We start from the raw sequence: 270,723 nt of genomic DNA on the forward strand, positions 1-270,723 counted from the left end.
CTGGCCCATGCTCAGCGTCACCACGGTGCAGCCGGTGCACGTGGCCGTGTACAGCGTGGCCCAGGCCCTGCACAGAGCCCTGGGCTGCACCACCAAAAGCTGTCCCAAAACAGCCATCAGGTCCTGGCAGGTGAGGAAAGATCTGAGGGGCGAAGGGTTGGGTTTGGTCACATCACAGCCAAGTTGTCACGATCTTAGGGACAGTTGGGAAAGGTCCATGGATGTTCATACAAGGGACAACTGATTTTGGCGTGCAGAATTGTCACAATCTTAGCCCACCTAAGGGACAACTGATTTCTCCAAACAAGAACAACTGTACCAAAATCCATATTGATTGAATTTCCTCCCCCAGCTGCTGCACTTCATGAACACCCTCCCGTTCGAGGTGAACGGCCAGAGCTTCAGGTTTGATCAATCCCACGGCACAAACACTGGGTACAAACTCATCTTCTGGGCCTGGAGGGACGGCACCCTGACCTACCTGTCCGTGGGGGACTACGACCAGTCCCTGTACATCCGTAGGGCCCAGATCCAGTTCCACACCCCCGATAAGAAGGTAAAAAAAAAAAAAAAGGCACAGTTCATCCTGATTTGTTTGAGATGAAAATTCTCCTGGGAGATGCCTGGCTGATGTTCCTTCCTGCCTTTGCCAGGAGCCCCCATCCGAGTGCTTCAGGCGCTGCGAACCAGGACAGGTCAGGAGAATAAAAGGATTCAACCTCTGCTGCTATGACTGCACAGACTGTTCAGAAAACACCTTCTGGAACAGCACAGGTGAGGTCTGGGGAATTGGAAGGGTTGAACTGCATTATTCTGTCTCGTGGCTCCACAAGCTGTGCCAGGTGTTCCCCTCGCTGTTCCGCTCTTCACTGGGGACCTGCCCCTGTTGGGCCCAGAGGGAAGGAATGAGGACTGACGTCTTGGGAAGGCTGAGCTGGAACAGAGACTGGGCAGAGCTAGAGAATAAAGTAGAGATTTATTAAAAGGCCTTTAAGGGTACCCCTTGGGCAGGACAGGAGCCTGGCCAGGGCTACACCCAAGGTGGACCCAAAATGGTCACAAAATGGACCAAAAATGGACCATTGGACCAACAGACAAAATGGAGGTCTCACACTTTCATAAGTTTTGGTCCATTTGCATATTGGGGTTTAATTGTCCAATTCCAGCTGCAGGTTATGAAATCCCATCCTTCTTGTTTTCTCTCTTCAGCCCACCACTGTTTGTGCTTTTGGGCCTAAAAACTTGTACCAATTGTCCTTGGTGTGCAGCAGGAAAAGGATTTGTGTCCCTGCTGTGTGCAGAGCTGAGTGACACTGACTGTGAGCTCAGAGCTGCACCCCTGGGCAGCACAGAACCTGGAATACATGAAAGCTAAAGCTTCAGGCATCAGGACAACATTTGTGTTTTATCTGCAGACGTAGGAGAGAAGGGTATGATGCAATTCTGGGGGCATGGGTAGAAGAGTGGAACACGGTAAAACTCTGGGACTCTCAAGGGAAACAGAGGCAAGAAACACAAGGATCCCTCAGGGAGGAGGGTGGATAAGCAAGAGGGTGAACTACCACGAGCTTTGGAGATCCAACACACCTTGGAGGGAGGGAAAACACCACCCACAACACCCTTAATCCCTGTCCCCGAGGGCTGTGGGTGCTCAGCAGGCTCTCTCTGCAGACAGCACCGACTGCTCCCCGTGCCCGCAGCACCAATGGGCCCCCGCCCGCAGCACCCGCTGCTACGACCGCAGCGAGAGGTTCCTCTTCTGGGACGAGCCCCTGGCCGTGGCCTTGGTGACACTGATGGCCCTGACGGCGGCCCTGATCTGTGTGACGGCGCTGCTGTTCCTCAAACACCTGCGGAGCCCGCTGGTGCAGGTGTCTGGGGGCGGCAGGAGCCTCCTGGCCCTGCTCACGCTGCTGCTGCAGAGCCTCAGCTGCTGCCTGTACGTGGGCAAGCCCAGCGCGGCGCTCTGCATGGTGCAGCAGCTCTCCTACGCCGTCTGCCTCAACGGCTGCTTCTCCACCTTCGTCCCCAAGGCGCTGGAGATCACTCTGGTGACGGAATTCCCCCGCCGGGCGCCCAGGCTGCTGCGCTGGGTGACCCACGGCAGGGCCTGGCTGCTGGTGGCCGCCTCCTTCCTCACGCAGGTGCTGCTCTGCTTCTGTCACCTCCGCCTGGGGCCAGATTTTTTGGTGGCCGACTACAAGTCCCTGCCCAGCGAGGTGCTGCTGGTGTGTGGCACGCAGTCCTGGGCTGCCTTTGCCCTCCTGCACGGCTACAACAGCTGCCTGGCCTTCGCCTGCTTCCTGTGCACCTTCATGGTGCAAACGCCGGCCAGGAGGTACAACGTGGCCAGGGGCATCACCTTCGCCACCCTCATCTTCTTCGTCATCTGGATCTTCTTCCTGGTGATTTTCGCCACGCTGAGGACGGTCCTCAGGGCTGTCACGCAGATCTGCACCATCCTGGCCACCACCCTGGGTATCCTGGCCAGTTACTTCGTGCCCAAGTGTTACATCCTGATGTTCAGGCCTGACCTGAACACGGCGGATTTTTGCCAGAGCCCCGCTGAGGAGGAGCCAGAGGAGGTGAACAGAGAATAAATCACAGCCTCTGCCACCTGCTCCTCAAGCAGAAGCTGGATTTTAAGGAGAAAATCCTGTTTATGAGCACCAAGGCACAATCACGTATGAACTAGAGCTGTGAAAGCACAGGGCTTGGAGGCTGAAGTCCAGAGGAGCAGCCTCATCCTCTCTGGGAACACCTTTCAGCCCCAAAAAGGAACCAAAAAATTGCTTCAGTTAATGGAACAACCTCCAGAAATTATATTTTACACCAATCTCTCAAGTCTGGCAGTGTGAGGCAGAAGCTTCACCAACACCACCTCCCTGGAAACACTCCTGGTAATTTTAATTTCCCTTTCTTCTTAAAGAACAGCTCCAGAGATACAGCCAGAAATCCTTTCCCAAGCCCTGTAAGAATTTTCAGATATAACCAATAAAAAGAGAAGTCAAAAGAACATCCTGACAGGTAGGAGCAGTTGGATACAAAGGGGGAATTACCCATTCAAATCCCAGCTCACTCAATTTGTGTTCCACGGAAATCGGGGAGAGGCGCATGGAAATCTGTGCAAATCACACTCTCCAAAGGCACAGCAGGAGGTTCCTCCACCCCCAAAAAACCAGGCAAAGATCACCAAAAACTTCACATTGTTGCCAGCAGTATCACGTCAATATCCAGTCACATCACCGAGATTTTTCTTTTCCTCACTCATGTTGACAAGTAACTATTCTGCTCTTTTATTCCTTAAAAGTTTTCCCATTTCTGCTCTTTTATTCCTTAAAAGTTTTCCCATTTCTGCTCTTTTATCCCCTCGATTAAAGTTTTTCCATCTCTCTCCACTGTGTGTTACTGGAATTTAATCAGCCCAGCTCAATTAAAAGAATTTGCAAGTTACTCTAAACCAGTGAATATTTTCATTCTTTAAAAAAATATAGAACCCTCTGGTGCACAGCAAAGTTACTTGTCCCCGATTTTTTGTGATCACCTCCATCCAAAATTATTCCTCAGAGTGATTAAAGAATCAAAAACTCTGACCTGGAGCCTGGGGTTCTTTTTCCTGGAGCCTGCAGGAATTCTTCACACGCTGGTGCACCTGAAATTCTCAGTATTCCTTGCTCCAGGGCTCTGGTTCCATAGCAGAGAAGCATTCAGTAACTTTTTGATCATCATTCCAGAAATAGGGAAAGGAAAAAAATCTGATTTAACTCCACCAGGCCCTGCAGGAAAAGGCTGTCCAAGATTCTGATCACTTAATACTCACCTCAATTCTGATCATTTCATATTCACTTAAATCCTGACCATTTAATATCCACTTAAATCCTGACTATTTAATATTCACTTAAATCTTGACCATTTAATATTCACCTAAATCTTGATCATTTAATATTCACCTAAATTCTGACCATTTCATATTCACCTAAATCCTGACCATTTATTAGCCACTTAAATCCTGATCATTTAATATTCACTTAAATCCTGACCATTTAATAGCCACTTAAATCCTGATCATTTAATATTCACTTAAATCCTGACCATTTAATATCCACCTCACTGGAAAATGCTGGGATTTATGGTATTTAAATGATGTTTCGCTCTCCCCTTGCTGTGTCATCTGCACCAGCTGGGAAGAAGGAATCTGCCTCACCAAGCTGTGCTTGTTCTTTTTATTTAGGCTGGAAAATTAAAATAATTTATGCTGGGAAAAAACCCTTTAAATCTCGAGTCCAGCTGAGCCCCCTCAGACCCTACAGGGCGTCCCAGTGATCCTTGTTTCTGCTGGAGAGTCCAAAAAAAAAAAAAAGGGGGAATATTTATGAAATAAATAATAATGAAATAGTGCAAAGAACTGAACACATACACTGTGGTTATCACATAAAATTAAAAGCTTTTTAGTGTTTAAAATAGCATTTACACATAAGCAGCTATATATTAACTATACAGACACTTGGGTTTTAATACAATATCTACAAAAAAAGAATTCAATTATGCAATAGACATTTAACAGGAACAGTGCAGTCCATGCTAATAAGAGGTCACTCTTTGAGTAGAACCAATTCTAGGATAGGTGATAGTCTGGGGATTTTCATTATTTAAAATCATGTAACTTTGTCCCTCTACTGTACATAAAATTCTTTACATGTGTTTCTAATCACTGATTAGAATTAATAATTTTAAGTCAATCTTATTACAATCCAGTTAAATGCAAAACAAAACAAAAAAAAATAAACCAAAGCAAAACAATTATATCAACCCATGAGCTGTCAAGTCTCAGGAGGGGAGAGAACAAAAAAAATCATAGCAAAAGTCAACGTCTGTGCATCATTGCTTGCCATCCAGTAAAACCTTTGGATTAAGTGTCCAGGGGATTGCTTCCTTGGAAAAGCAGATTCATGAGCAGGAGGTAAAAGACACCAGGCATGCTTTTAAGACTATTTCCCAAAGAATTTACCCCTCAGAGTTCAAATCCTGGGTTGAGGACACTCCCCCTGCACATCCTGCCTCCTGTGGGTGGGAGATGTCATCCCAAAAGATTTTCCTCACCCTTCTCCAAGATCCTTCAGACATCTGAGGCAAGGATGTGTGAGCACTGAGAATAAAAATGTCAGATTACTTCAGGCTCCTGTTCTGAGGGTGTCCCCATGCCCTGCACAGCAAACCTCCTCCTGGAGCCAGAGCACTCGGGGGGGCCATTAAATAAAAATTAAATTTCAGGCCCAGGTGGGAAAGAAATGATGGGTCTGCAGCACTCCAGCCCTCCAAATTTTCTTCCACCTGGCGCAATTCCCACTGGCAGCACTGGCAATTTCTGTGCCCAACAGGAGAGAGCTGCACAGGGAGCTGGAAAGACACAAGGGATGGGATTTGGGAAATTTGGGGAATTTTTCCTGCCTTTTCCCTTGAGGAGAGAGAGATGTGGCAAAGGTTCAGAGCCCCGACTCAGCCCAGCCTCTGCAGGGCGAGGAGATGCAGGATTTTTGTGTTCCTGTTCAATATTGCACTGTTCAAGAGGGCCACTGCTCCCCCTCCTACTCCGTCTGCAAACAACCCCCAGAGAATCCCTGACCTGCACTGGGGGGAACTCCTCCAGCCTGATTTCCTCAGCCAACATCTGCCAGGGCCTGCCAGCCTCGTGCCAGGCTGACCCACGAGCACACAACGTGCAGAACACAGGGAAATTATTTTTTTTTTCAACGTAGCAGCAAAGGCACAGAACAGTTTCTGCCAACAGCAAAACCACCAGAACAAAAACCAAAGCGCCAGCAGGTGTGGAAACTGCAGCTCTTGGAAAGACAGGAGGAAATTAAACATGGGTGAAAGCTCAACCCCGCCCCAGTTCTAATCCCTTTTTTTGGAAATAATTAAAGGAAATTTGGGGGGTTTTTTTCCCACTCCAGCCCTCTGAGTTCTGCCTTAAAACAAACAGGGCCAGAACAAGATTCATAATTTATAAGAGGCCAGAAAAATCTCAGTTCATTTAAAAGCAGAACCACTAGTGATTGTCAGCAAAGTCACAGACTCCTCAGCAGTGTCTCCTGGAGACAGAGCACAGTTCCACCATTATTTCACCCTGATTTGCTTCACTGCTTTAAGTCTTGCAGAATCATTTCCCAAGTCAGGTTTGCACCTGGGAGGAGGGAAGGAAAAGAAAATTCCTGTTGCACAGTCAAGCTTTAGGCAGGGCCTCTTTTGGAGGAGCCAGCCATGGGTGGTGATGAAAGCTCTGCTTTCAGAACCTTTTGTTTGGGGGGGAGGTTTTTGTCAAGAAAATTAATTTAGAAGCCCAGAAATGGGCTGAGTGACAGAGTTTCCCAAATGCCTGGCTCCCTGTGGAAGGAGAAACTGAGGCTCCCATCACCACAAACACCTGGAGTCTCTGACAGAGGGAGGTGTTTGCACACAAAAAGGAAAGAAGTGAGAAATCAGAATGGACATTTTTTGAAGAGTCAATTTTCATAGTGACAAATTGAACCGTGTATGCACAGAGAAGAAAATGTTCTCTCTTCACATCCACCTTGGATATTTACCCAGAATTCACAGAACGGACCAAAAAGCAGCTTCTTACCAGTGAAGAAAATGCTTATTTACAGTAAAGACTGATTTTAAAGCACCTGTCCTAAATCCTGCCAGCAGCAGGGATCTCACGGAAGAGGATTTAACTGAGGAATGGCCCCATGGTCACATCACAGTGGCTGCACCTCGTGTCTCATTAAATAAGCCACTGTGGCTGAGGGTGCCTGTGCTCACCATACCTTAAAAAAAAAAAGCTTCTTAAATATCCCTGAAGCTTCTTAAATTCACTTCTCAGAGCCTCAGAGCAGAAAACAGCCACCAGAAATTAAATCTTGGGGATATTCAAAGGCAGTTGCTTCAGTCAGAGCTCCTCAGCAGGAGTCAGGGGTAAGGATTTCTTTTTGAGGGGCTCCAGGGTGGGTTTAACTCGGTGCCAGGGGTAAGGATTTCTTTTTGAGGGGCTCCAGGGTGGGTTTAAATCGGTGCCAGGGGTAAGGATTTCTTTTTGAGGGGCTCCAGGGTGGGTTTAACTCAGTCTCAGGGGTAAGGATTTCTTTTTGAGGGGCTCCAGGGTGGGTTTAACTCGGTGCCAGGGGTAAGGATTTCTTTTTGAGGGGCTTCAGGGTGGGTTTAACTCAGTCTCAGGGGTAAGGATTTCTTTTTGAGGGGCTCCAGGGTGGGTTTAACTCGGTGCCAGGGGTAAGGATTTCTTTTTGAGGGGCTTCAGGGTGGGTTTAACTCAGTCTCAAGGGTAAGGATTTCTTTTTGAGGGGCTCCAGGGTGGGTTTAACTCGGTGCCAGGGGTAAGGATTTCTTTTTGAGGGGCTTCAGGGTGGGTTTAACTCAGTCTCAGGGGTAAGGATTTCTTTTTGTACCATTTCTGAGCTGTTCTCAAGACACCCTCACACCTCTCTACCTACACCTCTGTGCTCAGGACTGTTCCCTGGGGGGATCAGACCTCTCCACGTCTCTGTTTCAACAAAAAAACCCAAAAAGATTCTCTCAGAAAGGAAGGAGGGATCACAATGAAGAGCCACATCCCAGTGGGAGCCAGGATCTCCTGGTGCCTCTGCTGGAATGGGATAAAGGGCTCCTTCAAAAGGATAAAACTGACTCAACTGCTGCAATTTTCCTATTTCTGTGGGAATAACTCTTCCAACCTGCAAGCAAGTGCACATCCAGAGGGAACAGCCACACCTGGCAGCAGGGATGTGACTGAAATGCCCAGGAACCGAGTGCAGCTGGAAAATCGCTCTTGGGAAATAAGGAAGTAACTGAAGGAAATCTTCACAAGTTCAGCACAATGAACACAGACAGTAGCAAGACTCCCAGCACCGCCTTGATAGAATACCTTAAAAAAACCCCAAAAAACAACCAAAACCCTCAAAGAACCCAAGAAAGATTGATTTATACCCCCTAGTCAGCAGGAAGTAGCCACAACTTTGTTTTTCCTCTAGGAATTGGTTGGATCCTACTCCTTTTCCAAGCACTTGTGGGTGCCATGTCTGCTTAGAGCATCCAAGAACCAGCATTCCAAGGCAGTATCCCAGATACCAGCCAGCAGTCGTTTTGTCCTTGCAAGAGGAAAAAAAAAAAAAAAAAAAAAAAAAAAAAAAAAAAAAAAAGGCAGGGAAAAAATAAAAAGATCAAAGTGCTCCTATGCATTGTCAGGAATTTAGAAGTCATGTGAGATACCAGTCCTCCAATCAGCCCAAAACAAGAGACACTAATTCCACTGAAGTAGGTGCCACAACGACCAAAGCTCATTAAGATGTGAATACACACCAGCCGTTCACAATCCAAAACGAGATGGGGAGGGGAGGAAAAAAACCCTAAAAATAACGAAAAGATGCCGTGGATTTGCTGATATTTAACAATCCCGGGAGATTTTGTTGTTCATTTCTGTAGGCGGGGCGGGGAGGGCGGGGGGGGTGGTTTGTTTCGTAAATTTTTTTCTTTTTTTTTTGTTCAGTTCCGTCGATTTTTTTTTTCCTTTTTTTTGTCCAGTTCCGTCGATTTTTTTTTTCCTTTTTTTTTTTTTTTTTTCCCGCGACACACTTTGCGAACAAGGAAGGCGGTGACATGCAAAGACAAGCCGAGCCTCTTCCACTGAGCGCCCCACGAACCCCCAACCCCCCAACAACAACAAAAAAAAAAAAACCCTTTTGTGCAGAGAGTCTTTTTTTTTTCTCTTTAAATTATCTTTGAAGGCACTTCCTCTCTCACATGATGTCCACGAAGAACTCGCAAGGGTTACCCATGGCCTTCTGGAAGGACTGGCGGCTGCCGGTGAGCTCGGGCGGCACGGCGCTCAGCTCCCTCACCGGCGGCCCTCCGGGCGGGCCGCTGCCGCCGCCGCCGCCGCCCAGCCCTTTGGAGCCCAGCTTGGGCAGGCTGTACAAAGGTGGCACCCCCGGGGGACCGTACGACGAGGAGGAGTGGTGGCTTTGGTGGCTCCTGTCGCTGTGGCTGCGCTGGCTGAGCTGGCTGAGGGGCCGCTCCCGCCGCGCCGCCGCCGCCGCCGCCGCCTCAGACTCGCTGCCGCTGCCCCCGGACTTGCGCTCCTTCTCCCTGCCCGCTCCTCTCCTGCTGGTCTCGCTGGTGCTCCGGTTGGAGCCGCTGCTTTTGCTCCCTGCCAGCCCAATAAAACAAAAAAAAAAGGGAGAGAGAGAGAGAGAGGAAAGGAGGATGAGCTCGGCTCTGTCGTGGCTCAGCCCCGGGTGCGATGGTGGCGGCTCGGCCGTGAGGGTTGTGCCATGCATGGGGGACACACGGACACGCCGCGGAGCTGGCACGGTGAAAGCAGCAGCCAAATTCCTGCCCCTGCCTCGAATTCCTGCCCCTGCCTCGAATTCCTGCTCCCGCCTCGAATTCCTGCTCCCTGCCTCGAATTCCTGCTCCCTGCCTCGAATTCCTGCCCCCGCCTCGAATTCCTGCTCCCGCCTCGAATTCCTGCCCCTGCCTCGAATTCCTGCCCCTGCCTCGAATTCCTGCCCCCTGCCTCGAATTCCTGCCCCTGCCTCGAATTCCTGCTCCCCGCCTCGAATTCCTGCCCCCGCCTCGAATTCCTGCTCCCCGCCTCGAATTCCTGCCCCCGCCTCGAATTCCTGCTCCCGCCTCGAATTCCTGCCCCTGCCTCGAATTCCTGCTCCCTGCCTCGAATTCCTGCTCCCGCCTCGAATTCCCGTCCCTGCCTCGAATTCCTGCCCCCTGCCTCGAATTCCTGCTCCCGCCTCGAATTCCTGCCCCCTGCCTCGAATTCCTGCTCCCGCCTCGAATTCCCGTCCCTGCCTCGAATTCCTGCTCCCGCCTCGAATTCCTGCCCCCGCCTCGAATTCCTGCTCCCCTGCCTCGAATTCCTGCCCCTGCCTCGAATTCCTGCTCCCCTGCCTCGAATTCCTGCTCCCCTGCCTCGAATTCCTGTCCCTGCCTCGAATTCCTGCCCCTGCCTCGAATTCCTGCTCCCCTGCCTCGAATTCCTGCTCCCTGCCTCGAATTCCTGCCCCTGCCTCGAATTCCTGCCCCTGCCTCGAATTCCTGCTCCCTGCCTCGAATTCCCGCTCCCTGCCTCGAATTCCCGCTCCCGCCTCGAATTCCTGCTCCCGCCTCGAATTCCTGCCCCTGCCTCGAATTCCTGCTCCCGCCTCGAATTCCTGCTCCCGCCTCGAATTCCTGCTCCCCGCCTCGAATTCCTGCTCCCGCCTCGAATTCCTGCCCCTGCCTCGAATTCCTGCTCCCGCCTCGAATTCCTGCTCCCGCCTCGAATTCCTGCTCCCCGCCTCGAATTCCTGCTCCCTGCCTCGAATTCCTGCTCTTGCCTCGAATTCCTGCCCCTGCCTCGAATTCCTGCTCCCTGCCTCGAATTCCTGCTCCCCGCCTCGAATTCCTGCCCCTGCCTCGAATTCCTGCTCCCTGCCTCGAATTCCTGCTCCCTGCCTCGAATTCCTGCTCCCGCCTCGAATTCCTGCTCCCGCCTCGAATTCCTGCTCCCTGCCTCGAATTCCTGCTCCCTGCCTCGAATTCCTGCTCCCTGCCTCGAATTCCTGCTCCCTGCCTCGAATTCCTGCTCCCGCCTCGAATTCCTGCCCCCTGCCTCGAATTCCTGCTCCCTGCCTCGAATTCCTGCTCCCGCCTCGAATTCCTGCTCCCCGCCTCGAATTCCTGCTCCCTGCCTCGAATTCCTGCTCTTGCCTCGAATTCCTGCCCCTGCCTCGAATTCCTGCTCCCTGCCTCGAATTCCTGCTCCCCGCCTCGAATTCCTGCCCCTGCCTCGAATTCCTGCTCCCTGCCTCGAATTCCTGCTCCCGCCTCGAATTCCTGTCCCTGCCTCGAATTCCTGCTCCCTGCCTCGAATTCCTGCCCCTGCCTCGAATTCCTGCTCCCTGCCTCGAATTCCCGCTCCCTGCCTCGAATTCCTGCCCCTGCCTCGAATTCCTGCTCACTGCCTCGAATTCCTGCCCCTGCCTCGAATTCCTGCCCCTGCCTCGAATTCCTGCCCCTGCCTCGAATTCCTGCTCCCGCCTCGAATTCCAGCTTCTGCCTCAAATCCAGGAGAGAAGAGGAGCAGGAACGAGAGGAAAAAGCAGGAATTTGGGGGTTAATTCTAATTGTCACCGCTTTGGTGTTTTGTACCATTTCTAAAGCAACCCTTTTGCCTTCAGCAGCTAAATTCCAGCTCCTGCCTCAAATCCAGGAGAGAAGAGGAGCAGGAACGAGAGGAAAAAGCAGGAATTTGGGGTTTGACTCGAGCCAATGAGGTTGAATTCGAATTGTCACTGCTTTGGTGTTTTGTCCCCTTTCTAAAGCAACCTCTTTGCCTTCTCTGTCACCCTGAAATCCCTGAGGTTTTGTTGGCTTCAGTGGGGAGATCCTTTTAAAAGTCCTCACTGAAGCGTTGTGCTGTTGGGAGAATTCCCTGGGAAACAGTTCCTGAACTGCTCTACCACGAATCAGTAACACCCAGGGTGTTGTTCCCAAGAGAGGCCACTAAATCACCCTGGAAAACCAAAGGACTGCCACTGAGTACCAGCTGAGTTGTTACTAAAACCAAGCTTCACTAAACTTAAAAACTGATTTTTTATGGAAGCTGAAGGTCTTGCTCTGTTCCCATAGATAGACAGATTAGGAGACAGTTCCAAGCTATTTTTTTTTTTTTATCCAACGAATCAACCCAAGGAACATCCCATTAAATCCATGCGCCTTAGTGCAAGATGAACTTCCCAAAAAAGATCCCCCAGCCAGCAGAACAGGGGAGCAGCTTTTGAGTCTATATGAGCCACAGAAATGGGAAAAACAAAATTTTGGGGGGCTGCTCCTTCTTGAGCTCCAGATGCAGATCCCTCTCTGCTGCTCCAGCTGGGTTTTGGGGGAAAGGCTGCGTTCCCTGCAGAGAGATGGAAAACAGCCCACAAAGCCACTGGATTTTAAGTTAATATTCTAAGCCTGGGTCTCTGAAGTGGCACTTGCTGATTGTTATGATTGAATACTGCAGATAAATGAGAGAGGGCACAAACCCCCAATTTTAACACAGTTCTGAGAGTGACCAGTGCAGCCTTGTGTTCCCAGCACTCCCCAACACCTGCCTGAGCCACCTGGCCATCAATTAATGGGCAGTGCAGAGAAATCCAACCCAGAGGGCCGACACCATCATAAATTTGGATAATTTATTTTCTGGAGAGCCTGGGGATGGGCTTTTCCCTCCTGATTCCCTCCCCTCTGAGCTGCTGCAGCACAGTCCCACAGGTTGATATGTCCACGTCACATCACTGTGCACTGAGACAGGTCGAGCGTCCAAGACAATTCAAAATAAAAATAAAATTTTAAAATTTAAAATAATAATAATAATTTAAAAAAAAAAAAAAAGCTAAAACAAAACAAAACAGCTAAACATTTGGGTCACAAGAATCTAAGAATGGTCATGCTGTGAATTCATCACGGAGGCATTTGAAGCTTACCAATCCCCTAGAGTCAGCCATTCCTCTAGGAATCCTTCAGTCTAACGCTTGCTCAGGACAAAACAAGGGAATAACAGTTACAAGGCAAGAAACAGCACAGAAGTTGTTTTCCACCAGGAAAAGCGTGGAAGCCTTTCAGAGCTGAACACTCCTTGCACCTTTTGGGGGGCTCTCCACAGCACGGAGAAAACCCCATTCCTTTCCTGTTCCAGGGAGAGAATTCCTACTGCTCACAGAAGCAGCTGCCAAAAAAACACCCCCATGTTCTGTCCAGGGCAATCAGTTTCCAGTTCTAAAACCTCTGGGAGATTCCTCATGGATATTTCTTATTTTAGGACAAAGTGAGAAGCAGCTGGGCTAAAATCCCGTGAGCAGGCTCCTGTTCTGAAACCCTTTGGTGCCATTTTGTAAAGTCTGCATGGCTGTGGTTAAAAGGGATAAGTGACATCCAAGTTACTGGATGTTCACTGTAAAAACACAAGGAATCCTCACCCCTTCTTTACTGGCAGTGTTTCCAAAAGGAAAACTCACTCTGGGAGTGATTAAAAAAAAAAAAAGTATCTGTACAGCCAAAAATGACACAATTTTTATTTACTAAGGTTTAAAAACGAATCAGTGTTATGCTAGGGCAGAAAGGAGGAGGGCAGGTCTTTAAGCCATGCACAATTCTCTTCCTGTCCCTGTCACACATGCCAGCAGAGACTCTCCTCCCTGGGAGCACCTCCCACTTGCAAAAAAAAAAAGAGATTTTCCTTTTGTGCTGAGCACTTGGTTCTAATCCTTGTCCCATCAGCACACAAATCGCCCCATTTCCAGCAACACCAACCCCACACTGCTGGGCAATTCCTGACTGGCTTAAGCCTGGAGGTTTCCACAGAGAGCTCAAAGGCAAAACCCCACTCCTCCAGACAAACACCTTGGATTCAGTGCCTGCTGCACACAAAACCCATGCAGGGGAGCAACCAAAACCACGAGACAAGCACGGGCAGCACCAAGGAACTCAAGCAGATGGTGAGGGGGATAATGAGAGCTGTGCAACTCAAACCCCGACCATCCCGCCTTACCTTCGCTTTGCTGGCTGCCCGCACTGCCACTGCCGTAGCTGAAGCCTGGGTCTTGGTAGGCTGGTGGGAAACAAGGAGGGGGCAGAGGATATTGGTAGGGATATCCTTGGCCCAAGGGCCAGGGAGCAGCGGGGTGGGGGAGAGGGGCCAGGGTGTCCTGGTCCGAGGCGCCGCTCGAGCCGTTGTTCAGGTTCAGTGCAGCCAGATCTGCGAAAGGAAAAAAAAAAGGTGAAAACTTTTAGCCAGCAGGTGAAACGGTCACTGTGAGTTCGTTTATGGGGGTATTTGAAGCTTAGCAACCTCCTGGAATCAGCTTTCTCAGGCAGCAGTGAGAGGTGAGAAGAGGGGGAGAAAAGGGTGAGGACATCCCCCTTTTCCACTGGGACCTGAGTGGGACTGACAAGCAGGGAATGTGTGGCACCACCAGAAATAAATAAATCCTGCTGTCCACCAGGAATAAATCCTGCTGTCCTCAGGGCTCTCCTTGATGGGCTCATGCTCCTCCAAGTGCTCTCCTTGCCTGGGCTGCCAGGGAGCATCAGCCACTTGTCACACAAGTTCAGGGTGATGAAGGTTCCCCTGTTCCGGGACACCCCTTGTGAAAGCCCAGGAGAGCTGGGCTTGGAAGGGACCTCTGGAGATGCCCCAGTCCAATCCTGGGGCAGGTGACAGAGGAATGTGTCCAGCTGGATTTGGAATATCTCCAGAGAAACTCCCCGGGCAGCTCCTCCAGAGCTCTGCCACCGTCCTGGAAATTCCTCCCCATGAAATTCTTCATGGTGAGGACGCACCGGGGGCCTCTCCGAGCATCCTCAAGGGACAAAAGCGACACAGGGACAGCTCTGCCCTTCCCAGCTGGGGACTTACTGCCACAGAGGTCTCCGAAGACGTAATAGCACTGCTCTGAGAAGGTGATTTTGTTCACAGTGTGCCTGAGGTAGCCGTGTTTCAGCATGCTGCTGGCGTATTTCCTGGCCTCCCGGCGGTCCTTGAAGCCTTCCACGTGCGTGTAAAGCCAGTCCACCACGTCTGCTCCTGAAATGGGGACAGCAAGAGGGGACAGGGGATTCTCTGAGCAGAATTGTGGCAGCTGAACACTCACAGTGGGGTTATCTGAGCAGAATTGTGGCAGCTGAACACCCACAACGGGATTATCTGGCCAAACTGTGCCAGTTGAACACCTGCAATGGGATTATGTGAGCCAAACTGTGCCAGCTGAGCAAAATTGTGCCATCAGAACACCCACAACAGGATTATCTGACCAAATTGTGCCATCTGAACACCTACACGGACACTGACACTAAATACACACATTAAAAAAAAATCTTATTTACGCACACTGCGCAACCCCTTTGAGCTGCAGGAGCGAAAATGGATTTTTTTCTCTGGATTTCACTCTTCTCTGGGAGTCACCTGCCTCGAGAGGCAGATGTTAGGTTGCCAAAATTTCGGTGTTCCAAACCCTTCCTCAGCTAAAGGCAACTCCAGCCTGGACTGGCTAAATATTAGCACAGCTCAGGTCACAGGCAGTCTGGCTGTGGCGATTTTAAATCTGATTAATTTGCTTTATTAAGGTTGTGTGGTTGAGTTCCAGCCGCTCTGCTCAACTTGGGCAGATCTCTAGAACCACCTGAAACCCTGAGATCTAAAAACAAAGAATTAAGAACCAGCTCTGTGTGGGCATGAGAAACGTGCAGCAATTTTGGATACCCGAGCTCAAACAAAGAGTTCTTTCCTGTCACACTTAGAGCCGTCCATAAATGGAATATAAGAGGTGCTAGACATGAAAAAAAAAAGCTGATTAAAAGGTAATTTCTTGAAGCTGTTTCCATGAAGTGACTGGTTTTTCTTTCCCCCCAGCATTCCTGGGATCTGCTTACCTATCACTGCATTGGAGATGGTGATTTTTAACCACATCCTGTCCCGAATTTCAAGGCCTGAGTCTGGCAGCTGCATGACCTTGACAATAGTAGCCATGTCACTCTTCACAGTTAAGGGAGATTCTTCTAATTCTAAAAGGAAGAGAGGCCACAGGCTGCTTTGAAATGAACTGAGGCTGAAGGAACTTCTCAGCTCCCAGTTTGGATGAAAAAAAAAAAATAAATTACAGTTTTACCAACAGATGCAAAAAAAAAAAAAAGAAAAAGAAAAAAAGACACCAAAGTTCCCAAATGCACCCTAATCCACGGAGTGAATTACAGAGCAAATTTAGAGCAAATTCTTCAGATTTTGGGCTCAGGGCCACCAGTTTAGTGACAGAAATGCCGGGTGCCCATGTCGTGGCTTCCCTGAGCAGCCACAGGATCCACTCTGCAGTCAGGACTGGCAGAAAAGGAAATCCCAGGATTTCTGTGATCCATCATTTCCCAGGAACAGCCCTTTCCACCCAGGGGATCAGTTCACTGCATGGAGAACTCTGTGGGACAAGATTCTGGGGTTTGTTCTTTAGGTTTGGGGTTCACTGTCAGGAGTTCATCTCCATGGCTCAATCCACGTCCAGTTGGGTTTTTTAAAAGATCTGGACATTCTTAGGGAGAATTGAAATTATAAAAGAAATCTTCCCCCATCAGAAGAAATCAGTTCAAATATAAATTGAATTATAAACTCCCTTGTATTTATTATTTTAAATTCAATTATAAAGACCCTTCCCAGTGTCCCAGAGATGGCAGCCTCACAGTCCACTCTTCCCAGGATTACTTTGCTCTGCATTTTTCTTGTGGAACACTTTTTTAAAAAGCTCCCAAATGCCTCCACAGCCATTCCCAGTTCACACCATTACAGGCAGAACTGGCTCGCCAGAGGTTTCGCACTTTCCTGATCAGTTTTTTACAATAAAATCACAACAGGGTTGAGGTTGATCTTGTCAAATTCTCCTTCCTGTCCCACCTTCCAGCCCTAGAAAATTCACTTTTTATCTGTGTTTGTAGCTCTTCTCCAGCAGGAATTCCAAACCCCTCCTCCCCTCCCAGTTCCCCACATCACCCACCTTTCAAAAGCACAAGGGAACCACTTTTGTCCTTTTCCAGCCACCCAAAATTTTGGATTTAAAAAAAAAGAAAAAAAAAAAAAAGGTACAGCAGAGCGTGAAACAATGAAAACTGAAAATGCTTCTTTTCCACGCGGGCACTGCCAATATGCATGAAAACACCCCAGACCAGCTCTGCATGCGGCTTCAATACTTACAAACCTCAAATAAACACTAAAACTTTGCTTTTGCTTTAAGTTAGTTTGGTTAGTGGCAAAAAGCAACGTGTCTGGGGGGGAAAAAAAATACACCAACTAATGTTCGAGTACATGGGGAGCGATAAATTGTGTTTTCTTGGAGACCTGAGATCTGCATTTGAACAGAAAATTTGTATTTTCTAAGTTTTGGTTGCTGTAAAAACACGGCAAATTCTGTTCTGCATCTGAAATGCATTTTGGTCTGAATTCAGCTGAGGAAAATTCACCCAGCCCAGGCTGGGGCAGGGAACGGGGCTGAGCTGAAGGAAGAGGTCACAAGAAAAATCAGGGATACCCTTTATCCTCTTTCACTCCAGAAAGGAAATAATTTAAGTCACCGGCACAGAAATGAGCAGCCGTCTCAAGAAAGGTGGTTTTGCTCCCAAACACCTTTATTTTCCAAGTATGACCGGGAGGGTGCCTGTCCCCCACTTCCCCATCCCAGCACTGTAATCAAGGCACAGGACACATGAATTGGTCAAGAGGAATGCTGAGTACAGACTTGTTTGACAGCAATCAGCAGAGACACTGGATTCCAGCAGTACCTGTAAGGCTCAAAACACATCTCAGGATAAAGCAGCCAGCAGGGAAGGGGTTCCTTTGCTTCCTGCTGCAAATTATTTCCCCTCTGTGGTGCTGCCTGATGTCTAAAAACACCTACAAAAAAAAAAAAAAAAAAACCCCAACCTGGCCTTTTCCTCCAAGGTGAGGTGGGAATTCCAGTTTATGGCATCTGTGGTACTTCATAAGCAATACCACACAGGTCTTTAAAATCCTCCAAGTGTTGTTTTGAGTAAAAGAAAGGAGAAGTTAATATTCCTTAAACAGATTTTCCAAGGCGAGGAGTTGGAGCGTAGTGTTAAAAACACCGAGGCCGTGGGTTTGAGACCTGTCTGGTCTTAAAATCTGGACTTACTGATCCTTGTGGGTCCTTTCCAACTAAAAAAGATTGTGTAGTTAGAGTGCTCTGAGAGGCTTTTGAATTAAAGAAACCTCTCTGAACCATGACAACCCCCTGGTTTCATGGGCATGGCTCTTTTAGACCGCCACAGACTGACAAACCAGGAACAAGCTTGAACTCTAACCATAACTTCACTTGGGATGTCAAACTTGGTTTTAAGCTTGCTCAATAAATTCTAAAAACATAAAAAAGCATAAAAAGGATAAAAAAGTATAAAAGAAGGCCGCGTGAACGTCGGGGGAAGGCTTTCCCAAATAAAACACCGACGTTACTGTTGAAATTTATTAAAAGCCAAACCCAAACCCAAGAAGGGACCTCTCCCATCCACCTGAGGGGATAAACCCTGAACCTTATCTTTAAAATCCACCGGCAACCACTCCTCCACGCTTATCAAAACCTCCAACCTTTGCCAAAAGTTCTCTCCTGCTTTCCCCAAGCATGAGAAACCACTCAAGGCCTGGCTGGCGCTGCCGCTGTCACCGTGCCCGTGGCCGGGCCCTGCTGGCCCCGAGCTGCCCTGGGCTGGCCAGGGGGTGACTTACTTTCCGACTCGGGAATTGAGCTTGTTAGTGAGGAGCTGGTAGATGTGGTGATGCTCATGGAAGGGCTCATACCGTAACGGGGGTACGCTCCCGTCATGGCCGTGGTATGAGAGATCCACGCCGCCGGGTCGATCGGCCGCACCGGCTCAGCTGCGAGCAGAAGGCACAGAGAGAACGGCGTCAGAGGTGCGGCAAACGCAAAGATTGTCAAAGCTCTGAGGGGTTTTCTCTCCTGTTTTCTTGTTGTTTATCTCGTTTTCCTAAGGGTTTCACATGAGGGATGTCCCGTATGTGTGAGGCCTCTCTACCCTTGTGGCAAGTCTGCACCACCACAAAGGGACAGAAAACGGCGTCAGACTTGGAGCAAACACCAAGATTGTCAAAGCTCTGAGGGGTTTTCTCTTGTTCTCTTGTAGTTTATCTCGTTTTCTGAGGGTTTTATCTAAGTGAGGTCCCGTAGTCTGCACCACCACAAAGGGACAGAAAACGGCATCAGACTTGGAGCAAACACCAAGATTGTCAAAGCTCTGAGGGGTTTTCTCTTGTTTTCTTGTTGTTTCTCTGGTTTTCCTCATGGTTTCATATGAGAGAGGTCCCCTAGTCTGCACCACCACAAAGGGACAGTAAAACGGGGTCAGACTTGGAGCAAACACCAAGATTGTCAAAGCTCTGAGGGGTTTTCTCTTGTTCTCTTGTTGTTTATCTCGTTTTCTGAGGGTTTTATCTAAGTGAGGTCCCGTAGTCTGCACCACCACAAAGGGACAGAAAACGGCGTCAGAGGTGCAGCAAACGCAAAGATTGTCAAAGCTCTGAGGGGTTTTCTCCTGTTTTCTTGTTGTTTCTCTGGTTTTCCTCATGGTTTCATATGAGAGAGGTCCCCTAGTCTGCACCACCACAAAGGGACAGTAAAACGGGGTCAGACTTGGAGCAAACACCAAGATTGTCAAAGCTCTGAGGGGTTTTCCCTTGTTCTCTTGTTGTTTATCTCGTTTTCTGAGGGTTTTATCTAAGTGAGGTCCCCTAGTCTGCACCACCACAAAGGGACAGTAAAACAGGGTCAGAGCTGCGGCAAACACCAAAATTTTGAGAGCTCTGAGGGGTTTTCTTTTGGTTATACTGATTTTCAAAAGGGTTTCAAAGGAGTGAGGTCCTGTACTCTGCACCAGACAAAAGGCACAGAAAATGGAGTCAGACTTGCAGCAAATACCGAAAATTTGAAAGACCTGAGGGTTTTTCTCTTGTTGTTTCTCTGGTTTTCCAGAGAGAGGGTTTCAAGGGAGCTCCCAGAGTTTGCACCCCACATCCTACTGCATTTACTCCACCCTCATCTTCTGTGGACTGGGAACAAACTGGTTCCAGCACCAGCAGCACAGCCCTCACCAGCAGGAGGCAGCTGAGTTTGTCACATGAGCACAGATCTTTTACCGCTACTGAAAGCGAGATAATTTTCCTGGTGTTTTATGTGTATCACTGCTGCTTCCCTCACATCTTCAAAACACTCCGTTTAGAAGTTCTCTCTAGAAGTTCACTGTGAGGAGATGAGATTTTTTTAACACTTGGCGTAATTATCTCCAAACCTTCTATGAATTGAAAGGTTGAGATCACTTCCCAAAAGGTTAGGAGCTTGATCCAAAGATGTGAACCAAGAGAAAAACTCCCAGGGAATTCAATGGGCAGTGGAATCTCAGAAAAAGCGTCTTGAACTCCAGTACAAGAGTAAACATATAAAAGGAATGAACGGGTGGAATCTGTTAAGATGCCAAAATAGGTGAAAATATTCCAGACCTTGGGGGCTTCCCAGGAACCCAGCAAAGAGCCCAAATGTGTACTCACCCCTGGGGATGGTGAAATAACTCCTGGGAGTAGGGTCCCAGCATTTGGCAACTGTTAGGCTGATAGGTCTAGGAAGAAAGAAAACAGGTAGGGATGACTCTTTAACTTTCCTACAGAGCTGGAAATGCTACAGGAACTATTTGAAACAAATTCATTCCTATCCAGCAGTTGCCAAGTACATTCCGAGAACGGTTTTGCAAAGCTTTGTAATGTTTTCAGTAGGAAGCACATCAGGAGGTTGCTGGTTTTTGCACAGATGATGAGCACTGGTGGTGAAATCTGTTGGCTGAGCAGCTCCTGAGATATTAAAATGCTCATCCCATAAACAAAGAGCGCCGCTGAAACCAGGCAACTCCTCGTTGGTGTTGGTTTTGGCCAGAACCAACCTCACCTATTCATCGTTTACACTGAGAATTCACAGCTGAGATCAGTCGTGCTGATGGATATCGAAATGTTGATTTCTCTGAGGTTTTCTCAGCTCCAACAACTGCACGTGGAGGATGAATAGGAGGAGGTTTTGTGATGTGCTCACCCTGGTTTGGAGACGATTTCCCGTAAAACCCGAACGGCGTCGTCATTGCTCATGTTCTCAAAATTGACATCGTTCACCTGAAACGGCGCAGAAAGCGGAGGTCAGGCTTTGCAGCAGGAAACTTAGAAGGTGTTTTAATTCCTTAATTAAATCCCCCAATTTATCTGCCTGGTCACTGCATCCATTCCTTTGAATTGTCATTTCTCTGAGTTCTCTCTGAGAAATCACTGAGAGTTTAGGAGAGCCCAGAGAAGATTCCAGCTAAACCGACGGCAAGGATCAGATGAATAATTTAATATTACCGAGTATAATTTAGTACTTATTCTCTTCTGGGAGCAGGGCTCAGTACAACCCTTAATGCCCATTTTTCTGAGTCTTCTCATGGTGTTGTATTTTCTTCCACTGTTACCAGCAATTCAAGGCTTGAATTTAAAGAAATCAAACAGAAACTGCTATGTGACTATGACTTCCCTTCACACATTCTGTTTCGTTTTATTTTGCTGTGGGTTTTTTCCAGGCTCTTCAAACCTGTAGAACCTAAATGTGCCACGTTTTACCTATAAATCTTGAAGGCCTTTAAGAGTTTGGAGCATTAACCCTCCTCATTTTACAGAGAGTAGGATGAGACCGAAATGGATTTGCCCAAATTAATTTCAGGAGCTTGGGAACAAAGCACCGTTTCACACCGACTTCAGTGTGACCTTTGTGCCACGTTTCTCTGAGGGGTAAATAAATCCCGTTCCCTGGTCCGTGCAGCCCGTGGGGCTGGTGGCTTTGGGGACAGGAGCAGCAGGGTTTGGGGACAGGGACACACCTGCAGCAGCATGTCCCCCGGCTCGATGCGCCCGTCCGCCGCCACCGCCCCTCCTTTCATGATGGAGCCGATGTAGATGCCACCGTCGCCCCGGTCGTTGCTCTGCCCCACAATGCTGATCCCCAGGAAGTTGTACTTTTCTAGATGGACACAAAGTGAAGGGTGGGGAAGGGGAAAAAAAAGAAAAAATAAAAAAAAGCAGACAAAGTGGTTAAAATGAGAGCAAAGAGCGAGGCTGCTTAAGCTTCGAAAGGTCTCAACACATCAGCAGGGCAAGGTTTGACTTGCAATGAGCTCTAAGGGTGAATATTTGCCTGGCACCTTCAGCAAAAGACTGCTAAAGAAAGGATTTTCTAATCCAAGGCAGTGTTACATTTAAAAAAAAAAACCAAACCCAGCAAGAAGAAGAGCACTGAAAAGACTTGTCCACACCTGGAAATTAGCACCGATCACATTAAGCAATGTTTGTTCCACACGTCAGAGAGGCAGGAAGGGTTTGGTGCTGCTGAAAGGTGCTGAAGTCGTTGGCAGCCCTGCACATTTCTGTCTGGCTGACAAATGGAACACATGAGCAGCAGAAATGCAAACCTCCAGTGCCCTTCTACCCTAATCCCTCACCATTAACTCCACATCCTGGAGCTCCAGCTCCTTCCCTGCAAGGGACACTGATCTGAAAATCAGTTCTGGGTTAGGAATCCAGGCACAGTCAGCACGGCAGCAACTCTCAGCTGCTGTTCCCTTAATTCACCTGGCGTCCTTTCCAACCAAGGAACTGCCTCCTGCCTCCAAAGGCTCCCTCACCATCCCAAAATACATCTCTACCACTTGAAATTCGCCATAAAAAAAGGTGGCGTGTCCTCTTACCCATGTTGAGCGTGACAGTGATGATGTTCAGGGACATGGTGGAGTCAGTGATGCTGCTGAACGAGGACGACTGCAAAACACAACAGGAAAGTCTCAAGGTTTTAAATGGCTCGGGGGTAAGAACTGTTGAGGATTAACTCATCAGGAATTGATTAACAGGTTTCCAATTGAAAGGCGTCCAGGTATTATTGAGGCTTCCTCAAAATTATGCTTCATTTAGGAACTTGAAGGAAAGAAATCTGAGCAGAGCCCGCACTTCCTCCGAAGGTTTGATCACAAAATTCACAGAGCACGTTCCCATATGGGGGTTTCTCAACTGAACTTCCCCTGGAATTATTTCTGCTTCCTGGCTGTGACTGACAGGCGAACATTTAGATCCTGAAGTGCCCAGTGGAGTGTGAATTATTGCACCCACAGCTCCTCCTTAAAGGGAGGCGTGAGCAGCACAGGACCCAGCAGGAAGTGAGAGGAGACACACTCCCTGCCTCCAGAATTAAATACAAAGGTGCTTATCAACGATCTCCTGAAACACCATCCTGTGATAAAAAGTGTGTGAGGTCATTCTTTAATGCGTGAAGAAACCAGGTACTTCAGGAATCTGTCCCTGGGGTCACCCTCATCCTGCTGCCAAGGACTGGCACAGGACAGGGCCAAGGAAAAGATCTGGGATTTCCTATAAACTTGGATTTCTCCTTCCAGCAGAATGCAGGTCTCAGGGTTATCTCACACCCCTTCCCACATCCTAATGGAGCTTCTCCTCCAGAGACTGGTCTTGGAAAAGACAAGAAATGGGAGCACCAAACAGTGAAAGGAGAAAGGGAGAGGCGAAAACTCCGCTTTGGAGCCGCGGGACTTCAAATGTAAAGATTTAGCCCAGACTGGAGCCACAAGGAGCCTTCCCAGCGAATTCAACAGGCACAGACCTGTCCTGGATCCCTTCCTGAGTCAACAGCTCCTCTCAAAAACCCACAAATCACCTCCTTGGATGGTGCTGGTGCCAGCCTTACCCTGTCGATCTGCCGCATCCTCTGTTTCCTCCTCCGGCGCTTGTGCTTGCGGATGAGGCGGGATGAGGTGCTCTGCTCCGTGGAGCTGCTCAGCCTGAGGGGAGAACAGAGCAAAACGTCAGCCCTGCAAGGCTCAGCCACCTGCATTCCCTGCCACAGAGAGCTGATTCCTGCAGCAGCAGCAGCACGGGGGAAATCACTCAGAGTTCAGGAGAAGGTTCCGGCGAAACCGACAGCAGGGATCGGATGAATTATTGAATGTTTCAGAGTATAATTTAGCACTTGTTTTCTTCAGTGCAACCCTTAATGCCCATTTCTCTGAGTCCCCTCATGGTGCTGTATTTTCTTCCACTCTTACCAGCAATTCAAGGCTTGAATTTTAAAGAAATCAAATAGAAATTGCTAACAGGGGGACAGTGACTATGATTTCCCTTCACACACTCTGTTTCATTTTGCTGTGGGTTTTTTTCCAGGCTCTTCAAACTTGTAGAAATTAAATGTGCCACATTTTCCATATGAACCTTGAAGGTCTTTAAGGGTTTGGAGCATTAATCGTCCTCATTTTACAGAGAGTAGGATGAGACAGAAATGGATTTGCCCAAATTAATTTCAGGAGTTTGGAACAAAGCCTAGATTATTAAGATACCACTGTAACACCAGAAAGACATCTCTCCTCTATTAAATATGTTAGGAATGGCAAAAAAATAAAACACAAAGCAATGCTACATCATTAAAAAAGATTTAAAACCCCCAACCTTATACAACACCAAACAAACAGTGCCAGGTTTTCCCCCCCAGTTTCCACATCCCTGCCTTCCGTGTTCCAGCCACATGCAGGAACAGTGAGAATACCTCAAAAACTTGATGCCAGCAATTCCAAAAAGGAGCTTGGTGTCCTGAGAGCACAGGACACCCCTGTGGCCTGAAGTATTTTTTGTCAAGTATCAGCCTTGGAGATGCTGGAGCTGCTCAGAGGGTGTGAATCTCCTGACATTCCCTTCGAGTTCACACAACTATTTCAGGCACGTTAACCTCACACACCCCTTCTTCCCCTCCCAGCAAGGGGAATTGCAGAGCCAAGGGGTGGGATTTTTCAAAAAGGAGATCCAAAATGTGATAATTCCTGGTGTGTGTGGAGCAGCTCACACAGCACCTGGGGTTGGGAGGTTTTACCTTCCAACAGGAAAAAAAGGAGGAGGTGTCGAACTCAGGGCTCCCAAAACTGGGCTTGTTCAACTTCCACCAAAAAATTGACACAAAAAAACCTCCTCTTACATTTTGCTGTCAATATTCTCCCCCTCTCTGCTCCCTCTCCCATTTCCTTCTCCTCCTCTTCCCTCCCAGAACATCTCAGCAGAGGATGCAGTTTAAACTTCCCAGCTTAGGAGAACCTGAGGGAAACCAAGGCCACGTTGCTCACACCCCAGTGAAGCTGCCTGCTCTCTGAAAGGTTATTTTTTCTCTCAAATTAAATCATCAAACCCAAAATTTCTTGGCAAATCTCGGAGTTTCTGTTGCCAGGTGGTGACATGTGGGAAGTGAAGTCGTTCTTTGTTGTATTTTTGCCATTCTGCTCGATTTCAGGACGGAAGGATGAGAATCAGCTCCTTAGAAAAGCCCCAGCTCGGGTTTAGTTCAAGAGGACAAAAAAACATTTCAGGAGAAAAAAAAATGGAGCTAAAACAGCCTCTCCCACCAGCTGCACAGAACCGATGATCAGGAGGCTCCGCAGGAACATTTTAACACCTATTTTCACGTAGCTGTGGCACATTTCATCACCTCTCCCTGCAATTCCTGCTCAATCCACAGCCTTAATGCATCCATGCTGAATCCTTAATATTCTGGGAGCATCTGGATGCTCAAAAGCAGCTCAAACCTGCTCTAATGAGGAATATTTTGCTCTCTGAGGCATCACCAGAAATGCTGGGTAAAAGTTATTATTATTATTAATCCGACGAGCAAGACAAGATGGCAAATTTGAGCTTTTGAGACAAATAAAGTGCAAAGATGAAAAACAAATCTGGAGTTATCATTAGCAATTAATTTCCTGCACCAGCTACTGCCCGAAACCCTGGCTGCACTTCTAACTTAGAGGTCAATAAATACCACAGAAGAGATTTTTTAAAATGTTGTAATAATAATAATAATAATAATATTTTTTCTCCATTCTACAGTTCCCAAAGGCCAGGGGAAAAAAAGGCAACAATTGTTAAATAAAGCTTGTCCACATGGCTTAAAAATAAATTCTGATAATTTCACAAATGAGTAATAAACTTTTTTTTTTGCAGTGAATTCTTTTAGTTGCCTTGAACTGAGAGCAGCAATTGCTGACAATAATCCTACAGCTACAGATGTCAGACCTGTTAGACCTTTACTTTGGGGAAGACAGAAAAAAAGCTTTTGCTGTGAAGTTCCCTACATCAACCTCTGTTCAAAATCCTACCTGCAAACAACACAAGCGTTCAGTTATACCACACTTCGAAAAAAAAAAGGAAATTAATTGTTGTGCGCTGTCCTGGAGTGTCTGTGAACAGGTTAATTCACCAAAAGATGACATTATTCTTTAACTGAATGCAAAAGAACTTCCTTGGGCTGGGAACTACCCAGCTCTGCTCCACTGCTCCGAGTTCAAATAAAACAAATCCAAACAGAGTCACAAAAGCATCCTCAGCCTCCCAACCTCTTCCCTTCCAGGACAGCAACATCCTTTCCACCTGATTTCCTCCCTCAGTGCCTCCTCCCTCACAGGACAGCAGAACCCCCCAGCTGACAGGAACCAAACTCACCCCTGAGACCCCTCTGTCCCCAGGCTGGTGCCTCCAGCAGCTCTGGAACCTTCTCCATTTGCTCTTTTTTTTTTCTGCCTGATTTTTGCCTCCAGAGAAAACTTCTCCCTGCCAGCACAGTGTCTGAGAACATCATCCCTGGAACACGGCAGCATACCTCGGAGCATTCCTTTGAGTGGTTCTTCCTGACTAGCTGGCCTGGCAGCTCTTCCCTGTGCCAAAAGCTCCTGCCCCAACCTCCAGAAGGGGAAAGGCAGCAGCAGCAGCTTCCAAGAATCTCTTTTCTTCTCAGGTCAGCCTCAGGAAGTTTGATTCTTTTTTTTTTTATTCATACAGAAAGATTTCGCTGCTCTGATGTGCCCCATGAGCTAATCCTGCCCCACTGCATTGCTGCTGCCATGGAACAATCATGAATTTATTTACAACAAACCCGAATCAGCTGCAGGGTTGTGGTGTTTGTTGTGGCTCGGGTTTTTAGGGGAGGGCTCAAAGCCCTGAAGGCTTTGGGGAGGCTCGGGGTGCATTCAGGGTTAAGGATTCATCTTTTACCAGCCCTCCATGCAGGTGAATTTCCTGAAAGGTGATTCTTTTTGTATCTCCGGCTGTTGGCAACTTCATCACGGAATGGTTTGGGTTGGAAAGGACCTTAAACTCATCTCATTCCAACCACGTGCAGGGACACCTTGCACTTCACTGAGACTGCAAAATAAGTTCTTGAAACTAATTCAGCACTGAACCTCCAATGTGCATTTAGTTACCCTTTCACCCCTCTAGAAACACTCAGCCTTTAATCAGAATTGTGAGGTCTTCACGCCCTGACTAACTCCAAGACCCAACAGATCCACCAAGATCCATAAGCTGATCACAGCAAGGGGCTCAGGATCTCCAGGACTAGTTGCTTTTTGCTGTTTTTATTAAAATTGCCACGTTCTGCCTCATTTGTTTCAGCTGCAGATCCCTGTGACCCACCAGAGATCTGTCACCCTGCTGTCCTCTGACAAATCCATAACGGGTTTTCAGAGTCCACTGGGATGAACTAGAGCCAGTGGCCAGGAAAAGGAAGAATATTCTAGAGAATGTGGCCAGGAAAAGGAAAAAAAATAGTTTAGATTGGTTTTACGTCCGTGAAAATAAGTATTTTGAATCCACCAAATGTATTGGCTTAAAGACTTCTCAAAGAAAAACAAAAATATCTTTAGATATAAGCAAGCTGTCTTGAAATGAGATGTATTTTTCAAGCAGGGAATAATTCACACACCCTGCCCGCACAAAGAGAAAGAAATAATGAAGGAGCCATAAATACATGGCAGCCCAGGCTGCCTTTGCAACAGCATTAACTTTGATGAATTCCTGAACTCCTCATAGGTCTCAGACTATGCAATTACCCAGGAATTCCTTTATAATTGAGCTCCAGTGAAGTGCACACTTATTAGGAATCTCTGCTGACACTATTTGGTTTTAATATTCACACTTTATAAATAGGTAGGCAGTCGCACAGCGCTTTGATCTTGAAGTGTGGCCGTCCTTGCTATGAAAAGGAGATGAACAGAGCTTTTCTTTCAACTGGAACAGTGGTTTGGACAGCCTGGACAGTGACCCAATAACTGAGCAGTGATTCCACACAATGGTGTCAGTGAGGAACGACCCGTGTGGAAAGGAAAGAGAAAGGAAGGGAAAATGGGAAAGGAAAATGGGAAAGGAGAAAGGGGAAAGGGGAAAGGAAAATTAAAACAAAAAAGAGAGGAGGGGAAGAAAAAGAGAGAAGATGAGCTCAGAGGAGGCCAAGAAGATGCCCAGAGGCTGTCCCAGCTCTGGGGCCCGGCTGGGCTGTACCTGCTGGTGTTGTCGTCGTCCTCGGAGTCGATGAAGCTGCTGGACTCCAGCTCGCTGCTCATCATGGTGGAGGAGCTGTCGTAGCCAGGGGGGTGCTCACGGTGCCTGTCCAGCTTGGGGTGCCCGTTGATCCTGGGGACTGGGAAGGGACAGGAAAAGGAGTGTCACAGCAGAGTTTTACAGCACAGGCGAGGTGGTGGCGCTGGGAGCAGCAGGACAATCGCACCGGGAAATGGAATTGGGGAATGTGAGACCATTGCAGCTCTGCGGGAGGAGCTCCCTGCCAAAACCAAGCTGTTTGCAGGACCTGAGCCCCGTCACCAGCTGGAAAAGCTTCTGTCCTGCTGGCCTTTCCCATCTGCCCGCGGCTCAGTTTCTGGGCCAGCCTTTCACTGTATCAGGCATAGAAAAGCACTATAGAGGTATCAGACAGCAACAGAAGCTGTGTCAATGGAAAGGACAAACAAAAAGCACTTTGGGTTTGGCATGGACAGCCCCAGCAGCACAGAAATCCTGCAAACAACATTCCTGGCTGAATTTATTAATATTTTACCCATAAAACCACTTTTAGCTGGGCCTGTGCTACACGTCCCTGTCCCTCACGTGGGCAGTGCAGGACATCAGACACCGCCTGGGCCCTTCAGGTGCTCCAGAACAATCCTTCACTAATCCCTGGCTGCGTGAACACTGTCAGACCCAAACATTCCCACGGATAATCCCCTCCCAAAAATGCCATTTACTTGGAGGCTGCAGTGACTCATCGTTTTCTAGAGATATTTTAGGGATTTTCCTCAGCACAGCAACCTCCTCCTGCACCTTTCATTAGAATATCCCTAATTTCCAAGTGCTCTGTTTTAGCAGGAATGTTCCTTTCCCTGAAACAAGAAAAGCTGAGCTTGAGAAGGTAAAGAAATCACCACAACAGGCTTCAAAACCAGGCTGAGATTTCAAACCATCCTCTCCAAACACACAACTCCAAGGTCTAAAGGATTTACTCTTAAATTACAGAACGGAAAACCTGCTATGGGGAGCAAGGCCTGCAGCAGGAATTATACCAAGGAATTACATTAAGAGTTAATTGCTAAAGTAAAACGGTTTGTGCTCCAAGTCAAGTATCAGAGAAAGTTTGACCAAGTGATGCTCAGCGTTTATTCAAGATTTCCAGCACCAGGAGAACAGTCAGGACTCGAGGAAGCCAAGGTGTGGAAGAAATCTGGTTTAACCTCCCAAGCAGCACCAGGTAGCCCTGAGCTCACAAGGAAGGTTTCCTGTGTAATTAAGGTGTGCATTTAAATCCATTAAGTTTTTTTTTTTTGCAATTTCCCTGCCCAAGTAAAATTCCCTTTTCCAAGCTTTTCTAATGTTAGCCAGCATTGTTTGGTGGCAATTAACCATTATTATAATTGAGCACTTTCACAAACCCTGATTATAAAGGGTTTACTCATAAAATATTCCCACGTAAGCCTCCAAAGCAACAAGGACTTCTGCTGCTTGAAGAGAGAAAAGGGGGAGCTCTGACATCCTGATCTTTTTTTTCCAGATCAGTTTTCCTTAGGAGTTCCTTGGTGTTTGTTATCTGCAGCACCCAAAAATAAAACCAGTTTTATGATGTTGCTCAAGCCACCACGTTCTCTTTGTAGGGATTATTTAGAAATCAGGGAGTATACAAATTTAAACCTGAAGAAGAATCAATCATTCCTTGCTCTGGGTCAGTGCCTGTCCACTAATGAGCAGGGACTTTCTGCCCTGGAGTTCCTTGGTTTTTGTATCTGCAGCATCCAAAAAAAAAAAAAGAGTTTTATGATGTTCCTCAGGTTCTCTTTGTGGGGATTAATTTGAGATCAGGGAATATACACGTTTAAAGAAGAATCAATCACTCCCTGCACTGGGTCAGTGCCTGTCCCACTAATGAGCAGGGACTTTCTGCCCTGCTGACCCCCCGCCCTGTCCCTTCATTAGAGGGTGACAGAGTTCACCAGGACAGTGTGACAAAAACCTCTCAGTGCCACAAAGAGCTGAGAAAAAAGCATAGCCTGGGAGGGTAAAACGTGTCCTCCTTGACTTTTATCAAGAGCAGAGCAGGCCCTGCCTTGAGGGACAAAACACATCAAAGAGCAAATCAAACAAGCAGCAAGGGAAGAGCTGGGAGAGGGATGTGTGTGCACAGAGCGGGCTCTGCACAGAGAACAAGCTGCCAGTCAGGAGGGAAAACAACAATCCTCAAAACCCCCTCCAAAGGTCCTCCCTGAGGGAATTCCAGGATGTTTTAATGCTTGAAAACGTCTCCAAGTGATCCCGTCTCTTAAAATCCCACCACTTGCCATTTATTAACAGGAAATGTGTTATTGATTCTTCAGTAAAGACCTGGAACCCTGCCGGGTGCAGGGTTCAGTCCCTGCTGCTTAAATAGGGACATTCTTTATTAATACATTAATATTATATATTATATAATATATATTATATATTATATGTTATATATTATGTATCATATATTATACATTATATACTATACATTATATACTATACATTATATACTATACATTATATACTATACATTATATACAGGAATCTTCTTTATTAATATATTAATATAGTGTATATTATTAAAATATATATATATAATATAAGATCTTATTTAATGATATATTACTATCAATATAACATACATTTATAATTTACATTATACCTTATAATAGGGATGGTATTTATCAATATATTGAAATTAATATAGCATATATAATTAGTATAATATAAATATAATATAGTGTAATGTAATATTAATGTAATACTAATATAATATTATATAATATAAATATTGGGATTGTCCACTCCTGCCTTACGGGCACATCCCTGTACCCTGACCTGCCTCGGGATCGAAGCTCTCTGGAACCTCAGCCAAGCCTCCAATCCAACCAAACTCCACATTCCCATCCCAGCTGTTTCCCAGCCCTCCTGCAGATTCCCTGGCACGCAGCGTGCTAAAAAATCCACACATTGCAGCAGCAAGGGGCGAATCTGCTACAGCTCCTCTTCCCAAACATTTGGGATCTCTGATCCTGGCTGCACAAGAGTTAAATCCACCCCACGGCCAAGCGGGTGTTGAAACCCCGACACTTCGACATCTGCAGGCTCGTCAGGAACCCAGCAGCAGCCATAAAACATTCCTCAACACCCCCCAAAAACACCCCTCTTCCCTTAATTACCTCCCTAATTAGAGCTTCCACAGTCCCCTTTCCCACTCCTCCTCAGCAAAGTGACAGGGGAGCTTTGTTCCTCCCAGCCAGGGCTCCCCACAACATGTGCCAGGCAGACCTCCCACAACCCTAATTAAGATCCTCACTCCACTTTCACTTAATAGGACTTTGTCAACCTCCCAAAGCAATGAGGACTTCTGGTGCTTGAAGAGAGAAATTTGATTTTTTTTTTTCTTCCCAGATCAGTTTTCCTCGAGATTTTCTCGGTGTTTGTATCTGCAGCGTCACACAGCTCCAAAAAAGAGTTTTGTGATGTTCCTCAAGCCACTCAAAAAAAAGAGTTTTATGATGCTCCCCACGTTCTCTTTGTGGGGATTGTTTTGAAATCAGAGAATATTCAAGCACAGACGGAGATTCGTTGTCTGTGCACTTAAAATAGGAATGGAGTTTAAGGGAAATGGGTGAAAGAGCTCAGGGATACCCCAAATCCTTCTGCATTTTCAATGGGAAGAGATGTGAAAGCGCGGTCAGGTCACCCAGGTGTGTCCCAGCTGCAGCTGGAATCAATATTTATCACATCCTCTGTACGAGTGTGGAATTGCCCAGTAGCAAATGAGCAGAAACAGCTTTTCTGGGGTGAGTAATCCTGCAGCAATGAAGGAAAACATCCAGGCTGCTGCGGTCACCAACCCACCCATGGCACCACACTGTTAATTATCACCCACTGCACAACCTGGGGAATTCACCATCAAACCTCTGGAAGGATTCTTGTTGAAGCTCAAGCCCAGACTGAAAGCTGGCAACGTTTTCCAGTAAAATTAGGAGATAATTTTTGTAAATTAAAATGGAGAGTAGCACAGAAAAATCTTTGTTCAGTGTCCCTTTTCTTCCCTGGGTTTTTCCCATCTTTATTTGTGTGGAACCTCTCAATTCCAGCGCTCTGGGCTCACTGGACTCAGCACAGAAAATCTTTGTTCAGTGTCCCTTTTCTTCCCTGGGGTTTTCCCATCTTTAATTGTGTGGAACCTCTCCATTCCAGCGCTCTGGGCTCACTGGACTCAGCAGAGAAAATCTTTGTTCAGTGCCCCTTTTCTTCCCTGGGGTTTTCCCATCTTTAATTGTGGGGAACCTCTCCATTCCAGCGCTCTGGGCTCACTGGACTCAGCAGAGAAAATCTTTGTTCAGTGCCCCTTTTCTTCCCTGGGGTTTTCCCATCTTTAATTGTGGGGAACCTCTCCATTCCAGCGCTCTGGGCTCACTGGACTCAGCCTGTTTGACCTGTTCAGGTTTCAGCTCCTGTTTCTCCATCCCCAAACGGCTCCTTCACACCTTTTCTCACTTCACCTGTTTGAAATGAAGGCTGGAGCACCCTGCTCCTGTTTTCTACGTGGAACAAAGAACTCCTTTTCCCTTGAGGGAACGCGGGGAAATCCTCTTTGCCGGGGTGGGTAATTCCTGGTACCAAACAGTTACAAACACAGGTAATTGTCCAGCTGCGTGAGCTGTTCCTGTGCCTCTGGAATCAAACCCCTGGCACGAAGCTGTGAGTAACACAGAGCTCCAGGAGATCCCTCCTCCTGCCCCTGTGCCAACCAGCCGGGCTGTAATTTGGGCATGATTCAAACGAGTCTCTGCAGGAGCACATCAAACACTCTCACTGCATTTCCTGCACTCTGCAGGCAAAGGAGGATTTTCCAATTTCACAATGAGGGGACAGGACACAGCTGCTGGCCCTGGGATCCAGGTGTCACAGCCCCTTTTTTCCCTGTCCTTGTCCCCTTCTCCATCCAGCTGTGCTCCTGACAAGATGTGAAAGTGCAAGAAAAAAGTGACTCTGTGACCATGGTTATGAAAAGGCCTAAAAATCCTTCCCAGGATTAAGGCATTTCACTTCTTTCAGTACTGTCAAGTGGCAGTTGAGGACACAGAGCTGAACTGTGCACTTTAGACTTGCTTTCCACTGAAAACAACTCACTGGTGGTGTTAATTTGTGCACTGGATGTTGTTATTGTTAAATGCGGTATTGTTTTGACCAGAGAAACACCGTGGACGTTAAATGACGTCTTTCAAAGCAGCTCTCCTGGCTTCATGCACATTAACAGAACCCACCTGCTGCAGGCAGAAGGTCTAAATTCAGGGAACGCCTGATGTTTGTGACAGGTTCTTGCCTGGGCTTTGATAAAAGGAGGAGATTTTATCCCATTTCTTCCTCTCTGAATTGGTTTCAGACCACTCCAAGCAGGAACTCCTGTGCTCCAACAATTCCACCCACCATTTGTGGCTCTTACGCCATGAATCCCCACAGCAAAACACGCACTGGCACTGATTTGATGCTGGAAACAACTCCCCTTCTCACATCCTCCCTGCAACAAGTTTGTCATCAACACCGTGAGAGGGTTCTGCCTCTTTCTGTCAGCTCCCAAGGGGATTTGCAGTCAGGACCAAGCACGGACTCTCTGCTCCTCCCACTGAGGGATTTCCTTTCACTCCTCATCGGTGACACTCTGGAAGGGTTAAATGAACAGAACACCCGAGGATAAACCTGATTTCTGGTGTTCTAACTGGAGGCAAATCCTTTGCTGGGTGGAGCCCTGAATAAAGGCTACGATGGCATTTCTTGGGCCCAAGTATTCCAAATTCTGGACCAGTTTAAACACAATGGGTGGCACCTATTAATTCTTAATTAAGCCTGGAAATACTCGTCTGGCAATGAATGAAAAACCCAAGCTTACTTTGATGTACAGACCAGAGGCAGGAGATGGAGTCCTGCATTTTATAGGTTCACTTTGGGTGTATTTAAGTCTAAAAAAAAACCATCTTCAGAGCCCCTGTTGCACCAGCAGAAACCACCACAGCTGATCCGAGCCTCGAGAAATCAACTCCAGCTCATTCAACTTCTCATGCTACAGAAAGCTCTGAAAATTGTCAAAAAAACCCCAACAAATCCAAAAAACCAATCTGCCGCTTCACCGTGGGTTGTGCAGACCTCTCAGAAAAACGCTGAGCTTCAAAGAGTTTCAGAGCAATTATCAAATTATTCCATTAAAATAATCCGGAGTCCCTGGCAGCAGGCAGGAATGCAGCCACGAGTGCCTCGTGCTGCAGAGGGAGGCGATGCTGTGAGAGGTGTGAGGGAAATTGGGCAAGGGGGAGGGAGGGGCTTTTTATCTTCTTTTCTTCTGTTAGAGGCAGGATTGAATGTTTGGGAGACGCAGTTTTCGTGTTGGGACTCAGATATTTATTCATCCTTATCCATGTCACAGTCTCCCAGGCTGTGAGTTCTGGCTAACAAAGTGAAAAATGGCTCTGGCTCTGTCTCCTTCCAAGGTCTTTTGAGCACTAATTGTCCAATAACGAGAGGACACCTAGATTACTTCTACCTTTAACCCAAGAACCGAACACCCGTGGTCTGCAATGCAGACTTTTTCACCCAGTTCCAAAACACCACCCAAACCCATGGAGAAGAAGGTGAAAAAGAAGGACTCAGCCTCTGCCCTAAAACCTCCATCTTGCTTTATATATATAACAATATTCTAAAACCTTAAACTCTGAGTTTTCCGCCCTGTGATATCACACAATTCTATTCAAACCCCACACCCACAATCCCAGAGCTGTCACTCAATTTTGGACGCCTTTTCCACGGCCTCAGGTCAAATGCAGTGGTTTTTTTGGGGGTCAGCACAGAAAACTTACAATTCTCCGTGCCCAAGGGAGGAGGAGGAGGAGGAGCAGGACTCACCGTCCTCATGGCCCTCGCGGTTCCGGCGCCGGTGCCGCTCGCGCCGGTGGCTGATCACGGACTCCGTTCCTGTCTCGTTGTCCAGGCCATCCCTGCTGCTGGCAGCGTTGGGGCTGTCACACAAAAAATGGGGACAGTCACTGGACTCGTCTCTTTTTTCCTTTTCCCCTCCCGGGTAGTTGCAGCTGAGAGCACAGAACTGCTCTGGAGGTGAGCACGGCAAACGGGGCCAGGCTGCTGGGGCCACCCCAAAAACCACCCCAGGGGTGGAAAGAGATCCCAAAACAACCCCAGGGGTGAAAAGAAAACAAAAAACCACCGCAGGGGTAAAAAGAGATCCCAAAACAACCCCAGGGGTGAAAAGAAAACCAAAAAACCACCCCAGGGGTGAAAAGAGAACCCCCAAAAACCACCCCAGGGGTGAAAAGACAATCAAAAACCACCAGAAGGGTGAAAAGACAACCCCAAAAAAACACCTCCGGGGTGAAAAGAGAACCCAAAATTCGTGTCAGGCATGAAAAGAGAACGCCAAAACTATCTCAGGGGGGAAAGGAGAACCCAAAAAATCACCTGAGGGGTGAGGAGAGAAGCCCAAAACCACCTGAGGGGTGAGGAGAGAAGCCCAAAGGGAAGCCCGGAGGCCCGGAGCACATCCCCCTGCCCCCGGGCCGGCTGCCCCCGGGCTGGGCAGGACGTTCCCCAGGGAGGAAAGGTCCTGCTGGGCCAGGAGAAGGATCCTGCTGCCCCTGCTGAGACCCGGCCGAGGGCAGCAGCTGCACCTCGCCGGGCACTTCTCAGTTCAATGTTTCATTTACAGCTCTGACCTTGACGGGTGAAGCCTCGCAAAGCCCACAGGAATTCAGTGGCAGAACCACGGAATGTCCCGAGTTAAAAGGGACCCAAAATCCCACCCAGAGCCATGGCAGGGACACCTCCCACTGCCCCCGGCTGCTCCGGGGACACTTCCAGGGATGGAGCAGCCACAGCTTCTCGGGGAAATCCAGCCCAGCCCATCTGAGGGCACATTTTAGCCCCTGACCAAAATGCCAGGGTGGATTTCAGCGCTGTCACACGGAGAGAGGGTGACACATTGCTCGGGTCACTCTTGGCCACCCCAGCAGCACCATCTGCTGACTCCTGCTCGGAATTCCCACTCCTGCATCACCTCGGAGCCCAAACCCGCCTCCCAAAGGTGATTTCAACCGCTGCAAAGGGTGCAAAAATAACTCCCGCCTGCCTTGGTCCCTGCCCAGGGCTGAGCCCGTGAAAAGCAGCTCCAATTCCACGTGAGAAAGGCAGCCCAGAGGTCACAGGGCTCACCTCAACCCTGCACCTCCACCACCAAACTGGGCTCAAAGTGGATTGGGCAACCCCCCAAAAAATCCCCCTTCAAAAATTCACCCACAATCCAGGAATCCCCCCATGGCAAGGTACCTCTGGGAGGTATCCCAAAAACACCTCAATATCACCCCAAAAAATCCCCCCAAATCCCCTCCAAAAGTCCTCCCAGTGTCCCACCAAATTCTTCCCAATATCACCCCAAAAAATCCCCCCAAATCCCACCAAATTCCTCCCAAAACCTCCCCAAAAATCCTCCTTTTTTTCATGCTCCTTTCATTCATAAAGGGAATGCATTCATAAAAGTGGAGCACGAAACGCAGGATGAGCTTCAGAACCCGCAGCAAGGAGGAGGAGGAGGAGGAGGAGGAGGAGGAGGAGAAAAAAAAATAAAAGTTTTATTTGGATTTCATCAACGGTGAAGCAAAACATCAACACTGTCGGGCAGGGAGTGGAATTTTCACTTCAGCTCTGATAAGGATCTCGTTCCCTTGGATGGCATCACCCGCTTCACCTTTTTCCTTGGATTTTTTTGTTATCCAGCCCCGTATTTCTGCTTGTGCAATTGCACAACACCCCGCTCAGCTGGCACTTATTTGTACATCAGATCAACACCGAAGGGGATGACAGATCTTTGGTAGCTTGAAGAGGATTTAAACAAAACCACGGGGATTTAGGAAGGTACAAGTCGCTCCTATTGCACAACCACCACAGCAAAATCCCAAGAAATGTGTTTTTCCCTGATTTCTGGAGGTCAGGAGAGGACTCCAGCCATGATTCAGGTTCGTTTTACAACGAAAGATTTGTTGAGCTCAACTTAACAGCGGAACAAATCATTTCAGAGTACGGTGAATTCTTTATCATTTTAAATCCGCAGTGGGGTGTGCTTTAAAATGAAATTCTGATGGTGACAGACTTTAGGGCTTTGTGCGGAATAACTGAGATTCTCTGCCCTGTGTTAGGGGCTAAACTCAGGTCATCGTTACATTCTCTTCTGGACTGAAAAAATGAAACACAACGAAAAAATGAAATTTTTTTTCCGTTGAAAAATCCGCCGTAAAATGTTGAGACGTTGTGGGAAATTGTGAGGAGAAGGACCCAGAAAGGCGTTACAGGGGAAACAAGTTTTAGCCCAGGAAAACTCTCCACAGGGCAGATTCTCCACTGGAATTCCAACAAAAAAAAAAAAAATAAAAAAGAAAAGAAAGAAAAAGGGGTGGGGGAGAGGGAAAGCAGGAAAGTGATTGATCCGGGAGTGGGAACAGAGGCAGAAAACGTGATCTCAGCATTCCCACATTTTCCCTGTAATATCTGGGAATATTCTGGGAGCAGCAGGAGGATCAGCAGGGCTTTGGACCCACGGCTGTGGCAATGAGGAGCCCCACAAACCTCGTGCCTAATTCCGAGCTAATTAATTCCCTTTATGAAACAAAGCTCAGCTGTTCCAGGCAGGTTTAGGCCGGGAAAAAAAAAAAAACCCAAGAAACCAAAAGCCTGGTTTTATTTTCTGGCCAGTTGAGAACACAGGAGGGCAGCACAGCCCTTGCACGGCGCTCCCAGCCAGGGTCAGGATTTCCCAGCGTTTCTTGTCCCTTCCAAAAGGTTTTTATCTGTTAAAAGGCTCAAAAACACTGAGGGCTCTTCCAGCCATCCCAAAAAAACCTGGAAAATGGGCAACTCCAGGCCGAATTTCCTTCTCCAAACGCAGCCTAAAGAGCACACTTTACACCCTCGCTGGTGGGAATTCCGAGGCTCTCCCTGGAAATGAAGGTGTCCTGAGGATTCCCCTCGGACCGGGAAGAGGAAATAACAATATCGCAGCAGAATATTCGCACGCACACAGATGGAGCTGGCAGCCTCTGCACGGACACGGAGCAGGAATTATTGTTCCTCATGGCAATTTTCCCTCCTGCCAGCAGCGTTCAGCCGGCTCTGCACCCTCCCTAATTACACATAACACGCTAATCACTTGTCAGCCACACACTACAAAGAGCGTTTTGGGCTCCCTCCCTACTTAACTCGTCCGCAGCAGGCTTGGAAACGAGATATTTTGGATAAATATTTCACTCTAACAATGACAGAGGGTTTTTCATTCCCATCCCCCCCCCTCCCTTTTTTAATTCCTCGGTATTTTGAATTTTTTTTTTTTTTTTTACAACCACCACAACAAACAGCTGGCTCGCCAGCAGGGAGAGAAACGAGGGGGAGAGAGACAGGAGAGGGATGGGAATTCGAGAAATTGGAATTTCCAGACTTGGAATTTGAGGAATTAACGGGAGAATCGGGGCCTTACTGGAACGATGGGGGCCGGGAGTCTCCGATGCCTCCCGTCCTCTCCAGGGGTGGCGGAAGGTCCGTGTGGCTCTCGGTGCACTGGGAACCCGTGTCCGAGTGGGAGCTTTCAGCCAGGACCAGCTGCCAAAAGAAAACAAAAAAATCCAGAATTAAACCAACCCCCACCAGCTCCTCCACTCTGGCCCAAGGGGTTCGGCCAAAATTTTCAGGATCTGAGGGAAATCAGAGGGGAAGTGCAGGGAGCCCCGCCAAAGTGGCAGAAAATCGGGTGAAATTCGCTCTCCACGTGGAAACAGCGGCAGCCTGGATGTGCACAGAATTCCTGCGAGCACCAGGAATTCTTCTCCTCCCAGTCATTCCCTGTTCACAGTTATTTGAATTCTCAGTAATTTTCAATAATTTTCAATAATTATCAATACTTATCAATAATTATCAGCAATTCCAGTCCTGGACAAGGCAGGTGTCCATTTTAATGTTATCAATATTCCTAGTCATTCCCTGTTCACAATTCTCAATAATTATCAATAATTTTCACAATGATTCTCAATAATTCCAGTCCTGGACAAGGCAGGATGTCCATTTTAATGTTAGCAATATTCCCAGTCATTCCCTGTTCACAATTATTTGAATTCTCAATAATTATCAATAATTTTAAATAATTCTCAAAAATTCTCAATATTTATAAATAATTATCAGTAATTCCAGTCCAGGACAAGGCAGGATGTCCATTTTAGCATGATCAATATTCCCAATTTTTCCCTGGCTAACGGATCATGGCACGGCCATGGCACACAGGAGGATTTCTGCACTCCAATCTCATTCCCAGGGAATCCAGGCCAGCCCACGCTGTGGGACATCTTTAATCAGCTGGGAAAGAGGGAGTCTCCTCCTTTCCCCACCCTCATGGTTTGTAGCTCATTTTAATGATTGACAGGAGATCTGATCCCTACCTCCTTTTCTGTATTCAGAAAAGAAATAATAATTATTTTTTAAAGGCTCGGATGCTTTGTGTGAAGAGTCCTTTGGTACACTTGGAGTTTTGACATTTATATATATATATATATTTTAAATCTTACCAGCGTTGGAAAAAATCTCCTGACTGAACTGTACACCCAGGAACCAACCAGAGCAGGTCCCTTCTCTATCAGTGGTTCAGTAAATATTTTATCATGAAATCAACATTTTTGTCTCCAGTTTTTAACCCAGAAAGGGAAGGCACTGCCAATTTTGCACCAGTGAGATGAAAGCAATCCAAGATATCTAAATTCAACCCAAATCCCAGGGGAGGAGAACCCTGCCCTGGGTAAATCACCACTACAGGAAAACAAACATGCATCGATCCAAGACTCCTTCTCATTTATCTCTGCACACAGAACAAGGTGATTCCCAGTTAGAAATTCCAGTTTGAATTCGCCCGTTAGATTAAGTGGTTATTTTTTTTTTATTAAAAAGCCTGACAGTGGAGAATGAGGCCCCACTCCTCTGGTTTACAAGCAGGAAGGCAGATGCCCAATTTTGTGCCAAATGAGGAACGAGAATTCTGTGAAGGGCTTAGTTAATATTTTAAACGACTGTACAGAGATCATTCTCCCGTTAAGATGGGAGAATTTTGCAAAAAAAAAAAAAAAAAAAAAAAATATATATATATTTAAACAATCCACTGACCACACACAGGATTTTCTGGCATTTTCTGGCCACGATGCACAGGAATTAGACTTGACCTGGAGGTGACCAGGGTGACTTTATCACCAACCCCCTGAGCCACCTCATCACTTGGCTGAGCCTCTTGAACCACTGTGATTAAAAGCTCTTGAATTAAATAAATCCCCCATTAATGAAATAGATTAATACCTTTTCACTAAGAGGCAACAAGGTCTCAGCTCCCCTTCATTTTTAGCTGTGGAAGGAGCAGAGCAGGAGAGATTCCAACTCCGAACTGGTTCATTTATTAAAGGCTAATTCCAGTGTAATGATCAGAGGGCTGGTGGCTGTTAAATAAAGGGGGATGGAGAGGAGGCAAATGGCATTCAGGATGCAGGGAACGACTCCTAGGAGCACAAACCATAAATATGAGCAAGGAAAACACACACAGAGGCTGTCAAAAAGGAATTGCCTGGAGACAAAACAGCTCCGCCAGCACCACGCCGAGTCAGCTGCATTATTCAAACTCTTATCACCAAAGCTGGAGCAACAGAGGAAACACTGAAGGGGGAAAAAAAAAATAAAAATAACAGCAGCTTTTGGCTAATAACTCGATAATTAAAGCCGCTTTCTTCCAGGTGGGGAAGTTAAAGGGAGATGTTTGGGAAGTGTGTCGGTGTTGTGGAGATGTGAGGATGTCTCAGAGCCTGGAAGAGTCCCTGAGGAATCTCTGGGCGAGCGTTTCCGCCAGCAAAAATCAAACCCAAGGATGAAAAGAAGAAAAAAATAAAGCAGAAAAAAAAAAAAAAAACCGACCAAAAACAAACCCTGAAAGTGGGTGTAGGCAAGATCTGTGCATCCCCTCAGCCTTCACGCTCTGGGCTGGGAATTCAAAACAAGCAAGAGGTATTTGGGAGCAGGAAAAAATGTCCTTTAAACCTCCCTGGTGAGGGCAACACCTGACTCCAGGAGGAGCCAACAAGACAAATCCTTTCCATATTTCGGGATTTTTGCCGTCCAGCACTCCCAGCTCCTGCAGGAGGAAGTCTTGGCAAGGCAGAAGTGATCCCGCAGGAGGTTCTGGGTCGCCTTGGGAACGCAAAATCCACTGCAGCAAAGCCTGTCCTGGTGAACGCTCTCCCTGGCGTGGGATTTCCTCCAGGAGAGAACACTGGGAACCCGTTTCCTCCTGACCCGCAGTGCCACAAACAGCCCCAGCCATGCCCACCCCAAAGGGGAGAGGGCTGCAGGAATTACCCACTCCTCACCTTCCAGCCGCACTGAGGGAAATAAACCACGTTCAACTTGAACCAGTTCATTCCCAGACCTGAGCCTGAGATATATTTCAACTCAAGATATTCCTTTTCCCCCTTTTATCTCGCCCTTTTTTTCCCCCTTTTTTTAATCCCAGATAAACATCTCCCACACTTCCAGCAGTACATCAGAAGCACAACAGCCATGCTAAAGCAGTGGCCAGTGCAGATATTCCCGTGTTTACCTGCCCAAAATAAAGTTCCAAGCCGTGCTGGCTGCAGGCATTGCCACACAAAGCACACACTTAATTTAAACACATCCTCTGGGGTGAAAATTTTTTACCCCGGAGCGATAGTAACAACAATAAATAAATAAACAAACAAACCCAGAAGAGTTTAAAGAAGCTGTCTGACGTGATCTTGCTTTTATGATAACCAGGAGCTGGGAGAGCTCAGAGGTTTGAGCAGAACTTGAAGCAAAATTAAATGGTTGAAATGAGTGTCCAGAGCTGGGTCTGGTTACGAGTGGAGCACTCTCCCTCCATCAAAGCTTTTCCTCTTCACTTTCAGCTCCCTGTGTTCATCAAGAGCACTGAATATAAACGGGCGGCTGCAGAGAAAAATGAACAAAAACCAGCCCAAAAAAGAGCTCTGGAGCGACATTTGTCGTGTTGGAAAAGAAAATCTGCAGCAGAAGGTGGAAGATCATTCCCGCTGCACTGCCTGGCTGATTCCTCCCACATATCAAAGGGATCTGAAAGGTGGAATTGCAGCCAACTCCATGGAATTCTGGGCTCAGCCCTGCCCAAACCTTCGCCGTGCTGAGGGATTGTCAGTAATAGCTGAGGAATAAGAATTCCAGGCAGAAGAGGAAGAAATCTGGGCAAAATCGGCAAAATTCAGAGTGCGCTTGTGGAGAGAATTCCCACATCCCTGCCCTGGCTGCAGGGTGAGCACAGAATTCCTGCTCTGCTCTGCTCACCCGGAGTCTTTCCTTTCTCCCAACAAGTGACACTCTACAAACCATCATTCGCACAAGCTTTGGTCCTTTTCTCTGACAAGCCAACAGGAATAAACCCCTCCAACATCCCACCATTTTTTAACGGGAAAGAGCTGCCACAACGCAGAGTTTTTTGCAGGAGAAAACCAGAATTACCAGCAGCTCCCTGGCCACGAGCCAGCCCTGGTAAATTTTATTTTCCCCCACCAAGCTTCCGCTGTGGTTTGGAGTGGCAGGAGCGTTTTTTGGTTTTGTTCTCTGTGCTGTGCGGAGCAGCACAGAAAGGACAGGATTTCCACGGCAATCCTGGATGCCTCCTGTGAGCTGCACGTGCAGAAATTCATCGAGAATTTCACCGAGAAGTTCCCCAAGAGGTGTGGAACTAACTGCAGTTCTCAGTTCAGTCCATCCCGTCCCACTGAAATGCTGTTTTGTTTTTATAACTCAGGTCCTGCCACCAACTCGTCTTTCCCAAATCAATCAGAGAATCAGAGAGAGAATATCCAGGGAATGTCAGAAAAGAATCTCAGGTGCTTCTGATTCCCCCAGAGCCACCTCTGAGCCCGGAGAGGACAAACACCAGCGAGTTCCTCGCTGTGGGAACAAACCTCTGACTGCAAGCTCCTGTTTCCTTCCCTCCTGTGAAGGGAGAAGGATTCCAGCAAAAACAATCTGGCTGAAACAAACCCCAGTCCTTTGCAGAAATCAGTGTTCAGCCCACCGCTTGTGTCCCCACCACACTCCCAACCCCACCTCCAGCCTCTGCAGCAGTTGTTTCACCTCCCCGTAGCAAAATTTCCCTTTTTTTTTTTTTCCCCCCCCTTCTCCACCACAATTTTAATTAATTACGGCGAGGCCTGGCTCTTCCAGAGCTCAGCAGAAACCTGAACAAACTCCCCCCAGGCGTTGAGCCAGCTCAGGGAATGGCCTGTGCAGAGTCCAGGGCTGAGGACACCAGACCAAAAAAAAAAAACCAAACCCAACCTGGAGAGGGGAAAGAGCAAACACTGCTGCAGTCTGCTCTCAAACCCGGCTAAAGGTTCATCCGTTTATCAGCGTGAAAAGTACAATATTTAAACCCACGCTGAGGAACAGCAGCTTCACCTCTCTCCGAGAAACTTGGGAGAGGTGAGTGACTAAAGAAATCCCCCCCCCCAAAAAAAAACCATTTAATATTTTTGACAGCAGCTTCGGAGCAGCCACATCCATCTCTCCTAGCCGAGTAATTATTGCCTATAAAGTCACAAATCCCGAGTGGAAGCTTTCAGAGCCGTGGCCCATTATCCACACAAAGGCTCATCCCAAAGGAGCAATCGCAGAAAAGGGCTGAGCTCCAGCAGGAATTCTCTCAAAGGCACCAGGAATTCGAAAAAAAAAAAAAGAAAAAAGAAAAAAGAAAAAACCTCCTCGGGAAAAGCAGCTTGATTTTAGCGACGTTTGAGAAATTGTCTACGCTCAGATGGTGCTTGGGATGAAGGAGGGTTTGTGGAAAGAGGCTGGCCCCGAAATCAGCTCCAGAAATTTTCTCATCAGCCCCGAAATTTCCTGCAGAAACTCCCCAAGATTCTGCTCCTGGGTGTTGTCATAAACGAGCAGATGGGGCTCGGCTGTGTTCAACGCAGAAAACGCCAATTCTTTAGTCACAAAGCTCCCATTTATAGGAAATTTTAGAAGGCACCGTGTTACATTTAACTGGTCAGCAATACAGTGGAATTTGGTTTATTGGTCAGTGAGGGCTGCTGTAAATGTTGCTCAAATTTTCTCCCTCTGGACAAGTTTCCATCTTTTCTTCACTGATTCCCATGGGCCAGATTCATTGTTTATGCAGGTGCAAACATTTTTTTCTCTCTAAGAAAAGGTCGTTGTGTTTATTCTTATTTTTTTTTATGGGAACTTACGAGCTACTTCTAGTTCAGCTGAACTATATTTTATAAGGCATTTCTTTTATAATATCTCTACCTGCCTGCAACACCTGAGGATTTTTATTCCCTCCTTCAGCTTTGGGCATTTATTTTTTTTTAATTTCCCAACCCTGAAGCTCCTGTGCTGCCCCTTGTCAAATGATCCTCCCCTACAACAACAATTAATTACAATTAATTCTAATTGCAAATAACAAGCTCGAAAAAGGTGATGCACCAACAGGGCAAGGATTATCCGCTGGCACCCAGATGATGGAAAAAAAAAAAAAAGCAGGGGAAAAAAAAAAAAAACCTGAGAGAAGGCAGTGACATCACTGCCAGCCAATGGGAAAATGCACATTCCCACGGCCAGGCAAGGAATTGTCCCCAGATGTTGCAAATCCTTCCTAAAAAACAGCGATAACACAGCTGGCAGCAGCCAATTCCTGCCACACTCCCAAGCTTCCACCGTGCCAAAAAAAAAAAAAAAAAAAAGGAAAAATGTTTTAAGCCACTGCAAAAAATATTTTCTTCCACGTTTTTTTCCCCCAGATTGCCCGGTTAAGGCCCGAAAATAAAAAGGCAAAAAGTCCAACTGAATTAATAATTTCATTCGGGTCAGCAGTCCCAGAAAACTCCAAATAAATGATATTCTGTGTTGCATGTTGGAGAAACAGGACAAATACCAGGGATTTCTGGCAGAGGATGCGTCTGTGTAAACACATTTACTGTAATTAATTCAGAATTCTGACAGACAATTAACGACGGCCTCTGGATTGTCAAAAAAACTAAAGGTCAACCACTTGAAAAGGAAAAAAAGGGTTTTTTTTAAAAAGGATTTAAAAGGATCCCTTGAAAAGGAATCTAAGAAGGAGCAGCTCTCTGTCCCAAGAAACAACAACAGCAGCAGCAAAAAGAAACAAAAAAAAAACACGGCGAGAAGAAGAAGAAAAACAAACCCAGCCTGAAATCAAAAGGAGATCTGAGATGCGGAGGAGAAAAAACAAGCAGGACGCGGGAGGGCTGGGGAGGAAGTTGAAATAGCTAATTAGCAGCAGGGATTTTAATTCCCCATTAATCCAGCTGCACGCAGGAGTTCTCAGGGCGGCCAAAGACTGGCAGATCCTCCCCCTGAACGTTTCTTTTCCCCCTATGGAAATCAGCCCTGCAGATGACACCCAGATCAAAGTTCCCACCTCTGACAAATAGAAGGATTCAGATGGTATTAAAAAAGATGAGAATCTCCCCCGTTTCCAAACGGGAAAACTTCAAAGTGGCCACGGGATCAGGCGGGAGGGATGTGGGGGGGAAGAGGAGGCTCAGCTGTGGTTTAATTTTTTTAATTTTAATTTAAAAATTGATTTTTTTTTTAATTTTAATTTTTTTTTTTTCTGATTTTACGTGTGGGGTTGTGAAACACGCTGCTGGGGTTTCCAGGGAGCAGCACGATGCTCGCAGATGGGTTTGTGCAAGAATCCCGAGCTGGTTGCCACCAGCTGCCACAGATTTTAGAGCGTTGGGGACAAAGAAAGTCAGGCCTAATTACAAAAAAAAACCCCAAAACCCAAAGCAAATTAACAAAAAAAAAAAGCCAAATTAAACAAAAAACCCCCAACCAAACCAAAAAAGCCCCAAAACAAACAAAACAAAGAGAACAAACAAAAAAAATCAAAGAATCAAAAAAAAAGCCCAAAAAAAGCCAAACCAAACAAACAAAAACACCAAAAAACCTCCAACCCAAACAAAAAAAAAACCCAAAGCAAACAGAACAAACAAAGTAAAAAATCAAAGAACTCAAAAAGCCAACAAAAAAACCCCTCAAACCCAAACCGACCAAAACACAAAAAAACCCCTCAAACAAATAAAAACAAACAAAAAAACCCCCAAAACCCAACCAAACCAAAAAAACAAAAAAACCCACAAAACCCAAAAAAACCCCCAAAACCCAAACCAAAAAATACCAAAAAAATCAAAACAAAAAAACCCAAAAAACACCCCCAAACAAACAAAACTAAACAAAACCAAAAAACCAAAACCCAGACCAAACAAACCAAAAAAAAAAAAAACCCAAAAAATTCAAAAACCCCTCAAAACAAACAAACCCCCAAAAACCCAACAGATAAAGAAATAACCTTGCCCAAACCACCTTTTTTTTTTTTTTATTTCCCCCCCAAAAAAGTAAAGCCCCAACTTTATCCCTGGCAAGATCCGTGTGCAATTATCTGTGAAGTTCCGGTGAATGGGGATATTAAAGAACTGGAAACCCCGAACAATTAACTTACAGCGAGATTTACATAAAACTCCTCCGGTAATTAGCAGCAAATAGAGGCAGATAAGCCCCGCAATTTTCTGCGTGTTAGTGTGGAAAAAGTCATTTGCAATTCATGACGCGGGTCACACACAGATGTTTGAGCCGATTGCTGAGCTGGAGGAACAGAAAATCCTCGTCAACATCAGCTGCGAAAATGATGGGAAAATTTCCCGAACCAGGATCTGCACAGAAATTTGGGAAAGGGAGGAGAGAACGCGAGTTTTGAGGGAATAAATCCAGCTCTGCTTCCTCCCCAGTCTGGGCTGGCTCTGCACAACTGGATGGGTTGATAACTCATCCCGAGCAGCACAAAAAGAAAAAAATTCAGCACAAAAAAAAAAAATTCAGCCCAGCACACAAAAAAGGGGCTCCATTAATAGCCCCGGGTAATTAATTTAAAGCACACATCTGAATTTTGCTTTTAGATCTTTGCTCTCCCCATCAGAGGCCTGGCCACTGACTCCAACAGAGCTGAGTTCTGTGGGTTGAAACTCCCGTGCCGGCATTAGGAAGAAATAAAAATATTTCACTGTTTATCCTCTAAATGCCGTTGTAGCGCTTGTCATCCATCTCGTATCTCAGATAAATGTTATCCGAAAGAAAGGCAAAATTGAAGCCATTCTTCTCCTGAAGACGAGCCAGGAGGGATGAAGGAGGGATTGTGCTCTGAGTTGGAAAAGCAGATTTGGCTTTATTTTATCTGTTAAAGGTAACGAGGAGCTGCCCGAGCCTCCTCATTGAGGAGGGTGATGGAAACACCAGCAAAGCTGCAGGAAAAGCGGTGAACGCCCTCACAGAGTGATCTGACTTTTGGAAATTCGTTTTTTACTGCCTAATCGTCTTTGAAGAGACCTCTGGAGCTGCTCCAGCCAAGTGCTGAGGGATTGGAAATCAAGAATCCCAGCATGGTTTGGGTTTGGAAGGGACCTTCCAACTCATCCAGTTCCACCTTCCACCATCCCAGGGACATCTCCAGGGGCAGCTTCTCTGGGAATTCCATTCCACCCTCACAGCCAGGAATTCCTTCCCAATCCCTGATCTAACCCCGCCCTCCTTCATCTTGAATCCATCCCCTCTCGTCCTGCAATAAATTCCTGGAAGAACTTTGTGGTTTGGGGTAAAACTTTGGTGTTTGGGGTCAGAATCATGGAATGGTTTGGGTTGGAGGAGACCTTAAAATCCAGTTCCATGGGCAGGGACTTTCCACTGACCCAGGGACATTTCCAGGGATCCAGGGGCAGCTTCTCTGGGAATTCCATCCCAGGACCCTCACAGAGAAGAATTTCTTTGTAAATCTGACCTAAATTAAATTCCCCCTTTCAGTTTGACCCCAGGGCTCCCTGTCTCATCACCACAGTTCCTTCTCCAGCCAGGTTTATCCCCAAGCACAATCCCTGGGTGAGCTGGGCTGGTTCAACAACCTCAGAGTTAAAAAATTTATATATTTTTAATATTTGAAGAGAATTTCCTTTGTTTCCCATTCATTCCTGCTGTCTCTTGTCACTGGGGCTGTTGAGAAGGGTCTGGCTCATCTCAACATCTGTCATCTGCAAAAGTGCTTTTGTCCCTTAACCACCAATTTCCACACGACCTTGATGGGAAATTAAAAAAAAACAAATCCATGAGAAGCGTGTGGGTCTCTGTTTCCACCCCTCATGTGGGAAAACCAACTGGTTGTGACAAAGAAAATCCAAAATTAAGGTCCCTGGATCAGCAATTGTCTCCCATCGTGGTCGGCGAGGAAAAGGAGAGCAGACACTGATTCTGGAGCCTCCAGGCAGAAGTGGAACGCGCAAAAATAGGAAGGAGAAGGTTTCAAACAAGGATTCTGCATCTGGAGAGCAGCCAGCAACTCAGACTGGTACAGCAATAAATTGAATTAATTCTTGAAATGCATCTCAGAGAGTGTGATGTTCCTCCGAAATGAAAATAGCAACAGCCCCAGAATTAAAATACAACAACTAACTGGCGTGCGTGCATGGATGCGGTCTTGTTCTGCTCTTATTTCTTCAGATTCTCCCGGTTTTCAGCTGGAAAAGCCATTTATTTTCACGTTTCATACTGCTGAAGGGGCTGGCAAAGAATCCAGCTCTTCACATGAGATAAAAATGCCCTTGGGGGATTGGCTGGGAGAGAGAAGAAGGAAGAGGTTGAGGAATTGGGATGTGAAGGGGAATGAAATAATCCACATCCTTATTCATGGGAAATACTTTTGGGGTTGGGGGTGGATTTTTTCCTTGAACTCCAGGAACACCTTTGCCGGAACCACCTGAGCTGCACAGAAGAGCCCGAATGGTGTCTGGAAATCAGAATAAACCAGCGACACCTTGAATTCCCAAAGTAAAAGATAAAAATTTAACTGGAGCACGAAAATAAAAACAAACAGCCCTGCCCTCCTGCACACACTGGGAAGAGGAGCCTCAGGTCAGGGATGCAGAGGACAACCTGGGTACTGAATTAATTGAGTATTTAATTAATATTTACCCGTTCAGCAGCATGGGAGAGAGGGGCAGAAGCAGGGAGGGGTGACACTGAGGAGCAAACGCAGGGCAGGAGTTGCACAGAGGGAGGAGGAAAGGGTTTCTCAGGATGGATTTGCTCTCCTGACAGGAGCTGCCACCAACTCCCAGCCCTCTGCTGCTCCAGCAGACACTGCTCTCAGCACAAATCCCATCCCCATTCCCCCCTCCGGTTTATCTGCAGCTTTCGGGGCTCTCCCTTCCGCTCGTTAATCACACATGAAATCCCTTTTTGTCCCATCCCTTCCCACCCTGCCAGAGCCCCCGGTAATCCTTGGACTGGGGACAAAGACAGCACCACCACCAACACCCAGAGAGCTCAGGGGCGTCCCGAGAGCGGCAAACTCAGCAGCTCCGAGCTCAACCCAAAGCCCTCGGAGCTCCCAGGGGCTGATCCCACCACCCCAGGGTGGATCCTCCTCCTGGAGGAGCGATCCCAACATCCCAGAACAGACACAACCTGGTGAGGAAAGGGCTTTGGGCTGTCTCCACAGGGACCCTCAGCTCTCAAAGCCTTCTCTGTTTGTTTTAAACATGGGTTTGGTTCTCTAGTGCCAATATTTCATTCCTCTGACGACCAATTTACTCATCCAGGGAATCTCCTTTTTCCTGGAGGCAAGTGGTGCTCGATCCTTTCCCTGGAGCAGAATTAGATGAGAAATGCAGCTTTAAATCCAAAGAACTCTGCTTTAGAACACTCCTCCATCCCCAAACCATTGGTGTGCTGCTGAGTGGAAATGCGCGGCTGAGCCCCTGGAAAAGCTCTGCAAGTCACGTTGGTTGTTAGCCAGCTTCTGCTGCTCAGGCAAAAGGTTGGAGCAACAAAGGTGAAAAAAAAAAACCAAACAGGTGTGGAGGTCCTAAAAAAAGGGGGAAAAGTAACTTTTCCTCCTGAACACGATTCCCAGGAACAAACAGCTACCTCTGGGCAGCACAGACTGAAAATCCCAATTTTTATGACCTCAGTTTAATACAAAATCCAATAAATGCTTAATCCACAGTCGGGTGTGTGTGGGAGGACTGAGCTTAAGCTCGGCTTTACAAATTCCTATTTTTGTTTTCATTTTGAGATTTGAGAGACTTCTAAAAAATCAGCGTCCAGTATCAAACAACACAGATTTACACAGACAAAATCCAACGTACCCAGGACACCACTCTTCCATTGAAGCAGGGGAGCTTTGCATTGTCATCTGAGATCTCTTCCTTCACCACCCTGGAAAGCAACAACAACAACAAAAAAAAACCATCAGGACGAAAATCAGGAATTTGAATCAGATCAGAACGGACGGTGGTTTTCTCGAATTTTCCGGGGAAAGCGCAATTTTTGTTTTCGTTAAAACGTTGGTATCAGCAGGCGTTCTGTGTTTAAAGAATATGTGACTGTGAGAACAGAGAAAACAAATCAAAATAAAGGGTAGAGCAGCAACTCTCCAGACAACTGCCCCAAAACCAAAGTAATTCCAAGAATTTCCCCATTTTGGAATCTCCCCAATGCCTTTAAGGGTCTGATGGGGACTGAAATCCCCCCTGTGCTGTGCAGTCTGTGTCAGAGATCACACATTTGTAGCAAAACCAGATTTCTGGCCTCAAAATCCACTGCAGAACAAGGAAAAATTCGCTTTTGACAATTCAGAAACCCGAAGTCTCATCAAACTCCATTAAAACGTGCAGATCCACAAGCACATTTTCCTTTATTTATGTTTTTGTCTTGTTGCTGCGTGAAGAAAAACCACAATAACCACCAGGCAACTGACTGGGTATAAAACAGTGTCATGTTTGAGGGAGGAATGGTCAGAGAGCAAATGGAGGAGTTTCTTTTGGAAAATCACAAATAAATAACTCCCCCACTGACGCCTGCAATTCCCACACATTTTAAGGAACGAGCACCTTCTTTTATTTTCTGCACACTTATTCGAATTAATGGCTGGCAGGGCAATATTAGGCAATCTTCAGCCCCCTTTTTTTTTTTTTCCTATTATTGGAAAGAAAAAAAAACGTTGTAAAATATTCACTTAATTCCTAAAACATCTGTCCTCCCTTCATCCTTTGGCAGCAAGGAATGAGATCATATGATCCCATTACTGGTTTTAGTCATTTTACCCTCAGACTCCAAGGAGACAATGAAGAGCAAACTCCACTAAAAGATAACTCAGGGCTTCAAAAAAACCTTTGACAATTCAGTGGAAGCTCTCAGACCTGTAATTCTGGAGCTGCGAAAATCCAGGATTTCAGCACTCCGGCCCCAATGGACAGACTGGAATCCAGAAATCACTTTTTGTGTTCCCCCTGCAGGGAACACTCACTCAGCAGAGCTCCAGCTGCTGGATCAGCAGAGAAAGATGCTGCCATCGTTTCATCTGCGTGTTTGAGAGGGGCAGGAGCCGCAGGGAAACGACACTCAGGGCATCCCAGAAATCCCAGGTGAGAATTTCTGTGCCCAGCATGGATCATACACTGAATTTCTACATCCAGCAAGAACCAGAGGCAGAATTTCTGCACCCAGTAAAAAATACACGCAGAATTTCTGCACCCAGCGAGAACTGTACACAGAATTTCTGCACCCACCAAAAACCAGAGGCAGAATTTCTACATCCAGTGAAAACCACAGGCAGAATTTCTGCACCCAGCAAGAATTTTACGCAGAATTTCTGCACCCACCAAAAACCACAGGTAGAATTTCTCCGCCCAGGAAGAACTGTACGCTGAATTTCTGCACCCAGCAAGAACCATAGGCAGAATTTCTGCACCTCCCCAAAAACCACAGGTGGAGTTTCTGCACCCACCGAAAACCAGAGGCAGAACTTCTGCACCCAGCAAAAAAACACAGGGAGAATTTCTGCACCCAGCAAGAACTGTACGCTGAATTTCTGCACCCCTCGAAAACCAGAGGCAGAATTTCTGCACCCAGCAAGAACCGTACACAGAATTTCTGCACCCCTCAAGAACCAGAGGCAGAATTTCTGCACCCACCAAAAACCAGCGGCAGAATTTCTCCACCAAGCAAGAACTGTACGCTGAATTTCCGCACTCAGCAAGAACCAGAGGCAGAATTTCTGCACCCGACAAGAGCTGTACACAGGATTTCTGCACCCACCAAAAACCACAGGTAGAATTTCTACACCCAGCTTTATGATTCAGGCCAACCCAGGCACTCAAACCCGCAGTGAAGGGAACGACTTCCCAGATCTGCTGCAACTTGAAACTACTAAATATAGCCCTGAGCTAGGAGGCAAGAGAATGACGGGCTGGAATTCCCGGCTGGCTCTGGGGAGCCAGCAGCGGTGCCAGGAACATCAAAGAGGGCAGCAGCCACTGGTGGCAAAGATCTCCGCTTTACAAATCTTTATTTGTGATAAAGAGGTCTTCTCCGCGTTGGGATTTCCATCCCCAACGAAGGCAAAAAAGGAAGGATTGGGGTGGTTGCAGCAATTCGCTTCAGTTTGAGGTGAATTTTGGGAGGAATGGGTTTGGAAGGGAGGGCGGAGGGAGGCAGGTGCTGCTGCCTGCTTTGGGAACACACAAAATGTTTGGAATTCGCACACGGCAGCTGGAGATCGGGGTGGAGATCCAAGTTCGCAACCTGGACTCGACCCAAAAAGAGCATGGAAGAAAATAAAAAGGTGATTTCTCCCTGAGACCTCTTCCTGAGGTGAAGAACATTCCAACCCAAGCCAGTAGAGCAAGGACAAAAAGGTGATTTCTCCTAGAGAACTCTTGCAGATGTTAAGAATATTCCAAAACAGCATAACAAGAAAAAAAAGGTGATTTCTCCCAGAAACGTCTTCCTAATGTTAAGAATATTCCAACCCAGAACAGCACAGCAAGGAAATAAAGGTGATTTCTCCCTGAGAACTCTTCCCGAGGTGAAGAATATTCCAAAACAGCGTGCCAAGGAAAAAAAAAGGTGATTTCTCCCAGACACCTCTTCCTGAGGTGAAGAATATTGGCGCTGGATGTGGTCCACTGTGGAGATAAATCACCAGAGCTCTCGAAGTGATTGTTAATGGACTCAGCGTTGGAAAATGACACCAAAGACCATCTGATAGCGAGGCACGGGAGAGGGCATGTTTGTCCTCCTGCAGAAAAGGAGGATTTTATTTCCCAGCACACACAACCTCCCGTTTAACTGGGGCTGGGTCGGGGAGAGGTGAGCAAACGAACACCTGGCCACAAAGGTGGCACTCAGAGAACAAAAGTGACATTTCCAGGTCACGTTTCCGGGTCATTTCCATTTCGAGGTCTGCCTGCCCAGCTCCCATATCCCCTTTTTTTACCCCTTGGAAAGGGAGAGCACAGCACACCAACAATTCATTGAGATTTTTCTTCAATATTCCCAGGCTTGTAGCATCTCCCTCTTTACTGCACCTCCAGAAAAAAAATCTCTTGTGCACAAAACATCTTTTAATTCAGCTTTCAAATGCAACTGCAGGGTGGAGGAAAAGTAAAAGAAGAGAGGGAGCAGCTCAGCCAAGAGAGATCATGAAAAATACTCTTTACCCCCAAACACCTGCTCTACCCCAAAACTCCCACATCCATCAAAATCTGCCAAAAAATAAAGGGTGAGGAAGTGTGGGGAAGGGCTCCACATCCTCTGCTTTCCTCGACTTCGAGGAGATTTGAGCACTAATTACTAACTGAAACAATCACTGCTGGGAGCAGCCCCTCCTTCCTCCGGCTTCCTGGAATTGTGTCTGGGTTCTCTGCCTTTCCTACCAGGCTGCTGTGCACAAAAAAAAAAAAGGTGTTTGTGCCTTTCCCAAAGCCGGCCCTGCTCCCCCTCACACCTCACCTGTTCGTGGGGCAGGTTATCCTCGCAGCATCCTCGAGTTTTGTTCTCTTCCAGAGAGGATTTTAACCAGGAAAGCCCCAGGATTGTTGAGGCTTAGCCTCCCTCTCCTCGCCCTGCCAAGCTGCCTCGGAATATCCACTGATTCCACGTTCACCTGATTCCAGGTGACCCCCACAAACCTCTGACGGCTCTGACTGACAAGCACTGAGATAATTCATTGCCCGTTAAAGACTGCATTTGATGAACGTTGCCTTCGGATTGCACCATGCTGCACGCTCCACAATCAGCTGGGTGATTTTTTCCTTCCACTCAGGAAAAAAAAAACAAAAACGAGGTTAATGAGGAAATTCTCCTTTCCCACAGACGTGGGAAATGCAGGCTTGAGACAGATTTATTCCAGGCTAATGTGCACCACGACACAAACTGAGCATCTCAACGTCCTTCAGCACCAGATTAATCCCATCTCATCACCGGGATCGTAATCAAGTCTCTTCTTAATTGTCCTTTACTGATGGGAAAAGGGGAGAGAAGCTTCATTCATCAGCAATTTGCCCGGAGATCCTCAGAGAGAAGCCAAAGGAATTAAACTCTTTGTGCTAAATGTAGCTTTTGTTTAGTCCTGTCACCTCAAAGGCGGCTAAGAGATGATTCAGATTTTAGTTTTTCATTCACAGAATCAGGTTGGTTGGAAGATAAATCCAGGGGTCATCTAAATCAGGGGTTAGCTTGCTCAGGGCTATGTCCAGTCAAAGGCTGAGCATCTCCAAGGATGAATATTCCACGACCTTTCTGGACAATTTGATTTCACTTTATGAAGCAGCGACTTTCCAAAAAAAAAAGAAAAAAAGCTGCTTCGATTGGCAAAACCGTAAGTAATCACATAATAGCAATTACTCAACTGGCATGGAAGGCTGCAGCTCTAAAAATAGCCTGGCTGAAGCTGATGAACACTTCAGGGGGAATCTTTAATGAAGAATTCAGATTTCAGGGGTTTTACAGCACGGAGAGCCTTCAGCCACCTTCCCAGTGCAGGGAAAGGAAGGAAAATCAAGCCACGCTCCGAATTTACAGGGATAAACACTGGAATAGAATGGGAAAAGAACTGGAAATAAGGAAGAGGGGAGGAGAGAAACCCCTTTGATGAGCAGAGGGAACACCAGGAGCTGTGCAGGACCCGCAGGAAAGCCTCAGATCTGGGCTGCACCCCGCGGAGCTGCAGGCAGGAATTGTGTGGCATCATTCCCTCTCCTCCAGCCTCACGCCAGTCACTCCTCAGCACCCCACAGAGCCACGACAGAACCGCCATTCTCCTTTTATTTTTTTTTTTTTAGGAGAATTATTGTCGTTATTCCCAAACAAGGCTGTCAAAGCTTCGCCTTTTCCCCGCGGGCCCCGCCGCGTGCCGGCTCCCACATGAACCTGTCAAAAACGAACACACTGCCCACGACTGTGACAGAAATGACACACCCGGACACGTGTAAGCGACACAACTGCGGAGCCAAAAAAAAAAACCCCTCTTCAAACAAAGATGTGCAGCTTCAATGGAAACGAGCTCCTTCTCAGGGTTTCTGGAGGAACAGTGGCCAGGAACCGCGTGCAGTCAGTCACCTCTTCCCACACAGGCGACAAACACATCAAAACTCCACTTTTTCTTCATGGAGGGAATGGCTGCCGCTCTGTCTCGTGTTCTTCTTCACCCTTTTAAAAACCTGAACCCTCACTCTCAGCGATCCCTCCTGCAGTGAACGGTTCATTAATTAATCCCCGTGTTCATCCCCCAGTTCTCCTCTGCCACATCTGATCTTCAGCACCACACTTGTGCCCACACGATTGCCTCTGCCCTGGTTTTTCCACTCCACCTTTACTCCTGCAGGCACATCCAGCCAGGGACAATCCATCATCTTTCAGAACTGCAGGATCCTGGAGAGGTTTTGGCACCAGACACTGAGCTAAGCTCAAGCAGATGAATGATGCAAGAATTATTGTGTTCCCCCGGGAGAGAATCAGCCCAAACCTGCACCGATTTCAAACATCAAACTTCCCTTTTTGTGGCAGTTCAAGGATAACTCGGTTTGTTTGGGCTCTGCCCCGGCACCACGGTGCTGTGCGAGCTGGAGGAGCTCGGCTGGCACGTTGCACTGCGAGAAAAACTCCAGAACCTCCGTGCTGAAAAGTTCCTTGGAATGTTTAAGAGAGATTTGGAGCAGCAGAAAGCACCTCTGTACTTGGTGAGGGAAGCCAGGAGTTCTGCTTAGGGACAGGAGCCCAGAAAGAACGATGAGAGCGACTTGGGAGGGAGGCAGAGATTCCCCGTGTGAGCCTGAAAAGGGAATTTTTGATGTGCAGAATTCCCGTTTTGCCCTCTGCAAGGCCCTGTCAGCCCTGAGCACTGCCACGGGGGCTCCTTCCAAAAGGGTTCCACGTCTTTCCAACCAACTGCTGCTCGGGCTGCCAGCCCAGCTCTGCCTCGTCCTCCCATTTCAGTCCGGGGCAGCTCAGCCCCAGGGCAGAAATTCCTGCCCCGTTCCTTCCCTCTGCACTTCGCAGGAACTGCTTCCAATGAAGTGATTTTAAAATATTTATGATTGGCCGCCCAAGAGCAGCGGCGTGCAGGGAATATGATTTGCCTCTCCGCTCTTTAATGAACGATTGCTGTGCTCAAGGTGTGAAAATCTTCACTAAAATACAGATTTTTATTCTTTTTTGGTGGCGTTTAAATGGAGATCTATAGAAATGAGTCTGATCGTAGCCTTGCTGGACACAACTGTGGTGTTATATCCCACTCCATGCCCAGCTAACCTAGAAAAAAAATATATTACTCTTAATTATGTGCCGAGAAGCCAAGGAAATGGGTGATTATTTTAGAGTCCTAAGACCTTACAATTTCTTTTCCTCCATTCTTTTCCTCGATTTCTTTTCCTCTAGAAAGGGTTTGGAATAGAACTGGGCAAAACAAGCCAAGCATTTTAGCCGCACTGAGAGCAGTCTCCTGTCTTTTCTCTTCCCTTTGCTCCCTGTATTATTCAGGAAATTCTTTATGTGCCCATATTTCAATCTCACAGGTGTTAACGAATCTCTTCCTGCAGCTGTCCCAAGGGCCAGACAAAAACAAGGGAGTCACAGTACAAAGGGACAGGTCAGCACAATCCTGACCCGAACCCAGACTTCCAATGCCTGAGTTACGAAACAATAAATATTAACAAGCCCCCCCATAAAATTAAGCAGTTCTTGGAAACAGCTTAAGGAAAAAAAAAAAAAAAAAGGAAAAAAAACACGGTAAAAGGAGTGAGCTGCTTGTGGAATGGCCATTTCAAACAGCAGGCTGGGATCTGGCTTTCCCCAGGGTGCAATTATTCCAAAAAACCCTGAAAGCTGCTCTCAGGGATGGCACTCGGGGCTGGGATGCAGCAGGGTGGGAATCCAAGGCTCTGCAGGTCGTGAACTCTCGGGGACGGCTGCTCCGTGTGGGCTCCTGGCTCCAAAAAACCACCAAAAAACCATCCAAGGCCACTTCCCCCAAGGCAGTTTGGGAGCTGGGAATGGAAAGGGAAAGCTCAGGATGGTTTTTAGAGGCCAGCAGGAGATGCTGCACAACTTCTGAGTGTGCTGGTCATTCCAGCCGCCAAATATTCCCAAGGAAAACCTCTATTTCCGTGCGAGGATTTTGGCAGCAGAGCCTCCCTCAGCACAGACATTCACAGGGCATCCTTCAGATGTGCTCCCAGTCCTTGTGAAGTTATTTGGGAAACACTAAGAGCTCCAGGAATTCCCAAGATGTCAAGGGAATAATTTGAATTTACCAATCCCCAGCCTGGAATTCATCTGCTCAATATCCAAACGTTTCAAGGTGCTGAACCCAAACCTGGTTTTATTTTTAAATAATTACGTTTTCATCTGAAAAGATACTCTCTGACTATTAATTCCCGGGGTAAGAAAAGGCCTCAGAAACAGCCAGGTGCTCGTTTGAGAAAATGATAATTTTCTCAAAGATAATTAAGAATAAATAACTAATAATTAAACAATAAATTAAATAATTAAAATAATTGATAAAACAATCAATAATAAAACAACTTAATTAAAATAATTAATGAAAATAATCAATAATAAAATTGTACAAAATTTATTTCTGCAAAAGTTACTGTCCACCTTCACACCAGCCACGGGAAGGAGACAGGTGCTAATCCTGCTGATGGAAAAGGAAGGAGCAGAAGAGGATTTTCCTGTAAAATTGTGAAGGAAAGGTTCAAGATCAGACTGAAAATGATGACTCTGGCTGGAGCTGTCCTTCGGGAATCACCTCCAGAACAACAAACTCCAGGAAGGAGTCAAAGAATATAAAACATTCCATCAATTCACTGCTCCCAGAATGGAATGAAGCACCTTTCTGGGGAGGTGAGAATCACTCACTGAGGGCCAGCAGAAGGAGCTGCCTTTAAAAAATGTCTTTACTCTTCACTTTGTTGGCCAAATTTCCTTTCAGTCCTCACAAGGAAGGCAAGAAAGAATCAAGTTCAGCCTTAAAAAACGGAGTATTTTTTTTTTTTCCCAATCAACTCAAAGTGAGTTTATTTCCACCACTGAGCCTGGCAGCAACTCCAGACCTCTCATTCCAACTGTTCAATTCCTCAATCCAACCGCTCAGCTCCTTTTCAATAAAGGTGTCACAAAGCCACGGTGCCAAACCAAGAAATGTTAAACACACTCGAGATGGGGTAAGATAAAATCACTTTTTTGCTCCTCTGTCCAAGGCTCCTTTTGTGCTCCCTTGAAAGCACCTCATTAGAATAATAAAGCCGGGTCAAAAAAAGAAAAAAACAACAAAACCCAACCACAAGTGTTAATCAATACCTCAGAGGAATATTATTTACAGAATTATTCTTTACGATTTTAAGTAATTGCTGACAAAGAGGCGAACGCCGGGAATAACCACATAATCCACCAGTGCTCCCGATACTTGGGAGAGAAAAGAAGCTGTTCATAAATTTATTTAGTGTGGTTCCCCGTGCAGGAAACCTCCAACACTTCTTACAGATAATCTCTCTCTCTCTCTCTCTTTCTCTCTCTTCCCCCGAGGTTATTTGTCTAGACATATTTTAATTAAACGGCATAATTGTGGTCACTGATGTGGTGAAAATGATGGAGTTGAGTTTAAAAAGGTTCCCTCCAGAAGGCCAGGGCAAGGCGGGAGCGTGGGGCAGGGGATGGGACAGCTCCAGCCCCGCACAAAACACCTCTGGCACCTGCCAGGCACGGCCAGAATCACACGCAACACCCCAAAAAGATCCTTCCTTTTGTGCAAATGATCCTTCATCGTGGGCAAAGGGATGATGAGCGGATCAAACCTCTTTCCTTTCCCACCAAGTTTTACTTCAAAGCCCATTATTTTGCTGGTCCATCATCTTTCCATTCAACAAAAAAACTCCAACCCCTCCAATTTCTATCCTTATGTTGTTTTCTTTTTATTTATGAATTCTCCAGAGTAAGGACTGTTCTCTTACCAGGAGCTTATAAAACATGACACCCACCACCACTGAGCAAAGCTGCTGTATTTTGTGGGGAGAACTGGGACCCCAAACCAGCAAAAATTCCCCCAACGCACTCATTAAATCATTAATTACTCTGGCAAATGGCATTCCAGTGGCAGGGCAACCCGATTTTGCTTTTTTTGCTCAAATCCGGGAGTGAAAAGATGGGGAAAAAGCAGAGGCTGGATATCAAAGCTTTCCATGCATAAATAGGATGAAGATGGAAATCTTTTCTCTCGGTGCTGGAAGAGCTGAAGGCTAAAAGAGATCCCAACATCCTTCCCTCGAACACAGAAATTCTCCACGTTTCCTTTCCCTGCTCAGTTTTGTACAAGTGCAACCCAGAATTCCCAAAATTTCCAACCCAGGAGGCTCAGAACAGGAACCCAGATCATGTTCCAGCTGTTCCACACTCGGCCAGGGCAGTTTTTCCTGGCCAAAACCCTTCTGGAATGCAGCTCACAAGGTGAAGTTGTGGTGTCTGCTCCGTGGAAATTTGCTTTTTCCACAAGGAACCTCAGCTCCCTCACACGGTGAAGTTGTGGTGCCTCCTCCTTGGAAATTTGGTTTTTCCACAAGGAACCCCAGCTCCTCCAACACTCCTTGCATCATGAAAAACTGGGTTCAGACCTCTCGCCTTCAGCCCAGGTAATAAATTCCACCCACACTGCAGCTTCAAAGTGTAACTGGACCTACAGGTTTGTTTAGGCATTAAAACTGAAGATTCCCAGCTCGTCACAAAATCCCAAGTCAGGTAGAAATGAGGGAACAGGGATTGTGGAATCTCTGGGAATCTCTCTTTAAAGATTTGCACCACGCTGAGTTAAAAAAAAAAATAAATCTGTGTTTTCACCCTGGGAAAGGTTTGCCAGCAGAGAAATTCAACAAGCCCTCGGTTATAAATGCAATCCCCCGGCCACACGTTGATGTTGAGGCACGGATTTGCAATTCCAAGCTAAACTACAACACATTTTCAAACAATATTTACTGCTCCTCTTATAAAAACAGCAGTTGGAGCACAGATTGCAGGGCTGAAGGGTTTTAGTGTCCACATAAACATGGACAAGCCAGCCTCCCTCATTTCAGGAGTGATGACCCCCTCCGTGCAAGGGAAAGGCAGAGATGTAATTCCATTTATTATTGTGCTCCTGAAGAACTGTGAGCACAAAGGAAACTCAGGGACTCACTTGGATCTGACACAGATCTTTGAGTTCTTGGTAATTTGTCCAAGCTCTTCTTGTTCAGTGCATCCTCACAAAGATCTAGCAGGAATTCTGTATTCCAGCTTTTCCCACCAATTCCTCGCCCCTCATCCAAAAAGACACACTTGCCAACAGAGAAATAAAAGGGAAATAAAAATTATATAGGTCTAAAACTCTTTTCTTAAAGGGAAATAAAAATGATATAGGTCTAAAACCCCAAATCTTTCAGCTGAGAGCTTCAAAACTGCCACGGAAGCACCAAGAAATGGTGCTCCTCCAAATATTCCACATGGAAACATCATCCAGGGGCTGGAGAAATCCACGGGGAGCTCGTTCTGGGAGGGGCCCCACGGAAATCTTCACCTGCCCAGCTCTGCCTGTTCGGTTTCCCACCTCCCACTCTCTTATTTAAAAAGTCATTTCAGCAACCTGAGAGAAGGAGCTCAGATGAAAGGGGCTGGGATTTTTGTGCATCACAGGCAGAGGGAACTGAACCTTCTTTCCATATGCAAAAGGGGAGAGCAAAATGCAAAAATTTTCATCCCAAACCTGCACCAGCCCAACTGCTTTTGACTTCTAAATGAATATTTCATGGAATCCCAGAAGAGTCGGGGTTGGAATTGGGAAACCCCAAATCCAGTTCCCCGCCGTGGGCTGGGTCTGACCTTGGACACTTCCAGGGATCCAGGGGCAGCTTCTCTGGGAAATCCAGGAATTCCAGGGCAAAAAATCCCATCCTAAAATCCCATCTAACCCTGCCCTCTGTCACTCTGAAGCCGTTATTCCCTCATGCCCCGTCACTAGAAAATTTTTGTACACCTGCTATTTTGTAGCTTTAAATACAGAATCCAACGTAGAAATCCAGTCTAAGGAACCTTGGCCTTCAATTTTCCAGTCTCTCAATGCAAAAGCAAGTGGGGAAACACAGGGCCCATTTCTTATTCTAAATGAACACATCCACCCCAAGAAGGCTGAGCTTGAATTTGGGAAGAAATTGTGAATTTTCCCCATCACTGGAGTCGTTAGAGTTGCAATACAGGGCTGCACTTCTGGATATCAGTAAATATCTGTGTATATTTCTGGATATCAGTAAATATCTGTATATTTTTCTGGATATCAGTAAATATCTGTATATTTTTCTGGATTTCTGCTGCATTTCTGGATTTCTGCTGCATTTCTGCGTGCATTTCCGTGTCATACTCAGCCTGGGACACACAAAACATTTCTCCCAAATCCCATCAGAGAAGCAAAAGCCATTTGCCACATCAAGGTCGAAATAATGAGAAGATCCCAAACTCGCTGTGCTGACAAGCAGCAAAATCTGAAAAGCTACAGTTCAAAGTCAGAGAAGTTTTTAAGGAATCAGAGCAGTTTTTTAGGTATCAGAGCAAGTTTTTTAAGGAATCAGAGCCATTTTTTAGGAGTAAGAGCAGTTTTTTAAGGAATCAGAGCAGTTTTTCAGGAGTCAGAGCTGATTTTTAGGAATCAGAGCAGTTTGTTAAGGAATCAAGGCTGTTTTTCAGGCTCTGAACTGACTCAAGCTGAGCTACCACTGGGAACAGGTAAACCCTAAAGTTCGATTTTCTTTGCCGCTTTTCCTTCCAGACACAGAACAGAGCATCTTGAACAGCTCCCACTCACCCAACCCACCTCTCAATCCGCCAAACCAGCTCCTTAAATCCTCTTTTTTTTTTTTTGCAGGAGGACACCAATAGCACCTCTCCAGAGTGCAGCTCCACTTTGTCACTCCCCAATTCCCAGCTCATTGAGACATTTCTCCTGCTCCTTGGCACGGCCAGATAAGGAGAGCTCCAACCCCGGTGCTTTTGGAACCCGGCCATCCTTTATTACAGCTGTGGTGCTGCCTTCACTCATTTTCTGTCCGAGGCTGGGCAGGAGCAGCAGCTTTACCAGCAGCGTTTTCCCAGTGGTTATCCAGGGGCTGATTTCTTAATTACTGATCCCTGGAGCTTAAAGAGAGCAACCGAAGTTCCTCAAAAGAGACAGCAGCGATGAGGAGGAGGGCGGTGGGGCGGTGGGGATGGGAATTAATTAACCACAGAGCAGTTGTTGAAATTAGCCCGAAGACATCCTGAGTGCCTCATCCTCGGGCAAAGGTCTCGCTGTTGAAAGCCACCAAAAAATCCCTTGAAAAAGTCAGACTGGTGGGGAAATCGCCAACACGCATCAAGGAATTCTGGCTCACGGGATATTGAAGACTTGAGGACAACTTCAGTACCTCTGGATTTTCTGTCTCTGAATTTTCATTTCCGTCTCACAGGATCTTGAAGAGCTCAGGACGACTTCAGTATCTCTGAATTTTCATTTCTATGTCACAGGATCCTGAAGAGCTCAGGACAACTTCAGTATCTCTGAATTTTCATTTCTATCTCACAGGATCTTGAAGAGCTCAGGACAACTTCAGTATCTCTGAATTTTCATTTCTGTCTCACAGGATCTTGAAGAGCTCAGGACAACTTCAGTATCTCTGAATTTTCATTTCTGTCTCACAGGATCTTGAAGAGCTCAGGACGACTTCAGTATCTCTGAATTGTCTGTCTCCGAATTTTCACGTTTTCCGAAGGAAATCTGTCCCTAAGAAAACTCAGGTTTAATAAAGTTCAATTTTTGCATCGTTTACCTCACAGAACACCCCCTGCACTGGCAGCTGACACCTGCCCTTACAGCTGAACACGTGGGACAGTAAATCACGTTGCCAGGGGAATCATACATTTTTCAAGAGCATTTTGTTTTGCATTTAAATTTCTGTACCTGCTGTCCTCAGAGAAAAGGATGCCTAAGGACTCTGTGAGCTGCCAGATGTGCACATCTCTGCTGGTTTTATTTATTTCATTCGGCTCTTGCCCAGAAAACAAAAATACCTTAAAAACCAGCAACGTGTGAAATCTGCAAGGAAAAGTCAGGCTAATTCTAGGACTGCTTTAAATGAATTTTTAAGCAAAGTGCAGTTTTTAAGAGCCAGGTTTTCCACGAGTTGACACCATTTAGTGCAGTTCCACCATCACTTAACCCCAGGGCCATGAAAGCTGACAAGAACACCCCACTTGTGCAGGGTTACAAATCCATTCCCTGATTGGGATGACATTACTGCGAAGGAATCAAAACCCAGAGAGCTCTAATGACGATATTCAGGCTGCTCTGAGAGTTCCCAGTGCCCCAGTTATTCACTGACATCCCCCAAAGCTTCTCCTCAGCCTGGGAGAATCAGCACTACAAGGAGAGAAAGGGAGAGAAAGGAAAAATAAGACCCCAAAAGTTTCTAGGATTATAAAAAACGAAGAAGAGTCTTGATTTTTTTGCTGAATTTGAAGCAACAACTTTTCATTGGGACGACAGACTGAAGGTTGTCAAAACCAATTCCATCCAGGAGCATCCAACCTTCAGTCAGACTGCCAGGCTTGGCTGAAGAATTTTGTCATGAATTTGTTCTTGGATCCAGCAGATCCCAGGCTGTGGGCACAGAGAGGGATTTTTAACTTCTCCTCCCTCGTTTTCTATCGCTTTCACTTTTATTTCAGGGAAAGAAAGGTGTGTGCAGACCAAATGTGCAAAGGAGGGGCATCGAACCTCTTTCTTTTCACCAAATTTTACTTTGAAGCCCGTTATTTGCTGTTCCATCATCTTCTCATTCAACAAAAAAACCCCCAAACCCTCCTTTTCTTTTTTTTTCTGTCTTTGTTTTCTTTTTATTTAGGTTCAATATGAATTCTGCAGAGTAAGGATTGTTTTCTTACTAGGAGCTTATAAAACACGACGCCCACCTCCGCTGAGCAAACCTGTTGTGTTTATTTCTGCCGTTTTGGGTTTTTTTTACCAGTTTGAAGAGCAAAATTCCACCAGCAGCAGGGCAAAAGACATCCCCACAAAATTCCCTGTCAAGGAGACGCCTCTTAACCCTCAGTTTGAACCCTCCAACATCCCAAATTCCCTTTTTTTTTTTTTAATTAATCATGCCACTGAAGTCAGCTTGGCGAAACTGCCCTGCAGCAAAGGATAATTCCCAATTTTATCTGCAATTCCTGGCCTCAGTGGTAATTTGGGCTGAGCAGGAGGGAGGGCTAGCAAAGACAAAAATAAGCAGACGACAAATTTGCTTCTTGGCCACACTGAATATGAACTGCATTAAAAAAAAAAAAAAACCCAACGTGAAGGAGGGAGGAGGGATGAAAAGCAGGATGTGAAAGAAGCAGGAGCTGGCACAGCCTGGCTAATGTCAAGCATGAAATGCAGCCCCCGCTGTGACAATTTGAAAGGCAGAAAGGCAGAGGGTTTTTTTAATATTAACTATTTGATTGCTCCGCTTCAGATGCATCCAGCTGATAGCACAGCACTTCCCCATTCCCTCCAGGTGATTTTCTTCACCAGGCAGAGACCTCGAACAACACGGAAATTCAGTTTGCATGGAAAAGCCGAGTGGAGAATTCCATTTTCCCTTCACTCAGGACACACCTGTGACGTTGTTTTACACCACGACGACACAAGACCCCGACTTCAGGAGGCTGAAAATGACTCTTTTATTTCTGGGATGTGTCTCCCTTTTACACCATTTCACACAGACCAGCGTGATGGGTGACACAAAGGCAAAACCTCTTCACTCACATTGGTCAGAGCAGAGGGACGGCGAGGAGAAATCCCTCCCAGGGAAAAGGGATGGATAACAGTTTACAAAAACATCTCTCCTGTTTACAGAAAATTCCCTGGGAAAGGAATTTCAGAAAACCAAAACACCTCAGGCACGGGACCGGGGCTACACCTGAGCCGTGGTGAAACCATCCATCAGCAAAAAGCTCTTCCCAAGGCTGAAATTCCCTTTTGAGTTGTTTTATCCTCTACACGTGTGAGAATACAGTGAAAATTCCCAGCTGAAATTCCCTTTTGGATTGTTTGTGTGAGAATACAGCGAGAATTCCCAAACCCTCCCAGGCTGGGAGGGCACAGGCCGGACCTGCAGCACCACTGGAGCCGGGGAGGATTTTTGAAATCTGAAATGTGGAATCAGGAACTCGTCGAGCGTGTCCTGCCCTTGCTCAACTCTGCAGTGACTCACAATCCCCTCGTGACATCAGAAATCCAAACCTCTCCCTGGAATTCAGTGTCCAAGGAGCCAGAGAATTCCTGAATATTCACGTTTTCTGCACCGCTCCTACCCTGCCATGGCTCGCTGCTGTTTAGGTCAGGCACTTCTTGGCATATTCTTGCATGATAGGAAGAGAAAATGGTCAAAATAAAGTGTAAAATCAGTCAATAAAATCAATAAAATCAAAATAAATAAAACAAAACACCCCCCCCCCGTAAAATGTAAAATAAAATCCATAAAAATATAAAATAAATTTAAAATATAATATAAAAAAAGATCTAAAATTACATCAAATAAATAAAAATATACAATAAAATAGAAAATCAATATATAAAATAAATTAAACATAAATAAATATAAATAAATAAATATATAAATATATATAATAACATATATAAAAGATAAAAATAAATTAAATAAATAAAAATAGCAAACAAATATATAAATAAAAATAAAATTAAATGAAAATATATAACCAAAAATAAACTATATAAAAATAAAAATAAATTAAATTAATTACATAAAAATAAAATATAAACCCAAAATATAAAAATATCGCATATGGTTGCATATTCTCTTCTGTCATGCATCCACTCTCCCTCCTCATCTCTGCACCAAGCAAGGCTCTGGCTTCAACTAATTTTATTCCATTTATTTTAGTTTTATTCCATTTACTTTAGTTCCATTCCATTTCCTGTACCTTTTTTTTTTTTTTTTTTAATTTGGGCCTCTAATAAAACGGCTCATAAATGACAGCTGGAAATGAACATATTTTCAAAACGGCCCCAAGAATTCTTGCAAATACATGTTTTGGTTTTTTGTAACTGGTTCTTTCTGTGTTGGGGAAAATATAATTTTCAATATTCAACCACAATAGCAAAATCCACGGAAAATGGGCAGAAATGGATCATCAATTGATCAGGAAAGAGAATTTCTGCCAAAAAACAATGGCAGCACGCGGTGAATTTTAACACGTTCACAAACTCCTCCAAGGCACAACTCCTGGATGTAATTAGGATAATCACCAATTTAACTCAGGGATTAAATCATTTATTCAAGATTAAATTCCGAGTGGCTGGAAGAGGGAAAACGGAACCCAAACCACACTGAGCTGAAATCCCAAACCACAGAATCCTTCTCCGCATCCCAGAGGCAAAGCAGAGCGAAACCATTCCAACATTGCTGGTGTCAGGTAAGATTCAACTAAAAAAAACTTTCTTTGGAGCCAATTTTCAAGTCTGTTTGTTCCTCTCCAAGTCTGTGGGATGAATTCTTGAAGAGTTGTGGAAACACCAATTCTTCTCCCAGTTCCACACAGTGGGACAGGTGTTAACAGACACTTCCTGCACACCCAGGAAGGATTTTCCAATTGTTTCCAGATCTCAGAAATCCACAGGCAGGTTTAAAATACATAAAATAAATCAAAATCCGGAGGGTCCTTTTAGACCTCCTCCTCCCAAACTGCTTTATAGGACATTCCATCCAAAAATCAGAGATATTTGGAATATCCTCCCACACGATTTTCAGACTTTACCTTACCAAGATAAAGTATGAAATAACCAAAAAAAAAAAAAAAAAAGATGTTTTTACCCTCCGTTAGTCCCATTCCACACGGAAATAAAGCCACAGCACAACCACAGGGCAATTATTTAGGTCGAGCCCTGAGAATTCCTCTGTGTTTGCTCAGCAGCTTGTCTGAACTGATTAAACTCTGCTGCAGGAACCGCAGGACCAGCCTCCTCTGAGGACCAGGACTCCCCAAAACAGCAGAAAAATTCACCCCAACACGTTCATTAACTCGTTAATTACTCTGGGAAATGGAATTCCAGGGGCAGGCCAGCCCAAATTTGCTTTTTTTGCTCGAATCCAGGAGTGAAAAGATGGGGGGAGAGGCAGAGGCCGGATAGCAAAGCTTTCCACGAATAAATAAGATTTCCATCTCCATCCTTTCTCTTGAAAGAGCTGAAGGCTAAAGGGGATCCTTCCCTGAAAAATAGGAATTCTTCACATCCCACCTCCTTCTTATTGCAAAAAAAAAAAAAAAAGTCTCCAAATCTGGTGTAATTTATGTAATTACACACATTTATATCCGAATTCTGGGGGTCACGCAGCTCGGGGCAGCTCAAACCGTCATCCCCTACAAAATCTAGACAAATATATTGGTCAGAATAATCAGAATTAATTGTTAATGATTGCACAGTTTGAATCTTTGGGAACTAAGAGCAGGGAGTGAACGCCTGTGCAAGGACGTGATTAAACCCTTGGGTGGATTTGCTTCTGAGATTTAGGATAAAGAAAAATGCATTCAAGGATTGGATTAAATTCATCAATTGAAGTCTCTCTGAATTTGCCCTAAAACTTTGATTTTTAGACTGATTTTGCCTTCAAACTTTGATTTTTAAGGTTGAATTTGCCCGAAAACTTTGATTTTTTTAGGCTGATTTAAATCACGAGGAGAAAAAAACACCTCCCGAAAATATTTGAAGTGGCTCTTTAAACCTTCCATCAAATTAAGAGTTTCAAAGCTCCGTGTGTGTGTCACCGAATTCCACGTGCTCCGCAAACTTCTTGGACACCACAGCAATGGGGTTTTAGGAGCCCATCCCCTCTGTGGATCATCTGCCTCCAAAACCCACAAATATTTCTATTATTCCTTTAAAAAAAACCCCACCACCAGATGAAGCAGCAGCAGCAAAACGAGCAGATTCCTGAATATTGAATCCCCTGGAAAAAACAAAAAAAAAAAAAACAAAACAAAAAGACAAAGCTCCTTGGGAGGTAAAAGGCTGGAAATTCTCTCTTTTTCTCTGTTTTTCTTCTATTTTTCTCTATTTTTCAGCAGAAACGAGGGGACATTTTCACCATATTCTCACACACGTACAGGATAAACCAGACCAAAACACCCTACAAAAATAAATATTTTTTTTAATAATAAAGGATATATAAATATAATTTTTTTTTCTCTCTGTAGGCACAACAGGGAAAAAAAAAAATAGGCTTGTGCACTTTGAAAATCCAGTGTACTTCTGCTGGAAACAACAACTGCCCAGCCCCAAACAGCTGGATTTCAATCCAAGGGCTGCTTTGCGACTCGAGGTCACGCTCAGGTTTGGGAAAACCCCCAAAAATTCAATATTTGAAAGGGTTTTCTCAGCAGCTGGGTGGGTGCAGCTCGGAGGTTTGCTGGTTTTTGGGACAGGCGTGATCTCTGCGTGGTTTGTTTTTTTTTTTTCCCCTCCAGAAGAAGTTTCATCTCTCCTGCCAGTTTTGGGAGGGTGTGTAAGGACAGGAATTCTCTTTTTTTTTCGTGTGTTCTCTCCAAGCAAAAGAGGGTCAGGAAACAGTGGGAGCTGCCATGAACTCGGAGGGGGAAATAAAAATGAGATGTTTCTGTCAACAGAGGCTGATGTCTCTCTGAATTTGCCTGAAAACTTTGATTTTTAGGCCGAATTTGCCTTCAAACTTTGATTTCTAGGCCGATTTTGCCTGAAAACTTTGATTTTTAGGCCAAATTTCCCTTAAAACATTGATTTTTAGGCTGATTCATATCATGAGGAGTAAAAACATCTCCCAAAATATCTGAAGTGGCTGTTGAGGGACTACATCAAATACAATTTGTACATGTAGGATGCGTCAGCACGTTCCAAAGGAACCTTGGAGAAATCTGTGCCATGGCACTGGAACATGTAATTACAATTTCCACGATTTCCCCGTCAGCAGCGTCCCCTTCAAGAGACGTTTCGATTTAATTCAAAAATGAATATTTTGTGATTTCCAGCTGCCAGCAGCAGATCTGCGAGTTAAATCAACAACGCAGAGAGTCATTTAAAAGCCACGCTGTCTCTATTCACTGATAAATCTTGAAAATAAAGGAAAAAAAACCCTCAATTTGAACTCTTGGAGAGGCAAAACTGAGAAGGAGGAGATTTTATTTTTTTCCCCTCTAACTTCACTGGATTTACAGTCAGACCTGCCCTAAATGAGGATGAAAAAAAACCCAAAAACCAACAATTGGTGAGACAAGAAAAACAGATGAGTTTAATCATGTGCCCAGCTCCAGCACCCCGAGCAAGTGAATAAAAGCAGAGATTAAACAAACAGTAAAAACTGATATTGCTCAGGAATGTTTCATCGCCCATTTTCCTTCTCCCGGCTGAACTTCGCAGTGGATCTCGTCGGCAAACAGTTCTTGGGAACTGGGGCCGTGGGTTTTGCCAGATTCTGAAGAAATAGCTGCACTTACACTGAATTTACTTTCATTTTTTTTAAAGAATTTACTTCATTTTCTGAAAGAATTTACTCTTTTTTTTTTTTTAAAGAATTTACTTCTTGTGAAAATAATTTACCTTCTTTTAAGAATTTAAGTTTAAATTTCCTTCTTGGTTTTTTTTTCAAGAATTTACTTTTTTTCAAGAATTTACTCTTTTTTTTCTTTAAAGAATTTACTTTTTTAAAAAAGATTTGATTTTTTTTTAAGGATTTACTTCTTTTTTAGGGATTTACTTCTTTTTTAGGAATTTACCTTTTTTTTTAAAGAATTTATTTCTTTTTTTTTTTTTAAAGAAAGGTTCCAAACTGCAGCCTGCTGAAGGCCAGGATGCTCTGACATTACTCCAGACGAGCAGCAAGGATTCATTTGCAGCTCACACACACACAGAGCCCTCGCAGAAATCCCAATTATCACCCCACAACAGCACAATTAGAGCACAGAAAAGAGACATTCAGCAAAAAATGAGGCACCTGGTTTGTTTTGTTTTGGTTTTTTTCCCTAAATAACACAACCAGGGACAAGACGCAACCCTGGAGATACAGGAATTAAACTGCAGCAGAAATTTCTGTTCCATACAGAAGAGTTTGGGTAAAGCAGGGGAAATTAATTAATTAATCCTCATGCAAAGGAATGCAAATGAAGGGGTAAATGGAGAGTAAACATGAGTATTTTTAAAAAATAAGTGTAGGATAAATTCACATTAATCTGTGTCCATTCAGAAAGAACATTCCCTTGATCTCCTTTTTTCAGATTGCCCCAAACACTCCTGGCACAACAAAATCCTGTGAGCACAAGGGCAAAGCTGGATTTCCACCAAAAAAAAAAGGATAAATTAAGTAAAAGATAAATTAATTAATCTATCTTAAAACTGAAGACAAATTCAGGGCGCTGCCCCTGCTCTGAGCCTCCTTCTCCAGGGGTTTTTGGGTTTTCAGGAGTGGCCAGCACTGCTGTGCTCCCAAAAAAACAGTGAGAATCCAAATTTACTCACTCCCCCCTGGCTGATCTGATGGACTAAAGGTGATTTGACCTCCCAAAAGAGATGGCCAAGTCACCCAGAAATGCCCAACACAGGAAAAACAGGAATTAAACTCTCCCAGATGTTGCCCTTACCTTTTACTTCCTCTCTCTTTTTTTTTTTTTCCCAAATGAAACGCGGAAATCTCAGCACAAATCTCAGAATAAACTGCAATAACAGCTCTGAAGAGTGGGGTTTATATATATATATCACATAATATATCTGCAGATGGGTTTTGAGTCATTAATTGGGATAATCAGCTGATTTTTAATAATTAATTTCCCCTCCCACAAGGTGAGGCACCTGCTAAGGAGAGGGGGCAGGGTTTAGTGACATAAAAATGTTGGATTTCAGTGATCTTGGGGAGGAAAAACGTGACAGGAACACAGAAAAGAGAGTGAGGAGGAGCCAGAATTTCAGGAAAACACAGAATTTCACACTGAGATTAAGGCAGGAAAATCTGCTGTTGACCACATCAAGCCCAACATTTCAGCCAAACATCCAGGAACCTCATTTTGGGGGAAAGAGAGAAAGGAGGTGACTTTAATTACCAAAAATATCCTAACTGAAGCTTGCCATGACTCCTGGAGGAGATAAAGAGCACAGGAACACAGAGAGGAGCCCGTGTGTGATGCAAAAAAAAAAAAAAAAAAAATAAAAATCCCTGTGTGTTGTCCCAAAATAAAATAAATAAAAAGCAGAAATAAATTCCTAATCAGGGTGAGGACCGGCCAGGCTGCACAAAGCCGTGGCAACACCTCCCAGGCTGCACTCAAATGGAGCCAAAATGTTCTTTTTGACAACAGCCTCGCGGCTCAGAGGTGAGCAGGACCCAAGTGAAGGGAGGCTGCAGCCACTGACCTCAGTTACAGCACGGAAATCTGCCCAGGCTTCACTGCTGCATGCAAATTAACTCCTTAATTCAATGTTTTAATCAGTTCTGCAGCTGTTTAGGGGTGGCCTTTCAAAGCTTGTGCATCTCCTGGCGCATCTGGATCTCCTCCTGCTTCCCTGCTCGCTCTCTCCCATGGCAAGGCTGGCATGGAGATAATCCTTCAAAAATTATTATTATTTAAAAAAAAAAAAAAAATCCCACTTATTTCAACCTCTTTTAATTAGAGATCCAGCCAGCCTATAGATAAATGGCTGAACTTGAATCTTTAATGTTGTGTGGGGGGATTCTTAAACCCAAACAGATCTACCTGAGCGTTGGGAAAGAAATTAAAAAGAAAAAAAAAATTAAAAAAAAAGAGAAAAGAAAAACCAAAGCCCTGCATCCACTCCGAAGAGGTGCTCATGAAATAAATGAACAGAAGGAAACTTGTTTTTGTAACTAGTGCCACTGCAGAGCAAACCAAACCTGATGGATCCCCTGAGCTTGTTTTTCATCGTTAGCTTTTAATAAATGTAACACGCTCCACCCTCAGAGCAGAGCAGGGCTCAGGTTCCAGCAGGAAAAAAAAAAAAAAAAGGGGTAATTTTAAATATTTAGATTACATTACAGCTGGGACATTAAAATAAGCAGTGGTTTGTAGAGCAGACAGGTATCGGGAGCAGCCTGGTGAAATATGTGTCAGCCTGCAAAGCCTGAGCTCTAGGGGAGGTGTTTTGTATTTCTTTCTTTATGATTTGGACTTACAATGGTGTTTTCTGATGGCAGCAAGCAGAAAAGCACCACGGGGCTGGATGCTGTATCAACAGAAGTAGTGGGAGTGTCCAGAAAGTTTGTAGATTTCATGGAGAAAATGGGGGAAAAGAAAGGAGAAATAAAGGCTTTAAGAGCAGGCGCAGACCTCAGTTCAGCCTGTGCCTCACTGGGCTCAAGTATTCTGCAGAGTCCAAGCCTAAACACAATTTATTTTGTATTTCCAAGCCTCAATTCAGTGCTTTAATTATGCCACCATCCATAACACACCCGATTTTTTTTTGTCCAGCTGTAACAGTTCCCCAGTTTTCTGCAGGTTTTAAACCCTCCCTTGGAGCCTGAATTCTCCCTCCCCTGGATCCAGCTCCTCAGGCCCGGGATCTGCTCTTAAAAATCCCAATTTTCAGGCTGTTGCTGCAGGTTTGTTTGATGAATTCAAGCTAGGGGTTTAAGGTCATTTAGGGACGTGGTTCAGTGGTGGTTGAAAGTTGGACCCCAGGATTTTTGAAGGATCTTTTCCAAGCTGAGCAAGTGTGTGGAATAAAAGCTGGGAAAAGCCACTGACCTGCAGAGCCAGAGCCACCAGACTCAGGTTTAGGAGCTGCCTCAAAGAACGAATAAAAATTAAACATCTTCACAACTAAATCTACTCGACCATCTGTGGGGTTTTGAGAAAAAAAAAAAAAAATTAAAGGTTTTTTTTCTTGTTAAAAAGCTTTCTTCTCCCACTGCACTCACTGCGAGCCACACATTGCTCGTGTGACAGGGCAGAAAATGGCTCAAAATTCAGAAAATCCAGGAAAAAAAACCCTCAGTGATTTCAGGTGGTGGATTAGTTCCAAAAAGTGTCAGGGGTGTGCCATGCCTGACATTCATCCCCTGTTTACACCCCAGCTGTCCCAGCCTGACCTGGAGCCAGCTGGGCTCTTACACAATCCATCATTCCCCTCCAGACAGCCAAACCTGGCCAAAAAGGAGGGGAAAAAAAATCCCTTTTTTACAAGAAACCCACTTGTTGCACCATCTGCTGCTGGCCAGAAGATATTTTCAGTAAATGTGCATTATTGTTTTCAGTAAATGTGCATTTTTATTTTCAGTAAATGTGCATTTTTATTTTCAGTAAATGTGAATTTTTATTTTCATTAAATTGGCGTTTGAAAAGGTCTGTATGGTAAATTGGGAGGCTGAATGAGCAGCTGGAGCCCCAACTTGTGTCCAAATAAATTGTATTTTTTCTCAGCCTCTGAGCAGCTACTCAGTGATGAGGGAACAGGGAAAACACTGAGGGGACATGAGTCTTCAGAAAAGCTGTTTTTATTAATTTTGCCCTCATGGAACCACTTCTTTACTCTCCTAAAAACACCCTCCTCCCTCAGAAACATTGAGGGTAAAAGAGACAAAATGAGGGAAGACAAACACAGAGGAGGAAATTCTCCACTGCTGCTCTGTCAGGATTTCCTTGCTCATATTTCAGTGCCAAAAGTTGCAGGTTTTGGGGTCCAAACACCAAAAAAAAAAAAAGGTTCCAGGCAAATCCACCTGCCCATCCCTCAGCTCTGGACATCACCTCGAATTCCCTGCCCTCGCATCCACCCACCCTTGGCTCTCCCTAAAGGAGAATTTCGGGAAGTTTCCATCTGCACAGCTGAAAATTGTGTTCCAGAGCAAATAAGAACCACTTACTTTGGGTTTATGTTCTTTTATTTCATTTTATTTCATATTTTATTTTATTTTAAATTTTATTTTATTATTTTATTTTGTTTTCTTTTGTGGTTTTTTTTTTTTTATTTTGTAATTTATTTTCTTTTAATTTTATCTTACTCTGTTTCCAAAAAGGCAAACTCCTACCTGTAACTGACCTATATCAGCCTCTGTCACCTGCTTGCTCAGTTTTCAAACAAGGATGGAGGAAGAATTTTCCTGTGGCTCTTTAGTCTTGAGAGGGTCTCCTTAAAAACACCAGCAAAAACACCTCGTTAAAATCCGTGTTGCAATAACTACCTCAGAAAAAAACACCAAAATACCCAACCAAAAACTGTGGCCTCGCCACTCCAGAGCACAGCAGAGTCCACCAAAAACACAGAATTCTTTTTGTCCAGTCTGCTGCATATCCCTGAAAAAGCCTGGAAAGAGTTTTCCAAGCACACAACTCAACCCAAAAATATTCTCCTTGCTCAGAGTCTGGAACTCTGAAAACCTGAACAGGAAAAATGAAACTTTCAGGTTTTTGTCTGACATTCCTCTCCCCTTGCTGGATTTTTTCCAACAGATTTCATTCAGTGCCCGTGGAATTCTGTGGATGGAGCACCCAAATACACTGATTTTTCAGCAGAAAACTTTGAGTTTTCAAAGTTATTTGTGTCCGATAGACACAGATTTATATTTAAATATCAGCAAATCCCAGACTGGTTTGGGTTGGAAAGGAACTTAAATCCCATCCAGCGCCACCCCAACCACGGACAGGGACCTTCCAACATCCCAGGCTGCTCCAACCTGGCCTTGGACACTTCTAGGGATGGGGCAAACATGGATTTTTGGGGGGGAAATCTGTGCCAGGACCTCCCCACCCTCCCAGGGGAAGAATTCCTTCCTAAAATCCCACCTAAGCCTGTCAGCCTGAAGTCGTTCCCTCTTGTCCTGTCACTGAAAACTTCCAAACAGCCCCTCGTGGATAAATCAGCGACTCCTGCTTTCATTTCTCTCCCTAAAATTATTCTAAAATAGCTCTTGTGTCTAAAAGCTTTGCTAATTATGAAATTATAGCACAGCAAGACATCTGTCAGTCGGGATTTCTGTTTTAACTCCTCTTAGGGCGAGGGTGAAAACAGAGACGCTGCATTAGAAAAGGCACAAAATGCTGCCCACGTCCCTCTCCTATTAAAAATGACCCCCCTGAGCTCAAAATCCGGATTCCTACTGCTTTAAATCCCGTTTTCTGGCCAGTTTTCAGCCAAGAGCACCGATTTTCAGCTGCACCTCCAAAGTGAAAGGCAGCTGTTTTGCTGATACCAAAGGAATGCTCCAAAAGCCACTCCTCAGAATCCTCCCTGCAGAAGGAGAATCAAAGGAGTCTTAGTTCACACAATGGAAAGAATGAGGATTTGAACCTCACCCAAAGGGTGGCAGAGCAGACACACTCTGCTCTTCCAGGGACTTTTCCTGGCCCCGCTCACAGAGGGAACGGGGCAAAATTATCCAATTATCCCAAATTATCCCAAATTTTTGGGCAGATCACGTCTTGAGGATGGTTCAGCTCTTCACCAAAACCCTCCTGCCAGAGCAGCACGCCCCACACTGGAAGGGCAAAGTCCCAAACCGGGTTATCGTACAGAAAACGAATCACAAGAAAATGCCTGGAGCCTCCACATCCATCATCCTGCGCTTCTGGAAGTTACTGAGAAATGTTTTACAAGCAAAGCTCTTTGGAAACACCAAATATTTAAAAGCAGACAGATAGGAATCCCTCCTGTAGGATCTGTCACCCAGATTCACGATGAATCATTTGGATCCCACACAGCTGTCAGCGTTGCAGTCATGAGAGCCCAGCCACCACAAGCCACAGTTTTATTTTTAGATGTATTCATTAGCTGTCGTTTTGTTTCGTTTTTTTTTTTTTTAATCATCAGAGAATTACCAGAATTCTGTGCTCCTGCAGGGACGTGTGGGGCTGGGACCTGAGGAATCAACAGCGTCACTGATGGGAAGTGACCTCTGAGCTTCGCCCCGAGGAAAAGAATCAGCGGCTGGAATGAATTAAATCAGCTGATGACACAGCTCCTCGTCTATAAAAACACACCTCGAACGTCACCTCTGCTAAATTTCACTGCTGCTGGATGCTGTCACGTTAATGAGGCTGATCCTGTAACGTCCCCGCTCCGTTTTGCCACCAACCAGAATAAAAATAGAAGCCACAGAGCACTTCTCCGAGGGTTGAGCGTTCACGCCAGGGCACAGCATCTTAAAAGCAGCATCATGCCTACAGATGGTGCCAGCAGGAAAGCAGAGTGAGGGCAGGGCCGGCCCTTCACGAGTTAGGCACAGGGGAAAGTGGCAGAGCACTTCAAAAATTAAATTAAACTGCGAGCAAAGCTCAGAAGGGAATGTGACCCTGCCACACCTCCTAAGGAGCAAAGGCACCCAGAACACACAGGGCTTTAATTCCATGACACATCCCAAACCCTCAGCCACTGCATCTTTCAGAGCTGGAACCCCTTCCGTTTTCTGAGCACACAGGATTTATTCCATTATTGCAGGATCCAGGAAAGGCCGGGCCTTAATTACAACAGCATGTGCCGGATTGCAAGGAGGCAGCTCCCGAGGCTCCAGCCCTGCGGGAAAACATTTGCTTCCCTAACACAAGGAGCGCTTTTCACATTTCACAGGGAAAAAAAACATAAAAAATAAAAAAATTAGGGGTTTAGGGACTGCCCTGCCAAGTGATCAAGCCAAATCCAAGCTTGGGAAGGACAGCAGGACACCACAGGGACACCCCGGAATGTCCCTGCAGCTCCAGCCCAAGTGGCACTTCCAGGACACGCAGGGAAGAGCAGCTCTGGAGGAGATTCTCAAGCACATAAGGGAGGAATTAGAGAGAGACACAGCTCTGTTATGGTTTGTGGCAACGGCAGCTACAATTGCCTGTTTGCAACAATTAAAAGGCTGGAGCTGTGCCAGGGGAGGTTTGGGATGGATTTTAGGGAAAGGTTCTTCCCCTCCCGAGGGTGCTGGGCATTGCCCGGGCTCCCCAGGGAATGGGCACAGCCCCGAGAGCTCCAGGAGGGTTTGGACAACGCTCCCAGGGATGCCCAGGGTGGGATTTTGGGGTGTCTGTGCAGGGCCAGGAGCTGGACTGGATAATCCCTTCCAGCTCAGGATGTTCCATGATTCCACAAAAAGGCAGTTTGCAGACGAGACGATGAAAGCAAAGCCCGTATTTACTATTAACACTCACTGAGACAGCCAAAATCCATCTGAATTTTCTTCTGATTTTCCCAAATATTTCGGATTCAGGGAGGCACAAACACACGAGGAACAAGACGCACAAAATAAACGCAAACAAAGACGTGAGTGACAGCTGAGGAGTCCCACGTGCAGAGTCACTCTGAGCTGTCTCAAGGCAGTGGATTGTCACCTGAATGCTGCTGATTAAATACCAGAGACACAATTTCCAGGTCTTGATCCTTGCATCATCCATCATCTTTCCACCATTTCCATTCCCAAGAACAACAGACGAGTTTCCTCCCCCGGTGTTCAGACCAATGAGAAAATCCACCCTGGGGTTTGTTACTAACACTGTTTCCTGGTCAAAGACCAGAACATCCCAGTGTGTTCAAGAAGCCTCAGCACCGTTTACATTTCCTAATCCTACATTTCTGTGGCAGCGGGAATGATGCAGAACAATCCCAACCTCCTTCAGTGCAATCAAACCACAAACACAACTTCAATTTCTGCGACGACAACAACAACAACAAGGTGTCCCCGTCACTTCCAGGGTGAAGGAGGAAAATTTACCAACAGTCAATTTCAAAGACATTTATTTTGAAAACAAACATTTTGTACGGTTGTTCCCTCCCCCTAAAAAAAAAAAAATGTTTGCACAAGTGAGAAAAACAAGAAGTCAATCCAGGAACACTCCTATGGTTACAAGCCAACACCAACAACTCGCCACATCAGAAATACGTGTCAACAAACAATATCCACATTCCACCAGGGATAAAAACACAATCAGCATGAAGGGCTTCGGGTCTCAGGGATAAGAAAGAGGCTGCACAACACGTCCAAGGATGCTCGGGGTGATCCATCTCACCAAACAGAAAACCTGCACCTCAGCCACGGCGTTATTTTGGAGTCAGGTCCGCACGAGTTTCCCACAAACCTGCTCCCTTTTTTTCTTTTTTTTTTTTCTTTTTTTTTCCCTCCCCTGGCAAAGCATTTAACTGTGCAAAATTGCCTTGCCAGCGACAGATGTGAGTACAAAGAGAAGTGATTTGCTACAAAAGGATTAATACATTTTGAAAGTTACTGTCTGGCAAACTGTCAAAGGGACTTTTATTGGTTTATTTTATTCCGGCTGCCGCTGAGCCCGGTGGCACGCAAGCCCCACACGGGTGTGCAGGGAGCAGAACCGGGTCAAACATCCCCCGGAGTGGTCACTGAGCTGCCTCTGGTCACCACGGAGGTCATTTCAAAGTGAAATTTGGGACACTCCCAGCTCGGCGTGCGCCCTTGCAAGGGGACGGTTGGCCAGTGACCGTTTGTCACCAGTCTGACCAGTGACCATGTGGCAGCGTGTGACCACCGAGGGTTTGGCAGCTGCTGGCAGAGCACGGCCCCTGGAGCAGTCTGACCACCGAGTGCCGGTCACCCGCTCCAGCAGGGACTGTGTGACACCCGTCTGACCCCTGAGCACCTGACACCTGTTTGACCACTGACCATTTCAGCCCCGTTTGACCTTGGAGCCTCTGACACCTGTTTGACCCCAGTGGATTTGACAGTCGCTATCTGAGCACAGCCCTTGCACCTGTTTGACCACTGACCACTGCGACCTGCTTGAGCCACAACCGGTTTGACCACCACCATCTGACACACCTCTGATCACCGGCCATTCCACACCCGTTTGACCAGGGGCTGTCTGACACCTGCCTGACCCCGAGGATTTGACAGCTGCGCTCGGAGCACAGCCCCTGGCACCGTCTGACCCCTGACCACTCGTCACCCTTTTGACCACTGACCACTTCACGCCCGTTTGACCCCTGACCACTTCACGCCCATTTGACCACCGACCATTTCACACCCTTTTGACCACTGACCACTCCACACCAGTTTAACCACTGACCATTCCACACCCGTTTAACCACTGTCCCCTTCTCCCCCATTTGACATTCACCTGACCACCAACCACTCCTCACCCATTTGACGACCGACCACTTCACACCCATTTAACCACCAACCCATCTGACATTCACTCGACCACCGGACCACTTATCACCCCTTTCCCCACTGACCATTTCACGCCCGTTTGACCGCTGCCCACTCCTCCCTCATTTAACCCACTGCCCATTTCACACCCGTTCCACCGGGGCCTCCTGTCACCTTTCCGACGGCCGAGGATGTGACACCCGAGGATGTGACACCAGCCGGACCGCCGAGCTGTGACAGCCGCCGTCCCGGCGCTGCCCTCGGAGCCGCCCTCTCCTCGCCCCGACCCCTCGGTGCTCCAGCGGCCCGCGGCCCCTCAGGCACGCCCGCCCTGCCCGGGCGCCGCCGCGGCCTCCCCGGGCGCGGTGACAGCTGCGGCCGCCCGTCCCCGCCGCCCGGCCGCGGGCCCGAGGACACCGCGACGGCTCCGGGAGGGCCCGGGGGGCTCCCGCCGGCGCCAGCGGGGGGATCCCGGGGCACGGCGCGGAGCGACGGCCGCGGCCCCGAGCCCGCGGCGGGGCCGGCCCGGCGGCGCCCGCCATGTTCGCGGTGCCGAGCGGGGCCGGCCCGGGCCGAGCCCGGCAGGTGCCCCGGGGATGCTGCGAGCCCGGCCCGGCCCGCGGCGGGGACACCGCACCCGGGGCCGGGGGCTGCGCCCGGAGCGCGGCCGCTCACCCGAAATCCTGGTCCATGGACTTGAAGAAGAACTTGTAGCTGTGCACGGGCCGGTTGCTGAGGACATTTTTGAAATCGGCCAGCGTGACTTTCTCCGGCGGCACGGGCAGCTTCACCAGGTACGGCGTCTCCTCCTCGTCGATGTGGTAGATGATCTTGGTCTCCGCCATGGGCGAGCGGAGCGGGGGCGGCCGGCCCGGGCCTCGGCCGGCGCTCGGCTCCGCTGTCGGCCTTGCCCACAGGAAGGGAGCTCTGGGCTCGGGCTGGCGCTCCCTGCACTGCTCTCTAGCTGCCCGACCCGGGAACGGCAGCGCGCCCGCCCCGCCCGCATCCTCCGGCCGCCCCGCCGGCCTCGCTGCGCCGCCGCCGCCGCAGCGCTGCCCGGGCCCGCGGAGCCGGGGCCCGGCCTGAGGGGGAGCGCGGCGGCCCCGGGCAGCGCCCTCCGCCCGCTGCGCGGCCCCGCTCCGCGCCCGCAGCGCCCGCTCCGCGCCCGCACACCGCCCCTGCCGGCCCGGCGGCACCACCGCCCCCAGCGCGGGCACCGGGGAGAGCGGGACGGGAAAGGGAAGGGGGCGGGAGTGAGGGTGGGGACGGCAGGGGGAGAGGGAAGGGGATGGGGATGAGAATAGGGGTGAGATGGGATGGGGAAAGGGAAGGGGATGGGAATAAGGATGGGGATGGGATGGGAAAGGGGATGGGAATAAGGATGGGGATGGGATAGGGAAATGGGATGGGGATAAGGGAAGGGGATGGGGTGGGAAAGGGGATGGGAATAAGAATAGGGGTGAGATGGGATGGGGATGAGGGAAGGGGATGAGAATAAGGATGGGGATGGGATAGGGGATGGGAATAAGAATAGGGGTGAGATAGGGAAATGGGATGGGGATAAGGGAAGGGGATGGGGTGGGAAAGGGGATGGGAATAAGAATAGGGGTGAGATGGGATGGGGAAAGGGAAGGGGATGGGAATAAGGATGGGGATGGGATGGGAAAGGGGATGGGGAGAAGGGAAGGGGATGGGAATGAGAATAGGGGTGAGATGGGATGGGGATGAGAATAAGGATGGGATGGGAAAGGGGATGGGGATAAGAATAGGGGTGAGATGGGATGGGGAAAGGGAAGGGGATGGGAATAAGGATGGGGATGAGATAGGGAAATGGGATGGGGATAAGGGAAGGGGATGGGGTGGGAAAGGGGATGGGGATGGGATGGGGATGAGGAAAGGGAAGAGGATGGGATAGGAAACGGGATGGGGATGAGGTAGGAGAAGGGGATGAGGATGAGGAAATGGGAAAGGAAAAGGGGATGGGGATAAGAATGGGGATGGGATGGGAAAGGGAAAGGGGATGGGGAAGAAATGGGATTGGGGATAGGAAGGGAAAGCAGATGAGAATAAGAATGGGGATGACGAAAAGGAAGAGGATGAGGATAAGAATAGGGATGAGGAAAAGGAAGAGGATGGGATGAGGAAAGGAGATGGGAAAGGGATAGGGGTTTAGAATGGGTTGGAATTGGGGATGAGGAAAAGGAAGGGGATGGGAATGGGGACAGGAAAGGGGTGGGAGAAAGGAAAGGGGTGGAAAATGGGATGGCAGAAAGGGAAAGGGGATGAGAAGGGAACAGGGACAGGACAGGGAAGGAGAAGGGGATGGGAATGGGGACAGGAAAGGGGATGGGAGAAGGGGATAGGAAAGGGATGGGAATAGGAATGGGAGGAGGGGATGGGACAGGAAGGGGAATGAGGATGGGAAATTGAATGAAAATGAGCAAGGGGATGTGGAAGGGGACAGGAGAGGAAGGAGAAGGACATGAAAGGGACGAGACAGGGACAGGGATGGGAGTGGGAATGGGGATGGGAAACAGGTGGAGGCCACAGAAACAGAAAAAAACTCTTTAGTGCCACGCAGGTGATGTATTTGTAAAGAATTCACCTTTATTTCTAGAAATTCCCCCAAAATGCCCACCAGAAAATGACATTTTCAGAGCAGTGTCCTTAGGTCTCAAAGAATCTCCTGCTTATTAAAAAAAAAACCCCTTTTTTCAGTTAAACCCCGAGCTAATGTTGTTCGTTATTTTCAATTTTCTGAAAGTTTAATCATTGCTACCAGCACCACCCGAAGTGATACCACTCCCAAATTCCGCACAGAGCTGGGGCCTGGATAATCCAGAATTTAAAAAGGTTTAACAAGAGTGAGCAACCAAAGCATCATCAATTATCTCCTGCCGTTGCTGGGACGGTGAAGTAATTCCAAAATCACGTCCAGGTGACACTCCCATCACTCATCCCTGGTAAATGTGTGATCATCAAACAGGACAAAGAGCAAGGCTGGGGCACGGCCTTACTCCTCATCATGGACCCACTGATTTGGTGCTGCTTTGGATCAGGAATCGCCAATTTAGGCCACTTCAAGGAGTCATTGTCAGGAGTTATTTATATTTAAATACAGTTCTTCTCGAGATGGTCAAGCGTTTCTCACTCTTCCTTTTGAAATGATGAGAAGAATGGAGATTTCTACAGGAATATGAGTTCAGCTTCGTGTCCTGCCAGGCTCTGCAAGCACCCCAGGGTGCTCCTGGCATGGAGAATGCACCACGAATCCATCAGTCCCACCACGCGGGAATGGGAAATTTCCCTTCGGAGGGATCCTAACCGTGGCATGAGCAGCATTTCCTGAGATCTTGAGTTTTATGGAGGTTTTCCTGCATGAAACTCAGGCAAAAAAAAATTAATAACACCCAACTTTTTGGTGGCCTCAGTTTGTACTTTAACCACCTCCTGGGTTCCTCAGGTGCCCACCCAGGGACTGACCCTGCTGGGAGCTCTGCTTTGCCTTCACTTCTGCCAGCTGGGAGCAGAACTGTGCAATTGTCAGGTGATTACCTCGGGGCAGACGTGATCAGGCCGGCTCCGGGGCTCACAAAAAGCTCCCCAGAAAGCAGAGAAGAAGGCAGAGAATGTTCCTGCTGCAGTCAAACCGGCAGCTAATCCCATTAAAGGGAGGACGCAGGAATGCAGGATACACCCCCGGCCCGTCTGGGCTAAAACCTCGTGTCTTGCAGAGCTCAGGCCTTCGCACTTCAGCAAAAAAATAAATGGGAGGCACCAAATCCCTCGCTAATAGCTCGCTGTGATAGAGGGAATCGTCTTGCCGGGCCCTGCAGGGAGCAGAGAGTGTCCTGGGGCGTGAAAGCTGCTCACCCTTTTCTTCGTTTACACAGCGGTTATCGCACAGGGGATAAGCAAACCCTTTTTAATAGGCATCCTTTGAATTACAGCGATGCTTGTTGCTTGTCTGGAGGAATTCTGAGAGCTCAGCACACTCCGGGTGCTCGGCAGGGTTTGTCCAAGGCTCCTGACCTGAATTACTGCCCCAAGACGGTTTTTGTTGTGGGGACTTCTGAATTTTCACTGGAGAATCTCTAAAGCAATTCTTGAACATCAGATGGAACGCGTCACCTTAATTTCCCATGGGAAAACAACTGAACCCTCCCTTCCTGGGCAAAAATTTTGCAACAGTATTTCACATGATAAATGTGTAAAGAGATGGGACAGAAGGGGAACCAAAGCTCTGAGCGCCCACCCGGAGCTGTCCTGCCCGTTCTCATCATCCACCTGCAGGGATTTATATCAGCAAAAGAACAAAATTTCACTTGCAGGGTTGTTGGCAAGATTGGCAGGGATGCAGGAGGTGAACTAAAGATGGAAATGATCCCAAAACCAGAAAGAGAAGCGGAGAGATGTCACTGCAAGCACACAGTGTTTAAAATGGGCTGGCTCCCAGCTGGGGGATGTCAGCAGCATCCAATCCAACCCAGTAAACTTCTCCTGGATCTGGTCTGGAAGATCTGCAAGGGTTTGTTTTTTGTTTTTCCTGTTGATTCTCCCGCTGTGAGCCGTGGACCTGGGGCGGTCACTGACGAGGAAATGGAGACGTTAAACACTAGAGGGAAGCAAAAGACTTTGCAGTAACCTCTGCAAAACCTCCCCGGGGCTGCCCCTGGACCCAAACACGAATAGACCTGGGGAAGATGAGAAATAACAGGAGGTATTTGCGTTCTCCAAACCCCCCCTCTTAATTTAGAGATCTGTGTTAAGGAGAGATATTTCCCCACAGGGAGGGGAAAAGAGGACAGAGCACAACACTCTGTGGGTTTTCAGACTCTTCCATGGGATGCAGACCCCATAAATGATCAATTCTCGGGATTGATCCCAGCTCCTCCTCATCGTGGCTCAATCTCTTTTCTTCCCTCTGCTTTTCCTACCTCTCCTTAGGAGCTGCAGCTTTGTTTTTTAAAGGGAGAGTCACACTTGAACAAGTTCCCTGCAGGAATTGTCTGCAGAGCAGCCGGTCTGCTGAGGCCACATACAGACCTCTAGGAAACTGGGGGTTTTTTATGCTTAGAAATGTTTTGCTTAGAGGCTCTTCGTCCTCCTCCTCTCTCAGTGTTTCTTCTTCCCCTCAGAAATTTGTCCTGTTGATGATTTACAAGTCCCTCTCTCCCGGTAAAACTCCCCCCAGACTGGGAGGCAGAAAGGAAACTGGGACGAACTGGACTTCACTTCAGACAATAAAAATTTTTCTTTTTTCTTTTTTCTTTTTTTTTTTTTTTTTTTTAATGGCCTGCTGGTGTTCTAAATGAGCTTCTCCTTGTTCCCAGCTGCTCTCCTGGAAAATCAGATCCATTAACAGAGAAAAGCAAAGATGCCTCAGAAATTTAAAAAAAAAACCAACCCAACAAAGCCTGGGCTGGAGTCTGCCAGCAGAGACCAGTAAAGCCCCACAGCAGCTCCAGCAAGGATTGTTTGGGTGCTGGTTCACCCCAGAGAAGAGGGGCTGGGCATTGGCAGTGGGATTTCCACCAGGGAAGAGGGAAAATGGCATTTTTACCAGAGCTGGACAAGCTGATCAATAATATAAGTTTGTTAAAGTCGCTTTTTTTGCCAGTTTTTAGTCTCATATCCCACCTTGATCCTTCAAATCCTTGTCCCTGCAGTGTCCCTCCCATCAGTGTCCCCGGGAGAACTCTGCTGTGGCAGCTGGGGAAGTGCTCAGGGGCTGGAATGTGCAGCAGGATCTCTGCAAGGTGTTAGTCCTGCAAGGAAAAGAGGAATTTGGGCTGGCAGGGGAGACGGAGATTCCAGCAGGAAATGTTATCTTCCCTTCTGGAGCTGCAAAATGGAATCCTCTGGAATTGCTGCCAGCCTTCCTCTCTGCTGGATGCTTTGAGCAGATTTGTCCCTTGGACAACATTTTTCTGGAGAGCTGAAATTCCTCTGGGGGGCCCCCACGACCCTGTCAAATAATGATGTCCCACGTGGAAATCTGATTGGAATCACTGGAATAATTTTTTTACTGGAGCCAATCTGCACTTTGTCAGGCACTCTGGAGATGAAACAGCCCTGCACAGTTATTGGGAAGAATTAGCTAATGCTGGCTGAGAGAAACACCTCCAAAAGGGCAAGAAATAAAATCAACCTGAGCTGGAAAGTCCATTTTATTCTCCTTTATTTCTTAAATGTTTGGAGAGTTAACAGACGAATGGTAAAAGCAAAGCAACAACAATAATGAGAATTAATTCTGTTACAACAAAGAAAACAAAACAAGACTTGTGGAGGAAGTTCTTAGTCTGGAGAGTGTGCACAGAGCTGGAAAAAGGGGATTCTAGTTCTAGTTCTAGTCTCAGTTCTAACTCCTTCAAGGTCACTGCCAAACCCCCTTTCCTTGTCCCACCTCAAGAACTCACAGCCCATTTATTACCCTAAAAAAACTTGGATTTCTCTGCCCTCACCGAGGCAAAGTTCTCACTGAGGGACAAGTGCTGTACAAATCCTGGGGATTCATATTATTAATTAATTGAATATAAAATCTGTGTCTCAGGAAACCAGGGAGCCTGGGATGGGGAAGTTTATCCAAGTGCAGCAGTTTAATTGGCAAAGAGAGAAAATGGCTTTGAATAACTCGGGCCAAGTGCCACACACATGAAAAAAAAACTGGTTCCTCCACCTTAGGCAAGTCCCAGGTGAGATGAGAAAAGGACAGAGAAAACCAAATTGTTTGGGAAGAGGGAGCAGTGCTCCTGCCCCAGCCTGGGGGGAATTCCATGTGGAACCCTCTCATTTCCATGGATTTCCCAGCAGTGCCACAATGCAAAGGGCAGTGGGAAGGGCCTCAGTGGCTTCTCAGCAGGAATTTTGGGCAAACAGCCTTTGGTAATTCCTCTGCATTGAGAAATAACAAAAAAAAAATCTGCAGTTGTTGTTTTTCGTTTGTTTGTTGTTGTTTTTTTTCTCTTGGTCACCCAGCACTTGCCTGGCTCTCTCTCTCTCTCAGGCAGAATTTTAATTTGCTAAATTACAGAGTGGCCGCTGGTGGTGGTGAAAGCCACGGGGGTGATCTCCAGGCCAATCACACAACATTCCTGTGCTGAGGGGAAAAGGGCCAGAATCCCATCCCATCCCCATCCTCATCCTATCCTCACCAGGGAGAGTTATCCTGGGCCGGAATGCCATCCCATCCCATGGATCCCATCCCATCCCATCCTGACCAGGGAGGGTTATCCTGGGCCAGAATCCCATCAAATCCTCACCAGGGAGAGTTTTCCTGGGCCAGAATCCCATCCCATTATCCCATTATCCCATCCCCACCAGGGAAGGTCACCTGGCGTGTCTGACCATTAACCCAAATCCCGAGCAGTGATCAAAGCAAGGCTGAGGAACTCACGGAGCCCTTCCCAGCCCTCATTTCAGAGAATATATTCATTTTCCTCTCCCCTTTAAGCTATTCTGCAGCCCAGGAGTCAGATAAAATATTGAAATGCCTCTGGAGCTGATGAGTAACCCCACCCTGAGCCATGTCTGTGCTGAGCAATTGGAGCTGGCAAGGAAAAAAATCCCCAACCTTTGACTCACAGACATGAAAGGCAGGGAGAGAGGGACGTTAACGACAATTATTTGAGACCCTGCCACCCTGATGGAAGAACCAGCAGAGCCTCCTGCACCTGCAGGAATGCGGCCTGGGTTTCAGGGCAGGGTAAAAAAAAAATCCCTCTCTGCTTCAGGGGAGGGCAAAAAGGGCCTTGGGATGGACCCCAGACCTTCCTGTGCACTAATCCTGGGCACTTTTTGGGGGGTGGATCTTCGGGGAGGATAGAGGTAATTAATTACAAATCACAAAAGAAGCTGTGGAGAGCAGTGGAAGGGCTCAGGAATGAACAGATGAGGATCTGCTCAGCTGCAGCTTAGGAAGGCTCACCTCCACCTCCAGTTCTGTTCTAGTAATATTAATAAAACTAATATTTTTACTGCTTGAAGGCATTGAAAATAAGGCCCTCTCCCCAATACAATTATTCTTTAACACAGCCCCCCCAGTAACAGACATATTAATAACTATAAAAATGTCCATGGTCTATCTGTCATTAAAAGAGCTTTGTTGTGACATTGAGAAGAGCCAGCACAGCCCCTCTGGGGGCCTCACCCACCACGTTTTTGGCAGAGGTGATCTCATTTTTGAGGCACCATCCCACCCAGTGCAGCGCCCCGACTCCTGTCACACCCAGCAGAGATCCCTGGAGCCCTGGGAGGAGGGACACGGGGTTTGGGGTGGGATTCAGGCGCCTGAGAGCGTTGGCATCAGTCAGACAAAACACCCAAATGGGCAAGAAAAGGGCAGGGCTGAGTCCTGGAGATGTTTCCTCAGCTCCACTCACACAAATCCTCCCCTCCAGGCCACTAAACAGAGGGATGGCAATCCCTGGCCACCCTCAGCATGTCCCTGTCACCACCCTCACAACAGCAGCAAACACCTTTTCCTTCCATGCCCCAAGAACTGGTGATATTCCTGAAGTTTTTGACTTGCTTGGCTCACCACACTGAATTACTTCCAGGTTTTTGGCAGCCCCAGCTGACTCTGTCCACAGGTAGAACCCAACCCACAGCCTCGCTGCCTCAGGAATCCACTCCAAATCCACGGGAATGGACTCACCCCTCTCCTGGACTCCTTTTCTGAGCCTCTGGTCCATGAAAATTCCTGTTGCTATTCCTGTTCCTCTGCTGCCTTTTCAGCGTCTCCCTGTGCTGGCTCCTACCTTTGGTTTGATGTGCTCTGCGCGGCCTGGATCCACCCCGGGGCTGCAGAACAAAACCAATCCCATCCCAGGTTCCACACGGGAGCTCAGCCCTCTGCACAACATTCCTGGTCCTGATCTAACTGAGCCTGGCTTTTCCAGCGTCCATCAAACTCCTGCTCCTGCCAAAGCTGAGCTGGCCTGTGCTGAAACAGAAACAAATCAACAAAGACGGGGTGAGAGAGGCAGAGCTTCCCCTTTCCCTGTAAAAGGAGGATATTGACATTTATTGATATATTGACATTTCCCCGTGGATAAAATGAGGTTTTTCCCCTGGCGTTCGTGTGCTCTTTGCGCTTCGCCTGGGACGTGCTGTGTGAAATGTTTAGTGCCAGCCCAGCACAGGGATCAGCCTCTGCCATTGTTCTCCTGATGGATACACCCCGTGGAAAAGCGCCGGGTGTAAGGATGGCTCGGGATTAGCGATGCAGGTGGTTTTATTTAAAGCAATAACATCAAAGCAAAAAAAAAAAAAAAACAACCGAAAAAAACACGTCTGCTGATTCAGCTCGTAAAACTCATTGATGCATAAAATCAAACAATAATTGTCAAGAAAGGAAAGGGGAAGGGAGGACTGGGAGAACAGAGAGGAAGGAAAAAAAGAAAGGCAACCCGACCCCATAAATGCACACAAGACAGTTTAACTCTTTCATGAAGCATTTGCACCCTCGTGGCGGGGGGAAAGTGGATGTGGGGAAAATCCTATGGGAACTGGAGGGAGATGGAATTGAGAAAAGCCATCTCTCTTCCACGTTATCTATCTCTGATGGAAGCTTCTGGTCCAGCCAGCAGCTTGGGAGGGTCTTCATTTACAATATTCCTTCCTGAAATCTGAAAGAAAACGGAAGCAGAGGGGTCAGCACCTGCAGAGAGAGACTTCAAACCATTCAAAGAAGCAGGAAAATATGGATTTATTTCTTAGAGTGACCATGATAATCCAAAGGCCCCCCCCAAGTGAGACAGACTGTGGGTAAATTATTGCCCAGCTCCAGCCTGCAGGATCCAGGAGAAAGAAAAAAAAAAAGAAACCAGGAGAATTCCATCAGGGACAGCTCCTGGGCTCTCCATTCTCCTGCTTGGTGCCATTTCAGCCCCATTTATTAAATCCTGATTCCCCTGCAATGAGTCATGGAATCTCAGAGCTGATCACAGGCCCTGCTCCACAGAAGCGCTGTCACACAAACAGAGGCACAACCCCGGGGATTAATCCTGGATCAGCAAGAGGAGATCCAGCCCCCAGGGAGGGTGAGCTCTTCGCTTTTCTTGGCCGAAGCAACTGCCCATTACCCAGGAATTAATTCAGCTGCAAACACTCTCTTTCTGCACAGCGTTTTCTGCCCAAAAAAACCACGCCAGGACATTTTTGGGCTCCATCTCCCTCCCTCTGAGGTCGCAGTAGAGCAGGCAACCTCCCAGCCCTGCCAGGCTTTCTTTTTCCAACCAAGAACAAAAATTCCAGTTTGTGCCATGCCCGAAGCTTTTAAAAGCCTAATCACTGCTTGCATCTTGCGGCTCCACGATGAAAGGATGGGAAGGGAGCTGAGCTTCTCATTCCTGCTTTTGCCATGAGGTTTCTCATTCCTCTTTGGCCACTCGCTGATGGACTGCTCCTCCCTCCTGCTGCCCATCACAAAGTCCCTACAGCCGCCAATTAAAGGGGGAAGAAAGTCACGATTACCTTTGTCTAAATCGATGTTCTTCGCTGGGAAGCTTCTGGCTTGCTCAGCCTTCTCCTTCAGGATGTTGTTTTTGTAATCTGCGCAAGGGAGGAGCAGAATTCACGCAGGCGTCGGGGATATGAAAAGAAAACAAAAGGGTTTTGTGAGCGAGACAGAGGTGATCGGTCCTTCCTTGATGTGCTCTAGGTCTGGCACCTCCGATTTCTAGGAATTATTTGTGGAGTTACTCAGCAGGAAAACAGCTCTGACTTCATTTCAGCCCCTGGCATGGATCAGCTGTGCAAACCTCAGCTCCCTGCTCCTCACAGATCCCTCCAGCTCTGCATTATCTCCTCAAAGCTCACCTCCAGGTGACTTGATGCGATTATCCAGAGATTTTGCTCTCCTGGGACACACAGAGAAGGACTTTTGCAACCCCACCCCTCTGCAATTCCTTTCTTCACTCCCAATTTTATCTCCCTCTTGTTTTACTGGGCCCTTTGCAGGAATTCTCGGGGCCTAAGGCTTGTCAGCTCGCTCCTTCAAAGGTGGTTGTACCTTTGCTGGGGATGCAAATAAAGAAACCAAAGGGACAATTATTTCCTGGCTTATCAAGGGAGTTGCAGCTGGTGTGACCTGTGACAAGGCCCCAGGAACCTCAGGGTGGTGCAGACAAGAGAATCCGTTTTGTGAAATAAATTCACTCCAAGTCCCAGCAAGATCCATCGTTGACACAATAAACTCAAGGCTGCACCTTCAAACCCCAGCAAGGAGCAGCTTGGATCTTCAGGAATGTTGGAAATTCCCCAAATCAGTCCCATAAATCCCAAAAAAACCACTCTGACAGTGTGAGATGAGCTTCCTTGCCCCCTTCCCAATGTCTTTCATTTTACCACCAGTTCCAGGGGGATTTGGATTTTCTCTTTTCCATCTCAGGGCGTCTGTTGCAATTTTTCTTCCCCCCATTCTCTGTTTATCTGCCCTAATTGCTCCCACAGGTCTTGACAAATGTTCCCTGAATGATCTGACATCCAGGGAGGAGAAAATCACCAAGTTTAACCAAACTGCCTTCAACGGAAGGCGGAGACAACGACCTCAACCAACTCGGGACTTCTCTTTACCCAATTTTGGTCAAATAAAGTCCACACCCACCTCCAGTGGTTAAAGAATATCCAAGTGCCATCAGAAATTTCAGATTTACGAGGATTTTGACCCGGTTTGGTGGCCAGGGATACCTACCCAGCCTGATGTCTTCACTTTTGTGCGGGGTCAGATCTGTGGTGTCCACTGTAAACTCTTTAAGATTCACATCCTTCCTGGAAAGGGAATAATGGTGGAAAATGCTGTTGTCCCATCCTTTAACCACCGGCTCCTTTCACACCTTTTCACAATAGCTTTTCTAGTGCTTCTTTAGGGAATTTATTTAATTTTTAGTTCTTTTTCCCCCCTGTGTTTGCCCAGCTCTTGGAACAACGGGCAGCCAATCCTGGACTTTCCTTCTCTTTTCCACTTTAATAATCAAAAAGCCCCAATATTATATTTAAGGCCTAACTGTTCCTATTTAATAATACAAATATAAATGTATTTAATGACATAAATATAAATATTGACATTTAATGATATGAAATGAGGTCTGGAGGAGCCCAGGCCCATGATCTTGGCCCCATCTCACAGCAGATCTGTGCATTATTCCTTTCCCACCAACTCCCAGGGACATCTCACAGAAACTCCATCCCTGACTCCGTTCCCAAAGAGTCACAAGAGGAAATTCAATTGCCAAATCAGCCCCACAAACCAGTTCCTCCTTCCACTTCCTCCTCCTAACCAGAATTTCAGCTGGTTTAGGCTCTTGGCTGAGGAGGGGGGAGAGGGCATGAGTTCATTTTAATGCGTTCTAAACCAAATTAATAATGTTAATTCCATTGTAATTAATTCTACTCACTCTCCATATTTCTTCACGTTGTATTCATAACCTGAACAGGAGGAAAGAGCAGAATGAGCAGTCGCAGCCAGTGCAGATCCATTCCTGATGCTGGCTTTTTGTGTGGCCCCCAAAGCCGGCCCTCTGGGTGTCCCCCAGAGCTCCCAGTGCCCCTCTGGGGGATCCCACAGCACAGCTGAGTTCCCAAGGGATAAATCCCACTTGGGAAGGGCTTTTCACCTCCCTTCTACAGAGCAACCCAACAAACCATGAGGGATTTTAAACCAAACCTGGACTTGATGACCTTGGAGGTCTTTTCCAACCCTGAAAACTTCCCTGAAACCGAGGCCTGGATATTTTTACACCCCAAATCCTCCCCCAAGCAGGTCCCTGGTTTTCCAGGAGGGGATCCCTGCCTGCGGCAGTGTTCCTTGCAGGAATTATTCGCAGGACAATGTCCCTGCCAGCAGCACAGGACAGGTTTTCCTTTCCCTGGGCTCACCTCTCTGCCGACGCCTGCGGGTGACGAGCACCACGATGATGAGGAGGACGAGGAAGAGCAGCAGAGTGGCCAGGATGTAACCCAGCTGCTGGAAAAAGTGCATCCTGCTCTCAGGGATGATGACATTGATGACATTGTGGCCCCTGACCACGTTTGGATCTGAGGGAAGGAAAAACGGGGGATCACTGGAAGAGGAATCCAGAGAAAAGCAGGATGACAGATAGGACTGCTGAGGGAGAAATTCTCCTGGATGGCAGGAGTTAAAGGGTAAATCAGGCCCTGACTTACACCACCCTGCACCTCTGGCAGGTGGGAGATCATAATTCCCAGGATTTAACAGGATTCTGCACGTCCCTGCCCTGGGATCAGTGATCCCTGGATGTCAGAGTGTTCCTGCAGGGGGTGGATGCTGCACCTCTGGCAGGTGGGAGATGCTGTGCTCTTCACCAGATCATAATTCCCAGGATTTAACAGGATTCTGCATGTCCCCGCCCTGGGATCAGTGATCCCTGGATGTCAGAGTGTTCCTGCAGGGGGGAATTTCAGAGCAAAGCCATCCCAGCCAGCCCCAAACCTTCCAGAGGGTCACAAAACCCTCCTCTGGGTCCCTTTCAACACACACTCCACGCTGCTCTGGCTCCAGGCAGCAGCCCCTCCTTGCCAAGGGTTATAATTTATGGAGTGGGAAGAGTCTTCAAGGCCAAAAAAAAGAAAAAAAAAAGAAAAAAAAAAAAGCGCTTCCTTTGAAATGAAATAAAAATCAATAATATAAATAACCCACTCCCCCCCTCAAAAAATAAAAACCCCCAGAGGAAAGCCAAGATTCCATTCCTTTTGTAGGTGCAGCAGGATTTCTGTTCCACGGCTCGGGGAAGGGGAGCTCGAAAGTTTTACGTGGAACATTTTTTTTTTTTTTTTTAGATCTCAAATAAATAGGTCAATGTTTTACACATGTAAAGAGGAAGTGACTTCTCTGCTTGCAACAGTCAGAGGAATGGACAAAGCCAGGCCAGGCATGGATGGAATCCCACAAGACTGTGCTGGGAGAGGGGTTGTTTTTTTTTTTTTAACTTCAAAACCTTCACCCTTTACAGGGAATTTTCACAGAGCACCAGGCAAGAACAGGATGGAGCCCTCACCTCCCATTCCCTTGGGAGCTCCTCCTGTGAATTACCCCGAGGGAATTAGGGGAAAAGTGGGAGGAAATTCCTCAAAAGCCCCGGGAGCCTTAAGCAGCTGTGTTCTGACACTTCTGCAACTGCTGGCACAGGGGCTGGCTCCAGGTTTTTTTGGGGGCAGTTTGTTTCCAGCGTTTAAAAACACCAACCCAGCGAAAATAAAATCAAACCAGGCAAGAGTGGGTTGAAACAAACACTCTGAAAGCGGAGCTGATTGTTTGCTAATGCCAACAGCAGCCCTGGAAAATCAAAAAGCTTGAGCAGCCTGCTCAGTTCTGGTGGCTCCACTCCAGTAACATTCAGGTTTTTACTGGGATTTCCAGATGCCTTGTGCTCCCTGCACACAGTGCTGGAAAAACCTTGGGATTTCCACCCCTGCCAGGCTAAAAAAAAAAAAATAAAAATCAATTGAAACCAAGGAACCCACTTGCAAAGCTGCAAACAGCACATGTGACAGCTCTGCTCTGTCACACCCCGGGCTCCTTGCTGCCGGAATGAGACGGTGCCGCAGCAAGGAAAGGGATTCTATTCCTGGCTTTTTGCTTTCCCACACAACTGCAAGACAGGGGGTTGGACTTTGGGCAACGCTGAGGAGGTCACTGCGACAACAAACAGTGGGAACAGAGATTTAATAACTCTGGGCAGTGGGATATATCCCGTTTTATAGCTGGGGAAACTGAGGCACGGCTCAGTCAGAGCCCAGGGCAGGAGCACGAGGTCACCCAGACCCCTCCTCACCCCGCTCCAGAATTGAAGCTGGGTTTATTCTGTAACCAGGATCTGATCTCTCAGCACATCTCACACCCACCTGCCCCAAATTCCCTTTAACCACAGAAAAAATAAATCCTAATGGTGGGGGAGAACACCCAGACCAGAGGTGCCTTAACATGACCTTCCCCAAGTGTCAAGGACCAAACTCTTCTGCTGGAAAAAGTGGAGAGCCCTCCACAAACCCGACCAGGGGTTGGCAATATTTTAGAACTCATCGTGAGACACGGCAGGTTCTACAGCCACCTGCTGCAGAGCAAATCCTGAGTCAAAATGCTCTTTTAGTAGATATCCAGCACATTTACACTGCGGAGCCTGAGAGCAGCACTGAGCCCCTGCTTCTGTTCGAAACAGGATGAACTGTCCTGTCTGGGAAAGGCTCTGGAGCTTGGAGCAAGGCCAGGAGCTGAGGCTGCTGCCTGAAAAAAAAAAAAATTTAAAAAATCTCCTTGTTTTGCTTTTGTTGTCCCCCCGTTTATTTTGTGTATCCCAGGAGAATTCCGGGCAGTTTTTCATGGAATGGGGCAATGCCTCAGCCTCCTCTGCTGCACCCAGGCTGGGCTGGGAAAGGAAACCTCTGGATGTCTCCGCTTCTTGCACATTCCCACGGACTCAGCAGATTTTTGTGCGTGGCGCTCTCAGCACAGCTGAGGGGTCACTGCCTGCAGGGGACAAAGCTGCTGGGTTTGACAGTGGAAGTGAAATTCTGCCAGGAGGGGAAATTCCTCCAGCACCTGAGGGTACCACAGCCAAGGTTAAATCACTCAGACATCCCACCTCGTTTCTGAGCAGGTGAGGGAACTACTCAGGGCAACACCCAGGAAAGAGAGCGATGAATTTCTGGGTGAACTGCCCTGGAAACAAGATCTGGCTTGTGTGCAGGAACTCTGATATTTGGGTGTCCTGGTCTCCAGCCACCTCTCCTCAGCACTGCCTGGATTTTCTGCACACCAACTTTAGCCCCGGGGGAAAAAAAGTTTAGGTCTCTGTGACTTGAGAGAGCCGATTTCTACGGGGGAATAAAGCTATTTAAAAATGTATGAAGCAAATCAAAATTCTATATTAAACAGCCAATAAATATTAAAACACAATGAATATTTTAAAGTGTTAATAAAGAGCGATACCCAAAAGACTTTAAAAAAAAAATATTAAACTTGGGATTTTTGCTTTATTTTTCTGCCTGAACGAAGCTTGACGGGTTTGAGTTTGGACAGGCTGACAGATGATAGCTCAGTGCAGTGGAAAATATGAAAATTGGTTTATGGCACACACACACACACATACAAAAAAAAAAAAAGAAGAGCTGAAGGGTGGAGGAAAATTCCTGGTGGTTGATTCTGCATGGTCTGGCACCTTGCACAGCCTAAACATCCGTGCAAAGGGGAGAGAAACTCCGGTGAGAAGAGCTGTGACAGCAAAGGCAGGGCTGCACCAGCCCCTGCCCACACCTTCTCCTCATCCATAAAGGCCTGGAGGAGAGGGAGCCAACAAAAAGGGAAAAATGTACAAAAATACCAACCAAACCCAGCTGGGGTGCCTCAGGGCCTGTCAGCAGCGCAGAACTGCCCTGGGGCAGCGGGGGCAGGAGCTGCAAAAAGGGGGCTGACCCTCACTTTAGTTGACACCTCTCAGGGCCTGAGGCAGTCAGGTGTCCCTGATTCCCAGGTCCAGAGAGGAAGTGTTGTGTCTGAATGGGAAAAGCTGTAGCTAACGCTCTATATGGATGCAGGATTGTAAATATATGAAAAAAAATATAAAAGCTGAAATCCTAAAGCATCCACCCCAGTGATGGGGGGACACCCCACAACCCCTGTGCAGCTCCAGGTGCACCCAGGTGATGGAAACACCTTGGAATCAACGGGAGCTGAGCTGGCTGAGCTCTTTGGAGCCCCAAAGATGCAGCTGTGGATTCTTCTCGGAGTGTGGAAAAGCCCTCTGCGAAAAGTCCACAGAACCACAGAATGAAAAGACATTGAAGATCCAACCAGTGACCTAACAGGTCCTCATCAACTAAACCATTGCCTTCAGCTGCAATGCAAGATGTAACCAGAAGTTTGTATTCTGTTATCATCTAGGGCAATGCTCTTTATCTCTGCCAGGACCCATCCCTCATAACTCCAGGGGGATCTTCTGTTAATGGGCCAGCTGTTCAAACCGGGTGAGGCAGTGTTCTTTATCCCTTCCAGGACCCATCCTCCCTGCAGGGGATATCTGCTGTTCATGGGCCATCGAGGCTCACTGCAGGGCGGATACAATTCCATCATCCCATGGGGAGAGGCTCCACCCAGGGGGAGGATCCAGGAATTCCTACCTGGATCAAACCTGGGATCCAGAACAGCAGCACAGCCTGTGTGCACTGGAGTCCCGGAGAAAGACCGGACCCATCTCAGCACCACTGGACCCTCCTACAGGACCATTGCTCCACCAGAACCACATCTGGCACTGCAGGAGGGCTGGATTGGACTGACACCAACACCCTGACCAACAGCGGGGGGTCAGGTTGTGTTCTGACTCCGTCAGTGTTTTCCTTTTTGTTCGCCGTGCGTGGTGAGGTTCACCACCTTCCTCTCGGGCTCCCTGACGGCCACGTGGTAGATGAAACAAGGCAGAGGAACCCCACAATTTTACCCAACTAAAGTGACAGAACCTGCCTTTTCCCAGTGGGATTTCCTCCAACAGGAGCATCCACCCACCTGCAGCCGGGGCCACGCCGTGCGTGGTGAGGTTCACCACCTTCCTCTCCCTCTCGGGCTCCCTGACGGCCACGTGGTAGATGCGGCGCTCGTGCAGCCCGCAGTAGTGGTGGTGCAAGTGGCACGAGTAGGTGCCCTCGTCGGCGCTCTCCAGGCGGGAGATCCTCAGCGAGAAGTCCCCGAGGGCGAAGGCGCCGCGGGTGACGTTCATCTTCTGCCGGAGGAAGAGGGGCCCGTAGGAGCGGCGCTCCCCGGAGGCGTACAGGTCCACCAGGCGGTCGGCGCGGTCGTGGGGCACGCCGGGCGGCTGCCGGTCCCAGTGCACCACCTGCTGCTCCTCCTCGCTGTGCCGCTCCGTCCAGATGTGGTCACGGTTGACGCAGGGCAGGGTCACCGTGCTGCCCTCCGGGGCCACCAGCACCGGCTTCTCGCCGTCCCAGTACTCGCTGGCCTCCTCGCCTGGCGGGGAAACGCAGCCTTGGGATGGGAATTTTGCCCCACCCATTCCCATTTTTGCCCCACCCATTCCCGTTTTTCCCCACCCATTCCCGTTTTTGCTCCACCCATCCCGTTTTGCCCCACCCATTCCTGGTTCTGCCCCACCCATTTCCATTTTTGCCCCGCCCATCCCCTTTTTGCCCCGCCCATCCCCTTTTTTCCCTTGTTTTTTCCCCGTTTTTTCCCACCTGTGGTGGTTTAGCACGGGTGTGAGGGGTTTTTTCTTCTAGGGAACTTATAGAATATATTGACAACTTGGGAAGTTATAGCGTATATTGGCAACGTGGCCGACCAATAGGAGTGCAGTTCACGCCTCTGGACAGCCCGGGCTGAAATCAGAAATCCCAGGTGACTCGGCCCTTTTTTCCTCTTCCCTTTCCTCTTTCATCACTTCCGAAGTCAGAGGCTCCGGTCTAGGCCTGTTGGCCTAGAATCCAGCCTTGAATTCCAACCTTGGAATGGGAATTTTGCCCCACCCATCCCGTTTTTCCTCACCCATCCCGTTCTTCCCACATAGCAATCTCAATTTTCCTTCCCAGGTTTCTTTTCCTTGGCCAAACCCTGCAAAATTTTCAGGCCAATTCGCTGTCGCGATCCTGTGGACGCGGTTGATGCGAAATTCCCGCTCCACGCCAAGTGTCAGGGACACACCTGAGATCCCTCTCAGGCCCTGGAATCCTGAATTCCGAGTGTCAAGGACACCCAGAGACTCCTGAGATTGCTCTGTTGGAATCCTAAAACCCCACAAGACTGGAATCCTGTAACACACCCCCTCCCAAAATCTTAAAAGCGCCACATGGCACAGCTCGAACGCGCGCGAGCATGACCAACCCCGGCTTTTTCCCACTTATTTCAGCACTTAGTAAAAAAACCCCACCTTTATCCTCTACATCCTTGGCCATTTCACGAAGCAAAGCCACTTTCTCCTCCTCCTAACTCAGAGTTAATCTCCCGCTTCAGAAAGCAGGAAGCAAATTCCCTCCACAGGCTAAGAATGGAACGAGGATCTTCATCCCAAAGCTCGGAGCAGGAAATGCTTTCCTGCCCACAAAGGCCCTAATTACTGGAGGAGCTGAAGCAGCGCTGCTCCGTGGAAAGGAAATTCAGAAGAAGCCAGAGCTCAGAGGAGCACACTGGGGCTCTCAGGGTGGTTTTGCTGCACTGTGGGAGCAGCAGAGGAGATGCACCTCCACCCCAGCAGCTCCACTGGTGTTTTCCAGAGGTTTCAATGGATTTTCACGGGCGGGTGGGACTCCCTGCAGCTGCTGAGGCTTTTAGGGCTGAGCTTGAGGTGTGGTAACTCGAGGTGAGGCTTTGAGTTCAGGCTGCCCGGGGCAAGATCAGCAGCCAGGGCACAGGGACGGCCTTGTGGCTGAGCTGAGGGTGGGGATTGTCACCGGGAGGGGATTGTCACCTGGAGGGGATTGTCACCAGGGAGGGACTGTCACCAGGGGGGCGGATTGTCACCTGGAGGGGATTGTCACCTGGAGGGGATTGTCACCAGGGGAGGGGATTGTCACCTGGAGGGGATTGTCACCAGGGAGGGACTGTCACCAGGGGGGCGGATTGTCACCGGGAGGGGATTGTCACCTGGAGAGGATTGTCACCAGGGAGGGACTGTCACCAGGGGGGCAGATTGTCTCACCTATAAGGGATTGTTATCTGGGGGGGATTGTCACCTGGAAGGGATTGTCACCTGGAAGGGATTGTCACCAGGGAGGGACTGTCACCAGGGGAGGGGATTGTCACCACGGGAGGGATTGTCACCACGAGGGAGATTGCCACCTGGAGGGGGATTGTTACCGGAGGGGGGATTGTCACCAGGGAGGGCCTGTCACTAGCGGGGGGATTGTCACTAGGTGCGGGATTGTCACCAAAGGGGATTGTCACCAGGGAGGGACTGTCACCTGGGGTGTGCTCCTGCTGCCCCAGGGACAGTTTGGTAACGACCAAGGGCAAACGCTGAGCTGAGCAGGCTCAGTTTGGCCAAGGAAGAAAAGAGGTTTGTAAATAAACCCTCTGAAACTCAGGGAAGGGAAGCAGACAGAGAAGAGCCCAGAGAGCCCCAGGCTCTGCTGGAGCTTCCCAAGCCTCCTGTGGCACCTGGAAAAGCCGGAGCTGTCACCACACCCACCTCTCTTGGCGATGACCAGCTGGATTTTCACAGTCTCGTACAAGTGGCAGTAGTGATGGTGAAGATTACAGGAATAGGTGCCTCCATCGCTCTCTGCAACACCTGGAGAGCAGGGCAGAGAGGGGACTTCGGTGTTTTATACTGACACAATGATTATTTCTGTCATTTGCAGTTTCCCAAATCCTTCTCTGGATGTAAATTGCTTCGTTCTAAGCCAGGCACACCTAAAATTGTTCCCAGACCAGGGATGGGGACTCCCCGACCTCCCTGGGTAGCCCTTTCCAAACCCTGAAATCCCTCCTGAGAATTAGACTTATTCACCTCTTATTATTTATCAAAAAATCTGCTGTGAGCCAACCATTTGCACCAGAACCCACAAATCCCACCAAGCCGCAGTGCGGGATGGAGTAAAGAGAGAAGCTGGGACATAAACTGAGAGAAAAGCTGTGAGATAAACTCAAGAAGGTCCTTGAGGTACAAACAAAAGTTACTGAAAAAAACTCAAAACTGTTGGTTCATGTCCTTGCCTGCTGTATTATTGAATCTTCTCCACTTTCAGGCTTTGCAGCTGCAGCTAGCTCTAAGTTCTTTGCTCTTTCTGTTTCTGAAGCCTCCTTTCACAGCTTCTCAAAGTCCTCTTACCTTTCCTATTTCCCACACCCCAAACCCTCCACAGGAGAGGGAAAAAATCCTCCATACATTTGATCACTAGCAAGAAATTCCCATCTGCAAAGGCAGATTATTGGGCATGAGGGTCTAGCTCTAAGTGCTCTGCTCTGTTTCTGAAGCCTCCTTTCACAGCTTCTCAAAGTCTTCTCACCTTCACTACTTCCCACACCCCAAACCCTCCACAGGGGGAGGAAAAAAATCCTCCATACATTTGATCAACAGCGAGAAATTCCCATCTGCAAAGGCATTATTGGGTATTATATTATATTATATTATATTATATTATATTATATTATATTATATTATATTATATGGCATGAGGATCTACCTCTAAGGTCTCTGCTCCTTCTGTTTCTCAAGCCTCCTTTCACAGCTTCTCAAAGTCTTCTCACCTTCACTACTTCCCACACCCCAAACCCTCCACAGGGGGAGGAAAAAAATCCTCCATACATTTGATCAACAGCGAGAAATTCCCATCTGCAAAGGCATTATTGGGTATTATATTATATTATATTATATTATATTATATTATATTATATTATATTATATTATATTATATGGCATGAGGATCTACCTCTAAGGTCTCTGCTCCTTCTGTTTCTCAAGCCTCCTTTCACAGCTTCTCAAAGTCTTCTCACCTTCACTACTTCCCACACCCCAAACCCTCCACAGGGGGAGGAAAAAAATCTTCCATACATTTGATCAACAGCGAGAAATTCCCATCTGCAAAGGCATTATTTGGTATTCTATTCCATTCTATTCTATTCCATTCTATTCTATTCCATTCTATTCTATTCTATTCTGTTCTATTCTATTCTATTCTATTCTATGGCATGAGGATCTACCTCTAAGATCTCTGCTCTTTCTGTTTCTCAAGCCTCCTTTCACAGCTTCTCAAAGTCTTCTCACCTTCACTACTTCCCACACCCCAAACTCTCCACCCTAAGGGGAAAAAAACCCCCTCCCCACCTTTGATGACCAGCGAGAAATTCCCGTCTGCAAAGGCGTTCTCGGGCATGAGGATCCTGCCCTGGTTGTAGGAGCTGTAGACACGCTGGTCGCCAGCTGAGTACATGTCACAGAGCCGCTCCATCCTGCCGTCCCCGTAGTAGGAGCTGAGCAGGTCCCAGTGCACCACGCGCTGCCGGTCGTTGAGGCGGTCCTGGGTCCACACCATGCGGTGGCTCTTGCAGGGCAGCACGGCCTGGGAGCCCAGCACAGCACTGATGTTCAGCACAGACACCACCACGCTGGCTGGGTTGGAGGCATCAGCTGGGACTGCAAAAAAACAAAAAAAAAAAACCAAAAAAAAAAAACAGGAGGAAAAAGTTTAAAAAAAAAAAAGAGTTGTAGGGTTGTGGAGTTAAGGAGGCGCTGGAGTGAGGGAGAGTGGTGGAAAGTGTGCACGTGTTTGGTTCTGGTTTCAAGATAAGCATGGGGTACTGTCATGGAGAATCAAAGAATCCTGAGCTGGACCCAGAGAATCACTGGTCCAACCTCACCCCTGCACAGACACCCCAACAATCCCAGCCTGGGCATCCCTGAGAGCGGTGTCCAAATGCTCCTGGAGCTCCTGGGGCTGTGCCCATTCCCTGGGGAGCCTGGGCAGTGCCCCCCTCAGGGGAAAGAACATTTTCCTAAGAAACAAAACTTTAACACGCAGATTTCATTCATGTCTGTTATCAGGATTGTACACTCCAGCTGTCCTACCCACCCTTCCCAATCCCGACCCCCAGTTCAGTCCAGGCTTGGAGACACCAGGGCACGGGATGAGCAATCCATGGAAGTTGGGACTGAAATCCCCTGCACATGCCATGGAATCAGGGTCCCTTCTCACTCCTCCTCATGATCACAGAACCTGCCACATTTACAGAGATGCCACTCACCTGAATATGAGCTCACAGAACCTGCCAAAGCAGAAAATAAAGAGAGTTACTGCCAACAAAAGGATAAAAACAGCTACAAATACACCCCAAGCCAGCAGCCACCTCTGCCATTGCTCCATCGATTCCCTTTCTCCCTGTTAATACTGGTGTTTATATCCGCCTGCTCCATTTCCCACTCCTGCCACACTCTTTGTCTGCACAGTTAATTCTGTGATGCTCTGGATGCATCAGCTCCTTCCAACTCACATGACTCAGATCCGCACAGGAAGAACTTTGCCAGAGATGAACCAGTTCCTCTGATTCCGCATTTCTCTGGTCCAGTCCCTCCTGCTCCTTGTGTGGGAGGGGTCCAAAAGGTCTCCTGGCATCAGGCTTTGGATTCCCAACCCAGATTCCCAACAACAACACCACCATTCATCTCCCCACCCAGCCAAACCCAAGTGGGTTCCATCAAAATCATTGGAGGTTTTGTCCCGCTAATGTCAGAGGCACAAAGTCCTCCAGACAAAGGCTGTATTTTTTTATTATTTTTTTTTTTTTTTTAGCCCTGGAATTCATGAATTTCAAATTCAACTCCAGCCTGGGGGTATTTTAGCGCACCCCCAAGTGCTGAGAGAATAAACTTGGTGCCCTCCCCTTTTTCTATCACAGAACACTGGGCAGGGAGAGCAGAGAACAAAAGAAATGAGCAGCACTCTCTGTTGGTTGAACTGCCAGCTCAAAGGCACTTCAAACAGGAGACATTTCTTCCTTACATTTAAAATCTCAGCATCGCAAAGAGAAAAAAAAAAATCAAATCTTGGACAAGGTCCGTGCTCTCTGTATATAAGAAAGAGACATCATAATTCCATCAGTTGGTTGTGTCTCCTGATGGGCTGCAAAATGTACCAGCTGCAGCCTTTGTCTTCTGCAAGCCAGGACTTAGATTTAGCTTGGAAAAACAAAGGAATGATTAAAAGAAAAAAATTTAAAAAAAGAAAAAGTTCTTCCACAGCACCAAATCAGCCAGGAAAAATCGGTGTCACTTGTGACAGGCCACCAGGTGCCAGCACGGCAGAGGTGTCACCGTGTCCAGGCGATGCCCTCGAGGCTGAACGGGCGCGGTCCAAGGGGACAACGCGAATGTCGCGAATGTCGTGACATGAACGGCGACCTGGGAGCTGGGGAAGGGTGTCTGAGGCTGCTTCCAGAGCCCCGCACGAACAACAGATCGATTTGGCGGAACAGAAACATCCTCTGCTGGCTCGGGCAGAGGAATGAAGGCATTTACTGCTCTCCTTTCCTCCGGCCGGCTAATGGGAAAAACAACGGAGCGGCACCGAATTTCCGAAGCAGATTTGTGAATCGTAAATCCAACCGGTGACAAAAGCTCAGCCACCCCAAAGCTCTGAGCTCACACCAGCGCCTGGTTTTGCACCTTTTTGGACCCCCTGCACCTTCCACCTGCCAGGGCAAGGAGCGCCTTTCCCTTCCCTGCCCCTTCCCAGCTGGAGCTGCTGCAGCCTGGGCAGCCACAGGTGCTTCTCCAAGCACAACTCTGTGTGAAAAGGGGGCTTGGCTGGCATGGAACAGCTTTTAGATATGAAAAACTGATGTCTCCTGCGTTCTTTTCCCTTCCACTCTTAAAACTTCAGCCAGGGATGCTGCTGCTTCCTCAAGAAGCCATTCCAAGGTGTTTCTGGTTTGCCCCTCAGTGACCAGGAGATGCTGTCCCCTGTTGGGACCAGGGAAGAGCTCGTGGATTTTATATTTTGCATTTTAGAGACCGGATTTGTGACTTGCTGGCTGCTGCCACACAGAGCTGGGTTGGCACCGAGCACCCCAGCAAAAGCCATTTCAGGTGAGGCGAGTTTAAACTTTGGAGCTCGGCACAGAGAGGTGGGAGTAGAAAGAGTTTCTCACTCTGTGCACACACAGAGCCTGGACAGAAACTTTGGGTCTGAACCTGCCCTAGGATATCATCCATGGTTTGACAAAATGGTGCAAATATTAAAAAAAAAAAAAACAAAACCAAAAAAACCCCAGTGACATTGCAGCCAAGCAGCAAAATTCTATAATGGGAAAAAAGGGAAAAAAAATAAAATAAAGGAGAGCTCTTCACAAGAGGCACAGGAACTCCAGCAGACAGAGAAGGAAGAACTGATTGTTCTGATTCCCCAGCCATGCTGGAAAGCTGCACAAATCCATCAGCTCCTGGACAAGGCTCAGACTGATTTGACAGAGCTGTAAATGAGATCACTCAGAAATCTGAGGAATCTGGGATGTCTCTGATCTCTCGCACGCCTGGAGAAAATGGAATTTAGAACAAGCGGCCTTCAATAACCTGAGCCGAGAGCAGCAGGGGAAGGAGGAATGAGCCTTTTTTTCTCTTTTCAGTGTCCTCCCTGTGCTGTGGGACCCTGCTCTGCTGTGTGAGACGAGCAGAGCAACCAAGCCCTGCTTGTAAAAGGGAATTTATGAGACAGCAGCTTCTGAGCAGAGATAAAGCCCCAGCCCAGTGAAGGTGACAGCTCAGGAACTGCAGCACTGGGGTCAGCTGGAAAAACTAAAGATCCTTCATGGACCTGGTGACAGCTCTGACCTCTGTCATCACAGGACTCCAGGGCCTGGAGCTTCTAAACCTCAGCTGCCTCCAGAGCTGTCAGCACACAACTCAACTGTGGCTTTTGTTTTAAAATTTCAAGTTCACTCTGTCTTCTCTGGGTGATATAACCACAAAAAAACCAAAACAAAACCAACAAAAAACCACCAAGAAAAGACAATTCTGTGCTGTCCCCTGACACGTTCTGTGCTGACTCAGGATCCCAGGGATACTCCGTGGTCCCACAGTAGAGGAAGAGGAAAGCAGCCTGGAAAACGATTTCTTAATCCCTTGTAAAAGGCAGAGCCAGCTCTTACTTCTTGAATCCCATCCATTATTTTTTTTCATGTGAAGAATTAAGCCACAAAAACCTGTGGGCAAACTAGAAGCAAAAGGCTCGGGCTGTGAGAGATGTGTGACATGCTCAGAGTTCTCCAGGCAGAGCCCTTGGAGCAGGACAAGGACAGAAAACTGTCCCCTGAGCCCTACCTGGACAATCCTGGCATGAATTCCCTCCTGGGACTCAGGAGCTGCTGCAACCACTGAGTTCCTGCTTCATTCTGGGGGATGAAAAACCACCAGAGCAGCAGGGACACCTTCTTCCCCAAATCCCTGAGTGCCGCATTCCTGGTTTCCCCCACAAATCCCTCTGTTCAGAGGGGGTTTCATGGGCTCCGTGGGGTCACGAGACAATTACGGGGAAAGCAGCAGCAGCCAGCGCCACCAGGCTGTCCCCAAACCCTCCCTCTGGGAAGTGGCGGCGGCTCCATCCTGACTCTTCAGGGGGCTTGAGAGGCCCTGATGGCTTTTGATGCAGCAGCAGCAGCAAGGTGACAGTGACATAAAGGACTCCAGCTCTCCTCTGGGAGCTTTTTAAGCTGGTTTTTTGTTTGTTTGTTTGTTTGTTTTTAAACTCACTGTGCAGTAGCCAGGAGAAACATCTGGGCTCATCTGGAAGAGGGACATGGTGACCAAAACAGCTCCTCCCAAACTTCTCCCGTTCCCCTCCTGTCCAGCCTGCAGGATTCAGCTTTCCAATAAAACAGAATTTCCCTTCAAAGCCCACTGACGGTCAAGCCAGGCTTTGAACCGGGATTTTCTCTAAATCTCTATGTTTGTTTCTTTTTTAAAGGCTTCCTGGGACAACTTTCCCAGCAGCAGAGTCTCCCGCCTCCAAGAAGGATGTCAGAGCCCTTCAAGACCCACCCAGCCCCGACAATTCCAGCCCTCCCTGCAGGTAGGGACACGCAGGGAGCAGGAATGTGCTGCCTGTGCAGAAAAGGAAAGACTCTGTGTCTGTGCGAGGAGCCAGTCCCCACCTGGGGCACCGATAGCATCCCTCAGAGACCTGCCCCCGGCTTTTCTGGGATTTTCGCTGAGCTTTGGGACCCCTCCCCTGCTTGGTGAGCTTCCCCTTGGCCGCAGGCCCACGGAATGGGTTTGCGGAGCCGTTCCAAACACGGAGCTGTTCCTCCCGGGGACGTTGACACTCGGAGGAGTGCTTTCTCTGCAGGAGGGGATCCCAGATTTCCTCACAGCACAGACAGTTCCTCCCTTCTCCCCTTTCCCATCCTCGCTGTTGAGGTATAGCCTGGTTGGGGTGGGTTCAAACGTCAGGGCTGCCTGAAGGGCATCCAGGAAAATGCAAAATGCACCTGAAATTCTGCCGGGGATCCTCCATGCCCAGGTGGGAGCTGTGGCTGTGCGGCAGCCCAACCTGCTCTTCCTGCCCTGGGTGCTCTGCCAAACCTCACTGGGAGTCACTGGGCTGGTTGTGACAGAGCTGTGGCCTCTCCTCCTCTTTCACCCACCCCACACCCCAGATTTCTGAGCCACTTTCACCCTCACGTCCCTGTGAGTGATCCCATCATTTGCCAATTCCTAAACCTTGCCTTGGGGCATTGCAAAAAAACGCCGTGGTGACATGGAAAAGGGATTAATTAGGGAGCAAAGGGAGAACTCCTCACCTTGTTCCACCTCAGTGCTGAGGAGCCGAGGGGCTCAGGTGTCAGCCACGGCTTTTTAAAAGGGCTGCGAAGAGCAGGGGGTCCCTAAAAAACATTCTGCTCCTCACTCCCTACTCCTTTCTTGCACCTTGCTACCCAAAAGTGAGTTCTGTCTCTGTCTTTCTGCTGACAAGAGGAAAAGAACCCCCAAAACCACACATCCTTTTTTCCCCCTCCATCTGAACCCTCACACACACACTCCCCCCAGCTGTTTCTGCTTCTTCAAACATTAAAAAAAAAAAAATAACCTTAAATCACATAAATCTGACTGTGAAAGCTTGGCTGTACTCACACCCAAGCTTATTGGGATTGAATTTGCTGATAGGAAAAAAAAATAAAAAGATTGCACAAACATGCTGAACAGAGCTCCAACAGCCTCAAACATTTTTCCGTTCTCTCCCCCCAAAAACAAGCAGAGGAAACTCACAGCTCCCTTCCCTCCCCAGAGGAAAACGGAGCAAATTTAGGAATCTGAACAAAATCTCACAAAGGTAACAGCTCCAAACCTCCCAGCCCCGTTGTGCAGCTGAAATAAAAACAAGGAACACCACCCCAGCAGCTCAGAGCTTACTTTGCTGAAGCAGAATCTGCCACAGGAGGAGTTTTGCGAGTTGCTCCATTCCTTCGGCGCCTCGGAGTTTTCGCCTCTCTTGAAAAACAAGCCGAAGTCTTTTCTTTTTTTTTTTCCCACTTTAACTTTCTTCTCTCCAACTGGAAAACACTATGACCTCATCAATTTACATCCCCAGAGCTGAGGAGAGCAGCTCAGATTCTGCAGGATTACTCCACCTCCAGACTTGCAGCTCTCCCCACCTCCCCAGTCCCACCGCACCTCCTTCCCTTCCCTTTTTCCTTTCCCTTTCCCCCTTCCCTCACACTTTCTGCAGATCCCTCTCTGCTCCTTCCCCTCCCTCTGGGACCTTCTGAGCCCTCCCCGACTCTGACATCAAAGTTTCATCGGGTGAAGTTGATCCCACACAGCTCTGGGCCGACAAAACAAATCTTCCTCCCTCCCCCTTAGGGATGGAACTAATTTTCCTGGTGCTTTACTTGATCCAGCTGTTCCTCCCTTTGTCCGACACTCCTCCAGACTGGATTTATTCTTGCTGCCTTCAATGGGGTTTTGATCTTGGTCTCTCCTCATATGGTTTTCCTCCCAGCTCCAGTCCCCAAAGACAGCCTAGAAAACAATATTTACCCTGTCCTTGTGATTTGTAAGCGAGGGCTGGGCATTTACAGGGAAATGACAAGGAGTATAAAGTCAGGAAATAGGGCATAAAATAGGAAATAGAGTAGGTAATCTGCTGCTAGGATATTAAAAGTGAAATGACATAATTTAGGAAAATTGAAACACGGTCAATTTTTCTGTTTTCTTGCATTCTGTTGTCAGGTTGTTGCTGCTTATGGTTAACACCATTTAGTGGATTGGATTTATTGGATTTTCAATCCAACTAGTCATCGAGTGAAGAAAGGGAATTAAAACTGACTGTCCTTAAATGTCTGTGGGACGCCGTAAGAGAACTTAAAAACACAAGTCAGGAGCCTTCCCGTGGGATCCATGAGGATAAACTTAATTGCCACACTTGAATTTTTCCTTCTGACATTTTTTCTGTCTCTCAACTCCACCAGAAAACAGATTCCCTCTATCCCAGAGGGGGGAAGAGTTTCAGGAAAGAGGAGAGTATTATAATTATAATTATACCAACTCCCTAAATAAACATTTAAATGATTACACGCCGCAACAAGGGGAAACTTTGGGAGCATCCAGATCAGAACTTCACGCAGTCCAGGATCCTGTCCTCAGCATCAGACAGAAGCAAGACACTTCCAAACAAATTCCAAGAAACTGAAGCTATTATTATTATTAGATAATATGACCATGAAGGAAAACAAAAAAAGCCTGCTGTTAACTCCACACTGTCCAAGACAAATCCAGAGAACTGGGTTGTTTCTAGGGAAAAAAAAATCCGAAAATAATTTTCAAGTAAGAACTTGGCAAAATTTCCCTGGTAACTCCAACCCTGACATTTCTCTGAAGTGAAGAGATTTGGGGGTAACGGGGTAGGAGCAGCCCCTCCCTCATCACCTGAGCTGTGGCACTAGGTGGATATTAACAAATCCAACTGCAAACCCTGATCCCACCAGCTTCTCCTTGGGAATTCTCGGGAATTCTCAGCGATTCCCATTGTGCCAATCCCTGCAGCACCTGCAGGCAGCAAAGGCTCCTGTTCCCCTGTCCCTGACCTGTGCCAGGGGGTCACAACAAGGACAGCACTGATCCAGAGCAGCTGCCGGGCCAGGAATCTCCTGGAATTTCATGGAACCTCCTGGAATTTCATGGAATCTCCTGGAAGAAGGAGCCTTTCCTGTTGCCTCCATCAGGGAGCTCTGTGCTCAGAGCAGCCTGGAAAACGCCCGCCTGGGAGGCAAAAAAGCTGCTCCCACTGGCCAGACAGCAAACCCAGCATTCTCTCCTTCCCCTGCTCCCTCCCAGCCGCGGACAGGACATTCCAGGCTGCAATTCCAGGGGTTTTTTTCCCCCCCCCCCCACCTTTCTGCCTCCCAGCTGTGGCACTGCAGAGGTTACTGCCTGCTCCTCGCAGGGTTTTTTTTTTCGGTGGGGAGGGAGGGAGCAGATTGCTGTGGTTGCTGCTGTCATGGACTGGATATTTCCTGACTGCGAGGAGCCAAGTCCGGGCTGAACAAGGCTGAAATCTCCTCAAATCACCCACGGGGGAAGAGCAGCAGCTTCTCTGGGGTTCACAGAGGGGAGGAAAGGGACACGGGGGCTGGTTTGCAGATCTCTGCCTCGTCGCCTCTCAAATCCTGCAACACTCTGCTGCTTCCTGGGGCTTGGCTGCTCCAAAGCCATCCTGGAAGAGCAGCTGTGTCAACATTTTTCCTGCTCCAGGAGCTGAATTTTTAACCAGCTTCTCCGTTCTGAGCAGAGCAGAGCTCCCCCAGCCTCTCTCCCTCCCCGCTCCCGGGGGAATTGGGATTGATGCTCCCAGCCCCAAGCATCCCTTGGCTGCCCATTGCTCATCTCCAGCTGACCACAAATCCTGAGCAGAGAAAGCAACTTCACCCCGGCGAGGGGAAAGGGACTTTCCAGCGGCAACGGCAGTGGTTTTGCAGGCTCTGCACCTGCCATCAGGTCGGGTCAGCAGCAGAAGAAAGGCTCCCAGTGGTCCCAGAGTCGCCTTTTTTTTTTTTTTTTCTCCATTGTGGCCAAAGAAAATGGGTTATTTCACACCTAATCCAGCTCTAAAGCGGTGGCTCCGGTGGACAAAGCCCTGCTGAAAGTGCCGGGGTCACAAGGGTAATTGGCTTGTGGGAAGTTGTGACTGTCACGAAGTTTCCTCTTCCCCATCGCTCCCGTTTTTACCTTTTTTTTTTTGTGTTTTGTTTTCAGGCTGCACTGAGAGACTTCCCGATAAACCCAAACTGAAGATCAGCAGCCAGAAAAAAAAAAAAACAACTGAGCGAGTTATCAGATCAGGAAAAAGGTCTGCTGCCAAGGGGAACCCTCCATCCTTTATTGCAGAATTTGAGAGCCACTAACCCTGGGAAACAGGAGTGGAAAGTGGCCCCTTCCACCCCATCCTCACAGCCAGAAACACTGCAATTAAAAAGGAACGCCGGCATTAATGACCTGCTGACACAAATTACAGTCCAAGGCCTTGTGTGCAGGGTTTGTCAACACTCCAGGCTTATCATCAGCAACTCCTTTAAATACAGGACCAGGAGTGTTCCACCGGGATCAAAGGAGAAAATACCTCCTCGTGGGAAGGAGAAAGGATAAAATTCCTGGAAGAGAAAAGTAGTAGGGAATGCTGCAATTTAGGAATAAAGGGTACAAGAGTACAGCTAATTGGCAGTGGTAAAGGCAGCAAGGATTCTTCCAAATTAAATATGGGGGGGGAAAATAAAAAGAGAACTTTGCATGGGAACAGCAAAAGAAAGGCCCCGCAGTTCAGGGTTCATTTACACCATTTTTCACTCGGTGGCAAAGCTTTTCTCTTTAAACCAAAACCTTCCAGCTGCCACGAACCCTGAAATAATCCAGCTTCGAGCAAGAACTGTGAACTGAAAGGAGAGAACTGAAAGGCAACCACAATGACAGGGCTGCCAGGCAGAGCCTGTCATTACCGCAGGGCTGGAACAAGGCAGGCACCTCTCAGCCCCAGCATTACCCTGCTTGTCCCCCGGCCACAAACACAAAAACCACCCCGGTTGGCCTTCTCCGAAGGGCACTTCCTCAATGACAAGGTGCTGATGGCTCTCACCAGATGTTCTCTTGTTTCATTTCAACTGGAGTCCACTGTGATCAGCAGCTTCAGCAGCTGAGGCAAAAAACGGGCTGGGGGATGAGCGGGGCAGAGCTCTGACACCTTTAGATTGGGGTGAAGGAAAAAAAAAAATCATGGGAATATTGAATACCAGCCCTGGGACAGCCAGAGACAGGTGAAGTCCACAGAAATTCCCCACTGGCAGTGCTGTGCCCAAGCACTCCTCAATCCCAGGACTGCTGAGGCTGGAAAAATCCCTCCAGGATCTGATCCCCACCTTGTCCCCGGCCCAGAGCTCCTGGGACACCTCCAGGGCACTCCCTGGGCAGCAATTCCCACCCTTTCCATGGGGAAATTCCTCCCGATGTCCATCCTGACCCTCCCCTCGTGCCTGAGGCTTCATTTTGTAGCAAGACCAGAGGAATTGGAACAGCAGGTGGGTTTTGGGGATGTCCTTCGCAGGCACAACTCCACAACTTCCTCCTGCCCTTGAATCCCCAGCTGGAAGCTCCACTCTCACTCACCCAAGGAGCTAATTAATTAATTAATTAATGTTCATGTCCAGGAAAGCAGGAATTTGGTCAGAAGGAAATGCTGAGATGGTTTTGATCTGCTTGAACACACCGAGCTGTGCAGATTGTCTGGGACAGAGCTGGAAGTGCCCAAGCGAGGAGCTGAACTGCAGCGTCCAGAGTTTTCCAGCCGTGGGGATAATTCCCGTTAATCCATGTGTTTGCGTTGCTCTCCCAGCTCTGCTGGCCTTGGAGCAGGTCACAGAGCTCTGTCTGCACCCACAGGGCATCTCCCCAAAAGTTCCCTGCATTCCAGCACCCTTGGAGGGCACAATATTTAAACACCCCCTTTGGCTGGAAAGCTTCAGATTCCTGGGATTCGTCTCAAAACCATTAATAGAAACCACTTACAAAAACAGAGAAATTGCCCAGGAAACCAACACTGATTTTTTTTTTTTCTTTTTTTTTTCTTTTTTTTAATTCCAGACAGAAGCTACCCAAAAAAAAAAAAAAAAAAACAAAAAAAAAAAAAAATCCTCAACTGACCAAGGAGAAATGGGAAAACAACAGGCAGCAAATAAATCAGGGATGGAAAGAGAGACACAAAGCAGCACCTCACTGATACCCACAGAGCAGGTGTAAATTAGAGTTTTCTGTTAAGTTTAATGTTTTTGGCACGACCAAACTGTAAGAAGGCAAATCTGAAAAATCAGTTCTCTATAAAAATAATTTCAGTTTAAAAAAAAAAATAATTTGAAGTACTTGCTCTGATTGTTTCAATTTAACTGCCGTTAAGAAGTAACTAAAATCACATTAAATGTGTTTTGTGGTCCCTCATCCATGTGCGCAAGGCTCTCCCTTGGTCACAGCTCTCTCGGGTCCATCCCACACAGCACAGGCAGCTCCTGGTAGGAAAAATTTGGAATCTAAACAGACAGGAGCAGGAGGGAGCCGTGGAACACAAAAGGAAATGAGTCACCCAAACTCACAGAGCAGAGCAGTGGCAGAGCTGGGAGCAGAGCCTGCACCAGCTGCCCACCAGCCTGGGCAGATTTGGGGAAGAATCCTCATTTTTAACTTTCCATTTCATCCCTCTTGCCTCTCGGATCTTCCCAGTATTCCCATTCCCCAGGGAAATCAGGAGTCATTTCTACCTGCTGCTTCTTTACCCCAGTGCAATGATCTTTTTCTACCTTTTATTTCATTTAAATTATTAAGTTCTCATCTCCCAGGCTATTCTGAGAGCCAGGGGAGCCTTCAGCACAGGGTGTTAAAAGAAAAAAACCAGGTATGAGCCCAAAATCCCTCCATGAACCACGAGGGGATGGAAGAATGTGCAGCTCAGAATTGGAGTTCCAGCAATCAGAACTCCAGGAGCGGCTCTGTTCATGGATCTGCATCTGTTAATCCTTCCCTAAGGTCCAGCAACTGGATTTTCCTCAGGGAAATCAGGATTATTTTTTTTTCAGGGCCACTTGCAACTGAGCGCTCCCAAACCTTTTTTCTCCCAAATTTATACCCCCCAAAGAAAAAATCCCCCCAAATCAACTTTTGAACCTGGAGTGCCTGAGACAGAAGAGTGTCCAACCCATGACACGGGACTGAGTCACTCCCACGTGGTTCTGGAGCATCTCAAGCTGTCCCAAATCCACTCAAAATCCGTCAGGCTGCGCTCTGGGGGATGGATCCCCAGTCCTGGTGAAATCTGAGAGCTGGCAGACAGCGCCGAGGCTCAGGAGGAAATGGCTGAGGCATCAAATCACCCCTTTGAACTCTGCTCAGCCCCTGGGTTTGTCTCCAGAAATGTGGGAGAGAGCAGCAGCTCCTGGCTGTTCCTCGTCCACCCTCTGAATCCCAGAGAAAAGCCACCAGGCCTGGCTCCCATCTCTAAAGGAGCAGGAATTTTGCATCCTCTGGCATTTTACGTGGAAGTTGTTCATCCCGCACAAAGTTCTGGGGGAAAGAGGAGGGAGAAGCAACTGAAAAAGTGAAAAACTGGGAAGTGAAAAGCTGAAAAAGTGGCCATAAATCCTGCATCACTGTCCAGCGTCCCAGGTCACTGCCAAAGCCCTGGAGCAGGCTGACCACACCACAGATCCTGACCACAAATTGAATTTCACTCCTCCCACAGGCAGCACAAAGTCAGGTTCCTCCAACCTGGGAGAAGCTGGAGCCCCGAGCACCCAGAGCTGCTCAAACTGAATTTCACTCCTCTCACAGGCAGCACAAAATCAGATTTCTCCAGCCTGAGAAAAGCTGGAGCCACGAGCACCCAGCACTTCTCATTCCTCTGAGGAAGGAGAAAATTCTGGGAGTCCTCAGGAGCTGAGAATTGACATTTTGTGTCTCTTTCGTGGCCACCAGCACTGTGCCTCAAACCGCATTTTGTGCCCTCTCTGCACGTGGGAACAGAGCTCTGGCACCGGGAGGTTTTTGACACTAATTGCAGCCCATCCATTGCACCCGCCTAAAAATAATTAAGCAGTGGGATTCCAGCTTATTTTGAGATCAGAAATGACCGGGGGAAAGAGTGGAAAAATGAACGGGTTGGTCCTGAAGAGGGTGCTCAATGGTGCCTCCCCAGAGCCGTGTTATTGACCCCAGGTCTGCAGGCTGTCTCGTTAAAAATAAAAACGCTTTGGGTGAAAGGAGGTCGCTTTCCGTAAGGCGATGTAATCCCGCTGCCGAATTTAGACACACGAACGTGGAGCCTGCTCAGCTCTTAAGGGCAGTCTGTGTGCAAAGTGTATTTGCTCAGGATGAAGCCAAGAGGACTCTGGCAACCATAATTTCTGCTAAAAAAACCTCAGGGTGCTGCTTGCTTTGCCTCCTTTAGAAATCAAGTGACAGTTCCCACTCCGCTTTGGGGATGACAGCACACGTGGAAATCCCTATTTCTCCCTCAGAACCAAGTGGAAATGCATATTTCTCCCCAAGGACAGTGTGGAAATTCATATTTCTTCCTCAGAACAAGGTGAAAATGCGTATTTCTCCCCAAGGACAGTGTGGAAATTCATATTTCTTCCTCAGAACAAGGTGGAAATGCATATTTCTCTCCATGAACAGTGTGGAAATTCATATTTCTCCCTCAGAACAATGTGAAAATGCAATCTCTCTCTCTCAGAACAACGCGGACAATTATTCCTATTTGGGGTTTTGCTTGTTGTTGTTTGTGGGGGTTTTTGTTTGCCTTGGGTTTGGTTTTTTTGGGTTGGTCGGTTGGTTTTGTTTTGGGGGTTTTTTGACACCGGAGGGAGAGGACAGGGGTGATGCCTCCTCCTTTGGCTGCTGGAGGATTTCTCTGCAAAAAAACCCCTGAGTTGTTGTGATTTTTTTTTTTTTATTGTGAGAACTGTTTTTTCTTCCATTAATAACCCCCAGTCTCGAAAGGGAGTAAATCCCCGTGTCCCTGTGGACACAGCCCTGACTCACACAGGGATTGAGGAGTAACGAGGTGCTGCTCACACTTTGCTGACTCCAGCTCCATTTCTCCCACCTCTTTTTCCCTTCAGCTTTAACCAGTTCCTCACTGCCTGGTGAGAAAGCTCAGCCAGATCGTCCTACCATGAACCAATTCCCTTAAAACCCCAAAATCCCTAAAAAGCTATTAATTTTTCACCTGCTGTGCCAACCCCTTGCTCACAATTCCACCTCTTTGTCTTAACACCAATCATTTTACAAGTGAGAAAGGGATTCCAAAGTATTCCAGCTGCTGAAAAACTCCAGGAGTGGTTTTTTTTTTTTTTCTAGATCTGGACACACCAAAGGCAGTGACACAGCACAAGCCTGAGCAGCACCAAGCCTCAATTACTGAACACATTTTTTAAAAAAGCTTATTTTTTTACACAATAAAAAATTTTCTACCTAAAACAAAATTTTAGCCACTTCCATTTAGCCTTGTCAAGGTGACACTGTCCACTCAAACTCCTTCTTCCCATTATTTTGCAGAAAATTCCAGCTGCATTCAAGGGGGGACAAGTCTCAGTTTTAGAGTTCTTGGTGTCCATGCAAGGAGCAAGACAAAAAAAATCCCCGAATCAGGGATTTGGCACCAAAGTGATGTATCAGATGATTTTCTTAAATTCTCTGACTCACAGAACTCCTCGTTTCAGTTTTATTCCTCAGTTTTGAAGGGAAAGTCAAACAAGAATGGATTCTTCCACAGGAAAACCAGCACCCCTGTGTTTGCTCCAAGCTACCTCAGATGTTTACAGGAGCTGCACTCATTGACATTTTTATTTATTTATTTCAAAAGCAGCAGGGGAGAAAAAAAAAAAAAAAAAAAAAAAAAACAAACCAAAAAACCAACTTTTTAAACCCATTTTCAGCTCTTCAAAATGCTCCAGACTGGGTACAGAGTGCTGTTATTTTTGGAGAGGTTCAGCCCAAATGACCCCAAAAGCAGGATGTTTTCCTGGAAAACAGAGAACAGCGTGAATGGTGAAAAGCAAAAGATGGCATTTGGAGTCCAGCCCCAGGTGCTGTTTGGCAGATGAGGAATTTCACCTCAGCCAGGTTTGCAGCTGCTGGGAACAAGCCTGGTTTGTTAAATTTGGAGGCTCTCGGATCAGGGATCAGTCCCACCAAAGCTGAGCTGGCTGCAGGATTTGAGAAGGAGCAGGAGCCAATGTACACCAACATTTTGCTTTTTCACATCAAAGCGCCCCATTTAACAGGGCATGAGCTCAGAGGTGGGAAGGTGCCCACTGTTCCTGCTCAGGAATTATTAATGGGTTTAATTAGTAATTATTAATGGTGCTCATGTCCTGTGAATTCCCTGAAAGGTGGTTTTGTACACTAAATGCTCATAAACATCCCCTGATATTGGTTGATTTACTCCCTTTTGAGACTGCAGGTTATTAATGGAAGAAAGAAAAATATCACAATAAAAATATCAGAACAATTCAGTTTGTTCTTTTTTTTGCAGAGAAATCCTCCAGCAGCCAAAGGAGGAGGCATCACCCCTGTCCTCTCCCTCTGATGGCAAAAAAACCCAAAACAAAACCAAACAACCAACTAAAAAAACCAAACCCAAAGCAAACAAAACCCCACAAACAACAACAAAAACCTCAAATAGAAATAAACCACACACATGCACAAAAACCCCAAAAATATGCCCCAAAAAGCCTGGAAAAACCCAAAAGATGCCCCAAAAAGCCAGGTTTTAGGCACAGCAGCTATCAGAAGCCAAAACAACAGGAAGAATATTAAAAAGAAATGGTGTTTTTGCCACTGCCACCACATTGCTGGGGTCTGAGCTTTCCAAAATGGGGCAACACCCTCCACGTTTGCAATGGGATTTGGTTCAGAGAAACAACATTCAGAGTCTTCATCCCCTCCAAGTCAGCTGATTTCCTATTTTAGAGCAACTTCATTCCAGCACAAACCTGACCACTGAGAGAAAACTGAATTTGTTCTGTCCAGCTGAGCTTGCTGCCTGCAGTTCAGTGCATGGAATCCAAGAATTAGGGAAAAGAGGAGAGACATTTGATTTATATCCCAGTTTTGAGGGACCTTTCCAGTGAGTGACATAAAATCACCACCTCACCAGTTACCTCCAAGCTCTGTAATGAACACCATGAATTTGTCTGGTTTTCAACCATTTCCTCTCTCTCAGAACAGCAAAATAATGGAAATCTTCAATATCTGGGGGGATTTTAAGTCAAAGCTTTCCTCTTTGTAGATTTTTTTGTGTTACCACAGCTGTCCATGCACACAAACCTTTGCTAAGCGTGCAGATTCAATGGGATGCAGATATTTTGGAGAGGAAGAGCTGATAAAGCTTTGTGAGTATATCCTGGACTCCTGCTCCCTCTACAGAAAATCAGGGGCACTTTCCATCTCCCTGATTGTTCAGTAAAGTGGGTTTCAAATTCCATCCCCGTGGTCAAGAACATTAAAAGGAGTTGACACAGCCCTGGGGTGTAAAACCTGATGAAGTGCCTTGAAAAACAGAGTTTTCCTGCCAGGAAAACACAAATCCTGAGAGATTTCAGATGTTAGGAAGGAATTCTTGCCTGTGACGGGTGGAGAGGCCCAGAGAAGCTGTGGCTCAGGATGTCCTAAACTTATAGCAATGATTTCCAGAGATTATTTTCCTCCCTTTCAGTTTATTCTCTCCTAGCAGGAAAAAAGGGAATCGTTTTCAGGGAGTTCTCTCAGCCTGAAGGAGCTCATTCTTTTTCCCCCCTCAGCCCAGCCCATCTCTTTGCCAAAACACAAAAGTGAAATCCCATTGAACCACCCCAGAACTGCCTCAAACCCCCCAAAAAGAAAAGCAGAACCCAAAGCAGAACCCAGATAAGAAATTCTCTGTCGGGGTTTATTTTTCACAGCTTTCACAACTCTCTTCAACCATGCAAAACCAGCTGATTGTATCAGGCTTGTTTGTCCCAGGCACAAAAGTTTTTTGTAGTTAATGAATAATTAGCTCTGAGCTTCTGCTTTGACCAACATCTGGATGTTCTACACGACAAGGGTCAGTCAGAGGCAAAAATAACCATTTTTTATTAACACAAAACAGAACACAAAAAATAAATGTGCCCTTTAAGGATGCTGACAATGCCCAAGGCACGTGCACACAAAGGCAGAGAGACAACAAAAGCTCTTGCAGGTAGATTTCATGGAATTCGGATCCAATTCCCATCCCACCACAACACTCAGGAAAACCCCCAACCTTTCTGCAGTAAGGCTGGGAAAGAATTCAGCTCAGAAATGAACTTTTCCAAAGGTTTGTGCCACACAAACAGCAGGAATTCTTTCGCTGATCCCATCTCCCACACCTGGTTTGTCTTAGGTCCTCAAAGCGATGAGGGAAAACTTCAGAAATTCAGCAATGATCACAGGACAGCAGTGCCAAACCACCAGGAAAAGAGCTCAAACCTCTCCTTTGGGGAGGAAAAGCTGCCAGTTTGTCCTTGGAAAATTCCTTCCTATTATTTTCATCACGATCAGAAAAAGGTGAGATGTCATCAACATACTTAAATATTTGGTTTTTAATTACAATTGCAGGTTAAAATTTTGTGACAGGTGGGGTGGTTTGTTTTTTTTTTCATCTCCTGGAACTCCTCAGGTAGATCTTGGGGGTTTGCCAGCCAGCAGGAGCACTTTTCAAGCCAGCTTTTTTCCAGATGCGCTCCAAATCTTTCTCAAATTTTATCTAAAACAGGAAAAAAAAAAAAAAAAAAGAGAAAAAAAGTGTTAGCACAGCTTAGAAGCAACAGCCACTGCCCACGTGTCCCAAGGCCAGTGTAGGTGTAACACACACAGAGGAAACAAAAGTGTTAAGTGTCAAAATATTGAATTTTACTGCAGAAAATACATCAGAAGACACGAAAATGCACAAGCACTTTGGTAGTGTCATTTTAAAAGTCCTGTGCAAGGAAAACTGAGAAGGTGGACAATGGAATGGTAAGGAAAATAAGAGGATTTTAGAGTTCACTGCAAATTGCAAAGTGGAATTACAGTTAAGCCCAATTTGCATCTGGGCAAGGTGAGAATTCCTGGAGAATTAACTAAATTACATCCCATAAAAGGCAGTGCTGAAGGACAACACCCCCAGCTTGAATGTCTTTCCTCACCCCTTTGACTAAAGGAAGTAAAAGGCTCCTATATATAAAAAATAGAGTAAGAAGCACTTGAGGATGGTGGCAAGAAAGGGAAGAAATTAAGATTAAAGCACTTCCCTTGGTCCAGGGTTGGCGCAAGCATTGATCCTTCACACAAATGCTAAATTCATCTCCGTTAATCACACCTATTTATAAAGTACCGTCATGGAAGGGAAGTTATGCCCAGCAATGATCACACTTGTGTTTGGAATCACAGGATCACTGAGGGAAAGACCTGTGAGATCATTGAGCCAGCTGTGGCTGATGTCCACCCTGTCACTCTGCACTGAGTGTCACATCCAGGGATGGGCACTCCAAACCTCCCTGGACGCCTTTTCCACGGAGAAATTCCTGCTGCTGTCCAGCCTGAGCCTCTCCTGGCACAGCTTGAGGCTAAATCTGAATTAATTCAGGCCCATTTACCCCTAAATCCACTAAAATCCTGAAGAGAGGCTGGTTTGATGTGTGTGGGGGCACATTTCTGTCACTTCTCCCCCTCCCCTGAGCTCACCTGACGCCTCCTCTTGCGCCCCTCCTTTATCTTCCTGCGGATGAACTTCCTCCTCTTGAGCAGCTTCTTGTACTTGTGCCTGTTCATTTTCCTCCTGCGGATCTTGAGGACATTCCTGCACTGCACTTTGTCACGCAGGGTTCCCTCTCCTTCCTCCACATCCCCTGTCCCCACAGCAGGGGGACACTCTGAGGGCTGAGGGGTTTCATGGCTGGCTTCTTCCTCAGCTTTGGGCAGGGAGTACCTGACAGTCAGCCAGCTCTCCAAAGGGCTGATGGAGAGTTTCCTGGGAATCAGGATCTCCTCCAGCTCAGGGTCCAGAGTGTGCCACTGCTGGGGCTGGGCCCCGCTGGTGTTGGAGGGCTGGGTGCTGTAGTGTGCAGACAGAGAGCGGCAGCAGAGGAAGGAGGACACTGACTTGGGCAGGAGGTGGCCTTAGGGAGAGAAAAGGGATTGCACTTAAAAAAGCAGAATTTGCCAGCAGGAGGGAGCAGGAGGAAAGCTCTGCCCAGCTCTCAAAGCACCAGGCAGCTCTGGCCAGAACGAGGAAACGCTCACAGGAGTTTGTATCGTCATCACAAAAGTGACATGGAGGGATTTTCAATTTGCGCTTTCGACTACAACGCTGTAATGTTAAAAATGTGTTAAAATATGTTTAAAATATGTTACACTTCACGGGGTAAGCTGCCCAGGTCACCCAGGCAGAGCAGGGTGGAGGTTCTCCATCACTGGAAGGGGCTGGAATTCCCTGGTCTTTAAAGTTCTCCTTCACTAGAAGGGTTGGAATTCCCTGGTCTTTAAAGTTTTCCTTCACTAGAAGGGTTGGAATTCCCTGGTCTTCAAGGTTCTCCTTCACCAGGAGGTGTCCCTGCCCAGCAGGAGTTGGAATTCCCTGGTCTTTAAGGTCCCTTCCAACTCAAACCTCTCCATGATTCCATCAAGTGGAATGTTTTTGCATTTTCTGATAGAAAATCAATCTGGAATGGTAAGGGAGTGTTTGCTGTATCAAACCTCTCTGCTCCTAGGGAATCTTCTAGGATTAAAACAGGTTAAACTAAAGCCACAACATACTCATGTACTAAATCAGAGACATAAAAACATTTTACAACCACTGACTCAACGACAGCCTCCTCCCTCCTGCGCTGCTCGGTGGAAAAGAAACTTCTGGGAGCCCCGAGAATAAACCCAAACAAAGAGAAAACTCGCTCACACAACACCAATTTACCTGCAATTCTCGAAGCCTTCAGTAACTGGGAACTCAGCCGTGATATTAACATTTTGTTTCACTTTGTTCACCGGCAGAGCCAGCAATGACTGTTCAAATAAGAACATTTATTCAGCGATGCAAACATGCAGCTTTATAAAAACCTTCCCTGTTCAACCTCATACCCCCCAAAAGACGAGCTGAGACCCTAAACACCCTCCTGGTTTTACCCTGTGGGGGTCAAGCACCGGGGAAGTTTAGCCACAGAGGCGATTTATTAATAATGCTTGGGCTGTTTTAACTTTAAAAACCACGGGAACTCCAGCCGAGCTCCCTGGCACGGCCCGATTCCTCCCTGAGGCCGGGAGGAGCAGCCGCGCGGCCTAAGAACGAGCCGCCACCGAGGGGCCGCCTCTTTCCCCTCAGCCCTCCCGGCAGTGCCGGCGCTGCCCCGCCCCGGGCAGAGCCCTCACGGAGCCCTCACGGAGCCCTCACGGAGCCCCCGGGCCGCCGCTCTCGCCCTCCCCTCACGGCCCCGCCGCCGCGGCCGCCATCACCCACCGGCCCCGCCGCCACCGGAAGTTCCGGCCGGCCGCGGCGCCCCCTGGCGGCCCCTCACGGCCCCTCACGGCCCCTCACGGCCCCTCAGGGCTCCACAAGGTCCCCGCCCGGTTCCTCGCGGCGCTTATTGGTCCTTCATGGCCCCTCATGGTCCCTCAGGATCCTTCAAAGTGCTGGTCTTGGTCCCTGACGGGTCTTTATGGCCCTTCACGATCCCTCATGGCCTCTCAGGATCCCTCACGGTGCCGGTCTCGGTCTGCTGTGGGGCTTCGTGGTCCCTCATGGCCCCTCAGGATCCATCAGAGTGCCGGTCTCAGTCCCTTAAGGGCCTTTACGGCCCTTCGTGGTCCCCTCACATCCTCTCAGGATCCCTCAAGGTGCTGGTCTCGGTCCCTTAAGGGCCTTTATGGCCCTTCGTGGTCCCCTTGAGGCCCCTCAGGAGCCCTCAAAATGCCAGTTTCGGTCCCTCATGATCCTTCATGGCCCCTCAGGAACCCTCAAGGTACCAGTGCTGGTCTCTCATGGTCCTTCACGATCCCTCATGATCTCTCAGTGTGCAAGTTTTGGTCCCTCATGGTCCTTCACAGTCATTCATGGTTCCCTCACAGCCCCTCATGATCCCTCAAAGTGCCCATCTCGGTCCCTCCTGGTCCTTCATGGTCCATCATGATCCTTCATGCTCCCTCACGGCCCCTCGTGGTCCTTCATGGTCCTTCACAGCACATTCCAGTGCTTTTCCACCTTCCCATGAGGAAATTTTTCTGAGCATCCAACCTAAACCTCTCCTGGTGCAATTGAGGCCGTTCCCTCTCCTCCCGTCCCTGTTCCCTGTCCCCTCCTGTCGGGGACTTTGCAGAGCCACAAGGTCCCCCCTGAGCTTCGTTTTCTCCAGGCTGAGCCCTCACAGCTCCCTCAGCCTCTCCTGGGGCTCCTTCTCCAGCTTTGCTCCAAATTAAATCCTTCAACCAGTTCCACCCAGGCGTGTCCCTCACCCACCGGTTTGCACGGAGACCTCAGCCACACGTGGAAAATTGGTGGCTGGGATGTGTTCACCTGCTGAGTCACAGGAACACCTCACTAAAACCTGTTTGAGCAGGGAAGTGTGGCACAAAGAGCCACATCGGGAGGAGTTTTGGGCATCGGGAGGAATTTCTTCACGGAAAGGGTTGTTAAGTATGGGAACATGGTGGAGTCTCCATCCCTGGAGGTGCCCAGGGAACGGCTGGACGTGGCACTCAGTGCTCTGGGCTGGGTGACAAGGTGGGGATCGGTCACATGTTGGGCTTGATGGGCTTTTCCAACCTAAAGAGTTCTGTGATTCTGTGAAGGATTCTGTGATGCTGTTACAGTGAGCCTGTCACTGCTGATCCAGGGATTTTCCAACCTAAACAATTCAGGGATCCTGCGAAGGGTTCTGTGATTCTGTGCAGGATTCTGTGAAGGATTCTGTGATGCTGTTACAGTGAGCCTGTCCCTGCTGATGCAGGGATTTTCCAACCTAAACAATTCAGGGATCCCGCGAAGGGTTCTGTGATTCTGTGAAGGATTCTGTGCAGGATTCTGTGAAGGATTCTGTGATGCTGTTACAGTGAGCCTGTCCCTGCTGATGCAGGGATTTTCCAACCTAAACAATTCAGGGATCCCGCGAAGGGTTCTGTGATTCTGTGAAGGATTCTGTGCAGGATTCTGTGCAGGATTCTGTGATGCTGTTACAGTGAGCCTGTCCCTGCTGATGCAGGGATTTTCCAACCTAAACAATTCAGGGATTCTGTGAAGGGTTCTGTGATTCTGTGAAGGATTCTGTGAAGGATTCTGTGAAGGGTTCTGTGAAGGATTCTGTGAAGGATTCTGTGAAGGATTCCGAGAAGGATTCTGTGATGCTGTTACAGTGAGCCTGTCGCTGCTGATGCAGGGATTTTCCAGCCTAAACAATTCAGGGATTCTGTGAAGGGTTCTGTGATTCTGTGAAGGGTTCTATGAAGGATTCCGAGAAGGATTCTGTGATGCTGTTACAGTGAGCCTGTCGCTGCTGGTGCAGGGATTTTCCAACCTAAACAATTCAGGGATTCTGTGAAGGGTTCCGTGATTCTGTGAAGGGTTCTGTGAAGGATTCCGAGAAGGATTCTGTGATGCTGTTACAGTGATCCCCGTTGATGCAGGGATCATGGAAGGCACACAGACACCTCTCCCTGCCACACCCTTGTCTGCATCCGGGGGCAGGTCCCGGTGGCTGCTGTCCAGGGACAGCCACACCTGTCCTCTCCCCTTACCTGGCTGTTGTTTGTCTTCTCCTGCTCGCCACAGGAACCCACCACCTTGGCACAGCATGAAAGTGTCTAATCAGCTGGCATGAGGGAAGGATGTTGAAGCCAATCCCAGACTTCAAAGGGCTCTTTGCTTTTATACCTACCTCAGCCAGAACACAAGAGATTTATTCACCAGCTGCTTTTAGTATTTCAGACCAGAACAAGGGCCCGTCTCTGTTTTAGGTACACCCCACTGTGTCAAAACCCAGCTACCCTGAAAGGTTAGCATGGGTTGGAGTTTCTTCCTGAAAAGTAGGAATAAAGTTCCCCTTGTCAGGAAAGAGAAACCTATGAGGAGAAATTAAATGAAGTAAACACTTTGGTAAACAGACTGTTTAATCAAGACTTTATTGAAGACACTTCAGGAGTTTATGTACAAAACAACAGTCCCACCCCCATATCAGGCTGTTAGTCACCCACTGGGAACAAAGCAAGTGCCTGGTGTACACTGGCCACCTGGGCACACTCAGAGTTTGCCACGGAATCCACAGAAGTACCAAATTCCCTTGGTTTAGAGCTGGGCAATTTCAGCCTCGGCTCAGCTAGGAACAAAAGAAATCAAAGGAGATTTTTTCCGGAGATAACTGAGTGTACTGGAATCTGACAGAGACCATCCCACACTGGCCTTACTCTGAGGTCAGCTCATTTAACTCTGCAAAGAGCCCGAAGCCCACTTGGGGTTTGGAAGTGAAAAGGAACCAGCAGCCCGCGGATTTAACCTGCAGGTTTGAATCCATTCCAGGAGATGCCCATCACCGAGAGCACAGTAGTGTTTGCAGGAAGCATTAGAGCAGAGCAGTAGCAATACCAAGTGAAAGGCTCAGCCACTTTGCTTTCCAAATACACCTTGAGAGAGATGCTGAGTGTCAGACTGGCTACTTTGAGAAGCGTGTAAAAATACCCTAGAGACACAGACAGGAGTGGCAAGGTTAAATTGTGACTGAGGAGCTGCTCCTGTAGACTTCTGTGCGCTTCTACCACGGCAGAGTTTCCCCTTGCCAGTCCAGGAAAGAACCATTTTCTTTTTCACCGAGACGGTCCAGAACAGAGAGAATACCTGGGATAGCCTCCTGCACCTGCATGGGAGCCTGGAATGAATCAAGCTTAGGTCATTACTGGGAATATCCTGCAGAAGACAATTAAATATATTTAAGGAGGTTCTAGAACGAAGGGGGACGTGTTTTTGTGTGTCACAGCACAGGGGGGTGTACAACCAGGGGGTTGGGACAGCAGGGGAGCCCCACTGTGACATCTGCAGCGCTGGCACTCACCATGTTTCCACCCATGTCTGTCTGAAGCCAGCCTGGGTGCAAGGAAATGCAGAGAATTCCGTCCGATTTCAAGTCTGCAGCGAGGCACCGGGTGATCATGTTCAGTGCAGTCTGCAGGAGTGGAAACCACCGATTAATGTGCTGCTCATGAGCCTTGAGCAAGACCTCGAGCCCAGCTGGGGGGCACCTCCCTTCCACCCTGCTCTTTCCTGGCACGGGGAGAGGCAGGAAGAAGTTCTCAATAACTCATCCAGACTTCCTGGGAACTCTGAAAGATCTACAGCCACAAATTTACTGCCCAAAGACGAAACTAAGTTATAATGGAAGATTAAGTAGCATTTGAAACGCCTCAGGAGCTGTGAGGAGAATAATATTGACATAAGGACTATGTTTTTCTGCACTAATCACTACACAAACATTCGTTTACTTCTGAACAGGGAGAACAAGCATTTAACAGCTTATGAGTAGGTGGTGTAGGAGAAACTGTATGTGTGATCCTGACTATCTGTACAAACTCAATCTCTGGATGTGAGAAAACTAAAAATCCCACCTGTCACTAACTTCCCTCACCATGTACAGGTCAGCACACCTTTTGTTGAGTTTCCTGCCTGCTCTCTCGCTTGGACAGGACAGGAGCACAGCTGATGGAACCCACACTCGATGGCATCAGCTCTTCCCTGAATGCCAAATCCCTCAGGAGCAGATCTGTATCGGAGCGGGGACTTGGGAGCCTGTTCTCCAGAAGTTGCTCCAGGTGCAGTGTTCCACAGCTCCCATTCCCACCCACGTGAATCACAGAATTCACAAAATCACCAGGCTGGGAGAGACCTTCAGGATCATTGAGTCCAACCCAGCCCCGACATCTCAACTAAACCCTGGCACTGAGTGCCACATCCAGCCTTTCTTTAAACACATCCAGGGATGGTGACTCCACCATCTCCCCAGCCAGACCATTCCAACACTTTATCACTTTTTCTATAAAAAACTTTTTCCTAATATCCAACCTAAATTCTCCTTGGCGCAGCCTGAGACTGTGTCCTCTCGTTCTGTCAGTCGTTGTCTGGAGAAACAGACCAACTCCCACCTGATACAATCACCTTGCAAGGAGTTGCGGAGAGTGATCGGGTCACCCCTGAGTCTCCTTTTCTCCAGGATAAACAACCCCAGCTCCCTCAGCTGTTCCTCACAGGGTTTGTGTTCCCAGCCCCTCACCAACCTCAATGTCCTTCCTAAACTGAGGGGCCAGAGCTGGACACAGCACTCGAGGTGTGGCCTCAGCAGTGCCAAGCACAGGGGAAGAACAAGAAGAACACTTTTTGTGCCCACAGAGGTGCTACAGCCCTTCCTAAGGTCAGCGTGGTCTCTACCTGCCCTCAGCCCAGGGGAGCCCACAAACCTTTGCTATCCTGTAGGGATAGACCTTGAGGAACATCTCGTTTGCCTGGACGAGCTGCATGGAGGCAGCCAGAGAGGACATGTTGATGATGGCAGCTCTGTGACAGCCCATTCCAGTGCCCAGCTGCGCTGCCTTCCTCAGCAGCGGCAGGAACGCCTGTGAAAACCAGAGCTTGCTTTAATTCGGTGATTTGGGCTGGGGTTGGATCATTCCCTCACTCAAAGCAGGAATGCCAGTGCAGCTCTGTGCCACCAGCACAAGGTGGTGGTGGCTCCTCAGACACAGGGGCCAGGGGAAAGTTTCCTCCAGCAGCCTCCTGTGCCCACCTGCCGTGAAGTGACCCCACACCACAAACAGCAGCTCTGGCTGCTCTCCAGACAGGCAGCTCCATGTCAGAACTGTCCCTGTGCGGCTCCAAGGGGACAAACACCCGGACAAGTGCAGCTCAGGGGTGGAGAAGCCCCAGATAAAGCCCACCCCTCCCAGTCCTTACCTTGGTGACCATCAGCTGGGCAACGGTGTTGGTTTCATAGATGGTGAGCATGGTCTCTGCCGTCACCTCCTCCAGCGAGGCGAGCACGTTGATGCCAGCGTTGTTGATGAGGCAGTTCAGGCCTTTGTCTCCCACAATTTCTTCCACTTCCTTGACCACCTTCTTGATGCTGTTCTCACAGACCACATCTGCACAGAGGAGGCAGGAGGAGCCCCAAGTGAACAGTGCAGGCTTCAGGGTGTGCCTGGCACGACACAACCCCTGCCAAACCAAAGCTGAGGCTCACTTCGGGCAGCACGCAGGTGAAAATGCCCAGGTTTTACAGAATCACATTTCGCCAGTGACATCTAAAGATGGTTTTCAGCTCCTGGAGATCGTGCCCAGCCACTGATCACTCAGGAGACCAATTTTTTAAGATGCTCTCACCTAAGCCGAACAAATTTGAAATAAAGCCTTTTACTCACCCAGCTGCAGGAGCTTGATGTTGCTGTATTGCTTGCTAAGCTGCTGCAGTTCCTAGGAAGAATAATTTTTATTTTATATATATATAAAATATATAAAATATATATCTTCATGGCTATTACATAAATCACTTTGAATTCTGCACCTCCAGATTTGCAACTGAACTATTTTCATGACTGGACTGAGGGCAGCGATTCTCCTTTGTTTTCCAGCCTGCTGAGCAGCTTTCCTAATGGCCAGATCAAGAAATTGGACTCTTCCCCTGCTTAGCCCAGACTCCAGCGTGCTGGATTTTTAGTGGGATATTTCTCAGTTTTAGTGCTCAGTTCTCAGCATTGCAGTAAAAATCCAGCGCCTCCCCAGTTCTGTAAGAAAAGCCTGATTCTCCTGAAGCTCAGCCAGTGCTGGACATCCCTTCAGGGCAGCAGGAACGCTTTAGAAAAGCCATTTGGAATTCCTGTTTGCAGGAGAAGCTCCCCATGGGAATTGCGTTTCCCCAGCAGCCTCGTTAGCGTCAGTTCTTGTAAGTGGAGGTGAAGCCCACCCTGAAATCAGAATCCCAGGCACGGGAGAACAGTTCCCTCCCTGCTGGAAGATCTCCTGTGCCTGTCAGCACAGCAGGCTGGTGTTCCTGCAGACAGTCCGTGCTCTCCGGTGTTCCGGCTGCACAAAGCGCGTCCACATCAGATTTATGGGCCCTGCAGGAATACTCAGGTTTCTGTGCCACGGAGCCAAGTGGGAAGTGTGGCCAAACACAGCAGATGGATTCCACATTCCCAGTCATGTTCAGGAGACGCGGCAACCTGGCCAAACATTCCAGCCCCAGCAAATCCCTTTCTTTAGAAGCCCTTTGGGAATAGGGGTCAGGAGGGCAGGTGTGGAAAGAATCCTTCTCTACCCCTGGAGACGCTTTAGGGACTCGGTGTCCTCCGACAAACCCTGATGGATCACATCTTTTATCTCACATCAGGCCCTGCAGGGCTCTCTCCAGGCTCGTTTGGGAGATTTGTTCTCCCTCCGAGGCCAATCTACAACTGCAGTTAAGGCTATTAAGGGGAGGGGGAAGGAAAAACAAGTCAGAAGCACAAAACCAGAAGACATTCCTTGCTTTGGACAGGGCTTGGTGGGACAGATTTCCATAAATTAACAACCCAGAACACACCGCCTTGTTTATTGATGGCCCAGGATGAAACAGCTCTGCCGTGTCAAGGCCCGCAGTAATTCTGTGCCTGTCACTGGATTTCGGTTTGACACTATCACTGAGTGCATAACAAACTCCAGGAGCTCTCTGGCTTCTCAAGGTTTGCCCGTTTATTTATAGTTCGTTTATTTTTGTGCTTTACTCCCCGACAGAAAGGAGCTACCAACTCCTGCTGAAAGGCCGGAGTTGCTTTGAGTAGCAACTGAGAGGCTTCTGAAGTGAGTGAGCAATATTTTCAATTAAGAGCTGCAGCGTTCTCCAGTACACAGACAGCATGAAATCACAATAGCTGCGTGCAAATTAGGTTTAAAATTCAATGGGTTTTCCAGTTAATTACTTAGTTAACAAGTGGCTCCCACTTCAGGGGTTTAAATTTCTGAGAAGCAGCTCGCAGGCACAAAGCTGATCTACACAGCTTTGGTCTTCAAGAACGTTACACCTGATACAAGCTGAAAAATCCAGTTAGAACATCTAAAAATTGCAGGAAAGCCTATTTTCCCCTCTCCTGTGACTAGAAGGAACATGAGAAAAGGAGGACTGAGATAAGTAGGTACAGCCAACATATCCCAGCTAAGTCATTTTTAATTAGTGTGCTGTGACAGATAATTTAAAAACAAACAAGACAAACAAAACCCAACAAAAAAAGCCACAACACAAGCCCCAGACACTGTGTTTATTTAGCGTAGTAGCTGCAGAAGTGCTCTGCACCTGAACAATCACCCCCGAGAATCAACTCGTGGGGAGTCCAAGACAAGAATTAAACTCCGATTAGCATCAGTTGTTTCCTGCTCGCTGCTTTTTAATTACCATTAACAAAGAGTCAGCCTAGTCTGATTTAAACAAGATCCTCTGGCACTCGGGGCTCCAGACACAGACTCGTCAGCACACGGGGTATTTATTGCTAGATTTCCACCAGGAATGTTTTGTTGTCTTTGTCATTTAGCAAGATTTACTTTGCCTTCTTTATGAAAGCGTTATCCACTTCAGTTACGGCTCTTGGAAAGGGCCCGGCCGCACTCAGCCAGTTGGAAGCAATCAAGCCAAACAAACACAGCCCGCGGGCAGGATAGAGGTGCTTGGGAATCCTTCACCTCGTCCTGCTCGCGCTCGGGACAAAGCCAGAGGTGGATCCTATTCTTCTGTGTCCCTCTGAGACAGCTTCTCAGTATCACGGTGTACAGCCAGCTCAACCCTGGAGCAGCTTCCCCAGCACTGCCCTGACCCACAGCCCTCCTCTGACTCCAGCAGAGCCAGACCTTGCTGCTGCAGGAAGTGTAAAACACTTCCAGGAAACGAAACCATCAAACTAAACAACTCTGCAATATTAGAAAGACTTGGAGAATGCCCTCTCTGCCTGATATATATCCAGAAATGCCCCCTCTGCTTGATGTATCTGGCGCACAGATCACTCAGCTGCCGTTCCCAGTTGCAAAGCGCATGGCTCAAATATGTGTAAAAGGGAAGAACAAGCCCCAGAGCTGACAGTGAGCAGAGAGAGCTCCGCGTCTGACAAGGGAACGAGGCACAGTTTGTAAAAATCTCCTGCTCTAGAGCGAGGGAAAACTGCACACTGAGCCCTGGAAACTTCCCAGAGCTCTGCAGAGAACTCGAGCAGTGAGGGATTCGTTCACCTGGGAACTCACTGGGGCTGTGGGGAGAGCAGGAGGAACGGGAGATGCTCCCGTGCAGATCCCACAGCTCTGGGCACCACGGATTCATTCACCCCGTGGCCGTCTCCTCCTTCCCCCGTGGCAGAGCGGACTCCTGAGGCTGTGACATTTTAAAGTCCTTCAGGGAAAGAGTTTTTTCCCTTTTATGGGAAAGCGGGATGGGGGAGGAAGGAGCAGAGAAAGAAAAGAGGAGTGCGGGGAGAATTCCAGCTGTGTCCATGAGCCTGTGCTGGTTCCCTGGCGATGCCTGCCCATCTGGAGAGCAAAGACGGGACATCAGGATTATTTCCCGGGAGATTTGTAGCTGCTCCCACTGTCAGCGCAGGAGCAGCCCAAGAAAAGGCAGATTGGAATCAGAGCGTGGCTGGAGGAGTCTCCGATGGTGCTTTTCCAGGAGGGGCAGTGGTTATCTGGCTGCCTGCGGGCCTGCTGCTCGTTTATCGTGTGATCTGCAGCCCATTTGTTAGGCAAATGTTCTGGGGAGGCCACCTAGGAGCTCCTCAGCCCCAGAGCTCGAGCTTTCACAACTTCTGCCAGCACAGGCTCACATGCAAAAGCCTGCAGCTGTTCAGCATTACCCCAAGGTTGGGGAGTTACAGGAGATGCGCTGCTTTTCCTGGTGAGGAGAGGAAAGCCAAGTCAGATTTCCCCGGCGTCTTTGGATAGGCGAGTCCCGAGGGGCTTTTCTCTGTCCACTGTTTGGAGGGCTCCAAAATATTCAGTCATCACGCTGCTGCGAGATTCTTGCCCAAGATGGAATTGTATTTGCCAGCAGCTAAATGTATTTAATCGCTTTTCTTCTAAAAACTGGAAGATTATTTTTTAAGAGCCTTTTAGTTTAAGCTCTGCCCATCTCCGTTCTGCAACGGGAAAATGCTGCTCTGCCAAAACCAGAGGAGAGCAGAATTTAAAGGAACTGTCCAAAGCTGCTGTTCTCCAGGTTCATCCTCTCATGCAGGAGAGGAAACGGGGGACAACTCACTTGTAGCAAGGAGGATTTTTCATATAGTCAACAAAAAAAAGGGGGAAAACCAAAATTAGACCACCTGAATTGCTGTCAAGGGGGAAAAAAAAAGTGCACCGACCCAGGTGCGCAGAGAAAGAAGAACACCCTGAACTTCCCAGCCCAGAGTGCAACAAACAGGTCTGAGATGGGCCAAGCCCATTTCATGTACCCCAAACTGAGCCTGCAGTGCCAGTCCCTGGAGAGCAGGAACCTGAACTCTGGGTGTTCAAGGTGAACCTGAACTCTGGGTGCTCAAAATTTGACCGCAAAGTCAATGACAGCAAAGAAGAAAAAGTAGAGAGAAAAAAAAAGAGAAAAAATAAATAAAAACTACAAGAAAATCACGGAACCTTTGCCTTTCCTACCACCCTCAGCAGCTCTGCCAGGCTGGAGCCAAGCTTTGAGAGATGAATTTGGTGCTCCATGACCAAGGCTGGCAGCACTGGAGGCTGGAGCCAAGCTTTGAGAGGTGAATTTGGTGCTCCATGACCAAGGCTGGCAGCGCTGGAGACTGGAGCCAAGCTTTGAGAGGTGAATTTGGTGCTCCATGACCAAGATTGGCAGTGCTGGAGACTGGAGCCAAGCTTTGAGAGGTGAATTTGGTGCTCCATGACCAAGATTGGCAGCGCTGGAGACTGGAGCCAAGCTTTGAGAGGTGAATTTGGTGCTCCATGACCAAGGCTGGCAGCGCTGGAGACTGGAGCCAAGCTTTGAGAGATGAATTTGGTGCTCCATGACCAAGGCTGGCAGCGCTGGAGACTGGAGCCAAGCTTTGAGAGGTGAATTTGGTGCTCCATGACCAAGGCTGGCAGCGCTGGAGACTGGAGCCAAGCTTTGAGAGGTGAATTTGGTGCTCCATGACCAAGGCTGGCAGCGCTGGAGGCTGGAGCCAAGCTTTGAGAGATGAATTTGGTGCTCCATGACCAAGGCTGGCAGCGCTGGAGACTGGAGCCAAGCTTTGAGAGGTGAATTTGGTGCTCCATGACCAAGGCTGGCAGCGCTGGAGGCTGGAGCCAAGCTTTGAGAGGTGAATTTGGTGCTCCATGACCAAGATTGGCAGCGCTGGAGACTGGAGCCAAGCTTTGAGAGGTGAATTTGGTGCTCCATGACCAAGGCTGGCAGCGCTGGAGACTGGAGCCAAGCTTTGAGAGGTGAATTTGGTGCTCTATGACCAAGGCTGGCAGCGCTGGAGACTGGAGCCAAGCTTTGAGAGGTGAATTTGGTGCTCCATGACCAAGGCTGGCAGCGCTGGAGACTGGAGCCAAGCTTTGAGAGGTGAATTTGGTGCTCCATGACCAAGGCTGGCAGCGCTGGAGGCTGGAGCCAAGCTTTGAGAGGTGAATTTGGTGCTCCATGACCAAGATTGGCAGTGCTGGAGACTGGAGCCAAGCTTTGAGAGGTAAATTTGGTGCTCCATGACCAAGGCTGGCAGCGCTGGAGGCTGGAGCCAAGCTTTGAGAGGTGAATTTGGTGCTCCATGACCAAGGCTGGCAGTGCTGGAGGCTGGAGCCAAGCTTTGAGAGATGAATTTGGTGCTCCATGACCAAGGCTGGCAGCGCTGGAGACTGGAGCCAAGCTTTGAGAGGTGCATTTGGTGCTCCATGACCAAGGCTGGCAGCGCTGGAGACTGGAGCCAAGCTTTGAGAGGTGAATTTGGTGCTCCATGACCAAGGCTGGCAGCGCTGGAGGCTGGAGCAGGTCTGTTCCTGCCCTCTGCCAGCCCCAAGGACCAGCAGCCCGGTGGGAACACTCTCTCAGAGGGTCAGGAGGGTTTTTGTGCCAGCTCCACGCATTGCAGATGGGGCAGATAATGCCGGTGAAACCACCACAATACCTTTAGTAAAGATTCCTCTTCCTTGTGGAGTTTCCAAACCCATCTGTTAGAAATCTGTTTTCAGCTGACTGCAGTTTCTATTGATGTGCTGCCAAAGCACAGCACATGGCCTAGAGGTCCTTACAAAGAACAAAAAAACCCACCCTGATCCACCAAGGACAAAACTTGCCCCCCTAAAAAAATAATAATAATAACAATTTAAAAAAAAAGCTCAGGATGCACCCCATGTGGCCGGCAGGATCACCGCTGGGGCTGCTGGAATGTGGCTCCTGGCCAATTTCCTGCCTACAGGAGACACCCTGCCAGAGGCTTTCCAGGTTTCTCCCGCGAGCGAGGAGTGACCCAGACTCTTCCCAGACACATTGCACTGACTGAAGGCTGGTTTCATCTTCTTGCGCAGGTTTGCAGCCTTTTTTTTTTTTTTTTTACTCCGGGTTTTGAAATACTGACCACACACACACACAAAAAAAGCCCCCCCCCCCAAAAAAAAACAAAACAAAAGAAAAAAACCCACCGAAAAAACCCCCACAAAACCCAACCAATGAACCAACAACAAAAAAACCCAAAACACGAAAAAACCCACACCCCCCCAAAAAAAGAGGAAAAAAAAAAACAAAAAAAAAAAGAAAAATCCCACAACCAATCAAACAAAAAAGACAAAAAAAACCCAAAAAACAAAACAACAAAACAAAACCCCAAAAACCCCCAAAACCCAGCCCAGAAGTGATGACTTGTGCTGAGATTTGCCCGGGTAATGTTTCCTAGGAAGCTCTTCCTTCCTGTCGAAGGAACCATTTCACTTCTCCGTGTAATGGATCCGAGATCATTACGATGAAAAATCACCGGGGCCACTTGGCGAAAAAGAGAAAGAAGCTCCCTCAGCGCTGGCTGGAGCGGGGTTAGCACAAACAAGGCGGGGAGATTTCCATCTCACACAGGTCAGATGTCTCTGCTGCTTTCCTGTGCCGCTACTACAGCGGGCTCTTGTGCAATCACTCGTAGGAAACGGGGCTGGGAGCGGGGCCAGCTCGGGTAACAGGAGTTAAAAGGGAACAGGATGGAGTGAATTTCTGCTCAGGTGGTGCCAGGAGGGGCTCGGGGTGGGGGGAGCAGCAGCAGCCCTGAAAGGAGCTGTGCACCTGATCCCAGCCTCGCTGGGCTGGCTCTCTGCACTTTCATTCAGAAATATCCTAAATGTACCTTTGTGCTGGAGGGTTTTTTGTCTTTTTGGGGTTTTTTTTTTTGGTTTTTTTTGTTTGTTTTTTTAATTAAGGTATTTTCCTTCAGTTTCATAAGTACCTGGAGAAGCAAAGGTCAGGCCGCTGCTGTTACCTGGCCAACCCTTGCCCCACATCCTGAGCGCCACCTTTTAGGGTTTTTTTTTGTTGTTGTTGTTGTTTAAGCAGTAAACAAAGTCGCTGTGTTTGGTTTATTGCTGATCACAATCTGCTTGAAAAGAGCCAAATCCCCCAGAAGGAGCAGCCACAGGGGTTTTGTTTCCCTCTGCACGTGCCAGGGAATTCGCCTGTTGATTGAAACAGGGGAGATGCAGGAATCAATTGTGGGGGTAAATCCTCCTTCCAAACGCCGTTCCAGAGGGTTTTGAGACACTCTGAGGGCTGAGTGCTCCTCTTCCCGCAGCTCTGGAGCAGCGCAGGGTAGGAGCAGGGGGATGGAGACCTGAGCGTGTTGCTGCGCTGCCCAAATTCCCCCGCACCGAGGAGAGCCGAGATCAGCCTGGCCATTCAACAGGTGACGCTGCTGGTCACAGAGTGACCGATCACCCGCAGCGATTGGCCTCCCAAAAGTTTGAGGTGTGTGTGAAATTTGCCTGGAAGTGTTTTATTAGGAGTTTAGGGACGGGGCAGGAGTCCCCAAACCATTGTGATGCTGCAGCAGCAGATTTGGGCTGAAATGGGAGAGAGAGAGGGCTGCAAGTGGCTGCACGACCAGCAGGTAACAAAAGCTCCTGTTCCAGCAGAAACTCTGAGCCCTGCCCAGCCAGGACGGGCATTAAAAGTGTTTTAATTCATCGCTCCTTTGGGCTTTTCTCACTTGTTCCAAGTGCAGCAGAGAAAAAGAGGCAGACGGGGCACGGCTCCTGCTGGGCACACGGACACGCCGTGGAGAGAGAGAGAGAAGGAAAGCTGTGGTGGGAAAGCTTTGTGAGGGATGATGAGCCGCCCCTGCAGGGCTCCGGCCCGCGCACATCTGCAGAAGGACAGGACAGACACCTCCAGCAGCAAATCCAGAGAGAAACTCGGGGATGAAAGGAAGGGCATGGCAGAAGAGCTGGAGATGCTGCAGCTGCCCGGCCGTGTCCCGCTCGCTCTCCTCCTCCCGGGAACGCTCCCGAGCATCGATAAACCGCAGCTCCAGCTCCGGCGAGCTCCGCGGTCCCGGCTCCACCCGCCCCGGCTGCTGCCCCGGACGGGAGCTCAGCCCCGGCTCCATCCCAGCGCGGGCTCTCGCTGCCGGCACAGGGATGCTCCAGATGTTCGGCTCTTCCGAAGTGCCTTCTCCTCCCTCCCGACCCCTCTACCCCGCTCCGGGGACCCCCGGCACCCCCGCCCCGCTTACCTGCGCCTTCTCGGGGTACCGACAGGTCGCAAAGACCAAATCCGGGGAGGGGCTGGCGGCTGCGAGCCCCCGCACCAGCCCCAGGCCGATGCCGCGGCTGCAGCCGGTGATGAGCACGGAGCGGCAGCGCGGCTGGGCCATGCTGCTGCCTCGGCCCGCTCCGCTCCGCTCGGTTCGCGGCGATTCCCGGAGCCCACGAGGTTCTCAACCTGCGCCGTGCGGAGCCGGCCCCGCCGCCCCGGGCCCGCCCCCGCCGCGGCGCCTCCCCCGCCCGGCTCCGGGGCTCCGAGAGCGGCCGGGGGAAGGGGGATTGGCTCTTCCCCCTCCCACAAGGACCCAAAACCCCTGTCCCGGCGAATTCGGAGCGTGTGGCAGCCCCTGAGGCCTCTGACCCTCATTTATCGGGCCCACAGAACGGGTCGAGGGTGAAATCGCTCCCCGCAGCAGCCAGGAGGAAAGGATTCAGCTCTTGAACGGGGGGATGTGGCAGAGGCAGGAATGAACCCCGATTTCTGGACTCCCCACGTTCCTGCCCAGGGGTTTTTAGGGTGTGCCAGGCGTTGCATTTCTCTCCCTCCCTCGCTGTGGCTGACCCGATCCTGGAAATCATGGCAGGATCCTGCCCTAAGCTCCTGCTCACCCTGTCCCCCAGAACATATTACTCACGGAGGGTTAAAGGCTTTAATTGCATCTGTGAGCAGAATACTGCTCTTTTCTTTTTTAAAGAGATGCCTACGCTTTTAAAACTAACTTCATCCTGCTAGAGAGGTCAAGGATAGACTCTCCCCTTTGGACTTGGGACACTGAAAAGCAAAGATTTGGTAATTTGGAAAAATTCGTGGAAAAGCCTCAAACAGCTGCTGAGGCTGCCTTGTTTCCCCTTTTGTTGGTTTAATTCTAAATACCTGCAACAGTTCCAAAAAATGTACAGGACTTTTATTTGTATTTCTAGGTCAGGTTTGATGTTCCCATCACATTCCCAGGGGAGATGAAGATGACAAAACCCTTCCAGACCTTTCTCCTACCTCAGACAGCGAGCAAAGCTGACCAGGAGCTTCTGGAAGAGCCTGGATTCCCCAAGGCTGAGGGGGGAAAAGCTCCTCCCTGTGCACAAAGCAGCTGTGGCAGGAAGCCAGCAGCAAGGCTGCCCGGGATATTGATACCTGCTTTTCTCTTTTCTGCCAAATAAAGCTCCATTCCAGCAACTTCTGCCTCACAAACAGCACCGCTCCTCTTGCCCAGGTGCTTTAATCTTTAATCCATCACCTTCCTTCCCATTTCAGAACAATTTCCTTTGTGCATTACCTTGGAAAATATCTTTTAAAAAATGCTCAGTGACCTTTTTGTCCTTGGGATGTTGGCACAGCTGGGAAATAATCCTTTGGGCTCTCACCTGGGAAAACTTTGGTGGCTGAGCCTCTGCTGACATAAATGCAGCTGTGACACAGTGAATTTGCTGCTGGGCGAGCCGTTTTTTTGGGAAGACACGTAGCCTGGAGGATTATTTCCCAGGAAGGGTGGGGTGTGTGGCCAGAGCACGTAGGAGGTTTCTTTTATCTGAGGAAAGGGCAGATGGGATTTATCTGAGGAATGCAGATCAGCAGCTGGCCAAGCCTGCAGTGTCCTCTACCAGTCAGGTTTCAAAGCAGAACATCTCAGAGCAGAAGGAATTGCAGGAGGACACCACAAACAGATCAGAGACCAACCTCAGGGAGGTTTTGATGACTGAGAGCCACGGTGGAGTCACCAGAGGCTGAGAAAACAAAGCCACAACTCACCTGAGGGGCTGAGAGCTGTTTACACACACAGCTGCACGTGAGGCTTTTCCTTTCAGGTGAATTTCTGCCAGCTCCAGCCACTGGAGTGTCCCAGCAGCTCCCTCACCAAACCCACCACAGATGTTCAGCCTCTGTAACATTTTCACCCCCCAAGAAGTAGCACAAAGCCCAAGGGATTTGGGATTCTCCAGAGATCATCCCCAGCTCTTCCTCCTTGTCCAGGTGAGGAGGATCAGAGCAAACAGAGCTCAGGAAACTCAGCTGGGACCTGCCAGCCACTCCTCAAGTCAGAGAAATGCACTTTCCACCTCAAATCTTTGGGGATTGGGGGATTTTTATGTTTGGTGCCCACAATTCCTGCCTTTAAGGGAAGGGGGGTTGAATTCCAAGTCTTGAATGTATTGGAGTTTGAAAATCTCTTCATTTTGCACCAATTTCTTTCCTTATGAGTAGGCACAAGTGGTGTAGCTCATAAGAAACTACTCTCGAGTGAATGTAATAGAAAATCAAATACTTTAATGAAATTAGGGAGCATGAGAGTAACAGCTCAGATATACCACTAGAACTGATACTACTGGGCTGTGGGGCTCTGCTAATTGGATTTTAAATGCTCTGTTCATCAAGCATGCAGACTGACAAACTACGAATCCTTCCGAGTGTCAAAGATCCTGAGTAAAGAATTTTCAACCACTTCAAATGGATATATAGGAAATGTCTTCTGAGCTGGTGGCCTGCACACAGCATTGCACAGATAAAAATATACTACTCTCAATGCACAGAGCTAAATACTTTCACATTTATCAGAATTTTCTACACAAGTCTTTTTTTTGTTTGTTTGTTTTGATAGAATTCAAGTTTTGAATTTGCTGTATATATCTTCACCTGTATTAAACAAATGCTTATTTACATTGTGGGTAAAGTGTAAAGGCTAGGAAGGCCATTTTTCCCCGTACTGTACTGTAACACTGCAAAATATATATATTACACAGAGAACCTAATATAGGCAACAGGTCTAAAAAAAAAAAAAGTCACCTCCCACCTGTACAACATCACGGAGCCTGGATGAAAAGAGGGTGTTGTTAGCACCAAACCACTCCCAGGGGGCTCAGGAGCTTTCCAGTTCCACGGGGAAGAACAGCATTCCCAGGATGGCCCAGGGAGCTGCTGCCTGCAGGACTGGAAATCCCAAACACTGCACTGCCTCGGGGGATGGAAATCACCGAAGGGCAGGAGAGGAGCACCCAGTGTGAGGGTGACAGTGACAGCCCAGCACAGGGCACTCCTGACAGCAAATCCCACCCTGGCAGTCTTTCCTTTGGATTCGTGGACCAGCACAAACTGCTGCACAACGTGGCTCGAGCCAGATTAACGCTGGAACTGCACAAGCCGCGGGAATGAGCTCTGCTGGCAGAGGGAATTCGGTGGGAAGCTGCCCTGGGTCTCCAGTGCTGCCAGAGGGAATTCTGAGGGAAGCAACCCCAGCTCACCAGAGGGAATTCCCTTGGGAAGCAGCCCTGGGTGCACAATCCCTCTGGAAGAAACCCCAGGGGCTTATTGGTAGGAATTCTCTTGGGAAGCAGCCCCAGGGCTTCCCCAGCAGGAATTCCCTCTGGAAGCAGCCCTGGGGAGCTGAAATACCCTCAGGAAGCAGCCTAAAGGCTCACCGGTGAGAACTCTCCCAGGCAGCAGCCCCAGGGAGCTCCCCAGCAGGAATTCCCTAAGGCAGCAGCCCCGGTGAGCTCTAACTCCCCCAGGCAGCAGCCCCAGGGAGCTCCCCAGCAGGAATTCCCTAAGGCAGCAGCCCCGGTGAGCTCTAACTCCCCCAGGAGGCAGCCCCAGGGAGCTCCCCAGCAGGAATTCCCTAAGGCAGCAGCCCCGGTGAGCTCTAACTCCCCCAGGAGGCAGCCCCAGGGAGCTCCCCAGCAGGAATTCCCTAAGGCAGCAGCCCCGGTGAGCTCTAACTCCCCCAGGAGGCAGCCCCAGGCTCCCCAGCAGTAACTCCCCCAGCAGCAGCCCCGGTGATCTCCCCAGCAGCAGCAGCCCGCTGTCAGCGGCGGTGCCGGCTGTGCCCGGGGTGCTCTCTTTCCCTCTCCCTCTCCCTCTCGTAGCGGTGCCCGGCGCGCTCGTAGGAGCGGGAGCGCTCGTGCCGGTGGTTGCGGTAATAGTGACTCTTCTTCTTGTACTTGCCCGAGTGGTCGGAGCGCTCGCGGGAGCGGCTGCGGGAGCGCGACGAGCTGCGGCTGCGCGATTTGCGCGCCTTGTGCCCCGAGTATTTGTAGTCTTTGGATTTCTTGTAGCCTCGGGCTTTGGAGCCCTTGTAGGCAGAGCCGTGGTTGAACTGCCTCGGGGGGGAGTCGCTGCGGCTCCGAGAGCGGCTGTGGGATTTGGAGCCGCTGGATGTGGAGTAACTCTCGCTTTTCCTGCAAAAGAAAAGGAGAGAAAATGTGGTTTTCTTGCATTTTAGGAACTTCATTCCGTATTTTGCTGTTCAGTAGCTTGTGGACACGGTATTTTCTGAGCCTGAGCTCTTCCCAAGGGAAACTTTTCGACACTTTATCTTTTTCCCAAAACAACCTCGTGTAAACAACATTCCTTTTCCCCAAAACAACAGGTGTTGTTTGCTATTTGTGTTACTCAGCCAATGGGAGAGGTGTTAGCCCTATGGACCAATAACGTGGCTTTTAGTGCAGCATGTTATAAAACGAATAAATTGTAAATAAAGCCTTCTGATTTCTACTGCCTTCTGACTGGAGTCAAGCATCTTTATTTCGTGTCCTACTGTGACAGCAGCCCATGAAAGCTCATCCTGTGTCCTAAACTTCCATCTGGCTACCGGAAAAACGCTGATTTTTAGGAACTCTTATCCCGTTCTCCACCCACACTCTGGAGTTCAAGGAGCAGCAGATACTGCTGGGTCACCTCAGGCTCCTGGGGATGAACTGTCCAGGTTCCAAACCCTGGGAAACTGGGAGGGACTGGGAGCACACCCTACCTGTGCTTAGGGGATGCAGACCTCGATGGTGACCTCGAGTAACTCTGATCTCTGCTTCCACTTCGACTTCTGCTCTCTCTTCCTTTCTGGACACTGCCAGAGACAATGAACACTCGGTTATTTTGTTTCAACTACTTATGGGATAAAAATCAGCTGCTTCTTTATAAATCCTTACCCATTTACTGGGCTGTTGGAGCTGGTTCTCTTGGTGCCCTCTGTTTTCCTTTTTGCATTCTTCATGGCCTGGACAGGTAGTGGTGAAGGTTTATTGCCTTTAACCTCTTTTGGAGACTCTGCAAGAAGAAGCAGCCTTTGTTACCTCTTTGGAAAGTACCTGAAAGGACTTGAGGCTCCCCTCAACCCCATGTCTGCACCGACCAGAGCTGCACAGCTGTGCTTTGCACACCCACAAAGCAGATCTGAACAAGTTCACAGAAGGCAGAAATTCATCTGAAACATTTCTGCCAAAGCATTGAAGTAACTGCAAGAGAAGGCAGAAAACCACCCTCCTTCCCTTGCCAATTATTCAGCACTGTTTGAAAGCTAAACTGGGGCAGAAGATGGTGAATGTTGTCTTCTAGGTGAGACTGGAAACTTTCAACCAACAAATTCCCCACCCAACATCCCAAAAAGTTACCCCTGCTTCAACAAAGCTTTAGCACAACATGCCCATGGCAAGGATTTGAGCTTATTGCCAAATCCAAATAAAAGCAAGTCCCTGGCCTATATGGGTTTAAACTAGTCTTAATTTCAGACTAATTTGATTTTAGCTTTTATCTGATTCAAGAAATCACAGTTACAATGCTATTTAAACCCTGCCAGTTGAGTAGTGCTAGAAACCATCTTAAAAAAATCCCCAACAAACACCAAATCGCACTTGTAAATGCTTCCCAAAAGGGTAAATACACATGAAAGATGTGAAGGTGTTATTAAAAATGAGTTATCCACTATTTACCATTTTTTGGGATAGGGGAAAATCCCGACGTGTTATCCAAGCTTGGAACTCCCTCAGGTACCAGACCTTTAGCTTGTGCTTTTGCCTCTTCAATAGCCAGTTTCTTCTTCTCTATTTTACTTTCCAGATCAGATAAATCCACCTGCGAACACACAGGAGCACTGCTTTTGAGAGCTGAATTTCCTGGTTTCTCACTCCCAGGGAGGGGAATGAAAATCCAAGGAGTCCCAGACAGTGACTGCTCTTTGTTCACTCCCAGGCTCTACAGCTGTGGTTTCCAACAGGGTCAGATTTTTCCAACTCCTGCTCTGACCTGCAGCCTTTACTGAGGGCTCCCAACATGAAAAAAAAAAAAAAAGAAGCAAACCTTTTTCCTTGTGTAGAGCTGCAAGATTTTTAAGCAGATTTCTTGAATTTCTTCCTCCGTCGCTCCGAACAGTAAAAACCAATGTGGGCGATTTGGGAGCGGGATCTGAAAGGGAGAGACAGAGACACAAAGCTCAGATTTCTCCTCCTGTTAAAAGGCTTGGAAAATAAACCCCAAATCCATGCAAGTGTGGCTCACCTCCAGTGTCCTGGCTGCCAGGTAAATGCAGGCACAGGCAATGCTTTCTGGCTGGAACCTCACAAAGACATCTGTTCTCAGGCTGTCGTTCATGTAGTTCCTGAAAAACAGGAGAGCGGGAGGTTGCAAGGCGCTGCAAAGCTCCTTGGGGTTCTTTTCTCGGGTTTTTTTGACTTGGTTTTACTTCTACAAGGGCTATTTCTTTCTGCGTTCAGTTACTAGACTTCAACATTATATTCCTGTAAATCTAAAGAGAAGCTGAATGGGTTTACTAAAACAAAAATCAAAGGAGTAGCTAAAATAAATCCCTCAAGGGGAGGGACGTGCGACAGAAACAAAGTCTGACTGCTGAAAATTCACTGGTGAGGAGAGAACCAATTTTAACTTCACTTTTGCTGCTGGATCTCTACTGGCCTGCTCTCATGCAATAAAACAAGTTCTTTTCATCAAGACAACATACAGTGTGTGCTCAGAAATACTCAGTTTGAGAATTTTAGAATGTTCCCCTGCAATAGGGCAGAACCAGGTGTCTGGTAAAAAGCTGCAGCTCCTGGAGCAGTTCTCCCATGAAATGCAATCCTCTTCAGCACAGGTCAACTTCCAGTGGGATTTAAGGGTCCATTTCCATCCAGAACAGAATTCTTTTTGATGCAAAAAGTCAGCCATAGGAGAAATCAGGGTGTTTTGGGAACATCAGTTCAGGAGAACAGTCAGTATTCAGGCAGAGCTCCTCTTTGGCACATGAAATAAGGTTTCCAAATTGTCCCATTTCAGTAAGGTTGCTTAAAATGAATATTCACAGAATGAGAAAACTGTAAAATATTGCACATATTCCAGTCAGTACACTTAAGCATTTATGTTGTTAAAATCTTAAATACACAAAGTAAATTCCTGTGAATCTGTCAGCTGATGTGCTTTAGAAGATCTAGACTTGGGAGCACATACGTCAATCAAATATCAGATGGAGAAAAAACTAAAACCAGACATAATGAAAGTCCTTAAAATAATACTTTAGAGTAATAATGAACCATGTGGGTACCCAGTATACAAGGATTCACTGACCCCCAGGTATCCAAAGCAGAGACCACAGGCCAGGCACCTGCAACGTTTACGAGGACACAGAGAGGAGGAATTGGAATCCCAGGAGTTTCCAACTCCCACCTGTCCTCAATTCTTGTTGACACAAACAGCAACTGCTGCCCCAAAATAGCAACACTGACCATCAGCTCATCATTCTGGGAGAAAGGAACTTCTAAACCTGCTGTTCTTGTCTCACTGCAAAGGGAGCACAAAGCTTTTGGCCAAAGAAGTGATAGAGGAAAAGGTGACTTGGAACATCTGGAAGCTACAAAGCTTCTTTTTTTTTTTTCCTGATTCGCCAAATTGGCCTCTGCACATCTTCCCTGTGGGCTCAGTCAGACACAGGAGGAAATGAATCCTTGTCACAATAGCTTAAGAAAAAGGTGATGTTGTAAAAAAATGCACATTTCAAAAACCAATTATACTGGATACCCACCAGTTTTCAGGTACTGGAAGCAACGACCACGAGCACAGAGATGTGTTATTGTAACATCTGCAAACCCCTTTCTCAGCTGGGGTGATTCCCTCCCTCCCTCCCTCCCCCTGAGCTCCCCTCCTTCCATCATCAGCAGATTCCTGGCAGTCCAGAATTCCCATTCCACTGCTCCATGCAATGCTTCTGGGAAGTGTCTCTTTTTTTGTCTCCAAACTTCACACATGTACCAGTTTACAAATGGAAACTATTCATTTGTTTTCTGTTGTTAATCCATCTCTTTTTTTTTTTTTAAAGATTTAAACCCCACCTTATTCATATCAGAAACACATCACGTTATAAAGTTAAGAGAAATAGAACATTAAAAAAAAAACAAACAAACCAAAAACAACTTCAGAGCTTCAACGCTCTGGGTTATCAAATATACAAACAACCAAAAAAAAATGCAGAGTATATATATATATATTAAAAAAAAATTAAAATATAAGCACAAGAAGCAGTTGGCCAGTTACTCTACTATCATGTATATACCACCTGTCTAGAGCCAGCCTTCTCTTTGGAGAGCTTTGGGTTGACTGAAGACGGCAGCTATCCCTGCACCATGGGCAGCAGAGGAGAAGTCTTAGTCACTTACCCTCAGAGGCTACCCTTTGATCAAAAGAGTACAGAAAAGAAAAGTCAAAACTGGTTCTCTACACACAGGTCACAGTACCAGACAGTTCAGTCAGCAGAAATATGGTCTTTGGATTCACTAAAGGTGTTTGGTTTATTTATTTTATTTTTATTTTTTTTTTTAGACCATCGGTATTGTTAAAAAAAAGCATTATGGTTTAAAAAGCATTATTTGGTAAAAGTTTAAGACGTGCAATTTTACAGAAGCTTCCCACCCCCGAGCAAATACTTATTCAATGAGAGCAATAAGGCAGAGAACATTTCATGGCAAATACAAATCCAGGCTATGCACCTATCCAGTTCTTAGAAGCTGACATCTTGCATTATCCACATAGATTAAAGAAATTTATCTGTGCTGAGGTTTTGATACACCTGGAATCAAGCTCAGGCCCTGGGAAAAAGCCATTTCCCAGCACTGGGAACAGACTTGAAATACCCCCCAAGTGTTCCCTGGAGAACAAGAACCCAAGGGAACAACTCTAAACCCACCCAACCTTTTCCCTTCAGCTGGAAAAGTGAGAGCAGAGAGGAGGGAAGGGAGGAGTCAGGGTGGAAAGCTACCTTACCATTAAAACACTGCCTCGAACTTAAGAGGCCGCTCAACATTTGGGAAGGAGTTTGGGACACACCAAGGACAGTGGAGCTGTCTGGGGTGACCCCAAGCACTGCTGAGCAATGCTGCCCAGTGCCTCAAGTGACATATTTCTGCTACTGCCCCTTCTGGTCTCTTAGAACAAAAAAAATCAACTTACCATGAGGTCTGGACCAGGTGTTGGTTACGTTCACATTCTAATACCTGAAGGTACATAACGATTATCTGGAAGATATGGGTTATTGAGTTATTAACAAGCATCTGGAGAGCCACCTGCTTATTTCAGAGGGACATCCATGAGGCATCTGTGATCCTCTTTCAAGGCCTAAAACACTCCACACAGGAAGTGTTTGCACCATTCCCCAGCGTTTATCCACACCAGCTCTGAACTTCCATCCTGCTACTCAGCCAGGCCTTGTCTTCACCTGGGATTGGTTTAGGGAATTTGTGGGTTGATTTGGATTTAGGCATTTTGTGGATTGTTTTTTTGTTCTCCTACACACCTCACAAATCCTTTTTTAGCTGCAGCCTGGGAGAAAAAGCTGCTGGCTGCAGTCAGCAGTGAGGGAAGCTGGCAGTGTTTGCAGAGAACAGGCCTAACACTGTGCCGTGGTTTGTTCAGTTCTGAGGGATTTTCCCCCAGTTTGGAAGGAAAACAAGGCTGCAGAGAGGAAGGACAATGGCAAAATTCACCCCATTAACAAACTACAGCTGCCCTCTGGGCTGGATGACACAAGGAAATTCTGAAGGTCAAGAAGCTCAAAAAGAAGGCTCTGAACAGGTGTTTTCTAGGGGAGAAAAGAGCAAGATCCTGAATTGTGTTGGCACAGAAACAGAAAGTTCTTTTACCAGTTAGGGCACAATTTAAACATTAATTGTATCTTTCAAGTATCATCCACTCTGACACTTGTTACTTTCATACTAAGCCTTGTCTTATTTCTAGCCAAGCCTGAGCCTGGTTTTAACACACTCCAAACACTGAACTGCCTCACAGAACTTTAAATACCTCAGGAAGTGAACGATCACGAGAACCCCAGACCTCCAAATTCCTCCCTGCTTGGGGATCTAAGTTCAGGTGATGGTTTTTTCTACCACCAAAGCTACCTACTGCTCCAATTTGCCTTCGAGGAATACTGAGCACCTGCATCCACCTCGCCGTCACTCAGCAGTGAAACGAGGCCAATTAGTAAGAGTCTCTTAAATGAGAAAGAAAACATCAGGATGGTAAGAAGCTAATCTCACTGAATTCACTGATCATCGTGTGCAGTCCACAGAGCTTCCACGCAGCCTCCTCACAGCTTTACACAACAGGAAATGTTGGTTATATATAAGGAATTTGTAAAGTACAAACCTTATGAGGGTGCTTCACGTGAACACAAAATCCCAACTCCTTCAACACTCTTCTTTCTGCCTTAATTATTTGATTCTTCAAGTTCACATATTCTTGATCCAATATTAGAGGCACGGGTTTTCTGCAAGACAAGGTCAAATTCACAAGATGATCAAGGAGACTCAGGTTTAGTTTTAAAAATAAAAAGTATCATTATTTATACCATCAAAAATATTTCATCATCTAAACCCTTAAGAAGACTCAGGTTTAGTTATAAAAAAGTAAAAAACATCATTATTTACACCACCAAAATTATTTGATCACCTTAATCCTTAAGGAAACTCAGGCTGAGCTGTAAAAAAAAAAAATCATTATTTATATCACCAAAAATATTTATTTATTAAACAAAGCTCAGCTCACTTCCTGAGATCCCTTTGAAATGTCCCCTGATTTATGAACCAGGGCATGCTGCTGTTGTGAAGTTTAATAATAATTCCCAGAAAACCCAGAGAGTTGAGATGAGTGTGAATTCTGAGCTCACTTTTTCTCCCTCAGGTGCCTGAGGCGATGGAACACGTTGATCACATCCCGAATCCGTCTGGGGGCTTCCTCAATCTTGGATGCCAGATGGACACAGGCCATGGACACGTGCTGAAAAATGACCATAAAACAGAATATTTTATAAATATAAGTATTACATTTGACAATATTTTTGTGTATTTTGTAAATTATTGATAATATTTTTATTTATCTAATAGATCACTTCCAGGTCAGGAATTATTTATAATATTTTATGTATATAATAGATCACTTCCAGGTCAAGAATTGAGCTCTTCCAACAGCTTATGGAGAAATAAGAAGGAAAAAAATGCAGTAAAACAAGAAAATATCAAATATTTGACAAAAATCACTATTAAACAGCTTTGTAAAATCATGTTTCTCTCTAACTACAACCTTCAGACTAGTTACTAACACTGATCACATCACAGGTAACAACTTGCCAAGACAGATCAGATGATAAATAAGGCAAATATTTATCCACAAAAGTCATTGAAAGCCTCCTTACCTCCATGGAATGCTTCACAAAAGATTTGGTGTAAAAGAACCGCTGGAATAGCACCTGTCCTGTAGCCATGGCCACCTAAAAAAGAGATAATCACAACAGGCATGAACAAAACTACCAGTTCCAAAGAGAAATTTTAACAGATTTAAGAGGCAGAAGATGAATTAAGCATGGGAAGAAGTTCGGTGGTATGTAAAAAAAACTAGAAGTGCTGCTTAAGTAATTAATTAAGCTGCCCAAAATGTTGTCAACGCTGTAAAAACTGCCTGCGAGTTAAATAAAAACATCAAATCCCAAATTTCTTCTATCAAAAAAAAAGTGAAAATACGCTCCCAGTTGATTAAGTTACTAAAAAACAAAAGGGAAAAAAACCAAATCCAGTAAGAGGGAAAGTTATGAAAGCACGCCAGAAAAAAAAAAAAAAATTTGCTTTTTGGGCGTGGAAAATGAGGGGGAATCTAATAACGTCAAGATTTGCATACATTTGAATATGCTAAAACTCGGCAGCTGGAAAGCGCCTGGAAACTTTTACGCTCAAGAGAACAACGAGGTTGTTTGACTTAAAATTCTCCAGGGAAACAAAAAAAAAAAAAAAACCTCCCGGAGGTCACCGGAACTCCAAGAGCAGCCCTAAGAAATCCGCCTTTACACAATCCCCGATCCTCACGCGGGGGCGGCGCAGGAAAGGCGCTGACATCACCCGGAGCCGGCACCGGGAAAGGGCCCGGAGCGGGCCCCGAGCGCCGGGAAAGGGCCCGGAGCGGGCCCCGAGCGCCGGGAAAGGGCCCGGAGCGGGCCCCGAGCGCCGGGAAAGGGCCCGGAGCGGGCCCCGAGCGCCGGGAAAGGGCCCGGAGCGGGCCCCGAGCGCCGGGAAAGGGCCCGGAGCGGGCCCCGAGCGCCGGGAAAGGGCCCGGAGCGGGCCCCGAGCGGCCCCGAGGTCTCGCCCGGCCGGTAACTGCGGGGCGGCGCCGGGGCCTCCTCGGCCGGTAACGGAGAAATCGAAACCCGCACAAAGAAAGGTCCTGTTGAGTCCCCGTTCCGTCCCCCGCCAGCGCCCAGCCCCACCTGCGGCAGCCGCAGCAGGATCCCGGCCGCCTGGATGAGCTCGCAGCCGGTGACGCGCAGCTCGGTCTCGGTGTCAGGGTCCAGGCCGCTGCTCATGGACGGCGTGAAGCGCAGCGTGTGCTCGGGCAGCAGGCAGTTCTCCAGCGTAATCAGCACGCCCGAATACAAGCGGTCGCCGATCAGCACCGCGCCGGGACCCGGCACCGGAGCGGGAGCCGCACCGGCCGCCTGAGGACCCGCGGGGCCGCCGCCTCCTCCCACCGCCGCCGCCATTTTGTGTGGCCTCCGCCTCGCTGGCTCCGCGCTCCTTCTCCTTCCCCCCCCACCCGCATCCGCCCGACGCTGATTGGTGGAGAGCGGCGGGGGCGCGGCCGCTGATTGGCTGAGGGGCCGGTGACGCAGGACGCCGCCCGAGCGGCCGCGGTGACGCAGCGGCCGGGAATCCGGACAGGGCGGGGCCGCGGCGCCCTCAGCGCCCTCAGAGCCGGGGCCGCCCCGGGACGCGGCGGGAGGGGGAGGCTGCGTGGCGGCGCTTCGCCAGTTACATGTGTGAAAAACGAGTTCCGCTCTTTAAAAAAGAAAAAAAAATTATAGGTTTAATAAAAATTTTAAAAATACACAAATTAGGAGACAGAATAAGCGAAGCTTCTTGGCCGAGGGAGCTTGGCACAAGGTCTGCTCGTAGCCCCCCTCACCCTTTTAGGACTTCTATCCTTGTTGAATAGTCAATAGATGTTAATCAAACATTTTTTTTTTTAATCTGTTTTAAGTACCCCCGATCATCTTATTAATAGATTTATTTTGTGGGTGGCTCCGCTCTGTCTGGTAACATGGGTATAATTTTTTCTTCTGAGGTTTTTCTGGTTCTTTTCATTTGGATAAGAAAACAAAGTTTAACAGCTTTTTTATGAAGGGTCATAAGGTGACCCCTCCTCCCATAACTTCTGGCTTGGTGGTTTAGACCTTACAAAGAAGAGATAAAAAAACCCCCAGTCTTAACCCTCTGTGATACATATTCATTACACACACATTCTTCTTAGTAAAACACAGTAGTCATGATAATATTTGCGAAAAGCCAACTATATAATATGTATTTATAACAGATGTATTTGTTAACTCCTCAAAAAACGGTCTGCACAGGTCCTTAACTTGGGGCTCCCCGAGGTTCATGAGGGCTCCCCACCCCGGCTGGGTTTTCCCCTAGAATTTCCTCACGCAAATTGTTTCCCTGCAGGAGTTACCAACAAAAGTATTTTTACTATCAAGTCCTCAACAGGCTCTGTACGTCCTTCACTTGGGGTTTACGTCTGAGGGCTGACATCTCCCTCACACTCTGGGCTGGTTTTTCTGCTCTGCAGTGCCAGATCTCACCACAAACGTTGTTTCTCCACAGCAATCACCAAAAAAAATACCTTTATTAAAGTTCTTCGGTGTGTCCTTAACCCAGGGGCCGTGTGTGAGGGTTGACATCCCGCCTTCCCTCCATCCCCTGGTTGTATTTTCCCCATGAAGTGCCAAAATTAACACAAATTGTTTCCCCAGAGCAGTTATCAATAAAAATATCTTTATTAAGTCCTTAAAAGTACAAACTACGTGTGTCCTCAACACCCAGGGTCCACGTGTGAGGGTAACATCTCCTCCCCATCCCAGGTGTGTTTTCCCTGTTCAGGGCCAGAATTCACCACACAAATTGGGTTTTTTTTTTTCTACCGGCAGTTACCAAAATAAAATACTTTTATTAAATCTCGGTATGGCCTGACTGCTCACCTGGATGTGTGCTTTTAATTTAACAGGTTTCAGCGACAACAACACAGGGGGGGGAAAAATAAAAATATCAAGGAGAAGCTTCACACCCACACGATCCTCAGAGGATTTGTTCCACGTGTTCCATTTCAGCAGCAGGTTTGCTTCACAATCAAATCCCTGTTCCTAAAACACATACACAGACTCTGGTATCAATAGTGGTGGTGCACAATACGTGAAAATATTCCCTCTGGTTCTTTTCCATCTCCCAGGGCAGCCAGGAACCCTTCTTGTCTTCTCCTCTGGGCTAAAGCTGCCAAGGACTTGAATGTCTTTGGCTCATAAATTGCCAAGTCAGCCAGAACTTTCCTGTTCAGCTCCACCTGGGACTAAAGGCAAGAAAAATTGTTGGTTAAGGACTGTAATTTTTTAGGAAAAACACTGCAATGCTTGATCTCTCTTTATTAAATATAATGAACACCCTTTACTGTTTATATAAACACTCTTCATTAAGTATCATTAAACACTCTTAAGGCTTAAGACCTGAGGATCTTAATCCAGATTTACTTTATTCTACCCTGTGCAATTTGGAGCTGTTGAAGACAGTCAGACACTCCCTGGCCATGGATGTCTCATTAACCCACTGAGTAGAAATTATTTACTGACTCTCTCTAAAGTTTTTTCTGGTTGAAACCAAGAACTGAAGAAAAAATCTCTGATTTTGCTCAAGGCCACGTGTTCCAGGTTAATCCACGGCATCTGTTTCAGCTTGAACAAATTAAAACACAATCAACAAATTGAAACAAATTTCCCAGCTTGTCCCATGTTTTAAAAACAATTCCCATTGTCCCATGTTTTAAAACCAAGGGACAATGGCACCAAGTCTCTGCACTCTCCACATCACAAAGATAGTGAAAAGGATTTCTTAGGGGTTTTGGGTTTTTTGCTAATCCAACCTTTTATTTTTACATTTCTGGAAGTAAAAGGAAAAGCAGCTGTCACTGAATGCCCACAAAAAAGCATTTTAAAAGTCTCATTGCTAAGTTTTGGGGACAGAACATGAGGTAGAGCCACAGCGTTCACCAGGATAAAAGGGAATAATCCATATTAGAAAGAGAAGCAAGTTTAGGGCAGAACTGAGTTCCTGAAGTGGATGAAACTCCTTTCACAAGCAGAAGGCCTTTCATCACCCTAATTAGTAAGCAATTATCCTCCAAACCACATCCTTACCTTGACCAGGTTGCTTATGAAGGCTGGGTACTTCAAACCATGCTCAAGGGAAGCTGCTTCAATCCTTGTGATCCAGAGCTGAAGGTGTAAAAATCAGTATTTTGCACGACAAAACACTTTAAAAAGTAAACCCTTTGCCACGCTGGGCTGCTCACGCTTATTAAATGTAACACTTTCATGAGATCACGGAATAAGTCCACAGGAGCATGACTCAGGAAAATGCTGCCTTAAACTCCTTTATTTTTCACCCACTGCTTTTAAATGAAACCCCCCAGTAAGACAAGCAGCTGTTTCACTTCTGCCTTGCTCCCAATCTGATGTTCCCACCCAAGATTTTGCTCTTTACCGCTCTGAGGAATCTCTTCTTCTCCCTCCTGGCCTTGGTGGACCTGACGAAAGCCCTGCGGACGCTCCTCACCGCCAGCTTGTAGCAGCGGTTCTTCCTGCCACGAAAATGCTGGGGAAAAAACCACACCAGGATGGTCTCATTTATTTAAAGAGAAAGATACAACACTAATAAAGCTCATTTGCATTCACAGCCCTCCATAACTCAACCCTTCACAAGCGTCCCCATAGCATTCTGCTGGCAAATCATGAAAATATTTTTTTCCATGGTTTTTATCGTGGGAAACCTGAAGAGTTGGAGCAGGGAGGGAAAATCTCAGTTAGGCAGAGGCAAAAACCAGGCCTCACTTTGGGCTGTGATTCTGTGGGAAAGGCAAAAACAAAATCATGGTCACTGCTTTCACCCAACCCTGAATTCACGTATTTATTCTCCTTCCTGAGCTTCCCCTCAGTGTGTCTGCATGAACACTGGGATGGGGCAGGAACCTCTGATTTGTTAAAACAGAAAAAAAAAAGAAAAAAAAAATTGTTTCCTGACATCCATCTAAAACAATGATGCTTCTCCCTTGCTACAGGAAAAAGTAGCCAGTGCTACACCAGGAATAAGTGGTACTGAGGGCAGCTCACGTGCTACAAAACCAAAGTATTCTCACTTCCTTCAAATTTCCAATCCCAGTATTACAGCAAGATGTACTGCCTTGGATGCCCTTGAGAAAGGTTCTTCCCTAGCCTCGACACAGTAGCACGAACTTCAGCAGAAATCCCACTTCAAAATGGGATTGAGAACAAGGTTAATTTTTTCCCCCAGCTTCTTTCTGTAGTAAAGCAAACAAAGAAAAAACACTCAAGAAGGAAACACCAACAGCACGCTACGCTGTATTTAATTAAATACAGACCAATTTACAGCACGAGTCAACCAGAGGATCGCAGAATAGCCTGGGTGAAAAAAGTGACCTCCAAGAGACCACCCAGTGCCACGGGCAGGGACATCTCCCACTGTGCCAGGCTGCTCCAAGCCCTGGGGCACTTCCAGGGATCCAGGGGCATCCCGGCTTGGGGACCCTGCAAGGGGCACAAGGCAGAGGGATGCGGGGCCAGGACAGTGCCGGGGCCGGGCTGCGGACAGGGGACGCGGGGACAGGGGATGCGGGGACAGGGGATGCGGGGACAGGGGATGCGGGGACAGGGGGATGCGGGGACAGGGGGATGCGGGGACAGGGGGATGCGGGGCCAGGGGGATGCGGGGCCAGGACAGTGCCGGGGCCGGGCTGCGGACAGGGGATGCGGGGACAGGGGATGCGGGGACAGGAGGATGCGGGGACAGGACAGTGCCGGGGCCGGGCTGCGGACAGGGGATGCGGGGACAGGCAGTGCCAGGGTACGGACAAGGGGATGCGGTGACAGGGCCGAGCTGTGGCCGGGTTTAGCCCCGGGACCCCGCACTCACCCGCGCATACTTGAGCACCTCCTGCACCCTCCAGAAGCGGTCCGAGAGGCGGCTGCGCACCCAGCGCGCCGCGCTCAGCACCACCATGGCTGCGGCAACGCGCCTTCCGGGGCGGCACCCGAGCCTCGCCCGCCTTCCTTCGGACCTTCCCCGCTGCTTCCCCTGGTCCTGCCCCCGAGCCTCGCCCGCCTTCCTTCGGACCTTCCCCGCTGCTTCCCCTGGTCCTGCCCCCGAGCCTTGCCGGTCCTTCCCCCGGTCCTTTTTCTGATCCTTCCCCTGAGCCCTCCCGGTGCCTTCTCTGGTTCTTCCTCCGGTCCTTCCCCTGGTTCTTCCTCTGATCCTTCCCCCGAGCCTTCCCCATCCTTCCTCCGGCCCTTCCCCAAGTTCTTCCTTCGGTCTTTCTCCTGATCCTTCCCGGTCGTTCTTCCAGCCCTTCCTCCCGTTCTTCCCCCTTCTCCCCATCCTCCCCTTGCCCTTCCTCCAGTCCTTCCCCTGTCCCCGGCCCTTTTCCCGGTCCTTCCCCGGCCCTTTCCCCGGGTGTTCCCCAGCCTTTCAGCCTCCCCCGGCTCCTCTCCCGCAGCACAGTGGCTTTTCTCCGTGCTGGTCATCCTCTGCCCCGGCCTGAGGACAGCCGTGGAATCACGGAATATCCTGAGGATCCACAGGGATCATCCAGTCCGGCCCCTGGCCCTGCACAGACACCCCAAAATCCCACTCTGTGTGCATCTCTTGGGGCCGTGCCCGTTCCCTGGGCAGCCTGGTCAGTGCCCAGCACCCTCGGGGGGAAGAACCTTTCCCCAAATCCAACCTAAACCTCCCCTGGCACAGCTCCAGCTGCTCAGGTCCGCGGTCACCAGAAACCTTCACCCTCTGGATGAAATTCCCTGTAAAAAAAAAGGAGCTGGTCTGCTTGGAGTGGGCATTCCCACAGCTCAGTGAGGGATTTGGGACTTTGGGCTATGTGTGTGTGTTTCTCCAGCAGAGCTGCAACCACCAATGTGAGAAGATTTGGTGATGTTTTCAGTGCCTGGAAGGATTCCATGGTGAGATAACAAACCTTACACCATCCTGTAAGGGTTAGGGTTAGAGAATGGGAGACATAAATCGAAAATTTATGAGCTGCAGCAAACCACAAGATGGTGCTGCCAGAAAAATGATTCCTTGGGAGCAGCAGCTCTTGGCGTCAGAGAACTGATGGGTTTTTCTGCTGCTCTTTAATCATCACCAGTGCCAGCAGCTCAAAGCAATGATGCTCCTGTTACAAACTGCTCCATCATGAAGATCTTCCCCACTTCTGGGAAAGCTCTTGTTAAGAATGTGGAGATTTCACAGAATTAGAGAGGACTATTTCTTCACATCGCTGACGTTTGTCTGACACAAAGTTCACTTGGTTATTACAAGAATCAGTAGAATGCGTAGAAAATAAATGTACAGGACACAATTTTCAGACCTCCCTGAAAAGGTTAAAATACGTTTTCATCATAGCAAAAGAACTTTGGAAAGTTTCACTGGATTTAGCAGAACTTCTTAGAATTTACGGCACTTTTATGAATGCTTAAGTTGTGTTTCACCACACCCCTGTGCCATCAGCAGCAGATGGTAAAAGCAGCTGTAGGATTTTTAGTTGCCCAACACCGAGTTCATGTTTCCATGATTTAAGCCTAAAATTGATTAATCTTCCTATAGCTTTGGGTTGGGCTCTTTCTGCTTGTGTGGCTCGTCCTTTTTTTTCCTCTTCAAAGGCATAAATCAAGCTTGAAAAATATCATGTCTTTAAATGTAAACAGAATTTAGACAGGCAGAGTAAACACTGAGACTCTCTGAGCTCCCCCGCCGCTTGTCATATTTATGGTTTCCTGCACAGCTTCAGACTTTATTATTAACGCTGTCTCTGGCCTGTGCTGTGCTGAAAACAGGATGGATCCAGCAGTTATTTCCCTCGGGATGTCTGGACAGATCTGAGAAGAGATTTCACATTTTGCAGCTTGAGTGGAGGCTGCTGCCCTGCAAACCCCCCTGGGAGCCATCCAGCCCGAGAGCTCAGGGAAGGAACGTGATGGAAATGGACTTGTCACACTCTGCTGTCTGCTTTAGAGGTTGTTTCTCTCTGTGTTCTTTAATATCTCTCTCTTATTAACTGCCCCTGTGACTTGGAGGCTACACAAGGAGGTGCCACTGAAATTCTTACATAATATTGATCTTATGAGGCAGATGAAATAATTGATAATTGCTGTACCTCCTTTACGAGAGCATCGATATGTTCTGCAAACAATAACAGATGACTGCAGGGGACAGATGATTTCTGAGGAATACAGTGATTATTATCAATTTCTCTAAGGTTCTTTTTTTTTTTTTTTTTTTTTTTTTAATCTAGAGAGGAATTGTAGAAAATGAATCAGAGGCAGAATAATTAAAGTTGGAGAGGGACCGTCTTGACCCGGGGACGGATGGTTGGAGCTCTCAGGTGCTGCCTGTTCCATCCCACCCGTGGGGAGACAGATGTGAAGGATTGGCCAGCGCAGAGAGCAGCTCTGAGGCTGTTCTCTGTAAACAGAGCAGCCTTGCAAAGCTGAGCTGCCTCACAAGGGCCTGAGTGGCTGTGGCTGCAGGCAGCTGAGAGCAGTGACACCACCACGCACTGCTCCACATCCCTGCTGCGCTCCAGAGGCTGGCAAACAGCTGCTGTCCTTTATCTCCACTGCTCGCCTCATCTGGAGGAGACTTGGGCAGGAATGTTTGGGCTTGGGTACAGGGTGAAGAGCATGGAGAGGTGATTTGAAGACAAGGAGCTGCCTCTGGGTGCTTAAGCCTGATATGCTGAACACCTAAGCCTGATATCCTGAACGTCCAGCTGAGCTCAAAGGTGGAGGAGGACACTGAGCTGCCCATCCCAGCTACCACAGCAACCCCTTGGGATTGTAATCCTGGGGAAAAAAAACAACAGCAAATTCGGTAGGACTCTGGATTCTAAACCCAAAATAAAAGCTACTGCCAAACTTCCGGCAGATCTGCTTTGGGACTGAGGCTGGGACGTGGCTGGAAGAGCATCTGAAGGAAGCAAAGTGTGCTGAGCAGGTCCTGGGGGAGCAGGGGGCCCAAAAAGACCTTTCCTTGCTTGCTCCACCATGATCTGTGGCTGAGGGCTCCTGGCCACGTGTGGAAGAGGCAGAAGAAGCCTTTGCAAGTTCCTTCCCAGCTCTGTTGGACCAAAAGCAAGGAAATATTTTTCTTTTGGATAAGAGCGTGGCTTGGTGGATCTTCTTGAAGGATGTCTGGCCAGGACCCTGAGGACTTCGGAGCAGAAATCCTCTCGGAAAAGTCTCGGATGATCCCTGGGCTGCCCCCCTATGACATGGATGAGCAGCTCCTTCCCGGGGAGCCCCGCAGCCCCTGGTGCTGCCTGGCGTGGAGCCTGCTGATAGGAGCCATGAACTGCCTGGTCTTCCTGCTGAATGTGCTCCTGATGTTTGTGATTTTCACCATTGTGCTGCTCCCTACCATCGTGGTGGTTTACTTTGGCTTCCAGTGCCACTCCCAGGTAAGTGCCACTCCCCGAAGGGCAGGGCCACACCTGAGGGCTCCTTTGAGCCCCAGGTGAGCAGTGGCTCTAAAAACACCCCAAAGCTTTGGCTTTGTCTCCCTCAGAACACAGTTTTTTTTCCCTGTGGGAATAATCTGGGCTGACCAGAACAGTAATTGTGGGAAATTGGGCAATGAAGTTGTGTCCCCATGGAAGTGCCAAGCAGAGGTGCCAGGTGAGGTGAACTCACTCCCTGCCCTCATGGAGTTGCAGTTTGCATTTTAATTTCACATTATTTCTCTTTTCCCTGGGTTTTCTGTCACTGAGAGCTGCCAACCTGAGCTCCAGAGCTCAGAGTCCTGCCTGGGCTCTGGTAGGGTTTGCTGCTCTCTGTTTAAGTTTAAGATAGGATTAGTAAAGTCTGACAGAATATATAACCCCCTCCTCACGCCAATCTAACATTCCTGTTCCCAAACATTTTGTGCATTCCTCACAGAAAAAAAAAAAAAGAAAAAAAATGAGCCCCCTTTGTCCCTCCAGGCTCTGCTTGCTGCCCTCTGCATTGCATTATTTCCTTTATTACAAATCTCTTCTTGGTATATTCCTGTGAACATTTTTGGGATCGCTTGACCAAGCGTGGATGTGAAAGAGCAGCTCCCTGTTTTCCTGGCAGGCATGGACTGTTAGACCAGCTCGGTGTGCCTGTTTCGTAAGTCATAAACAGGGGCTGCAAATTGGACTGAAAATGGGAAAAAGCCTCCCGGAGCTGCCCCTTTCCAGCTTCCCTCACCTTGGAAAACCTCAAGCTCTCCTTTGCATGCACGCTCAAAGCCTTTGAGGAGATGCAAAATGTTTTTGAGTGCAGCCAAGTGGACCAGAAGTGAAAGCCCCTGTGTTGCTGGAAGCTGTGAGGAGCCTTTCTAAACACAGCCTTTCCTTTAATGAAATCATAGCGAGGGATTGTGGCTTCTCCAGAGCAATCCCTGTCTTTGGGCCACAGCTTTTCAGTTTTTCCGTGCCTCCCCAGCAGCCAGAGGCTGATTTCTGCACTGCAGCCCCCTTAGATGGATTCATTGTTGGTTTTAAGATGATGGGTTGTGTTCCTTTCACTGCTGAAAGGAAAAAAAGAATAAAGTCTGGGGACACGAGGGCTGCCTGCAGCATTTGTTAGTGCAGAACAAGCGAGTGCTCAGCTCAGCTCTGCTGCTGCCAGCACGAAAAAAGGCTTTAAACACCCCCCAGCCAGGCCCAGGGAGGTTTTCATTGCAAGTGGCCTTTCCTGGCAGGTTTTTCAGCAGAAATGAAGAGCAGAACACAAAAGGGATCTGGAGAGCCACGGAATGACCAACCTCTGTCTGCAGAATCCAACAGATTTCTGGATTTTTCTTGATTTTGTTGTTATTCCCAGTGCGGTGCCACCCACAGCGATGTAGCACCAGGAGAGTTTTTGGTTTGGTTCGTGCCCATCAAATGCCATCGGATGATTTAATAAAGATGAGGGTTTCCTGCTCCGGGATCTGTGTGCAGTGCTCTCGTCTCACAGGGATAACTGAGAGCTTGATTAAGATGTGATATCAGTCACAGAGTGTACCTGAAGATTGCTCAGCTCTGAGAGAGGGAAGAGATGTCTTTTTCCATGAAAACATTGGAAACTCGAGGGCGTTTTGGCCACTGCTGTAATCACCAGGCCACATGGCAGGGGTGGCTCTGACAGGATGGGTTTAATGAGGGACTTTTGGAGCTCTTTTCCAGTTTAAAGGTGCTGGCTCTGCCTTTTGGGGCTCTTTTCCAATTTAAAGATTCTGGTACTGCCTTTTGGAGCTCTTTTCCAATTTAAAGGTGCTGGTACTGCCTTTTGGAGCTCTTTTCCAATTTAAAGGTGCTTTTTCTGCCTTTTGGAGCTCTTTTCCAATTTAAAGATTCTGGTACTGCCTTTTGGAGCTCTTTTCCAATTTAAAGATGCTTTTTCTGCCTTTTGGAGCTCTTTTCCAATTGAAAGATTCTGGTTCTGCCTTTTGGAGCTCCTTTCCAATTTAAAGATGCTTTTTCTGCCTTTTGGAGCTCTTTTCCAATTTAAAGGTGCTGGTACTGCCTTTTGGAGCTCTTTTCCAATTGAAAGATTCTGGTTCTGCCTTTTGGAGCTCTTTTCCCATACAATGATCCTGGCTCTGCCTCCCTTCTCCCCCACAGGTGCTGCACTCCTCCGCCCGCTACTGCAAGAGCATCTTGGACGACAACAGCTCCTCTGCCCTCATCATCCTGGGCTTTGTCATCATGTCCCCGCTGCTGGTGGTGGCCATGGCCCTTTACTGCAGCCTGGCCCGGCGCCTGCAGCTCCTGGTGTGTTTCCAGCCCTACAGCCTGGCCCTTTACAAGGGGGGCCGCTGGTGCTGTGCCCGGGGCTGCAACACCCAGCTCAAGGCCTGGGTGTGACCCTGCAGTGTCCCCTCCCTGTGCCTCAGCCTCCTCCTCCTCCTCCTCAGCCCTCCTGCTGCTCGGCTGTTACAGTTCTGCCTCTGCTTTACCTCGGCCCAGGTCAGGATGAAGGACACGGGAAACGCAGAGTCGAGTTTGGTCTGGGTGGTTTATTATATTTTATTTATTTACAGTATTTACAGCGTGAGCTCCAACTTGTCAGTTAGAGAAACAAGGCAAAATGGAGAGTTTTTAACTCCTACCAAGGCTATTTAAGTGATAATTACCCAATGCCAAAGTGACACCCACATTATTTATGCTTTTGGCCCAGTAATGACCATTTGAGGTTCGCAATGCAGACATCCCTCACCCAGTTACAGAAAGCCACCCAAATCCGTGAAGGAGAAGGAAGAAGAAGGTGAAGAAGAAGAACTCAGACAACACCCTGAATCCTCCATCTTGGCCCCCACACACATCACTATATGCCAAAACCCCAAACCCAAGTTTTCACCCTGTGATATCACACAGCACCACACTAACTCCACACCCACAACCCCAGTGCTATCACCCAATTTTGGCATCCTGTTCCAAGGCCTCAAGCCAAACGTGGTGCCTGCATGAAAGTCAGCACCCCTCCGCTCAGAAAACCTGAAATTTTCAGCCTCCAGCATCCCAACACTCAGCCTCTGATTTATCCCCCCCCAAAAAAAACCGCAACAGAGTGAAGACACAGCGTGGGACGGGGTATGGGGAGGGCAGGGCAGCTTCATCCTTCCAAATCCTCCCTGGTGGTGTTTGTTGGTGTTGTTCCTGTCTGTGTGATGCTCGTTGCTGGATGCTGTCCCCTTTGTCCCCAGGAGAACCATTCCCAGTTTTCTGTAGGAATAAAGTTGGTGCCCAATCCCCCTCCCTTGGAGGAGTCTGTTCTGTCTCAAAGCTGCAGCAGAACCGCCTCTTGTTCTCCACCTGGTAGCACTGTAAGGTAAAATGTGATTTTTGTTTCCTTTCTGGGGATTGATTTTTCCTGCTGTTTGCCCTGCACGGCCCTGATACCACCCGGAGGAATACCCAGGGCTGGCTACAAGGGAAAGTGAACTGGAGGGGGCAAAAAAAAATAGGAGGAAAACGAGTTGACATTTTCTGTCAAGACTGAAGAAAAACAAGAAAGTTCTGTTCCAGGCAAGGGAGATTGTGCTACAGGATAACAAGGTTTTGCCTGAGGGCAGTGTCTGCTCACTGGGTACAGATATTTGATAGGAGCTGCTGTTCCTTTTGCTCACCTGTTTTTTAATCCTTTGACAAGGAAAGCATTCTTCAGCCTGGCTGGGCTGCAAGCATTGTAATGCAAGTATTGAACCACCCCCGCTGCTGTCCCTGCAAAGAAACCCAGAGTTATTTGTTCCAGCCTCCCCAATAAAGCAAAACTGTATTTGATTTGGTATTTTCACTTCACAGAGTGTTTTAATAACAAAGGGGAAATGAATTTACCTGAAGTGTCAGCCAGGCAGCTCAGGCTGTACCTCAGGGTGTCCTGGCACGGGCAGAGCCCCAAGCAGGCATTATTCCCAGGAGTGCTGCAGCTCTGAGTTGAAGCTGCCTTGATCCTAAATTTCCTGTAGAGAGCACAGAGACATATCCTGAGCCTTGGATCATGTCCTGAGGCAGCTGTGCCAGTCCCATGTGCCAGGCAGGGACTGTGCCCACAGATGTGGGGGATCCCTGGCTCTGCCTCCTCCTCATTCTCACAGGCAGGGCTTTGTCCTGGCAGCTCCCAAACCAGCCCAGAGCACAGCAGGGAGGAGAGAAATTTATTTCAACTGGGTGTTTTTTTGGTGTTTTTTTTTTTAAAGTTCAGCTATGTATGGATTTAATTCCCCTGCAGCATCTCCGTGCTCAGAGCCACGGCACTGACCTGGATACAGAAGACACCAAAATAACATTTCCTTTGGTCAGGTCCATGTTTATTGCTTGTGCTTCCCTGCCACTGCCTGGTCCAGGTGAGGCCACAGGAGGATGTCTCCGTGGGTTATCAGATGCCTCCAGAACACTCAGCTGGGGGTGGTGCAAACACAAACCATCTGTCAGGCTGAACTGCGATCAGCAAGATCATCTCCTGGAGCCAAGGACAACAGAGAATTTATTGGAAAGATGCTACATTCCTGCTCGGAGGGAGGCCAGGGGGAAAGGAAGCTGGAACCTGCTGCACATACCGTGAGAGGATGTGCTGCTCCCCATCTCATCCTGGGCACTGCAATGCTCCGAGTGCTTCATTTGCTGTGGAGAACTCTCCAGCTAATTTGGCAGGATCTGCACGGTAATAAAACCTGGTAATAAACCCCCAGTGACATGTTCTGGACAGTTCTTTGTGCTCTCTCAGTTTCTGTTGCTTCACTGAGATTGCCTGTGTTCAGGGAAGCTCCCCCTGTGCTCCCTCCCCTCTCTCTGGTCACTGGTGATTGTTTCCAGCTCTGCTGGAGAACTTGCTTAGAATGGATGGAAGTGATTAAAGGGAGAATAATCTGGGAGTGTCTGCAAGGGCCCCTGATCCTGCAGAATGGGTCACAAGCTGCGCTGGGACCTGGCTGCCACCCTGCAGGGTGGCATTTCCCCTCAGTCCCTGTCCTGCCTGCAGACTCCTGAGGGTGCTGGGTCTGTGCCGGGAGGAGCAGCTGTGCCCAGGCCTCGAGGTGAGGCTGTGGGGCTGAGCCTGGGGCAGCTCAGGTGTCCCTGCTGCAGGATCCTCCCCGACTGTCGGATTATCCCTTTTTCCTCACCCAGAGATGTCAAAAGTCGCTCGGGGCTGTGCCGCTGTCCCTGCCATGTCTCACATTCCTGCTCCGTGCCAGCCCCTGAGCTCATGGCGAGGCTGGACGGGCACGGGGACGGCTCCTGGTGTCACCAGCCCTGGCTGCGGGTGCCAGGAGCATTTAAATCCCGGCCAGCTTTGCAGGGCTGCTCCTCCCTGGCCACACAGCAGGGACACGAGTGACACAGGGACACAAGTGACACAGGGAGAGTGACACAAGTGACACAGGGACATGAGTGACACAGGGAGAGTGACACAAGTGACACAGGGACACAACTGACACAGGGACATGAGTGACACAGGGAGAGTGACACAAGTGACACAGGGACACAAGTGACACAGGGAGAGTGACACAAGTGACACAGGGACACGAGTGACACAGGGAGAGGGACACGAGTGACACAGGGACACAAGTGACACAGGGAGAGTGACACAAGTGACACAGGGACACAAGTGACACAGGGACATGAGTGACACAGGGAGAGTGACACAAGTGACACAGGGACACAAGTGACACAGGGACATGAGTGACACAGGGAGAGTGACACAAGTGACACAGGGACACAAGTGACACAGGGAGAGTGACACAAGTGACACAGGGACACGAGTGACACAGGGAGAGGGACACGAGTGACACAGGGACACGAGTGACACAAGGACACGAGTGACACAGGGAGAGTGACACAAGAGACACAGGGACACGAGTGATACAGGGACAGAAGTGACACAGGGACACGAGTGACACAGGGACACAAGTGACACAGGGAGAGGGACACGAGTGACACAGGGACACGAGTGACACAGGGACACTCCTGAAGCTGTGCTCCAGGAATGTCACCTTGCCGGGGACCTGCCCTCAGGTCCCTCTGCCCCAAAACCAGACCTGCGGGCTCTCCTCTGTCCTGGGCCAGCGGCACGGAGCAGCACCGAGGTGTTTCTTCAGGATGTCCCTGCCTTCAGGAGGATGGACCTGCACCCTCCCCAGCAAAGCACAAACCTGCCTGAGGTTTCACAGGGCTGCGAGGGGCTGTGAAAATCAGCTCCTTCCAACCCCCCCGAGCACGATGGTTTCAGATAACGGGGAGAGAAGTGCCAGGAGAAGGCGTGGGAACAGCCAGGGCGGGCGGCCAGGAGTGAGAAAGGAGCTGGCTTTGAGTCTCCTTCCAGCAGGAGCAAACACGGATGCAGTTGGCTGCAGTGGGTGTCCCCAGGGAAGCGATCTGCTCCTGGGATCTGCTGCTGGGCAAAGCTGCGGCTGCTGCTCCCGAGCCCTGAGCAAAGCCCTGGCACCTCCAGGGAGTGGGGCAGGATGGAATGAAAGGATTCCCCACCCCTGGCACCTCCAGGGAGTGGGGCAGGATGGAATTAAAGGATTCCCCATCCCTGGCACCTCCAGGGAGTGGGGCAGGATGGAATTAAAGGATTCCCCATCCCTGGCACCTCCAGGGAGTGGGGCAGGATGGAATGAAAGGATTCCCCATCCCTGGCACCTCCAGGGCCTGGGGCACAGCAGGATGGACTTAAAGGCTGCTGAGGATTCCCCACAGGCACAGAGAGGTGATGATGGCCTCTGAAGGGACTCTGCCACTGACATTTGGGGAGGAGGAAGGGGAAAGCAGAATTGTCCTTTTATTTTCTTGTCTTTCAGCACATTCTTGACCAGAGCTCCAAGTTATGCCCCTGGATATTAAAGGAGAAGCTGGCAAACCTTCCCAAGCCCTTCCAGGGGTCGGCGATGGTTCTGCCATCCTGGCTCTGGGGTGCTTTGGGAGCCAGGGCATCTCTGCACAAAGCAATTTGTTCAATGTTGCTCCTCTGGTGGGTTCAGCATCCCCAAGGTGATCCAGGCCACCCTGGCAAGGACAGCTGGGTCACAGCAGGAGATGCTGCCGTGCTCCTGTCCCCTTGGGACACGGTGGGCAACCCTCCAGAGGGGAAAAGCAGACAGGATGGGCAGGGCTGGACCTGGCTTTGTGGGAACCTCGAGGAGAGAGAAGAATCAAAGGCAGAATCTCCCAGACAAGCCAGTGGTGCTGTCTGGTTTGTCCCTCTGCTTTCAGGGGCTGCCAGCTCCACTTGTGCCTCCTCCATTGTTTCCCAAGCACTCGGGACAGAGCTGAGGAAACCAAGCCCTAGACCCTACACGGATGAACAGGAGTAAAATTAGAAACCAGGGGAGCAGACTTCCTCCAGAAGCCCAGAATATCTGCTTTGTCCCTGAAGAGCCCTTCAGCAGCTTCCCCTCACCAGCCAGGGCTGTCTCAGCTCCTGCTGTGGTGCTGAGGCTGGGGCTCTGCTCAGCGTATTTGGGGGGAAAAAAAAATTGCCTTTTGGTGTGTGTTTGAGCTGTGCTGGCCACCAGCCCTCACATGTGGAGTCCCACCTTTCTGCATCCCTCAGCCTCCCTGGAGCAGCTGCTGCTGAGGTGCAAAGAGCCTCTCAGTGTTGGAGAGGAGCAAGTGTTTGCTGGATCCATCTGGGAGACAAAACTCATCCTGAGAGGAGCAAGTGTTTGCTGGATCCATCTGGGAGACAAAACTCCTCATCCCTGCCCTTAACTGAGCTCAGCTGTGCAGGGCCTGGCTCTCCTGCCAGGAACTGGAGCTTTAGCACATCAGGGTATGGGAAGGAGGCAAGAAATCCAACCAAACTGCTTGTGGAGAGCTCCTATTTCTTCTTGGAGCCGGCTCCCCTCTCCCACACTGCCTTTCCCCTCAGAGGTCTCGACCCCTGGAGAGGGGGGCTGGGATTGTGGTGTCATTTTTGGGGGACAGATGCTGTGACAAAGAGCACTTTTCTCTCGGGCCCCAGCTGCCCTTCACCTGCTGCTGGACATGTTTCGTTTGCTCTGGAGTCTGAGCCAGATGCACCAGGACAAGTCCTTTGCTTTACTCCTCCTAGGCACAGCTGAATTCCAGATACTCAGAAATCCAGAGGGGGGAAAAAAAAAAAATGAAGCACAGAGAGGAAATCAGTCGGGAAATCAGTCAGAGAATTTTAGTTCAGGGAAATTTTACAGGGAAATTCAGAATTTTACAAGGAAAGGGTTCATTCAGCCTCCTGATTTCTTTGCTTGTTCATGATCCCACACTCCACATCCCACAGAAACAGAGGGAGAAGGGGAAAGAAAGAAACCCCTCTTCCCCGGCTGCAATCAAAGGTGTCATTCAGCCGAAGAAGGGTGTGAATAATTCTCATTTTTCTGGTTTGTTCTCCCCACCCGGGCGTGGCTCTGCCTACCTGGGCTAGACCATTCCTGCCAGCACCTGGGGAAAAAAAAAAATCAGCTTTCCTTGGGATTGCCCAGGTCCTGTGGGTGGAACTCACCTCAGCTACTGGGTTCCTGCACCAAGGGCCCTTTGTTCACGGGGATTTTTGGGACGTGCTTTGATCCTTTTCTCCTCTTTCCGTGATTCCAGCAAAGCCTGCGAGGGGATTTTGGGGTTTGTCTCCTCCAGACAGCAGTGCTGGGGGACGGGGTTTGTTATTCCCTGCGAGCTGGGGAAAGGCAGCTGGGAATTCCTGGGTGCACAAACGCTGCAGCAGCAGAATTCCCTCGTTTCCACCAGGAAGCAGCAAAGCCGTGTTTGTGCCGAGCCATTCCAGCAGCTGGCAGATTCCCTCTGAAAACGTTTAGGGGGGAAAACAGGAGACCAACAAATCCCATTTTTTGTCCCAGGAAAAGGAAAGCCTTGGAGGAGAGAGGCAAACAACCCCTGGATGATAGAATTGCAGCCCAGCACAGCTTCTGTCCCAAAACAGATGCAGCATCTCCCCGTCAGTCCTGCTGTTCAGAAAAAAAAAAAAACCCCATGAACATCCTGGAGATGAGGAAAATTCCCTCCAAAGCCTGGCCAAGTGTTCCTCTGGCACCAGACACTTCCATGAGGTCACTGTTGGAGTTCCTCCCGTGTCTGGATGGGTCACAAGCAGAAATTAAAAACTCTCTGGGCTTTGTGACCCCTCGTGTGTCTCCCTCTGGCCCACCACGGGGCAAAAAGGGTCTTTGAATTGCTGCTGGCATCCTCCAGGATTTGGGGATTCTGCAGGACACACGGCCTGGCTCGGTGTCCACCTTCCCTGCCCCTTCCAGAGCTGCCCCACAGGAAAGCCTTGTCACGCCTGATTAATTATCAGCTGTAATAAAAGATGATTCCAGGAATCCCCTGCGCTAAAAACCGTCTGATTTTTGATCGGCAGCCCTGGAAAAGTGCTGGATTCTGGGCAGGGGCAGAGGTCTGACACGTGGGGTGAGAACATGGTGGGTTCTGCTGACAAAACCTGCAGCAGTTCTGGCTCACAAGGTGAAAAATGGCTCAGTCCCTGTCTCTTTCCAAGGTCTTCTAAGCACAAACTGTCCAATTATGAAATGACACCTAAATTCTTTTTACTTTTAACCCAATAACCAACCACCCGTGGCCAGCAATGTGGATTTTTCTGTCCAATTACCAAACACCACCCAGAGCCATGAAGAAGAAGGTAAAAAAGGACTCAGACTCTGCCCTAAATCCTCCATCCTGCTTTATATCTATATTACTATATACTAAAATCTTAAAATCCGAGTTTTCCACCCTGTGATATCACACACTTCTATTTAACCACACACCCACAATCCCAGTGCTGTCACTCAATTTTAGAAGCTTGTTCCATGTCCTCAGGTCTTTTTGGGGTTTTTTTTTTGGAGGGGTCAATGCCTGTGAGCACAGAAAGCCCAAAATTCTCAGCGCCCGGGGTTCCAAGAGGAAGAGAGAGAACAAACAGGGGGAGAGAGAGAAGCTCCGAGTGTCTTTTCTTGGCAAAGCATCCCCACAGCGGCGTCCTTGACAGGTGCCAGGAAGAGAAGCAGGGGCAGAAAAAGCCCCATGTGTGGGAGAACTCTGCAAAACAGGATCTGCCAGACTTCCTCCGCATGGACAGGGAGCAGGGAGAGGGGAGCAGGGCCGGCCCCACACTCAGGGCAGCCCCATCTGAGCACAGATTCCCTCCTGAGCAGCGCCTGAACATTTCCAGCTGGACCTTTCCTCCCTGTTTTTATAGAGATAGCCGCAGCTTCGGCTGCGCCTTTGAGAGCCAGCAGGGGAAATGGCACAAGTGGTAAGTGCTCCTTCATTCCCTGATCCGGGGCTGCAGCTGGGAAGGGGAGGAAGAGCTGGAATTGCAGATTTTTCAGTGAACAGCAGGGTCTGAGTGCAGCTGTTCTGCTGCTGCTCTTCCCCTTCCCCTCAAGGTTTAGTGGCATTCCCAGTGGCCCATCCCATTTTGGGGGTGGATTTTTAGGGCCTTTCTCCAGGAGTTTGATTTCCACGTGGCTGATCTCTTCAGAGCCCTCACAGGGGACCTCAATTCCTCCCCTAAAATCCTCGCTGGGTTTTATTTAATCCCTCACTCCTGGTGGGAAGTGAGGAGCGTGGATGGGCTCTGCATTCACATCACCTGCCTCTTCTTTCATGACTGAAAAAGCAAATTTGTCTCTCAGAGGGAGCCTGAGCCCCCGTGGAAGGGTGGAGAGCAGAGAGGACATTTCTGTCCCGCAGCGTCACTCATTTGTGGGGGAATTATTTGTGCTCTGGTCGTTCTTTCATCGCTCAGGAATTACAGCGCCCGGCCCTGGAACAAAAGTCTCTTATCCCCCCAAAGAGATGGGAATTGTTTGGGTGGCTTTGCACACATGCAGCAAACCTCTTTCTCCACGAGCCGCTGGCATGGCAGCGATTTCCCCGGGCTGACGTGGGAGGATGTGAGGCATGGATGTCAGAGCCCTCCACGGCGCTGGCCTTGTTTATCCTGCAGCATTTTTCTAATCTTGACTGGAAATAGCCACTTGTTGATGGCAGCAAGGCTCGTCGCCCTCGTTGTTCCCACATTTCATCCAGCCAGTCCCTCCTGCCCTCCCGGACCTCAGCGTGGCCCTTCCCAGCAAGGATTCGAGGTGGAAAACACAGGATTCTGTCCCCAAAGGCCACCCAGCCAGGCTCCTGCTGTTTCCCCATGGCCAGATGTGGGGTTTTTATCTTCTTTTCTTCTGCTAGAGCTGGGACTAAGTGCTGGGGAGACGCAGTTTTTGTGTTCAGACTTAGATATTTATTAATTCTTACCCATGTCACAGTCTCCCAAGCTGTGAGTTCTGGCTAACAAGGTGAAAAATGGCTCTGGCTCTTTCCAAGGTCTTTTAAGCACAAACTGTCCAATTACGAGATGATACCTCTATTATTTTTACTTTTAACCCAATAAACAAACTCCTGTGGTCCACAATGTGGATTTTTTCATCCAATTACAGAACACCACCCAGACCCATGAAGAAAAAAGGTGAAAAAGAAGGACTCAGCCTCTGCCCTAAAACCTCCATCTTAATTTATATATATTATCATATACCAAAACATTAAAATCGAAGTTTTTCTACCCTGGGATATCACACCCTTCTATTTAACTCCACACCCACAATCCCAGTGCTGTCACTCAATTTTGGAAGCCTTTTCCAAGGCCTCAGGTCAAACGCAGTGTTTTCTTGAGGGCCAGTGCCTGTTAGCACAGAAACCCTAAAATTCTCAATGCCCAGGGTCCCAGAAACCCTAAAATTCTCAGTGCCCAGGGTCCCAGAAACCCTAAAATTCTCAGTGCCCAGGGTCGCAGCAGCCAGATTCCCAACTCCGTGGGGTTGTGTGATGGGATAGTGATTGGGGTTTTGTGATTTATGCTCCACTCTGCTGACGTCCAGGCAGGATTTCCCCGCCAGGATGGATTCCCTGGTGATTGTCTGTGCTCCAAAACCTGGCTCCACCAGGCACCTGAGCCTCCAGAACTCTCTGCGCTGGTGGAAAATGAAGAATTGGTGCCTTGAAGGAGGAGCTGACTCGGAGCTGATTCCCTCTGCCCCTAAACCACCGCGGGGGGACAACAACCCCCCAAGTGTCCCCGGAGCAGGGAAGGGAGCTGGCCGAGGTCAGGCATGCTGCACAAACCCCGCTGACAGCACAGGGAGTCCTTCCCTTCCCTCCCACTCCCTCCCCGGCCGGCTCCGCACAAAAGGGGCGATTGTTTTTTGTGCTCCCAAGCTTTGTTCCTGCTCACATGTTTGCGCCTTCTCCCTGGGAGGGAAGGGAAAAAGCCCCACGTGCAAATCCTCAGCAAATCCTGCCTTAGAGTCAGCTCTGCTATAAACCCTGAAAATGAGGGTTGGAGCTGTTCTGGCAGCCTGGAGCAGGGGAATAACTGGAAATCCGTGTCCCAGGCTGGGCCGGTTTGCCACTGCGGTGCTGGAGCTGTTCCACCCCTTTAGGGTTGGATTTATCCTAAAGTGAAGCTTCCCTGGTGCCAGTGATGCCCTTTTGGGGCTACCTAAAACCCGAGGCCAGACAAAATTAGGAGAATAAAAAGCAGCTGTATTTATCGAATGAGTTGTATTTATTGAGGGGCCTTCAGGAGCATTTAGGGCAGGTGAAGCCCAACCCAGAAATGGAGCACAGGTTTTCACACTTTTAGAAGTTGGGTCCATTTGCAGATTGGGGGTTAATCCTCCAACTGCAGCTTGAGGTAATGAAGGAATTTACCCCAAGTTTGCTCCCAAATCACGTTAATTTACATTTCTCAGGGCCTGAGGCAGTGAGGTGTCCTTGGTTCCCAGGCCTGGAGAGGAACTGTTGTGTCTCACCAAGACGGGGAAGCAGCAGCTCACGCTGTGTGTGGAGTTGAGAGTCCTACACTAAAGAACTGCAGGATTACAAACACACGAAAAAAACCCCAGAAAAGCTGAAATCCTAAGGGAAGAACGAGGAGGCTGCAGAGCCCGGAGAGGCTGGAGCTGTCACCTGGGTGTTGAGGCTGATGGAAAATCGGCCTCACTCCGAATTCCTGGCTGAGAGCAGCCAGCTCTTGGCCGGCTCTGCTGCAGCTGCACTTCCAGTGGGGGCCAGGAGCTTCTCCTGATGGCAACTCCCAGCCCCACGCTGCTCCCCAGGCTGGCTTTGGGTTCTGAGGGGTGCTCAGAGCCCCATCCACCACTGCCCCTGCTGCTTTCCCCGCTCCCAACACGCTCAGAGCCTGGTGGGATTTACACAATCCCCTAAAAACAGAGCACACCCAAAACACAGCTGATGGCAGCAGCAGCTCTGCTCTGTCCCCGGCCACCCAGGGAAAAGGGGAATAATGCCCTGATGGCCAGCACTGCCTGGAGCAGGAGCCAGAGGTGGGTGGAACAGCCAAATAAAAGCCAGGATAGAATTAAGTCAGCCCTCCAGCACCCTGAGCGTGGTGGAGCTGCAAAACCACCCTAATCGCTGCAGGGATTCAAAAAAAGAAGGGACAGAAGGTGAAGGGAGAGACACAGATGCCAGGGGGAGGGAATCTGGTCTCCTCTGCTTTGGTTTTTCCTCTGCTGGCTCCTCCCTGTACACAAACCAAGCTCTGCGAATGCTGGAGTCTCCTCTGCATCCCTGCAGGATGCTCCAAATTGGGATTTTTTGGGGTTTTTTTTTTTTTTTTTTTTTTTTTTTTTTTTTTTTTTTTTTTTTTTTTGTTCTCTCTCCCAGATGGACAAACGTTATAAAGGAGGATTAGAGCTCTTGAGAGAGGCTGGGAGTTCTCAAGGCTGAGAGAAGGGGAAGCAGCAGCTCCTTACGTAGGTGGAAATTCCTCAGGAAAGCCAGTCCTAAGGAGATTCTCCTAAACTTGGCTTTTTCCAAGTGGTCTGGGCTTTCCTAACAGGATGGAGGTAGGGCTAAGGAGTCAGGCAATAAGGAAAACGATCCACTCCACTGAATTTTAGCCTTTGGCTAAAAATTGACCTCTTCATCCAGACCTTGCTTGTGCTGTTTAGAAGTGAGTCCAATTTTTGGAGCTGTTTGGGTTCCTGGCAAGCAAAGTGAGGTCCAGCTGGGGAAAAGAAAGAAAAAAAAAAAAAGCAGTTAAATCCTGTCTCGTGAAGGAAATGAAGCAGGAATTTAAAATCTTGGAGATTCTGGGGGAGAAACATGAAAGGTTTGTTTAGAGCCATCGAACTCATGGCCAGCTAAATCCAAGGAACTGTGGAAAAGTTGGTTCAGCCAGGCTTTAGGAATCTGGGATCTGAATCAGCCTCTCCTCCCTCTGGAGCTTTCAACACGAGTCTTGCAGCCTTTGGGAAGAGCTGTTGGTCCTAAAGATCCAGGGAATTTCTGCTGGGGACACTCAGGGCCCACCCTGAATGTTGGTGTCCTCACTCCTGCGCAGTCCCTGGCGCTGTGGGTCCAGATCTTTATGTGGGACCTTTATTTATTTCTTTATGGCAGTTCTGGCACTGCAAACAGGGATTGGGATCGTGGCTCTGGCAAAGCCTCGAGCTCCACAAGTTCCCCGTGTCCTCCTGCTCTGCTGTTGGGGTTGGGGTTGCACTGACTGTGGGATTTGGGGGAGTTTTGGACACTTCAGGATGGCTGGGTCTGTGCCCCGCCTGGATTTTTGGGGGTCAGTGTTGCTAAACCTGTGTCCTGTCTGGTTTTTTGGGGGGTCAGTGTTCCAGAGTCTGTGTCCTGCCTGGTTTTTTTGGGGGGTCAGTGTTTCTCAGGTGTGTCCTGCCTGGTTTTTTTGGGGGGTCAGTGTTTCTCAGGTGTGTCCTGCCTGGTTTTTTTGGGGGGGTCAGTGTTTCTCAGGTGTGTCCTGCCTGGTTTTTTTGGGGGGTCAGTGTTTCTCAGGTGTGTCCTGCCTGGTTTTTTTGGGGGGTCAGTGTTTCTCAGGTGTGTCCTGCCTGGTTTTTTTGGGGGGTCAGTGTTTCTCAGGTGTGTCCTGCCTGGTTTTTTGGAGGGGTCAGTGTTTCTGAGGCTGTGTCCTGCCTCTTTTATTGGGGTCAGTGTTCCCAAACCCGTGTCCTGCCTGGTTTTTGGGGTCACTGTTCCAGAGTCTGTGTCCTGCCTGGTTTTTTGGGGTCAGTATTTTTCAGGCTGCTCCAGCTGTGGAATTACTGCAATTCCAGGCAAGAGCAAGGAGAAAATGAAATCCCTGGCCTTGAGGCACCCAGAATTCCGGGCTCAGAGCTCAGGCTGCTGCTCCTCACCCCAAAAGTGGCTTTTTAGGGAGCTTTGGGAGAAAAGAGCTCCTCTATATGCTGGACCTTACCTCACTGAGGAGTCATCCCCAGGGCTGCTCATCTGCTGAGAAACATAAAACTGGCCGATGCTGCGAGTAAACACATCTATTTTTGTAGTTTGTCTTCCAAGTCAAACAAAAATAAGAGATGACTCCAGGGCTGAGCCCGACATGACACGGTGGTAACTGAGAAGTGACAAAGTTGAGGCTGCTGCCCTTCAGCCACGAGCAGGAATTGAGTGTGGCACAGCGGGTGAGCTGCTGCTGGTCGTTTTTGGGGGGGACAATCTGGGTGATGTTGGTGCTTCTGCTGGTCTCAGCATCCTCTGGGTCAGATTTGGGCTGATAAGAGCTGAGCAAGGTCTGGCCTTGGGTGACTCCTCACCTGTGCTGGGGCTGCACAACCATTCCCTGCAGCTCCAGGGGACGTTTTCACCCTCCTCACCCTCCCCTAAAGCTGCTCTGCCTCCTTTCCAAACAGGGAATTTCCATGCTGCCATATATAGATCCCCCTCCAAACAAACCCGCCTGTGCGGAGCTGCGTTGTTCCCAAAATCCTGTTTGTTCCAGCTGCGGGAATTTGTCCCAGACAAGAGGATGTTGCATCTCATCAGAAGTTGGGGATTGTTTACGTCCCCAAAATGTCACAGCAGCTGCAGCAAAAACCTCCCCAGGCCCTGAGGGCTCTAGGAAACACCTGAGCCCCAGCAGCACCACGAGCTAAATGTGGTTGGTTGGTTGCTGGGGGTTTTATTTGGGTTTTTTCCTACAATTATTCGTTGTTTTTTGTAGCTTGGCACGAGGAGAAGGGGATCACCCCGAGGGAATTTTGGCCAAATCCACGGCAGGCGGAGAATGGGGAGCTCAGAAGTGATGGGGAGCTCAGGCTGAAAAGAAATAGATTTATTTATAAAATATATAAATAATAATTAATAAAAAAATTTACTTTATTTATATAAAATATATAAATAAAATATATATTACATATAATGTAAAAATAATTATAATAGAAACATAAACATATATGCAATATAATATAAAATATATATCACATATCATATATCATATATCATATGTTATATGTTATATGTTAAATATTGTATATTATATAATATATATTATGTAATATATATTATGTAATATATATTATGTAATATATATTATGTAATATATTATATATTATATATTATATATTATATATTATATATTATATATTATATATTATATATTATATATTATATATTATATTAGACATAATATTATATATTTATATAATTTTATATATGTAGATAATAGAACAAACACATAAATAGATTTTTATATTTATATAAATATAATCGCTGTTATAGCACTATTCTATAGATCTAATATTACTATATTAATATTATATATAGCCACAATTATATAGAATAAAGAGCTGAGATTTAAGCAGGAGCAGAGCTGGAGTGACATCTCTGGCTTCAGATGCATCCAGGAAAGAATCAGCCCGAGCACAGGCACCAGGCTTACTGAAAACAGGATTTGCCAATTCCTGTCAGCTTTAAAAATAAACCCAAACCCTGTTAGATCTAATTATTTTCCAGGCTGCTTTTTCCTGCTTGCACCTATCCCTGCAGGGCTTGGAGGGAGATAAAGACTGGCTCCAGGCTGCAGGGTGTGAACAGCATCCACTGGGATAAACTGGCAAAAAATGAAAAAAAAAACCCCAAACCCAGGGAATTATTCTGAGATGAGCAACACTTCCTTGGGAAGTGAGTAATGGAAGGAAATCCATCCCATGTATCCAGCAGCCCTAATCAAGGGCTCTGAATGGGTCTGGAGGTGGGGCAGGAGGAGAGTGGGGTGGGATATGATGGGATATGATGGGATATAATGGGATATGATGGGATATGGTGAAATATTATGGGATATTATGGGATATAATGGAATTTGAGGGGATATGATGGGATATGGTGGGATATGAGGGGATACGAGGGGATATTTGCCACCTGAGCCTGCAGCTTCCCCGCCCCAGGATGCAGCTGCCACCTGGGAGGGGATCTCAGGGTGAGAGCAGGGATATTCCATTCCCTTAAAAACCCGGGATAACGCTGATTCCAGCCCGGATGGAGCACTGGGTGAGGCTGTCACCACCACGGGGCCGAGTGATGGGACACCCCGGTGCTGTCAGCTCCCTTGGGATGCAGCTGGGCCCCAAACTGGGAGGGGAACACAAACAAGTGCCCTCAGCTGTCTGATTCCACGGGTTTTTGATTGGATCTTCAGCCTGATTTTCCATTTTTGTGGATGAGTTCGGACACAACTTTTTTTTCCACCCTGAACACTCCTTGGCCCCTCACTCCTGGTGAGGTTTTTGGTTTTTTACAGTTCCCAGGGGAGAGAGAATAAAATTGGAGGAAATATTGCTCAGCAGCGTCTGAAATCCCAAAAACTTCCACACATCCCTTCTTTGCTGCTTCTCAGCCTGGCCTGCTGATCCCTCCCCACGCCAAGGAGATGAGGCTTGATGGATCTCTTCACAACTGGATGTGATTTTCCAGCTTTTCCCTCTGCTGGGAGTATCTTGGATCCATCCAGAGGCAAGCACATGGAAAAACCTACAATGGGAAGGGGGAAAGGGAATCGTTGTCACCTCACCTGATGAGCGGGAGGCTAATGCAGATGAGAGGGGAGCAGGACAGCTGGGGAAAGGGAATTGGGGTTGATTTCTTGGTGGTGTGGCAGAAATACCCCGCACACGGGGGCACGGAGAGGCTGAACCTCGGCACCTCCGGCGTTTGCTCCTCTCCCCTCACCCAGTGAGAGATTTATCACAAGTTTCTCTTTCTTTGCCTCAGGATCCCAGACCTGAGCCCGAGGGAGACAATCCCTGAGCTGTTCCTGTGCCAGCTGCAATTCCCAAAATTTCTCCCTGCCCTTTCCCCACTTGGGCAGCTTGGGCTCCTTCCCCCAAGGTCTGAGAGTCCCCAGTGTCCCCAGCGTCCCCCAGCCCGTGGGAGACGATCCCTGGGCTTTTCCTGTGCCAGCTGCAATTCCCAAAATTTCTCCCTGCCCTTTCCCCACCTGGGCAGCTTGGGCTCCTTCCCCCAAGCTCTGCGTGTCCTGGTGGCCCCAGCAGCCCTTCCCCAGGGGACACGGTGTCCCCGGTGTCCCCGGTGTCCCCCAGGCCGTGGGAGGGCCCCGCTGGGCAGCGCTAGGACCTGCGGAATGCTCCTCCCAGAAGATTAGCCAATATTCCCAGGGCAGGGCAGCTCCCCAGCCTTTTCTACTCTTTCTTTCCTTTATAAACGATATTTTTTTTTTTCCTTCTTCTAGCTCCTTCCAGAGAGGAGAGCTTTGGATTTCTCGCAGCTTTTCTTTCCCTCTTTTTTTTTTTCTTTTTTTTCCCTCCAGTACCTGGCCTGCTGCCAGTGCCTCGCGGGGCCAAAGTTTTTTTATCTATAGGGATATATTTTTCAAACCAAGCCCAGCTGCTCGCAGACCGAATCCCCGCTCCTGGGGCGAGCTTAGCTCGGCGGAGGACGAGCAGCAGGAGCGCTGCGTGTGCCTCTCCTCCAGCTATTCCTGTCAAGATGGATTTACGGCTTTAAAAGGAGTCGGGGAGTAGCGGGGGGAAGGAAGGAAAATCGCCTCCAGGAGCCAGAGCTGGAACCACAACCCAGCGAAACTTCGCACGGCGAGGAGCGGAGATCTCAAGGCATGGCAGCGGGGTCGCGCCGGGATCCGGTGGATCCCGGACCATGACTGATCCCAGGCTTTTGGTCTGCCTTCACAGAGCCCAGCCGCCGCATTTCGGGGGGTTTGGCCGCCGCCAGGCTCGGCTATGTTGGCCCAGGCGCTGTTTTCCCTCGGGCTGTGGCTGCGGATCGCTGCGGGACGGGACGCACCTGAGCCAGGTGAGTGAGTGCCTGCAAAGGCAGAGGCGTTCCTGCCCTGCTTTGCCCCATTTCATGCCTCCTGCTCCTCGCAGCTCCTCGCAAAACCCTTTTCAGAATAAAAGCTGAGCCTCACGGCGCTCCTTTAGGTGTTCAGAAACAAAGAATCGCGATTGCCGCTTAGAAAGTGATTTTGTCGTGCTTGTTTCCAATGGGGAAGAGGAAATCGACCCAGAAATTTGCAGAGTTAAGAGTGATCCTATGGCAAAGTCCTCGCTGTGGGCTGCAGGACAGGCACGGAGAGGAGTCATCCAGTGATTAACACTCTGCTCCCTCGCTAATCTCCGTAATTCCATCGTTACAGCTCCGCTTTAAAACGCTTTCTCTCGGGTACTGCCGATGGAAAATGACCATGGGTCAGTCCTGCGGAGCCTTCAGCGGGGAAAGGGACTGCAGGGGGTGGATGGGCAGGGGCTCATCCCACACCGTGGGGCTCAGATGCTGCCAGCCGTGTTGTCCTGCCCCGTGCCCGCGAGTGGGGACGGCTCTGGGGCTGCGGGGTGGTTGTGTTTGGTGTTCACCGCACCTGGGAACTGCAGCGCGGTGGGAAACGAGAGGGAACCTCGTGTCTGCCTGGCCAGGAGCTCCTCAGACAGAGCAGCCCGGACCGCCGGGGTCTGGCTCTGCTGCTGGCACACAGAGGGGCTGGGGATGGGGCTCAGAGCCCTCTCAGGGTGCTGGGTCTGGCCCTCAGTGTCCCAGGATGGATTCTGTCCCTCAGTGTCCCAGCTGGGTTCTGTCCCTCAGTGTCCCAGGCTGGTTCTGTCCCTCTGTCCCAGCTGGGTTCTGTCCCTCGGTGTTCCAGGCTGGTTCTGTCCCTCTGTCCCAGCTGGGTTCTGTCCCTCGGTGTCCCAGGCTAGTTCTGTCCCTCTGTCCCAGCTGGGTTCTGTCCCTCTGTCCCAGCCGGGTTCTGTCCCTCAGTGTCCCAGGCTGGTTCTGTCCCTCTGTCCCAGCTGGGTTCTGTCCTTCAGTGTCCCAGCCTGGTTCTGACCCTCTGTCCCAGCTGGGTTCTGTCCCTCGGTGTCCCAGCTGGGTTCTGTCCCTCGGTGTCCCAGCCTGGTTCTGACCCTCTGTCCCAGCCGGGTTCTGTCCCTCGGTGTCCCAGCTGGGGCAGGAATGCTGCTGCAGCTCCTGGCGCTGTCCCAGCTCTCCAAGTCCACACAGCAGCAAATTCCCATTGTGCTGCCATCCTGCTGCCCTGGCAGTGTGTGGCATTGTCCCAAACGCGGACTCTGAACAATGCTCAGACCTTCAGGGTGTGTGGCATGGCATTCCAGAAGGCATTCCAGAAGGGTTGTGCCCTGCTCCAGAGGCAAAGAGCGTGTGTTAGAGATGAGCTGTGTTAATGATGAGCTCTGTTGGTCATGTTAGAGCTGCCTTTGGCCTCTCCCCCGAGAGGGAAAGACCCCTCAGGGCAGGAGATGCCCACCCCAGCCTGGCACAGCTCCTGCCAGGGGCAGTGATGCCGTGCCACGGTCACAGGGACAGGAACACTTTGGGATGTGTGCCCAGAACCCCGTTTCTTTGGGATTTGAGTGTGAGTGACTGTGGCCTCACTCTCAGCTGCACTGGGCAAAGTGAGGAAGCTGCTGGGTGGCCACTGGTGCTTCCACACGCTCAGGAATGACTGGATTGGTCTGGAAAATGGGTCCTGGATTGTTCTGAACAATGGGGTTTGGATTGTTTTGGACAGTGGGTCCTGGATTGTTCTGGACAATGGGTCCTGGATTGTTCCGGACAATAGATTTTGGATTCCTGCATAAAGTCAAGGCATACCATGACCAGTTCCCTTCCCTCTTTGGGTCCAGACTCAGATCTCAGCTGCATCCATGTAAAGCTCAGCCTTTTGATGGTTTGGGCTTGGATAAATGGAATCTGATTGTCATTTCCTGGGCTGGCATCAGCAGAAAACGATGGGCATGTTGCTGTTGTGAGTGAAAAGTGAAGACACGGCCCATCCATGCACACTTTGTGGGGCACCCTGGCACTCCCTGACCCCTGAAGCGCTGGCACAATTCCCTGCTCCCAGAGCTGTTGAGAAAACAGCAGAGAGAGTGAAACTCATGGAAAGACCATGAGACATGGCAGCACAGCTCCCCTCCTGCTGGTGGGGCTTGTCTGAAGGGCCATTTCCCAGCCTGAACTCCGTGCCAGGGATGAGCTGGAACCTCCAAAGCCTTTTAACCACACGCGAATTTCGTGCTTGGTGGACGTCAGCCCTTCACCACTCAGGTGACCTCCCCATCTCCCACGGGGTCTCTGGTGGGGTTTGGAGTGTCAAACCCCTCCTGGGTGGCTCAGGGGGAGAATTCTCTGCCAGGGAGAGGTGGTGCCTCCCTCCTCCTGCCTCTCACTGTGATCCAGAGGGGCCACAGGGAAGCTCAGCCCGTGTTCCTCCGTTCCCCCTGCCTTCCCTCTCACAGCAGGACTTTCTTCCCCTTGCGTGGCCAAGCAGTGAGAGAAGACAAACGTGGGATGTCAAAGGCAGTTAACCCAGACAGGACATGATCCTTCCTGGCTGTAAGTGAGCCCCACGAGCTCCAAGGCTGTGTAAATCAGGCGTGTGGAGCTCGTTCAGCTCCCAGCTGAGAGCGTGGGGAGCTCCGCGGGCGGATGTCTCCTGTCAGCATCGCCGGGAAGTCTGTTCCAGCTGTTTTTCCTGCTGGAAGAGCCAGCGAGGCAAGCGTTGTGTTTCCATAGTGACATTCCGCTCCCACATCGAGCCCTTCAGAAGGAACCTGAGCACGGCGCGGTGACCAGGCAGGACGTGGGGAGGGGACAGCAGGACCCTGCCGGGTGTCCCGTGTCACTCCCCGGGCTCAAATCACAGATCTGACAGCTCAGGAATCAGGGAAACGCTCAGGGATGCTCCTTTCCCTCCAAATCCGCCCCGAAAAAGTGAGGAATCCTCACGTGGCGCCTGGCCAAGGTGTCTAAAGCGAGGGAAGCGCCTGAAAGCAGCAGCCGCTTGCGTCAGCGGGGATTTGCTGGTTACAAACCTCGGCAGCCCCACCTCTGGCATGTTTGTCCTGGATGCAGGACAAGGAGCAGGAGGAAGGATGAGGGAATTGAGAGCCTGGACCTGCAGGGAGGGGCGATGCGGTGTCTGGTCGCTCTCTGAGCCTTGCCACGCTCCTGATGGGGGGAGATTTTGGGGGGGGTTTGTCTCGATATTTTTTTTTAATGGATTCTTTCTGCTGAATGGGAGGAATTTGTTCCCATCTCATGCAGGACCCAGTGTTACAGATGGGATGGTGTTTGAATGAAGGAGAAACCTTCTTCTTGACCCACAGAGGGTTTCTTCAGCCCCAAAACACGCCCCTGCCCAGCGGTGGGTTTAGCTGCTGGTTTTGTTAACCAGTTGTCGTTAACCAAGGCAGAACCCCGTGGTGTCAGAGCGGGGCTCTTCCTAATGAACACAGCAATGAGCGATGGGGAAAACCAGCGTTTAAGGGACTGTGAAGGTGATGCCCGGCTCTCTTGGTGCCCCAGGGCTGCAGGGTACAGACAAAAGGACACGGCTGTGATTCCCCTTTGCTCTTTTGGGGTCTCACACAAAAGGAACAAGGATTTGACTCCCCTTTGCTCTTTTGGGGTCTCACACAACAGGAACAAGGATTTGACTCCCCTTTGCTCTTTTGGGGTCTCACACAACAGGAACAAGGATTTGACTCCCCTTTGCTCTTTTGGGGTCTCACACAACAGGAACAAGGATTTGACTCCCCTTTGCTCTTTTGGGGTCTCACACAACAGGAACAAGGATTTGACTCCCCTTTGCTCTTTTGGGGTCTCACACAAAAGGAACAAGGATTTGACTCCCCTTTGCTCTTTTGGGGTCTCACACAACAGGAACAAGGATTTGACTCCCCTTTGCTCTTTTGGGGTTTCTCACCAGAGCTCACCCAGCTCCTCCCCACGCAGGTAGCTGTGGCAGCAGTGGGATCTCTGCTCCCTCGGGGTGAATTCCCAGCTCCCCTCCCAGCGCTTGTGCACATGACCCTGTTGTTTACTGCTGCTGGATCGTCCTTTGGCCATCGATCCCTGCCCTGCCGGGGCCAGACGCTTTTCCAGCTGCTCGTTGCAACATTTGGGAAGCGAGGGACACTTCCCAAAGCGGTGAGGAGCGGAGGGGAAGAACAACCCCGTGTCCTGCCAGCCAAACCAGTGGCTTGTGCTCCTTCCAGCAGAGGGGAGAGCTCAGAGCTGTGGTTTGCCTTGCTTTGTGCAGCCGGCAGCACACCCAAAGCCCTGCTGGAATTGCCACTGGGAGTTCTGGGATCCAGCAGCAGGGACCTGTGGGGTCACAGTTCAGCCCTGCTGGCTGATGTGCTGATTCCTGGACTTCACTTTGGTTTTCTGCCCGGCTCCGAGCTGCAGGGCACTGCGGGGCGGTGTCTGTGGCACAGCGGGAGCTGTGCTGGCTCACACGGAGCTGGTGGGGATCCAGCTGGGGTGCAGGTCTGTCCAGCCTGGACACAGAATCAGGGAGTGGTTGGGGTTGGGAGGGACCTCAAATCCCATCTCATCCCACCCCGTGCCACGGGCAGGGACACCAGGGACCCCAAATCCCATCTCATCCCACCCCGTGCCACGGGCAGGGACACCAGGGACCCCAAATCCCATCTCATCCCACCCCGTGCCACGGGCAGGGACACCAGGGACCCCAAATCCCATCTCATCCCACCCCGTGCCACGGGCAGGGACACCAGGGACCCCAAATCCCATCTCATCCCACCTCCTGCCACGGGCAGGGACACCAGGGACCCCAAATCCCATCTCATCCCACCTCCTGCCACGGGCAGGGACACCAGGGACCCCAAATCCCATCTCATCCCACCCCGTGCCACGGGCAGGGACACCAGGGACCCCAAATCCCATCTCATCCCACCCTATGCCACGGACAGGGACACCAGGGACCTCAAATCCCATCTCATCCCACCCCGTGCCACAGGCAGGGACACCAGGGACCCCAAATCCCATCTCATCCCACCTCCTGCCACGGGCAGGGACACCAGGGACCTCAAATCCCATCTCATCCCACCCCGTGCCATGGGCAGGGACACCTTCCACTATCCCAGGTTGCTCCAAGCCCCGTCCAGCCTGGCCTTAGACACTTCCAGGGATCCAGGGGCAGCCACAGCTTCTCTGGGCACCCTGTGCCAGGGCCCCACCACCCTCACAGAATTTTTTTGCCAATATCCCATCCAAGACTCCTCCCTGTCAGTCTGGAGCCATCCCCCCTCGCCCTGTCACTCCATGTCCTCGTGAATCGTCACTGCCAGGTCACTTTAGCTCTGTCCATTTCTGAATGCTCGGCCTGATCCCTCCTGTTGTTCCAGGAGATCTGTTCGGCCTCTGCCACTCCAGCCAGCACCTCTCCCTGCATCCTGGGATTTGCCACAGGATAACCCAGCTCTCCCAGCAGGTGCCTGTGCAGGTTTTGGGCTCACACCACTCCATTAACGCCGTTCCTCTTGTCTGCCCTGCCAGGTCCCCAGCCATCCATCTCCAACTCCGAGGGCGACCTCCTCTTCCTGCTGGACAGCTCCGCCAGCGTCTCCCACTATGAGTTCTCCAAGGTCAAGGAGTTCATGTGGGACCTTTTGCACCCTTTCACCTTCGGCCCCAGGGACGTCCAGACCAGCATCATCCACATCAGCACCACTCCCACCATGGAGTTCCCCTTCGACCAGCACCTGACCAGCGCCAGCCTGAGAAAAGCCATCGGGGCCACGCGGCAGCTGATGGGTGACACCAACACGGGCCAGGCGCTGTCCTACGCCAAGGAAAAACTCTTCAGCGGCGAGGCCGGGGCCAGGCCGGACGTGCCCAAGGTGCTGGTGTGGGTGACAGATGGTTTCTCCACGGATGACATCTCGGAGCCCATGCAGCTGCTGAAGGACATGGGGGTGACCGTGTTCATCGTCAGCACCGGCCGGGGAAACTTCCTGGAGCTGTCGGCGGCCGCCAGCCAGCCCTCGGACAAACACCTGCACTTTGTGGACGTGGACGACCTGCCCATCATCACCAAGGAGCTCAGGGATGGCATCCTAGGTAGGCTGGCCTGGGGGGCACTGGGAGTTGAGGGTGGGCAGTTACAGGTTTTTTATCTTTTTTTTCTGTTAGAGTCGGGATTAAATGCTCAGGAGACAGATTTTGTGTTCGGGCTCAGACGTTTGTTAATTCTTATCCATGTCACAGTCTCACAAGTTGTGAGTTCCAGCTCACAAAGTGAAAAATGGCTCTGTATCTCTCTCTCTACAAGGTCTTTTAAGAACAAACTGTCCAGTTATGAAATGACTCCTAAATTCTTTTTGCTTTGAACCTAATAACCAACCACCCATGGCCCGCAATGGGGATTTTTCCATCCAATTACAAAACACCGCCCAGAGCCATGAAAAATAAGGTAAAAAAGGACTTAGCCTGTGCCCTAAATCCTCCATCCTGCTTTATATACATCTATTACTATATTCTAAACCCTTCAACGCTGAGTTTTCCACCCTGTGCTATCCCACACTTCTATCCAAACTCCACCCCCACAATCCCAGAGCTGTCACTCAATTTTGGAAGCCTTTTCCACGGCCTCAGGTCGATGCAGTGTTCGCTTGGGGGTCAGTGCCTGTGAGCACAGAAGGTCTGAAATTCTCAGTGCCCAGGGTTCCAACCGGCAGTGTGTCGTTGTTGGGGTAGTGACACAGTAAAATCTTCAGAAGGTTCTTTATTATGTCAGCAAGCTGTCTTTTACATCATTTTTACAAACCTCGTGGGCAACTTTTAATTGGTTAATAGCTTCCTTGTTAATTGTTCTATTGGTAAAAGGTATTAGCAAAAGGTATTCTAGTTGCCCATCAAATCTCCTTATTCTTGGATTGTTTACATATTTTCTTTACTGATCCTCATGGGACAAATCCCCTTGTTATTGCAGGTGCGTTTATTTTTCACCCTCAGAACAGATTGTTGTGTTAAAGGAACTTCTCGTTCTCAAAACAGCTTCATATGGGAACCTGCAAATTGCTTGTTAGCTGCACTAGAAAGAAACGACAGGCCAGCTTTGGTTCCTCCTACAGCAGTGGGAGAATCCCCCAAATCTCATGGTCATCCTCACCCAAAAGCTCTGCCCTGGCAAACTCTGGGGGTTTGCCCACCGTGCTACAGGTCCAAGTATAACCCAAAGTTCCTGGGAGGTCTGGGATAAATCTGTTCCCCTTGGGATACTGGACTGAGTGGGACAAATTCCCCTCAGTGAGACGAACTTGTGTTTGTGAGGAGTTCAGCTGGGAATGAGGAACTCGGGCAGGGAAATATCTGAATTCCTTAAAACCCCACAAGTCTTTGAAATGAGTCATGCAGGTCAGGCGTCTGCACAAAAATGCCCCCACCTGCACAAGCTGTTAACCAAAGGTTTCCCAAGCAGGAATGATTTCACCTCAGCAAGAAGCTGCTGATTGTGGGTCATTTTTCTGAGCCTTGAGTTGATTTTCATGCTCAGGGTGATTTATTTTTTTTTTTTTTAATTCTCTCAAGCGCTGTCTGTCTCCGTGCCAGCTGATGGAGGAGCACAAACGTGTAGAACACATCCCAGATGGGCTGTGTGTGTCCCTGGCAAGGATTTGGTGCTGTCAGCTCCCTCCAACTCTTGTCTAGGATAGCTCTGACTCCCTAAATACACCAGGAAGGGCTGAGACCCCCAACTCCTGCAGTTCTTTCTCTTACAAAATACTCAACGCACCATCAAGGGCTGACACCTCCAACTCCTGCAGTTGTTTCTCCTACAAAACACAATTAAGGACGGTGCCTGCTGTCAGCACTGAGGCTATAGGAAAGGAATGTTTTTTGTTCCATAAATCCCCTGCCCTAACAAGTCCCACATCTGCCAGATCCATGGGCTGCCTGTGGAAGAAGAGCCCAGCCCTGCCTGGCCGGGCTCAGCAGGGCCAAGTGCCACCTCTCTGCTCCTCACGGGGTTTTCGTGGCTGCTGGCAGAGGGAACAGGCAGCAGGTCGGGGTTTTCACCACTCCAGGTTTTCAGAGCATCCAGGAAGGGCTCTGAGGAGGTGAAATTCCATGATGTGGGCCTCAGGACAGGCTTTGGAAGGCGAGGGCACTGCCAGCTGCCCCTGGGCTTTGTCTCAGCCTCCCAGATGTCTCCGGATTTGTTTGGAATGCTGAGGGAGTTGCTGTGACTTTGCAGACTTGCCACAGATTTTTCTGGAGGTTCTTTCACCATTGGAAACCCTGATTTCACTCCTCGTTTGACTTCTGCTGTGTGAGGTGGGCTGGAGCTGGCTTCAGTGCCCCGGTAACCCTTTGCACAGAATCCTCTGTGGGCAGCAATTCCTTCCTGTTCCCAATCACAATTATTTAAAAAAATCACTCTCAGGGACTGTGTTCTCCCCCAAAACACCCAATTCTCTCCCATGTGAGAGCTGGGCAGCACCAACAGCCACCCCACAGACCTCCAGGTATTTCCTTTCAGTGCTTATTTATTTTCTGGTGCATCCTGAATCCAGGTTATACAAAGACAGCATCCCAAAAATTAGAAATCTGCAGCACAGGAGATCATGAAACCCGCAGAGGTCACAACTGCTGTGCCTGAGGGCAGCATTCTGTGCCTAAAACCTGCTGGGCTGGGATTTTAATGGAAGGTGAGATCCCCACATGAATCCAGGGGTTGGAAAGTGCCAGATATTTGTCACATCACCTGATTTCACCTTAATAAAGCCACTAAAGTGGCTTTATTCACCTTAATAACGCCGTTTTCACCTTAAGAAAGCCTCTTAAGCCCACTGTTCCCTACCTGGAGGAGGCAGCAGGGACAGACAGGATCCTTGGCAGGCAGGAATTAGGATTTTCCAACTCTGGAATGGCCCAGACTGGTTTAATTACCCCTGCTCTCTTATCTTCATCTCCTGCTACTGTTAAAAAACAAAATAAAACAAAAAAAAACACAACAGTGGAGGCTTTTGTAGAGGCACAGAGGAGCTTTGTCAAGAGCTGCTCTCCTCCTTCCCACCTCCTTCCCAGGAATGGGCTGTTCCCTGGGATGTTCCTGCTGGAATACCTGCTCCACATTTATCCCAACACAGGGATATTCCTGCCCAGCTGCTGCTGCTGCCTCCGGTGGGCTGAGGAGCCTCAATCTCGGCAGGGAGAGACTCCCGAGATGTGCTGGGGCTGAAATATCCCCAGTGCTGCTGTGCAGGGCTGCGGAACAGGGGCTGTGCACGGCTGGGTGTGTTCGCTGCCTGGGTTTTTTTTTCCCCTTGGCACAGGGAGGATTTTTGCAGAATGCAGCTCCCGGCCAGGCTGGCTGTGGCACAGCTGGCTCCTGCCAGGCACCTCCACCCTTCCCAGAGGCCAGGGGAGGTTCTCAGGCTGCGGAGGAGCTCAGGCTCCTTCTGGTGCGTCTCAGATGCGCCCAAAATGAGGCATTTGGTGCTCTCCTTCTCGGGAAGGACCCTCCCGGTGTTGTGAAAGCCGGGAATTCCAGCTCCCGTGCCTGCAGCCACTTGCTCTGCGCTCAGCCCACTTGAGCTGAGGTTTGCTGTCTCGTCCCAGGCTTTGGCAGCACCTCCTGAGCCCAGCTTTGCAGGAGCCTGCATGCCCAGCAGGGCCCAGTGCGCTCATTCCTGAGCCAAGGCGAGGTCCTGGGTGACTCCTGCTGCAGTGAAGGCTCTGCTGGTCTCACCTGGCCTTAAGTCCAGGCAGGTGAGCACAGGGAGGAATCTCAGACCCTCAGTGTCCACCCTGGAGATGGACAAGTGTTGTCCACCCTTCCCAGAACCTTTCCCCACCCGGATCACAGCAGGGAAATAGACCCGGGCCACAGAAGTGAGTGATTCATCCCAAATCCCAGCTGCAGCTCCTCAGAGGGGCGGCCACAGCAGCCAGACCCGGCCAGGTTCTCCTGCCTGGCTGCATTTCTCACCCTCACCGTGAAAGCAGCAGCGTTCCTGAGAGTCTGATCCTGATCTCTGCAGGGCTCACGGGGATGCAGGGTGGTGCACAGTGGTGTTTGGAGTCCCCAAGGGGCAGGAGGGGAGGGAAAGTGTGTCACCAGCTCCCTGAGTGTCACTAGGCTGCCTCTGCCTGGCTCCAGCGCAGGATTTTAACTTGCTGCTTCTTCCCTGTGGGAACAGAGGGGCTGGGAAAACACGCTGAGGACATTTGTTTTCGGCGCTTTATTGCCCTCTTTACATGCTGAAGGCATCTGGGGTCTGGCAACAAGGGGCAGAGCTGTTTGCTGTGGGCTTCCTGCCCCCTGTCCTTTGATCTGCCCCCTTTATTCACAGTGCCCCTGCCTCCAAGCTCGCTTCTTTCCATTCCCCGAGCTTCTGGCAGGATTTTTGGCAGGACTGAGGCCTTTCCTGTGCTCCCTGTTCCTTCGTGGCTTGGCCCCTGGTGTTTGTGGGGCTCACAGAAGGGTGCAGCGCCCCAGGACTCCTGATCCTGCCTTTGACTGGGTGGAAAGATGGGATGGGATGGGATGGGACAGGAGTGGGCAGGGCACGGAGCAGGGAAATGTTCCTGCCTGCCTGGGAGAGCCAGGGAACAGCTCAGAGGAAAAACTGAGGCTGTTTTATTTGGTACAGGGGAGTTGGCAGGGCCTCGGAGCAGCTCGGAGGAGGAGGAGAGCTGATCCTCTCCCGGCGAGTCTGGGAGGGCAAAGCCAGCCCCACCTCGCAGGTTTGGGGGGAATTTTGTGCCCCTCTTTAGCTCTGTGCAATGAGAACTACCTGGAGTGCTCTGGGAGTGTTTGAGCACGAGCTGGAAGGTTCCTTTATAAGGATTTTTAGGCTCTTAAAAATCCTTTAAAAAGAGAAGAGCATCTCCACGTGTTCCTGTGTCGCTTCCCTGGAGCTACAAACAAAATCCTGTGTGTTCCTGCCCCTCTGGAAGAGCAGAGGACAGTTGGAATTCTGCCCAAAATGGGCTCGGAAAGCCACACATGTCAGAAGGGTCAAGTGGCAGAGGGAGCCGGGGGAGCTGCCCGGCGTCACAAGAGGTGTTTTGTGCCTGGCATTTGGGGTCTGGAGCACAAAGGTACCACGGGCCTCGAAGAGAAGCCTCAGTGCAGGGGCAGGGAGAGGTGAGGTGGCACAAGAGGGCTCTGAGCATTGAATGTCACCGAACAAGGGAGCTCTGTGAAGCCCTGCAGGGCTGAGTGACCTCAGCTGGGGGGACTCCAGCTGGTTCAGCAGGGCTGGGCAGTCCCCACTTGCTGCCCCTTCTTCCTGCCCACTGGGCACTGGCAGAGAGCAGGGAGAAAATGGGTTCTTCACGCTCTGGGCTGCTTCAGGTGCAGGAATTAATGTACAATGCATGTACGAATGTACAGGAGTTCATGTACAACTCATGTACAAATGCACAGGAATTGATGTGCAAATGGACAGGAATTCATGTGCAATTCATGTACAAATGGACAGGAATTCATGTGCAATTCATGTACAAATGGACAGGAATTCATGTGCAATTCATGTATAAATGTACAGGAGTTCATGTACAACTCATGTACAAATGTATGGAAATTTATGTACAATTAATGCACAAATGTACAGAGTTCATGTACAGGAATTCATGTACAATTAATGTACAAATGTACAGAAATTCATGTGGAATTCATGTTCAAATGTACAGAAATTGATGTACAATTAATGCACAAATGTACAGAGTTCATGGACAGGAATTCATGTACAATTAATGTACAAATGTGCAGGAATTCATGTGGAATTCATGTTCAAATGTACAGGAATTCATGTACAATTAATGTACAAATGTGCAGGAATTCATGTGGAATTCACGTTCAAATGTACAGGTGTTCATGTGCCAATGTAAGAAGTGTGGGAATCGTTGGTATCACAGAGCTCTGTTGGCACAAGCCTGGTGTACATCATGTTATAATTTAGAATCCCAAACAAAGCACAAAGCCATTGGATTTTTACTTGCAGTTGGCCATGAAGAAGAAAACAGCCCCCATTTTCCTGTTCTTAGGGAGAGATGTAGAAGAGAATTTTTAAGAGAATCGAGATTCAAATTTGCAGAGTTGAATGCAAACGAAAACAATTCAGTGCCTTACATTTGGTTGGCCCCAGAACAAATTTGGGGGGGGAATACAAAAACCAAAAAGGGAATGCGCTAAAAGATTTGCTTGGAAATTAAGAATGGAAATGGTTTGGTGATTTCCACACCTCGGTGACTCCAGCTACCAGTGGTGCTGCCAGAAGGGCTGGGGCTGCAGGTGTCCCATGCCCTGGGGGTTGATGCCAGCAGTGATTTCTGGCCACTGTCCCTCTTGCAGATGTCATCCGAGCCAACAGGCTCCACGCCACCGACGTCACCTCCAGCAGCTTCCGCCTGGCGTGGCCCAAGCTCCTGTCCCAGGAAACTGGCTACTACAGCCTGGAGTATGCCCCAAGAGCTGAGCCTGCCAGGAAGAGGACACTGCAGGTGTCTGGGGCTCAAACCAGCCTCGTGCTCAGCGACCTGGCACCAGAAACCACGTATGAGGTGGCTCTGATTCCCGAATCCAACGTGCACTACTTCCCGCCCCAGACCACAAGGGTGACGACCCTGGCAGGTAAAATGGGCATGGCTTGGGCACAGCCGCTCCCTGGGGACAAGGAGGTGATCCCTGTCTCCTGCCCGAGGCTGGAGGTGGGGATAGGGGATGCTGGGATGACCTAAGGGAAATCTCTGTTTGAGAGGGGAAGAACTCGGAGCCTCTCTGCGCAGAAAATAACTCAGGTTGTGGGGCAGCCTGCAAAAAGGTGGCAAACTGAAAACCCGGGCAGGGGGTGGCAAAGTCAAGGTGGACTTGTGCACAATCATAATTTCCTGCACGGAAAAACAGTTCTGAGTTGTTGGGTAGAGAAACCCTTTCCTTTGGGCTGAGCTGTGCGGTGAGTATCAACATCTGCTCGCTGGGTTGGTTTTTAATTCCACTCCCAATACGGCGCAGGTCAGCAATGCTCATTAAATCCTCACCCACATCTCTTTCCATTGCCTCCAGAGGAAATCAGCCCAGTTCAGGTCCTCATCTCGGAGTCTGGGCCTCACAGCTTCCAGGTGAGCTGGGCTCCTGTGCTGGACAGCGTGGCCACCTACCAGGTCCTGTACGGGCCACTCCCAGGGAACTCCGCCAAGGTGCTGGAGGTGGATGGGAGCCAAAACAGCACCGTGGTGGAGCACCTGGCGCCCAACACCACCTACCTGGTGACAGTGACTGCAATCTACAGATCTGGGAAGGAGAAATCCCTGTCGGCCAAGGCCTGCACGCAGGAAGGTGAGTGAGGGGAGGTGGCAGCACAAGGAGTGTCCCCAGAGGGGTCACCTGGCCCCAGGTGAAGGCAGAGGGCTCAGTGAGTGCAGTCCCTGGGGTGGGACACAGGGGAGAGCTGCATGAGTGGTGTCATGTGTTAGCCAAGACTCCGTTACCTTCATGCGGGAAAAGCCAATTCTTTATTTTCACAACTCATTTTATGCAGTTTTTACAGACCTCGTGTGCAACTTTAATTGGTTAACAGCTTTCTTGCCCATTACTCTATTGGTTAACAAAAGGTATTCTACTTGTCCCTCAAATCTCTCTATTCTTGCATTTTTACATCTTTTTTTCTTTACTGATTCTCATGGGACAAATCCCTTGTTATTGCAGGTGCATTCATTGATCAACCCAACAACAGGTTGTTCTGCTAATGAATTCTCATACCAAGAACCTGCAAATTGCCTAGAAGAAGTGACATGTTAACTCATGCAATTCAGCAGAGCAGGCCTGGTTTTGTGAGGCCTTTCTTTTATCATTTTTTAACTGTCACAACCTGTTCTAATTCTTTACCTGTCACATGAGCAGCTGCGGATGTGCCATTGGGATGTAGCTGATGTGTAAGGGCTGGAAGAGAATCACACAGTGACAGCTGTCCATGGGACATGGCCCAGCTGCTGGTGACCCTTTAAGGAGATCCAGGAATCTCCCTAAAGAAGGAGGAAAAATTCCTTTCCCTCCTGACTGCTCCGTGCCTGTTCCTTGGGGTGACTGGGGCACCAGAGGGGTAGAAGTTGATGAAGTTAAGAAGTTAATGAGCAGAAAGTCGTGCTCTGAAGAAGTGCCTGTGAAGATATTGCAGGAGGCAAAGTCTGCCTCTTATCAGGACTCAAGAGTGAGGGTGTGGGACAGCAGGAAAAAATGGATTTTACGCTGCTACCGGGGCAAAGTTAAGGACTAATTAGTCCGAACTCTTTCAGTGGGGAGATGTAGAGTGATTTTATCGCTCCACCTGCGGGAAATAGAAAAAGCGGAAAACTCACAGCAGGGCCTAGAGTTTAAAAGATACAAGAATGAGGACATGGAACAATAAGATTGTGCAGAGTTGGACCTTAGCAAGTAGGAAAATATGTCAAGCAAGATAACAGAAAAGTTTAATAACGAGGCTCTGTGCTTTGTTTATAGAAGAGTAAAAAAAGTTCCTGAGCAGCAAGAAAATATGAAACAAGCACCTATTGTTAGATGTAAGGTATAGGTGTAGTTTTAATGATTGGTTCATGCAGATGCCTGTAAGCTCTTAACAATTTGCTATTGGTTAAAAAATTTTTAAAAGGGCTTGTAACACAGAGAATTTTCTCTTGTAACACAGAGAATTCTGGCTGCTGGTGGCAGGACATGAGCCGTTGCAATCTTTTGTGTCTCACCCTGTACTGAGGCTGATGTTGCAATAAAGCTCCAGGAACGTCTCCCAGCAGTCACATCCCGTTATTTGGGAATTACATCCAACATCCACCACCCCAAAGGCCAGGCTGGAATGGCAGGGATCCCTCTGGAACAATGTCCTGCTGGATCATGATTTGAAAGAGTTAAGATTTTAGGGTTAGAAGCAATATTTATGCTAATTGGGATGCAAGTTAAGAAAAAAAAAAGCCCCAAAAGATAAGTTAATAATTATTAGATGTTTAAGCTAGAGCCGGGTGATGTATTGCTTGGTGTTATGTGCTTGTTTTAGTTGTGTTTATAGAAGGAAATAAAGTAGCTGGACCATCATGATAACAAATGGAAACCAAGGGAACCACGACAGCACCTGGACTCAGTACCAACCGATCACAAAGCAGGAAGGATTGGGTCATGCCAAAAGGCCACAAAAGCAGTGAAAAGGTAGAAAGGTCATTGTGATGAAGACTTCTCTGACTTCATCCTTCAAGGCCACTGACCCGATTTGAGACCACTGACCCAATTCAAGAGAAGAATTCCACACACGAGAAGGACTTTTAACCTTATTTCAATGCGAAGCGGAGAGTGGGAGGGGCTGGGATTATGCAAATGTGTAAGTATTTTGAGGACGTAAGGAAATAAAGGAAGCTTTAGGAAATAAACAGAGGGCAAAGAGCTTTGTAATTTGCGGGCACGACTCCGGCAGGTGACTCAAAACAAACACACCGCTAACTTTAATTAGCCAGAGGGTGTTTATCCGTGATTTTCCTCGATTCACCGCAGTAACGGGGAATCCTCTCTCCGCAGAGAGCTCCGAGGTGAGGCACCTCCGCTTCGAGGACGCGGGTCCCAACAGCCTGAGAGCGTCCTGGGACTCTGCCGACGGGGCCGTGCTGGGTTACCGCGTGCGCTGCCGGCGGCAGAGCGGCCGCTCCTCGGTGCTCAGCGTGTCCCCGCGGGTGCGCAGCGTGCTGCTCACCGAGCTGCCCCCGGGCACGGCCGGCGAGGTGTGCGTGCAGCCCGTGTACGGCAGCCAGCCCGGCAGGAGGCTCTGCCGCACCGTGCGCCGCCAGCCAGGTGAGCTGGGATGCTCGGGAAGGTGGGCTGAGAATCTCAGCCAGGTGAGCTGGGATGCTCGGGAAGGTGGGCTGAGAATCTCAGCCAGGTGAGCTGGGATGCTCGGGAAGGTGGGCTGGGATGCTCGGGAAGGTGGGCTGGGATGCTCGGGAAGGTGGGCTGAGAATCTCAGCCAGGTGAGCTGGGATGCTCGGGAAGGTGGGCTGAGAATCTCAGCCAGGTGAGCTGGGATGCTCGGGAAGGTGGGCTGAGAATCTCAGCCAGGTGAGCTGGGATGCTCGGGAAGGTGGGCTGGGATGCTCGGGAAGGTGGGCTGGGATGCTCGGGAAGGTGGGCTGGGCTCCTCGGGAAAGTGAGGTGGGAATCCTCAGCCAGGTGAGCTGGGATGCTCGGGAAGGTGGGCTGAGAATCTCAGCCAGGTGAGCTGGGATGCTCGGGAAGGTGGGCTGGGATGCTCGGGAAGGTGAGCTGGGATGCTCTGGAAGGTGGGCTGGGATGCTCGGGAAAGTGAGGTGGGAATCCTCAGCCAGGTGAGCTGGGATGCTCGGGAAGGTGGGCTGGGATGCTCGGGAAGGTGGGCTGAGAATCTCAGCCAGGTGAGCTGGGATGCTCGGGAAGGTGGGCTGGGATGCTCGGGAAGGTGAGCTGGGATGCTCTGGAAGGTGGGCTGGGATGCTCGGGAAAGTGAGGTGGGAATCCTCAGCCAGGTGAGCTGGGATGCTCGGGAAGGTGGGCTGGGATGCTCGGGAAGGTGGGCTGGGATGCTCGGGAAGGTGGGCTGGGATGCTCGGGAAGGTGAGCTGGGATGCTCGGGAAGGTGAGCTGGGAAATCTCAGCCAGGTGATCTGTGCATCCTAAGCCAGGTGAGTTGTGCATCCTCAGGCAGGTGAGCTGGGATCCTTGGCCAGGTGAGCTGGGAACCTCAGGCAGCTGTGCCCAGAGTCAGAGAAGCCCCCTTGATGCCTTGGGAAGGCTGAGCTGGGACAGAGACTGGACAGAACTAGAGATTAAAGCAGATATTTACTGAAAGGCCTTTAAGGATCCACCTTGGGCAGGACAAGAGCCTGGCCAGGGCTACACCCAAGGTGGACTAAGAATGGTCACTAAATGGCCGACCAGTCACAGGTCTCTCACACTTTTATGAGTTTTGGTTCGTTTGCATGTTGGGGTTTAATTGTCCAATTACAGCTTCAGGTTGTGAGGTTCCATCCTGCTTGTTTTCTTTCTTCAGTCCACTGTTATTTGTGCTTTTGGGCCTGAAAGTTGTCCTTGGTGTGCAGCAGGAGAAGGATTTGTTTTGCGTCCCTGCTGTGTGCAGAGCTGAGTGACACTGACTGTGAGCTCAGAGCTGCACCCCTGGGCACCACAGAACCTGAAATACATCAAAGATAAAACTTAAGGCATCGCCCAGGGCTGGGATGTTCTGTGCTCATCACCGAGGGTCAGAGAGGAGCCCCCAGAGCTGGGATGCTCTGTGCTCATCACCGGCCTTGCTTCGCCACAAGGACTCACCAAAGTTGGGTTCTTTCCCCATTTTTAGGAGGAAGACTCCTCCTAGTGGAGTTTATTGCAGGCAGGAGAGAAAAGCGTCCAGTGGAGACGGTGCTGGAGCTACTTTGGGATAACGGGGTGGGAACACTGCTAAAAGCTGGCACGGGCATTGGAAGTGCTGTTTAAAAGTCATTTGAAGCCTTTCTTGCCCTTCACTTCCCAACGTGGCAGGGCACAGGTAACGATTAAAGGCATTTATAAAGAAACAACACTTCTTTCTTCCTTCTGCTGCCCAGAAGCCACTTTCTGTCATGGGCATTAGAGGATAGGATGGAGTAAAGCTAAACAGAAGCTACTCAGCAGAAGCTCCTTTTTCCCAGCAAGGGGCTGGAGTGAGAATAAAAATGCCCCCAGGGGTGAGATCTGTGCCTCAGGTGTGGAGAACGGGTGGCTAAAGCTGACATTTATATTTTTTATGTTCTTCCAGCTACAGAAGCCCAAGGATACAGGCACAGGCAGAGAGCGTGACAGACTGGAGCCAGCTGATTCCCAGCAGAGCAAAGGATCTTGCCTGGACAAGGGCTTGGACAAAAAAAGGAGGAGTCAGGGGAGGAGAACACCTCCTCTCCCAGCCTGAGCTGTCCCTTGAGGTGTCCTGCTTGTCCAGCCCAAAGCCTGTCCCCAGCCAAGTCCTCCCGGGGCTTAAAGGCTTGGCCTGGCAGGATGGGAGAACCAATCTGCCTGAAAAAATGCCAAATCTGTCCCCATTTCATAGAAACACGCCTGACAAAGAACAAACAGAAGGCAAAAGTGGTGGATCCTCACTATTGCTTGCTGGCTGCCTGTTCTCTATTTATTAAAGGTCGACCCAGATATATTTTTGCAGTTTATGAGCACATTCAGGACCGGACTGTTCAGAGCCCTGGCTGTTCATCCAGGGCGCTCAGAGAAAGATTCCACGTGGCCAAATCCATTCCTGCTGCCAGCAGCCAGGGAACCTGGAGTGTGAGGGAGCAGGAAACCCAAAATCCTGGGAATGTGCTTCCCCAGCAGGTCCCTGCAGGGCTCCCAGCCCTCGGCTGAGCTCAAGGAGCAGCTGAGAGTCCAGAAAAGCCAGACAAGGCCACCTAAAGCACTTCTTTTTATTTCTGTGGTCCTGCCTGGATCATCACCGCTGCATTGCTCTGGCCTTCCTGCCAACCCCTGCTCACCAAATCGGAGTCCTGCCGTCCTCATGGAGATTAATTAGCCCGTTCTGTGACTAATTACAGGCAATAAGTCTCCAGCATTATCATTCCTCTGCACTCTGAGCACACAGAGCACATCTCTGGTGTCTTGTCTTGGGCATCCACCCCGTGCTAAGCTTGAGCTACACTTTCAAAATCAGGGGTTTTAAGGGAGAAGAGTAAATCTGCTTCTTCCCCTTTGGCCCCAGGCTTGAACTCGCTGTCGCTAAACCATGCTGGAAAGGGCAGCTGGAGAAAAAAAAAAAAAGGACAAATTAATTATAAATACCTAGTGACCAAGCTAATGGTTTCAAAGTTCAGGGCTTAGGGCTGTAAAGAAATGTAGATACTTCTCTGCTAAACCCCAGCATGAGTGGGAACACCCTCCCTCAGTAACTCTTGCTCTGTTTTAAATTTATTGCTAATTTGTCCTACATGTGGAACTTGTTTTCCAAGCCGTGCTGTTTGTTGGAGCCTCACAAACCCCTTGTTAAATCAGCTTAGAACGGCTCCTTTTTGGAGCTGAGAGGAACTTTAGTGCCTGACTTTTGTCTCCTGAGAGCTGAACCCTTCATCTGCACGTTCCTGGAACGTTTTCCTTGGGCTGCCTGGTTCAGGAGAGAGGGAGATGGAAGGGAGGTGAGTCACTCATTAACTCTATAAAGAGATTTTTCACGTGATTTGTGTCCTCCTTTGGAATGTGCCTCTGTGACTGATTAATCTCAGCGCTGAAGGGGTGCCAAAGCCCCTGGAACTGCTCATGCAATAAGATGGTTTTGTTTGTTCTTGCTGTAGGACAGAAATTTTAAGTTTGCACAACTCCCCGCGTAGTCTATTAATACATTAACGTGTCGTCCCCTCCCCAGTTGTAACACAACCCTTTTTGAAGACAATTAAATATAAATTCAAGAGCTACTGAATGGTGCCTTTGTGCTTGACGGCAAATCTGTGACTTGCGGGGTTTGTTCCAGCGGTTGAAAACAGAATCATAAAAGTTGGGAAAAAGCTGAGATCACCACGTTAAATCCTCATGATTTTAAATGACTGGGGAGTGCTTGTTCTACCCATGCCCGCATAACCTGGTTCACACAAAACTTTACCCCCATCCCTCAAAAAAATATGTTGGAGACGTAAAAATAGAAATAGATTGGTCTTGATAAAGCCTCAGTTCCTGTAAGAATTGTTTCACAAGGAGAGTCCCCAAAATCTTGGCAGAACTGGTGAATATTTGTGGACAACACCGGGTGGAACAGCACAGGGTGGGATTGTTGGGGTGTCCTGTGAGGACTCTGATCCTTGTGGGTCCCTTCCAGCTCAGGATATTCCATGTTTCCACAGTTCTACGCGTGCATTTGGGAAGAAACATGGACATTTAGAGAAAAAAAAGAAAGATTTGAGAAAGATTTGAGGGCTGGGCATGGTCCAGGTGTGTTCTACATTTTTTGCACCATTTCAGGCTGCAGGATTCCACGTGTTCCTGACTTCCACAGCACTTCCCTTCTCCAAAGCCTTTCCTACCACCTTTCCCACTCCAAGCAGTTGGATTGGGAGATGGTTTCCATGGGAAATGCTGCTCTTTATCCCAGATAACCACACATCTGGGTTTCCCTGTGCTCCCCTTTTCTGGAAGCCTCTGTCTCATCTTTCCCATTCCCAGCATTTGGATTAGGAGCTGACTTCCAGGGAAATCCCACTCTTTATCCCAGATAACCACAGCAGTGGGTTTCTCTGTGCTCCCCTTTTCTTTTCTACTTCCCTATCATCTTTCCCATGCCAAAATGCTGGATCAGGGGCCGATTTTCAAGGAAAATCCCAGATAACCACAGCGATGGGTTTCTCTGTGCTCTCCTTTTCTGATTCCCAGGGAAACCCGGGATAACCCCAGCCCCGAGCTGATTCCCAGGGAAACCCGGGATAACCCCAGCCCCGAGCTGATTCCCAGGGAAACCCGGGATAACTCCAAGGCCGCGCCCCCCTCACGGCCCTTAGCAACGCCCCTCACTCCCGTTGCTAGGCGGAAGCGCCGCCCGCCCCGTTTGTCCCTCCCGGCGCTCCGTCCCCTGCACAACCCTCCCGCCCCTCCCTCCTTTTTTATCCAATCAAACCCCACACGCGGCGCGTCTCCTCCAATCAGCGCGCGGCGCGGAGCCCCCGCCGGCCAATGGGAGGCCGGCCCGCCCCGCGGCGCATGCGCGCGGCCCGCGGCGCGTCCCCCGCGTGGAGCCGCCGCCGCCGCCGCCGCCGCCGCCCTCATGTCGTGGCTGTTCGGGCTGAACCGCGGCGCCGCCCCGGGCGGCGGCGGGGACGCGGCACCGCCGGGCACCGGGACGGGCGCGGGCGGCGGGGCCGGCCTCTCGCTGCCGCCTAGCCCCGGTGGTGCTGGTGCTGCTGCTGCTGGGGATCGTCAGACGCCCAAGGACAAATGGAGCAACTTCGACCCCACGGGCCTGGAGCGCGCGGCCAAGGCAGCGAGGGAGCTGGACGCGTCCCGTGCGTGAGGGGACGGGGCGGGAGAGCGCGGCAGGGGCTGGGGGTGTGGGGAAAGGCGGGTGGCAGGGCAGGGAGAGGGCGCTGCTCCGGGCGGCCCGGCCGTGGGACGCGGGGAAAGGGCAGGAAGCGGAGCCCGGGAAATTCCAGCTGGATGTGAGGGGAACGGAGAGCGGAGAGGGCGTGGGATGTCCCTCAGTGGGATATTCCAGATCTGTGCGGACACAGACAGCTGTCCTGTGCTCTGGGATGACCCTGCTGGAACAGATAAAGCTCCTGGGGCCCTTCAGCCTCAGCCACGGTGTCAAACCTCGTGTCCTGTCGGGTCCCAGCTGAGCCGGGCAGCCTCCGGCTCCTGCCCTGCTCTCCTGGGGTCACCATGCCCGGTCAGGGACCTCTGACTGCTTCCTGCGTGGTTTGAGAGACACCAGAGCATCTTCGTAACATCACAGATTCCCAGAAATGTTTGGGTTGGAAAAGAGCCTTAAAGCCCGTCCACTGCCCCCTACCCTGGCCAGGGACATTCCCACATTTCTCTCCCAGATTTCTCCAGCCTGGCCTCGGTTGGATCTTTTCCCACAGGTGTGCTGAGAAGTTTCATAATCCTTTATCCACGGGAGGGTTGAATGTTTCGTTGCAGAGCTGGGCTCCAGGCAGGGCACAGCTGGAACAGGATGGATTGGACACTCTGAGCACCTTCTTTGCTGTGAAAAGACCTCTCTCACTGTCCATAATCTCTTCCCACCCTCCAGGCCATGCAAAAGATGCTCTGAGCCTTGCCCAGATGCAGGAGCAGACCTTACAGCTGGAGCAGCAAGCCAAACTGAAGGTGTGTTTGGAATTCCTCAGGCTGGAACTCCTCAGGCAGCTGGCAGGTTTGGGAGGGACAAAAGTTAAAATGTTTCCTCTGCAGAGGATGAGGAGTTTTCCTTTCTTTCTTTCCTTTCTGCAGCTTCAGCAAGTTGTGGTTATTTGCCTTTAGGGGGAAAAAAATAGTGATTCTGGAGGGTGAAGTTTGAACTAATTTGGCCTATTCTGACACGTATTTTGTGGCTTTGATTAAAAGTTCCATGTCCTGAGTGGTTTTGTAACTCCTGGAGTTACAAACTGCTGTTTTTGGGGAATGACAAGGAGTTTCTGTGGGGAACTGTAGAGTAGCTGGGTGAAGGACAGACTTCTGTTCCTCTTGTCAAGGAATTTAAGGATTGTTGGGTATTGGTTGGTCTCTTGGATTTTTAAATTTGTGTTTAATCCCAAAGTGATTAATTATGCCACTTCTCACAATCGTTTTATCACCATATTTAAAACTTCTTGTGTCCACGGTCATCTTTTAAGGGCACCACTCTGATCCCAGAGGGATTTCATGGGATATAATTCTCAGTAGAACTTCTCACCAGGGTGTTCTGTTAATTTCTGATTAATAAATTCTCTGATTGGTTCCCCAGGAGTACGAGGCTGCCATAGAGCAGCTGAAGAACGAGCAGATCCGGGTGCAGGCAGAAGAGAGAAGGAAAACACTCAATGAAGAAACCAAACAGCATCAAGCAGTAAGGGAATGAGGGGGAAGCCAAGTGAGGGGAGACCTTGTTTGTGTCTTCCCTTAGAGAAAAGGCAATGATGCATTAATTATCCCTTTCATTATCCCTTTAATTAATTATCCCTCTTTGTGGGCAGCCAGAGGTCTGGGGGTGTTCACAGGCTGTTCTGTCCTGGGTTTGTGATGTTGAGCTGCATTTTTAGTCCTCTTGGACTTCTGTTCCCAAGTTCTTCAACATCCAGAGGTGGCAGCAGTTTCTCTCATTCTGTGTTTTTGGGGATTTTCCCAAAGGGTTTTTCAGGGAAGTGTTGAGGAATACTGGTTTATCAGCTGTGTGTGTGTTAGCCTGGACAGTGAAATGACTCTGAAGTTACTTTGATATCAGTTTTAAATAGCTTGAAACCCTATTTCTTCTGACTTAAACAGGAAAAATATCTTAAGAGGAGAAGTGATGCAAATCTGAGTAGTTGTGAGCAGTGTTGGTTTGTTGTCACTTGAGTCACTGACGTGCCAACAGGGGAAATAAAGGCTGGCCTTTATGTCAAAAGCTAAATCATGGTGATTTCTTCCTCTGAGAGCACAGGAGATGAGGGAATTGATTCATTGATGGATTATCCAGCTTGGGAAGTTTGCTGGAACTGTTTATTTGGCACAGGGAGCTTTTACCCTGGCAGAGTTTGGACTTTGAGCGGGGCTGGCCCAGGAAGCAGCTGCACACTCAGCCGCCCTCAGGGGTTGGTTCTTCACCTCCTGCTGCCCACAGGGCATCATCTGAAGTCACAGGGTCATTTCAAATCACAGCCAGCTCAATCTGGGTTTATTCCATGATTTTTTTTACTGTTGCTGAGGAGATAATTCCCAGTTCTGTTCTGCTGTCCCTGTGTTGGGAATAGAGAATGATGTCACCCCCTGACACAGAGTCCTCCCTGCTGCTGGATGTGGATCCTCAGCCCACTTCCAGCTCAGTGGAGATGACTTGGGTTTATTTGGAGTTCCAGTGGAAAACTGATAAGAGGAATTAATGAGGGGCGAGTAAATCTTTTATCAAAACCAGAGCCCAGCAGCACATCCTGACATTCTATTGCTGGCAGTCACCAGTCCTGATAAGGTGGTTTAGAACATGAAAACCTTGTTTTTCCCACTGAAGTCTCCTTTTCTGGGCCAAGAAACACTTGCTCTTTGTTTTGACGTCTGTGATCCCTAAAGATGAAGTCAGACTGTGGAGATTTCTAAACCTCTGTAGAGATTTCTCAGCCCAGAGGAGTTTTTGGTGCTGACTGAGGATATTTTCCTCCGTTCACATTCAAATCCAGGATAATTTTTTGTTTATGTGGATTTTCCTGTTTTACTTATTTTTTTTCCTCCTGAACCTCATTTCCCTGAGGACCAGGCTGTTTTTTAACTGCCTAATCTGTGTATTTCTCTTTTGCTTTTTGAAGAGAGCCCAGTACCAGGACAAACTGGCCCGGCAGCGCTACGACGAGCAGATGAGACAGCAGGTAGGGTGGATTCCTGCTCTGATCCAGCTGGGAATGGGCTGGGAACCTTCTTAAATAAATCCAGGAGGTGCTCTGGAGCTGTGCCCTGTCCTGCTGGCCAGGTGGCTGCTGCTGGGCACAGTTTATCTGTATTATCTGCTCAGCATCAGCAGGGCTGGCCTGGCACATCAAAGGCTGGGCGTTAGGACAAAGCAGCAGCTTGGATTTAGGAGGATAAATCTGGGAGATGGGGAGAAGAAAACACACTTCAAGCTGAGCAGCAGCTTCTTGAAAATATTTGCAGCACTTAAATTTATATTTGATGGAGTTCTTACAACATCAACATCTCTTCTCCTGTCATCTCTCCCTGTAGCAACTTGCTAATGAGGAAAGTCTGAGGAAGCAGGAGGAATCTGTGCAGAAGCAGGAGGCCATGAGGCGAGGTGAGTGTTCTGTTCAGCTGCTCAGGGTGTGAGGCCACGTGGAGTCCTCGTGCTGATCTTTGTGCTGTGTTTGATGTCAGATTGGCAAGAGCAGGTAGATCCCAGCAGGGATAAAATCACCAGTTCCTTCAAAGGTTGGTTTTAGAAAGGGCTGCTCTCCTAAACATCTACCCTGTCCCTCCTGGATTTCCCAGTGAACTGTCAGCATCTCCTGATAGAGTAACTGAAATTCTGATTTCACACTGGAACAACCCAAAATAGAACCAGTTTTGAGGAGGGGAGAGGAACAAAACATCTGAAAGGAGTGGTTGAATCTGTGTCACCTCGTCTCCATTCGGTCTCCTGGAGAAAACAAAGAAGTTGCAGTGTGAAACTGGCTTAGTTTCTTTTTGTTGTTGGGAATTGCCAGAATTCCCGGGTTTGCAGAGCTCCCCTGGGGTGCAAGCCTCAGAAATGTTGAGGCAATTTGTGTCAGACTGAACAGGATGGGAAGGTCGGTTTGCTCTGAGCCCAGATGTGGACAGCTGTGCTGCCATCCACTGAGGGAAGTGTAGCCTGAACAAAACAGCTCAGTGGTGAAACCCTGTAGGGTTAGGTTATTTAACTCCTGGATTTCTCATTCATTCTCGTTTCACACAATTCCGTATTTGAAATAACAAAACTTCCAAAATCCCGCTTGGAACCGGCAGCTCCATTTTGCTTCCCTTCACAGTGACTTCCCTGAGGTTTTCCTGCTCCCTGGCATTAAGCCGCCCAAAAACCTGACCTCTCTGCTGTCTCTTTTTTGAACCCCAGCCACCGTGGAGAAGGAGATGGAGCTGCGGCACAAGAACGAGATGCTGCGGGTGGAGGCGGAGGCGCGGGCGCGCGCCAAGGCCGAGCGCGAGAACGCCGACATCATCCGCGAGCAGATCCGCCTCAAGGCCGCCGAGCACCGCCAGACCGTGCTCGAGTCCCTCAAGTGGGTGCAGGAGGGGCTGGGGCTTCTCCACCTCTGGGCCAGCACGTGGGAGAACCTGGGGTTTATTCCTTTGGTGCTTCTACAAGTGTTTCTCAGCACGTGGGAGAACCTGGGGTTTGTTCCTCTGAGGAATTTCAGCCTGCCGTTTCTCCAATTGTGTCCCCACACGTGGGAGAACCTGGAGTTCATTCCTCTGATGCTTCTCCACGTGTGTCCCAGCACATGGGAGAACCCGGGGTTCATTCCTCTGGTGCTTCTCCACGTGTGTCCCAGCACATGGGAGAACCCGGGGTTCATTCCTCTGGTGCTTCTCCCAGTGGATTCCCACACGTGGGAGAACCTGGGCTTTTTTCCTCTGGTGCTTCTCCAAGCGTGTCCCCACGTGTGGGAGAACGTGGAGTTTGTTCTCTGAGGAATTTCAGCCTGGTGCTTCTCCAGGTGTGTCCCAGTACATGTGGGAGAACCTGGGATTTGTTCCTGTGAGGAATTTCATCCTGCTGTTTCTCCAATTGTATCCCCACATGTGGGAGAACCTGGAGTTTATTCCTCTGGTGCTTCTCCGAGTGTGTTTTCCCAGAGTGTGGGAGAACCTGGCGTTTATTCCTCTGAGGAATTTCAGTGTTGTGCACCCCGGTGTGAGCTCTCTCACTTGTCTCACTACATTGTCACCCGAATGGCACCCAGGGACATTTACAGTAATTCCAGTTTTCTCACAGGTTATTTCAAGCCTTGTCCTCTAGTCCTGCAGCTCAGTAATTCTGGGAACCCCTCAGTTCTTTCAGTTCCCCTCAGTTCTTTCAGAGCATCCACCACAAAGGTAGGAAGCAGTTTGGCTCCACAGGGGGTGAGTGTTTAGGTTTGGAATTGGTTAATTTTAGGTCTTTTGAGATTTTGAACAGAAAAAGCTTTAAATACCTACAGTTCAGCAGAAATAATACATTAAAGAAATAAATTGATACCATCTTAAAGCCAGATGCTTTTTTTGGACTTATTCCCAGCTCAGGTGTAGGCATCAGATGACTATAAATATATTTTCCATGCTTGTTCATGTTCCAAATTTGAGGTGAGCCCTAAGCTTTGTCTCGTTCTGAAGAAGATTATCAACTTAAATTTTAAAGACTTTCAGATTGTATTAATCGATTCAGTCTTTGAAATCCCTTTCTCTCCTTTCTTTCCTTGCTGTTTTGTTTTTGCCACAGGACAGCTGGGATGCTCTTTGGGGAAGGATTCCGTGCTTTTGTAACAGACTGGGATAAAGTCACAGCCACGGTAAGGTTGGGATATCTGTCAGTAACTTCCAGAAAAGCCTGTCTGGAAATGTGTGTTAAACTCCTGCTTGTGTCACAGCTTTGGATCTAATTTTGGTGTAGCCTAGAGAGCACTTAGAGAACTCCTTTATGTGCTAAATAAATTGATTTAAAGCATCTTTTCACAGGACAAAAGAGCTTGGCAATGGGATCCTGGGGACATAAAGTTGTTTCTCAGTGTAATACAAGCAAACAGCAGTGAAAATACGTTTTTGGTGGCGTGGCTGGTTAAAATAGAAATTTTGCTTTAAATCAGTCAGCACCATCTGCTCCACCCTCTGATTTTATACACACAGGCTGATACAAAACATCCTTTGCCTGAGAGCACTGGGGAGAACAAGACAAGCTTTTAGTGGCTCCTTTTGTCATCTGTACCTGGGGTGTCTGCAGCATTCAGAGCCTTTTGTAGATCAATGCTTTGAGCTGTGCATTCACTTGACCCAGATACCAGTTTCCTGTATTATGGTCATTTTTGCTTCTGACATGCTCTTCTTTTGTGAATTTGGGACGTTTAGATTAAAAAAAAAAAAAAATAAAAAGGTAAGTGTATTTTTGGAAAGGGGATAACGCAGCTGGAACTCGTATTTTCTGTTGCTTTGAAAATTTTGAAATTACTATCAGGTAAGAACCAGTCAGTTATTTTAAGATTCTTGTAAATGAAGCCTGGGTTTTCAAGCCAAGCAGAGCCCCAGAAGTTCAACTTCAGATTTTTTTGGTTCATTGTGGTTTTAGTGTAATTCACTTTTTTTACTGGTCAGAGACCCATTCCTTTGCTTGATACTTTATGACAAATAGGCAGGCCCTGTCATCAGACTGGTTTTTTGAGTTGGCTGTTGGGTTCTTGTTTGGTACAAGAACTCAGCTTTAAAGCTCTGTCTCTCTTGTGACATGAACATCAGCGAGGTCCAAAAAAGTCTGAGAAGATCACATCCGATCCATCCAGGCAGAGGGAACTTTGCTCTGTGCTGGATCTAAGTCTGGGTCTGAGAGAGCATGAAATCATGGCACTGTTTTTAGAAGGAGGCTACTAAAAAGGTGAAATCTGTTCAGTGTTCTGTATTCTGAGCTGAACTGGGTGTGGGGATCCCTCACTCTTGGCATCCTGGAACTCACAGTTCTGATCCCTTCGTGTTTCCACCCAGAGCAGAAGTGATGTCACACGTTTTCAGCAGAGTGAGAGCGAGCAGATGGTGCCTCATGGTTTATTGAACAGTGCCACCCGTGTTGTCCTTGAGGCTTTTGACCCTGATCTGTACTTGCAGGAGAAGTCAGCTTATTTTTAAAAGCAATTGCTGCAGTTTGCTCTTTTCTCTGATATAAATTATTGGCATCAGCTTTAAGCTGACTCCTGAGTCTGGAATCTTTCTGCTTCACTGGCAGATCGATGGGAATGTCTCATTTTGTGGGGTTTCTGAAAGAGCAGCCCAGTGATGGTAATTCCCATTCCCATGATGGTTTTGGCTTTGTTGCTCCTCTGGAGTCCCCAGTTCCCTCTTGTGTTGGGGCTGGCACAGCTGCCACCTTTAGCAGATATTTCTTTTTGTTCCCCACTGTGCCCTGCTTTGGTGGCAAGCCACAATTCAGCTGTTTCACCTTGGCATCTTAAATTCAACTTCCATTTTCTGGTGTGGTGAGGGGCATCCTGGGCTGTTTTATCTTCTTTACTCAACTGAGTGATCTTAATTGTTAGTAATCTAATTGTTTTACCTTAATTACTCAATTGAAAATCTGGACAGCCCCACACATTTTGGGCAGGATGGACTTTTGGAGTCAGGACTAAATGCTTCACTTGTGCTTCCTCTGCCTTTTGCTGTGCAAGAGCAATCAGTGAGCAGTGAGACCTTGACTGTCTGAGCAAGGGATAAAACACCTTACCAAAAATAAACCCCTCCTGGTCAGCACTTGTCCTGAATCTTAATTCCCCACCACAGGACAGGCAAAGCACTGCCTTGCCAAGTATTTTTTACTAATCTTTCCCCTTTTTTTTTTGCAGGTGGCAGGCCTGACCCTGCTGGCAGTGGGGGTTTATTCTGCCAAAAATGCCACGGCTGTAGCAGGGCGTTACATAGAGGCAAGGCTGGGCAAACCCTCCCTGGTGAGGGAAACCTCCAGGATCACTGTGCTGGAGGCTCTCAAACATCCCATCAAGGTAAAACTCAGCTTTATTTCTGTGTTACACTCAGCTAAAGTCAGGCTGGGATTGTCAGTGGGTCTGAATAAATGAAATATTGGAGATAGGATGGATGGGCTGAGCACACTGGCTCTGAAACATCCCGTCAAGGTAAAATTCAACTTTGTTCAAAACTCAGGCTGGGATTGTCAGTGGGTCTGAATAAACGGAATATTGGAAGTGTTGTGGATGGGCTGAGCCCACCGTAAGATGTTTCAGTCCAAGTGAATTGTCAGAATGTGGGGTTTTTTTCCTACCTGTGAGTAACTGAATTTGTCCTCTCAAGGTCGGTAAACGTCTCACCAGCAAGGCTCAGGATGCCCTTGAAGGAGTTGTTCTCAGTGTGAGTACTCTGTTTTCCTGTCTTGGGCTGTGAAGGATGACTTTAAATTCTAATTAAGAGCTGTTGGTTCCCTTAACTCACTTCTAAAGCTGTAATTCCAGCAGTTTCGGAGTCACAGCACTCTTGGGACACTGAGACCATAAATAAGCTCCTGTGTTCAGTGTGACATGCATTAAGCAGCCTTTTTTCACCTTTTTTTTTCCTCTGTGAAAAGCAGTTGGAAATCTTAGTTCAGCCCTTGTTCTGGTGCAGTTTCCTCTCTGCAGTCAGCACGTTAAGATGCAGAATTCCACTTGTGCCAGCTGAAGTTAAGGATTCCTGAAGCCAGACCTGCTTCTAAGCCAAAAAAAAAATCTAAATATTGTGAACATTTGCCCACCCTGAGATTGGTCCTTGACTTGCTAATTAGTGCTGCTTCTGTACATTTCCTTCTGAATTTGATTCCTGGTTATCAGGCAAATTTAAGAGCTGCTTGAAGCTGCTGAGAGAAAATGCTCCTGCAGGAATATCTCTCTCCCAGTACCCCCAAATGCAGTAGTGATAAAAATACGGGTTTATGACTTGAGAAGGAATGAGCACTGCAAAGAGTTGCTTTATGTTTTGACATATCCCTCCCAGGGCATCCATTAGGAAGTGAACATTTAGGTGTTATCTGTTCCTAGAGTAGTCACTGCACTGCTTCCTGCACTGCCGCTTTTCCTTACGAAACAATTGTAGCCAGAATTGTGGACAGAAAATCGAGTAAATCCTCACATAGGACAGGAAATGACCTTGGTGTGGAGTCATGAGCAGATGAAGTTAAGCCTTAAAAGCTTGAGCCTGGAGTGCTGCCTCCTTCCTGCAGGTACTGCTCTGGGAACCTGGTAGGTGCAGCTCTTTTGGGACTTTTCTGCTCCTTACAGTTAACTCTTTTCCTTGCAGCCCCATCTGGAAGCACGTGTGAGGGACATTGCCATAGCAACGAGGAACACAAAAAAGAACAAAAGCCTGTACAGGAATATTCTGATGTATGGTCCCCCTGGCACTGGAAAAACTCTCTTTGCCAAGGTAAAAAAAAAAAAAAAAAAAAAAAAAAACCAAAAAAACCCCTGCCAAGATTCTGCCAACCTGCACTTTGCAAAGTGTTCTGAAAATTCCAGGGCTTGGGAAGCCTCCCTGGGCTGAAATCTATTTGCTGGAGTGTTGCATAAACATTTTGTTTCTGTTGGGGAGGGAGGGAAAGGGCAGCCTGCCTGCCTCAGCTCTGAATCAGTGCAGCCACTTGGATTCTGGTGCTGAGAGGAGCCTTTCCATCTGGAAAAGGCCTTTGGCAACTGGGATTTGTGGGAATCACAGCAGCAGCCACTTCCTACCCACCACTGCTGTTGCTGACAGTCCCAGAGCACAGACAGCCGTGGCTCCATGTGCAGAGGCACTGCCAGGGTGACTTTTACATGGGTTTGAGTCAGAATTTGATTCTTTTTTCCATGCTTGTTCACAAGACCTGACGTTTCATCAGCTTTTAAACAGTGGCAAATTTGACAAACTGTTGCAAGTTGATTTTTTTTTCCCCCCTATCCTTTTTCCCCCTCTATCAATACATTAAACCCAGTAATGTTCTGGGAGAATGGCACCTACTGAATTTCTAAAGGCGTCTAGTTTGGGTTTCTAAAGCCAACAGAGAGGGACAGAAATGAAAAAAAAAAAATAAACAATACACAAGTTAAAATTGCCACTAAGTGATAAAGAACATAAAGAAGCCAATACCTCCCCTTTCCAAATAACCACACTGACTGGACTGAGCTGCTTTAATTCCCTCTTCATCCTCCATGGCCTTGCAGTGGAAGGAAGGGATTAATTTGCTGGGTTTTGTTTCATTCCAGAAATTAGCTGTGCACTCAGGCATGGATTATGCCATCATGACAGGAGGGGACGTGGCCCCCATGGGCAGGGAAGGGGTCACAGCCATGCACAAACTCTTTGACTGGGCCAACACCAGCAGGAGAGGGTAAGCTGAGCTTTTATTCAATCCTCAAGTTGGGTTTTTGCTCAAAAAAAAAACCAACAAAACCCTCACCACAACTGTGTAGTTCAGCCCCCCCAGTCGCTGTTATCGAGGTAACACTGAGCAAACACAGACTCTCCTGAAGTTTTCCTGGAATGGGTAAATCCTTGTTAATTAGTAATATTTAAAAAAGCTGAAAAGCCTTTGCTTTTCTGTTCTCACAAACCCCTTTTTACACCTTTTACACCTTCGGTTTTACTGAACTTTTCCAGATCAGTCGTGACTTGATTGTCTGATCTCACCAAGCAGGAGGAGACTTCCTGCCCACTTGAAAGCTGGGACAAATTTCCTTCAGGGTGATTAATGATCTGACAGTAATTAGAAGATTTGGCACAAATCAGGTGTTCGCACTCTGGATGTTCCCTGTTGCAACTGCTCAGATTTTAAACACTGGGAGTGTTCAGATCCAGCTTCTTGTTTGCTTTTGATTCTCAATAGAAGGAGTGAATTACAAGAAATAAAAGAGGATAAGGAGGAGGCAGATGCTGAGGCGTAAAAATCACAAACACAAAAAAGAACTTTTGCCTTTTCAGTCACCTTTAAAAGCAAATTTTTATCTGCAGAGAATCCTCACGTTGAGGCTGAATCTTGGCTCCCTCATTCTGTAGGAGTGTGTAGCTCATTTGCTCCTACCAATGTAAATGGATTTTTGCAGTGCAGAGGTAGCTGAAGAGTTGTTTGTCCAAGCAGGATGGTAAAATTCAATATTGAGCTTTCAGGGGGTGTCACTTTGGGTTTTGTGCTGGTTTGATCTCAGCTCTGTAAATGTGGCTGCCCAGTGATTTATGTGTTCTCTGATTGCTTCAGATGGACATTATCTTGCAGTGTCGCTTTTAATCCCTGCTTCATTCATCACCTAAATCTTTCCATTTCCCCTTACAAAGAAAAAAAAAAAAAAGCAGGGAAATGTCCTGAAGATTTAAATTTTTAAGCTTCTATCCTGAGGAGCTATAGAAGGGAAGGCATTAGAATTTAAGTGGGCTTAGAATTTAAGTGAGAAGTTGGAAGAGATGTGAGGACGCTCAGCTGGGGGCTTCCATTAAGGAATTCTTTTGCAGCGCTGCCTGGGTCTGAATTTCTCTGCCCTGCTGAAAATTTCTGTTCATTTCAGCTTCCTACACTTCCTGATCAAAGCTTACATGTGTCCAGAGAATCAATATTCTCAACTCCAGCAGCACTGAAGTATTTAAGCATCTTTAATTCTGGATATCCACCTGTCCTAGCTGTTGCCTTTATTAGCTGGGATTGTGACAACAGACACTTCTCTGCAGAGAATATTTGGGAGAAGCTGGGGCTGGGTGGAAGATGTTAATGGGCCTGAAATCTCCTGGAAGACAGCTGGTTTTGAAGCTGGGCAAGGAGGTAATACAAGCTGTGACAGCTTTATGAGCAACCTGGTTCTGTTATTGATAAACATCTTTACAGGCTCAGTCCCTTGGGAAGAGCACTGCCCTTGGGTTAGGAGTGAATTTATTTTGGTGAATAATTCATGGGCTTTATTAATTCACTTCTCCACAGGTAGTAAAACCATTACATTGGTGCTGCTGTGGTTTGGAGAGGGAAAAGCTCACAAAATAACAAAAGCTGGCTGAGGAGAGGACTCTGGTTGGAGGTTCTCAGAGTGGCATAAGGAGGAAAAATGGCAGGGAGGTGTCACTGTCACCAAGATTTCTGTGTTGTGCCCTTGCACACATCTCTCCAAAGAGGAGGGAATGCTGCAATAGCACTCTCAGACTTCAGCAGGTCTAAATTTCAAATATCCCCTGCAGCTTGGCAGTCACATCCAGCCCTAAACTCTGCCCATGAAAACTCCCATCTAGATTTAAAAATCCAGAGGAGTTTAAGGTCACATCCCTTTGTCTTGCTTCAATCTGCTTCTGAACAGCAGGAAACAGAACTCCAGAGGCCTGGGGGCAGATTTCTGGCCTGAGGTGTGTGACATTTAATCCATTTTTCAGCTGCTGGGCTGGGCCAGGTGCTCACCACGGACGGGTCGGTGCAGCTTAGCTGCGAAACGCTGCCCGAGGAAATGCTGCTGCTTGTGCAACCCTTTGTGTGCTCCCAGCTGTGGGTGCCTGGCAGTGGGGCAGGAGGAGGCTGGAGCCACCTGAGCCTCACTCACCTGCGTCCTGTTACTGTGTAGTGTTTTCCTTTCGCAGCCTCCTGCTGTTCGTGGACGAGGCGGACGCGTTCCTGAGGAAAAGGGCGACAGTAAGTGCTTGGTGTGTGTGTGTGTGTGCTCCTGCTGCAGGGCCAGCCAGCAGCCTCCTGCCCCCTCATTGTCTGCCTTCAGCCGGCAAAAAAAATCAAAGCTGGCAGGTGCCTCAGTGCTGAGCTGGTGGCAGAGACAAGAGATCAGCGTTTTATGGAGCGGAATGAGTGTCTCCAGTGAGAATTCCTGCCTGAGAAAGATGGGTGGTGATGCCACGATCGTTTTTTTGCCTTTTAAATATCTCTTGTGTATTCTCAACATCCTTGATTCCTTAACTCTAATGTCTTGACATAGTCCTAATATTCTATTAGGCCAAAAGAACCCAAACATCCTAAAAGCCTCGCCATTAAAAACCAGAAAACCCTACGGAACCTTAAAAAAACCAAGTCCCCTCTAAAAACATCCTATAAATTAAAATTTAGTTAAAATTTATAAACCCATCTAAGGGAAAATACTTTAAAGAAATATCACGCTATTCATTCAAACCCCTCATCAAAACATCTTTATTAAATATGCTAATTTACAAAATCTTGAATATTGTACATGTGCTGTCCCATGAATGTACTTTTCACTCTGTTCCACCTTGCACCATAAAAATCCTTACTAAATACCAGGATAAAAACCCTTTATCTCTTTAGTCTTAATTTTAAGACCAGGGAAAAGGCATCAGGGGCCCAGTCTTGTTGGGGGTTTTGCAGCAGGAAAACAGGAAGGAAAGAGGTTTATACTGAAGGTTGTTCTTGCTGGTACCTTGCAGGGTTTGGGCTTTGTCCCCACAGATATTTGTCTTTGAAAGCTTCCATTGCAAAACTGCTTTTTGCTACATGAACGAAGTTACAGCAGCATCTTCCCCTGTAGGAATAATTTGTGTTTCCAAAGTCAGTCACCACATTGTACACCCAGTCTGGAGCTGCTACTCCAATCCCAGTTGTGTATTTAAAGAGCTCTCCAGGTGGTTGCTTTGAATGTGTGAGTGAATCCTTTGCTTATTTTCCTGGAAGTATCACACTGAACTTCCCAGCTCAAATAGCAGGGAAAACCACCTGGGCCAGTGGCCGGAGCATTGGCTTTGAAACCAAGCAAGTCACTGGAGGAGTGTGGATAAATCTCAGATTAAAAAAAAATAAATTGATTTTTTTTTTCCTCCAAGGTGTTACGGAGCTTTGGGTTCTGCTGTAATGCACGTGCTTGACAACAACAGAATTCCGCTTCCCTTTGAACAGAATTCCCTTTGTCCGTAATGCTGCTTAAAGCTGTGACCTGTCTGCAGTCCCTCAGCAGCTGATCCTCCTCTGGGTTTTTTCTTTGCAGGAGAAAATCAGTGAAGATCTCAGAGCGACTTTAAATGCATTTCTGCACAGAACGGGGCAGCACAGCAACAAGTGAGTATCCACTTTCGGCTGCTGCTATTTCCCTGGGTTGAGGAAAGTCTTTAAAGGGTCTCTGGTGTCCAAATGGAAGTTGGAAATGATCTGTGCTGCTGAGGGATTGAAAAAAAATCTGCAGAGAATATCAGTTTATGTGCTGAATGTAGCTTGGTCCTCCTTCAACTTTACCTGGCACTTGGAAATCAGAACAGCAGGAATTTTTTTTTTCCTGAAACTGGGGTTGTATTTGGACGTCTCGAGTGTCTTGATGTTGATATTTTCTTTCTTGGTCAGTGACTGTTTATACGAGAGCCCAGGAAAATCACTACCACAAAAATTCAGAGTTCATCCTGGCTGGGTGCTTCGTGTTCCCTGGAAAAACGCTTGAGTGCTGCTTGTTCCTCTGCAGTGACCTCTTCCCATCTTGTGCTTGTGTGGGCAGGAACTCTGAGGCAGATGAGTTCCCATCTGACTCCATTTCTTTCCCTCTGACTCCTTGTGGGATCCCAGAGCTGTTCCCTCCTGGCTGAGCAGGGCTGAGGTGACAGAGTGGCAATGTCACTGTCCCCCACCCCTGCTCGCTTTGTCACCTCCGTGGGAACTCCCTGCACAGCCCTGCTCACTTCAGCCAAAGCCATTTCCTGGCTGTCATAATAGAGAGGTGACCTTTCCTCCACCTTTCTCAAATAATATTTGATTTTTTTTTTTGGTGTGAACTTTACTTAGTTGTTAAAACTCCTTTCACAATTGAGCCAACAAGGAAAGTTGTCTCTGGCTTTATGCGGGGAAAAGTGAGGATTTTAATGATGAGCTCCCCTCAGTGGCGCTGGAATGAAAGACTTTTTAAGTAACCTCGTGACATTGAAATAAATATCCTGAAAGGTCACTGTTCCAGGACATTTTCCTGTCCTTGGGGTCTCTTGAACTTGGTGGAACCAGTGCAGCTGGAACTGATAATTGCTTGTGTGTAGCTTCTCTGTCCCAGAGGTGCCTGGGAAGAGGTGTTTTTCCAAAAGAAATAAATTGCTAGAAAGCAAAGTGTTGATCCTGGAATAACCTTGGTTTCCCCCTTTGGGAAGAGAGCAAATCTCTTCTGAAATGATCCGTGGAGTTGCTCTGTAAAGCTGTGTTCAGTGTAATTATTATTATTATTTATTGATATTTGCGAGAATAAACACAATAAATATTTGTCCTGCAAATCAGGGACAGGCAGGGGATGGTTCTTTCTTTCCCCTGATGTGAAATTGCCTTGGGAGAGCTCTGGGGGTGATTTTTGGGTGCTGGGGATGCTCTGCCTCCCCTCAGCAGAGCCGAGCTCTCTTTGCAATAAGCTCTCACGTTGAATTGAGGCCCGATTTCAGCTGTGAGCTATTTGAGGACACTGAACATGCCCTGGTGATTCATGCACTGCTTTTTTACTTCTGAGCAGCCTTATTGCTGCTCTGGGCAAGGAGCAGTCCTGCATCCATGAGTGGGAGCTCACTGGAATGGGTGTAATGGGCCGTGTAAATGGGGCTGCTTCGGTGAGACCCTGAGGAGAGCTCTTCCTTCAGCGGGGAATTGGCACCAGGATTGGGAATTGCTGCCTTTAAACTTCCCCAAAAATCATCTTGTTAGGGCAGCTGGCTGGCTGCACATCAGCCTGCATGGCAAGCCTTAATCCAGGCTCGTGTTTCTGCGAGTCTTTGTTGGTAGAAAAGCCAAAAGGAAAGTCTTGTCTTGGCCAAGTTATCTCCAGAAATGACAGCAGAGAACACGGCCCCTTGTAGCCAATGATTCAACCAGACAGCAAGAACATCAATATTCCAATAGCTGTGCTTAAAAGCCCATTTCAAATTATTAGGCACTATTAAACTGGTGACATCAATTAAAGCATTAAAGTATTGGCACGGGGAAGAAGCATCATTACAAAGCAATAAAAGAAAAGAAGGGTTTCCAGCTCCAAAATACAGCAGGACCTGGAGCAGCACATCTGGATCATGGAGCAGAGCTTGCTCTGCACACATCAGACCATTCTAAACAGCCCAAAACACATTTCAGTGCAGTGCTTGAGGTGCTGTTAAAGCCATTTCTAAGGAATCCAGGTTTTTTTCCAGCTGATGAAACATTTTCAGTCCCAACCAACGGCAGCTCCCGACGTTCAGACTTAGTTCATCGATTTTTATTTTTATGACTTTGTCAGTCTATCCTTTTTTTTTTTCTTTTCTTCTTTTTTTTTTTTTTTTTTTTTTTTTTCCCTAATTCCAGGTTTATGCTTGTTTTAGCAAGCAACCAGCCTGAGCAGTTTGACTGGGCCATCAATGACAGGATAGATGAGATGGTGAACTTCGACCTGCCCCAGCTGGAGGAGCGCGAGCGGCTCGTCAGGATGTATTTCGACCAGCACGTCCTGAAGCCAGCCACGGAGGGCAAACAGTGGGTACCCCTCACAACTCCCCCACCCTGGAGAATTCTCTTTCTCTTCTTGCTTTTCCTCATCCTTTTTCCTGTGCATTCTGCCTATAAACCCACTTCCAACAAGCAGCACAAGAGTTGGGAGATGCCTCTCGTTGGGATGCCGTCCCAGATTTTTATTGTTGTGCCCTTAAAATTCAGGAGGCAGTAATGCCAGCAGGAAGCTGTTGGGAACTCCTGTGGCGCGGCTGCACATCAACCAGAACATTGTTCTGCCTTTCAGGAGGTTGAAGCTGGCCCAGTTTGATTATGGCAAGAAGTGCTCAGAGATTGCCAGGCTGACCGAGGGCATGTCCGGCCGGGAGATCTCCCAGCTTGCTGTGGCGTGGCAGGTGAGTGGGGCTGCCCCCTTTTCCCCCTCTTTTTCCCCCCCTTTTCCCCCCCTTTTCCCCCCCTTTCCCGAAGGTTTGAGGGGTTAATTCTGGAGTCTCAGATCATCTCCCCCTGTGAAAGTCTGGTTTGTCCATGGGGTGGTACCAGAGCTCTGCTGGCTCTGGGGTGGGTGTTGGGATATCACCACAATTCCTCATCCCATGAAGAGGAACAGTTTGGATAATCCCTAGTGAGGGAATCCCTTATGAGATTTAAGTAAATCAGGTGAGTTTGGAGTGACTTCGGGCAGCCCATGCTGGCCACACTCATGGTCCAGCTCAGGAAGCTCAGCAGAAGGAGGTGCCTGATGTTGTTGCCCTCATTAGGGCACTAAACCATCCTCCTTCCCTCCTTTGTTCCAAACCCAAGTGCAACTTGAACTATTAAAGAAACAAAATCAACTGGAATTGGAGCTGAAAAAACCCAGATATTTCTCCCATAGATAGAAACAAGAAATGCAGTCACTTGGAGTACAACCATTCACATGCCTAGCAAGCTTTAGTGTTGTCTCTTTTTGTTTTGGGGGTTTTTTTTAAATCAGGTTTTCACCTTGTTTTGTCACAGCTGCCAGTTTCTTACTGGATTGTGTATTTCCATAAACTAACCTAGAAGTATCAACTGAAGGAATGTGCTCCAATTTGTGTGTCATGTAACCTACACATGTCAGCTTCCTTTCAGGGATTGTAAAAACAAAGTGGCTTTTTGTTTAGTTCTTAAATTTTTAATTTAGTTTAGCAGCTCACAAACATCTTACCAAGTTTGTGCATCTCATTCCTTCTACTACTGGTTTTCCCCCTTTTAAGGGATGGAAATATTTATCCTTTCTAGTATAAATTAATTTTAATTGCAGCAGTCATGAGCTGAGGTCCAGTTTGAGTGCTGCTAATTCTTGTTTTATTCCTTGGTAGCACACAGCTGGTTAATTTTCCTGTATAATTTTTGTGATACTGAATCATATTTCAAAACGTGTGCTGTCATCTGCCCCACGTCTGTGAAAGGCTTTGCTGCCAACTATTTCCTGTAATAAGAAGTTGTGATGAATGATCTTTTGCTTTTTTATCACCCCTTATCAGCAAGTTTGTCATTACTCCCCAGGAATGACCTCAGCTTTTATCATTTATCCTTTTAAGTGCTGGTGAAGGGAGGAAAAAAAGGTGGGGGTGACTAATTTTCCCTGACAGCTCCTTAAAAATGTACCTCGTGCTGCCGGCACTATTAACAAGGTTTGATGTAGAATTTGCAGCAGGAAGTTGTGCTCGTGAAACACTCAAAGGGCTTAAAAAAAAAACCACGCAGGAGAGGGTGGGGAGAAATCTTTGAGTTGGTTGGATACAGCAAGAAGCTTCATCTGTGTTCAAATCGAAGTTTAAATCAAAGGGATCTCGTTTCTTGTTGGTCAAGAAGGGGAGTGGGATGTGCAAGGGTCAGTGAGCAGCCCAGGGACTGGACATGAGGGTATCCAGGGTAAGAATTGTCCTGAACACTGCCCTGGGAGCTCTTTTTCAGTCACTTGTGATGCCTGAGGATTTCAGCTTTCCTATTTTTCATAAATTTGTAATCCCGCAATTCTTTAGTGCAGAGCTCTGAACTCCATGTACAGTGTGAGCTGCTGTATTCACATCTTAATTTTCAGACAAAACAATTCCTCTCCTGGCCTGAGGATCAGGGACACCTCACTGCCTCAAGCCCTGAGAAATGTAAATAAAAATGAGTCGAGGGGCAGCAAACTTGGGGTAAATTCCTTCATTACCTGTAAGTGGAGAATTAACCCCCAATCGGCAAACGGACCAAACTTATAAAAGTGTGAAAACCCATGACCCGTGGTCCGTTTTTGGGCAAGGAATTTGGAATTGTGACCCACTGGAGCTGCTGTTTCTGCCAGCTCTGACCACTGACCTTGGCAGGACGTGTCCCCCTTGCCTTTGGGGTTTTTTTTTCCCCTTGTGAAGCCCCTCAGCAGCTTTGGGGAAAAGCCCCTCTCCAGGCCACGCGTGTTTTACTCAGCCCCAGCTGATCTCCTGGGTGCTGTTGGTGTTTTAGGCTCTGTTTTAGCACCGGTGACTCCTTTGTGGCTGCCCCAGTGCTCTGCACTCTCAGGGAAGGTTTAAGGCTGCAGTTACCAAGCCTTTCTGGCAGTGTTTTCCTGCCTTCCTGCTCTCCTTCCCGTGGTGCTGGTGCACCCCTGTGGATGGCTGTGCTCTGAACTGGGTCAGGGAGCTGAGCGGAGTTAAAAATAGCCTGGCAAGACCAGTTAACTGCATAGCTACAGTGTTCAGGGGAGCTGGGGGCTGCAGGAACCAGGATCAGACTCCAGAAAATCCATTCCAGGCTTCCCAAATCCTTATCAGGCTTCCCTCAGCTGGATGCAGCAGCTGCAGGATGCTTATGTACTACAGACACTCTCTGTTTCTTACATCTCACATCAATATATCATTTTTTTGGTCTTTTAATTCCCTTTTAACTCAAGGCGGGAAATAATCTGATTACAGAATATCCTGAGCTGGGGGAAAAAAAAAAAAAAAAAACAAAACCCACAGGGATCATCCAGGGGTGAAACCCCACAATCCCACCCTGTGCCTGATGTGAGCAGCCCCTCCCTGAATGCACACCTGAGCCTTGATCCTGTGCACAGGAAGGTGTTTGTGGGACCCCGAGGGGAGCTGGGAGGAATCCTCAGCAGCTCTGGGATCGTCCTCCCTTCCCAGAACTGCATCCCACAGATGGTTTGGGGAAATCCTGAAGCATCACAGGCATCAGCTCTTCCCTGGGACAGCAGCAGTGGGCACTCTGTGCTGTGCCCTTGCCGTCAGTTCCCACGAGGATTCTGCTGCCAGTGCTGCCTTTAAAAAGCCGTCTCAGTTAAACTGAGCAATAGCTGCAGCTTTCAGAGGCTTAACTCCACCGTAAACTGGATTTGAGATGGATTGGCTGTCACGTACATGAAGTTTTTAGCCCGCTGCTCTTTCAGTCTGGCTTCTGTCTGTCCTGAATTTACCAACAGGAAGAAAAAAAAAAAAAATAAGATGCAGAAAAGCCAAGAGTGTAACCTCTAGCACTGGGAAAAATATTGCTGTCTGGCACAGCTAACAGTGTGCGTGCTAGAAATCCATTTTAATCTCTCCTGCAGAAGACTGAGCATTCCCTTTTGTCCTTGTGCTTTTCCATTGCCCTTTATGGCTCCAGCACGGACTGAGATGCATTTTCACCTTAAAAATTCCCCTCAGCTCTCTGTTTATAGCCGTGTGCACACTCCCCCCAGCACTGTACTCAAACCTGGCTGATGTGCTTTAGATAAAATGTCAAAACCAAAAAGCAACCTTTCACTATTCCAAGCTGTAATCTTGGGAAATTGTTTTGGCAGCATTTCAGGAGAATTCCCAGGAGTTTTGTGTCCCAGTGTGAGCTTCCTGTCATTTCTTTGCCTTTAATGCCACTGACATAAATGCTTTTTTTTTTTCCTTTTTTCTTTTTTTTTGCTCCCTGAACCTTGTTTATACTTTAAAAATAGCTCTTGTATTTTTATGGGGGATTTTTTTTTTTTAATCAGGCTATTTTCATTATAAATGGGATTCCGATGATACAGAGGAGTCTGGCCAGGTTAAAATAAACCACGAGTCTTGGCTGAAATGAAGCATGAGGTCATTTGGGCTGGACTTGTCATCTGTTCCATCCCCCACCAAACAAATTCATTTCATAATTGGACTTGAGGGCTAAAACGGGAATTGCTGCACTGGAGAAAATGGGTTAAAATCTGTCCATGCAGGAGGCAGAGGTATGAATATAAATGAAGCTTAGTACCATTTTTATGTGTGTGCAAGCTACTCCCAGAAGGGGCAGCTGCTTCTCCCATTTGCTTTCTTGACAGCGAGGGCCTAAGGCTTTCTAAAAATAGAAAGTCATTGAGAAAATCAACAGAGCATGAACTGCACAGCTTTGCAGGAGGTTCCACACTGGGCTGGCTGGGCTGTGCAGTGGCAGGCAAGGCGTCCTTCCCCTCTGAGCTCTGCAAGCACAAAAATTCATCCCAGCAAAATGGGGTTTTTTATCATTTTAAAACACCCCACCGGGGCTGCACTGAGAGTCCTGCAATAAAAAATAAAAAAATGTTAAAAGGAGGTGAGCAAGGTCTGAACAAAACCTTTCCAGTGCTGCCCTTTTTTTTTGCAGAGGGGACGGGAGGGCTTGGGAGAGGTGCTGTGGGAATATTTGGCGGGTCATGGAAGCAGAAGTGGCCGCCTCAGGTGCTGAGGATCCTGCTCAGGCAGCACAAGAGCCTTTGTGCAGAGAGAATTCTCTGTTTCCAGACCTGCTCCTTCTCTGCACTCCCTCCCCCAGGCCAGTGTTTACTCCTGGTTTGAAGCAGAAGCTCCAGCCTGACTTGGCAGTGCTGCCTGGAGGAAGGATTTGATGCTGCTTGCAGGAAAAGCCAGCACCTGCCAGCTCTGGTGGCTTCTGCAAGTGACACCTTAGGTGGTTTAACCAGCTCTCCCCCCCCAAAAAAAAGGGCTGGAAAGTAGGTTAGAGGAACCTAAAAACCAACCTGGGTAACCTTTTGCTCATTTCTGGAAATAATTACTCCTCCTTCAGTGAGGAAACAGGCTCAGGTAACACTGTGGTGACAGCAGAGCAACAGCTCATCCTGGGCTTTGTCCTCTGCCCCACGGGCATCCCGGGGCGCTGGAGGTGGAGAAGGGTCACACCTGAGGTTGTTTCTGTGCTGCTTTCGCCGCCAGCCTCGTTTCTTGCTGGAACTGATGTTTTTGCACCATCAATAATTGATGGGAGCCTGTGTGTGACGCCTCAGAGCCACACTGCAGTGAAATCAGAGTTAATGTTCCTCAGCGGCATGCGGGACGGGAGGGTTGGCAGTGTGACCTGGGGACAAGTTTGGGGCTCTTAGGGCCAGGGTGGCTCTGGGGAGCTGCAGGGTACAAATCTGGGGCCGTGGGGAGCTGCAGGATGGCTGTGGGGAGCTGCAGGGTGCAAATTTGGGGCTCTTAGGGCCAGGATGGCTGTGGGGAGCTGCAGGGTACAAGTTTGGGGCCGTGGGGAGCTGCAGGGTACAAATTTGGGGCTCTTAGGGCCAGGACGGCCGTGGGGAGCTGCAGGGTACAAATTTGGGGCTCTTAGGGCCAGGACGGCTGTGGGGAGCTGCAGGGTGCAAATTTGGGGCTCTTAGGGCCAGGGTGGCTCTGGGGAGCTGCAGGGTACAAATTTGGGGCTCTTAGGGCCAGGGTGGCTGTGGGGAGCTGTAGGGTACAAGTTTGGGGCTGTGGGGAGCTGCAGGGTACAAGTTTGGGGCTCTTAGGGCCAGGGTGGCTCTGGGGAGCTGCAGGGTACAAATCTGGGGCCGTGGGGAGCTGCAGGGTACAAATTTGGGGCTCTTAGGGCCAGGGTGGCTCTGGGGAGCTGCAGGGTACAAGTTTGGGGCTGTGGGGAGCTCCCCCCCCTCATCCCAAGCTCCCTCATCCCCTGAGCATGGCACGGAACCTCACACAGGAGCACTTGCAGAGGGAGGAACCAGATTTAGAAATCTGCAGCTCGGGGGCTGCTCTGTTACCTTGGAGATGGGTGCAGCTGACAGCACAAGCATCCTTCCCCTGCTCCCAGGCTGTGCTGGCATCTGCAGGATGGCCGGGCTGAGCCCCAGCTGTCCTGTGTGTCCCCTGCACAGGGGACATCCCTCTGCTGGGTGCCTCACAGGCCTGTTCCCCCTGTGGGCTGTTGGGTGTGGGCTATTTTCCCCGAGGAGCACGTTTGGGCTGCCTCTCGCAGCTCCAGGAGTTTGCCAGCAGGATTGGGGAGGGAAGGGAAGGTCCTGTGGGCATTTGGGGGCCGACACAGCACAGGGGTGATGCAGGGGGACATTCCTGAGGGGCTGCATGGGGAGAGGAGGATCAGTGCGCATTAAACACCGTTTTCGAGGCACCACGTTGCCTCTGTTCCCCCCGACATCCAAACCAGAGCTCAAAGAATTTTCTGTAGCCTCGGGTGGAGTCGTTCCATCACCCTCCCTGCACCCACCTCTCTTCACCTTACTGGCTTCACTTGTGCAGCTCTTTGAGAGCAAGAGAGGAGATTTAAACGAGTCAAGTGTGAGGCCTTTTTCCTTCTGAAAACAGAAACAGGGGCTTTGATTCCCGGGAACTCCAGAGGTGAGCCGAGCCGCTCGTTGCAATGAGAGCGTTGTGGGGGAGATCGTGCATGGAGAAGAGAACAGCAGGGAGGGAGCAGCCTGAGCTGTCCCCTGATCCCAGGAAATGCCATCCCTGGGCTGTCCTGAGGTGTCCTTGTCCCCACAGGCAGCAGCCTACGCCTCGGAGGACGGGGTGCTCACCGAGGCCATGATGGACGCCCGCGTGGCCGACGCGGTGCAGCAGCACCGGCAGAAGATGGAGTGGCTGAAAACGGAAGGTGCCGAAGCCAGCAAAGAGACTGACAGGAACCCCCTGCTGCCTTTCCCCAAAGGGACGCCCGTGTGAGAGAAAGCCTGCGAGGCTCCACGTGAGGAGGGAGAAGCTTGGGAGGGGCTCCTGGGCAAAGGTTTGGTGGGATCAGGTGTGGAGAGCAGCCCTCGGGGCCAGGGAGGGGCTGCTGCTGCTGCCAAGGGCCTCTCGTGGTTTCAAACAGCACCAGAAAAACAAAAGTGGTTTCAGTGAGGCAGAAGCAACTGAATTAAAGGACCTCTTGCTGAAATACCAGTGCCTGTGTTGGTCTCTGTGGCCTGTCCTGCTGGAGGGGCACAAACCCCAAATCCTTGTGAGCTGTTTCTGCAGCACCAGGGGCCTGTGGGGACCCAGGGCTTGTCCAAGCCCGACTCTCCCGTACGTGTAGATTTGTAGGGTTTGTGCTCCAGCAGAGGCATTTGTCACCATTGCGCCCGGACCCTGCCCGTGACACAGCTCCTTGCTCCCATCCCTGGAGTTGCCTTTCACAGTCTCAGAGGAATTTTTTCTTACAAAAGTGGATTTGGAGGGGGGGCTTCACTGGTTGAGCTGAAATCAGCACGGGTGGTCTGAGAGCAGCCCCACGTGTTTTTCCCCCCAAGTAAACCAGTTTTCTCTGTGAAGAGATCACTTTGGGGCACACAAGATGCTGCGTGCTCTGAACAGAGAGATGAGTGGGGTTGGTTTGCTCCCACTGCTGCCATCCAGCTGCTCTTGCAACACGAGTTTTCTTGCTGCGCTTCTGGAACAGCTGAGGAAAATGTGCCATTGTCAAGCCCTGAACACGAGCCTGTCTTGATGAGATGACATTTGTTCTTCTTCTGTGCACATGAGAGACAGGTTAGAAAATCTCCTGATTGTTTTTTTTTTCTGCCTTTGAACTGGATTTGAACTCTGTGCTCTGCTCTGAGGCCTCCTCTGTAGCTACACAGCACAAGCACGCTGGCCTGACCTAAATCTGTGCCCTTGAGTACCTTGCTGAGCTGTTTTCCTCACACAGGAGCTGACACCAGCCCCACTGTCCATTCCAGGGCTGGCTCAGCTCTGAGCTCTTCCCTGGCAGGAGCTGGTGAGCTCAGGGGCAGAGCCCTGTCCTTGTGGGACACCAGGAAATAATTCCTGAGCCTGCAAACCTTCCCTGCCCGGGCTGCCAGCATCCCCCGCAACAATTCCCTGGGATTTTCCCCTGGCAGAATGCGAAGAGGAACCTCAGGAGCTGCTCTTTTGGCGAGGTGCCCTCTGCCACTCACCTGGTGCCAGGTGCGTTGCTGTGGCCTTGCGGGGGGGAATCTCTGCACAACCAAACCACACGTTAGATGTTCAGGATGACTAAAATCAACTCAAACCCCGCTTTCATCCCTTCCCTTTCAGCCTAGGTGTAGTTGTCCTTCAGCCCCCTGCTCAGGATTAGCTATTCCAGGCTTTCCCAGTTTTTACTGGAATTATTTCTGTCAAGCCCCAGGAGATGGGAGCTGAGCACTGCTCAACCCCCCTGCTAAGGGATGATGTGAGGGAGCTCTGCTGCTGTGATTCCAGTCCCTAATTGTGCCACAACCCTTCAGTTCCTCTCCCCAGGCACGTCCCTGGAGCCCAGGGGGAGGGAAAGGTGCTCTGCCCTGTCCTTGTGCTCCGTGCCTGCGTTCCTGCCGGTCCCAGGGGCTGCACTGGAGCTCTGAGGGAGACACCGAGCTGCTGCCTCAGCTCTTTGCTGAGATTCCTGCTGCAGATGGAATTCTGATGGGAGCAGGGGGAGCACCATGCTCTGCCCAGCAGGGATTGAGAGCAGCCTCGGGGGCACTGGTGGGTTTCCAGGACACTGAACTGGCCCTGAAGAGAAAAATCCTGACGGGATGAGCTTTGTGCTGCGGGCTCCTGTGGGGCTGAAAGCCCCAGGGAATTCATCCTCCTTCCCAGAGGTGGTGGTGGCTCTGGGCAGAGCAGGTTCTCCCCATCCCCTTTGGAGAAATCCTCGTTTGTGCAGGGTGCGGAGTCCACAGGCTGGAGTGTGGATCCAGCACTGACGCAGCTCCTGCGCAGGGATGGAATTCTCACATCCCACAGGGGGAGGTGACACCGGGCTGGGGAAACTGAGGAGGTGGAGCAGGGAGAAACAGAGCTGGAGCCTCACTGAGGAGACCTGGAGTGCACCATCTGCCAGCTGAGGCAGGTGCAGAGAGCCAGAGGTGCTGTGGGCAGTTTGTTTTCCTTGGACTCACTTTTCCAGCCCTGTGCATGGAAAGAAAGGCACAGACTTGATGCCGTTTGTCCTTGGTGACACTTTTTTATTTCCACAGGAAATACAGTTCTCCATCCACTCCCACACATTTCCTTCCTTCCTTCCTTCCCTCACACTTTGTGCTGGTATTTTATCCCTGTTGCTCCCAACTCTCCCAATCCTGCCTCCCCAAACCGTTCCTTGTCCCTCTCCTGGCCACCAGCGAGGTGATTCCATGCTCTGCTGCCCACTGGGCACCTGAGCCTGTTGCTGTCACTGCTGCTGCTCTTGTGGCATGGGACAGGAGGGGACAGAATCCCTGTCACCCTGAATTCCTGCCCCATCCCAGATTTCAAGGCAGGGATCTGTCCCTGGCTGGCTCTCAGCCCCGGGGTCACTGGCGTGTCACCCCACGAGGTGACACCCAGCTAAATTCAGCACTCCGGAGGATGGCAACCCCAGGCTGAGGTGATCTCCTCTCCTGACACTGAGTTATGAGCCCAGAGCACTTTGTGAAAACGGTGTTTTGTGTTGGAGAGCAAACCCCGGAGCAGATGGATTCGTGGGCAATCCATCACTCCACTGGAAACGCGGTCCTGGTGCTGGGGGACGGATTTACAGCCTGGCCAGCTCCAGCTACTCCCAGTTGCCATCCTTTGAAGGATTTGTATGGGATGTGAGAGGCTGGGAGGAGATTCCCGTGGTGGATGTGAGCACCCTGTCCCTGCTCTGAGCCTTGGGAAGGTGAGAATTCCCCAGGAAACTCTTCCCTGCCCACCTGGGTTTGTGTTTGGAGTGGAGAAAAAACCCCCTCAGGATCTTTTATGAGCCTTTGTCTCGGGTGCTGGGGTTTCCCTCCTGCTCTGCTTTGTCTGGGACGTGCCCAGATGTGCCCAGATGTGCCCAGACCCGTGGGACAAGTCCTGCAGCAACATCTTCCTGCGGGATTGGAGCCCCAGGCAGGGTCGGAGCTGTGGGTGCTGCTGTGGCAGCAAGGAGCCCAACGAGGGATGTTGCAGAACTGGTTCATGGTGGCAGATTTCAGATTTCAGTACTGCTGGAACGGGAAATGATCCCACTTTTCCTTCTCCCTGCCAAAGGCCTGAGATTCCTGTGCTTTTCCTGCTTTCCCTGCCCTTCCAGGCTCAGGCTCCTCTCTGGAGGCAGCTCGCACCCAGAATTAAACACTGAAATATTTTATCTTGCTGTAAAATCAGGTTTTGGAGCTCGGAGCTTCCCAGCAAGCCGGAGCCAGGCAGGTGAAAATGTGTCCCAGAAGCTGGGGAGAATCACCCAGCCCTTCTGCAGAGGCCAGGAGAGTTCTGCCCACCCCTTCCCAGCCCTGTTGGCACCTCCTCCTGTCACCCCCCTGCCCAAAACTGGGGTTCTGCTGCTGCTCTGGGGGTGCCCCAGCTCTGCCCAGGGTGAAAATCACTGGCTTCAAAGGGTTGGAAAAAACACTCAGATGCAAAACATGCAAAAAACTATTTTACTGACAAACAGCAAAGGATGGGCTTAGTTCCGAGGAGCCGAACTGGTTCTCTATTGTACAAACATCTTATTGAAAGGGAAGGAATGGCTGAAATACACTCAACTCGTTGACCCAAATAAAATCACAGTGTGCTTTTTTCTATTGCCTCCCCCACCCCAAGCTCTCTGCACCTTCAGCTGCTGCCCTCAGCACAGGCTGTCACCCCTCCAGCCGCTGGAGAGCACAAAGCCCTGGGTGAAATCTGCCTGTGCAAGTGTATTTAATTTAAAAAAAAAAAAAAATTAGCCATTATTGCTTTTCAACCACAGTAGAGATTATTCTGTGATTAGACTCGGAGCAGAGTTTAATCTCTCCCTCTCTCTCTCTCTCTGGTAGTCTGGGCTGTGCCTCTCCCTGCCTGATGCATGCAGGAGTGGTTTGGGTGCAGGAAAAAAAACAAATAAAAAAAGAAAAGGAGGATTAACAATCAGGGAAGACGGCACTCCAAGCTCTGCCCTGGTGTTCCACAAGTGAAAAACATCCTGAAAGCGAGTGCAGGGCTTCCTGTGCCTCGGTGTGAGCCAAACTGGGAGTGCCAGGAGGAGCCAGAAACTGGGGACCCCTTTGGAAGAGAAATGGGAACTCCTTTGGAAGAGAAATGGGAACTCCTTTGGAAGAGAAATGGGAACTCCTTTGGAAGAGAAATGGAGTGTAAATGGGCGGAGGTGCCAGAGGAGGGACAGGCTCCATGCAGGGGACACACGGACACACACCCAGAGCAGGGTCCCCACAGCCCAGCCAGGGTGAGCAGCTTCTCCAGTTCTTCCCTCTCCTGTTCTTCCCTCTCCTGTTCTTCCCTCTCCTCTGCCCCACCTGCAGGGAAGCCACAGGCCTTGCCTCTTTTTGCTTTGAGATTTTTTTTTAATTTTCTCCTTTCTTGTCCTCCTGGACACCGCAGGGAGCCGGGCTGAGGGGATTTCTCCCCTTCACTCCAGCCCGGCCCTTCGTCCCTGCCCAACAGACAAATTTCCCTGCTCTGCATCCCATTGCTGCTCACTGAAAGCCACATCTGTCCCTGCAGGGCATCCAGCTGGGAAAATGATGCCCCCAAATGTCTCTGTTCGTACCACGTGCTCTGCTCACGGAGGAATTTGTGCTCTCTCCCATCCAGAGGGGCTCGGGCAGGTGCTGTTCTCACCTTCCAAGCCCCTCCCTGGATGCAGCAGCAGTTTCATCACCTCTGTGACGACCCAACCCCTCCATCACTGCCAGGCTGAACGTTCAGCAGTGCTGGGGGGTGAGATCTGGGGTGGGACTGAGCTCCCTGTGCCCCTCAGCTCCTGCCAACGCCTCCCTCTCCACCACGGGCAGGACGTTCCAGTAGAACCTCCCCGTGTTTCCTTTTGTGCCTGGACACCCCTTTGAGAGCCTGTCCCCATCTCTTTGCACCCTCCCTCCAGGGACTTTGACGTGGATCAACGTTCCCAGTTCTCCCAGTTCCCTCTCAGGAGATGCTCCAGTGCCTTCATCACCCCAGTGTCTGTTTTCCCTTCCGTTTTTAGCAGGGATTCTCTTCTCCCAGCTGAAAATGCAACCAGAAAATGAGGTAGAACAGCAGTGAGAGTAACCAAACCCGGCCCAGCGTGCTGGGAGTGCCCAGGACACCATTCCAGGCTCTCTCCTGGTCTTTTTTTTTTTATGGATGAGCTGCCCCTGGCCTGCTCAAAGGCTGGTGAGAAGTGAGAGGGCTCAGTGGGTGGATGGATGGATGGATGGATGGATGGATGGATGGATGGATGGATGGATGGATGGAATCACAGGAGAGCCCTTCCCAAACTGCTCAAAGAGGAAGGGCCCCTCTCACTGTTTATATTGGCCAGGGGTTTGTTCAGCAGAGCCAGAACTGAGGATGGGATTCGAGGTTGGGAAGGAGTTACAGTGGATTTCTCCATTGCAGGGTGATGGTTTTCTCAATCCCTGATTTTGCCCACGTGTCTTTCCACAACACCTCTGCTTCCCAACCATTCCCTGGGCCAGGCCAGGGCTCCTCACACCAAAAAAAAAAAAAAAAACCAGGGGAACATTCTCAATGGGGCTCCTCTCACCAAAAAACAACAGGAGAACATTCCCAGCAGAGCTCCTCACCCCCCAAAAAACCAGGAGAATGTTTCCAGCAGAGCTCTCCACACCCAAAACAACAGGAGAATATTCCCAGCAGAGCTCCTCACACCAAAAAAAACACAGGAGAACGTTCCCAGCACCAACCCCAGCTCTGGAGAACTGGCACATGAGACTTTGTGCTGTGTCTCTGCTCCAAAAATAGCCCAAAATAATAAAAAAACCAAAAATCCCCCCCAGCAGCAGCAGAGCCGGGAGCCTCCCCCGGAGCATCTGGCGGGTGAGTTCTGAGACGGGGCCCTCACTTCCCACTCCCCTGTCCTGCACTTCCCACACTTTCCCATCCCTGTTTTCCCTTCCCCAGGCTCTGACCCGCTCCTGGCCCAGCCCTGACCTTGCTGTGCCAAATCTGCTCCCAGCTGAACCCTCCTGGCCCGGGGCTGTCACTGGATTTGGGTGGTGGTGGTGTTGTTTCCATCTTCAGTTGGATTTTGGGTTTTTTGGTTGTTAATCTGTGTGTGTGTGCGCGTGGAGACTGGATCAGAGGCAAGAGAACAACAAACAAATCGACAGGAGAACAGCTGGGACAATGCAAGGAGGAGAAAACACCCCCAGGAGCAGAGAGGGACAAAACAAACACAAACACGGAGGAGCAGGACACCGCCCGAGCTTGGCGGGGACAGCAGCCACCCCTCTGTGACACGGGGACAAGGACAGCGCTGGGAAGGCTCAGCCTGGAGCAGGAGGTGGGACAGGGACAGGAGGGATGGTGGCAGCAGGGGTGATGCTGGCAGCTGGAACACCCCAAAACCGCCCAAAAACCAGCTGCGACACCCCAAAAACAGCTGTAATACCCCAGGAAGAGCTGTAATAATCCAAAACCAGCTGTAGTACCCCCAAAAACAGCTGAAACGCCCCAAAGCCATCTCTAGCACCTCCAAACTACCTGCAATACCCCCAAAACCAGCTGAAACATCCCCCAAACAGCTGTAACACCCACAGAACAGTCGCAATACAGCCCAAACCAGCTGCAACACCTCAAAACCATCGGTAACCCTCCCAAACCAGCTTCAATACCCCAAAACTATCTGCAATGCCCCAAAACCACCTCCAATACCTCCAAACCAGCTGTAATACCCCCCAAAACAGCTGCAATATCCCCCAAAATACATCCAACACTCCAAAACCAGCTGTAACACCCCAAGAACAACTGCAATACCCCCAAAACCAGCTGTAACACCCCAAAACCAGCCGCAGTACACCCCAAAAACAGCTGCAATACCCCAAAAACCAGCTGTGACACCCCAAAACCAGCTGTAACACCCCCAAACCAGCTGCAGTACACCCCAAAAACAGCTGCAATACCCCAAAAACCAGCTGTGACACCCCAAAAACAGCTGTAACACCCCCAAACCAGCTGCAGTACACCCCAAAACCGGCTGCCTCCTTCACCTTCTGCTCCTCTGGAGGCCTTGACACCTCGTTCCCCAAAGAGGAGACAGGGCAGACCTGTGGCTGTCGGGAAAATCTCTCCTATTTTTGATATTTTGGGGGGTTTGGGGGGTATTTTGGGGGGTTTTGGAGTACTTTTGGTGTTTCTGCTCAGGAGTTTGGCACCATCCCAGATCTGCTGGGTCAATTTTGGCCCTCGTTTAGGAAAGACGAGGATCCTTCCCCGGGATTAAATCCCATTGGTTTGGTGTGTGCTGGGACAAACCTGCTCCACAAAACCTGTCTGGTTTCCCTGGATTCAAGTGAATTACTCCCAGGAAATTTAATTGCACTGAGAGTATTTCTTGTTTGGGTTTTGTTGAGGTTTGTTTTTTTCTTTTCTTTTCTCTGCCTAAGTTTGAACACGACAGAGGTTCAAAAGGTGAGAGCTACAGACCCAGCAGATTTTTTTTTAAAAGGCTGTTTTTATACAACAGGAACATTTATTATGTAGAAATTTTTTTATTTTTCTTTTTCTCCCTGCCTCTTCCAGAGCCTCAAACTTTAAAGGAATTTTGCCGTGGATCAGCCAGATCAGACTTGAGGGGTGTGAGCCATCACTTCACCCTTTCCAGTTATTTTAAATGACATTTCAGCCAAGGTCAGCTGCTCGAGCAGGGGCAGAGCCAGGCTTTACATTCAGTCTGAGCTTAGGTCAGTGGAAAAATTGCTTTTAAAGTGCTTTTTTTTTTTTCACCCCCCTCCCCCCCCATAACCACTTCCAGGGACTATTTATCCTTATCAGGATGGAATTTTCTCCCCTACAAAATGCCGAGGGCTTGTTGATAACACAGTCCCTGCTCTTCCCTGCCTGGCTGTGGAGAGGAGCTGCACAAGGAGAAGTCATTCCTTAGATCCTAAGGAATTTCAGACGTCACAGCCAGGAATGACAGACAGACAGGCAGACAAACGGACACGAAACATGGACCAGGCAATTATTTAGGTCCGGAAAGAACCTGGGGCTCCAAGACAAGAGGCACCAAGGAATAGCAAAGGTGGGAATGGCAGAAAACCGGGAATGTTTGGGCAGGTTTTTTTTAACTGAAGTGGGCGCGGGAAATTAAAATACATAAATAAATTTAAAATAAAATTTAAAAAAACCCCAAGACACAGGAGCTGGAGCAGGGAGGGAAGAGCAGGAGTTGTGGTGTCCTTTTCCCTGCCCTCAAACAGCGGGAGGCCGCTGGGAGTGTCAAGGAATCCGCGGAGAAAAGGAGATTTCCTGGCTATGCTCAGCATCCTTTAACTCTGGGTGTTTCCCCCGATTCCGGATAACACAAAAGGATGGATGGAGGGGGAACCATGAGGGTTCAGGGCTGTCACATCCCTGGGGATGGCGTTTCCCTCCTTCATCCCTGCCAAAAAATCCTCTCCGTGCCCAGCCCAGCTGTGCTGAACAGGAGCAGGACAGGGACCAAACCCACCACCCCTGGGTTTTCCAGCTCCTCCAGGATCCTCTGCCTGGGGGAAAAGGACAGGACCAAACCCCACCACCCCTGGATTTTCCAGCTCCTCCAGGATCCTCTGCCTGGGGGAAAAGGACAGGACCAAACCCCACCACCCCTGGATTTTCCAGCTCCTCCAGGATCCTCTGCCTGGGGGAAAAGGAGCAGGACCAAACCCCACCACCCCTGGGTTTTCCAGCTCCTCCAGACCCTCCTGTCTGGGGGAAAAGGAGCTTTTCTGCATGGGGACGCTGCTGTCAGAACATTCAGACCCCAAAACCCACACCAGGAGAAGCAAAACCGCGTCAGAGCATCCTCACGCTCTGACCCGACCCTGGGGACATTTGGGATGTTTGGGGAGGAGTTTGGCTTCACTCTCTGAGCCCCTCAAGCCACACAGCGAGGCTGTTGGACGTTCAGGGCCCCCCCTCACTGTGGTTTTGGGGTGTTTTAAGCAGGCTCAGCCCGCAAGAAGAGGGGCAGAGCAGCTCCTTTCCTCCCAGGCAAGGGGTGGGGGGTGTTCATGAGTCAGCTCGAACACATCCTCTAGCGAAGGACAGCAGCCCTGCCCACCCAAAGGTGCCACCAAAGGTGCCACCAAAGCAGCAGCACCAGCCCCACCGCCCTGGCTCCGAGGTTGGGTTGCTTAAGGCAGGTTTCAGTGGACAGCAACGCGAACGACAACCCCCTGACGCATCCCCAGCGCTTCCTTCCCCCAGGGCAGCTCCCCAGAACGTCAACCAAAGCCGAAACCCAAACGGGGACACGGTGCCTTCCCCCTCTGGTGCCTCCCCCCATCCAAACCTGTGAGCGGCCAGGCCGTTCTAGGCACGGCAGGGGCAGGGCAGGGCAGGGCCCAGCCGGGGGAGCACACAAACCACACCAACCGCGGGCTGCAGCTCCTGGAGGAGACACTCCGCGTCTTCTTCCTCTTGGCCCACCTCCATCCCCTCGGCCAACATTCCCAGCGGGATGTGCAGGACAGCCAGGAAAAAGGGGAGGGGGAGTTGAAAGGATAATTCAAATCTCTTTTCTCTCTTTCTCTCTTTCCTTTTTTTTTTTTTTTCCTTTTTTTGTTTGTTTGTTTGTTTTGTTTGTCTGCTTTTCTTTTTTTCTTTTTTTTTTTTTTACATATATACACGAGTCTGGCACTAAAACGTGGACCACAGTGCAAAGTCTTGGCTGCAGAGCATCCAGGACTGGCTTAGTTGTGCATCGTGGCGTGTCCAACCCGGGACGGACGATCCCTAAAATCCTCGGCTGGCTTTGGGAGCGAACCAGAGGCTGTTCCCCCCGAGGAGGAAGAGCGGAGTCCTGGGTGAGATTTAAAAGCTGGCTGCAGTCCCTGGCGGGTCGTGGGGCGGGGAATCCCTCAGAGGTGCCTGGGGCTGGGGTGCCCGTTGTGGTACAGCTTCTGTTTGATGTGCACCATGTTCCCGGTGGCCTCCTCGTACTGCCGGTGGTGACGTTTCCTCAACTCCTTCAGGTTACAAAACTTGGGGATCCAGGACCAGGAGTTGTCTGGAAAGGCAGGGGAGGGAGAGAGGGGTTGAGTCAATCTTCTAAAAGGGTTCAGGGTTTTAGCCAAGGGTTAGGAGCAGTTTATGTCGATTAGGATGTGAGTTAGATAAAAACCAAAAGGCGAGTTAACAATTATTGGATGTTTAAGTGTAGGGATGCATTTCCTACACCCGAGCAAGTGTTTTCCATACGGGGAAAAGTTTAAGACTCGCCCCTCGCGTTTCTTACAAGGTAAAGGACCCAGAAACTTCTTTATTGTTCTGACAGTGCCGAGAAATAAGCACCTAGTGAACCTTCCCACTGTTCTTCAGATCCCCTACCTCTCCCAATTTGGCAGCAAGCCAAACTGTCCCTCCTGAAACATTCGGGATTTTTGACACTCGAGGCAAAAAATACAAAGAATCTTGGACTCTCGTCCTTTTCTATTAGTGTTTGTTCTAAGATCTATCTAAAACACAAAGAATTTTTTACTCTCATCCTTTTCTTTTAGTGTTTGTTCTAAAATCTATCTAAAACACAAAGAATTTGGGACTCTCGTCCTTTTCTTTTAGTGTTTGTTCTAAAATCTATCTAAAACACAAAGAATTTGGGACTCTTGTCCTTTTCTTCTCGTGTTTGTTCTAAAATCTATCCAAAACACGAAGAATTTGGGACTCTCGTCCTTTTCTTTTCGTGTTTGTTCTAAAATCTATCCAAAACACGAAGAATTTTTGACTCTCGTCCTTTTCTTTTCGTGTTCGTTCTAAAATCTATCTTTACACCTTTTTAAGGTTTGGGCCTGCTTTGCTTTTCTCCTCATCCCGTCTCCCAGCAGGCTTCTGGCGGACACTCCAACCATCACACAAACTGGGAAATTTGAATTTTTTTTTTCCATCCCAAGTGAATCCCTGAGCCCGTGAGCGGGAGGTGCTGGCGACTGCCCTGCCCAGCCCTGCAGCTGCTACAGAGCACGGGCTGAGCCCCCCGTGGAATATTTTCTATTTTGAGAAACCTCTTCCACGAGGAAGGAGCTCCAGGTTGTTGTGAGAGGCCCCAGCTGGAGCTGCTCAGGCCCCGGTGTGACACTGAGTCACTGCCAAGTGCTGCCCCTGCCCTCCTCGCCCTCCGCCAGCACAGGATTTGCGTTTCCCCTGCCCCAGTCTCACCATCCCCTCCTTCAGGAGGAAATTTCAGCTTTGTTCAACAAAGGAACGAATCCCTTTCTGCTCGGCGCCTTTAAAAAAAAAAAATCACTCCTTTGCGTCGTTGATTTTTTTTGAATAAATAGGAAATATTTAGGCTCGTTGCACCCTTGGCCAAGCTTTTTATAAAGCCTTAAAATAGGTGTACACAGGGAGAGGGGTGGGGGGGGGGAAAAAATGAAACAAAAGAGATCAATTAGCTGAAATACTAAATTAATTCCTAAAAATAAAAGCCTCCATTCACGAGGGGTAAAGCGATCCCAGCTCTGGAGAACATCTCAGCACAAGGAGAGCTCCTGCCAGCCCTGCTCTGATCTCTGATGAAAATCAGGAGTCACAGCCCTCAAAATTGGTTCTCAGAAGGTGAAATCTCCCAGGAAAATCAGCCCCTGCTTGGGAAAGAGCAGCAGCAGAGCCCCGGGAGGATCCTGACTCAGAATCTGCTCACGGAGGCTGCTGGGCATTTGGGAAGACTAATGGGAAATTAATATCATTTTTTATCGGAGTTTTTAGAAAGAGAGAGTCCACTTCCCTAATTAGAATTTCTTATAGGTCTGCAGATAAATCTTTTTTCCTGCTCGCTTCTCCTTTTCCTCTGAGTTGTGATTTAACAGCACCATCAGTCAAGAGCTGGGGAGATGGAGATTTGTGGGCACATTTTGAGGGAATTTCGAGTCATTCTCTAATTGAATACATTTTCCTGTCATTTTTTTTTTTTCTCTCCTCTATGAAAATCCACGGGATGCCCCGTGCTGAGGGAGGACAATGGGGCTGAGGGAGCCTCTGAAGGGGCATCTGTTGGTCCTTCTCAGCAAAAATTCAGGATTTTTACTGCTCCAAAAGCCTGGCAATCCTGCCCAACTCTTTCCCCCACCCCGGGGGCTGGCGGCACAACTGAACAAAAACATCTCCACATCTGGTCAGGGCTGGGAAACCTCAGCTGCCACCACGCAGGTGTGTCACTGTCACCACAACGTCACGGCTTTACACAACCAACAGCAGGCTGCTCCGCCAGTGTCCTGACAGGTGAAAGAATCATCAAAGAATTTTATAAAACAAAGGACTCATAAAATCAGGCCCGCTCTGCTAAATTGCCTGAGTTAGCCTGCCACTTCTAAGTGATTTACAAGTTCCTCATGCCAAAACAATCTTGGTATGAAAAGTCGTTGGCACAACAACTTATTATTGGGTTGATACACAAATGCACCCGCAATAACAAGGGATTTGTCCCATGAGAAGCAGTAAAAAAATATGTAAACGATCCCAAAAAAGAGAGATTTGAGGGACAAGGAGAATACCTTTGACTGACCAATAGAGTAACTGGGAAGAAAGCTGTTAACCAATTAAAGTCGCACACGAGGTCTGTAAAAACTGCATAAAATGAGTCGTGAAAATAAAGAATTGGCTGTTCCCTGCATAAAAATAATGGAGTCTTGGCTAATTTATTAAATTATCCCAGCAGCAAGGAAAAAAAATCCAGATTTTCCTGGGGAATTTTGGTCCAGCCTGAAGATATTCTGCCACAAGAATTCCACACCAATATTCCTGCTCAGGTCAGAGAATCCTGGAATATCCTGAGCTGGGAGGGACCCGCGAGTATCATCGAGCCCCTAACCCTCACCTAAACCTAATCCTAAAATATTCTGAAGATTTTCTGCCCACGGAATTCCCACACCAACATTCCTGCTCGGCTCAGAATCCTGGAACACCCAGAGCTGGGAGTGCCCATGAGCATCATCGAGCTCCTAACCCAAACCTTAACCCAAAGCTTAACCCAAACCTTAGCCCTAACCCTAAATCCAACCCTAACCCAAACCCTAACCCTAATCCTAAAATATTCTGAAGATTTTCTGCCCATGGAATTCCCACACCAACATTCCTGCTCGGCTCAGAATCCTGGAACACCCAGAGCTGGGAGCATCACCGAGCTCCCAGGCAAAGAGGGAAGAAAGGGCTGGGATATCCCTCATTTGGGCCAAATCCACGTGGAACAAAGCAGCAGCTTGACCTTTTCCAGCTCTCCAGGGACGAGGAGGAAGAGGAGGAGGAAGAGGAGGAGGAGCACTTACCATACCGTCGGCTGGTCCTCCAGGCGCGCACGGCGTAGTGGAGAACCCCGTCCATCCACACCAGGAACCAGCTTATACAAAAGCCCAGCAAAAGTCCCAGCATCAGGTCGATCTCCTGCTTGGTTACATTGTCAGTGACAAAGTAATTCTCCGAGGAGTCCACCACCGACTGGTCCCCGTCGTAAGGGATGACATAATGCACGTGATGCCTGGGGCAGGGGACACAAATGGGGGGGGAAAATTAAAAGTCAGTGGGGATTTTTTCCTTTTTTTGGCCTTTCCTCGCAGTTCATCCCATCATCCCCAGGAGCAGAAAGGCTGTCCTGGCTTTTTTGTGCTGCTGTCAGCAGAGAGGGAGGGAGGAAAGCACCAAAAATCCCCGAGCCCAGGACTGGAATTGATGTCACGTTCCTGCCGCGGGCTCCCTGTGCCCCAGCTCATCATCGCCAACACAGCAGAGGGGACAAAGGACAGCACGAGGCCACCCCTGGGATGCAGAGGGCACCAGGGCAGATGTGTGACCCTGAAAGTGCCACCACCACCGTCCCCTGGAGGACGGGGAGCTGTCCTGACCCTGCCCTGCAGCGCTGGGGGCTCCGTGGGTGTCCCCAGAGAGGATTTGCTGCTCCCTCTCGCTCAGGGAAATGAGGCTCGTGGTGATGCCTGAGGATTTCGGCTTTTATGTTTTTCATGTATTTGCAATCCTGAAGTTCTTTAGTGCAGAACTCCAAACTCCACACACAGCGTGAGCTGCTGTCTTCACATTTTGGTGAGACACAACCATTCCTCTCCAGGCCTGGGGATCAAGGGCACCTCACTGCCTCAGGCCCTGAGAAACTGAAATAAAAGTGAGTTGGGGGGCAGCAAACTTGGGGTAAACTCCTTCATTACGTGGAAGATTGAACCCCCCAATCTGCAAACTAATCAAAGTGTGAAAACCCTGGGGAAAAGCAGGGAAATGTCAGGGATGGAGTAGGAAAAAAAAAACCCAAACAAACCCAAACCAGGCAGGGCTGTGGGGGCAGGACGGGAGCGGATGAGCAGTGCCACGGAGCTCCGAGGGGTGGGAGGATCCCGGAGGACGAGGGGGATGCAGGATGCGAAGCTGCTCTGAACAGCTCCTCACCTGCCCAGCCTCACCCAGGTGAGCTCTGGCGCTGCCGTCCCTGCCCAGGCAGTGACCCCAGCCCCACCAGCACAGCGCTGGCATCACCAGTGCCCCCAGTCCCGGGTGTCCCGGCGCTGCCCACCGTCCCCAGCTCCCGTCCCCGTCCCTCCCCCGCTGGCAGAGCAGAGGGAGGCAATCGCCGAGGCCTCTGAATATTCATGAGGTGCAGGTTGCTCGATAATCACGCCTGAGAAACGTCCAAATATTTACACAAACAAACCTCCACTCAAAGGAACCTCCTGAAAACAGCCCTAATCTCAGCCATGCCTTAATGGGGGCCACCTGCAGCGGCTCCGGGGGGCTGGCACGGGGCGAGCAGAGGCAACGCGGTGGCAACCAGCCCCTCCAGTGCCCCTTGGCATCCAGGGAAAGGGAGCAGCCTGGGAAGGGACGGGACGGGCCAGCTCTGGTGGCAGCAGCGATCCCCAGGGCTGGGGGCAGCCCTGCTCCTGGTGCTGCCTGCTTTGGAACGGGGATTTTCCCTCTTCTGGCACTTTTTGGGGAATCCAGGGGCTGCAGGAGGGAGGGCTCCCCAAAAGGAATGGGAGGATTCCCGTGAAGACAGCCAAGAAATCCCCGTGTTCCAACTTCACCGAATCCCTGCACACATCTCCAGTGTTCCATTGTCCCCAAATCGTTCCCAAATCCATGCACACACATCTCCCATGTCCCAATGTCCCCAAATCGTACCCGAATCCCTGCACACACACATTTCTCGTGTTCCATCTTCCCAAATCCCTGCACACATCTCCCATGTTCCATTGTCCCAAACCCCTGTACACACACACACACCTCCCTGTGCCCACCCTCAGGGTGATGCCTGAAGTTTGAATTTTCGTGTATTTCAGGTTCTGTGGTGCCCAGGGGTGCAGCTCTGAGCTCACAGTCAGTGTCACTCAGCTCTGCACACAGCAGGGACACAAAACAAATCCTTTCCCTGCTGCACACCAAAAACAGCAACGACAAGTTCCCAGGCCCAAAAGCACAAACGAGGGTGGGCTGGAGGGAGGAACAAGAAGGATGAGACCTCACAACCTGAAGCTGGAATTGGACAATTAAACCCCAAGATGCAAATGGACCAAAACTCATAAAAGTGTGAGACCTCATGACCAGTAGTCTATTTTTTGTGACCCTTTTTGGTCCACCTTGGGTGTAGCCCTGGCCAGGCTCTTGTCCTGCTCAGTATTTTATTTATTTTAATAAATCTCTACTTTATTCTCCAGCTCTGCCCCAGTCTGCTCCAGCTCAGCCTTCCCAAGGCACCAAGGGGACCCCAGAACACCCCGAGCTGTGCCCACCCCGGCTGTGCCCAAAGGTGGGGACAGAAATTCCATCTCACCCCGGGCCAGGAGCTCCGGGGGAGCAGCGGGAGGGAGGCCGGACGTGCTGCGGCTCGGCTCAGGTGACAAACGCGACAAAGGCAGCGCGGTGCGTGTGTGTGTGTGTCTGTACACGTGTCCCCGAGCTGGAGCATCCCTGTCGCCATCCCCGGCCGGTGACAAAAACGGGGAGAAGCTCCCGCGCTGCTCTGGCTGCTGGAGCTGCCCCCAGCGCTATTGTCCCTTGCGGTGACCTTGTGTGAGCGCGGCTGCTGCAGCCACCAGGGCTCGGGAGCCTCGGGAACAGCCTCGGAGCCGCTCCGAGCACAGCGAGAGCCCGGAGCTGCCTCTGCCCTGCCCACAGCCCCTCCGAGGGGACGGGGACGGGGATGGGGACAGGGACGGGGACGGGGATGGGGACAAGGACAGGGACAGGGATGGGGACAAGGACAGGGACGGGGACAGGGATGAGGAGAGGGATGGGGACAGGGATGGGGACAGGGACGGGGACAGGGATGGGGACAGGGACAGGGACGGGGATGGGGACAGGGATGGGGACAGGGATGGGGACAGGGACGGGGACAGGGACGGGGACAGGGACGGGGACAGGGATGGGGACAGGGGACAGGGGACAGGGACGGGGACAGGGATGAGGACAAGGACGGGGACAGGGATGGGGACAGGGACGGGGACAGGGATGGGGACAGGGACGGGGTCAGGGATGAGGACAAGGACAGGGACGGGGACAGGGATGGGGACGGGGACAGGGATGGGGACAAGGACAGGGACGGGGATGGGGACAGGGACGGGGACAGGAAGAGGGATGGGGACAGGAGGAGGGATGGCGACAGGGATAGGGACAGGGACAGGCATGGAGACACGGATGGGGATGGAGACAGGGACAGGGACAGGGACAGGGACAGGGACAGGGACAGGGACAGGGACAGGGACAGGGACAGGGACAGGGACAGGGATGGAGACAGGGACGCGCCGATGCTCGGGCTCAGCCCGGCTCCCTCCCGGGCAGGTGACAGTGGCAGCCACGTCACATCTCCCGGGCTCCCGCTGCAGCTGCCACATCCCGGCTGGACCGAGCCCTTCCCCAGCGCGGGCTGCAGCAGGACCCGGGGAATGGGGCTGATCCAGCCCCCAGGCAGGGCCGGAGGGAGGCAGAACCTCCCTGCCCTGCGGCCCTGCCCCACCTTGCAGCCGTTCCCCAGCAGCCCCGAGCCCGGGGCCGCTCCCAGCCAGGCCAGTGTGCACGGCAGGGTGCTGGCAGCACCAAAAACATCTCCCTGCTCCCCGTCCCGGTGCGAACACGGCACCGGCACCGCTGCCAGGAGCCCAGGGAAGGGCCGGTGGTCCCCAGCCCCAGGCAAAGAGCACTCCCGGCACGTCCACACAGGCTCTGGGCACACAGAGGTTTCCAGAGCGGCTGGGAAAGGAGGGAACAGAGGAGAAAAGTCCCTCGTGTCCCTCCTGCCAGCAGTGCCACCCTCCCCAGCGAGCCCAGCGGCAGGGCCAGCGGGCTGCTCACACTCCGCTGTGCCCAGCCCGGAGCACGGCAGCGTCTCCAGGCTCTTTCTCCTGCCCAGCCCTTCCCTCCGGGATCACGGCCTGGGGCTGGAGCATCCCCGGGGCAGGAGGGCCGGCCCAGGCTGGCCGCAGGCCGGCAGGACCCCCGGCTCTGCTGCAGGCTGCTGGCACCCAGGTGAGGCTGCCACTGCTCCCCAGCCCCGCTCCAGCCCCGCCAGGGAAAGGCTCGGCCAAGGTCACCCAGAAGGTCAGCGACAAGGAGGGCACAGAGCCGGGGAGGGCCCCGCTCTCTCCGCACCACCAACTCGTGAGCCCCCCCAGGCCGTTTGGGCGGCTCCTGGCTCCGGCCAGGTGTCCTCTGTTCCCTCCAGCTCACCCTGCCTCCTCCACGGACGCCCTTTGGTGTTTTTCCTTTGCATGACATCACCCAGCTCCTGATCCGCCGCCAGCTCTCTGCTTCCACAGAGGACCCTTTGCTGGCTGGGACGGAGGGATTGGCAGGAGGGAGGTGCTGCAGCTCCGCAGTCCTGCCCTGCCCCGCCCGGGGACAGCCCCAGCCCAGGGAGGGAGGACGGGGCTGCCGAGGATGGAGAGGGCCAGGCTCCCCCAGGGATCTGCTCCAGCAGCCATGGCGGCAGCAGGAGGCAGAGAGAGTGGCTGTCACCCCTCCTGGGGGCAGAGGCGACGGGAGGAACTGTCCCTGGCACACCCAGGGGGAGAGTGTGGCTCTCACCTCACCCTGGAGGAAAAAGTGAGGGAGGCACAGTCGCTGTCACACCCAGGCGGAGACCATGGCTCTGTCACCTCTCCTGGGGGCCGAGGTGACAGGAGGAACTGTCCCTGGCACACCCAGGGGGAAAGCCTGGCTGTGTCACCCATCCTGGAGGCCGAGGTGACAGGAGGAACTGTCCCTGGCACACCCAGACAGAGAGTGTGGCTGTGGTGACAGACGGAACTGTCCCTGTCACAGCCAGCCCGTGTGTGCAGGCTCAGCTCCAGGTGCCAGCCGTGTCCCTGTGCCGCTTTCACTCCACCCCAGCCCCGTTTCCCTTCCCAGGCAGAGTTTTCCCAGCTGGGGATGTTCTCTCAAGGCCTGGGGGGTGCTGGCAGCTCTGCCCTCCTTGGCTCTGCTGCTCTGGGGAGGGCCCAGCCTGATGGTGACACTTCAGCTGCACAGGGGAGGACATTTGTCACCCCTCAGAGCCCAGAGGAATGTCCAGCTCGGCCACCAGAGCAGGGACACTCCACTGTCCAGCCCAGGCTCGCTCAGACTGCAAACAGCAGCTCAGTGCCACCTAAAAACCGCAAACATGGACCAGGGATGGTTCAGTGCCACCTAAAAACTGCAAATATGGTCCAGGGTTGGATCAGTGGCACCCAGAAAAACTGCAGATAGGGACCAGGGGTGGCCAGGGCAGCCTGAGCAGCTGCAGCAGCCCCAGCTCCCCCCAGCCCAGGGCTCCAGGCCCCGGAGCCACTCAAGCTCAGCACGGCACAGGTGTCCCCAGCTCCCTCTTGGCTCTCCTGTCACAGCTCCCAGCTGACACCACTTAAAAAGCACCTCCCAGCCCCTGTCATCTCACAAAATCACTCCCTCGCTCCTGGCATGAAACGACAGCAGAGTTTCAGCCCCAGTGACCCTGATCCCACAGGGAAGGGTGGAGGTGGGGATCCAGCAGCACCCGGACATGGGGCTGGTTTCCTTCCCCGGGGTCCTGATCCTTCCCAGCAACTGCAAGCACGCTGAATGATTAAAAACAGGGCAAAAACTTAATGTACAGCACTCCCTGCACTTGTCCTGGGACCTTCCCCTGGAGGGGAGAGCAGAGTCCAGGAGAAGGCACAGCCCTGCCCTCCAGGACACAGCCCGGGCAGGGACAGACCCCCACGAGTTTGCTGCCGCTGCTGAAGCCCTCGGGGACGTTCCAGGAGGAACGCCAGCCTGAGGAGCTCTCTGAGGTGGCAGCAGGAGCAGCCAGCCCTGCTGGCCGTGCCCCAGGGTGACTGCAGAGCCCCCAGAGCAGGGGCAGAGCCTGGGGCAGCCCTGGGCACGGCCGGTGCTGCTCCCTGCAGCCCCCCCAGAGACCAACAGGGAGCCCCAGCCAGGGCTGACAATGGGGACAGGGACAAGCGACCCCCAGACTGGAGCTGGGAACTGCCAGGGCCCATCGCAGTGCCAGGGCAGGGGGGATCCAGGCCGAGGAGGCAGCCAGGACAGCCTGGCAGGGCTCAGAGCCCCACATCCCCCGGCACAGCTGAGACACAGAGCCACAGCCCTCCCTGGCCACGGGCACCACTCCTGGGACGGCTCCCAGCCCCGCAGGAGCTCAGGGCAGAGCTCAGCTCCTCCTGCGGCGGAGGAACCGGGATCTGCTCTCTGTCCACCCTGCCGTGCCCAGGGCCGGGCACTCACATCCAGCCTTGGGCAAGTCCTGGGCAAGGGATCCGCTCTGGTGCCCTGAGGAAGGAGACAACCAGGAGAGGAGAGGAGAGGTGAGGAGAGGAAAGAAAACATTTCTGAATGAATTATTGGGTCTGACTGACACTGCGACCCAGGCTGGGGCAGGAGGGAGATCATTAATTGCAGCAGCTCAGCCCACTGCACATCAATCTTCATTCATTCCAATTCCTCCTTCCCTTCCACTCCTGCAAAATTCTCGGATTTTTTCTTTTTTTTCCCCCCATTCCTCGCTGCAACACACTGAACTGCAGCCAGCTCCCTCCTCCGAGGACTCCCTCTGGTTCTTGGCAAATTAAGTTCTTCATCAAGCCCTGCGAGCAGCGCTGACAAGAGGCTCCAGGACCCAGCGCTGCCTGGGGGAGCTGCTGACAGCTCCTGCCCCAGGGCCCAGCTCAGAGCTCCTGGACAGCTGACAGGGAGCACCAGGCACTGGAAATCCAGCCTGGGAATCAGAGGGATCCACACCTGAGGTCCCACAGCTCAAGGAGGGCTTGGGAAATCTCCTGCTCAGGGCAGGAGCAGCTCAGAGGCTCGTGAGCTCTCTTGGCAAGAGCCACTGCTCCCACATACCTGAGGCAAGGGATAAACTTTGATTTTTATTTTTTTTTTTTTTTTGCCTCCTCTCACGTCCCTGCTGGGCAGTTTGGAAGGTTTTTCATGCGCTTTCGAAGAAGTGACCCGGTGGTGCGTTGTGGAGAATGCCACGGCCAGTTTATCTGCCCCAACAGCGTCTGTGCAGGCGCAGGGGGACAGCAGAGAGGGCTGGCCCTGTCACCTCCTCAGCCAAGCCACCGGTGACACCCGACACTCCCCAGCCGCTCCGAACATCACAGCCCATTACCAGCAGCCCGTTCTCAACCAAGCTGCGACGAGTCAAAAAACAAAAACTGGTGGAAGAAGCAGAGGGAAACTCTTAAACCAGCGAAAAACACCAAGAGGGCTAAAGGAAAAAAAAAAAAAAGAAAAAAAAAAAAAAAGCGAAGAAAAAGCAAATCCTTGCCCAAACCGAGTCGAAGACGCTGTGGATGTTTTTTGTTTCGAATTGACCTTAGGAGGGAGATGCCCCAGGAGCTGAGGGTGCTGCCACATCCCCCAGGCCCGGCTGCTCCTGGCCCTGAGGTGCTGCTGGTGCCTCCTCTGCTGTCCTGTCCCAGGAGGCTGAGGAGGAGCCGTGGGGAGGAAGGCTCCCGTCACCTCTGGAACGCGAGGCAGCGTGGAAGGACAAAAAATCGTTTTCCCTCCATCAAGCCGAGCACATCCCAGCTCCAGCCCAGGCACGGGGGGATGTGACAGCTGAGGGGACAGGATGCAGCAGGCTCCAGAGGCAGCTCCGAGAGGAGTCAGGCTCCAACCCTAAAGGCTGGATGTGGCAAGGGAGGGCTCTCCCAGCGTGTCCTTTGGCTGGCACAGCCTCACGCTGCTTCCCTCGCCCACAGGCAAAGAAACTCTCCCGCAGGCAGTGAGTAACCAGGCACAGGAGGGGAGCGAGGCCTCGGGGGGAGCAGGAGGAGGATCACCAGCAGCAGTCCCGCAGAGAAGGGAGAAATTCACCTCCCCAGAGCTCAGCCCTCGGGCCTGAACAGATTCCAGAGCAGCCAGATCCCAGTTTCAAGCTGAGCACTTCAGAGATTACACACAGGAGCGACGTTGTGGAGGAGAATGAAGCGTTCCCAAGGGCCACGGAGGGAGGCAGGTATTTGTCCAGTCATAAACTTGTGCACAGCGCAGGCAGCACTCCAGGCACAGCGTCCACCCTGACCCTCCTGGCTCACCCAAAAACACAGCCCAGCCTCCTCAGCGTGCTGTGTCCAGCTCCCAGGAGGAAAAGCCACAGGGAATCAAAATCTGATGGAAGATTGCAAAGCCTCAAAGTGACTCTGCCCCAGGCGGCCTGGGCAGGGATCCTCTCTCATTTCTCCACTCACCAGCCACACGACCACCGACTGCAACCACCCAGACCACAAAACAGGCTGGGAAACACCTCTGCCAGCCCAACTGGCAGCAACGAGAGGGCAAAACCACAAAAGGTTTAAATCAAAGTTCGCTCACTTCCCCAGGGCTGCCGAATGCCTGTACGCACAAAGGAAAACGCACTTCCAAGCCCACGGAAAACTCTTCTTCCGGGAAAAAAACCAAAAAAACAACCAACCCCCACCCCACCCCCCCTCACCCTGTTCATGCAGGAGCTGCTGAGGAAGGTGAGACACAGCCAGAATGCAAAAATGGTAGCCCAGCTGGCAGGCAGCAGCTCCCTGTCCCTGGTCACCTCCTCCTCCCCGGGGGGACACGGCGGGAAGGGGCCGAGGGGCAGCGGGGAGAGGCTCTGCAGGTAAAACTCACCTTCCACAGTTGCAGTGACAAACTCGGTCCTCCCCTCTCAGATGCGGTAGGATGTAATTGTGAAATCTGTCCAACAACGCATTCATGTCCATCAAGCAAGCTATTGCCTGTAAGAGCCCACAACCAAGGCATCTGGTCAACTCTGGATGATGGAATAAAACATTGACTCCAGTTTGATTGCCAGAGACTGAAGCAGTCATCAAGAAAAGAATCTTTTTTGGGGGGTGTTGGGTGGGGGGCACGCACACACATGCACACACACGCACGCACACACACACACAGAGGTGCACAGGCTGAGGGACAGTGCGGGGGGAAGGTGGAAGGGAGGGAAGGGAAAGGATGGTGGGGTGGGGGGGGGGTGTTTTACCAATGGAGGGGAGGGGAAGATAAGCAAAAAATCTCTTACCATAACGATAGAGGCGCCCAGGATCATGAAAATCATGGTGTTTGCATTCATGGACATCAAGAGGGAACGGCCAGCGGTCGGGTCCGTGCGCCCCCAGCCCGCGGAGGGCGAGCGGCGGCCGCGCTATTCCGCAGAGCCGAGCGCGGGGCGCATCGCGCTCGCTGCCCGCACGCTGCGGTGCTGCGGGGGGCGGCGGGGCGGCGGGGCGCCCCCCGCACACACACACGCACTCCCCCGTGCCGGGGGATGCTCCCGCGCCCCTTTGTGCCCGCTTGGTTTTTTTTTTTATTATTTTTTTAAATATATTTTTATATTTTGCTATAGGATGGATAGCGACAGGTAAAAAAAAAAATAAAATAAAAATTAAAAAAAAAATTTTGGAAAAAAAAATTAGAAAAATTGAAAATTATAATAATAATGGTAATAATTCCACCCCCGCCGTTGGCCCCGGGTTTCTCCCGGCCGCGGTGGCGGCGGGTGCGCGGCTCCGGGAGCGGGCACACGCCGGTACAAGCACAGCCTTCATGCAGCAACTGGGAAGCCAGGCAGCCAAACCCGGGGGGGGGGGGGTGGGGGGGGGAAAGAGGCTGGGGGAGGAGGAGGCAGGCTGCAAAAAAAATCACCCACTCCGGGGGAGCCTCATCGCATCCTCTCCTCCGACCCTCCCCAAAATCATCCCCGCTGCCAAATGAAAAATCGGAAATTAAAAAAAAAATATATATAAAATCCCCCGAGCCCCCCAAATCACCGCGCCCACCTTCACCCTCCCCACAAAAAAAAAAAATAAATCAACCCCACGAACCCTGGCGGCTCGGGGCTGCGTTATCCCCGCCGCTCTCTGTGTGTCTCTCTCTGTGAGCAGCCCCCGGCCCAGCCCCTCCCGGGCGCGGGTGGCTCCGCGCCGCCGGCCGGCCCCGCTCGGGGGAGGATGCGGGATGCAGGGGAGGGATGCGGGGATGCAGCGAGAAGGGAGGGAGGGGGAAGATGCGCCCAAGCAGCGCCGGCCGCCCCCTCCCCAGCCCGGGCATTTACCTACGTGGGGAGGCGCAGCTCCGGGAGCGGCTCATGGCGAGCGGCGGCTCTGCGGGCCGGCCCTGCGGGGCTCCCCCCGCCCCGCAGCCGCACGCCGAGCCCCGGCAGCGGCGTTTGGCCGCGTTTCCAGTGCCACACGCCATCCTCACCCCGCCCTCCCTCGGCTCGGGGTCGGTCCCGGCCCCTCTCGGCATCCCGCACGTCCCCGGCTCTCCCTCCGCTCTCCGCCCCGGGGGTCCCGGCACGGTCCCGGCACGGTCCCGGCACGGTGGGTGCGAGCCCCGGGCTCCGCCGCGCCCCCCGCATCCCTCGGCGCCTCCCTCCCGTCCCTCCGCCCGCTCTGCCCGCACGGACCGCGGGCACCTGGCGGGGGTCCCGGCCCCGCACCCCGAGAAGCCACCCAAGGGAGGCAGAGGAGGGTGACCGGCTCTCCCTGGAGAGGGGAGAAAATCCCAGCCCGGCTGCGAATCCTCCCCGCATTCGGCACCCCGGGGTGCTGCGGAGAGACCCCGTCACTTGGGTGACACAACCTCGTCCCCTCTCTGTCGCTAAAGCCGAGGGAAGGGTGGCGGTCAGATCTCCACGGCTTTGTCCCACCGGGCCACGTTTAGGAGGAGCTGCCGGGCAAACGGAAAGAAAAGTGACCGGGCGATAACTTTTTTTTTTTTTTTTTTGCTTGTTTGGTTGTTGTTCCTTTTGCAGCGAGCGGGGCGAGGCGGAGGAGCGGAAGCGATCGCAGCCGCCACGTGGGAAATGCGTGGATGCCGAGCTTGATGTCCTGCAGTGCCTTCCCCTCCCAGCCCTCAGCCTTCCTCACGGAGAGTTTCTCCTCGCTACAACCCAGCTGCTCATTTTTTGGGGGGGCTTCTCAGGGTGGCCAAAGCAGAGTTTGCTGCTCTTGGGTTTCGCGTTCTCGCGTGTTTGTTTTCCCCCTGCTCCTCAGGCCACAGTCAGCCTTCTTATGTAATGACTTGTGTTATATAAACTCCATTCTTCAAGGAACAGTCATTAACCTACTGCCGGGTATTGAAAATACCAAAATACTGTCACACAATTAAAATCACTAAATGGTGTCCTCAAATTGGAGCACAGATTGCATTGCAGATTTTTTTTTTAATTTTTTTTTTTTTTAATTAAACCACACACATGAAACATTTGACAAGCCAGGCTCTTCATGCAAAGGAGCAGCAGGGCTGGGAAGGCACCTCTTGCTTTTTATCCTCTGCCCTGAGCTACTTCCACTTCTCCCTGAGCTCAGGAGTGGATTCTGCCATGGAAATGCAGAGCTCAGAGAGGATGCAGCCGGTTACTCTGCCAGTTGTAGAAAACAAGAGCGTTTCTAAAGTCGCAGCCAAATACAACCATGGGAGGAAACAGTCTGAAGACAAGTCTCAGGGAATTTTGTGGGAATTGGTTTCCCCAGTCGATGTTCCTGAGCTCCCCTCCCACAAACCAGGCTGGGTCAGATCCCAAACATCCCTGTCCTCATCAGTGCTGGCTGCTGAGAGATCCCAAACATCCCTGTCCTGATCAGTCCTGCCTCCTGGGGATCCCAAACATCCCTGTCCTGATCAGTCCTGCCTCCTGGGGATCCCAAACATCCCTGTCCTGATCAGTCCTGCCTCCTGGGGATCCCAAACATCCCTGTCCTGACCATCCTGGGTGTGAACACCACAGTTTTGGTTTTCCCAGTGCCCTTCCTGTCCCACCTTCAGCAGAACTGCCTGACAGGTGACAAATTCCAGCCTGGTCCTGGGCAAAGTGCCACTGCCACACCTGCCTTTGAGCCAGGGGACATTCACACCAGAGCAAAGACACGCTAATGGGTGCCACACACCACCATGGGTGTGTTAAAGTCATTCCTAATTAAGAATTAATTAGCTGTTCCCTTTGGAAAAGCAGCACCACCCTGCCTGTGGCTCCTGCACAGCTCCAAGGCTCCAGTTGCGGTGTCACCACCTCCCTCCGTGCCCCCGAGAGGTGCACGGGCCGTGTCACAGGATCTCAGTGGCATTTGGCCAGTCCCTAATCAAGATTATTATTTCCTCCCCTGTAAATATTCAGCTCCAGGAATATTTATCACAATCCACACCCACAGGAACCGACTCCTCTGCCTTCCTCTCGCAGGGAACACGACCTCAGCTCATTTCTGTGGTGCTCACACAAGTCAGAGTCCGCAGCAGAGTCTGACACCAACCACAGCGAGCATTTCTTTTCCTTTCGAATTGTTTCCATCCCCTCCCTGGACTCCACTCACTGTTTTCCATTCCCATTTTCCCCCCAGTTCCGTGCCAGCACGAGTGGCTTTATCAATACCTTCTCCTAAGATCCAACACATCTGAGAAATGGAATTTGAAGCTGGATGCTCAGCAATAAATTCACCGGGGAAATCCTGGATCATCGATCTTTGCACAGATACAGCAACCCCAAAACCTCGGGAGGAAGCTCTTTGCCCCCACGGGCAGCCTGAGTGCACTGTCTGCTCTCCTCAACGGGCAGAGAACTTCAGCAATGGGACACCAGCAGAGGGAAAAAAATCACCAGAATCCCCCGTTTTATTTCCTTAAACCCATTTGAAAGATGTGCTGGCGTCGCTGACAGGGAGAAGGGTGTTCTGGATGTTCTGAAAGTCCCAAGGACCATGAGAAACAAAAACAAAAACAAAAAAAAATCAAACACAAAACCCAAGGGTGACTCGTGTGAGAGACTCCAAAGTAGGAGTGAGCAGGGCTCTGCTCGGTGCCTCACAGATGGGATCTGCAGAGGGATGGAAACCCCAAGAAGTGCTTGGCAATACAGGAGCATCATCAAAAAAAAAAAACCAAACCCAAAAAAGCTATTTAATCCCTCCAGAAAGTCAAAAACGCCAGAGAAGTGCTGACAAAACAGAAATCAGTGTGTTTGGAAAGGAGGGGATGGCACCCCCGGGAGGAATCTGCATTTTAAGGGCACCTCTTCCCACCCTGTGGAAGCTGAGGAATATCCCAGAAACTCTCCCTGCCAGCAGAAATTCTCAGTCCTCACAGTCTGTGTCCACAGGGTGTGATCCCTTCCCTGTTCCTCTCCACTAAAGAAAGAAGAGGAAACTCCAGACCTCGAGAAGAAATCTTTCAGCACTGGTTCTCCACACAAATATTTATATCCCACGTTGCTCTTAAAGGAAAACCCCATTCTTTGTCCTTTTCCTTTAAATTAAATGTTTCTCTTGAAATTTCTTCTCACACAGAAAAACACTCTGACCTCGTGTTTAGCCAGTTTCACACCGACACATAAATATCTTGGTGTGTCTAAATGTGTATCTGAAAGGCAAGAAGCCCAGAAAATTCTGTATAAACTGAGCTTCGCTGGGGATTTCAATGCTAATGAAGCATATGGAGAAAAAGTATTTCTGTAAATCATAAATTTTTCAGTAACCTGCAAAAGTTAAATGAGAAGTGACATGTCAAGAGTTCTAATTAATCCATAAGAAGGACTCTGCTGTAAACCCCCATACACACACAAACCACAGGTTAAAACATCCTGTGTGGGTTTTTTTCTGCCTCTATGAAACAAGAAGCAAGAACTCTGGGTAAGATGAATTAGACTGAAAGTAGAAAACACTTCCAAACAATTTTTAAAACATTTTCACCTCAGAGAGCAGCTTAGGTGCTGGGGAAGGAAAACTCTGCTCCAAACGCTCAGCACTGGGCTTGCTTGGGATGTCTTTTTAAAAGGATCAAGCAAAGCAGTTCCTACAGAACCATCTCCTTCCTTTGGCTGTAAATATCCCCATGGAAACAGCGATGGTATCAGACAGACAAACAAGGAGCAGCAGAATTCCTACAAATGCGGAGTCTCTGGGAATAAAACGGGACAGGACCAGGCAACTGGAAAAGAAAACTCTGCAAAACCTCATCGCAACTGCTGCTCCAACTCCCCAAACCCTTGCTTGTTCTGATCTTCTCACGGAATTTCTGCTTTAAGTGTTTTTAACAGGAAAAAAACCCAAAAAAACCCTAATAACCAAAAACGACAACAACAAAAACCCACAAACAAAAAACCAACCAACAAACCACAAAAAAACCCCCAAAACCAAACCAAACAAAAAAAAAAGAAAAAAAGAAAAAAAGAAAAAACAACTCAAAACACAAACCCAACTCTCCCAAACCCCCCAAACAAACAAATAAACAAACAAAAAAACCAAGAAAACCCCCAAAAGAGCCCCAGCACAGGTAATTCCGGGTTATTAAACACTCCCAGGACCCAAGCATGGTGCAGTGACCCATTTGGACAGTGGCCAGGCCAGGGCTGGAGCTGCCAGAGGCCGATTTTCAGCACAAACACAGAGCCCAGCCAAGCCCAGCTCCCAGGAGGGCAGAGGCGTAAGGTTTCTGTGAGTTCCTGACTCAGACCTCGGCGTTTGCAGCTGCCACGGAGCGTGGGCTTGGGAGTTTGCAGGTGTGGAACCTGAAATGATTCCCTTTCAAACGTGGTTTTTATGTTGCCAGCATCACCACAGGGCTCACCAGAACCCTGCCCAAGCTGTCTGCGCTGAGGGGGGAACGTTAAAAATCCTGGCACCAAAATTCCTGCACGTGCAAAACGACGAAAGTTCAGGAAAATGAGATGATTCCTGTCAGAGGCCAGTGACAGAATGAGAAGAAACACTTCCAAGGTGATGTTCACAAAGTTGTCCTCAGGTCTCTCAGTTTTAAAGAGCCTGCTTTGCTCCAGAGCATTTACAGGTGCCTTTAAAAAAAAATAACTTCCAAAGTTTCTCTTGCCTGAAAGCAGCACCACCTCACCAGGCACACTCTGCAAGTGGAATAATTTGGTTTGTTTTCACTTTTATCAGTGTGAGCAGACAGAACTCTGAGCTTTTGCTCTATTTGTACTCACACCACAGTTCTCTGGGGTTTAAGCTGTGCTTACTTTTGCTGTAAAGGAGGAAAATGTTTCCATTCAAAACTACTTTGGTTCAAAAAAAACTCCACAACTTAAAATTATTTCTGTTGACTGTTGTTTGTTCTAAATTCCCTAAATCCAGCGGGCTCTAGTTAAAGCCTCACAGTCTCATTCACCTCACACAAATATTCCATGTTTTACCTCAAAAAGAACAGCCACACTTCCTCACCTTCTATTTTCAAAACAGACAAACTTACAGGGTTTTTTTAATTATTTTATTGGATGCTTCCAACTTTATAGCTAATAATATACAGATACTCAGTTTTTTCATTGTTCCATTCACATCCTCACAGAGTTCAGCCATTCTGTCACACTAAAATAAAATTAAAAAAAAAAAAAGCACAACTGAAATAAAATAAATCCATAAACTGGAAAAATACATTATAAACTTATATTCAAGAAACATTCTCTTTATAATTAAAAACCTACTTGTAATAATTAAAGTAGGATTTAAAGAAAAAACCCTCGATTTTAAATTTTTAAATAGGTGGCCTTTGTGTATATTTTTAATCATTTTATATGTACAAGTCCAACCAGTATCTCTGCCTACCTGTGACAGAATACCTGAAAACAGAACAAAAAAAAAAAAAAGACACTGAAAAGGAGTTTTTAAACAAACAAACAAGCAAACAAACAAACAAAAAGATCAATACGCATTTTCCAAGAAAATACAGTATAATCAGAACTTTAAACACATGCTTCCCTCATCTGGATTAAGGCCTAAGAGACAGATGTGCTTTAATAAAAGCAGACAGTATGAAGAAAAGTCCTTCCACTTTTCTCTTCAAATTCCTGTAACAGCTCATCTATTTCATTTTCCATGTCTTCTGTGTGCTGTATCTGGAAAGAGAAGGAAGTCTGAGTAACCAAGCTCCAAGGATTTGCTGTCTAGAAAACTGCAATAATCCCATTTTTTGGGGTTTTTTTTTGGTTTACTGGGAAATCTAAACTGGGCAGGCTGTACCCAAGAGGGCTTTATAGCACTTCATGGAGATTCCCAGCCTTCCCAAAGGCACAGGAATTTTGTTTGATGTTTATCTGCAGATCCCAGCCCACCCAAGTGGCATTTCAGGAGGACTTTGTTGAGTAGGCACCACCCCTCCTCCCCAGTTTTAACACACGGAGCCTCCAGAATAGCTCCAGGCACAGGGAACAGATGGCTGAAATCTCAACTCCTTGAACCCTCTTTAGGCTTCTTGGATCTGGAAAGGACTTGAGACCAGAATAAATCACACAGAACCTGCCTGGGATGGTGAACTCCTCCACCTTGGGGTGTAAAAGAACACAGGACCTTCCTCTGCTCTCATCCCATTGAGTGCAGCTCACTTTAATTCTAGTTTTTAGTTTAGCGTGGTACAATAAAATACCATGCTGTTTTATTTTAAAGGCTATTTGGATTCAGGGTGTTTTTAAGGTTATATGCAACCCTCACATTGAAATCCCACCTAACCACAACTGGTTTGAAGGGAGTTCACTCTGGAAACAAATTAAATTCATCCATTTGCCCAACAGCTCAGAAAACGAGCAGGAAAATGTGGAAATTTGCATGCTGACATGGATTTTACTGAAACAATTCCTGTAAAAATGCAGGAGCTTTATGGAGCAGCAAGCAAAGCCCAGCCCCTGAGCAGCCAGCTGGGTCCAAGGCACCCCCAGGATTGGTGATTTTCCTCTTTACTTACACACTGGCAGAGCTCACAGATGAGGAAAGCACCCAGCGTTGCCTCCTCGTGGTTATCCTGAATGTCTACGTTGATCACATGCACTGGCTGACACGTCTCCTGCTCTCTGGAATTTAAATCTGTTGAAAACAAAACACAACAGCAAAATTTTGGGGTGGAACGGGATCATACGTTACACCAAAGTAGTGACAAGGTTTTTAAAAATGCAGAGGTGTTGTCACATTCAAGTTTTCCTAAATGTTTTTTAGGATTTATTTAATATTGTCTTAATAACCCCTTTTATTTCAAAAAACAAACAGATTAATTCAGATTTGTGAAAGGGTCATGGCAGTTTATTGTCCCTGATCAAAAGAAGCTATTGCTCCTCTGACAGTCCTTAAAGATCAAGGATCTCAAAAGTCAAGAAGGATTTTGGGTTTTCTCACCTGGAGGGTTTTAACTGCTCATTTTTTTAAAAAAGAACTGTACCTCCAACACTCTGAACTGCAAGGTGAACTCCTGCAAGCTAAGCACTGACAATCACATTAGAAAATTCCTTTTTAACATGTTCCGTTTACTAACGGGGGTGAAAAAAATAAAACATTTTTCCTGCAAGTGCACACGTGTTACTGTTGTGCCTCCCTAACGCATTCTTCCTTCCCCACCCAGTTTTTCACCTCAAAGTTGCTCTTTCCTACCTCCAACTCTGCCCCTTCAATTTGGCAAACCTGTTGAAAAACATCATGCTTCACATGCAAAGCCATTTGGGCCAGGTGTGAAGGGCACTGTGAAGGTGAAGAGCTGGGAAATTTGCAAGTGGTTGCTCTTCATTTCCCTTCCTCACATGTGAAAAGCAGAGTGAGAGCTGCTTTCCACCTGAGACAGCCTGAAGGTGCCCTCGAGGAGCAGGGGAGGTGCTCTCAGAACTCACCTACACATTTCAAACCCTTCACCTGAGCACTCAGAACCCTGGCAAAGCCCACAAGGATCCTGTAATTGTGACATGACCACTGAAGAGGCCGAGTGACAACCCTGAGGTGCTGTGGATGACACCAGTTCAGTGTTTCAGCGTGGAGGAAGCTCCTCAAACCTCACACAAACCGTACCCAGCAATTCCAGAGGCACCAGGTTCTCAGCCCAGGAGTTCACAGAGCTCCTGCTGAAAAACCCTCAGTGGCTCTGAGGGAGTTCCCATCCATCCATCATCCCCCGTGCTGTGCTCACGTGGAGCTGGATCCCCAGCTGAGACCCTTCTGGCTCCTCTCTGACTCATTTTAGGCCAGAGCTGCAGCACATTTGCAGAGTTCACCAGGCTCAAGGAGCTTCTCCACCTGGACAGGAGGTGTTTAATAGGATTAAACTGCTTGGGAGCTCACAGGAAGCCTGCAGCTGCATCAGGAAGACAGCTCAGACTGGTTTTTCCATCAGCTCAGCCCAGCTGGTTCAGTTTTTGAGATTTCCAAAGCAAACATGGAGTTGAATTCCCTGATGCCAGCCCTTGCTGTGCACACACACAGTGTGTAGCTGCCAGCACCTTTTTGGGGACAAGTGCGCAGCCATCCCTTCTCTGCTGCATAAACCTACATCAAGAACTGCAAGCTCTCGCCCTCACTGCTGTTCCAGTAGTTGGAGGAGACACAGATTTCAAGATTTGTGAAGGACTTCAAAGAGAAGGAAAATAAAAAAACACTCCAAGTCAACTTGGTTTATCAGTTCAAGCTCCTTACCTTCTACTACTTGATCATAGACTCTTTCTTCACACGTTAGGATCAAATCAAAAACGTCTTTGCAGTTCTGGAATCTTTCTGGTCGCGGCTTGATTCTCTTATTTCTGTCCAACATGTGTAAAATTCCGTTCTGTGTGTATCTGAAGTCGCTTGAGTTAAGTATCTTTACTTGAAGGAAAGTCATGGTTTTGAGCAAAGGACCAGCACAAGGTAAATCATTATCGTAGCTTTGAAATAAAAAACATTCTGTTTGCAAATCTAAAAATTAGTGACCATTAAGATTCCTAAGGTGAGTGTGATCCCCCGTCATGCAGCTGCTTTTCACAGACCTGTCACTGCCACCACAGCTTTAGAAGGCCCCCCAGAAGAAGAATTTTTCTCGTGCAACTATTTTTATATCCATAAATACTCCAAACTCCCTCAGCCTTTGCTGTTCTTTTTTAACAAGGGATTTAAAGGAATTGAAAGGAATGTCCTACATTCCTTCCAGCCACTAGCCCTCACTTCAGGGGCCTTGCTCTTCAAAGGCCACCCCGAGGTGTTCCAGGTGCCACCTGCACAAAATCCTACCTGGAAATGTGGATTTATGCAACTGAAACTCCAAAGGGAGCCAAAGAAACCACAGAAGCACATCCCATAAAAATATCCCGAGATGCATAAATGGGAAGGAACGAAGAAAAACACTGACTTTGTGCCTGTCAGAGCTTCATCACTGTGTGAAAGGAATCTGTGATGCTGCTTGGGAGCTATATTTATGCTGCTGCTGTAACCTCGAGGCTCTGATTTTACATCCTGGAGCCCCTTTTCAGGCAGGAGTCTCTAATCCCACTGTTTTCCACCTTTCTGGGACGTGCAGTTTCCTTGGGAGCACTCCAGGCTTGACTGTCACATAAACCTGTTGGCTTGAGTAAAACCAAACCCCTTCTGAAGGCAAAGTTTTAGGGGTAAATTGGGAAAACCAGGGAAGGTTTGGACTGAGAAAGCCTGGCAGGGGATGCATCTCTTCCTGCCTTCAGCACAGCTGTATTTTTAGCCATCTAAGGATATATTTTTACAATGGAACACTAAGGATAACAGCCTGTAAGTCCTTGAGATAACAGTTCTGAGAAGAAAACAATTTCCACCATTTGTAGCAGTATGTAAGAGGCCATCAGGGCTTACTGTCTGGCTGGAAAGGTGAGAGACCTGAACTTCTTTTCAGAAAACACTATTTTGGTAAGAAAAGACCAAGAATTTCCTGCCTACCTTTTAGCAGGAGCTCGAATCCTCCTGCCCAGATGTGCTCACGGTGCTCCTGTTCAAGCCAACAGCCTCCAAAGCTTTTAAATCCTTCAAGTGTTTACCTTTTATCAAAAATTAAACCCAGCTTTCTACCTACAAGAGTCTACTTCATGTTGAAAACAGATTCAGTTCTTCTGTGTGTCTGCATCACTGCACTTCAACTCCTTGCAATTTCAGTTTTGCACCACGAACTGACTGATAGGCTGTTTGTCACAATTCAGTGTTGTCAATTAGCCTGACTTCTGCTGCATTTCTTTTCTCCACATCACTCCCGAGCCTTTTTTTTACTCTTCTTTCCCAAAAGGTTTCTCCTTATATTATTAAGGAACCTCCTTATATTATTAATGTATTATTATTATTAATCTCTTTATATTATTAAGGAATTGTCCTTTACAGCCCAAAGCTCTCACCAGCAGCTCTTGCACACCAGCACCCCTGTGAAGTCTCCGGGGGTTTGTCATGTTTGGAAAGAAAAGAAAAAAACCCACTTGGATGGAGCCATCTCAGACCTCTGGTTATTTTTCAGAGCAGGAAAATGTCTGCATTTTCAAAATACCACTTCCAAAATATCTGCCATTTCCAAAACACGCCAACATCTGCCCGAGTCGCTTTGCTCAGTTGGAAGGGGAGCCCTTCCCGGGCTCTGCACTCCTCATTTCTACATCACGCAGATCAAGAAGAGGGGGGGGAAAAAAAAATCCACAACATCCCACACGCTTTTTTGGGTTCTCTTTTTTTTCCCTTTCTAGGATAAAATGTTGCTGGCATCTGTCCCCTCGCTTTCCTGAGTGAGCCTGGAGACAGAATTACGCAGATTCCCAAACCCACACAAGATTTCTGCTTCACAGCCCAGCTCTCTGCTGCCAACTTACAGCTATTTTTTTAATTTTTTTTTTTTCTCCAAGGGTCCATCTGCCTATAAAAGGAGACTGAGAGAAGCACTTAAGATTTTTGGTTTCCTATTTGGTTGCCCGGAATCTTTTTTCACCTGGAAAAAGCCAGCACATCCTCTGAGTGAGGAAGGGGGTGCGCTCTGCACATTATTATTCCAAGGCATAATAAACAGCTTTTTGCTCTTTGAGAGCTCAGGTGAATGCAGATATTACAACTTATGAATGTTTTCCAGCACACTGGCAGGTGTTGGATCATTTCAGTCAGGCTCTGCTTTCCTTCCAACAGATTTCAGCTCCACACTCCCTGTCCTGTGCATCCCTGCTCTCTTTTCAGGACAGAATTTCCCCCGGTTTTCTGTGCTGTCACATCTTCTCAGGAGGACACCAGAACCTGCCTCCACTTCCCTTCACCCACTGCAAACTCGTGGCAGAGTAAATCCACCACATTTTTACAGAGTCCAATTCAGATTTCACCTTTAATAGAATAATTGTCCTAAACAGATCCACAGGGTGATGGAATTTAGGCAGGGCGACTCAGCAGTGGAAAGGCTTGATATAAAAAGATGTTGCAGCACAGAAGTTGGGTTTTTCCAACAGGCACAGCATTGTTGTTCATTCTCATGGAGAATTTCTGTTACTGACTGTGCATTCTCTCCTCTTAGCTAAGGACATCCCATGCTAGTGATGAAGATTTATTAAAAAAAAAAAAAAACAACTAAAAAAGTGTTTAGCTAAACCCCTGAAGCTTTCACTGCTTTTGCCATCCAAATTTAAAATTCCTCTCGCAGACACCAGAAATGCCTTTTACTATCCAGTTGACGGATTCCTGCTCCAGACATCTGGGTAACCACCCCTCCAAACATCCCTTACACTCCAAAAACCCCTCATCCCTCTAAACTTTACCATTATTTGTCACTGACAGGACCCAAAATCCACTTTTAGCCACAAGCACCAAGCTAGAGATGGCCAAGAGAGGCAAGTCTCTGTCCTGTATGATAAAAGGAAAATGATCTTACTGAGCCAAGTATTCAGCAAGTTTCATTTTGTGAAACTGAAGCTCACAAGTGATTTGAGCTGCAAGTGTTGGGGTATAGAAATTAATTATATCTAATTTAGATTAAACTAGAATTTAGATCTAAAATGCCCATCCCTGTCCCCTGAAGTGTCCAAGGCCAGGCTGGATGGAGCTCTGAGCAAACTGCTCTATGCAAGCTGCTCCTGCCATGGCCAGGGGTGGAATGAGATGACATTTAAGGTCCCTTCCAACCCAGGCCATTCCTGAAAATATAAAAGCCAATTTATTAAACCTAAGTGGGCAAATGATAGTTGCTAAACTATACACACCCACTTCAGGGGAAAAATAAAATAAAATCTTTAAAGTAAAGGCTGGCACCCAAGGCTTCTACATCTTCAAATAAATGTGCTGATTATTCCCTTTGGTGCAGCTGACACCATCCTCAAACACTGCATTTGTTCTTTGGGCAAACCAGGAGCAGAGCAGAGCGCTTCTCACCCGAGCATGAATGGCATTTGCAGGTCTCTTTTCCATATCCTCCTCATTTATTTATCAGTGTCTGCATTATAAACAGAACACCTGGTGTTAACCTGCCTGGCAGTTTGGCTGGGAACTGGACATTTCCTTAAATGAAAAGTGGGAGGGGGGTGAGGCTGCCCAACCTTCCTCCACCTTCAGAATCTGCCCCTTTTAGAGGGGATCAAAGACTGGAAATGGGCACAGGCACCGCAAGTTCCACTTTCCAAGCACAGTGGTGATGGCTGCAGCAACTGCCTTCACTCCTGACCCAGAGAACACAAGGCCTGTCCTTTGGAACTGAAACTGGGCAGCTCAGAATAAACCAGAGATTGTGCACAAGTCTTCTGCTGTTCTTTAAAGCCTTAACACTGAACCATTCTATTGGATTCAAGTGGAAACACAGCAGGTTCAGATGGCATTTTAGGAAAGAATTCCCAAATACAATGCCCGCCCTTTGGAATTGAAACTCTGCAGTTCAGAACAAAGCAAAGATTGTTCAAAAATCTTCTGTTGGTCCCTAACTTAATAAGGTCTTAATGCTGAACCACTCTATTGGATTCAAATGGAAACAGAGCAGGGTAAGATGGGATATTAGGAATGAATTCCTCTCTGTGAGGGTGGGGAGGCCCTGGCACAGGTTGCCCAGAGATGCTGTGGCTGCCCTGGAAGTGTTCCAGGCCAGATTGGACAGGGTTTAGATCAACCTGGGATAGTGGAAGATGTCCCTGCCCACGGCAGGGGTTGGCACTGGATGAACTTTAAGGTCCTTTCCAACCCAAACCAGTCTGGGATTCTAGAACACACCATCCAAAATGATCACCAAGATGCTAAGCTGGGCTCCATGACATTTCTGCAACATTTGTGCCTGCATGAATGATCTGCAAAAAAACTGAACTTGTTTTTCCTAATGCAGGACAGGCACCCAGCATTTATAAGCCATGAGATGCAAGGATAAATTTGCTCCTAGGAGCTGGTCCAAATATAAATACCCACATGCCAGCCCTGCTCACTTCCTGAAGCCTGGCTGAGCCCCAAAGCTGAGGGGTCTGTACCCACACATCAATGAAGGCAGCAAACACCCTGAGTTCAGCCCTGAGCTTAAGTGCCAGACAAGAATTTATCAGTGCTGAGCAGCTGAAGCTGTATCTGGGGTGAAAATGGCCACATCCAAGCTGCCAGAGGGGAAAAGAGAGGGAGTAATGGCCAAGTCCAGTGCTAGAGGTGAAGGGATGTCACAGATGTACTGAAGAGACTACCAGAACAACAAGGGTACCAAGGACAAGATTTGAGGATGCGGCATGTCTGACCACGCCATCAAACAGCTGAGTGTGCACTTCATCCAAGCGTGAACTTCAAGAGGAGTTTGGATTGCTGGAATCCAGTGTTTGGATCAGCTGGCAGTGAGTGACACGGAGATGTCGCTCCTGCAGCCATTCCAAGGAGCAGCAGGTGAGCCAGAGGGCTTAGGAAAATCACACAGGACTTCAGGATGCTCCCCTCAGGTTTGGGAAGCAGTGCCAGATCCCAGAGATGAGCAGCAAATGCAGGACTGGGAGGGGGGAAGTGCTTTGAGGAGAGAGGTCTGTAGGAAAGGATGAATCATCCCCTTGCCCAGGGAAACAGGGGCCGCAACAGCCATTTCCAAACTGCCTGTGCTGCCGTCACCATTTGTGAAGCTCAGAATTTCCACTCACAGCTGAAGGTACCTCAGACAGAGCAAACCACAAGCACTGCAAACCCTAAATGGATTAAACCGTTTCATTCAGCACATTTGGGGAAACCTGAGAATACAATCACGGAGACAGCAGGGCCGCTTGGCACCAGCAGCCTGCAGAGAAAGCACCACGCTGGATGAGATCTGCAAGGAAACATTCCTGGCTTGCAATCAATGCCAGTTTTAAGGAATTACAGTTGCTACCATGAAAATGGGAATTGGTTTGGAATAAAGAAAAAAGAAGTTTAAGCATCCCTAATGTTGGCATGGAAGTTTTGTGTCAATGGGAGGTAACTTCAAGGCAGGAAGCATCGACTGTCACTTCGCTCCCCTCCTTCAAACTGGGATGAAACTGCCAAAGAATGAAATCACTCCGGCTCTGAGTGGATTTTACAAGAGTCATCAGCCTCAGTCAGATCCTTCAGTCAGAATTCCTCAGAGCATGCTAGGGACTGACCTTGGATAAGGAAACAAACCTTTCAGACTACCCAGAAGAGACAGGATGGCAGAGGGTGTTTTATGTTGTTGAACAGCATTTGCTATTAGATCAGAGCCTGTAGTTTCTACCATGTCCCAAAGCTCAAACACAGGGGAAATACTATTTAAATAATGTATTTCCAGCTCACAGATTTATAATAACTTGATGTATTGCCTTTTTAATGTGAATGAAGCCAAGATTAAAGGCAGTGTGATCAGAAGGCAGATGAAGAAGTACTGAAAATTTGCTGCCTGTGAAAGGCCTGAGATTGTGTGAAGCATTTTGGTCTTACAATCCTTCATGGAGGAAAAGGGATTGGAATTCAGCCTGCGGCTGGAAGCGTGTTGATTTGCAGAAATGTGCCTCTTAGAAGCCTGTTTAAATCCAGTTTAAACACTTCTTTCCATCCCCATCCCTTCTCTCTATTTCTAGGAGCACTGAAGTGCTTTGGAAGACATGGTAAGAAAGAAAATGAGACTTGTACTGCACTGCTCTTGGAAGAAGTTTTGCCACTGACACACAGGCCATGATTTCAACTATTTTTAGCTCTTGCAAGGCTAGGCTTCAAAAATAATAAAAAAAAAAAAAAGGAGACTACCCAAACCCAACCAAAAAAATACTAAAAAATCCCTCAACATATCTAAATGAAACATTCCAAAGTGGCTTCCAGAGACACAGCTCTCCTGCTGAACACTGGCATTGACAGCACAGGAGAAAAGCTGACAAGTGCTCAGCAGTTCGAAATCCATGAAGAGAAACCAGATGAAAATGTAAGATAAATACATGCATGAAGAGCTTACCTGAAGCAGAACTGAGATCAGTTACTCCTCAAGACTGAGCTACATATAAAATATCACATGGGCATCCAACTTCAATATGGAGTTCACAGAGTTAAAGCTAGATCCCATCACCAAGATTATCACTACTTTTTTTTTGTGACAGGAAAGAATCAATGTCTTCAAAGGAGAGGCACCGAGTTCTTCTTCACTTCTGGATTTTTCCTTCTAACTGAAGCAGCTTTAGGAACTTCTTCAGGACACATTTTCCACCCTCCCCTGAACTTTATGACCTCATGGAGCTAAGGAGCTAAAACTGGAATCCTATCTAAAGTTAGGTCAAATTAAAAGAGGAAGTAAAAAATGTCAGGAACAGAACAGAAGGCCAAGCTTGCAGGGTAGGTGCAGGCTGCCTAGAAATCCTAATTAAAGATACCCTCCTATCTGTGGAAATCATCTTTAATGTGAGGTCACAGACACATCAGTGTTGAGAAAAGGGAAGAAACAATCAGCCACAGAGTTACTCACATTGCTAAAGAACCCAGGAGCAACTCCTGCAGAATTTTGGCCAAATTTCCACTTGAACAGCTCCTATCCCCGGGCACGACATCAACTGCTGATGAAGATTTAAACTGGGTTTAAATTTAAACTGTTTAGCAAGTTTCACCCTTGACTAGTTTTTGCCTTCACTTGAAGGAAAAGCTCACCAGCAGTTTTTGCTCTATTTTTGTTTCAGCATTAAGGTCACCACCATAGAATTAGAATTAAGTCCTCAAACCCCTTCACAGAGTTGTAAGGGGCAAGTAATGATAAGGACAAGTAATCCTAATGTTGGAAAGGTGGGTTACACATGCAAACACAAGGTGGTGTATGGGAACTACAGACCATGGCTGTGTCTTCCTCAAATTAAGAACGGAATTCTCTACTGTTGTCCTAGAAATAACAGAGGAATGTTTTAAAAAGCAACGTTCAGAACACTGTTAAATGGTTTTGGGGGCAGTCCTTGATTGGGGCTCAGGGAGTTTAAATGCTACATTCTAAAAATTCAATGGGAGATGCTGATACTTATTTTAACTCTAAGTTTTAACTGCCACATCTTAAAAGGCTTTGAAGTACTTCCATTTTAGCTCTACTGTAACCACCTACTCAACCGAATCTGTATTCCTGGCTCCATTAATCCCCTACTCCTGTGCTGCTGAAATTCAACATATGCCTTCAAGGTATGAGAGCCTGTGCTCTATATTTCACTAATTAACTGCAATGAAGGTGCTTTTAATCTCTGCAGAGTGGGTTTTTAATAAGGTGCTCCCCCTCTTCACAAGTGAACAGTAGAGGTTCAGTGCATCTCTCCCCTCTAACACAATTTTAACCTTGCTCTGAGTGAGGCCCAGCAGTGCAGCAGCTCGTTTTTGGTTTGAGGCCACTGCTTCTTGAACCTGGCAGTGGTTTATTTGGGCAGAGGATGTTCCCCCACAGCCACAAGGTCACTGAGTGTCCACAGGGCCTGCAAGGAGAGCACTCAAACCTCAGGTGTCTCCTCGCTGAGGTATGGGAACAAGCAGGGTGGTGGCAGCAAGACTCCAAATTTCAGATTATAGATGATGAAAGCAAGGCTGGGAAACAGAATAAGCAGCTCAATCATATGGAACCACCCCTCTCCTTTTGTACCCCCATCCCAACCACACTCCAAGCCCATGAGGAGAGCAGCCCCTCCCACCCCACAGGTAATTCCCATCCCCTCTCTGAAGTTATGCTCACCCAACAGAACTGAGAGCCCCTGGGACAAAAAAAACCTATTCCACAACTCGCTGATGAGAGCAGGTCTGGTTTTGGTTAAAGTCTTTACCCTCAAAACCCACTTCTGGAAGTGGAGTTGCTTTCTGTGCTGCCAGTCTTCAGTCTGAAAACCTTAAATCATCTGAGAATCAAAAAAGCAAAGTCACAGAGGCATTTGCTCTTGCCCTATTTCCCTTGCAGTGGCTGCTGTTTAAACCTCCTTTAAATCTTGAGAAAAGGTTTAACTGTAACACTGCAAATACATTTGGGGAACATAGCAAAGCATGGAGGAGAACCACGATGGTGACTCCAAAACATGCCTGGGGAACACATTTGCTTTCTGTTGGGGTTTTGTTTTTTTTTTTTTTCTTAAGTACTGCCATATTCAGCACAGCAGCAGTGAAGAATTCAAAAAAGAAATCTCAAGTCGTTGGTGCTCGTTAAAATTAATTCTCAGTTCAAGGAATTTTCTTTTAAGCAGTTCTTTTAATCAGGATATGGATATGGCATACCTCATTAAGACGGGTTTGCAAGATTTTCCTTTTCTCTACAGGCAGAGGGATTAAAAAAAAATCAAATAAACCAGCACATCACATGTGATATATTAAGACTACACCCTAAACCTTTTAACTTTTAAAAAAAAGGATCCTTGTTGAAAAAAACATCTAGAATGAGTTCCCCAAGTTTCGTTTGTGGGTTTTCTTATTAAAAAAAAAAAATCAACTTTAAATATAGGTATTATGAAATAATGCAGTTGGGACATTTTTAGTAGTGTGCCTAACCCTGATCACCTTTGCTCTCCAGGATTAAATGTCACTGGGGCCTCCTCTGTCCATTCTTTATAATGAACTACAGGGTTATTTTTTTTACCCCTTGGTGCACAGAGCAAAGCACATATCACAAAATCCTCAGTGAGAAGGGTGAGCTCTTTAATGAAAGGCATCCTCTCTCCCAGAGAAAGTATTCTGTAAGCCTTACCTGGCAGTTTGTCTGAGCTAAATACAACATTAAAGTCGAGGTGGTCGCTCTTCCCAAATCCATACTCAGGACAGTCTTTGCACTGAGAAGGATCCACAGTGCAGGGGAGGCAATGGACAATCTGAGGGTACTGATGTGTTCATTCAAGAGCTAAACATGGTTAACACACTACAAAAGAGCATTTGGAATGTGTGCACTGCAACTGGGTAACAACTTACAAGGGAGCATTAAAGGCCCACTGTTAAAAATAAAAAAAACCTCCTATAAACTTAAATCATTTTAAAGTTCGCCAGCCAAGCAACTCTATAGTAATAGATTCTTAATGCCAAATAATGAATTACACCTTTCAAGGATGAACCACACTGGATTTTTTAAAGAGGCCATGCCACAGGGATACAGTTCTTTGTCTTTCCTAAGCAGATCATTGTACATCTGATCATATGTCGTTTTGAAGTCATAAACATTTGGCTTGTCTGGGGCTGGTCCTGGCAGTTTCACGTGAGTCCCCGTGCCAAAGGATCGGACGCTGAATCCTCGTTTGCTGCAAGACACAAGGGAAGGGGGGGAGAAGGCAATTAGACTGCATGGACTTAATTAAAAGTGCTGAAGAACATGAAGAGTGAAGTTTAGAAACACCTCTCAACCAGCTGGGCAACCAACTTGCCAAGAGTACCCGAGGTGGATTTTCCTTGCAGTTACAACCTAAATTCACACACCATTTCAAGGGAAGCACCTCCATTTGGCAGGAATTTTCTCACAATTATGGTACACAGCTATTTGGAAACGTGCTTTCCTTTTGTGCTTTCAGGCATGCTGGATTTGCAACAAACACCTTCTGTATTCATGACAACACAGGCAGAGATGGTTTTCTCTTGGGACAAGTAAGTAACTGTACTGACTGATCAATACTTGAGTGTTGCTTTTGATTTTTTTGAAGTGTCCTGCTGAGACTCTTGGCCTGACTGCATTATTCTCCTCACTCTGTTGCCCAAACTGCCTCTGGTGTGATTTAATTAGCCCAGGACAAACATTTGTGTGCCTGCCACTGAAAACCATACAGAGCAATTACCTTTACACTAGTGGGGCAGATGTTCTGCTGGCTGCTCTCTAAAACTCTTGGCTAAAGCAGGGACTACTTCATTCCATTCTTATGAACAACTACTCGTTTAATAGTTATAATTAAAAAAAAAAAAAATAGGCAGGAACCTGCTTGTCTTTAGGAGTAATGCCAAAATGTTCTTGCTGATTCCCTGAAATACTCGAAGCTCAATACCTCCTTCAGTAGTATTAAAAAATATGGCAATCTATTGAATAATGGGACAAAAAAGAGATTTCCTGGTGGTCTAATGGACAAAGTTACATGGTAAAATACTGTCGCTATCACCCAGAAGGCTGAAACATTTGGGTCTGTAAGTACAACATAACATGAAACAGCAAGGCCAGGACTTAATCTATTTTTTGAAGGACTCACACTTTCAGCTTGAATGATTTTAGCAGAGACTGAAGGGAGAGAACAATGTTAAAACAAAAAGCAAGTGAAGAACCCAGTGCCTGTGTCCCCAGAAATAACCCCAAATTTGCAGCGCTCTCCTCTGAGGCGACTGAGCAGAACTGGGAGCCAGTGCAAGAGTCAGCCCCAGACTTCTTGGTCTGCACATCCGAGGAAATTCAGCAGGAGACACCAACTCAAATTGTCCCTTTGCCTTCAAAGGGTGTCCTCAAAGTGATCCCAAACACTTCTGGGCAGAGACTGTGATCACCTCCTGCCCCAAACTCCAACACAGCTCTGAAACCATCAACGCTTATTTCCTTCAGCCCCTCCTCCTGGAACACAGCCCCTCCTTTCTCTTTCCTTGCTTCCCCACACTTTTTTCCTCCAGCAGCTATTTATAGGTGCCTATTTCTGTAAACAGACAAGATACATGAGGGTTTTTTTTGCTTCTTTCTGCAGGACTGGTGTCTGAAAACGGATACAAGTGGAAAGAAGTGCAATTCTTTGCCCCTCCCAGTCCTCCATCACATGTAACTGGTGCAGTTATGAGTCACTGTTCATTTATTTTCCCTGCAAGACTTGCAGATACAAGTTTTGATTCTGCTGCTTCTACTGGACGTGAAGAAGAGACATAATATGTACAGAAGAAATTGCAGTGCTAAAAAATTCATGTTTCAATTCGATCTTTTCTTCTATGGTTTCCTCCTTTTTTTTCCCCTGTTAAAACAGGTCTGCTTGGATCCCACACATTAAAACCTCCACCTGTAATTGCTGTAGATGTCCTTGATGTTCGCATGATCTCATATAAAGCCAATCTGAAATCTCTGACGTTCAACACATCAAAAAATTTGTGCCTCCAAGGCCCATGAGCCATTCAAAATTATTTCCTTATTATAATAGCTGGAATATGAGTTCCAGCTTCCTTCTAATAGCTGGAATTTGAGTTCCTCACGTGGAATTTCATGCTTTGTACCTTAGCCCGTGGTGGTGTCAATTTTTACACTATTTATGCCCCAGGTACAATGAAGTATTCTAGAAACATTTCAACACATTTCTTGCAACAACTGGGGCACAGGAGAAGGAAAAATGCCTGCACAGAGCCATTAGTCAGGAGCTTTTATTAAACATTATTCAGATTTTATTAAATAGCTGGAAACATCCAGTGCAGTGAATCATCAGGTGTCTGTGGAAATGTGGCACATTCATAAAAACGAACAATTCCTACAAGACAATGGGGATTTAGCGTTTGGTTCTGGCCTGGTAAAACTGCTCAGGAGATGGAAAAAAGAATGTGCTTTGTCCCAAAAAGTAAGGAGCAAGACAGACTAAGAGACTATCCTAGCACTGATTCCTGAAAATGTGGAGCTTAAACTTTACCAGACTCGTCATGACCACATTTCAGGAAGTTGTTGCTATTAATACTTATGAAGGCTGATGTAGATAAACCAGCAGTGAGTTAAGGACAAAGTGAGTCACTGATCTCATTTATAAATTTAATAAATTACAAATTAAAATATATTAACATATAAACGTATAAAATTATAGAAATATAATTTCATATGTATATTATATAATTTAATAAATTACAAATTAAAGTTAAATATAAAGTTATCAATTTAATAAATACCAAAATTTAATAATAATGATCCGTGCAGCTTGAGCTGTGAACTTTTGCCCACACCTTTCTTTTATTTCACTGTTATTTGGGGATCTCACACATCCTTATTCAACTGCTTTTCAGTTTTACTCTATGTTCATAACAGCCTCTCTTGGCAATGGCTGGAGGAAATATTATTAAATGTTAAAGCAAATGCAATAAATCCTGCAATGCCACTGCCCTGAAGGTTTTCAGGGGACAAATCACTTATTTCACCACATCCCTTTCCACAAGAATCAGCAGGAAAATAACCAGCAACCCCTGAAGGCTACTTAGAAAATATCTTATGCCATCCAACCAATATTAAAAAAACAAACCAAAACAAGGCCACACTGCTGAACAGCAGGACAAAAGCATTGTGAAGTCATTTTGACTTGTCATTTGCATTATCACTACTAAGATGTCAAAATTAAAGTGTGCTTTAATATGAAAATGTGAAAATATCTCCTTCTTGAGGGGGGTTATTAATTTAGGGTTTCTTACATTAGGCAATACAGATGTCAATACCTCACTGCATTTTGGTGCTGATAAATGCCAGGAGAGAAGCTGTGAGCAACAACTTATGGAAACAACCTCAATGTTGAGCTGTAAGTCTTAACATCAATATAAAAAGTAAGTTTTTGCTACAGGGGTTGCAATATTTGAATTTCCCTGCTGCCACTAAGATCTCATGTTCATAGTCCTAATTTCTAAAAGCCAGCTTTCTAAAACAAGGAATATGTGGCTGAAGTGTGCACCAGCATTTTGGAAATTTTTATTGCCAGTAAGTGACACAGAGAACTTGAACTCAGTAACTTCCTGCCAAAGCCATCAGGGCACTACCAAGCAAACAGAAATGTGGAAGTTCCTCCATTAAAAAAAAGTTTCCTCTAAGAGATTCCTCCTTCTGCCTTCCTCCTCTGAGGGAGAACCACAGCCTGAGTCTGCATGCTCTGTGGCAAAATACAAAATAAAAGATAAAATCACCTGCAGAACGTGCTGGTTTTGGGCTGGGGCAGAGTTAATTTTTGTTGTGGCTTTGTGCTTGCAACACGGGGATGTTTTTGTTATTGCTGTGCAGGGCTTGCTCTGCTTCTCACCTCACCCCAGCAGAGCCCGAAAAGGCAAACAAGGCAGGGTGAGTAAGATCTGACCTAGGGAGGGGTTACACAGCCAGTCTGACAGCTTTAAAGAAGGGATCCTGTCCTTCTGCACTGCTCTTCCTGTCCCTCTTTGCCTCCCTGGCTCCACACACCCCTGTGCTGACGGCTCTTACTCTATCCACAAACTTCAGACAGGCCTGCAGCCTGACTTCTGTTGGAAAATTAGAACAAAGTGTTGAAAAACTTGGTTAATTACAAAATGCACGAGCACGCACTGAGCGCTGGAGCCTAGACTCTGTTTCCCGGAGTTTGTGCCTTTTAAAATCTTGTCACTAACAAAGTACCCTAAAGTTTTGTAATTCCTCAGCTTCTTCCTAACTCTTCTTCCTGTTTTAATCATGTGTTCTTTCCAGCTGCAACCCACTGGTGAGGCAGGCCGGCTTGGAGCCAACAAAGACATTTTCCTGAAGTTTACTGACAAATTTCTCTCTGTTTTGCCATTTATGCTACTGCTGCTGTAACTACAAAAGATGTCAATGAAACGAAACATTTTCTAAACGCGATTTTGTTACTTTTAAATTAAAATCTTAAGGGAGAACAGACTAAAAAAAAAAACCCCACCCCCTGCCACGTTTGGCAAACATCAGCCACGCTGGAAGGGATTTATTTCTGCAAAAACACATAGGGGGAGGAAAAGGCCAGACATCTAAAGTAAATTTAACTTCGTCCTTTAACACTCAGCTGTCAATTAAAACTCAGTTCCAGCATTATTAGAGGAAAAAAACAATGTCATGTTTTCACAGGTAACATCGGATGCCGAGAGTGAGCGTGAAGTGCATGAGATGCTGTCACAGTAAGATGGCTGCCAGACCAAATGCTTCTATTATTTATTCCTTTCAAAGCTTTTCTTTTTATTTACACGCAGCACACAGCTTACACACGGTCGTTTTGCTTTCTGTGCCGTCAACGTGTATTTCTAATGTGAAAATGTTTCTTTGCTTAACTCCAATAAAATAAACCCGAGCACCCTTATGGCGTTCCTGCAGTGCAAAGGGAAGATTCAGGGACACGATTTCAGGTCTCTCGTGTCCATCGGTCTGCCCCAAGTCTCCATTCTCACCTCTTCAGCCAAGCTGAGAGCACTCGGGAGCGCTAAACAGATTAACACTTGTAATCTCAAAAGACATTTAGCGTTCTGAACTGAATGTTCTGGTTCTCCTGTGAGAGGAAAGGGTTTTCTTACAGGGCATGGATCAGCTCAGTCTTCACAGAATGTCACGGGGTGGGAAAGGAATTAAAACCCAACCCACGGGCAGGGACACCTTCCACCATCCCAGGCTGCTCCAGGCCCCGGCCTTGTTCACTTTCAGGGATGGGACAGCCACAATCTCCCTGTGCCAGCGTCTCACCACACTAAAAAAATTCCTTCCTAACATCTAACCTACATTTCCCCACTCTGTATCCATTCCTCCTTGTACTATCACTCCAGCTCCCGACGAAGAGTCCCTCTCCGGCTTTCCTGTGGGCCCCTTTCAGATGCATTCAAGGGGAAAAAAAGAAAAAAAAAAAAGGCAGGGAAGGGAGAGGAAAAAAAGGAACATTTAAATTTCCACACGCCGAGACACAGGCCCTGCTCGATCCCTAGTCCGTGTTTTCAGCACTGAGGCCACAGCTCCGTCAGGGAGGGCCGAGACCGCCGACCGCGGCCTGGAGCGGAGCGCGGAGCAGGCGAGGTGAAAACGGGATGAAAATGGGGTAAAAGGGGGGTGAAAAGGGCGTACAAACGGGGGTGGAAGCGGGATGAACGCGGGGTGAAGGCGAGGTGCTGCCCCGCAACCACGGGCCTGCCGGGCCGGCCGCGGGCCCCAAAGCCGGGCCCCATCCGCGCCTCCGGCACTGCGGGGATGGCGAACCGGGCAGCAGCGGGTTTTTTTGGGTTTTTTTTAGTTTTTTTTTTTTTTTACCTGAGGATGTTGTGCGCCTCCATGCTGCGGTTCTGGTTGCTGGAGCACACCACGGCCACGCGGAGCGGCGCGGACGGCATGGCGGGCACGGCGCTGTGGGGGCTCGCCCGCGCCTCTCCCTCCCTTTCCCTCACCCGGCCGCCGCTCCACAAAATGGCGGCGGCAGCGCGGCGGGCGGGGACGGGACGTGTCAGCAGGGACGCGCCGCGGCCAACCGCCGCTCGGCGCCGGGGAGAGGCGGAGCGGCCGCGGCCGCCGTGAGGGGAGCGCCGCCGGCAGGGAGCGGAGCCTGCTCGGGTGGAGCGGGAGGTCAGGGAAGCGTCAGGGGCAGCGTGGAGGTTGTGCCGCCCGGAGGGAGCGGAGCCTGCTCGGGTGGAGGTTTGAGGTCGGGGAAGGATCGGGCACAGCGTGGAGGTTTGAGGTCGGGGAAGGATCGGGCACAGCGTGGAGGTTTGAGGTCGGGGAAGGATCGGGCACAGCGTGGAGGTTTGAGGTCGGGGAAGGATCGGGCACAGCGTGGAGGTTTGAGGTCGGGGAAGGATCGGGCACAGCGTGGAGGTTTGAGGTCGGGGAAGGATCGGGCACAGCGTGGAGGTTTGAGGTCGGGGAAGGATCGGGCACAGCGTGGACGTTGTGCCGCCGGGAGCGGCCGCGGCCGCCGTGAGGGGAGTGCCGCCGGCAGGGAGCGGAGGGTGCCTGAGGGGAGTCCGAGCTCTGGGAAGCGTCAGGGGCAGCGTGGAGGGTTTGTGCCTGAATTATTAAAAAAAAAATAAATATGGCTGTTGATCTAATGCCGATATCCATCTACGACGGGCAAAGACTCCCTAACAGTTTGAAGTTAGAAAGTGTGTGTTTATTCCGAGGCCGGGATAGCTCCCAAACACACCCGCGCGCTCGCAGATGATCACAGGGTCTTTTTATGTACGGGAGTATTGAATACTCAAAACACAAATGTACATTCGTAACTCTGGTACATCCCATTCCCCGCTTCGCATGGTAATGAGCCAAAAAGCAATTAAGCATGTGTGGTTTGTTCTTTGAAATGGGTCGGTGGTCCTTTCTATGGGGACCATAAAAAATGATGAAGTGAGTCTTCTTCGCTTTGACTTTTTAACCTTTTAGTGTTGCGTGACAACTGAACCCTGTTTTCCCAGGACTGTCTCGAGTTACGACTTCGTTGTATTCTCGGAATGTATTGATTAGTCAGAATACACAGACATAAGTTGACAGGCCTCATGATTTATCAGTTCCTTAAATCCGGCTTCTGCTTATCGAAAGGGAAGTCCATCTGTCTTACCTCAGCAATATCTAGTTTAACTAAAGTCCTTAATTCTTCAAAATTAATATCTCACGCCGCTAGAAGGGACTCGGGCGAGGGAGAGTGGTGTGTGAGGTCAGGGAAGCATCAGGCGCAGCGTGGAGGGTCGTGCCGCCTCAGCCCTCAGAGTTTTGGGTGATAAATAATATTTTAAAAAAGAAAAAAGGATATGAAGGTGTTGGCGCTCAGAGGAGGGTAGTGGAGGAGAAGCTTTATGAGGAGCTTTTTCAGCCTGGAGGGGGCTGAAAGGAGATCTGATCTCATTGCAGTGTTCAACTTTGGTGAGGGGAAGAGGATGGACAGGCGCTGATTGATCTCTGTGGTGACCAGGGAACGGCGAGAGCTGTGCCAGGGGAGGTTTAGGTTGGATTTTGGGAAAGGTTCTTCCCCCCCAAAGGTGCTGGGCACTGACCAGGCTCCCCAGGGAATGGGCACGGCCCCAAGAGCTCCAGGAGGGTTTGGACAACGCTCCCAAAGATGCACAAGGTGGGATTTTGGGGTGTCTGTGCAGGGCTTGGACTCCGATCCTTGTGGGTCTCTTCCAGCTCAGGATGTTCCATGGTTCCAAAGCTTCTCGTTCACCTCATCCAGGGAAGGGAACGGAGCTGGGGAAGGGGCTGGAGCACCAGGAGGGGCTGAGGGAGCTGGGGAAGGGGCTGAGCCTGGAGAAAAGGAGGCTCAGGGGGAAATTCTGGCTCTGCACAATTCCCTGACAGGAGGGGACAGCCGGGGGGATCGGGGTTCCTCCCAGGAACAGGAGGAGAGGAAATGGCCTCAATTGCACCAGGGCAGGCTCAGGTTGAACTGATGCCTTAAGGTTTAGCTCTCATGTCTTTCAGATTCTGTGCTGCCCAGGGGTGTAGTTCTGAGCCTCGCATTAAGTGTCAGTCAGCTCTTCACAGAGCAGGTAGACAAAAATCCTTTCCCTGCTGGAGACCGAGGACAGCGAGCACAACTTTCAGGCCCAAAAGCACAAACGAGGGTGGGCTGGAGAGAGAAACAAGAAGGATGAGACCTCACAACCTGAAGCTGTAATTGGACAATTAAACCCCAAAATACAAATGGACCAAAACTTTAAAAGTGTGAGACCCCATGGCCGGTCGTCCATTTCGAAGTCCACCTTGCGTGTAGCCCTGGCCAGGCTCTTGTCCTGCCCACGGTCTATCCTTAAAGGCCTTTCAATAAATATCTCCTTTATTCTCCAGCTCTGTTCAGTTTCTGTTTCAGCTCAGCCTTCAAGGCATCAGAACATTAAGGAAGATTTCATCACATAAAGGGCGATGAAGCCTCCAAGTGCTCCCCAACACAAACCAGCCGGTCAGCGCGAATCCCTGAATCTTGCCGCCTCTGTGGAATTAAAAAGCACCGCTGGTCAGAAAAGCAGGTTTTTAGGCCAAATCTCCCTCTGTTCGGCACTAGATGGCAGCCGGATTCCGCGGCGCGGCTGGACACGGGAAGGTGCCGAGGGGGAAGCGTTGGGATGGACGCAGGATTGAGTCATCCCGAGGAAAGAGAAAACTGGGCTCGACATCCCGGATAATCCCAGCGCCCCGTCCATGCCCTGGGGCATCCGCAGCCGACACAACGCCAGCAGATGGCCGCTGTTAGGATTAATCATGGAACTGTGCATCTCTCGGGAGGAAACGCTCATGCTTTTACTGCAAACTGCACAAATTAGGACGGCCAAAACTGGGGTTATTTATGTACCCACTG

At 48.9% G+C, this 270,723-nt stretch overlaps 12 protein-coding genes and 1 long non-coding RNA gene across 20 annotated transcripts in view; 4 read left to right on the forward strand and 9 right to left on the reverse strand.

Annotated features, from left to right (window-relative positions):
• The window catches only part of TAS1R3 (taste 1 receptor member 3), a 5,387-nt gene extending 2,787 nt beyond the window's left edge, over positions 1-2,600 (forward strand). The window contains exons 3-6 of the mRNA XM_066202981.1: positions 1-130; positions 353-556; positions 654-774; positions 1,672-2,600. The exon at positions 1-130 is cut by the window's left edge and continues 650 nt beyond it. Of these exons, the coding sequence (XP_066059078.1) occupies positions 1-130; positions 353-556; positions 654-774; positions 1,672-2,600 (1,384 nt within the window). The remainder of the gene's footprint in view (positions 131-352; positions 557-653; positions 775-1,671) is intronic.
• A 1,812-nt stretch (positions 2,601-4,412) lies between these two features.
• DVL1 (dishevelled segment polarity protein 1) lies at positions 4,413-80,827 on the reverse strand. Of its 3 annotated transcripts, XM_066202889.1 has the most exons (16): positions 80,311-80,714; positions 50,314-50,383; positions 38,547-38,668; positions 34,916-35,028; positions 27,983-28,121; positions 23,364-23,457; positions 22,357-22,426; positions 21,493-21,632; positions 20,679-20,755; positions 20,147-20,214; positions 18,314-18,463; positions 15,469-15,600; positions 14,456-14,623; positions 13,589-13,795; positions 12,525-12,571; positions 9,114-9,202 (listed from the first exon to the last, which is right to left on the reverse strand). In XM_066202889.1, the coding sequence occupies exons 1-15, from the start codon at positions 80,478-80,480 to the stop codon at positions 12,561-12,563; spliced, it is 1,731 nt and encodes a 576-aa protein (XP_066058986.1). In that variant the 5' UTR covers positions 80,481-80,714; the 3' UTR covers positions 9,114-9,202; positions 12,525-12,560. The 3 variants fall into 3 exon arrangements, with proteins under 3 accessions (XP_066058985.1, XP_066058984.1, XP_066058986.1); XM_066202888.1 differs by lacking the exon at positions 12,525-12,571 and having other exon boundaries at positions 4,413-9,202; positions 80,311-80,827; XM_066202887.1 differs by lacking the exon at positions 12,525-12,571 and having other exon boundaries at positions 4,413-9,202; positions 18,386-18,463; positions 80,311-80,709.
• Positions 80,828-85,799: 4,972 nt separating this feature from the next.
• Positions 85,800-108,091, reverse strand: MXRA8 (matrix remodeling associated 8). Of its 3 annotated transcripts, none has more exons than XM_066202886.1 (11): positions 107,978-108,091; positions 107,499-107,638; positions 102,341-102,361; positions 101,424-101,732; positions 99,786-99,887; positions 97,154-97,612; positions 92,515-92,673; positions 92,034-92,064; positions 91,331-91,407; positions 90,112-90,189; positions 85,800-89,264 (listed from the first exon to the last, which is right to left on the reverse strand). In XM_066202886.1, exons 2-11 carry the CDS (start codon positions 107,545-107,547, stop codon positions 89,239-89,241), a joined length of 1,311 nt encoding a protein of 436 aa, XP_066058983.1. In that variant the 5' UTR covers positions 107,548-107,638; positions 107,978-108,091; the 3' UTR covers positions 85,800-89,238. The 3 variants fall into 3 exon arrangements, with proteins under 3 accessions (XP_066058983.1, XP_066058982.1, XP_066058981.1); XM_066202885.1 differs by lacking the exon at positions 107,978-108,091 and adding an exon at positions 107,804-107,927; XM_066202884.1 differs by lacking the exon at positions 107,978-108,091 and having other exon boundaries at positions 107,499-107,792.
• A 10,120-nt stretch (positions 108,092-118,211) lies between these two features.
• AURKAIP1 (aurora kinase A interacting protein 1) lies at positions 118,212-121,695 on the reverse strand. Of its 2 annotated transcripts, none has more exons than XM_066203111.1 (4): positions 121,612-121,695; positions 121,072-121,160; positions 119,847-120,280; positions 118,212-118,887 (listed from the first exon to the last, which is right to left on the reverse strand). In XM_066203111.1, the coding sequence occupies exons 2-4, from the start codon at positions 121,121-121,123 to the stop codon at positions 118,780-118,782; spliced, it is 594 nt and encodes a 197-aa protein (XP_066059208.1). In that variant the 5' UTR covers positions 121,124-121,160; positions 121,612-121,695; the 3' UTR covers positions 118,212-118,779. The 2 variants fall into 2 exon arrangements, with proteins under 2 accessions (XP_066059208.1, XP_066059209.1); XM_066203112.1 differs by lacking the exon at positions 121,612-121,695 and adding an exon at positions 121,580-121,593 and having other exon boundaries at positions 121,072-121,159.
• A 2,554-nt stretch (positions 121,696-124,249) lies between these two features.
• Positions 124,250-136,071, reverse strand: LOC136300674 (C-signal-like). The gene is made up of 6 exons (XM_066203229.1): positions 135,831-136,071; positions 127,542-127,593; positions 127,078-127,265; positions 126,585-126,740; positions 125,189-125,299; positions 124,250-125,005 (listed from the first exon to the last, which is right to left on the reverse strand). Exons 1-6 carry the CDS (start codon positions 135,969-135,971, stop codon positions 124,892-124,894), a joined length of 762 nt encoding a protein of 253 aa, XP_066059326.1. The 5' UTR covers positions 135,972-136,071; the 3' UTR covers positions 124,250-124,891.
• Positions 136,072-138,102: 2,031 nt separating this feature from the next.
• On the reverse strand, positions 138,103-148,642 carry CCNL2 (cyclin L2). Its single transcript, XM_066203228.1, has 11 exons — positions 148,356-148,642; positions 147,294-147,368; positions 146,769-146,878; positions 146,249-146,369; positions 145,058-145,122; positions 142,121-142,220; positions 141,923-142,027; positions 141,556-141,697; positions 140,776-140,893; positions 140,601-140,693; positions 138,103-140,028 (listed from the first exon to the last, which is right to left on the reverse strand). The coding sequence occupies exons 1-11, from the start codon at positions 148,626-148,628 to the stop codon at positions 139,656-139,658; spliced, it is 1,575 nt and encodes a 524-aa protein (XP_066059325.1). The 5' UTR covers positions 148,629-148,642; the 3' UTR covers positions 138,103-139,655.
• A 1,260-nt stretch (positions 148,643-149,902) lies between these two features.
• Positions 149,903-153,264, reverse strand: MRPL20 (mitochondrial ribosomal protein L20). The gene is made up of 4 exons (XM_066203101.1): positions 153,121-153,264; positions 151,675-151,785; positions 151,329-151,406; positions 149,903-150,487 (listed from the first exon to the last, which is right to left on the reverse strand). Exons 1-4 carry the CDS (start codon positions 153,205-153,207, stop codon positions 150,311-150,313), a joined length of 453 nt encoding a protein of 150 aa, XP_066059198.1. The 5' UTR covers positions 153,208-153,264; the 3' UTR covers positions 149,903-150,310.
• Positions 153,265-155,717: 2,453 nt separating this feature from the next.
• TMEM88B (transmembrane protein 88B) lies at positions 155,718-159,338 on the forward strand. Its single transcript, XM_066203098.1, has 2 exons — positions 155,718-156,658; positions 158,831-159,338. Exons 1-2 carry the CDS (start codon positions 156,389-156,391, stop codon positions 159,071-159,073), a joined length of 513 nt encoding a protein of 170 aa, XP_066059195.1. The 5' UTR covers positions 155,718-156,388; the 3' UTR covers positions 159,074-159,338.
• A 609-nt stretch (positions 159,339-159,947) lies between these two features.
• LOC136300597 (uncharacterized) lies at positions 159,948-161,075 on the reverse strand. Its single transcript, XR_010723704.1, has 4 exons — positions 160,968-161,075; positions 160,544-160,668; positions 160,336-160,429; positions 159,948-160,030 (listed from the first exon to the last, which is right to left on the reverse strand). It is a non-coding gene; the product is annotated as an uncharacterized lncRNA (long non-coding RNA).
• Positions 161,076-166,816: 5,741 nt separating this feature from the next.
• VWA1 (von Willebrand factor A domain containing 1) lies at positions 166,817-195,256 on the forward strand. Of its 2 annotated transcripts, none has more exons than XM_066203039.1 (7): positions 166,817-166,955; positions 175,693-175,813; positions 181,343-181,906; positions 188,151-188,429; positions 188,862-189,134; positions 191,355-191,624; positions 193,603-195,256. In XM_066203039.1, exons 1-7 carry the CDS (start codon positions 166,944-166,946, stop codon positions 193,641-193,643), a joined length of 1,560 nt encoding a protein of 519 aa, XP_066059136.1. In that variant the 5' UTR covers positions 166,817-166,943; the 3' UTR covers positions 193,644-195,256. The 2 variants fall into 2 exon arrangements, with proteins under 2 accessions (XP_066059136.1, XP_066059137.1); XM_066203040.1 differs by lacking the exon at positions 166,817-166,955 and adding an exon at positions 175,171-175,614.
• Positions 195,257-196,572: 1,316 nt separating this feature from the next.
• ATAD3A (ATPase family AAA domain containing 3A) lies at positions 196,573-220,217 on the forward strand. Its single transcript, XM_066202997.1, has 16 exons — positions 196,573-196,831; positions 197,581-197,657; positions 198,274-198,375; positions 199,805-199,864; positions 200,217-200,286; positions 201,082-201,247; positions 202,447-202,516; positions 204,548-204,703; positions 205,011-205,067; positions 205,989-206,114; positions 206,930-207,054; positions 209,271-209,322; positions 210,635-210,705; positions 212,938-213,105; positions 213,368-213,476; positions 219,819-220,217. Exons 1-16 carry the CDS (start codon positions 196,594-196,596, stop codon positions 219,996-219,998), a joined length of 1,827 nt encoding a protein of 608 aa, XP_066059094.1. The 5' UTR covers positions 196,573-196,593; the 3' UTR covers positions 219,999-220,217.
• Positions 220,218-229,748: 9,531 nt separating this feature from the next.
• TMEM240 (transmembrane protein 240) lies at positions 229,749-243,400 on the reverse strand. 2 transcript variants are annotated; one of them, XM_066203038.1, is made up of 4 exons: positions 242,704-243,400; positions 242,298-242,404; positions 233,474-233,682; positions 229,749-230,223 (listed from the first exon to the last, which is right to left on the reverse strand). In XM_066203038.1, exons 1-4 carry the CDS (start codon positions 242,758-242,760, stop codon positions 230,075-230,077), a joined length of 522 nt encoding a protein of 173 aa, XP_066059135.1. In that variant the 5' UTR covers positions 242,761-243,400; the 3' UTR covers positions 229,749-230,074. The 2 variants fall into 2 exon arrangements, with proteins under 2 accessions (XP_066059135.1, XP_066059134.1); XM_066203037.1 differs by lacking the exon at positions 242,704-243,400 and having other exon boundaries at positions 242,298-242,611.
• Positions 243,401-248,869: 5,469 nt separating this feature from the next.
• On the reverse strand, positions 248,870-267,847 carry SSU72 (SSU72 homolog, RNA polymerase II CTD phosphatase). Its single transcript, XM_066203227.1, has 5 exons — positions 267,693-267,847; positions 261,895-262,038; positions 252,068-252,207; positions 250,362-250,480; positions 248,870-249,519 (listed from the first exon to the last, which is right to left on the reverse strand). The coding sequence occupies exons 1-5, from the start codon at positions 267,770-267,772 to the stop codon at positions 249,418-249,420; spliced, it is 585 nt and encodes a 194-aa protein (XP_066059324.1). The 5' UTR covers positions 267,773-267,847; the 3' UTR covers positions 248,870-249,417.
• Between the last annotated feature and the right edge of the window lie 2,876 nt (positions 267,848-270,723).

The sequence above is a fragment of the Chamaea fasciata genome, unplaced genomic scaffold (assembly GCF_029207755.1).
Source record: "Chamaea fasciata isolate MVZ Bird 193981 ecotype frontalis unplaced genomic scaffold, bChaFas1.0.hap1 SCAF_23, whole genome shotgun sequence".
Classification (NCBI taxonomy): Eukaryota; Metazoa; Chordata; class Aves; order Passeriformes; family Sylviidae; genus Chamaea; species Chamaea fasciata.

What these genes read in the sequence shown, in the direction of transcription:
- LOC136300674 (XM_066203229.1), bottom strand. Translation starts at nt 135,971, where the DNA reads ATGGCCCAGCCGCGCTGCCGCTCCGTGCTCATCACCGGCTGCAGCCGC. An exon ending in CCCAGCTGATGGTCACCAAG is followed by an intron (nt 126,741 to 127,077) that starts GTAAGGACTGGG and finishes TGGTTTTCACAG; the next exon opens with GCGTTCCTGCCGCTGCTGAG. An exon ending in CAGACATGGGTGGAAACATG is followed by an intron (nt 125,006 to 125,188) that starts GTGAGTGCCAGC and finishes GATTCATTCCAG; the next exon opens with GCTCCCATGCAGGTGCAGGA.
- VWA1 (XM_066203039.1), top strand. An exon ending in ACGGGACGCACCTGAGCCAG is followed by an intron (nt 175,814 to 181,342) that starts GTGAGTGAGTGC and finishes CTGCCCTGCCAG; the next exon opens with GTCCCCAGCCATCCATCTCC. An exon ending in CAAGGCCTGCACGCAGGAAG is followed by an intron (nt 189,135 to 191,354) that starts GTGAGTGAGGGG and finishes CTCTCTCCGCAG; the next exon opens with AGAGCTCCGAGGTGAGGCAC.
- CCNL2 (XM_066203228.1), bottom strand. Translation starts at nt 148,628, where the DNA reads ATGGCGGCGGCGGTGGGAGGAGGCGGCGGCCCCGCGGGTCCTCAGGCG. An exon ending in TTGTGAAGCATTCCATGGAG is followed by an intron (nt 146,879 to 147,293) that starts GTAAGGAGGCTT and finishes GTCATTTTTCAG; the next exon opens with CACGTGTCCATGGCCTGTGT. An exon ending in TCCAACAGCCCAGTAAATGG is followed by an intron (nt 140,694 to 140,775) that starts GTAAGGATTTAT and finishes TGTCTCTGGCAG; the next exon opens with TGTCCAGAAAGGAAGAGAGA.
- MRPL20 (XM_066203101.1), bottom strand. Translation starts at nt 153,207, where the DNA reads ATGGTGGTGCTGAGCGCGGCGCGCTGGGTGCGCAGCCGCCTCTCGGAC. An exon ending in AGGTGCTCAAGTATGCGCGG is followed by an intron (nt 151,786 to 153,120) that starts GTGAGTGCGGGG and finishes TTTTTTCCCCAG; the next exon opens with CATTTTCGTGGCAGGAAGAA. An exon ending in TCATAAGCAACCTGGTCAAG is followed by an intron (nt 150,488 to 151,328) that starts GTAAGGATGTGG and finishes TCTTGCCTTTAG; the next exon opens with TCCCAGGTGGAGCTGAACAG.
- SSU72 (XM_066203227.1), bottom strand. Translation starts at nt 267,772, where the DNA reads ATGCCGTCCGCGCCGCTCCGCGTGGCCGTGGTGTGCTCCAGCAACCAG. An exon ending in GAGGCGCACAACATCCTCAG is followed by an intron (nt 262,039 to 267,692) that starts GTAAAAAAAAAA and finishes TGTGTCTTGCAG; the next exon opens with CAAACGAGGATTCAGCGTCC. An exon ending in CTATGATCAAGTAGTAGAAG is followed by an intron (nt 250,481 to 252,067) that starts GTAAGGAGCTTG and finishes TGTTTTCAACAG; the next exon opens with ATTTAAATTCCAGAGAGCAG.
- AURKAIP1 (XM_066203111.1), bottom strand. Translation starts at nt 121,123, where the DNA reads ATGTTAATATCACGGCTGAGTTCCCAGTTACTGAAGGCTTCGAGAATT. An exon ending in GAAGGCTTCGAGAATTGCAG is followed by an intron (nt 120,281 to 121,071) that starts GTAAATTGGTGT and finishes TCTCTCCCTAAG; the next exon opens with GCCACCTCCTGCCCAAGTCA. An exon ending in GGCGCAAGAGGAGGCGTCAG is followed by an intron (nt 118,888 to 119,846) that starts GTGAGCTCAGGG and finishes TTCCTGTTTTAG; the next exon opens with ATAAAATTTGAGAAAGATTT.
- TMEM88B (XM_066203098.1), top strand. Translation starts at nt 156,389, where the DNA reads ATGTCTGGCCAGGACCCTGAGGACTTCGGAGCAGAAATCCTCTCGGAA. An exon ending in GCTTCCAGTGCCACTCCCAG is followed by an intron (nt 156,659 to 158,830) that starts GTAAGTGCCACT and finishes TCTCCCCCACAG; the next exon opens with GTGCTGCACTCCTCCGCCCG.
- DVL1 (XM_066202888.1), bottom strand. Translation starts at nt 80,480, where the DNA reads ATGGCGGAGACCAAGATCATCTACCACATCGACGAGGAGGAGACGCCG. An exon ending in CACTGTCACGCTCAACATGG is followed by an intron (nt 21,633 to 22,356) that starts GTAAGAGGACAC and finishes GTGTCCATCTAG; the next exon opens with AAAAGTACAACTTCCTGGGG. An exon ending in GGGCAGCCAGCAAAGCGAAG is followed by an intron (nt 9,203 to 13,588) that starts GTAAGGCGGGAT and finishes TTGGGCTGGCAG; the next exon opens with GGAGCAAAAGCAGCGGCTCC.
- MXRA8 (XM_066202886.1), bottom strand. Translation starts at nt 107,547, where the DNA reads ATGGAGCAACTCGCAAAACTCCTCCTGTGGCAGATTCTGCTTCAGCAA. An exon ending in TTCTGTGAGCTCATATTCAG is followed by an intron (nt 101,733 to 102,340) that starts GTGAGTGGCATC and finishes GTTTTTTTGCAG; the next exon opens with TCCCAGCTGATGCCTCCAAC. An exon ending in GAACATCGATTTAGACAAAG is followed by an intron (nt 89,265 to 90,111) that starts GTAATCGTGACT and finishes GTTTTCTTTCAG; the next exon opens with ATTTCAGGAAGGAATATTGT.
- TMEM240 (XM_066203037.1), bottom strand. Translation starts at nt 242,497, where the DNA reads ATGACTGCTTCAGTCTCTGGCAATCAAACTGGAGTCAATGTTTTATTC. An exon ending in TGTCACTGCAACTGTGGAAG is followed by an intron (nt 233,683 to 242,297) that starts GTGAGTTTTACC and finishes CCCCTGCCCCAG; the next exon opens with GCATCACGTGCATTATGTCA. An exon ending in GAGGACCAGCCGACGGTATG is followed by an intron (nt 230,224 to 233,473) that starts GTAAGTGCTCCT and finishes CTGCCTTTCCAG; the next exon opens with ACAACTCCTGGTCCTGGATC.
- ATAD3A (XM_066202997.1), top strand. Translation starts at nt 196,594, where the DNA reads ATGTCGTGGCTGTTCGGGCTGAACCGCGGCGCCGCCCCGGGCGGCGGC. An exon ending in TTGAAGGAGTTGTTCTCAGT is followed by an intron (nt 205,068 to 205,988) that starts GTGAGTACTCTG and finishes TTTTCCTTGCAG; the next exon opens with CCCCATCTGGAAGCACGTGT. An exon ending in CCAGCCACGGAGGGCAAACA is followed by an intron (nt 213,106 to 213,367) that starts GTGGGTACCCCT and finishes TCTGCCTTTCAG; the next exon opens with GAGGTTGAAGCTGGCCCAGT.